The sequence below is a fragment of the Scyliorhinus canicula genome, chromosome 8 (genome assembly GCF_902713615.1).
Source record: "Scyliorhinus canicula chromosome 8, sScyCan1.1, whole genome shotgun sequence".
NCBI lineage: Eukaryota > Metazoa > Chordata > Chondrichthyes > Carcharhiniformes > Scyliorhinidae > Scyliorhinus > Scyliorhinus canicula.
Window position 1 is genome coordinate 150,204,042 of NC_052153.1, and position 203,007 is coordinate 150,407,048.

Consider the following 203,007-nt stretch of genomic DNA (forward strand, 5'->3'; position numbering starts at 1 on the left):
GTAGCTTCACCAGGGTGACACCTCATTTTCATGTATGCCTGCTGTTTCTCCAGGCATGCCCTTCTGCACTCTTCATTGAACCAGGATTGATCCCCTGGCTTGGTGGTAATAGTAGATTGGGGGATAGGCCAGGCCATAAGGTTACAGATTGTGGTTGAGTACAATTCTGCTGCTGATGGCCCACAGCGCATCGTGAATGATTAGTCTTGAGTTGCTAGATCTGTTTGAAGTCTATTCCCTTCAGCACAGTGGTAGTGTCACACAACATGATGGAAGATATCCTCAATGTGAAGACGGAAGGATTGTGTGGTGGTCACTTCTACCGATATGGACAGATGCATCTGCGGCAGGCAGGTTGATGAGGTTGAGTTCTAGTATGTTTTCCCTCTTGTTGCTTCCCTCATCACCTGCCACAGTTACAGTTTAGCATCCGGCCAGCTCGGTCTGTGGTAGTACTTCCAAGCCACTCTTGGTGATGGACAATCTGCACCCTTGCCACACTCAATTCTTACTTCAGTGGTATTCAACACGGAGGAGTACTGATTTATCAGGGGGATGGTGGGGGATGGTGTGTGGAAATCAGCAGGAGGTACCCTTGACCATGTTTGACCTAGTGTCATGAGACTTCGTGGCATCCTTGAAAGTTAATGAATAGCTTCAAATTTAAATATACCTTCCTTAATGGAAACTGTCATGTAATTCACTTATCTGCACTTTCAATTTTCATTCTGAATATGGTAACAGATGTGCTCATTCATTTATTTAAAAATTGCATAAAATCAACTTAAGAGTGCTCATGAACGAACACATTGAGATGTCCCGAGGACATTATAAATCACTTGTTATCGCAAGTTCTTTCTACTGACTTTCAGAATATCCCCTCCTAAATTACTGTGTAAAAAATGTTTTTGAATAAATGAAAAAAATCACTAGATTTTAGAAACTGTGTTTAACTGTGTTAACCTGAGTTTCACAACTCAGAGCCAAAGGGCGCGATTCTCCCAAAACGGGAGAAATCGTAAGGCTGGCGTCAAACCCGGGTGGGTTTGACGCCAGCGTGCCCCTTCCCGACCGGGAACCGATTCTGGTCCCCGGTCGGGGCTAGCAGCCCGACGCCGCAAGCTCCGGCATCACGGGCTTAACGAATTTCATTAAGCCCGCTTGCCGGAGTTAGCGCCGGCTGACGCGTCATATGACGTCAGCCGTGCATGCGCGGATTGGAAGACTCCAACCCGTGCATGCGCGGATGACGTCATCGCGTATTTGCGCGAAACCCGCGCATGCGCGGGCCGGGATGCCCCTCAGCCGCCCCGCGAATGGATACTGAGGGGCGGCGGAAGGACAAATAGTGCGCGGGCATCGGGCCCGCTGCCCGCGATCGGTGCCCACGGCCAGACCAGGTCTGTTTGCCGTTCGTAAAAACAGCGTAAAGGGCTGGGACTTCGGCCCATCGAACAGCTGTGAATCGCTGCCGGCCGTAAAAAAACGGCGGCAGCGATTCGTGTCGGGGGTTGGGCGGGGGGGGGGGGGGGGGGGGGGAGAATAGCGGGAGGGTGGGAAAAATGTCGGGAAGGCCCTCCCGCTATTCTCCGACCCATCGTGGGGGTCGGAGAATTTCGCCCAAAGTTCTCCAAGTCTTGTGAACTACAGTGAAGAAAAGCGGTGGGTACCAAACTGACCTGCTACTGTCAAGTAGCTACAATGTCACCCTTCACTTTCACAAGCATGATGTTGTAAAGATATGTAGACTATCCTTTGTATATATAACATAATAACCAAACTGTATATAAACGTTAGCGCCTGTATGCATAGATTATAATTCTAGCATCCGACCACAGGTGGCGTGGCGACAGGAGAACGTTACTGGAACACAGTCACATGTGGGACAGACCGTGGACAGCAGGCACACAGTGCAGCCGCATGTTGAGCAGCTCCTGAGTCATCAATAGTCAATCATAGTTGTTTGTATGTAGCCATCATATCCAACTGTAATTCAGTGCACATCATAGACTCCCTTTCGTGTTTTAATTAATTAATAAACAGCTTTGTTCATTTACAAAGCCGTATGTTCTCTGATCACTTCAACTACAAAGACCTCACCATCCGTGGTTACAGAGAACATTACAGATGTTTTTATGTAAAAAATAAGAGTCATAGGTCTCCAGAGACAGCACAATGGAAGCACGTCCCTTGCACCATTATGTTTTTTCAGCAGCATCTTTACATTACATTTTCTTTGCTGCCAGCTTCAGCATTAATCATGATTCTAGAAGCAGCCATGAGCTAAGTTAAGCAAAACTTATGAGAAATTATTGGAGGGTGAGGGGCAAGGTTGACAAAGGTCTGTTTCCTGTTGATGTATGGATCTTTCCCCTGTGCTATCCAGAGACAGGTAGATGCTAATTTTCAGATCACTTTGTATTCTATGTGGGGAACCTGGATAGTGAACAATTGAATTGACAAAAGAACCCATCCTGTAGGGAAATACCTGTACTTTAATGTCAGTGATGTCATTAACTGCAGTGGCTGGAATTATTGTTTTACCAATCCTACATAACATAATAAATATGGTAATGTGCATGTAATATTTAGAACCCTCTGTTCCCATTCTATCATTAGCGTTCCTACCTTGCTTCACCCTCAACATTATCACTTACTTATCTGACATACATCTCATTTTAATTTCCACTTCCCTAAGGTGGTCCTCTGAATAATGTTTAAGGACCTAGGACTGCCCTCATGGCCTAGCGAATAAATGCACTGTGTGAGATGACACTGACAAACTAGCTTTGATCCTTGGTCAGTGCTGAATTAGACCATCCGAACTGAAGAGATGGTGGAGCTTAATATTTAACCTCCATCTTTGGGGCTGGTTTAGCATTGTGTGCTAAACAGCTGGCTTGTAATGCAGAACAAGGCCAGCAGCACGGGTTCAATTCCTGTTCTGGCCTCCCTGAACAGGTGGCGGAATGTAACTTCATTGAAGCCTACTTGTGATAATAAGTATTATTATTATTATTACTGAGTTGGGAAGAGAATGGAACAAAATTATCCTCTCTGCTCCATAGCAACCTCTGCTAGTTTGAAAAATAGACATATATTAGGCCAGGACAGACTCAGACATGCTGTTCAGCCATTTGTTTGGGGGAAATGGCTGACATCAAGATGGATGTTAAATACCTCACATAAATACCTGTAAAAAGGAAAAAGAAGCAGCTTAAATATTCAAATAATAACCTAAAACCTAATTTTGAATTAAGTTCCACATTAGAAGGAAAGAAATATAATACTGAAATTATAACTAGTCATGGGGCAACCCACAACTCAGTCAAGACTACACTGTTCAGAGGTATAAGACCAAACTATTATATTATGCAATCTCAAATGATTTCCATAATGTGCAGGCAGCACAGTGGGTTAGCCCTGCTGCCTCATGGTGCGGAGATCCCAGGTTCAATCCCGGTCCCGGGTCACTGTCCGTGTGGAGTTTGCACATTCTCCCCGTGTTTGTGTGGGTTTTCCCCAACAACCCAAAGATGTACAGGGTAGGTGGATTGTAAATGCTAGATTGCCCCTTAGTTGGAAAAAATGAATTGGGTAATTCATGAATCAATGAATTGTTTTAAATTAGTTACTGTAAGGTTCTCCTTTCTGAAAGATCATATCAGCAACAACATCTTGCATTTTTATAGCACCTTTATCGTTGTAAAACATCGAAAGTTGCTCTGCATGTGTGTTATCAGAGTAAATTTGACACCGAGTCACAGAAAGAGATATTTGGTGAGATTCAGCTGACTGTAGTTGGCGTCCGCTGTCGGACATGTGTAACGGGGTGTTTCTCGTTGGCTGCAATGCCAAGAAACAAGGTGCACCATGTCGTTTATTTGGCCTCTGGGAGATTCAACTGCTGATGCCAAACTTGGGGAGACCCCTGGCAACCCTCCTTCATTCCTCACCCCTCCCCCCCCCCCAAGTGGCAAGCTCACCCCCGCCCAGTCCCAATCCTTGACAGTGTCAACCTCACACCTGGGCACCCTGGCACTGATAGCCTTGCATCCTCGCAGTGGCCCTGGAGCCCTGAAAGAACCTCCCAGGCACCCTGCCGTGCCACCCTGCCTGAATGGTAGTGCTAAGATGCGCAGGTGCCAGGAGGAGTGCCACCAAGGCTCCACTCTGCCCTGCCCCCAACCACCCGGAAGTCTCCAATAGCCTGGGAGACCCACCAGGTGCCATTACGCCTGGTCCATGATTATGTGGACCAGTACTAATGGTGCCGTGATGAGGACTCCCAGATGTAGCCTGGTAGAGTACCTGGCGGAGGAGAGAATTAGTACTGTCAAAAATGCAACTTGCTCAGTATGATGTATTGGGTAGGCTGGGTCTATGAGAGACAGACTTCCAACACTTGATGAGATGCAACATGATTTTATTTAACATAGAACATAGAACATAGAACATAGAACAGTACAGCACAGAACAGGCCCTTCGGCCCTCGATGTTGTGCTGAACAATGATCACCCTACTCAAACCCACGTAACCCGTATACCCATAACCCAACAATCCCCCCATTAACCTTACACTACGGGCAATTTAGCATGGCCAATCCACCTAACCCGCACATCTTTGGACTGTGGGAGGAAACCGGAGCACCCGGAGGAAACCCACGCACACACGGGGAGGACGTGCAGACTCCACACAGCATCTAACTATTTTACATGTTTAACTGTGGGTTGACACTATGCTGAGTTGACTGGAGACCTGAGGCTAGCCTGACCAGACTTACTGACTACCACATGGCGTTGGCACTGACTAATGCTCACGAGCTCTGACTGTCTCAGAGGCTGGATCCCGAGAGAGCGGGAAAACTGGTGCCCTCTGGTTTTTAGTGGTCGTGTCCTGTCTGGTGATTGGCTGCTGTGTTCTGTGTGCTTACTGGTCATCCTGTGTGTCAATCACTGCCTGTCTGCACTCCATTATATACATGGATGTATATTATGACACAGTAGAGGCCATCTTATAATCCTTGGAAAAGCATCTACATGGTATGTCAGAATTCATTGACAACCTGGAAAACTGAGGCAGGAGAAAGAATGTCCAGATTGTTGGTTCTAATCATAATAATATTTATTTGTGTCACAAGTATGCTTACATTAACACTGCAATGAAGTTACTATGAAATTCCCCTCGTCGCCACACTCTGGTGTCTGTTCCGATGCACTGAGAGAGAATTCAGAATGTCCAATTCACCTAACAGCACGTCTTTCGGGACTTGTGGGAGGAAACTAGAGCACCCGGAGGAAATCCACACAGACACGGGGAGAATGTGCAGACTCCACACAGAGAGTGACTAAGCTCCCAGTTAAATTCTTTGAGACCTGGCTACTACATCATATTAATTTAGAAAGTAGGCACTTTAAATTAGAAAGGGTACATCGTATTTTGTCTCTAAGGCCTATGGCAATCAATAACCCCGGCCGGTAATTATCCATTTTCATAACTTCAAGGATTGCCAAAGAGTATTGGAGGCAGCTAGGCATAATGTGGCCTTGTTCTATGAGGGAGCGAATATCTCTTTTTTCAAGATAGCTCAGTGGCAATACATCAGAGACGCAAGGGGCTTGATGTAGTTAGAAGAAATCTGAAGGTCATTGTAGTGCCATATGCCATACTGTATCCTACTACACTGAGGGTGACGTCTGACAATTCTGTAAAGACGTTTGCTAATCCAGCTAAAACGTTGGCTTTGGTGAGCTCCATAGAAGGCAATAATTAAGAGTAACAGACCACAGTTCACTGTATAATCCGGACTGTATCCCTTCTCATTATAATTCCTTCCTCACTGCCTGTGTGGAATTTGCACATTCTCCCCTTGCCTGCATGGGTCGCACCCCCACAACCCAAAGATGTGCAGGGTAGGCGGATTGGCCATGCTAAATTGCCCCTTAATTGGAAAAAAAATTAAAAAAAAAAAAAAAATTATTTCCTGATTCTGTCTTGGTACTTTTCATTCTGACAGGGATGATTTAGCAATCCTGAGCTACAGTGAGTTTTTACCCTTAAGAAGGGCAGGGGACTTCCTTCTGTCTTTAATGAAAACTACTCCTCAGTGAAACTAGCTAGCTCCTTCTAGTTAAGGAACCAGCTGTGCTAGTTGTATGACACGAGGGCTATGTGAAGAATATCCTTCACCCTTTCTTTTCATCTATGCGCTTATACTGGAGGTATATGTTTTATGGTCTCCTTTGCGTTGATGATGATGACTATGAGTAGTGCCACTGCTGGGCCCTGGGTGTGTGGATTAAGTCTTAGTAGGAAGGGTTAGAATGCAGAAAGGGCATTCTGTGTTTGTGCTTTTCGTAGCATATTTTGTCTCCCCTCTTTTGAGGGGAAAGATTCCTTGGTGTAATCATGGAAGTTTTGAAAGTGTAGTCCTATTGGACTTCACATTTGGTGAGGATAACCTCCCTAGAGCTATTGGCTTTGATGTTTTAAAAAATTATTTTGGGGTTAAAGAATCATTAATTGGTTCCTGTACAGGTACAGTCAAGTCTCATGTCTTCGGGCGGCACGTGGCGCAGTGGGTTAGCCCTGTGCCTCACGGCACCGAGGTCCCAGGTTCGATCCCGGCTCTGGGTCACTGTCCGTGTGGAGTTTGTACATTCTCCCCGTGTTTGCGTGGGTTTCACCCCCACAACCCAAAGATGTGCAGGGTAGGTGGATTGGCCACGCTAAATTGCCCCTTAATTGGAAAAAAATAATTGGGTACTCTAAATTTATACAAAAAAATAGTCTCATGTCTTAGAAAAATACTTTATAATGTGCCATTGGCGCTTCTGGTATGGTTGGAGATGGGTGAAGTATGTTTTGGTGCATGCCCGAGTGAGGTGGGATAATCCTTGGCTGGTAAACCATTTTCTTTGTGTCAGGCTGAAAGAAGACAGCAAGTGGTAGTGGATGGAAAGTATTCCACCTGGAGGTCGGTGATCACTGGTGTCCCGCAGGGATCTGTTCTGGGACCTCTGCTCTTTGTGGTTTTTATAAATGACTTGGATAAGGAAGTGGAAGGGTGGGTTAATAAGTTTGCCGATGACACAAAGGTTGGTGGAGTTGTAGATTGTGTCGAGGACTGTTGCAGGTTACAACAGGACATTGACAGGATGCAGAGCTGGGCTGAGAAGTGGCTGATGGAGTTCAACCTTGATAAATATGAAGTGATTCATTTTGGAAGGTTGAATTTGAATGCTGAATACAGGGTTAAAGGCAGAATTTATTGAAGTGTGGAGGAACAGAGGGATCTTGGGGTTCATGTACATAGATCCCTCAAAGTTCCCACCCAGGTTGATAGGGTTGTTAAGAAGGCATATGGTGTGTTGGCTTTCATTAACAGGGGGATTGAGTTTAAGAGCCGGGGGGTTTTGCTGCAGCTTCATAAAACTCTGGTTAGACCACACTTGGAATATTGTGTCCAGTTCTGGTCGCCTCATTATAAGAAGGATGTGGATGCTTTGGAGAGGGTACAGAGGAGATTTCCCAGGATGCTGCCTGGACTGGAGGGCATGTCTCATGCAGCGCCGGCCCTAGGGTTGCTGGCGCCCCGGGCAAGCTGAACTTCGGCGCCCTTGGGGGGGCGGGGCCGAGGGGGAGGCAGGGGGAGCGGGGAGGCGGGGCCGAGGGGGGGGCGAGGGGGGGCGGACCCGGGGGGGCGGACCCGAGGGGGGGCGGACCCGAGGGGGGGGCGGGGGGGGGGGGCGGACCCGAGGGGGGGCGGGGGGGGCGGACCCGAGGGGGGGGGGGCGGGGGGGGCGGACCCGAGGGGGGGCGGACCCGAGGGGGGCGGGGGGGGCGGACCCGAGGGCGGGGCGGACCGGGGGCGGGGGGGGGGCGGACTCGAGGGCGGGGCGGGGGGGGGGGCCGGGGGGGGGGGGGGCGGGGGGAGCGGACCGAGCGGGGGAGCGGATCGAGCCGGGGGGGGGGGACCGAGCCGGGGGGGCGGACCGAGCCGGGGGGGCAGAGTGGAAATGGCTGTCACGAGGGGACATCATTTTAAGGTGATTGGAGGAAGGTATAGGGGAGATGTCAGAGGTAGGGTCTTTACACAGAGAGTGGTGGGTGTGTGGAATGCATTGCCAGCAGAGGTGGTGGAGTTAGAGTCATTATGGACATTTAAGCGACTCTTAGACAGGCACATGGACAGCAGTAAATTGAAGGGGTGTAGGTTAGGTTGATCTTAGATTAGGATAAATGGTTGGCACAACATTGTGGGCTGAAGGGCCTGTACTGTTCTATGTTCTATGTTTTAATGTCCTAAACTCTTTTTGGCTGAATAAGCAATGGCAGCAGTTACTTTGAAACTCGGCTCCTGGAATTTACGGGGGATACATCATCCTATTAAAAGAAAAAAGATTCTGTCTTTTCTTAAAAAGGAGAAAGTTGACATACCTTTGTTGCAATAAACTTATTTAGAGGACAAGGAGCTCCAGAAATTAGAATCATAGGATTTCTACAGAAAGGAGACCATTCGGCCCATCGAGTCTGCACCAACCCTGTGAAAGACCGCCTTACCTAGATCCACTCCCCCACCCCATCCCCGTGACCGCATAACCCCCCTAATCTACACATTTGTGGACACCGAGGGGCAATTTAGCATGGCCAATTCACTGATCCAACATCCTTGTACCGTGGGAGGAAACAGGAGCACCTGGAGGAAACCCATGCAGACATGGGGAGAAAGTGCAAGCTCCACACAGACAATCACCCGAAGCCAGAATTGAACCCCGGCCCCTGGTGCTGTGAGGCAGCAGTGCTAAAATTGAAGTGGGACTGGGTGGGGCAGATGATTTTCTGCCTCATTCTCGACTAGTAGTCAGGGGGTTGCGAATTAATAAGAATGTGTCTATTAGATTGGAGAATTGTGTGAATGACAAGGTGGGGGGGGGGGGGGGGTGCCATTGAGGAAGGCATGTAATTGTTAAGGGGATGCTGCCTAGGGAAAGTATTTCTATAATGAATGTCTATGGTCCACCAAATTACTTTCTTGATTTTGTTACTAAAGCCCTTACGAATTTTTGCTGAATTAACTTCAACAAATTCCTTCATGGGCGGGGTCTTCAGCTGCCATCTTAATTCTTTGATGGACAAACTTCCCAAAACTAGGAATGCTCCCACTCATCAGGCAAAGGCATTCACATTGGTATGCGAGGATATGATGGAGAACAGTGCCTCCCAAAGATAAAGAGTTCACATTCTTCTCCACTCTCCATTAATGTAATACAAGAATTGATTATTTTTTCATGCCCAAAACAATATAGCATTCAGTGGCTCTATAGGTAGTTTCGTTTTAAATTTAGAGTACCCAATTAATTTTTTCCAATTAAGAGGCAATTTGGTGTGTCCAATCCACCTACCCTGCACATCTTTATGGGTTGTGGGGGTAAAACCCACGCAAACACAGGGAGAATATGCAAATTCCACACAGTCAGTGATCCAGAGCCGGGATCGAACCTGGGACCTCGGCGCCGTGAGACTGCAGTGCTGACCACTGCGCACCGTGCTGCACCTTTATAGGTAGTATTGCAGTCTCTGATCATGCTTGTTGGAAATTGTAATGAGGGGAATTTCTCATCCGTCCAGATCTTGGGGATTTAATTCATCTCTGCTTAAGGATCATAACTTTATCTCGTACTTTAAGGCCAAATTTGATCTCTGCTCTTCAGTCAATTCTCTCTCTTATTTACGCAGAGGGTGGTGGGAGTCTGGAACTCACTGCCTGAAAGGGTGGTGGAGGCAGAGACCCTCATAACATTTAAGAAGTATTTAGATGTGCACTTGCAATCCCAGGACATAAAAAGCTATGGGTCATGTGCTGGATAATGGGATTAGAATAGCTCGCTGGTTGTTTTTGACCGGCGTTGACACGATAGGCCAAAGGGCCATTACTCTGCTATATGACTCTATGGCACCTGCTCTTTTTCAGGATCAAATTCTGAGTGGACTATTTGATGTGCACAATGTTACTGTTGCTATGTTTATCTGGTTATTAATATGGCGGTCAATATGGTCGCCTTCTTTAATCCTAATTATGTTTACTTTCAGAGTCGGCAGGTATCTCTCGATACCGCCACAAGGTTCAACCCGAATACCGATCAAAGAGCCAATACACCAGTTAGTTCAAAGTCAATACTATTTATTTACACACACAGTAATATCTACTCATACACAAATACCACAAACTAAACTATTTCTTTTTTTTTAAAAATAATTTTTATTAAGATTTTCACTAAATATAAACAACAAAACAATATTAACAAAACAACCATGGTAAAAACCCAAGAACAACAACCACCCAACTACAAAAGCAACTACAAAAACAAAAAAAAAAAGCAAACAACAAAAAGGAGAGATAACACCCGCCACATCCAACAAACCCATGTACACAATTAACTAAACCATTTCTAACACTAACGCCTACACTTAACTTCGAGTGCCCACTCAGTCAGAGGAACAGTGGCCGTTGTTCGGATCTGAGGCTGTTGGGTGTGAAGGTGTAACAGGAGAACAGCTAAGGTCATCCGTCTGATGGCGAGCGTTGTCCTTGGACTTACTTGCTTCTGGTGCAGCTGGTGGACGGGTCTCTCCGCTTCGAGAGCCAAGTCCAAGAGAGCGATTCTCTCGTGGGGGTTCCTTCTTATACCTGAAGGTGGCTTCGCGCGCTTTTGGGCGGGCCTTGAACTTGGTCCCAATTAATTGGACCGTATCTTGATCATCAGTATCGATCTCGACCAATAAAGAGGTGGGTGCCCTGATGGCTGGATGTGTCTTAGGTGGCCGTTGGCCTTGCTTTGTTTGTGTCTTTCTGGCGCCGGGATGTCTGCAATAGTATTGGTTACTTGACAGTCATTCCTTTGTTCCCGGAGATGGACCATCAATATGCTAATCGACCTATCGTTTCAATTCCGTCTAGGAGCTGTTTCCCAAATATACATTCATGCACTGTGCCTGCTTGCTTTCTAGCATTGTCCACAGTTCCCTATATTCTGCCGGGATGGAGGATCCCACTGCCGGCCAGTGTGTGCCGCGCCAGAAAACGTGTCTGGGGGGCAGAAAATTCTGCCCTGCATCTCCAACAGTGGAGTATTTGATTGATATGCAGCCTAGATTATGTGCTCAAATCCTAGTGTAGGGCTTGAACTTCTGACTAGGAGGCAAAAAATAGAAATATATTACAAAATAGAAAGGAAAACTTTAAGTTTGATTTCAACTGGGTGACAGTTGAACACAATTAGCCCCATTATCTCGACAAGGGGGGAAAAATAGCCAGGATTTGAACTTCAGGACAATATTCAGCAAGCAACCACCTATAGAAAGTGTGCATGTCAATGTCAGGTGAGGGCATGGCTGATAAGACTGCCAACATCCACTGACTAAACTCATACAAGCAGAATGCTTATTTGGACAAGATACTAAATGATCGGGATTCTCCGGCCCTGCCCTGGCAGGACCTGCTGAAAGGGATGTGGTGGGCCAGCCAAATGCCCATTGGCTTTTGGCGAGATTGGACAATCCAGGCGGTGGTGGGGCGCAGAAAGGTCTGCATTTAATGTGAATAAATGTGAAATTATATATTTTGGGATATATAACAAGGAACAGAACATATGTTTAATGAAAAGACACTACAGAATGCAAATGAACAAGAAGGGTCAGGAATTTGAATATACAATTTCCTACAAGGGTAAGTGAAATTGAAAGTTCACTTAGTCCCAGATGACCATAGGCTCATCTCCCTTTTGAGAGAGAGCTGACTGGTGGTGATTAACCTGAGAGTCACTACACCACAGGTGAGGGGCAAGATTGAGAATGGATAACCTCAGGCGGTACGGGAATTGAACACGTGATGTTGGCGTTGCTCTGCATCTCAAACCAACCAACTGAGCTACCTGGCCCCACAAGGGTAAGTATGGGGGTTGTTGAAAACACAAATAGAATTTTAGAAATAGGGATAGGGATCAAGTGTAAAGAAGAAATAATGGATTTATACATGACGTTGGTTATGCCACAGTTAAAGAAGTGTAAAGTTACCCCATTATAGAAAGAGCATTAAAGCAATCGTGTACAGTGAAGGTTCACCAGGATGATATATCATAGCTTTGACTCTTGAGATGCTGGTGCTCTTCACAATGGAGCAGAAAAGATGAAGAGGATATTTAATATGGGTTTTTAAAATTGTGAAGGGATTTTGATTGAGTAAATGGGGAAAGATGTTTCTTCTGGTTGGAGATTAAGTAACAAGAGGTCATCAATTTAAAGTTATGACCAACAGAGTGAAAAGAGATTGGAAAAAATATCTTTATTCGGCCATCAGAGAAAGGAATGCCCTGCCGCAGGGAATAACTGAGGCATTAAGGGAAAAGTTGAGAAACATTATACATCCTGCATGATTGTCCATGCCATTGACTTCAACAGAAAGGGAGATGTGGTAAGATTTATAATGGGAAGTTGATCAATAACATCCATTTTACAGCAGCCCCAGCCCCCAACTCCTATGTTGTAATTGATCTATTGCTTCTGCATTACCCAAAATTCTGTACAGAACCTCAGTTTGTCCATTTTGAACTGATACCTAATATTCAGTAGGAAAGTTTTCAAATATGTGTTTCATAACTTTACTGGTCCATTTTTGCTATTTCATTGTAAAGCTTCTTGACCAGAAAATGTTGTTCCTACCTTCTGGGCCTTACATCTTTAGTAAGTCTCTGGTAGCCTCTTGCTAAAGCCAAAACTAACTTACATTTCTGTAGTTCCTTCTCTTAGTCAGTGTAGTTAATGCTGCTATATTGATAAATGTGGGAGCCAATTTGCACATTTCAAGCCCCCACAAACAGCTATGAGGTAAAGACGAAGAGAACCATGTGCTCTTTTTTATCTGCCTAAGAGGCAATCGGAACCGCAAGTACAGAATTTAATTCAATTCTGTACTTGAATTAAACATGGGCTTAGCTAATGTCCCTCAACTGGGGCTTAAACTCAGTTTCTGATCAAGAAGTGATAATGTGAACAAATGAGCTGACCTGTTACAGAGTAATTGTAATCAGTTGTTTGTAACATGTCGAGCAGGGTTTTCCAAACTCAGGGCCGTGACCCACCTTGGTGTCGGGTGGGTCCCGGAATAATCAGTCCCACGGTGGTCCCGATCACATGGGAAGTGCCGAACAGCTGCTACTGGCTTTTACATGGATAATTGTGAGCACTGCCGCCATTTTAATGGAGATACAGATCAGGCTGCATGGAGTCTTCAGGCCAGAAGTGGCAGCAGAAAGGTCACGTGCCCTGCAGGTAGAATTGACGTGAAGCGTCATCCAGCAACATGCTTTTGACACCAAAAGAGGGAGCAGAGTTGCAACGATTTTGCAGCTGCTGGCAGCAAGGCAAGTGAACTGTAAAGATAGAACATAGAACATAGAACAGTACAGCACAGAACAGGCCCTTCGGCCCTCGATGTTGTGCCGAGCAATGATCACCCTACTTAAACCCACGTAACCTGTATACCCGTAACCCAACAATCCCCCTATTAACCTTACACTACGGGCAATTTAGCATGGCCAATCCACCTAACCCGCACATCTTTGGACTGTGGGAGGAAACCGGAGCACCCGGAGGAAACCTACGCACACACAGGGAGGACGTGCAGACTCCACACAGACAGTGACCCAGCCGGGAATCGAACCTGGGACCCTGGAGCTGTGAAGCATTGATGCTAACCACCATGCTACCGTGAGGCCCCTAATCAATGTTTTTTTTTTAAAGTAAGACAGTCAGAGACTCAAATAGGCAGTTTGCCTATTGAAGAGGATCTCACAACATAATCTGCTGGAGAGAGCTGCTCAGTAGGATCCAGGGCAGGACAGAACAGTGGTAGCGTTAGAGCTCCAGGGCCTCTGGTTAACGCCTTTGAGAAAATAAACTTAACTCGGAACAAAGAATTTGATTTCTTGAGGTATGGTTTTGTCAATTGTGACAATGCAAAGAAGGAGGCAAAGCCCATGTGTGTTACATGCAGGGAAGTATTGGCAAACAAGAGAGGTTTCAGATTTGAAAGACAAGTGGTATATGAAGGCAAAGACTCAAAGCAAAGACTTGGTGTGTGAGGTGACCCTGACCAGACCAGAAGGAAGCAAGCAAGCAACAGCCAGCGAGAATCACCTTTGCAAAGAGGAACCAGAGGGATTCAGGGATCAGACCTACAACTTATCAAACCACCTTTGCGGGTAGTATAGTCAAATCCTGGGTGTATCTTGTATATATAGTGGGTAATTTACAGGTTAACTATATTTAATAAAGTGTGTTGCCTTGAGATCCCAGAGTCAGTTAATTTACAGCTGACTCCAAATTAAAAGACTATGCTGCTGCAGCTTGATCAGAAACTGAGTTTAAGCCCCAGTTGAGGGACATTAGCTAAGCCCATGTTTAATCCAAGTACAGAGGGAGTTCCGTATTAACAAATGTGATACCACATTAAAAGCACACCAAAAGCCCACGAGGCTGTCAGCATTCTGGGGTGTAGCATCTCCCAGGAGTATCCTGTGCTGAGTAAGACACACATTTTATTGCTATTGCCCTTCACGAGTACCTACATGTGTGAGGTTGGATCTTTCTTTTGCATAAAGATGAAGAGAGCACAAAGAAATTGGCTGAAGTCTGCACCTGACATGCGCAGTGCCCTCTGTTCCTTTGAACCGAATTCAAGTGAGATCGTGAGAACAAAGTAGGCTCCCTCTTTGCATTAAAAGGTAAGCGAACATAGTGTGTGTCGCAAAGATGTGTGTCATGAAGGTCCGTTTAGCGTGGGTTGCGAAGGTCCGCCTGCGTGGGTCCCAAAGGTTGGCCAGTTTCCAAAAGTGGGTGCTGGGGAAAAAGGTTTGCATAACACTGATGTAGAGTACATCGACAAACACTAGCTTCCCATAGACATACTGATAAAACTATTTGGACATTCAAATAAACTTTTATTAATCTGTTATATTCAGACTTCTTAATTCATTTAAAATGATTAAATTGGTTACATTGCAGAATAATGGCAAGTCAGACCATCAACTGATGCAGTTTATGTTTTGACTGCAAACTACTGGACTATAAAACTACTCTATTCAATCTTCAGCTTTCTGCTCCAGGCTTTCTGGTACTCTCAATTTTGCAGTTCATCATACTGTCCTTTCTGTGTTCCTTGTATCTGTTCAATTTTAAATTCTATCGTGCCTTCTTCTTACTTACATTGTTATCTCTGTATTCAAAGGTGGAAAAATCATTTTCTCTTTGGTAAGAATGAGATGACCCTCAGTACCTCAGGTGTCAGTGTGGGTGAACACAGAGACCACAGATGTCTGAAGGCAATAGTCACTGACTATTTTTAAGACAGAGATAGATCGGTTCTTGATTAACAAGGGGATCGGGGATTAAGAGAAGGTAGGAGAATGATGATGAGAAACATATCAGCCATGATCAAATGGCAGAGCAGACTTGATGGGCCGAATGGACTAATTCTGCTCCTATATCTTATTGTTTTATGGTCTAATAGTACCATGGCCAGTTATCAGAAAAGGTACCGAAAGATCAAGGAAGGCCAAACCAGTAACGCACCAGTTGATTTTCCTTTTCCTCTGCATGGGAAAACAAGTGTATCATAGAACTTACAGTGCAGAAGGTGGCCATTCGGCCCATCAAGTCTGCACCAGCCCCTGGAAAGAGCACCCTACCCGAGCCCACACCTCCACCCTATCCCCATAACCCAGTAACCCTACCTACCCTTTTTGGACACTAAGGGCAATTTAGCATGGCCAATCCACCTAACCTGCACATCTTTGGACTGTGGGAGGAAACCGGAGCACCTGGAGGAAACCCACTCAGACATGGGGAGAATGTGCAGATTCCGCACAGACAGTGACCCAAGCCGGGAATCAAACTTGGGACCCTGGAGCTGTGAAGCAACTGTGCAAACCATTATGCTACCGTGCTGTATTCCCAGTGGGAATCTATTTTGCATGCGTGGAAAGTTAAATATGGAAATATGCATCTTGCTTTAGCACTGCAAATTGCTCTGTGCTTCCTGCTGTTATAACCTAGACTACAGCAAATATGATCTCCCATATTATTTCTAATTAATTATTTTATTCTGGGCATCACTAGCAAGGTCCTTGATTTGCATTTTTCACAAGTATTGTTTAGTACAAACCTTCTTCTCTTTTATATCCTGCACTTGATTTTGCACATTGCAAAATAATCATTAGACAGGCGCCAACAAAACTTGGACACTGAAAACCTTTTGGGTAATTAAAAAAAAAATAAAAATGAAAATCGCTTATTGTCACGAGTAGGCTTCAATGAAGTTACTGTGAAAAGCCCCTAGTTGCCACATTCCGGCGCCTGTCCGGGGAGGCTGATACGGGAATTGAACCGTGCTGCTGGCCTGCCTAAAAAGCCAGCGATTTAGCCTTGTGAGCTACACCAGCATGGTAGCACAGTGAACAAGCGCTGGAGTGTGGCGACTAGGGGATTTTCACACTTACTTCATTGTAGAGTTAATGTAAGCCTACTTGTGACAATAATAAATATTATTATAATTATTGGAACACACTCTCTCCTAGAACTCAAAAACCATCAAATTCCTTACCTCTCCAGATTTGCTTTCCTTATACATGTTAATCTCATTTTCGGTTTCACCCTTTTCAATCTCTGTATCCTGCACATGGGCCTTGGCCCTGCCACTTTAGTTTGCCCGTTGGGGTTGGCGTGGAGCCACCCTCCTAAAAAAACACACATTCCTGCTTTCATTTCCCTGAAGAAAACACTCAATGACCTTTTGAGGAGGACAGGACGGTCTCACATTAATTAGCAGAAATGGCTCAGCTGGTTTGTTTGAAATTGATAGAGGTGATATATCAAGGTTATTGGACACACAGCTCAGTGCAAGAACATAAAATGGAGCAAGATAGAATTTTATATTGTGTGAATCATCCATGACTTCTAAAAATTGTCAAATAAAAGCCAAGATTTATCAGTGTACAGTAATAAACTAAACACTAGCATTTTTACTTTATGACTATTGTTTGTTAGTTTTTTTGTTTGATCTAAACCACGTGTAAATTTATCTAAGGAACAATTTGAATCAGGCTTGAACAGGCACATAGCATGGTTTAACAGGAAATACAATTGAAAGGTGTCTAATTAAAGGGGATTATCCAATTTTTAAGCACGTATTAACCCCGTAAAAGACAATTTATCAATAACTAATACTTTCAAGTGGAATTAGGATAAGGTTACGTTGAGGATTGTTTCCCAATAATAGCTTATTACATTTATTACTAATATCATTCTCATACAATCATTCAAAACAGTGACTGTTCAACTGAGACTTACGTTATACTGCTAGAACGTTACAGCCCTGCATTTAACATGAGAGAATATCCCAACTGCTAACTTTCTATGAAGGTTGTACTCTCCACAAGGCTGGAAGGTGGTTTCAAACCACTTTAGAAAATATTTATCCTCTTTAATGTAACAGCTCATTAAAGGGGCTGGTTTAGCACACTGGGCTAAATCGCTGGCTTTTAAAGCAGACCAAGGCAGGTCAGCAGCACGGTTCAATTCCCATACCCAGCCTCCCCGAAAAGGCGCCAGAATGTGGCGACTAGGGCCTTTTCACAGTAACTTCATTTGAAGCCTACTTGTGACAATAAGTGATTTTCATTCATTTTTCATTTCATTTCATTTTTCAAGAGGCTTTTCTGCAAATGACTGGCTTTTTTATTTTTTAGTTCATATATGTTAGTTTACGTTTTAAAGTGAGATTGAAGTGTTATGGTCTATGTACAGATGTTCAGATTAAGTTAGCTTGCGGAAAATGCATACTTCCCCTTTACAGATATCAATCAGCAAGACTAAACAAATGATTTCTATTGCTTTATAACTTCAGAAAAAATGAGTGGAAAAAATACGCATGTACTGCAATTCATGATACAATTTAATCAACTTAGCAGGTCAACATGGTCACATTCACAAAAGGTGGAGCATAACGAGGTTTAAATTGTGGCTTTCGCTGCTTGTCTGGCTTCTCTCTCTTGGCGAGCCTTCTCTCTCAACTCTTTTTCTCTCTGAATCAGGACCGCACGTTCTTCTTCCCACTTTTCTAACCTCTTCTCATAATTAAGGATTTCACCAGCTTCAGATGATGGGAGATTCTCTTGGACTAGCTTGTCTGTCAGAGTGAATAGACTTTCTGCTTCAATCTTTCCAAAAGACTCCAGCTCGGCATAAAGTTTCTATTGAAGGAACCAAAGATGTGTGTTACTACCTGCAAAATATAAATCTAGAAAGGCATTTCCATTAGTATACAGTAAGGTGCACAGAAACATTATTCGGAACCGACAAAGTGTAAAGAAATTTGCAAACAATTTGCTCTTGGCATCAGCACCAACCTTTCTTTCTCCTTATCCCTGCCAAATTAATCAAAGCAATATTTACTGAACTAAACAGATGAGTTTGTCTGCAAGAGTGAGATAAACAGGAGCAATAATTTTAAAGGAAGTAACGATACTATTAATAAAACAAAAATGCACAGATCATTCAGGACCGATGAAGAGAAAAGACAGATTATGTTGTTCAGGACATTCATTGTCATGAGAACTGAAGACTGGCAGATAAAGACAATTTTAGCAAGGATGGAAACTTGGAGAGACAAAGAGGAGATGGGGAGTGAGAGAAAACTATCATATACACCAACAAGAGGGAGAATGTGTGTTAAAACTGAGCTTCATAAATGGATGTACAGAATACAAAAGCAAGGCACTTAAGGTGCACTTTCATAAAACACTGATTCATTGGTGCAGGAAAGATTCACAAGAGTAATTACAGGGATTACAGGCGTCAGTTATGAGGATAGATTGACAAAGTTAGAGCTGTTCTTTTTAGTAGGAAGAAGATTGAGGGGAGATTTGATAGGTGCTCAAAATCACAAAGGATCTGGACAGATTATATAGGGAGAAGGGCAGCACGGTGGCTCAGTGGGTTAGCCCTGCAGCCTCATGGCGCCGAGGTCCCAGGTTCGATCCCGGCTCTGGGTCACTGTCCGTGTGGAGTTTGCACATTCTCACCGTGTTTGCGTGGCTTTCACCCCCACAACCCAAAGATGTGTAGATTAGGTGGATTGGCCCACGCAAAATTGCCCCTTAATTGGCAAAAAAATAATTGGGTACACTAAATTTAAAAAAATATATATATAGGGAGACACTGCCACAATTTGCAGACGTATTGTGAACCACCTTGCCATTTAAGATGAGTGACAAAATATTCAACAGTGACTTGAAAAAAAAATTTTTTTTGCGCAGCAGGTGATTAGAATCTGGGATGCACTATCTGAGCATCCTGTGGAGTCGGATTCAAGCATGGCTTTCAAATGGGGATTAGATAATTATCTACAGAGTAGGAAAATACAGATTTATGGGAAAAGGGAAGCTGAGTGGCTCTTGCTGAGAGCCAGTATGGACACAATAGCCTTCTTCTAGCCATATGATTTTATGATACATGATAGAGAAGATCATTGGTCTGAAATTTCAAGCCAATGGAAAATACAAAAGAGTGTGCAAATAGTGGCAAGGTGAAAATAAGCAGGAGAAATGTACCAATGGCATTCGAGAGAACATCTCTGGATTGGAGACGCTGACCAGAGTTGATGGAAGTTGGCAAGAACCTACTTCCTCCTGGTCCATTTTTTATTTTCCTGTAATGGTCCTGACTCACTTGGAGGTCGCCTTGGAGCACACTGCCTCTAAGACAGAGTCTCCAGATTCGAGTCCCACCCCAAGATTTGATGGCCAAAGAAGTTGCACTTATAACGTGGCCAACAGGTTGAGTATCATTCCAACACACACCGATGGCAGGCACTAAGAGCAGAAGAGATGCCATGTGGTGGAAAGAAAATTGGAGCCTAGAGTCTATCCATAGCTCCAGGCTACAACATACATGTAAAAACGCATGTTGCCATAGCAACTCAAGACTTCCTGAGTGATCTGTAGCACATCACCACAACCTGACTCACTTCTACCTGATCTACTCCCTGTTCAGCAATGGCCCGACCACTGTTCTTCTCAATGCTGCCACAACTTGGTCAGCTGCCATGCTGTGCATCTGGCAAATGTTGATCAGACGTGCCTGCACTTCTCCAATCCTGCAGTCACTTGAAGGAATAAACAGGAAAGTAATGGGGAAAAAATAGACAGAAGAAGATAGACAGAAGAAGAAAGACAGAAGAGAGAGAGAGAGAGAATAGAAAAGTGAGGAAAGAACATGAGCCAGAAAAAGAAAGAGAAAAACATAAACAAAGAAAATCAATCAGAAAAAACAAACTAGACAAGACACTGAATAATTGTAAAAGGAGTATGTGTGAGAGGGGAAGTGGGAACATGAGAAACACAGAGAGAGAAAAAATGGCATGTGAGCCAGAAAAAGAGAAAGGGATCACAAGATCGAACCAGAAAGGAACATCAGAAGAAAAGGGATTGATTTTTTTCATTTTGAACAGAAAAAAAGAAACAAGAATAAACAGATAGATACACAGACAGAAGAGAGTTACAGCAGAAACAGGCCATCAGCTCAATTGGTCCAAGCCAGCGTTTATACTTCACATGAGTCTATTCTTGCTCCTTTTCCCCGTACCCTTGCACAATGTTTTATATTCAAATAATCATCTAATGTCCTCTTGAATGCCTCGACTGAACCTGCCTCCATCACATTTCCATGCATTAGATTTCAGATCTGAACCACTGACTCTGTGAAGGAGTTTTTTCTCACCTTGCATTTGCTTCTTTTGAAAATCACTTTAAATCTGTGTTCTCTCCTTCACAATCCTTTTAAGATCAGGAATAGTTTTTCCCTATCTACTCCGTCCAGCCCCCTCATGATTCAAAACGTATCTATCAAATCTCCTCTTAGCCAAAAAAACGGCCGTGGAAAAGCGGCTGAAAGTCCGTCGGGGAGTGGAAAGGTCACCGCGGGGACGGCAAGAAAAGTGAAGGTTGGGGTACCAGGGGAGGGCGCATTGCCCACGGCTGAAGAACTGACTTAAGGTGATGGTTGTGGAACTCAAAAGGCAGTTCACCAAACACATGGAGGCGATGAGGAAGGAGATGGGAGCGGTATTGAAATTGCTGGTGGAGGAGGTGATTGCCCCGGTGAGGATGGCGGTATTGAACGCAGTGGCAGAGGTGTGGGAGCAAGGTGAGGCTATGAAGGAAGTGGAAGAGACATTATTGCAGCACAGTGATCAACTTAACTCGATGGGGAAGGAGATGCGGAAGGTGATAGTGATCAACAAGGGTCTGTGAGCCAAAATGGACGATTTGGAAAACAGATACAGGCGACAGAATCTGAGGATTGTGGGTCTGCCTGGAGGAGTGGAAGGTCCGAGTCTGACGGAGTATTTTGCCACGATGTTGGCGAAGCTATTGGGGGAGGGGGATGATCCCTCCCGATATGAACTGGAACGGGCTCATCGGTCGTGGAGGCATGTACCAAAGGAGAGTGAGCCGTCAAGAGTAGTGACTCTGTGTTTTTGGAGGTACAGTGCTCAGGAGAAGGTCCTTTGCTGGGCAAAGCAGAAGCGGGTGGTGCAGTGGGCTGGAGCTGGTATGCGCATATATCAGGACTTTACGGTGGAGCTGGCGAGGAGGCGGGCTTACTTCAGCCGGGTGAAGAAGGCACTGTGCATCAGCAAGGTGCAGTGCGGCATTGTATACCCAGCTAAGTTGAGGGTGACCTACAAATCCAAGGACTTTTATTTTGGGACGGCAAAGCAGCAGAGGAGTTTGCGAAGGCAGAAGGACTGTGGCAGAATTGAGAATTGGTTGTGTACCGATGTAGCCGCATGTAACTTTATTTTTTCACTGCGTGTTGGTATATGTACTAAATGAGTCGCGCTGTATATATTTGGACAAGGGAAGAGATGGGACTTTCATTTGCAGTGATGGTTCTTTGGGGCTTGGGTGGGTATGCGCGGTTGGTGTGCTAAAGGGTATTTCTTGGTATTCTTGGGACTGGGCAAGGGGTAAAGAGACCCGGGCGGGGGCCTCCACGCTGGCCGGTTTAAGCCGGCCAGTGAACGCGAGTGAGGTGTGGGGAGGGGCTGCGGCTATCGGAGCCTGGCAAAACAGGTTCCGATGAGTCTAGCCGGGGCGGAAAGTTGGGGGGAAGGAACAGAGGTTGGGGGGAGGAGTTTTATAAGAAGAAGTGGAGGGGAGGAGTCGGGGAGGGGGTTGAGATTTACAATTCATAGGTGCCATTTACAGTTCTCTTTCAGGGATTGGATGGCATTGAATGTTGGGGGCGGGGGTGGACTCTATAGGTCAATGGTGACCATAGGCGATTCCTGATTCCTTTTTCTTTTGTTCCTTTTTTTTCCACCGTGGGAGGGTTTGTTTTATTTGATGCTTATATTGTCAGGTGGGCCGCTGTTTGGGGTGGTGGGAGGATGGGATCGCTGTTGATAACGGGATTGACTTTGTATTTTTTACCGTTTACTGCTTGTTGGTGGGGTGTAAATTCTGAAGAAAATGTGAAAATGGAGAATAAAAATATTTTACAAAAAAAACTCCTCTTAGCCTCTTCCTGTCCAAGGAGAACAGTCCCAATTTCTCCAAACTACCTTCATAACTAAAGTTCCTTACCCCAGAACCATTCTTGTAAATCTCATCTGCATATGTGTTCACATGTTTCCTATAGTGCAGCACCCATTATTCATTATTCCAATTGAAGTCTTGTACAGTAGCAGCATAATCTCCTTGCTCTTTTACTTGATGCTCCAATTAATAAAGCCCAGGATACTGGATGCTTTATTGACGGATCTCTCCACCTGTCATGCCACCTTTATGACTTATACGCATACAAACCCAGATCCTTCTGCTCCTTCACAAACTTTAGAATTGTCCCCCTATTTTATATCATCTCTCCATGTTCTTCTTACCAAAATGAATCACCTCTGTATTGAACTTCATCACCACCATCTGCCAATTCCAACAATCTATGTCCTTTCGAAGTTGTACGCTGTCCTCCTCACAGTTTACAACACTTCCAAGTTTTGTATCATCAATGCTTAGAGACGGGGAGAAAGTGGTGATGGTCAACGTATATGCCCCGAACTGGGATGACGCGGGTTTTATGAGGCGCCTATTGGGCCTCATTCCGGGACTGGAGGCAGGGGGCTTGATCATGGGGGGGGACTTTAACACAGTGCTGGACCCCGGGCTAGACAGATCGGGCTCAAGGACCAATAGGAGGCCGGCAGCGGCAGAAGTGCTGAGGGGGTACATGGAGCAGATGGGAGGAGTAGACCCATGGAGGTTTGGTAGGCCGAGGGCGAGGGAGTATTCCTTTTTCTCCCACGTCCATAGGGTGTACTCCAGAATCGATTTCTTCGTGTTGAGCAGGGGGCTGATCCCGAGGGTACGGGAAGCTGAGTACTCGGCCATTGCGATCTCTGATCATGCACCACATTGGGTGGATGTGGAAATGGGGGAGGCGCGGGACCAGCGCCCGCTGTGGCGGCTGGATGTGGGGCTGTTAGCGGACGACGAGGTGTGTAAAAGGGTCCGGAAGAGCATTGAGAGCTATCTGGACTTGAATGACACGGGTGAGGTGCAGGTGGGGATGGTCTGGGAGGCCCTGAAGGCAGTGATCAGGGGAGAGCTGATCTCCATAAGGGCGCACAGAGAAAGAAAGGAGAGGCAGGAGAGGGAGAGGCTGGTGGGGGAGCTATTGGAAGTGGATAGGAGATATGCGGAGGCACCAGAGGAGGGGCTGCTGGGAGAACGGCGCAGCCTGCAGGTCAAGTTCGACCTGCTGACCACCAGGAAGGCAGAGACGCAGTGGAGAAGGGCACAGGGCGCGGTCTATGAGTATGGGGAAAAGGCGAGCAGGATGCTGGCACACCAGCTTCGCAAACGAGATGCGGCTAGGGAGATTGGGGGAGTGAAGGAGAGGGGCGGGAAGGTAGTGCAGAAGGGGCAAGAAGTGAATGGGGTCTTCAGGGATTTTTACAAGGAGTTGTATCGGTCTGAGCCGCCGACGAGGAGAGGGGGAATGGAGGACTTCCTAAATAAATTGAGGTTCCCAAGGGTCCAGGAGGGGCTGGTAGAAGGGCTGGGGGCGCCAATAGGGCAGAGGAGCTAGTCAAGGGAATAGGTCAGATGCAAGCGGGGAAGGCGCCGGGGCCAGATGGGTTCCCGGTGGAATTCTACAAGAAAAATGTGGACTTGGTGGGACCGGTACTGGTACGAGCCTTTAATGAGGCGCAAGAGGGGGGGGTTCTGCCCCCGACAATGTCGCAGGCTCTGATCTCCCTGATATTGAAGCGGGATAAAGACCCCGTGCAGTGCGGGTCCTACAGGCCTATCTCGCTTCTGAACGTGGATGCCAAGTTGCTGGCAAAGATCCTGGCAGCTAGAATAGAGGATTGTGTGCCAGGGGTAATCCATGAGGACCAGACAGGGTTCGTGAAGGGGCGGCAGCTCAACACGAACGTGCGGAGATTGCTGAATGTAATTATGATGCCGGCAGTGGAGGGGGAGGCTGAGATAGTGGTAGCGCTGGACGCGGAGAAGGCATTCGATAGGGTGGAGTGGGAATACCTGTGGGAGACGTTGGATCGGTTTGGGTTTGGGGAAGGGTTTATTAAGTGGGTGAAGTTGCTCTACTTGGCCCCGACGGCGAGTGTAGTGACAAACGGGAGGAGGTCGGAGTATTTCGGGCTCCACCGAGGGACCAGGCAGGGATGTCCCCTATCCCCCCTACTTTTCGCACTGGCGATTGAACCGTTGGCGATGGCACTGAGGGGTTCAGGGGGGTGGAGAGGACTGACTAGGGGAGGGGAGGAACATAGAGTATCGCTGTATGCGGATGATCTACTGCTGTACGTGGCAGACCCAGAAGGGGGAATGCCGGAGATAATGGAACTATTAGCAGAGTTTGGGGACTTTTCGGGGTACAAACTAAATTTGGGCAAAAGCGAGGTTTTTGTGATACACCCGGGGGATCAGGGAGAGGGTATTGGGAGACTCCCCTTCAAGCGAGCAGGAAAGAGCTTTAGGTACTTAGGGGTGCAGGTGGCAAGGAACTGGGGGACCCTCCACAAGTTGAACTTTTCCAGGCTGGTGGAACAGATGGAGGAGGAATTTAAGAGGTGGGACATGGTACCGTTGTCGCTGGCGGGGAGGGTGCAGTCAATCAAAATGACGGTCCTCCCAAGGTTCTTGTTTTTATTTCAGTGCTTGCCCATCTTCCTCCCTAGGGCCTTCTTCAAAAAGGTGACGAGTAGCATCATGAGCTACGTGTGGGCGCATGGCACCCCAAGGGTGAGAAGGGTCTTTTTGGAGCGGAGTAGGGACAGTGGAGGGCTGGCACTACCCAATCTCTCGGGGTATTACTGGGCGGCAAATGTGTCAATGGTGCGCAAGTGGATGATGGAAGGGGAGGGGGCAGCTTGGAAACGAATGGAGAGGGCGTCCTGTGGCAACACAAGCCTGGGGGCCCTAGTAACGGCACCATGGCCGCTCCCCCCCACGAGGTACACCACGAGCCCGGTGGTGGCGGCCACCCTCAAGATATGGGGGCAGTGGAGGCGACACAGGGGGGAAATGGGAGGTCTGTTGGCGGCGCCAATAAGAGGGAACCATAGATTCATCCCGGGGAACATCGACGGGGGATTTCAGAGCTGGTACAGGGTGGGCATACGGCAGCTGAAGGACCTGTTTATAGAGGGGAGGTTTGCGAGCCTGGGAGGGCTGGAGGAGAAGTTTGAGCTCCCCCCGGGAAACATGTTCAGATATTTACAAGTGAAGGCATTTGCTAGGCGGCAGGTGGAGGGGTTCCCCCTGCTCCCCAGTAAGGGGGCGAGTGATAGGGTGCTCTCGGGGGTCTGGGTCGGAGGGGGGAAGATATCAGACATCTACAAGATAATGCAGGAGGCGGAAGAAGCATTAGGGGAGGAGCTGAAAGCCAATTGGGAAGGGGAGCTGGGAGAGCAGATAGAAGACGGGACGTGGGCGGATGCACTGGAGAAGGTCAATTCTTCCTCCTCGTGTGCGAGGCTGAGCCTCATTCAATTTAAGGTGCTGCATAGAGCTCACATGACGGGGACAAGGATGAGCCGGTTCTTTGGGGGTGAGGACAGGTGTGTCAGATGTTTGGGAAGCCCAGCGAACCATGTGCATATGTTCTGGGCATGTCCGGTGCTGGAAGGGTTCTGGAAGGGGGTGGCAAGGACGGTGTCGAAGGTGGTGGGGTCCAGGGTCAAACCAGGATGGGGGCTTGCGATCTTTGGGGTCGGGGTAGAACCGGGGGTACAGGAGGCTAGGGAGGCCGGAACACTGGCCTTTGCGTCCCTAGTGGCTCGACGAAGGATATTAATTCAATGGAAGGACGCGAGGCCTCCAAGCGTTGAAACTTGGATTAACGATATGGCTAGCTATATTCAGCTAGAAAGGATCAAATTTGCCCTGAGAGGGTCGGTACAGGGATTCTCTAGGCGGTGGCAACCTTTCCTTGACTTTTTAGATCAGAGATAGACGTTCGGGGTCGTGGCAGCAGCAACCCGGGGGGGGGGGGGGGGGGGGGGGGGGGGGGGGGAGGGAGGGAGGGAGGGAGGGAGGGAGGGGGGGGGGGGAGGGGGGGGGGGGGGGGAGGGGAGGGGAGGGGGGGCAGCAAGGGTCGTAAGGGGACATGCACGACTGTAACGCGGGCAAGTCTGCTCGCTGCTCATGTCTGAAACTGTAGGCTGCCTTGTTTGTTAAGTTGTTGCTTGGGGGGGGGGGGAGGACTGGTGCGCGCGAGAGGGCGGGCGAGGGAGGGATATTTGCCTAGAGGGATTGTGTTGTAAATAATTTAAAAATTAGTAGGGGTAAATGTCTGTATGGAAAAACTCTTTCAATAAAAATTATTAAAAAAAAAAAAAAATCAATGCTTAGAGACAATATTCCAGGGCAAAATTAAACAGCATTTATAAAAATATAGGTGAATAAATGAAAGCTAGCATTGATTTGTTGAGGCAGATTATCTTTAATTAATCTGATTGAGCTTTTTGATGAAGCCATGGAGCAAATTAATATGAATAAAGCAATTGTTATTGGTATTTTGACTTAAAAATATTCTTTATTAGTGTCACAAGTAGGCTTACATTACACTACAATGAATTTACTGTGAAAATCCCCTAGTTGCCACACAACGGCGCCTGTTCAGGTACACAGAGGGAAAATTCAGAATGTCCAAATCAGCTAACAAGCACGTCTTTCGGGACTTGCGGGAGGAAACCCACGCAGCCACGGGGAGAACGTGCAGACTCCTCACAGACAGTGACCCATGCGGGAATTAAACCTGGGACTCTGGCGCTGTGAAGCTACAGTGCTAACCACTGTGCTACTGTGCCGCCCATCAAAACGCACTTGATAAAATGTCAAGTAGAACAGTACAGCACAGAACAGGCCCCTCGGCCCTCGATGTTGTGCCGAGCAATGATCACCCTACTCAAACCCACGTATCCACCCTATACCCGTAACCCAACAACCCCCCCTTTAACCTTACTTTTTAGGACACTACGGGCAATTTAGCATGGCCAATCCACCTAACCCGCACGTCTTTGGACTGTGGGAGGAAACCGGAGCACCCGGAGGAAACCCACGCACACACGGGGAGGACGTGCAGACTCCGCACAGACAGTGACCCAGCCGGGAATCGAACCTGGGACCCTGGAGCTGTGAAGCATTTATGCTAACCACCATGCTACCGTGCTGCCCCTAGTAAAGTTGATGCCCATGAAATTAAAAAAAATGAAAATACAAATCGGCAAAGAGGCACAAAGTAGAAAGTAGTGATGAATAGTTGTTTTATGATTTTTAAAAATTCATTCAAGGGATGTGGATGTCACTAGCTAGGCCAGCATTTATTGTCCGTTCCTAATTCTCTTGAGAAGATGGTGGTGAACTGCCTTCTTGAAGCGCTGCAGTCCATGTAGTGTAGGTTCACCCACAGTGCTGTTCGGGAGGGAATTCCAGGATTTTGACCCAGTGACAGCGAAGGAATGGCAATATATTTCCAAGTCAGGATGTTAAGTGGTTTGGAGGGGAACTTCCAGATGGTGAGTTTCTCTGATATCTGCTGGTGTCATCCTTCTCGGTGGTAGTAGTTATGGGATCGCAAGGTGCCGTCCAAGGAGCTTTGGTGAGTTCCTGCTGTGCTTCTTGTGGATGGTACACACTGCTGCTACTGTGCATCGGTGGTGCAGGGATGTTTGTGGCTGGGTGCCAATCAAGCAGGCTGCTTTGTTCTGGATGGCGCCAAGCTTCTTGAGGGTTGTCGGAGCTGCAGTCATCCAGGCAAGGGGAGGGTATTCCACTCCACTTCTGACGTGTCTTTTAGAATGTGGACAGTCTTTGGGGAGTCAGGAGGTGAGCTACTTGCCACAGTATTTATATATCTGACCCAGTTCAGTTTCTGGTCAATGGTAACCCCCAGGTTGTTGATACTGGGAAATTCAGCGATGGTAGTGCCCTTGAATTTTAAGGGGTGATTGTGAGACTCTTTCTTGTTTTAGATGGTCCCAACTTGGGAAGAGTTTTCACCAGATTCCCATTGACTCCCGTTTTGCTTGGGCGCCTTGATGCCACACTCAAGTCAAATGTTGCCTTGATGTCAAGGTCAGTCACTCTCATTTCTAGAGTTCAGCTCTATCCATACTTTTATCCATGCTCGATCCAAGGCTGTAATGAGGTAAGCAGCTGAGTGGCCTGGCAGAATCTAAGCAGTGAGCAGGTTATCACTAAGCAAGTACAACTTGATAGGGTAATTGATGACCCCTGCCATTACTTTACTGATGGGTCAGTAATTGGCCAGGTTGGATTTGTCCTGTTTTTTATGTATCGGACACACCTGGGCAATTTTCCACATTGCTGGGTAGATGCCAGTGTTGTAGATTTATTAGGATAGCTTGTGTGGGGTTCTGGAGCACGTCTTCAGTACTATTGCCAGAATATTGTCAGGGCCCAGAGCCTTTGCATCCAGTGTCTTCAGTCATTTTTTGGTTCTTGATATGAATTGGGGAAATTGCAGTGACGTCCCAGGGGTGAAGTTTGGGACCACTGCGCTAAATGATATGGATATAGAGTCTAATTATACAGCTCTTTTAAAGAGCTTCCACAGACATGATGGGCCACGCTGTATAATTCTATGATTCTTACCGGCAGGAGTCTGTGCACAGATGTAAAAGCAATACTGCACAATTAGGGGCACTAATTAAAAAACAAAATAAACTCCCCAGAGATTCTCACACTTACCACCTACTTTCCCCCTGCGCCTTTTCACAAGCTGCACCTAGTTTGTACAAGCTGCCTCTCCCTTCCACTGAATGAGATTGTGTTCCTCACTTTTGTCAATGTTATGGTCACAGCTTGAAGTCTTCACATTCCTTAAACTTAATAACAGTGGGTCTGATCAGGAGTAAAACACTCAGCTGACAACAGCTGAAAATGTTAAGTATGTTCCTCTCTTAAAGAATCAATGATCTTCCTTGATTTTTCACTGACCTTCGCCATAACGAAACACAAACATTCCCCATGCTCTCTCGTGCCATTCTGGCTCACACCTACTCGTTAGCAAACAGAGGAAAATATTGTCCCTAGCGTTTAGTAGCAGCTCAGGTATTAACTGAAGTTGGAGATTCCCAGTCACTCCACAGGGAGTTCATCAATTCAACAGGCAGAAAGACGAAACAGTTCTTCTGCCTTGGAAAGATGTACGTTTGTTTACCTCAGATTGTCACAGTCACAGAAAAACAAATGAAACAGAGATATGTTTGAACAGGTATACATACCAGATTTAAAACCAGGAACCATTCCCCTTGTACATTGGCAGCAAATAAAGTGACATAAATTGTAATGAACTAACTCTATTGCATTTCTCTTTGTACAATCATGAATGCCATCATATTTTGAGTATCAAATTAAAGTAAATTGTTAAAATATCACATTCAATCAGACTTAAATATAGGTAAACCTAAGCAATGACAAACTGAACAATGACGAAACATTAAATGCAATCTCCTTTCTAGGTTACCAGCACAAACCAATCGATCTATCGAATACGTTTCTCTGAAATGCAGTACGCTGCATATCTTCTCATTCTTACACACATTGAGATTAAATAATGTCATAAAACACAAAGAATCCTTGCAGTGCAGAAGGATACCATTCGGCCTATCGGGTCTGCACTGACCCACCAAAAGAGCCCTCCACGGGCCCACTTCCTCACCCTATCCCTGGAACCCCACGCATTGATCATGGCCAATCCACCTAACTAGCACATCTTTGGATTTAGATTTGCCACGTGTACTGAGGTACAGTGAAAAGTATTGTTCTGTGTATAGGCCAGGCAGATCGTTCTATGCATGAAAAAAATATAGGATATACGATAAATACACAATGTAAATACATAGGCACAGACATTGGGTGAAGCATAAAGAGTGTAGTGCTACAACAGTAGAGACAATGCTTAGAGAGACCAGTTCAGCCCATAAGAGGGTCATTCAGAAGTCTGGTAACAGTGGGGAAGAAACTGTTTTTGAATGAGTTAGTGCGTGTTCTCGGGCTTTTGTATCTTCTGCCCGATGGAAGGGGTTGGAAGAGAGAATAACCTGGGTGGGAGGAGTCTTTGATTATGCTGCTCGTTTTTCCAAGGCAGCGGGACGTATGGACAGAGTCAATGGATGAGAGGCACGTTTGTATGATGGACTGGCATGTGTTCACAACTTTCTGTAGTTTCTTATGGTCTTGGGCCGAGTACTTGCCATACCTAGCTGTGATGCAGCCAGATAGGATGCTTTCTATGGTGTATCTGTAAAAATTGGCAAGAGTCAATGTGGACATGCCGAATTTCCTTCGTTTCCTGAGGAAGTATAGGCGCTGTTCTGCTTTCGTGGTCGTAACGCCGGTGTGTGTGGACCAGGACAGATTGTTGGTGATGAGCAAACCTAGGAATTTGAAGCTGTAAACCATCTCCACCTCGGCACCAATGATGCAGAGAGGGGTGTGTACGACACTTTGTTTTCTGAAGTCGATGACCAGCTCCTCAGTTATGTTGACATTCAGGGAGAGATTATTGTTGTTGCACCATGCCACTAGGTTCCCTATCTTCCTCTTGTACTCGGACTCATCTTTATTTGAGATCCGACCCACGCAGTTATGGGGAGAACATGCAAACTCCACACAGACACCAAGGCCGAATTGAACCCGGGTCCCTGGCACTGTGAGGCAGCAGTGCTAACCCCACTTGCCACCATACTGCCCCGGGACCTATCCTTCTAACCTAAATGAATGTATTTTTGTTCCCTTTATTAGTACTAAATCCCATTTCTCAGACAGTGTGTAGCTATATCTTGTTTTTCAATAAAGTTTGAACAGAAGATCAAATTAATAATTAACCACAGGATTCCTTTATGCACTAGTCTGGTCAGTTAGAAATAGGTCAATACAGCACAACATAATGGGCCTTTAAGGAGAGTTGTCATTGTTGGTAACACAACTATGATTGACCCGAAAAATCTATAGTGACATTTGGCAGATCCCTGCAGAGTGAAAATGCATGGCCTTGGATTTTGCTTTGCTTTTCAACGTACTATTTTCCATTTGAATCAATGGTTGTCTTGTAATGGATACAGATGTTACTAATTTGAAAAAAAAAACATTTTCTGATCAGAGTAATGTTTCTCCAGAGAATATTTAACTAAAAGATGAGCTAATGCTATGTTTCTCTGATAGATGTAGTAGAAACCCAAGTGCTTTAATTTTCCGAGGGAAGATTTTAAAATTAAGCATTTGTGCACAACAAAACTGAGGAAAACAGCCTTCAATGTCAGAGACTCATTTTACCCTGGCAAATATTAAGGATACTGGAAGTCATTTAAAAAAAAACATTATAAGTAAAACTACATTTTTTCAGTTGTTATTGCATTAAGACCTACCTATAGAACAGTACAGCACAGAACAGGCCCTTCGGCCCTCAATGTTGTGCCGAGCCATGATCACCCTACTCAAACCCACGTATCCACCCTATACCCATAACCCAACAACGCCCCCCCCCTTAACCTTACTTTTATTAGGACACTACGGGCAATTTAGCATGGCCAATCCACCTAACCCGCACATCTTTGGACTGTGGGAGGAAACCGGAGCACCCGGAGGAAACCCACGCACACAGGGGGAGGACGTGCAGACTCCACACAGACAGTGACCCAGCCGGGAATCGAACCTGGGACCCTGGAGCTGTGAAGCATTTATGCTAACCACCATGCTACCCTGCTGCCCCCGAACCTATGAAGGCTTGATTTACCTTCTCAAACAAAATTATACATTAGGGATACTGGAAAGGAGTATTTAGTATAACAGTGAGTTCCAAACCTCCTGGGACAGTTTCCCAATGTCACATGTGTATAAATTTTTCAGGATGGGGAATGATATTTATTATTAGGAATTCACTTAACTATTTCAATGTATGCAAGATGGAAAGAACATTGCCATTTTTCTCACTACCTTAAATTTGTTCAAGTAGTCTGCAAGCTTTGATTTTTCATTATCGTCATCATTGTCATCAAATGCAGCATCTTGTTTTGTTTCCTGTGATTCATCTGTCACCATGGATTCACTGGTCTCAGATGCTGCTGTCTCCAATATGGTTGCCATGGCATCCACCTGTAGAAAATGAGCAAAGATCTCCAGTGAGTTCATCAGCTAATAAATCAGCATTAAGTTGGTGTTTTGGTGACTAAGCTCCAATGCCCTGATTTACTATTACTCCTTAGTTGCCAAGAGTCTTAGATCTCTTTGAACTTCACCTGTAGCTATGTCAACATGTTCATGGAATATATTTTTCTTTCAACATGCAGCATTTATTGCTTATCTGCATTAAATTTAATCTGTTAACATTCTGCCCAATTAGATATCTTGTCCAGCTCACTTCGCAGACCTCCTGGTTTAGTATGATTGTAATTTGATTTGCTGAATCCAGATTATATAAATTAGAAATAGTTGTCCTCTCAATATTGAGAATGAGGCCGTGATTGTGCTGCCTCATCGCGCCCGACTGGGTGACGCAATAAGGACAATAAATTTCATGAGAGGCACTGTCAGGGTGCCCAGGTGGCACTGCCAGGCTGGCAATGCCAAGGTGACCGGTTGCCCATGTCGGGGACCGGGTCCAGGGGTGCTCTGTCATTATGAGGTGGGGTGAGGGATACTTGAGGACAAAATTGGGGAGTTGAGGGGGGGGGGGGTCCGGAGGCCACAGTGGAGATTCAAGAGATCGGGGCAGCATTTTAAAATGGCGCCCGATCTCTTCCTGTATCAGCGAGCTGAACTCCTATGTGCAGGAAATTAATGTAAATCCGGCCTCGCTGAGGTCCCCCTCAAAAAGTCCTGTTTAATAGCAGGCAGCAAGAAAATCACCACTAAACGCGCCCAAAACAGGTTTCAGTTTTCCCCCTTATTAAATCACGCCCTTAGAAACAGAAAAGTTACAGTACAGAAGGGGACCATTTGGCCCTTTATGTCGATCCAGCCCAATCCCCATTTTCCAGCTCATATTCTGCTGCCTTGTAGGTTATGTCGATCCAGCGCATCTCAAATAATTTTTTTAAATGATCATCATATTTGCCTCAAAACCCATTTAGGCAGTGAGTCCCAGACCCCCACCATCCTCTGGGTGAAAAGCTCAACAACCTCCCTAAACTTTCAACCACTAAATTTAAATCTATGCCCATGTTTATTGATTTCGTTGCTCGTGGAAATTGGTCCCTCTTATCCACACTATCTAAGCCGCTCATAATTCTATACGGTTCAATTAAATCTCCCTTCAGTTTCATCTGTTCTGAAGGAAACAATCCCAGCCTATTCAGAATAAAAACAAGAAAATGCTGGAAATACTCAGCTGCTTTGGCCGTGTCTGTGGATTGAGAAACCGAGTTAATGGGCTGCAATTTACATGCTTCCGCCGCACGTGCTTTCAGCAGGAGGATGGAAAATACGGCGGGTGCCAAACTACCATCCCCAAGTTCACCTCCAAAATATAGTTGGGGATGAGGGGAGGTGCTGAAATCAGCAGCCCACTCGCCTTATTTAAATAAATATTCAATGATCAACTAAGCTTGTTACCAAGCTAATTGACCTGATCATACATTCCCCGCGCCATAAAACATTTGCTGTGGGCATCTGGGTGGGAGTGAGCAATTCGATTTTTAAAACAAATTCCTCAAAGGGCGGGAAGGAAGAGGGGATTCCATCTTCAGGAAGTGCCCTTTGCAGATTATAGGCTGGCCTCCCTATGATACAAGATCCCTTTCTTCCTACCCATCTGCTGCCTTAAAGCCAAACCGTCATTGCCCAAGACCCCGGACTGACCCGTTTCCAGGGGACTGATGGGGCACTGCCAGGGTACCTAGGTGGCACTGCCAGGCAGGCAATGCCAAGGTAGTCGGTTGCCCATGCCAGCAATCGGGTACGGGGTGCTCTGCCATTATGAGGTGGGGTGAGGGGGGCTTGAGGACCCTAATCAGTAAGTTGGTGCATTAGGGGGGTCCGGAGGCCACAGTGGAGGTTCAAGAGATGGGGACAGCATTTAAAAATGGTGCCCGATCTCTTCCTCTACTGACGAGCTGAGCTCCTCAGTGCTGAAAATGAATGTAAGTCCGGCCTCACCGAGGCCCCGCCCAAAAATAGTCCTGTTTAATAGCATGCGCCGTGAAACACCCCACTACACACGCCCAAAACAGGCTTCTGTTTTCCCCCCGTTAAATCACGCCCTCAGAAACAGAAAAGTTACAGTATAGAAGGAGACCATTTGGCCATTTGCTTCCTCATTGCAGTTCCGGCAGCACCCACTAATGTGTTCCTGGTGATGCCGGGACTGATGGGGCTGTTTGGCTGGCAGCACCCGAGGCCGGCACCGCCTCCCCAGTGACGGCCACGAGTCCCACAAGCTGCCCAGTTGTCGTAATAATCCATCTGGTTTACTAAAGTCCTTTAGAGGAGGAAGATCTGCCATCATTACTTGGTCTGGTTACATGTGACTCTAGACCCACAGCAATGTGGTTGACTCTTAACTAGCCTCATAAATGGCCACTCAGTTCAAGGGAGATAGAGATGGGCAACAAATGCTGGCTTTATCAGTGAAGCCTACATCCATAGAACGAACAAAGAAAAGTCTGCCAGCTTGAAAATGCCCCATTTATCCCCATTCTTTTCTTCCTGTCTGTTAACCAACCCTCTATCCATGCAAATATATTACCCCCAATGAGCCCTTCTCTTATGTATTAACAATATGTGTTATCTAATGTATTTTGGAAACTTATCTCAGAGAGAGTTTACAGCGTGGAAACAGGCCCTTCAGCCCAGCTTGTCCATGCCGCCCAGTTTCTATCACTAAGCTAGTCCCACTTGCCCACATTTGACCCGTATCCCTCTATACCCACCCTGCCCATGTAACTGTCTAACTGTTTTTTAAAGTAAAAATTGTACCCGCCTCTACCACAGCCTCTGGCAGCTGATTCCAGATTCTCAACACCCTCTGTGTGAGAACATTTCCTCTCTGGTCTCTTTTGTATCCCTCCCCTCTCGCCTTAAAGCTATGCCCTCTAGTTCTAGAATCCTCTACCTTTGGGAAAAGATGCTGACTATCTACCTTATCTATGCTCCTCATTATTTTACAGATCTCTATAAGTTCACTCATAAGCCTCCTACGCTCCAGGGAAAAGTCCCAACCTATCCAGCCTTTCCTTATAACTCAGACCATCAAGTCCTGGTAGCATGGGGCTGTTTAGCACAGGGCTAAATCGCTGGCTTTGAAAGCAGACCAAGGCAGGCCAGCAGCAATTCCCGTAACAGCCTCCCTGAACAGGCGCCGGAATGTGGCAACCACCCTTTTTGTATCCAATTGGCTATGTCACCCTGGTACCTTGTCAAAGGCCTTGCTAAATTAAATGCAGACTACGTCAACCGCACTGCCCTTTTCTACCTTCTTGGTTACTCCTTCAAAAAACTCAATCAAATTTGTGATTCATGACTTTCCCCTTACAAAGCCATGCTGACTTTCCCTAATTAGCCCTTGCCTGTCTAAATGCCTGGAGATCCTGTCCCTCAGAATACATTCTAACAATTTACACACTACAGAAGTAAGACTAACCGGTCTGTAGTTCCCCGGCTTATTCCTGCAGCCCTTCTTAAACAAAGGCACAACATTTGCTACCCTCCAATCTTCAGGCACCTCTCCTGTGGCTGTCGATGATTCAAATATCTCAGCTAGGGGGCGGTAATTTCCTACCTAGCCTCCCACAACATCCTAGGATACATTACATCAGGTCCCAGGGATTTATCTATCTTGATGCTTTTTAATACCTCCAGCACCTCCTTTTCTATAATATGTACACTCGCAAGACACCATTTTTTATTTCCCCAATTTATCTAAATACAGTAAATACTGTATTTACTCTCAACAGTAAATACTGGTGAGAAATATTAATTTGGGGCCTCTCCCATCCCTTGTGGATCTGCACATAGATGACCTTGTTTATTCTTAAGAAGCCCTACCCTCTCCATAGTCGCCCTTTTACCCTTTATGTATCTGTAAATTTGGATTTTCTTTTGCCTTATCTGCCAAGCCAATTTCATGTCCCGTTTTTTTGCCCTCCTGATTTCTCTCTTAACTGTACTCCGACAATCTCTATACTCTTCAAGAGATCCACTTGATCCCAGCTGCCAATACATGTCATGTGCCTCCTTCTTCCCTTTGACCATGGCCTCAATATCCCGAGTCATCCAGGGTTCCCTCCTTCTAACCTTACCCTTCACTCTAGGAGGAATGTGCTCACCCTGAATCCTAGTTAACACCTTTTGAAAGACTCCCACTTACCAGCCCCTTGCCTGCAAATAGGCACCCCAATCAACTTTTGAAAGTTCCCGCCTAATACCCTCAAAATTGGCCGTGCCCCAATTTAGAAATGTAACTTTTGGGCCAGAACTATCATTCTCCATAGCTATCTTAAAACTAATGGAATTATGGTCACTGGTCCCAAAGTGATCCCTCACTAACACTTCTGTCACCTGCCCTTCTTTATTCCCCAAGAGGAAGTCAAGTTTCGCCCCCTCTCTTGTTGGGCCATCCACACAATGAATGGGGAATTCTTCCTGAATACACTCGACAAATTTCTCACCATACAAACCCCTAGTGCTATGGCTGTCCCAGTTAATGTTGGGACAGTTAAAGTCCCCAACTATTACCATCCTATTTTTTCGGCAGCTATCTGTAATCTCTTTACATATTTGCTCCTCAATATCCCGCTGACTATTTGGGGGCCTGTAGTACAGTCCTATAAAAGTGATCTCACCCGTCTTATTTTTCATTTCTACCCATAAAGACTCAGTGAGTGAACCCTCAGATATATCCCATCTCTGTACTGCCGTGATACTGTCCCCAATCAAAAATGCAACTCCCCCTCCTCTCTTACCTCCTGTTCTATCTTTCCTAAAGCATTTGTACCCCGGAACCTTGAGCTGCCAGTCCTGCCCCTCCTTTAGCCATGTTTCAGTAATAACTATAATATCGCAGTCCCATGTACCTATCCATGCCCTGAGTTCATCTGTCTTGCCCATTAGGCCTCTTGCATTGAAATAAATGCAGTTCAATCTGGTTCTCTGCTTTCCACTTTTCCCCTTCCTGACTTTTGTTTCTATCCTCTCTTTATTACTCTCTAACTTCGTGCCTTGGTTCCTATCCCCTGTCACATTAGTTTAAACCCTCCCCAACATGCCGCCCAGCTAGCAAACAACCCCCCCCCCCCCCCCCACCCCCCGAGGACATTGGCTCCAGTCCTGTCCAGATGTAGACTGTCTGATTTGTAATGGTCCCACCTCTCACAGAACTGTTCCAATGTCCCAAAAAGCTGAGTCCCTCCCTCCTGCACCATCTCTTCAGCCACGCGTTCATCCTGTCTATCCTGTCATTCCTACTCTGACTAGCATGTGGCATGGGTAGCAATCCCGAGGTTACTACTTTGAGGTCCTACTTTTTAGTTTAGCTCCTAACTCCATAAATTCAGCATGTAGGACCTCATCTTGTTTTTTTACCTATTTCGTTGGTGCCTATATGCACCACGACAACTGGCTGTTCACCCTCCCCTTTAGAATGCCCTGCAGCCACTCTGAGACATCCAGGACCCTTGCACCCAGGAGGCAACATCCCTTCCTGGAGTCTCGTTTGCATCCGCAGAAACACCTGTCTACTGTGTACTACATCTTTCCTCTTTATCTACATGATGTAGCTTGATCTAGCATGGTGTAACAACAACATTTTCTCCCTCAATGTCAGCAAAACGAAGGAGCTGGCCATTGATTTCAGGAAGCGAAGTGTCTGCATCAATGGTGCCATGGTAGAGGTGGTTGACAGATTCTAATTCCAAGGTGTAAACATTACCAACAATCTGTCCTGGTCCACCCACGTCGACGCTACGACCAAGAAAGTACAACAGCGCCTATACTTCCTCAGGAAACTAAGGAAATTTGGTATGTTCACATTGACTCTTACCAATTTGTACAGATGCACCATAGAAAGTATCCTATCTGGTTGCTTCACAGTTTGGTATGGCAACTGTTCGGCGCAAGGCTGTAAGAAATTACACGGTTGTGAACATAGCCCAGTCCATCACGCGAACCCACCTCCCATCCATTGACTCTTTCGAGACTTCCCGCAGCATAATCAAAGACCCCTCCTACTGGGATTATTCTCTCTTCCATCAGGCCGGAGGTACAAAAGTCTGAGCACACACACTAACAGGTTCAAAAACAGCTTCTTCCCCGCTGTTACCAGACTCTTGAATGATCCTCTTATGGACTGAACTGATCTCTCCATGCATCTTGTGTACTGTGTAACACTACCCAATGTATATGTCCATGTATTTACATTGTGTACATTTATCGTATGTCCTATGTTTTTCATGTATGGAATGATCTGTCTGGACTGTACAGAGAACAATACTTTTCACTGTACACATGACAATAAATCTAAATCTCTACTACTCCAGGAACTACCTAAAACTCACACACTCCAGTTACCTCTCACAGCCAATGACAATGATCTTGGTCGTCAGTCACGTTTTTGTTTTTTTTAGTCAATTCTTCCACAGGTTTTCTAATTCAATGTACCTGTATATGTAGAATCATAGAACAAAACAGCACAGGAGTCCATTCTTCCCTTGTGTCCATGCCAACTCTCTGCGAGTGCAATTCACCTGGTGCCACTCCCCTGATCTCGCCCCCCCCCCCCCCCAATCCCTCCAAATGTTTTGTCAAATATTTATCCAATTCTCTTTTGAAAGCCGTGATGAAATCTGCCTCTACTACATTCTCAGGCAGTGCATTTCTGTTCCTAACCATTTGCTACACAAAAAGTTTTTCCTGTTGCCATTGCTTCTTTGGTCAATCACCTTGACTCAGTGTTCTCAGGTTCAATTCAATCCAATTTCACTTTATTGTCCACACGGAAATTTGTTTCCGGGACGTTGCTCGTTCATTCAAAAATTACAGGTAAATGAATAATAACACTAAAAAGCTTACATGTTCTTGATCCTTTTGCCAGCTGGGAAAGTCTCTCACTATTTACTCTGTCCAGATCTCTCATTATTTTGAACAACAAATGCCAGTTTACATTTAAGTTACCGGCGATCCTTAGGTGTCAAGGAGCTTGTGTTCTGTCCATTGAGTTGAGACTCAACCAAGCTTTGCCGGAAGATGAAGCTTCGGTTGCCGAATAGCTGCTAAGTTTTTTACTTTTTTCTTTCTTATTAGACTATTCTAGGTAGTTTCTGTAGCCAAAACCTGGTACCATGTTATATTACTGGTTTAGTAATATATTTTGTTACTAGTTGCTATTTATCCAGAAGGGTCTGATGGTGCGATCCTGAAGAAACCACGAGTCTTCAACTTAAAGCAATCTAATTTATTAAGTAACGATTAATTATAATTGAGTGCGACACTCTACAGAACTATCACCAGTAATCAAGTAATTAAATATTAATGTATTAACTGATTCAAAATGACACGTGCTAACTATGCTGTGATCTATCTCTCATACACTACTGCTGTCCAGTCACATTTTTCCTGCATGGAAAAAGACCAAGATCCTCTGGGAGCTGATACTTATAGTGGGAAATAGTGGTGCCCTCTAGTGGTAGTGTTGCAGTTAGATGTTATAATTAACCCTTTAGTTATCTACATGTATACATATCATTATACTTAGCACTTACCGTTCTTGCCTGACAAAAATCTTTTAATGTCAGTTTTTAAAATCTAGACAATTCTAGATTTGCCCTATTCTTTCTGCAAAGATGAATCCGTTTAGCGAAAATGTAAGGTTTGCTCCTTGTTGTAGCAGTGGAATATTGGTACTTTCATTGGACTAGTAAACTAGTAATCCAGAGACAAAGCCCACCGCGGCAGATGGTGACATTTGAATTCAATAAAAAATTCGGAATTAAAAGCCTAATATTGTAAAAACTTATCCAATTTATGAATGGAAATCTGCCATCCTTACCTGGTCTAGCCTACATGTGACTTCAGATCCACAGCAATGTGGCTGACTCTTAAATTCCTCTTTTAGGGCAATTAGGAATGGGCAGTAAATGCTGACACAGCCAGCAATGCCCAGATTCCATGAAAGAATAAAAAAAACTATCATTTTCACCTTAAATGGCAAAATTACCCTTAATCTGCTTCTTGAAGTTACTCTCTGTAAAGTGTGCGTGGTACTACTGAGTGATCTACTGAGCTATCTGAAGGTTTACATGATAGGAAATAAATATCTGTAGACACTTCCAAATGTGTTTTATATGGACATAGAGTAACATAGAGAAAGTATAAATGGCTATAAAGTAAAAAAAAACTCCACTTCAAAATGCAGTGACAGCAGATAAAACAAGAGGACATTTTGTTGGCCCAAAATCAGACAGGGAAGCAACGCTTGGCAGGCACTTAAGAATGAGTCCACAAGAGTGTCTTGCCAGTGGCAATCAAGGATGATAAGGGCTTTTCTTCAATAAGAGGCCACAGGCTATACTGCACAGCAAAAATGTCATCATGACATTTTTGTTACGTGCTAAACACTATATTCTCTACAACTAATCTAGCTGGGCTTCACTTCAAGATATGGTGGGGGGGGGGGTAATTTTTTTATCCACCTCACTTATTAATTTAAAAGCTCAAATCATTTCTAAAAAAGGAATAATTTCAATCTTTGAGTTAGCTTGCCACGGGAGCAGGAATTAAGATCTCAAAACGGAACCTTACAAGGCCATGATGCTTGATGAGTTTTAATTTCTGCAGTTGCATGAACAGTTTCTCCAGAGATACATAAAGAACTATCCATTTGTAAAATCCAGCAGCATTTCCTTTTGATACAAAGGGATATGGTAACATAATATTTAACTTCAATGACAATTGGCTGGATTTTGGAGTCAACAGCAAAGGAACGGCACTCACTGTTCACCTCAAAGAAAGCCCATAACAATTTGGTGATCACCTTGGGTTGGCCTTCTTTCCTAACGTCAGTTCAAATCTGACATCAAGTCAGGGGGATCTCTTGCCAACCACATGTTGTCTGCAAGCAGGTAAGCAGCCAATCACACTGAAGTATTTAAAAGCATTTAATTATCCTTCACTTTTAATTTAAATTTTGAGACCCCAAAATTAATGTTGATGCTTGAAATTAGATAGAAACCAAAATATCAATATAAACAAACATTTTTTTAAAAATTCAGAATTTTAAAAAATCATGAAGAAGAAACTTGACAACGCAATGAAAACATTGGGCGGGATTCTCCAAGTACACGCCGGGTCGGAGTATCCCCGGAAGGCCGTGCGGATCCCGCCACGCTGCTCCGGGACACGATTCTCCGGAGAACGGAGAATCCGCACGGCGCGGTCAGCGAGGCACCGGTCAGGGGCCGCTCTACGTGCCCCCCCCCCCCCCCCCCCGGGCCGATTCTCGCCCCGAGATGGGCCAAGCGGCTGTATAAAAAAACCCCGAATCCCGCCGGCGCCGTTCTAACCTGGTCTCACTCGGCGGGATCTCACTCTGAATGGATTAGGGGGCGGCCTGGTTGGGGGGGGGTGTCCGACCCCGTTTGGGGGGGGGCCCTCTGCTGTGGCCTGGCCCGTGATTGGGGCCTACCGATCGGCGGGCCGGCCTCTCGGGCTGGGGGCCATGTTTGTTCTGCGTCGTCCCCTGTAGCCCTACGCCATGTTGCATCGGGGCCGGTGCGGAGAAGGGAGCCGGCGTGCATGCGCGGCAATCCCGCCGGTCTCACTGCGCATGCGCGGACCCGCAGTGCCCATCTGACACCGGGATCGGCTGCTGGAGCAGCGTGGGTCGCTCCAGTGCCATTGTAGCCACCTGGGGTGGCCACTGCCCAACACAAAATGGAAGATTGCAAGGAATGCAGGGAAAATGGACATGTTGGAAAGCAAGCAGCTTGCAAGGCGATTGTGTATTGGGACAACTGCAGAAACCGGTTTTGACTGCTGCAGAGACCAGACAGCACTGTGAAAGAAAACCCGTTAACATACTAATGAGGCAATACCGGGCGAGTCCCAGATACAATGGACACAAGTTAAGCACAAATTGATACATTCTATGGCAGGCCAGACCCAGTGGCGCCAGATAAGCCCAAAACAAAAGGTCCCAAGAACCGCCCCAGCAACCAAGGAACTGCGCTAGGATTGGGGGGTTCAAACATATCGATTGGGAAGAGACCCAATCGATTCCAAGCAGGTAAGGGAGTCCGCCCAAAGGGGCGCGGACCCCCTGGGACCTATAAAAGAAAGGTCCCACACATGGTTCAGTCTCCTGTCTCCGGGCTCCTGTCTTCTACTACAGCCGTCGAGCAGCAGCCACCAACAAGTAAGTGCCTAACGATGATGACCGCTACCAGACATAGGCACTCCTGACACCCTTGGCAATTGATAGCAATCCGAAGTCTGCAGACCAGAGCAGAGCAAGAGGCCTTGTTCCCTGACCTCGCAGTTCCTTCGAGATAAGTATTAGTTGTTTAGCGGTAGGAGTAAGTTTAATCCTTTAGCGTGTGCATGGGTAGTTATTATAATTATATTATAATAAACTCTAGTTGTTTGGACTTACTAATTGGTGTACGGTTTTATTGCTTTGAACTTCACCTTGAAACTTGTGGCGGTGTCTTAACGGCACCTGGCGACTCCAGAGCTTAGAACGAGAAACAGAGCCAAGTGAGTGTTAAGCACACTCACCCAGGATGACCAACACCATGCTGGTCCCCTGTAGGCGTCAGAATTGCTGCTCCTGAGGCCATGTTGACGTCGGGAAACACGACGGCGTTTACAACGGCGTCAACACTGCGCCTCAGGATCAGAGAATCCCGCCCGTTAGTTTTTCAAGGCCAGTGAGGGTGTTTGGCAATAATTATGACATTACTGCACTGGTAAATCTGGTGATAGAGGTGGGGGGGCTTTTGTTGAATGTCTCCAATAGGTCTAGTGAATTCTGCAAGCTTGAGGCATTAAGTATTTAAACATTTTGTCCAGTGTTTTAGTGCTCGATGTAATTTTTTGTGTGGATAAAGAAAAAGAATTATAATAAACTAAGAAGCACATATAAATAATCTGGACTAAAGTACAGTACAGCAGGTCATGCATCTGGACTGCAAGACTGTCCTGAGAAATCTAATCTGCAGTAGATGTTTTAAGACATCTTAGGGAGATGTCCTCTCTGGCACAGTGTCATTGAACTGGAATGCAAGTTGGAGACACACTGACATATAAAGGAGCGGCAGCTGTACCTCTACAGTTTGCCTGAGACATCAGTCACAACTCGTAGCAAGGTGCAGGCTCCGATCAGGGTTGGTGTCACTGATAGCTTGCTGAGCAGGAACATAGAAACATAGGAACAGGAGTAGGCATTTAATCCCTCGAGCCTATCCCACCATTCAATGAGATCATGGCTGATCTGTGACTCAACTCCAAATATCTTTGCTTAACAAAAATTGATCTATCTCAGATTTAAAATTAACAACTGATCTAGCTTCAACTGCTGTTCGTGGGAGAGCTCCGATGCTCTACCACCCTTTGAGTGAAGAGGTGCTGCCTCACATCTCTCCTGAACAGTCCAATCCTAATTTTAAACTATGTCCCCTAGTTTTAGAATCTCGAACCAATGGAAATATCTTTATCTACCCTGTCTTTCCCTGTTAATATCTTTAATACTTTGATCAGATCACCCCATAACCTTCTAAATCTAGTGAAAACGGGTCTAATTTGAGCAATCTCTCCTTGTAACTCAACCCGTTAGACAGGTATCCGTATGTAAACCTACGTTGCACTCCCTCCAAAGCCAAAATATCCTTTCTAAGATGCTGGAACTGCTCACGGTACTCCAAGTGGGGTCTAACCAGGATTTGTATAGGTGCAGTATGACCCCTGTGTCTTTATACTCCTCTCCTCTTAATATAAAGGTTGGCATTCCATTAGCTTTTTTGATTATTTTTTGCATTTGTTTGTGGCATTTTAAGGACCCATGCACCTGATCTTTCGACATCCATTGTACCCAACCTCTCCAACCTCTTTCCATTTGAAAAGAACTCTGCTCTGTCCTTTTTTTGGTCCAAAATGGATAACCTCACACTTGCATTGAATTTCATCTGCCACAATTTATTCACCTAGTCTGTCAATTTCTCCTTGCAATTTTATGCTATCGTCTAGGCTGTCTACAATGCCACCTAACATTGTATCATCAACAAATTTGGATATATGAATTTCAATGCCATCATTCAAGTCATGAATGAATAATGTGAGTAATTGAGGCCCTAACACAGATCCCTGTGGTACACCACTAGTCACCTCCTGCCAATTAGAGTAATTACCCATTATCCCCTTCTCTGTTGCCTGCCATTCAACCAATTTCCTAACCGTATCAATAATTTGCTTAACTCTGGCTTCCATCTTAGTTAACAGTCTCTTAGTTAGGACTTTATCAAATGCCTTCTGGAAGTCCATATAAATAAAAACCATAGACATTCCCCTGTCCACTACATTAGTCACCTTTTCAAAAATTTCAACAAGATTAGTCAGACATGACCGTCCCTTTACGAATCCATGCTGGCTCCCCCTGATCACCTGCAATTTTTCAAGGTGTTCAGTTACCCCATCCCAGATTGTGGACTCCAGCAATTTCCCCATGACAGATGTTAGGCTAACCGGTCTGTAATTCCCTGGTTTCCCCCTTTCACCCTTTTTAAAAAGTGGAGTGACATGTGCAATTTTCAAATCCAGAGGGACTACTCCTGATCCTAGGGAGCTCTGAAAGATTATAGTTAGGGCATCTACAGTGTGCTCCTCTATTTCCTTTAACACCCTCGGATGGAAACCTCCCGGACCTGGGTTTTTGTCACTCTTTAGTTCCATTAATTTACTAGTCAGAGATGCTGTATTTACATTAATTGTACTACGTCCTTGTCCTCTATCGACTATTAATTTTTTCAGGACACCCGTCAAGTTATCTTCCTTTTCAACTGTAAACACTGAGGCAAAATAATTGTTCCACATTTCTGCCATTTCCCCATTATCACTGCTAATATCTCCATTTTCAGCTTTTAGTGGGCCTACATTGCTCTCAATCACCCTTTTTCCCTTTAAATAACTATAAAATTTCTTCTTATTGATTTTGATGTCCCTTGCAAGTTTCCTTCCATAATCCCTTTTAGTAGCTCTTAGAAGTTGTTTTGCGACCCGTTGCTGGTCTTTGTACCTATCCCATTCATCCGGATCTGTGCTCTGTCTTGCATTTTTGTAAGCTCTTTCTTTTAATTTTATGCTGTCCCTAACCTCTTAGTTGTCCATGGCTATTTTGTTTTATGAAGTGGAGCATTTTCCTCTCCGGGGTATGTACTTGTGCTGTATCTCATTAAGCCAAGGGCTGGCTTAGCACAGTGGGCTAAATAGCTGGCCTGTAATGCAGAACAATGCCAGCAGTGCGGGTTCAATTCCTGTACCGGCCTCCACAAACAGGCGCCGGAATGTGAAGACGAGGGGCTTTTCACAGTAACTTCATTGAAGCCTACTTGTGACAATAAGCGATTATTATTATTATATAAATGTTTCTTTAAATATTCTCCACTGATCTTCAGTTGTTTGACCCACTAACAGATCTTCCCAGTTTACGGTGCACAGTCTTAGTCTCATCCTGTTCAAGTCAGCTGTACCCAAGTCTAAAATTCTAGTATTTCAAACGTCACTTTCAAACACTAAACTGAATTCAATCATGTGATCACTATTTGGTAAATGCTCGCACACAGTTCGGCTACTAATGAAAATTGGCTCATTACTCATAACTAAATCTAATATTGCCTGTCCCCCTTTGATACATCTAGAACATATTGCTGCAGGAAACTACCCAGACACATTCCAGAAATTCACTACCTTTCTGAAGGGTCTGTCTCTCCCAATCTATGTGCAAGTTGAAATCCCCCATTAATACTATTCTGCCGTTGCTACATACGTGCCTAATTTCTGCCTTTATACAATTTAACCCCTCAGAACTGCTACCAGGGTGTCGATACACAACACCCATTCCAGTTTTAGATCCTTTTTTTGTTCCTCAGTTCCATCCATATGATGGCCACTGGATGCTGTCCCCTCATTATATCGCCCCTCATCATTGAAGTGATAGTATTTCTGATCAATAAGGCTACTCCACCCCCTCTGCCATCTTCCCTGCCCTTCCTGTTAACTTAATAACCAGGTATATTTAGTTTCCAGTCCCCATTATCCTGCCACCATGTCTCTGTAATAGCAACTACATCATAATCTTTCATTTGCATTTGCGCCTGCAATTCATCTAGTTTTTGTTCCTTACACTCCATACTTTAGCATATGGAACTCTTAACTGGACTATTTTTCTAGACGGGTATATGAACGGGCGGGAACAGAGGGAAGTAGACCTTGGAAAATAGGAGACAGGATTAGATAAAGGATCTGGATCGGCGCAGGCTGGGAGGGCCGAAGGGCCTGTTCCTGTGCTGTAATTTTCTTTGTTCTTGTTCTATTCTCCCTGACATGTCCCTCAGCACTGATGTTTTATTTGCCTGTTTATTATTTTTCACTTTTAGTTTAACTGGTATACTTCTTATTGTTTTGCTACGAGCTGCAGTTCCTGGAGTTAGGTTCCTGACTATTTCTTTACTCTCTGCCCTGCTACTTATTTTTAGAACAGTACTGAGTCCCCCTGAGGCCTCCCCCGAAGGGAAACCCAGGTGAGATAGAGAACAAGGATGTGTCATATTTAATCAGTACAAAATTCACTTACTAACTGAGAGCACAAGGGTTAAGACTTCTGGAAAGAAAACCTGAATGCAGATCAAGGCACCTCAGACGAAGGAGGGAGAAGCAGGAGAAGTATAGTAGTAGTTGTAAGGCATTCAATAATTAGGGGGACAGATAGCATTGTTTGCAAGCATGATCAAGATCTTGCACGATTTGTTATTTACCTAGTGCCAGAATGAGGGACATCTCAAAACAGTTCGAGAGAGAGAATAGTATAGGGAAGTGTGAATTTATTCACTTTGGTCCTAAGAATAGAAAAGCAGAAAGGTGCAGAACTTGTAAATGTTGATGTTGAGACTTGGGTGTGATCAAATAAGGAATGTGGGAAGTGTTTTTTTTTACTTTAAAGTACCCAATTCATTTTTTCCAATTCAGGGGCAATTTAGCATGGCCAATTCGTACTAGTACAAAAGGTGAAGTCAACTGGTGCAAAAGGTGAAGTCACACGGGATCAGAGGTGAGCTGGTAAGATGAATACAGAACTGGCTAGGACATAGAAGGCAGAGAGTAGCAATGGAAGGGTGTTTTCTGATTGGAGGGCTGTGACTAGTGGTGTTCCGCAAGGATCAGTCGCTGGGACCTTTGCTGTTCGTAGTATATATAACTGATTTGGAGGAAAATGTAACTGGTCTGATCAGTAAGTTTGCAGACGACACAAAGGTTGGTGGAATTTCGGATAGTGATGAGGACTGTCAGAGGATACAGCAGGATTTAGATCGTCTGGAGACTTGGGTGGAGAGATGGCAGATGGAGTTTAATCCAGACAAATGTCAGATAATGCATTTTGGAAGGTCTAATGCAGGTAGGGAATATATAGTGAATGGTAGAACCCTCAAGAGTATTGACAGTCAGAGAGATCTTGGTGTACAGATCCACAGGTCACTGAAAGGGGCAACGCAGGTGGAGAACGTAGTCAAGAAGGCATATGGCATGCTTGCCTTCATTGGCTTGGGCATTGAGTATAAAAATTGGCAAGTCATGTTGCAGCTGAATAGAACCTTAGTTAGACCACACTTGGAGTAAAGTGTTCAATTCTGGTCGCCACACTACCAGAAGGATGTGGAGGCTTTAGAGAGGGTGCAGAAGAGATTTACCAGGATGTTACCTGGTTACCTGATGAGGAAAGGTTGAATAAATTTGGTTTGTTTTCACTGGAACGACGGAGGTTGGGGGGCGGCCTGATAGAGCTCTACAAAATTATGAGGAGCATGGACAGAATGGATAGTCAGAGACTTTTTCCCAGGGTAGAGGGGTCAATTACTAGGGGGGCATAGGTTTAAGGTGCGAGGGGCAAGGTTTAGAGGAGATGTACGAGGTACGTTTTTTACACAAAGGGTAGTGAGTGCCTGAAACTCGCTGCCGGAGGAGGTGGTGGAAGCAGGGACGATAGTGACGTTTAAGAGGAATTGTGACAAATACATGAATAGGATGGGAATAGAGGGATATGGACCCCGGAAGTGTAGAAGTGTAGAAGATATTAGTTTAGACAGGCAGCATGGTCGGCGCAGGCTTGGAAGGCCTATGCTGTACTTTTCTTTGTTCTTTATAATCCACCTAACCTGCACATCTTTGGGTTGTGCGGGCAAAACCGACGCAAACGGGGAGAATATGAAAACTCCACATGGACATTGACCCAGAGCCGGGATCGAACCTGGGACCTCGGCGCCGTGAGGCAACAGGGCTAACCCAGTGCGCCACAGTGCTGCCCCGAGAAATGTAGAAAGTTAGCATGCAGGTGCAGCAAGCCATTTGGAAGGCAAATGGCATGCTGACCTTTATTGCAAGGGATTACAAGAATAAAGAAGTCTTGTTACAGTTGTACAGTGTTTTGGTGAGGCCACATCTGAAATACTGTGGGCAGTTTTGGTCTCCAGATTTAAGAAAGGATATATTTGCATTGGAGGCGGTACAGCGAAGGTTCATCAAATCAGTCCTTGGGGTGAAGGTGGTGTCCACCGACCACAGGCTAAGTAAATTGGGCTTATATTTTCTGGAGTTTAGAAAAGTAAGAGACAACCTCACTGAAGCTTACAAACTTCTGAGGGGATTTGATAGGGTGGATGTTGAGAGATTGTTTCCACAGGTCGAGAAATCCAAATCACAGACAGGGGCACAGTCTCAGGATAACGCACCGATCATTTTATTTTACTCAAAGGGTTGCGAATCTTTGAAATTCTCCACCCCAGAGGGTGGTGGATGATACATTGTTGAATACATTTCAGGCTGGGACAGACAGCGTTTTGGTCTCTCGGCAAGGGAAGGGATATGGGAGCGGGCAGGAAAATGGAGTTGGAGCCCAAGCTCAGCTATGATTGTATTGAATGGCGAAGCAGGCCCAATGGCCCATATGGTCTATTACTACAATACGAGTTCTTGCAGCAAGGATCCAGTTTTTGTTCTCCATATTGAGGCCAACAGAATTTCTTTCTTTCTTTATTTTTAAAAATAAATTTAGTGTACCCAATTATTTTTCTTCCAATTAAGCAGCAATTTAGGCTGGCCAATCCACCTACCCTGCACATTTTTGGGTTGTGGGGGTGAGACCCACACAGACACTGGGGGGGAAATATGCAAACTCCACACAGACAGGATCCAGGATCAAATCCAGATCCTCAGCGCCGTGAGGGAGCAGTGCTAACCACTGCGCCACCTTGCCGCCCGTAAGTGAGGAGGGCAACAGAATATTGAGGATAGGCAAGAGGTCTTGCTTAGGGTAAGTACCAGGAACTAGAAAGTAAAGTGAAGAACAGAATCTCAAGCGTTACAGTCAGTCTTTCTTCTAAACTGCATGGGTGGCAGGTTGTGTAGCATATCAGGAATGTGCTGTGCCGGGAAAAAAAGACCACACGCAAGCAACATTTCCTTTAAAAGTGTGTGTTAATTTTAAATGAACTGCTCAGTGCAACAAGCCTGCAGCATAGAGCAAACAGAAATCAGTGGAAATATTGTTCACAATCTCCAGATTACTGTCTGAGCCAAGTGCAAATTGGTATCAAGATAAGTAGAGTAGGGAGGTGAATAGGTGGCTGAATGATTGATTGTGCGAAAGAGGCGTTTCCTTTCATGGCACTAGCATTGGGACAAGAAGGAACTGCATGGTTTGGACCGTCTCCATGTGAACCAGATTGAGGAGAAGGTCCTGAAGAAAATAGTTAATAGAGCGGTCATGTGGACATTAAATAGGGGAGGGCTCATGTGGGAAAAATAATATTAATAATTGTTTAGGAGCAAACAAAAGGGAAAAAAGTAGACTGACATGTGACCTTTAGGCAGCACAGTAGCACAGCGGGTACCACTGTTGCTTCACAGCGCTAGGGCCCCAGGTTCGATTCCTGGCTTGGGTCACTGCCTGTGCGGAGTCTGTACATTCTCCCCGTGTCCGAGTGCTAACCACTGCACCACTGTGCTGTCCCTGGAGAGTCTGGAGTTAGGGATTAGTCATTTAAGACTGAAATTAGCAGCAATGTCCTCATTCAGAGGGCTGTGAATCTTCAGTATTCTCTACCTCAGTATACTATGGATCTTCAGTCATTGATCCTAACATGAACAAAAGAGCGGAACTCAGGAGGTGAGGTGAGTGACTACCCTTGACGTCAAGACAGCATTTGGCTCTGTGTGGCATCAAGAAGCCCTCGCAAAACTAGAATTGAGGGAATACACTCCACAGGGCTGTTTAGCTCACAGGGCTAATCGCTGGCTTTGAAAGCAGACCAAGGCAAGCCAGCAGCACGGTTCGATTCCCGTAACAGCCTCCCCGAACAGGCGCCGGAATGTGGCGACTAGGGGTTTTTCACAGTAACTTCATTTGAAGCCTACTCGTGACAATAAGCGATTTTCGTTTTCAGGTTGGAGTCACACCTGGCACAAAGGAAGATGGCTGTGGACGCTGGAGGTCAGTCATCTCAGTCCCAGGACATCACTGCAGGAGTTCCTCAGGATGGTTGGTCCTAGGCCCAACCATCTTCAGCTGTTTATCAATGACTTTCCCTTTCTCATAAGGTCAGAGTGGGGGTATTTGCTGATAATTGCACAATGATGAACACCATTTGCAATTCTTCACATGCGGAAGCAGTCTGTGCCACATGCAGCAAGACCTGGACACAATTCAGCCGTGAACAAATTCTGACTCTAGAATTTGTTCAAGGTTTCAGCAGTAAATATTTTGGAGCACTGCATCCTATTGCCATAAACAATAAACAGCAACACAATGAACATGTCTTGAACACGTGGGCAGCACGGTAGCATATTGGTTAGCACGGTTGCTTCACAGCTCCAAGGTCCCAGGTTCAATTCCCCGCTGGGTCACTGTCTGTGCGGAGTCTGCACGTTCTCCCCGTGTGTGCGTGGGTTTCCACCGGTTGCTCTGGTTCCTCCCACAGTCCAAAGATGTGCGGGTTAGGTGGATTGGCCATGCTAAATTGCCCTTAGTGTCCAAAAATTGTTAAGTGGGGGTTACTGGGTTACGGGGATATGGTAGATACGTGGGCTTCTGTAGGGTGCTCTTTGTAAGGGCCGGTGCAGATTCGATGGGCCGAATGGTCTCCTTCTGCACAGTAAATTCTATGATTCTATGAAAGCATCTGAGGATGTTAACAGTGACAGACAGTTGCTGGCAATTAAATTAGATGATCAATTGCCAGTATTATGTGGGCTACTGCTCAGTAATTACCCTCCGGAATAATGCAATTTTTGTAGTGCTGCTGTGGTGTCAAGGAGGGAGAAATTCTATTCCTTTGCTGAAAAATGCGTTTCATTGTCAAAATGGCTTTTAAAAATGTTCAGTTAATTCACTGAGCTCCTGTTTGTGGAAGCTGCACATTAATGTTCATTAAAATATTGGCACTGCAAGTGGTCCAGCAATTAAAGTTGTTCCCGATTAGTGGACAGAGTCTCTGGAATGACTGCTGGCCAAATCATTGTACAGAAGCAGGGCAATCCAGGTCAGGCATGAAGAACAGCCGTTCCCACCACTTACAGAGAATGTGTGTGTATGCTTAAAACCAGCATCCCCTTCTCAAGCTGAAGAAAGAAAATGGTTTGTGTAAATGAAATATCTGAAATGTAATTCATTGACATTTTAATGCTCTAGACGGGAAAGGCCACAGATCAAGATTACTAAAAAAAACTTCCATTATGTGCCACATTCTTCCATTTGTACAAGTGGATCAGCTCCAAGAGCCTACTTAAAGCTTTTAAAAGGGAAACTACACCTGAGTACAAAAAAATCATATTTCACCTTTAAGCTAGATGTTTTGGCATTCTCAGCAGCCAATTACATCATTTTCCTTTTGCAGTACTGCAGTGTCTCAAAGCACCATTGATCAGTCGGGCATGGGTTCCATTTCCTATGCCATGCTGAGCACCTATATCAAAGGCCCAGCTAAATACAAAACAAAAGGAGTCAAACTTTTGCGATCCACTCTCACCTGTCCCCATGAAGGCCAATCATGAACGTCATTGACAGTGGATGCAGGACGCCTGTGCAAAGTACAAGCAAAGCTCATAACCAGAGTGAACTCTAACACAAATTAGCATCCACTTGCAGCATAGGAAGAGCTCAAATCAAAAATAAACACTATGTATTTTATTTTTTCTTACCGCTTCTTTACAAAGCTTTTTTCCATTTGTAGCTTCCACTGTGTTCTCCATTACATTTAGAGCTCGACTCAAGTATCCTGGGATCCAGATCAGGGGCATTTTGGTGTAAACAGCACGGATCCCCTTAGCTAATTCAACTTTGCCTGGGAAAGATTGTCCAAATTTTCATAAAATTAAAGCTTGCCTTGAACCAAAAGCAATCCAAACATACTATACTGTTATAAGCTTATGCACGATAGCACATGGGGCATATTAAGTAGCTACAGAAAACATACCAAGCAATGCAAGTCCCAGAAGCTGGGAGCTAAAGCCAACTGTGTTGTTCTGCTTCAGTCCTACCAAGAGTAAAGCCGCACCCAGATTCCGCTCATCTTCCAGCTGAAAAACGGCAGATTATACAGAAAATAAATCAAACTGATGAGAATCTTGACATTTGAGCTGGAAACAGATAGAAATGTAACTGGTAAGCACTGACCAAGATTTAAAAAATAATTCAGATTTTGCTTTTGTGATTCCCTCCTTCGTCCAACATCCTGAATTGTAGCTTAGCAACAAGGTGATTTTCACAAGTTGAGGTTTGGAACTGAGACCTGCACCCTTACAGGTAGAACAGGCGGCTATGGGACCACTCCTCTGTAGACACTGATTGAAATTTTGATGGGCACTATGTCTATTCTTTCAAGGGCCATAGATGCCGTTGGTTGGGCCGACATTTATTGCCCATTCGCTGATTGCTCTTGAGAAAGTGGTGGTGAGCTGCCTTCCTGAGCCACTGCAGTCCATGTGGTGTAGGTACATCCACAGTGTAGTTAGGGAGGGATTTCCAAGATTTTGATCCAACAACGGTGAAGGAACAGCAATATGGTTCAACGTCAGGGTGATATGTGGTTTGGAGAGGAAATTGCAGGTGATGGTGCTCCCATGCATTAGCCGCGCTTGAACGCGGTGGAGGTCATGGGCTGACTGTCAAAGGAGCCTTGGTGAGTTGCTGGAGCACATCTTGTAGATAGTACACACGGCTGCCACTGTGCATCGGTGCATCAATTATACCTACACCATATGGACTGCAAGGGTGGAGAGGGAAACAGTGTTACTATTTCAGCTCTGTAACCTTTCATCAGAACAGATGTTGCCTGACCAGCTGAGTGTTTTTAATGTTTTCCATTCTTCTTGGAGGTTTCCTTAATTTTGATAAATTCTTTGAGATTTTATGTTGAAATAGTTTTTGTATGAATTACGATGACATGCAGAGCCACTGACACTGACCCTCCTATTCTTTGAGTCCCAATTAAAGCTTGCATTGAATCAATTTTGTAAGCCAGCCTTTTATATGGTACTTTGTCAAATGCTTTCTTAAAATCCATACAGACAACATTGACCACATTGCCCTCATCAAACATCTGTCACTTCATCAAAAATGCAATAGTCAAACAGACTAATCCGTGCTATGGAAAAGAGGTGTGCAGATGCTGCAAATTACTTCAGTGTTCTACAACAATTTCTAGTTAGAATTAGCGTTTTAAAATTTAAGTTTATGTCAGCTTATTTTGGAATACACAGTTCATTTTAATGGTAAGTCTCAATCTGATTGATGGCGCCTGACCTCGGTTTTTTAGTGCCATGTTGTAGGTCTGTGAGATCAGCTATTGGGTGTGCCATGAAAAAGTCTTTGATTCACCATGGAGCTTGCTGCGGTACAGTTAAATCAATGCTCTAATATGATATAACACAGGTGTGGAGGAGACTGGGTTTGTGGCAAGCATGCTGGAAAGCCGATGGGGGACCGGCCCCTCGAGGTGGATCGGATGCACAGGGCACTGGAGGTGGAGGAGCCACCAAGGGCAATGGTGGTGAGGCCGCATTGGTTCCTGGATAAAGAAAAGATCCTGAGTTGGGCGAGGCAGCCCAAGAAATGCACCGGGAGGGGAGCGAGCTGCGGATTGGAGCCACCAAGCGGGGAGGAGGGAGGTGGTGACATAGTGGTAATGTCACTGGCCTAGTGATCCAGACACCCAGGCTAATGCTTCTGGGGACATGGGTTCAAATTCCACCAGCATTTGAGCTACCTGGAGAGACTGAATAGTTTGGATTGTTTTGTTTAGAGCAGACAAGACGGAGGGGGGATATGATTGAGATGTTTAAGATTATGAAGGGTTTGGACGGAGTAAATAGGAAGCAGCTGTTCCCTTTGGTTGAGGGGTCAATCTCAAGGGGGCATAGGTTAGGCTAAGGGGTAGGAGATTCTAAAGGGATTTGAGAAAAATAAATTCATTCAGGTTGGTGGGAATGTGGAATGTACGTCCTGGGAAGGTAGTGGAGGCTGAAAACTTCACAACCGTTAAAAAGCATTTGGATGAGCACTTGAAGAACCATCACGTTCAGGATATGGGACAAGTGCTGGTAAATGGGATTAGTGTGAGTTTAGGGTAGTTATTGTCGGTGCAGACTCATGGGCCGAAGGATCTTTTCTGAGATGCACGACTTTCATGACAATAGCTGGTGGAATTTAAATTCAATTCCTCAATCTGCAATTAAAAGCTTGTGACCATAAAATTGTTGTTGATTGTCGCAGAAACACATCTGGATCACTAATGCCCTTTAAGGATGGAAGTCACATGTGAGATGGACCCATAGCAATGAAGTAGACTGTTAAATGCCCTTAGTCACTCAGTTGCATCAAACAGGATGGATCACCTAGCATTAAACTAGGAAATGATAATCATAGAATCATAGAATTTACAGTGCAGAAGGAGGTCATTTGGCCCATCGAGTCTGCACCGGCTCTTTTTTTGAAAGAACACCCTACCCAAGCCCACACCTCCACCCCATCCCTACAACCCAGTAACCCCACCCAACACTAAGGGCAATTTTGGACACTAAGGGCAATTTAGCATGGCCAATCCATCTAACCTGCACATCTTTGGATTGTGGGAGGAAACCGGAGGACCTGGAGGAAACCCACGCACACATGGGGAGAACGTGCAGACTCCGCACAGATAGCGACCCAAGCCGGGAACCGAACCTGGAACCCTGGAGCTGTGACAGGCAAACTGACAGACAGCTCTCCGCTGTGTATCCCAACCCTTACTTCCTCCCTATCCACCCTACAAAGTCCTCGTAGCTAACATGGCCTTATGGCAAAATTGGGGTAGTAGTCTCACAAATTGGTCAAGTAACAACCTGACATAATAATGGACTAATACTTTATAGACAATTTGCCATACATCACCATCCTGTCCACTGGCAGACAGACCTATAGGTGGCTACACAGTGGTATAAAGTCGGAAGGGGGTTGCCCTGGGAGTCCTCAATTTTGACTGCGGATCCCATGAAGTCGCACTGATCAGATCAAAGATGGGCTCTTACTCATGTTCACCTACAGTCCCCACTACTCAGCTGATGAATTAGCACAAATCCATGTCAAACTAATCCATTTGGAAGAAGTACTGAGGATGGCAAGAGCACAGAATGTACCCTGGATGGAGGCCTCAATGTCCATCACCAAGTGTGGCTTAGTAGCACATCACTGACCATGTTGGCCGAGGCCTAAAGGACACAGCTGCTAGACAAGGTCTTTAGCAGGTGGGGAGGGAACCAACAAAATCCACTTGACTTCATCCCCACCAATCCACCAGTTGCTGATGCCTCTGTCCATGACTAACAGTCGGTGTGACCAATGTACATTCCTCGTGGAAACAAAGTTCTGTCTTCACATGGAGGACACCCTCCATCATGTTGTGTAGCACAACCATTGTGCGAAATGGATAGACTTTCATGGTGAGACACGGGGATAAAGTAGAGGTTAAAAGATTCCTAATCTGTGCTGTGCTAAGTGAAACCAGCTGGGGTGGTGGGAGAAGATGCTACAACTGGACTCTGGATCCGTCAGTCAGGTCTCCCAGCTGATTGATATCCAATGAGCCTTGCTGGAAAATGCTGTGCATGCAAATGTCAGTTTTGGTTGCAATGCCTTCCATGTTGAATAACCTGCTAACACACCCTGAGTCTGCTACAATGCTCCAGTGAAGCCCGGCACAAGCTGGAGGAGCAGCATCTCATCTTGTGGTTGGGCACGTTGTCGCCCTCGAGACTCAACGTTGAATTTGGGAACTTTAGATTTTGACCTTTTCCCTTCATCTTAAACCCGTCCCCATTTAAAAAAATATCCTATACATGTATAGCCTCAATGCAAACCTCCTCTCACACCAGGTCATCTGTCTAGGGGCTTTTCACAGTAACTTAATTGAAGCCTACTTGTGACAATAAGCGATTATTATTATTATTGTCCTTACAGTTGCTACTTTTATTTGCAATTTCTACAATTCTTAACACCCTCCCTGCCTTCACTTCTGACAAAGAGTCTAAGGACTTGAAACGTTAACTCTGTTTCTCTCCCAATAGATACTGGCAGGCCTGCTGAGTTTTTTCAGCATTCTCTATACCGGCAAACACCTATTATTTAGGCTTGTGCATGAAAAATGGCTACAGCCACAAGGTTGTGATCAGCAATGCATGGTGAACCACACAAGAGTCAACACCTTCGGTAGAGGGGGCAAAAAGAACAATCTAACTGCAGCTTACAGAACAGAACTAAGACAGTGAACGGAGCTGTAATTCTGCACTCCAATTAAACCACTTGGATTCTTCAGTATTGCTGTGCGTAGTAAAGAGTCTGGCATGGTGCGGTCAGTCTCTTGTGTTGGACCTGCATGAGTGCAGCTTGACTAGCTGGCCACTTGTGATGTAAGACTTATTCTTATGTTTAGTAACCAGATACATATTTTTTCCAATTTAAAAACTTGGGTGCAGAAACAAACAATTTTAAGGCTTGAATATCAAACCATTATACAAAAAACAGCTTTGTTCTTGGGAAATACTGTTAAGGCAGCCTAATAGATTATAATAATAGAGTTGTGGAATCCCCAGTAGAGTACATGAGTTCACAGTATGTTTCCTAATGTGACTTCCATAGATGAGGGCTGGGAGGTGGGAACTGGGCGGGAACCTCCTGGACTGTGGGGTTGCAAAGAACGAAAAATTAACAGATAGAAATTCAAATCAGCTTTTTTCTTTAAATCTGTAGTTTTCATTAAATAAGATCATAAAATGATAATTTACTAATCTGATTTACCTTATGCCACAGCACCATTGATTACTCGGCCTACACATCTTAATCAGCTATGATTTTGCTAGAAATTACAGTCAGTTATTAGACTTGCCTGACAGGACAACTTAAAGAAACTACTGAGTCTATGTTCTAAAATATGATCCAACGGGTTTCAGTTAAATTCTCTGCTGTAGTGATAATGCATTTTACATTTCTACAATCAAATGCAATAACATAATTGATTCATGGGTGAAAGGCATCCATCACATATTCGAGTGTTTCTAATTGCCTTTCAGATCTTAGAATTTCATCAGGATTAATCTGTATATGCACAAGATTAAAAAAAGTAGTTGTGATTTTGTGAAGTGAATAAAAAAGCTTTCAGTTCTGATTGTGGTGCCTGACAATTGCTTTCAGAGCATAATGGGTCACGCAGTGATCCTCCTAGTAATTCTCTGAGGATTGCTCAGTATCAAAGCACCATAAATGCAAAAACTAGAGTCAATAAATGGGATTGTTATCTATGTGTATATGAGAGCATCATGCAAAATGCTTTGAAAATTGTTAATGTTAACCTTCAAAGGTTGAAGTCTGATATTTTTAAACTTGATCAATCATCTATTTTCATACAACCTGTGTTTCAAAATATGCAGCTATTGGTAACAAGCAAAATGTGTAGCTGCAGGGTTTGGATATGTATATGAAGGTCATCTGTGCAATAATTGCTAAGATTGCAGTTTCCATTTATGGTAACCTTTGTATATTCATCCTGATACACATTGGGACTATTACAAAAGAGTCATAGAATCGTACAGCGCGGAAAAGGCCCGCCGGCCCATCGAGTCTGCACCGACACTAACTGCCCCAAATCTCGTGCTAATTCCACGTACCAGCATTTGTCCCATATCCTTAAATGTAATGGTGTTTCATGTGCTCATCCAAGTGCCTTCTAAAGGTTGTGAGGCTTCCAGCATCCACTACCTTCCCAGGCAGTGCATTCCACATTCTCACTACCCCGAGTGATTATTTTTTTCTGAAATCCCCTCGGAATTTCCCGGCCCTCACCCAAAACCTGTGCCCCCTTGAGATTGAGCCCTCAACCTAAGGGAACAGCTGCTTCCTATTTACCCTGCCCAAACATCTCATAATCCTATACACCTCAATCATATCCCCCGCCCTCAGTCTTCGCTGCTCTAAAAAAAACAATCCAAGCCTATCCAGTCTCTCCTCATAGTTCTATCCCAGATAACATCCTAGTGAATCTCCTCTGTACCTCGTCCAGTGCAATCACCTCCTTCCTATAAGGAGGTGATCAGAACTAAACACCAGAACAATACTCCAGTTGTTCTATACAGCTCCAACATAACCCCTTTGCTCTTATATTCTATGCCGTGACTGATAAAGGCAAGTGTCCCATATGCCTTCTTAACTACCCTATTCATCTGCCGCCTTCAGGGACTTGTGAACAAGTACCAAGATCCTTTGAGCTTCCGAGTGTCCTGCCATTCATTACATACTCTCTTGTCCTGTTTCTTCTTCCAAAGTGCATCATCTCGCACTTCTCAGGGTTAAATACCGTCTGCCACTGCTCTGCCCATTTGATCAACCTATTGATATCTTCCTGTAACCTACCACCCTATGGGCACTGTTAACCACCCTACCAATCTTGGTGTCATGTGCAAACTTAATTCCCCCATGTCCTTGTCTATATCATTTATATATATATAAAACAAACAATAAGGGACCCAGCACTATTCCCTGTGGTACAACTCTGGACACCACCCTCTAGTTACTCAAAAACAGCCTTTTACCACCACCCTTTTTCCTATTACTAAGCCAGTTTTGGATCCAACTTGCCACGTTTCCTTGAATTCCATGTGCTTCGACCTTCTCATTAAATCACATGGGGTTGGGGTGAATTGGCTGGATGGATTCAGAACTGGCTTGGCCATAGAAGACAGAGGGCTGCAGTGGAAGGGTATTTTTCTGAATGGAGGTCTGTAACTAATGGTGTTCCGCAGGGATCAGTACTGGGACCGTTTCTCTTTGTAATATATATATATATATATATATATAAATGATTTGGAAGAAAATGGAGCGGGTCTGATTAGGACATCGAGGGTCGAAGGGCCTGTACTGCGCTGTAATGTTCTATTGTTCTATTAATTAGCAAGCTTGCGGATGATACTAAGATTGCAGGAGTTGCGGATAGTGATGAAGATTGTCAGGCAATTATAAAATTATTAGGGGTATTGATAGGGGGAATAGTTGGAGGCTTTTTCTCAGGGCTAAATTTAAAACTACAAGGGGGCACAAGTTCAAGGGGAAGGGGAGAGGTTCAGTGTAGAATTGTGAGGAAAGTTTTTTTACACAACGGGTGGTGGTGGCCTGGAATGCACTGCCAAGTGAGGTGGTTGAGGCAGATACATTAGCTGCCTTTAAGACTTATCTGGATAGGCACATGAACAGATGGGGTATAGAAGGGTACAAACGGTTGGTCTAGATGGACATGTGCTTGGCACAGGCTTGGAGGACCGAAGAGCCTGTGCCTGTGCTGTATTGTTCTTTGTCTCCCATGTGGGACCTTGTCAAAGGCTTTGCTACAATCCATATAAACTACATCAACTGTACTTCCTTCATCTACACACTCGGTCACTTTATCAAAATATTCTTTCACATTTGTTTGGCATGACCTCTCTCTGACAAAGCCATGCTGACTATCGCTAATCAAGCTATGTTTTCCAAATGGAGATTAATTCTCGCCTTCAGAATTTTCGCCAACAGTTTCCCTACCACTGATGTGAGACTCACCGGTCTGTAATTCCCTGGTTTATCTCTACCACCCTTCTTGAAAAGTGGAACAACATTAGCTGTTCTCCAGTCCTCTGGCACTTTCCCCGTGGCCAGAGAAGAATTAAAAACTTGCGTCAGAGCCCTGAAATTTCCTGTCTCGCCTCCCACAGCAGCCTGGGATGCAATGTTATTTTTAAAACCGTCAAAGCCTCCAATACCTCAATTTCCTATATTCCGCTGGGGCCACAGTTGAATTTTTCTCTTTGGACTTGTTAAAAGCCAGGGATTTTAATGAGTCCTGGATCGTCCTAGACATCCAGGGTTCCCCAAACTTATTCCTCCTATATTTCCCCCTACATGGAACATGTTGGGCCTGTACTCTCCCCATTTCTTTTTTGAATGCCCTCTACTGCTCTGCTGTAGATGTTCCAGCAAGAAGCTGTTCCCAGTCAACTTTGGTCGGATCCTGCCTTATTTTAGTAAAGTCTGCCTTGCCCCAATCCAAAACTGTCTTTTACAGGTCATCTTTTTCTTTGTCAACAACGAACTTGAACCATACCGTATTGTGGTCGCTATCACTAATTGCTGCCCCACTGCCACATTGAACACTTGACTGGCTTTGTTCCCCAGAACCAGATCCAGCACTGCTCCATCTCTTGTTGGGCCTTCTACGTATTGATACCGAAAGCTCCCCTGAATACATTTCAAGACATCCACCGCCTCTAAACCCTTTACACTATAACTATCCCAATTTATGTTGGGGAAGTTGAAATTCCTGAGTATAATTATCCAATTATTATTCTTGCACAACTCAGTAAATCACCTACATATCTGATCCTCTATTTCCCACTGACTCTTTGGGGGACCATAATACACTCCCAGTAATGTGGCTGGCCCCTTTGTATTCCTACGGTCTATCCATAAAGCCTCATTTGAAGACCCTTCCAAGATATTACCTCTCCTCATTGCAGTAATTGATAACACTTTTTACACTCTCCTCTGTCTTGGGTAAAGATCCTATACCCTGCAATGTTTAGCTGCCAGTCCCGCTCTTCTCTTAACCGTGTCTGTGATGGCAACAATGTCACAAGTGCATGTGTCAACCCACACCTTTGACTCATTAGTCTTACCTATTACACTCCTAGTATTAAAATAAAGACCATCCAACCTTGTCTTATTCTCTTGACATTCAACATAGCTGAACTCACTCTGACTTGCTTCCTTTATTATAGCATGATGTGTTCTATTTTACAAATACTCTGTGTTCCCTCCCCTGCCAAACCAGTTTAAACTCCTCCCAACCGCTCTAGCAAATCTACTTGCAATGTCGTTCAGGTACAGACCATCCTCCCCCTTGTATATGGCCCATCTTCCCCTGAAATGGCCCCAAGCCCCCTGTGGCTTGGCTCTGACTGCACGCAATTTCCAAAATAGAATATCGTGTGAGCGGGACCCCAGGGGACCCCTGCACTATCTGCCTATTCTTCCTGGACTGCCTGGTGGTCACCCATTTCCTTTTTTCTTCTTGTCCCTTGAGCTGTGGTGTGACCACCTCTCTACACATGCTATCCATGTAACACCCAGCCTCGCAGATGCGCCAGTGTATCCAGCGCTGCTCAAGCCACAAAACCCGGAGCTCCAGTTTCTGCAGCTGGGAGCACTTCCCACACATGTGGTCATCTAGAATACTGGTAGGGTCCAAGGCTCCCCACATGTGACAAGCCACACAATCCACTTGGATGGCCTCACGTGACATGTCTTAAAAGTAAAACTTACACCTTAGTCTCGAACAAATTTAGATAGCAGTAATACTTTTCCCAATAAATAATGTTTTATTTTAGCTTTAGCTATTTAGACACAGTCCCCATGTCAATTTCTTACCGACCAATCAGCTTACTGCTTTCCCCATGCTCTCTTTTATCCTCTGTCTCCAAAGCGTGTCCCTCGCAATCCTATGTTCCCCACTGCCCGAAGGTGGGTGAAGGCCTCGAGCCCAGCGCTCTATTTTATCCTCCATCCCGAAAGCAGGTCTGATGCTCCCCGCTGTCCGAAGGTAGGCTTTAAGTTTGCTTTTGGTGCATTAGGGACCGGCAAACAGTCACACCATAAACAATTTTCTGCCGACTGGAGTTCCCTATAATTGGAAGATTTCTATCACCATCACCATTTTTTGTCCTGTCGCCACTGCAATGATCTACCATTTGCTTGAACAGAAGAAATAAATACATAGAATATACGGCACAGAAATAGGCCATTTGGCCCAACGCACCACATACGAAACCACTTACCCCTCTTCATCAAATCCTAGCAGCATAACCTTCGAATCATTTTTTCCATGTGCTTATCTAGTTTCTCTTTGAATACATCATCTTCCCCTTAAATGCATTAATACTGAAGATGCTCTGCAAGTTTAATGCTCCTTCGCATCAGCCAAAATGTGATTAACTGATGAAAGTGTAGACGCATGCAGAATACAAATTGTCTTTCCACTGTGAAAGTAAATTCCTCACTGACTTGTCACTATAATTTAACTGCCTAATCAGAACTGGATGTGAAAATTCATAACAAGAGCACCATTGAGAAAATCTATGTACTTTTTTTTTACCTTCATCTCCGGCTTACTATGTAGATATTTCAGTAGAACATAGAGAGAAAGAAGCTGTGTACATTGCTCATCAAATGCTTCTTGCAACATCACTTCAATGACAACCGCTAGCGCATCTGGAAAGAAAGTAACATTCCATGCATCATCGTCATAGTCAATTTAGAAATATTTTTAATTGGGGCAAGAACCATTTCTCTTCAATTATATTTATTGAGCAAGCATCTTGCCCTTCTAAGTGTGTACAAGTTATAAATCTATTGCATAACGATCAAAAATTAAAGTAATTACACAGTTAGAGTAGAAAATTTTAACGTTGGCTACACACCCTGCCTCAAGCAGGGCTTCACATTATATTTAATACAATTAGCTTTACAGACTTTTGTATAATTGAAGCTGATTGTAGCGCACGGTGGAGGTGAAGACATTGCCCATCCTATAAACATCAGCATACACTGAACCATTGGGGGGCACCTTCCATCTTTCTTGTGAATGAAATGCTGAAACTGTCAGACAGCTCTCTACTGTGTTCTCAATCTATGTGTCAGCACGGTAGCACAGTGGTTAGCACTCTGGCTTCACAGCGCCAGGGTCCCAGGTTCGATTCCGGGCTTGGGTCACTGTCTGTGCGGAGTCTGTTCTCCCCGTGTGGGTTTCCTCCAGGTGCTCCGGTTTCCTCCCACAAGTCCTGAAAGACGTGCTGTCAGGTGAATTGGATATTCTGAAGTCTCCCTCAGTGTACCCGAACAGGCGGCGGGATGTGGCAACTAGGGACTTTTCACAGTAACTTCATTGCAGTGTTAATTTAAACCTACTTGTGACAATAAAGATTATTATTATTATTAATAAAGGAAGTGTCCCATATGCCTTTGTCACCACTCTATTAACCTGCCCTCCTGCCTTCAGAGATCTATGGACAAACACACCAAGGCCCCTTTGTTCCTTAGAACTTCCTAGTATCATGCCGTTCATTGAATACTTCCTTGATAAATTACTCCTTCCAAAGTGTATCAGCTCACACTTTTCAGGGTTAAATTCCATCTGCCACTTATCTGCCCATTTGAACATCAGTGACTCCTGTCATATGGCGAGAAGATCCGCAGTACTGGATCAGTAAGTTTGCGGATGACACTAAGATTGGCAGAATGGTTAACAGTGAGGTTAAGTGTCTTGGGTTACAGGAAGATATAGACGGGATGGTCAATAATAATAATTGCTTATTGTCACAAGTAGGCTTCAATGAAGTTTCTGTGAAAAGCCCCTAGTCACCACATTCCGGCGCCTGACCGGCCTCCCCGTGTGACAATAAGCAATTCTTCTTATTATTATTGACCATCTCGCCTATATCTTCCTGTAACCCAAGACACTCAACCTCACTGTTAACCACTCGGCCAATCTTTGTGTCATCCGCAAACTTACTGATCCAGTACTAAGAACAAAGAAAAGTACAGCACAGGAACAGGTCCTTCGGCCCTCCATGCCTGGGCCAACCATGCTGCCCATCAAAACTAAAATCTTCTGCACTCCGGGGTCTGTATCCCTCTATTCCCATCCTATTCATGTATTTGTCAAGATGCCGCTTAAACATCACTATCGTCCCTGCTTCCACCACCTCCTCCGGCAGCGAGTTCCAGGCACCCATTACCCTCTGTGTAAAAAACATGCATCGTACATCTCCTCTAAACCGTGCCCCTCATTGTGGATCTTCTCACCTGCTGTTCAGGTGCACTGCATTACCACTATCAATCAATTTGGAGATTTTAATGGCAGGGTGATTATATAAATTAAATGCACATATAGTGTTTAATTCCTACTTCATACTTTTAGCACACTTTGGACCTTCATACAATGAACAATTTGGAGATAAATGACTGGCAGCATTTTCTTTCCCCTCAAACCAGACAATTTAAATCACACAAACTATAATCAGTAACTAACTTTTCTCACTTACTCGTAAGGTTGTCTTCCTTAATGTAAGTGTCCATTAGTAGATTAAATGTGAAATTATCTGGAAAAATTCCATATTGTACCTGTAAAAGAATGAGAAATTTACAGATCCAAGAGAGGAAAATAAAATCTAAAACATTCAAATTAACGGAAAAATACTGCAGATGCTGAAAATCTGAATAAAAACAGAAAATGCTGAATAAACATAGCAGATCTGGCAGCATCTGAGGAGAGAAACTGAGATAGAAGGGCAGCAGCATGGCGCGGTGGTTAGCACTGCTGCCTCTTGGTGTCGAGAACCCGGTTTCGATCCTGGCCCGGGTCACTGTCCGTGTGGAGTTTGCACATTCTCTGTCTCTGAGTGGGTCTCACACCCAGAACCCAAAGATGTGCAGGGTAGGTGCATTGGCCACGCAAAATTGCCCCTTAATTGGAAAAAAAAGAATTGAGTACTTTAAATTTATTTTAAATAAATAAATTGAGACAGAGAGGTAGCTGTGGGTTCTGTGGAATATTCCTTGTTCTAGTCTTACTCAGGCCCTCTCCCACAACTCTTCCTCCATTACATCAATGACTATATTGGTACCACTCCATACTCTTGTCTGGATCTGGAAAAATGTATAAATTTTGCATCAAATTTCCATCCCTCTCTCACCTTCACATAGTCTATCTCTGACACTTCCCTTCCTTAATCTCTCTGTCTACATTTCTGACGATCAGCTGACCATCCACTTATTTGTAGTTTGTTGTTAGCTGTTTTTCAGCTCCCTGGCCTGCCCCAACACAACTCAACCCAACCCCACTTGGCCACCAATCCCGGCTATTCAGTTGCTTCCATTAACAGATTCGGCTATCTCACCTTATGCCGCCATTAGCACCCTTCATCCCTTAATGGCACCATCAACACTCCCCTTTGTCTTATGTCCATGACAGATTTGTCAATATCACTGTTCTTCTATTTTGCCCCATCTCCTCCACTCCATTTCCAATTATATTCTTTCCATTTCTACCTTTCTTCAGTTCTGTCAACTCAAATCTTGATTTTCTGACCCACAGACCACAATCAGTAAGAATAAACAACAACACCTCCTCCACACTAGTCCTCAATACCGGGGCCCCGCAAGGCTGCGTACTTAGCCCCCTATTATACTCCCTGTACACACACGACTGCATGGCAAAATGTGGTTCCAACTCCATCTATAAGTTTGCTGACGATACGACCATAGTGGGCCGGATCTCGAATAACGACGAGTCAAAATATAGGAGGGAGATCGAGAACCTAGTGGAGTGGTGCAACGACAATAATCTACCCCTCAATGCCAGCAAAACTAAAGAGCTGGTCATTGACGTCAGGAAGCAAAGTACTGTGCACACCCCTGTCAGCATAAACGGGGCCAAGGTGAAGATGGTTAGCAGTTTCAAATTCCTAGGGGCGCACATCACCAAAAATCTGCCCTGGTCCACCCACGTCGACGCTACCACCAAGAAAGCATAACAGCACCTATACTTCCTCAGGAAACTAAGGAAATTCGGCATGTCCACATTAACTCTTACCAACGTTTACAGATGCACCACAGAAAGCATCCTATCTGGCTGCATCACAGCCTGGTATGGCAACTGCTCGGCCCAGGACCGCAACATTATATGCTTACTTTTATATTCTATACCTCTGCCAATGAAGGAGAGGATTCCATACGTCTTCTTTACAACCTTGATACCTGAACTGCTGCCTTTAGGTACCTGTGTATTTGTGCGCCAAGATCTCTCACTTCATCTACCCCTCTTAGTATATTGCTGTAGTGAATTTATTTTTTTCTCTTAAATTTACATAGTGGAAAATACTTTGTTGGGCTGGCCCATTCAGCCCATGTTTCTCAAACAACATTGAGGGCCATATTTTCATGAAGGAGGTGTGAAGATTGAGTTGGGAAAGTTACAGACTCAGCAGCCTCTCTGATTAGGAGGTCCGCCCACCATATTTGTATTCCAGGGAGGCTGGGACAGGATGGAGTTGAGCCCAATATGGCAATAGAAGCAGATGACTAGCAAGGTTGGCAGGTTAGAAGGACCATTTCCATTTACTCGAATATAAGCCCAATTATAGTGATGAATGTCAGGCCCTCAAACCTTTACCCCTTACTCTTCATGACTCCTGAATTCCTCCTCATACTCTCTCCATGTTTCCCACGTATCTTATACAGCCACTCACCAAGTAAACACTATGTGCAGGAGCAATGTAATAGCCATGGGAATCTTTTGAAATGGATACTGAAACGTGCATCTCTAACAATCTAACTGAGTGAAAAACTATCCAATAGAGTCAGTAAAAAACGCAAGCATTCATATATTTTTTTAAATCCCTGATGCAAAGAAACATAAATAATTTCCCGCAGTTAGTTATTCAATAATGAAAATCATATCAAAGACAGATAATCCTTTAATATTCTATTAAAACGGCCAATCAAACTGTGAACACAACCTCCTGCTGGGATATGTTGTAATGTAGTCGTTGAAACTCAGCCAAGCACTCATAATGACATCAGTTGGCAAATCCATGGAAATGTAAGCAATGGAACCTAATGAAATTGCAAAAAGAAATTATCCTGTTTGTTCTCAGCTCAGTCGAGCCGTGGGTGTTTTTTTCTCTCTATAAGAGAGCTGTAGATCGATTTTGTTTCAAACTTAAAGGGCTGTGGACATTTGATTCATTTCAGATCACGACAGTAGAGTTCCCAAGAATTGTTTTCTTCAGTCTTCCAATGCATAATATCGCATTTTTCTATGGGAAAGTATTCAACTGCATCTCAACACTTATACAATGCTGATCAATGTAATGATGAGCTTACCTTTGGATGAGCGAGCCCAATAAACAATCATTGAGTAAAAACCCAACTCACTTGCAATACAGCATCTAACAATCGAAACTGAAAGAACAGATATGTTTTTTTTATTTCAAAAGCAGGACATTCCTTTTTGATTCCCAACTTGAGACCGGGGTTCCCGCTTGTTTCATGACTCCTCTGAGGTGCCATGAACCACTTACTTACAGAAGGGACCCGATTCCACAAAAGCTGTGGAATGGTTTGCATTGTCCGCCGTGCAATGGAGCTAGCGAGGACGTGAGCGCTGCATGTGGGCAGGCTACCTGCACTCAAATTGCACTCCAACAAAGATTGTTCGGAAGTGGAATGGGGTGGGAATCCCGGAATAGTGTTTATTCCCCATTTTTAAAAGGTTGCCGAGTTGGCCATACTTTTTGAAAATCCGGGCCTGGGTCTCGGTCTCCAGTGTCAGCTGGTTCTTAGAATTGTAGTGACAACTGCACAGGTTCATGGCTTTGCCATACTGCTTCCAAATTCACACTATTGCTAGAAATGGCGACAAAACATAAATGAGACGCCAATTTCTCCAACATGCATCAAGTTTCCAACAATCATGCAGGGCAACCCTTTTTATTTCCAACCTCCCAATTAAAAGAGATGTAGCAAGAATTCAAATCTCTATCTCTCAGTTGTGTGCTAGATCAGCTCTCGAGTTCACTGGTCAGTCCTGTAAGCTTGCATTCTCTTCAAACAGCAGTGCACTTGTTAATGCAAAACCTTCAGCTAAATTATTACTCCAGAAAAAGCAGGGCTAAAAGTTTGACGATAGCTAGCTTGAAAGTAAACACTGTTGAGAAATCGCCTTTTTCACTTTACATGAATTGAGGAGCACAAGAAATAACTATGAAAATGATTCTATTTGGTTGTCTAAATGATACAAACTTGTTGGATTGCAATCATGTCTCCTCTCACTCCAGTGTTTTTCACTTGACTTTCTGGAAAGACAGAAGAGCATATTTGATGGTGTTGCTCTTAAACCCTGTTTGGAATCATAGAATGGTGATAGCCGAGCCATCCAGCCCATCATGTCCACATCAGCTCCCAGGCAGAGCACCTCAGTGAGTCTCACATCCCATCTTCTTCCCGAAGCCCTACCATTATTTTTCTTCAGATAATTATCCAATACTCTTTGGAAGGCCAAGGTTGACTCTTCCTTCACCATACTCAATGTCAGTGCTTTGAAGCCACTTGCTGCAGAAAATAGTTTCTCATGCCATCTTTGGGGTCTCTTTTGCCAATCACCTTAAATTGGTGTCCTCTGGTTCTTGACCCTTCCACCCATGGGATCAAATTTTCCTGAACTAATTTGTCTAGACACCCAGTAATTTTGGACACTTTTAACAAATCTCTTTTCAATCGTCAGGCACAGCTTCATCTTAAAACATCACAGAATCATACTGTGGAGAAGGAGGCCATTTGGATCATCGGGTCTGCACCGACCCTCCGAAAGAGCACTCTAACGAGGTCCACTCTCCCACCCACCTTGTCCTAGCCCCGTAAACCCATAACATAACCTGCTAATCCCTGGGCACTAAGGGACAATTTAGCACTGCCAATCCACCTGACCAAAGCTTCTCCAATCTTAACTTTTTAAAATAATATTTATTGTCACAAGTAGGCTCACATTGCAATGAAGTTACTGTGAAAAGCCCCTAGTTGCCACAATTCCGGCGTCTGTTCGGGTACACAGGGAGAATTCAGAATGTCCAAATTACCGAACAGCACGGGCAAAATTCTCCCATCGGGAGACTAAGGGCGGAATTCTCTGCAACGGCCGACGTGAAACCTGGAGTGTTTCACAACGGCGTTGGAGGCCGCTCCTCGCCCCCTATTCTCACCCCCCCTACCCCCCCCGGGGGCTAGGAGCGGCGTTTCGTGAAAGTCGGCCTCCAGGCCTTGACGCTGGCTTCAAGGTGGCGCGCCGATAATAACGCGGCCGGCGGCGCCTTCATGACGTCAGCCACGCATGCGCAGGTTGGCCGGCGCCAATCCGCGCATGCGCGGTTGCCATCTTTCCCCTCCACTGCCCCGCAAGACGTGGCGGCTTGATCTTGCGGGATGGCGGCGGGGAAAGAGTGCGTCTCTTGGAGACGCCGGCCCGACGACCGGTGGGCACCGATCGCGGGCCAGTCCCCTCCCGAGCACGGCCGTGCTGCTCGATCCCCTCTCCGCCCCCCACAGGCCCCAAACTCACCTTTCGCGCTATGTTCATGTCGGCAGCGACCAGGTGTGGTTGCTGCCGGCGTGAACCGGTCGGGAACGGCAGGCCGCTCGGCCCATCCGGGCCGGAGAATCGCAGGTCACCGTGCGATTCTCCGAGCGGCGTGTCGCAAAACACGACACGCCATTTTGGGGGGAGGGGGTGGGAGAATCGCGGGGGGTGCCAGAGCAGCCCTCCCGTGATTCTCCCACCCGGGCTGGGGAATGCATGTGTGGTTGCCGTCCTCCCCGCGGGCGCCCCGCAAGGCTTGATCTTGCGGGCGGCAGAGGAAAAGAGTGCGTCCTTTAGAGACACCGGCCCGCTAATCAGTGGGCACTGATCGCGGGCCAGAGCCCTACTGAGCGCCCCCCTGGTGCTCGATCCTCCCTCCCCCCCCCCCCCCCCCCACAGGCCGCACACGCAGCGTTCGCGTGCTGATCAGGCTGGCAGCGACTAGGTGTGGTTGCCGCCGGCGTGAACCCGTTGGATTGGGCAGGCCGCTCAGCCCATCCGGGCCGGAGAATCACCACTCGACCGTTAGAAACGGCGAGCGGCGATTCTCCAAGCGGCCTGTTGTGAAACGTGGCACGCCGTTTTGGGGGGGGGTGGGAGAATCGCGTGCGGGTACCAGGGCGGCGTGGCGGGATTCACCCGGCACTCCCGCAATACTCCCACTCGGCGCGGGGGTCGGAAAATTGTGCCCCACGTCTTTCGGGACTTGTGGGAGGAAACCGGAGCACCCGGAGGAAACCCACGCAGACACAGGGAGAACGTGCGGAGAACGTGCAGACACCGTACAGGCAGTGACGCAGCTGGGAATCGAACCTGGGATCCTGGCACTGTCAAGCCACAGTACTAACCACTGTGCTGCCATTCGTAACTGGAGTCCTTCATGTTGGCAATCATTTTTTTGAAATCGTTTTTTCACCCTCTCTAATGCCATCATATCATTCATAAAGTGTGGTGGTCAGAATTGGACAATATACTCCCACTGAGGCTGAACCAGTATTTTTATAAAAGGTTCACCATAATGGCCTTGCATTTGTACACTATGCCTCTATTTATAAAGCCCGGTATCACATATGCCTTATTAACTACTTCCTCGACCTGTGCTGGCGCCTTCAGTGATTTGGGCACATGTTCCCCGAGGACCCTCTGCTCCCGCACCCTCTTTAAAATTGTATCCTTTAATTTAGATTGTCCCTCCTCATTCTTCCTCCCAAAATGCATCATCTTTTTCCTCTGCATTAAATTTCATCTGCCGAGTGTCTGCCCATTCCGCCAGCCTGGCTTTGTACTCTTCAAATCTATCTCCCCTTAGTTCAAAATACTTGCAGTTTTGTGTCATCTGCAAATTTTGAAATTGTGCCCTGCATCTCCAAGTCATATATATCAAGAAACGCAGTGGTCCTTTCCTGGTGAACCACAAAACATGCCTTGTTCCAGTCAGAAATACTGTTCACCACTACACTGTTTCTTGTCACTCAGCCAACTTTGTATTCGCGGCAAAAACCAAGGGGTCAGTCATCTTTGGTCAGAGTGCCACCTTCAATATCAATGTCAAGTTTCATATTAAAAACCTGTTGTTAATATAATAATCTGACTGCAGGCTTGTGGCGTTCTTATCTGTTGACTGGCTGCTTCAGGTCTCGCTTTCCCATTCTGCGACTGGCAGCTGCAGTCTTTCCTCAGCCCTGGTTTCATTGCTGTTCTGCGTCTCCTCATTATTCAAACCACATTCTCCACACTTGTGTTTTTTATTACAAAATTTGCTAAAGTTGCATTTTTCATAAGACTATAAATGTGTGCTGGAGAATCTGGTTCGGTTTGGCTCAGAAATACAGTTCGAGTAGGAGGAATGAGGAAAGAAATTTGAACTGAATGGTACAATTTTAAAGAGGGTGTAGAAACAGAGAGAACAGGGAGGTATGTACAAGGACAAGTTGAAGAGGCTGCTAAAAAAAAAAGGCAGATGGAATTCTTGGCTTTATTAGTACAGGCAAATACTACAAAAGCAAGCAAGTGATGCCAAACCTCTATAAAACATGGTTTATGCTCAGGTCGGAGGATTGTGTTCAATTCTAGGCACCACAATTTAGGAAAAATGGCAAAAGGGTGAAGCGATTTACTGGAATGGTACCAGGGATGAGGGCCCTCAGTTATTAGGGTTAGGGTTAGAATCATAGAATCTCTACAGTGCAGAAGGAGGCTACTCAGCCCATTGAGTCAGCATCAACCCTATGAAAAAGCACCATACCTAGGCCTACTCCCATGCCCTATCCACGTAACCCCGCCTAATCGGTACATCCCTGCACACTAAGGGCCAATTTTATCATAGCCAATCCACCTAACCTGCACATTTGTGGACTGTGGGAAGAAAACCCAGGCAGACACGGGGAGAACGCGCAAACTCCAAACAGTCAACCCGGGTCTCTAGCGCTGTGAGGCAGCAGTGCTATTCACTGTGCCACCATGTTCACCCCTTCTCCTTAGGGGAGAGAAGGTCAGGAGGACAATTTGACTGAAGCATCAAAATCATGACGGTTTTGACAAAGTAAGGAGAAACCATTCTCATAAGTAAGGTCTGTAACCAGAGGGCACAGAATTAAGGTGAAACTTAAAGGCAAAAGAACCAAAAGTGACATGAGGTAATTTTTTTCCCCAAACACGAGTTGTTGCGATCTGGAATTAACTGAAAGGGGGTGGTGGAAGCAATTTCAATAGAAATATTCAAAAGGGAGTTGGATAAATATTGGAAGGGAATAGTTTTAGGCGATGATAGGGAAAGAAAAGGTGAGCAAGATTAATTGGGTAACTCTTTCAAAGAGCTGGCACAGGTACAAAGGGCCAAATGGCCTTCTTATGTGCTGAATCATTCTATAATCCTGCGGTTGCTGTAGAATTCAATTACAATCACTGATTGTTAACATATACTTTCAGTCCTAGAGCCACCAAGCTGATATAGGAACCCAGATTGCTTAAGTATTCAAAAGATGCTGACAGTCGGAGTTAGATCGCCACCCTTTGTAGTAATGATGAAAACTACATTTACATTTTCTTAATTAATGGATGCCTAATTGTATTGGAAAAAAATTATATATTCCAGGTTCTTGCTGAGAATTCTCCTCTATTTTGAATTATGGTGATTGGGGTGAATTTTTGTCAGGATGCAGAGGCACATTGGGGTGCATGAATGGTCTCACTGCTTTCCTTTGGAGGAGTTTCAATTTTCCTCAGCATTTCCGACCCAGCACCATTTTCCTCTGCCCTTTTTGCGGAATGGAAATTTCTAGTCTGAAAAATGCACACCCGCTGCCGCGGAGGTAGGTTCCCCATTTCAAATGAGGCAGAAAATCGTTCTTCCTCCCGCGCAACATTTTTGTCTGATTATGCAGGATTTTGGGAGCCCATTTAAAGCACACCCAGGTTCAAAGGTTTGTGGGGAAAATGCAAAGTTTGTTGATGAGTCGGGCACATTCTGAAAGGTAAAGTGCAAAATGTTCTGACACCTTCGAATGGGCTGGGAATGTGAGGAGGCATGGGGGTGGGTGGGGTAGTGAGGTGGGCCTTGAAACAATGTTGAGAACTGGGTTGGAAAACCAAGTTGGGCATTCTAAACAGCCTGCCTCTGCACCCACACTCCACCATGGCTCGCAAAGTGCTCTATGAACCCAATGAATATGCAAAGAGAAAAATCCCTCGTAAAGTCACACATGGTTCATTTTGCAAGCTGGAAAAGTACGCAAGTCGGGTTTACCTGATTCCAGGCGAAAATCCAGTGCCAAAAATTATTTTAGCTTGGTAAACATTTGAAAGACTGCATGCCAATTTTTCAGTGCAAAAACAGTTGGCTGCAGGAATCTACCACAGCGACCGCACTACAGCACGCAGGGTAATTCACTGACGTTATTGCATAGCACAGTGCATGGTAATTTGGAAAAAAGGATTAAAACTGACACTGCAAAACATCTGTTTCAGATATCAGCATAATAGTTCGTCACCATGACAAAGTTAGATCATATTTTAATTCCCTAAATGAAAATATTGGTGACAAGAAAGCATGCAAACTGTATATCCTGGTCTAAAATAAAATCTATTGGAAGATAAATTGCTTGTTTTGGTATAAATGCAAATATTGGCTCAGCACTGAAAAGAAGTAAATTAGAACACATTTTCTGTTATTGAAGACACAGGGGTGGATCTTGGAGAAAAATAATGGTGTGTTAATGTGCAATTTGGCCAGCAGGTTCAGGGGATTGAGAGATATGTTGTAAATTGCAGATCCCTAAATCTTGCTGGGTGATTTACACTGTATTTGTTTCTACCCTTGAGTGCAGTATTCACTCCATTCTGATATTCCACATGCTGGCTGTGGGAACACAGCTCATTATTCCCTCATCAGACAAAGTGGCAATCTCATCGCAAAAATGAATATCCCGACTATGATTCCCTTCAGAATGATAGGGGGAAACCTGTCGGAAAACATTAGGATCTATTTATTTCTGAAAGGATAGCTTTTTGGTGCTCTGCTGCTGCCAAACAGTGAATACCCTTAACATGTTTAGAATTCCTATCCCCTACCTGCATAAGCATGGAAAATCTTTCTAGTCATATGCCTGCGACTGTAACATTTACAGCTGTTACAAAAAAGCAGCAAGTATTTAGATGTAGTCAAGTGTGAAAAGAAAACTCCTGCAATTGAAAGGGATCAATTTTTCTCTGTGCAGTTACAAAAGTGTGCTAATAGCAGTCTTTATTATTGGTCGGACTAAGTCCTGATTCCGTAATTATTTGCATGACTCAAAATGAGGTGGTGCTGCCTATGTGAATGATAATGCAGATCAGGAGTGCATGCTACATGATCAGGGGCGCGATTCTCCGACCCAACGCCGGGTGGGAGAATCACGGGAGGGCCGGGCGAATCACGCCACGCTGCCCTGGCACCCCCACGTGATTCCCCCACCCCCAAAATGGCGTGTTGCGTTTTGCGACAGGCCGCTCAGAGAATCGCCGCTCGCCGTTTCCAACGGCGACTGGCGATTCTCCGGCCCGGATGGGCTGAGTGGCCTGCCGAACCCTACCGGTTCACGCCGGCGCCAACCACACCTGGTCGCTGCCGGCGTGAACATTGCGCGACTGCTGCGCGTGGGGCCTGTGGGGGGCGGAGGGAGGATCGAGCACCAGGGGCATGCTCAGGAGGAGTCTGGCCCGCGATCGGTGCCCACCGATCGTCGGGCCGGCGTCTCTGAAAGACCCACTCTTTTCCCTCCGCCGCCCCGCAAGATCAAGCCGCCATGTCTTGCGGGGCAGTGGAGGGGAAGTCGGCAACCGCGCATGCACGGGTTGGCGCTGGCCAACCTGCGCATGCGCGGGTGACGTCATTTAGGCGGCGCCGGCCGCGTCATTCAGGCCGCGCCGCTTTGACGCAAGCGTCAAGGCCCGCCGCCCGAGATTGACGCGCCACCGCTTCTAGCCTCCTGGGGGGGGGGAGAATAGGGGGCGAGGAGCGGCCTCCGACGCCGGAGTGAAACACTCCGGGTTTCACTCCGGCATCGGCACTTTGTCTCCCTTTGGGAGAATCGCGCCCGAGATTTTAGCTTTCAGTGGGAATTTTTGGTGTTTTACCTGTCCTATCAGGATTTTTCTAATGTATGACATCTTGGGAATATATCAGAGAATACATCACAGAAAGGACGATGTATAAAATTAAGTTCAAATGAATTACTTCGGGGAAATATGATATATTTCTCTTTCGAGGCTATATCTTAAAATGAATCAGGTCAAATATGTACAAATAAATAATTTTGACAAATCTTTAATTCTAATGCCAGAAATACTGAAACAGATTTAATGGCCTCTTCGTGCCCAACTTGGTGACGAGATGAGGATTCTAAATCTCGCGAGAGGTGCCTCGCGAGATTTGCAACGGTTGAAACGCCTCGTGAGATCTAATGAGATCTTGCAAGATATTGCGATCTGGATCTCACTCTCCCTGGGAAAGATCCAGATTAGCATATTTAAATGAGCATATATGTCTGCGCTGGATTCTCCTGAGGCCTGGGAACTAACAGCATTGCATCGGAGACCTCGCGATGGTTCCGTTTAGTGAGTCCACACAAATGTGGATGGGGGGGGTCTCCCAGGCCATTGGAGGTCCCCGGGTGGTCAGGCTCTTGGCTGGATGATTACCCTGGTATTGCTGCTGGCAACCAGGCACCTTGGCAGTGCCAGGGTGCCAGGTTGTCCGTGCCCGGGATCAGGCCCGGGAGTGCCCTGCTCTTTTTTTAAAATTTAGAGTACCCAATCATTTTTTTTCCAATTAAAGGGCAATTTAGCGTGGCCACTCCACCTAGCCTGCACATCTTTGGGTTGTGGGAGTGAAACCCACGCAAACACGGGGAGAATGTGCAAACTCCACACGGACAGTGACTCAGAATTGAACCTGGGACCTCGGTGCCGTGAGGCAACAGGGCTAACCCACTGCGCCACCGTACAGCCCTGAGTGCCCTGCTCTGAAGAGGTGGGTGAGGGGGGACTTGAGGACACCCTGAGAGATAGGTTGGGGCAGTGGGGGCGTCCGGAGGCCGCACTAGGGATGCTGAGGGGGGTGGAATAATCGCGGCGACATTTAAAAATGACGCCCTGATCTCTTCCTGCTGAGCTCACCAGTGCGGGAAACGAGGTTAAATATGGCCTCGGCAGGGCATTCCCCCCCCAGAGGGCAAGAAAAACAGTAGAGTCCCGTTAGATAGCAGAATTGTTCTCGACACTGCAGGTGCCGAGTAACGCCTCACTATACTCGCCCAAAACGGGATTCTGGTTTTATTTCTCGTTATCTCACGCAAATAATCTTTACCCATTTTAATTAATTTTCATACTGTGATGTATTGTTCATTTATACTTTCTTAAAAAGCTGTCTGTTGCAATTACATAGTTGATTTATTTTTTTTATTTAAAAAAAATATAAATCTAGAGTACCCAATTCATTTTGTCCAATTAAGGGGCAATTTAGAGTGGCCAATCCAACGACCCTACACACCTTTGGGTTGTGGGGACGCAACCCACGCAAACACGGGGAGAATGTGCAACCTTCACATGGATAGTGATCCAGAGCCGGGATTGAACCTGGGACCTCGGCGCCGTGAGGCAAATTACATAGTTTATTAATTGTACCTGGTTTTTCACAGTATGCAAGGCCTTATCCCGTGCATCATACTTCAAACACTGTCGAATCCAGCTGTGGATAGTCCAATCTCTTAAATACCAGCAATTTGGACTATGTCGAAACCTAAAATTTAAAAATACATGAAGAGAAAATAAGTTTCAACGCCAAGGCCCTTTAATATTTTCATAAAATCAATTAAATTAATGCTTCTGACAGATGTTCAATAGAATCATTGAATCTCTGCGAAGGAGGCCATTTGGTCCATCGATTCTGTACCGACCCTCTGAAAGAGCACCCTACACAGACCACTCCCCTGCCCTTTCTCCGCATTCCCACTTTTGGACAATTTAGCATGGCCAATCTACCTAAGCTGCACATCTTTGGACTGTGGGAGAAAACCAGAGCACCCGGAGGAAACCCACACAGACAAGGGAAGGATGTGCAAACACCACACGGACAGTCACCCGAAGTCAGAATTGAACCCAGGACCCTGGTGCTGTGAGGTAGCAGTGCTAACTACTGTGCCACCTTGCCGCCCCAAGTAAGGGATAAAAGCGTCTGACACACTTGTGAATTAGATGTGGCTGATTGACTTCAAAACAGCAAAGCATTGAAAACAGATGGACAGATGTCAGGAATGTTTCGATGATGGGGTTTCCTGCCTTGTCACCAAAAGCGTCAGGAGCTTTGGCTGTCTTGCAACTATTAATGCTCCATGGAGCAATAAATGGTTGGAGGTGGGACTTCCCCGTCCCTCAGTCGCTAGTATTATGATCCCGAACCAGACCCCAACAGTAGTTAGGATACTGGACAGAAACCTCAATATTTAATTTTAATTTTGTGAGACTGTGAGGAAAGGATACCTCGCTGCAGGAGTGATTTCATGCAAAAATAGGAATATGGTATATTAAAATAAATGTTATTACTAATATGGTATTAAAATATCTTTAACATCACACCATAGCTTACAATTACCCCTTAAATAATGCTGATCACCATAGTGACACAACAGCCCTTATATGCTATCTTTATTCCCACTCAAGCAACAAACCTATCTCAGCTGTTTTTAATCCACTTGTAAATACAGTTAGCAGACCCAGGTATACTTGCTTAACAGATATTCTTTGAGACTGAACCATGTCTTCAGAAACTGTCTTCATGGTTTGACTTTCAGGAAAAACTGAACAAGCTCTGCTTGAATCTCTAGCTCCTCCCATTAGTTACATTATCTTACCAAGCTGAAACACAATCTATTAGCCTTATTGCGCTAGACTCGGGATGTGACAAGGCTGGTAAATCTCGTGAGAAGAGATCTTTAAAAACACTTCTACAGCGCAGTAAGAAGTCTTACAACACCAGGTTAAATCCAACAGGTTTGTTTCGAATCACTAGCGTTTGGAGCACAGCTCCTTCATCAGGTGATTCGAAACAAACCTGTTGGACTTTAACCTGGTGTTGTAAGACTTCTTACTATGCTCACCCCAGTCCAACACCGGCATCTCCACATCACTTCTACAGCAGTCAGACACACATTAACCCAGGCTTTTAAGCCATATAAAATACATCAAAAATTCCTACATTCATCACACGAGTTCAAGTGCCAGGACAAAGTTAAATATGGCGGTGGGGGCTTGTGGCAAGAGGGGAGGCCCCTGGAGAGTGATGGGGGTGGGCGTAATGTTGGAAAGGCAAGGGTAAGGGAGTGTCTGATTGGGGGGGGGGGGGGGGGTGCTTGGTAGTGCGGTGCAATGCTTGGGAGGGGTGCCCTGATTTTAGGGATGGAGGCCAGTGTTGGAGGGGCCAATGAGGAAGGTGCCCCTCCCCCTGCTTTCCTTTCCTGCCTGAGACCCGAGCAGGCTAACCTGCCCGCTGTTCTCTCTGCTGAGCTCCTTCTGCTGGTTTAAAAATTGTGACGGGGTGGGAGGTGCCCCTCAATTAGGGGCGTGGGTGGGGGTGCCACCTAGGCCTTGACCAGTCCCAGTAAAATTTCTTACAGGTTGGGGGCAGGGGTCTGGGGTGGGAAGGCCACCAGAGGAATCTTACTTCCCCACAAACCTACAGCTGGGGTCGCCTAAAATTCTGCCCATTGTCTTTTTCAGATGCTGACTGATTCTCATCTTCCAGCAATTTCTTAAATCAGAGGATAATTTACAACAGAGAGCAGCTGAGTCGGAGCCTAGTGCATCATTTGAAGAAAAAATGGATAAGTATTTGATAAGAGGAAATAATGAGGCAATGGAGAGTAGATAGAGTTCATTTTGAATTGCTTAGCAAGAACTAGCAAAGCCATTGAATCTGTAACACCTGTGACTCCACAAGGAAAGGACAAGTAAGTAAGCAATGTACATCATAACGTGTGAATGTTAAATAACTGCATATGCAAATCTGCTTGCTGATACCCGGGCTGTACAAATCACTCAATGTAAAACAACCACATTTTACAACAACCATGTGAGTGCAAACATGAGAACAGTACAGCAAATCTGCAGCTGAGGGAATTTCTGAGAGGGTGCAATCGATCTCCCACCATAACATCTCCCCCTCCCCCTTGAAGAAATTATATTTAAGAAAGGCTTTTTACTTTGGGGGATGGGTGGAGGAATGTGGGGGTGGAATGCGGGGGTGGTTCTGCCAACCTTCTACCCATGTTAGGGCACGAGTGCGGGAGGGCCTTGCGGAAAGTTTGCCACTCGCATTTAAATGTCAGATACAAAATATTCCCCAAAATTGAAGCAACTAACGCTTCATGCATCGGAGTCTGAAACAAGTTACTCACGGTGCCGTTGAGACAAGACAGATCAAGTTAATTTTATAACACATATTTATTTAAAAATAAACAAATACAAAAGGCATGACTTCAAATCGAAGTGCTTGTGGAGCATAAATGCAGCACAAAGTATTGCCTTAGTTTAATTTGCACACATTAGCTTCTAATTTAGACTGTATAATTAGTAAAATATTTTCGACAGTAATTGTTTAGGGGCAAACATAAAGATTATGCCCGTTGAGTTGATTGAAGGAAGAACATGAGACACACAAATAAATTATCCCTAAAATGTTGATATAACTGTACCCTGCCACTGGTATTGCAAAATACATTTTCAAAAATTGACAAATTTCGATCTCATATACAAAATGGGCCTTAATTTGTGCAGCAGTTTATACAGGCCCGGAATATAATAACATATACAAGAGCAAAATGTAAATATTAGGATGGTTGAAAAAAAGCAAAGCATTTCCAAATGGCTTAACTCCTAGGACAGGTGTTAATTATCTTATTAACCTTTCCATACAGTTGTGAAAGCAGATCACTGAACATAAGATAATTGTTTAAGCTCTTGCTCAAATAATGCCAAGTTTTGGATGTGAAAATTAGAATTTGTCACCTCTTAAAGACATACTTTATAATAGTAGTGACAGTGTAATGGTAGATTAATGTAGACAATACTCACGATTCATCACATTACATAGGGGCTGTTTAGCACAGGGCTAAATCACTGGCTTTGAAAGCAGACCAAAGCAGGCCAGCAGCACGGTTCAATTCCTGTAACAGCCTCCCCGAACAGGCGCCGGAATGTGGCAACTAGGGGCTTTTCACAGTAACTTCATTTGAAGCCTACTTGTGACAATAAGTGATTTTCATTTAATTTCATTTAATCAACTCAGCAGACAAGGAGCGGGATTCTCCCCTACCCGGCGGGGCGGGGGGGTCCCGGCATAGCGGAGTGGCGCCAACCACTCCGGCATCGGGTCTCCCCAAAGGTACGGAATTCTCTGCACCTTTGGGGGCCAAGCCCATTGAGGGGCTAGGCCCGCGGCGGAGCGGTTGGCACCACGCCGACTGGCGCCAAATCCGGCACCAGCGGCCTTTGACGCCCGCCGCCGGGGCAGGCCGAAAGGCCTTCGCCAGTTCGTGCATGCTGCCGCTGACGTCACCACCGGCGCATGCGCGCTGGGGGATTCTCTTCCGCTTCTGCCATGGTGTAGGCCGTGGCGGTGGCGGAAGAGAAAGAGTGCCCCCATGGCACTCGGTGGGCCCTGATCGCAGGCCTGGCCACCATGGGGGCACCCGGGGTCCGGTCGCCCAGCTCCCCCCCAGGACCCCGGGGGCCCGCTCGCGCCGCCGATCCCGCCGCCACCAGAGGTGGTTCAAACCACGGCGGCGGGAGAGGCCTCCCAGCGGCGGGACTTCGGCCCATCGCGGGCCGGAGAATCATCGCAGGGGGCTTGCCGCTCGGCGTGGCGCGATTCCCGCCCCCGCCAATTCCCGGGTGGCGGAGAATTTCTGCCCCGGCGGGGGCGGGATTTTCGGCGGCCCCGGGCGATTCTCCAACCCTGCGTGGGGTCGGAGAATTTCGCCCATGATCTTTATTCTGAGCATTCAATCTTCCAGTGGCTTTTAAAGGCAACAGACTTCCCCTCACTGATCATCATTGATATTTATTATTATCACAAGTAGGCTTACGTTAACTATGCAATGAAGTTACCTTGAAAAGCTGAGGGAGAATTCAGAATCTCCAATTCACTAAACAGCACATCTTTCAGGACTTGTGGGAGGAAACCGGAGCACCTGGAGGAAACCCACGCAGACACAGGGAAAACATGCAGACTCCATATAGACAGTAACCCAAGCCGGGAATCAAACCGCGGACCCTGGCACTGTGAAACAACGGTGCTAACCACTGTGCTGCCCTTCTCATGTACAGGAATTACATTGACTTCCGGTTGCGGCTATGCGGAGCTAAGCCGCACGTTCGGCAGCTCCCGCAAGGAACGGACTTTTGGGCTCTTTTAGACCCAGTGGTCTATGGTCTTGACCAGGAGTGGGGCCAGCAAAATAATGGTGGCAGCGCCTAAGAAAAAGCGGGGGAAGAGAATCAAGATGGCGGCCGGCGGAGGCCTTGAGGAATGGAGGCAGTGGGCGCAGGTGCAGCAGGAGACTCTCCAGCGATGTTTTCGGGAGCTAAAAGTGGAGCTGCTGGACTCGCTGAAGGCGAATGCGGACAAGCTGCTGGCGACGCAGACAGCCCAGGGGGTGGAGATCCGGGAGTTCCGACAACAAGCCTCCGAAAGAGAGGATGAGGCCGCGGCCCTCGCGGGGAAGGTGGAGATGCACAAAGCGCTCCATAAGAAGTGGCAGGAGCAGTTCAAGGAGATGGAGAACCGGTCGAGGTGGAAAAATTTGCGGATCCTGGGCCTCACGGAAGGGCTGGAGGAGTCAGAGCTGGGGGCCTATTTGTTCGTTTTGTTGAACTCGCTGATGGGAGCTGGGTCCTTCCAGGGGCCCCTGAAGCTGGAGCGGGCCCACAGAATACTGGCCAGGAGGCCCAAGCCGAATGAACCGCCACGGGCGGTGCTGGTGCGATTCCACCGGTTCGCTGACCGAGAGTGCGTGCTTAGGTGGGCCAAGAAGGAGCGGAGCAGCAAGTGGGAGAACACGATAGTGCGGATCTACCAGGACTGGAGTGCGGAGGTGGCTAAGCGGAGGGCCGGGTACAACCGGACGAAAGCGGTGCTCCACAGAAAGAGTGTGAAGTTTGGCATGTTACAGCCGGCGCGTCTGTGGGTCACTTTCAAGGACCGGCACTTTTATTTGAGTCCCCGGAGGAGGCATGGGCCTTTGTGCAGGCCGGGAAGTTGGACTCTGACTGAGGGTCGGGGGTTTGTAAATAACTGTGTTAACTTTTGGTGGGAAAGGTCTCTGTTTTATGCAGTTTTAAGCTGGTTGTGTGTTGGTTCTTGGGCGGGTGGGGTGCTGTCTTTTTTGCGTGGGCGGGTCGGGCAGAGGGAAAGCGCGGGCTTTTCTTCTGTTTCCCGCGCTGAGGGTGGATGGGGGCAGGGTCGGAGCTGAGAAGCGCGGGCTATTTTCCTGCATGAGAGCGGGAGGGGGAGGAGGAGGGTCTGCTGATGGGTCTGGGGGAGGAGAAGTAGTCCCATGTTGGGGGGGGGGTCAGAGGTGTGGCGGGAGCTGCCGGGATCAGCAGAAGTTAGCTGGCTCACGGGAGTGCTACGGAGGGAGTAGCGTGGCTGGGAGGGGTCCTAGCCTTGGGCGGGGGGGGGGGGGGGGGGGGGGGGGGGGGGGGGGTACCGGGTTGCTGCTGAAATGGCCAGGAAGGAGCTGGGGTTTGCAAGGGGGGCCGGGGTGGGAGTTTGCCACCGTGGGGAACGGGCCGAGCGGGGGGAGGTGGCCTGTGGTGGGCAGGGGACGGGTTATGGCTAGTCGGCAGGGGAGGGGGGCAGGGAGCCCTCTGATCCGTCTGATAACTTGGAATGTGAGGGGGGCTGAATGGGCCGGTCAAACGGGCCCGGTTGTTTACGCACCTGAAGGGGCTGAAGGCGGACGTGGCCATGCTCCAGGAGACGCACCTGAAGGTGGCGGACCAGGTTAGACCGAGGAAGGGCTGGGTAGGCCAGGTGTTTCATTCGGGGCTGGATGCAAAGAATCGGGGGGTGGCGATTCTGGTGGGAAAAAGGGTGTCGTTTGAGGCGTCAAGGGTGGTGGCTGACAGTGGAGGGAGGTATGTGATGGTGAGCGGCAAGTTGCAAGGGGAGCGGGTGGTGCTGGTGAATGTCTATGCCCGAAATTGGGACAATGCGGGTTTTATGCGGCGCATGTTGGGCCGCATTCCGGATCTAGAGACGGGGGGCCTGATACTGAGGGGGGGGGGACTTTAACACGGTGCTGGATCCCCCATTGGATCGATGCATGCCCAGGACGGGCAGGAGGCCCGCGGCGGCTAAGGTGTTGAGGGGGTTTATGGACCAGATGGGAGGGGTGGATCCTTGGAGGTTCGCGAGGCCGAGGGCCATGAAGTATTCATTTTTCTCCCACGTGCAGAAAGCCTTTTCCCGGATCAATTTTTTTGTTCTGAGCAGGGGGCTGATTTCGAGGGTGGAGGATGCCGAGTATTCGGCCATAGTCATTTTGGACCATGCCCCGCACTGGGTAGACCTTGAGCTGGGGAGGGGAGGGGCCACCGCCCGCTCTGGCGCCTGGAGGTGGGACTGCTGGCGGATGAGAAGGTGGGCGGGCGGGTTCGGGGGTGTATCAAGAGATACTTAGAGGCCAATGATAATGGGGAGGTCCGGATGGGGACAGTTTGGGAGGCATTGAAGGCGGTGATTAGAGGGGAGTTGATTTCCATCCGAGCCCATCGGGAGAGGGAAGAGCAAAGAGAGAGGGAGAGGTTGGTGGGGGAGATGGTGAGGGGGGACAGGAGATACGCGGAGGCTCTGCAGGAGGGACTGTTGAGGGAACGACGTAACCTTCAGGCCAGGTTCGACTTGCTGACCACCGGAAAGGCGGAAGCTCAGTGGAGGAAGGCACAGGGAGCGGTGTACGAATATGGGGAGAAGGCAAGTAGGATGCTGGCGCATCAGCTACGTAAGCGAGACGCGGCCAGGGAGATTCGTGGAGTGACGGATAGGGGAGGCAATGTGGTGCGAAGGGGGGTGGACATTGATGGGGTCTTCAGGGACTTTTATGGGGAATTGTACTGGTCCGAGCCCTCGGTGGGCGGGGGGGGGTTTGGATAGGCTGAGATTTCCGACGGTGGAGGAGGGACAGGTGGGGGGGCTGGCTGGGGGCGCCGATTGAGCTGGAGGAGCTGGTCAAAGGGATAGGCAGCATGCAGTCGGGGAAGACGCCGGAGCCGGATGGGTTTCCGGTCGAATTTTACAAAATGTATGCAGACCTGTTGGTTAGGACCTTTAACGAGGTAAGGGGGGGGGGGGGGGGGGGGGGCTTTGCCCCCGACTATGTCACGGGCGCTGATTTTGTTGATCCTTAAACGGGAAAAGGACCCCCTGCAGTGTGGATCATATGGGCCGATCTCGTTGTTCAATGTGGATGCCAAGCTGTTGGCGAAGATCTTGGCTACAAGGATAGAGGACTGTGTGCCGGAGGTCATTCATGAGGACCAGACAGGGTTCGTGAAGGGAAGGCAGCTGAACACCAATATACGTAGGCTTCTGAATGTTATACTGATGCCGGCGGTAGAAGGGGAGGCGGAAATACTGGTAGCAATAGACGCAGAGAAGGCCTTTGATAGGGTTGAGTGGGGGTACTTGTGGGAGGTGCTGGAAAGGTTTGGGTTCGGGGAGGGGTTTGTCAGTTGGGTGAGGCTGTTGTATGAGGCCCCGATGGCGAGTGTAGCCACGAATAGGAGGAGATCGGAGTACTTTTGGTTGTACCGGGGGACGAGGCAGGGGTGTCCCCTGCCCCTTTGCTCTTTGCGTTGGCAATTGAGCCCCTGGCCATGGCGTTGAGGGAGTCGAGGAATTGAAGGGGTCTGGTGCGGGGTGGGGAGGAGCACCGAGTGTCATTATAAGCAGATGACTTGTTGCTTTATGTGGCGGACCCAGTGGGGGGAATGTCGGAGGTGATGCAGATCCTTAGGGAATTTGGGGGCTTTTCTGGGTACAAGCTCAACCTGGGTAAGAGTGAGCTGTTCGTCGTGCACCCGGGGGATCAAGAGGAGGGGATTGGTAGGCTCCCGCTGAAAAGGGCGGGGAGGAGCTTTCGGTACCTGGGAGTCCAGGTGGCTAGGAGCTGGGGGGCCCTTCACAAGCTTAACCTCACTAGGCTGGTGGAGCAAATGGAGGAGGAGTTTAAAAGATGGGACATGTTGCCGCTGTCGCTGGCGGGCAGGGTGCAGTCCGTCAAGATGACGGTGCTCCCAAGGTTTTTGTTCCTGTTCCAGTGCCTCCCCATCCTTATCCCGAAGGCCTTTTTTCGGAGGGTTAACAGGAGTATTACGGGATTTGTATGGGCGCATGGGACTCCGAGGGTGAGAAGGGTGTTTTTGGAGCGGGGCAGGAATGGGGGGGGGGGTCGCTGGCGCTGCCCAACCTCTGTGGGTACTATTGGGCTGCCAACGCAGCGATGGTGCGTAAGTGGGTAATGGACGGGGCAGGGGCAGCATGGAAGATGGAGATGGCGTCCTGCGTGGACACGAGCCTGGAGGCGCTGGTAACGGCGCCGTTGCCGCTTCCTCCAACGAGGTATACCACGAGCCCGGTGGTGGCGGCTACCCTCAAAATCTGGGGGCAATGAAGACGGCATAGGGGGGAGGTGGGGGGCTCAATGGAGTCCCCGATACGGGGGAACCACCGGTTTGTTCCAGGGAGCATCGATGGCGGGTTTCTGGGCTGTCACAGGGTAGGTATTAGGAGGTTGAGGGACCTGTTTGTAGATGGGAGGTTTGCGAGCCTGGGTGAGTTAGAGGGGAAGTTTGGGCTTCCCCCGGGGAACATGTTTAGGTACATGCAGTTTAGGGCGTTTGCCAGACGGCAGGTGGAGGGGTTCCCTCTGCTGCCCCCACGTGGGGTACGGGACAGGGTGCTTTCGGGGGTGTGGGTTGGAGGGGAGAGGATTTCGGACATGTACCACGTCATGCAGGAGGTGGATGAGGCCTCGGTGGAGGAGCTGAAGGGTAAAGGGAGGAGGAGCTGGGTGTGGAGATTGAAGAGGGGACGTGGGCGGATGCCCTGGAAAGAGTGAATTCCTCCTCTTCCTGTGCGAGGCTTAGCCTCATACAGTTCAAGGTGCTGCACAGGGCCCACATGACCGGGACGAGGATAAGTAGGTTTTTCGGGGGCGAGGACAGGTGTGCTAGGTGCTCGGGGAGCCCAGCGAACCACGCCCATATGTTCTGGGCATGCCCAGCACTGGGGGAGTTTTGGAAGGGGGTAGCAAGGACGGTGTCGAGGGTGGTAGGATCCAGGGTCAAGCCAGGCTGGGGGCTCGCAATTTTTGGGGTTGCAGTGGAGCCGGGAGTGCAGGAGGCGAAAGAGGCCGGTGTTCTGGCCTTTGCGTCCCTAGTAGCCCGGCGGAGGATCATGCTTCAGTGGAAGGATGCGAGGCCCACAAGCGTGGAGGCCTGGATCAATTATATGGCGGGGTTCATCAAATTGGAGAAGGTGAAATTTGCCCTGAGGGTATCAGTACAGGGGTTCTTTAGGCGGTGGCAGCCTTTCCTGGACTTCCTGGCAGAACGGTAGGGAAATAGGCCGGCAGCAGCAGCAACCGGGGGGGGGTTTGTTCCGGGGGAAGGGAGAAATGTGTATATGTGATTATTGATAGGGACAGCACGGTAGCACAAGTGGATAGCACTGTGGATTCACAGCACCAGGGCCCCAGGTTCGATTCCCGGCTTGGGTCACTGTCTGTGCGGAGTCTGCAAGTTCTCCCCGTGTCTGCGTGGGTTTCCTCCGGGTGCTCCGGTTTCCTCCCACAGTCCAAAGATGTGCAGGTTAGGTGGATTGGCCATGATAAATTGCCCTTAGTGTCCAAAATTGCCCTTAGTGTTGGGTGGGGTTACTGGGTTATGAGGATAGGGTGGAGGTGTTGACCTTGGGTAGGGTGCTCTTTCCAAGAGCCGGTGCAGACTCAATGGGCCGAATGGCCTCCTTCTGCACTGTAAATTCTATGAATGTGGACTATTGAATGCTTTGCCACAGGGTGTTGTTGAAACAGAAATCATTGGGATTTTTTAAACCGAGAAAACTGGAAGACCATTTGAAGCAGAGGAAGATTTGGCTACATAATTAGTATAGAGCAGGGAACTTGGCTTTGGATTGCTCTAGAATTGCTCTGGGATATTTGCCTTTATTATCTGAAGCACAGAATATAAGAGCAGGGAGATTATGATAGAGCTGTGCAAAATGCACGTCAGGCCATTGCTGGAGTACTCTGCAGTTCTGGTCGCCCCACTATAGGAAGGATGTGATTGCACAGACATGCCAGTACTGCTGCGGTTGGGAACCTCACCATGCACTAGGGACAGCACGGTAGCACAAGTGGATAGCACTGTGGATTCACAGCACCCAGGGTCCCAGGTTCGATTCCCGGCTTGGGTGACTGTGTGGAGTCTGCACGTTCTCCCCGTGTCTGCGTGGGTTTCCTCCGAGTGCTCCGGTTTCCTCCCACAGTCCAAAGACGTGCAGGTTAGGTGGATTGGCCATGCTAAATTGCCCTTAGTGTCCAAAAAGGTTAGGAGGGGTTTTTGGGTAAGGGGGATAAGGTGGAAGTGAGGGCTTAAGTGGGTCGGGGCAGACTCAATGGGCCGAATGGCCCCCTTCTGCACTGTATGTTCTATGTTCTATTACTGCTGAGGTTGGAAACCTCACCATGCACTACTGCTGAGATTGGAAACCTCACCATGCACTACTGCTGAGATTGGAAACCTCACCCTGGGGACTTAGTGACTACTGTGGACCTCTGTGTCTGCCTGAAGTGCTGGTGCCCTGGTCAGTTGTCAGACAGCCCCCTCCAGCTAGTTAAACTGGCCCCCAACATCTACGGGTATCTAGAAGAACTCCATCAAGCTCCGTCTGTTAACAGACCTTAATTGGTTCTGTACGCTCAACCTCCATACCCAGAATAAGATTCCAAAATTCATCAATGATATCAAACTTGGAACAAAAACAGAAATTGCTGGACAATCTTAGCAGGTCTGACAATAATAATAATAATTGTTATTATTGTCACAAGTAGATTAACATTAATCTATTGCAATGAAGTTACTGTGAAAATCCTCTAGCCACCACATTCCGGCGCCTGTTCGGGTACACAGAGGGAACAGAGCTAACATTTTGAGTCTGGATGGCTCTTTGGAGTCGAAACATTAGCTCCATGCTCCCTGGGAATTTTCCGAACCATTTTCTGTTTTCTTTTCAGATTCCAGCATTCCCAGTAATTTGCTTTTATAGGTGTTGTGGCAGAGAGTGAGCATGAATACAACTGACTGCAGCAGGATATGGATAGGCAAGCAGAATGTGCAGACAACGAGTAAATGGAATTTAATGCGTGTAAGTTGATGCATTTGCCATAGTGTGCCATGAGGAAACTAGGGTTCATGTGCATGGATATTTCAGGATGTGGAGATGCCACCGTTGGACTGGGGTGAGCACAGTAAGAAGTCTTACAACACCAGGTTAAAGTCCAACAGGTTTGTTTCAAACACTAGCTTTCGGAGCACTGCGCCTTCCTCAGTCCTCAGGAAGGGGCAGTGCTCCGAAAGCTAGTGTTTGAAACAAACATGCTGGACTTTAACCTGGTGTTGTAAGACTTCTTACTATGGATATTTCAAGGCAGCGGGGCATATTGAGAGTGTAGTTGGCAAAGTAAATGGGATCTTGGGTTTCATAAATAGAGGCATTGGGCACGGAAGAAAGAACCATTGCTGAAAAGAAAGACATGTTGCTGAAGGTTTTTGTTAATGCCTGGTCTATCTCAAATTATCCTAGAAAGGCAAAGTATCTCAAAAACCTGAACAGGTTGAACTTTTCATTTCACTCTACTACTATGCAGTTGGTACGTGAGTGGTATTTTCCACTAATATGATGTTGCCATCAATCCAAAAGGGCATTGATTCTGCCTGCCATACAATGAAGCAATGATGTGTATGAATTTCAGTGCCGCTGCAACCAGGTATGTAGTTTGTATAGCCAAACAATTGGCTGTTCGAATCAAACAGTATATTCCTTCAGTTGTTCACAGTTAGCAGAGTACAGGCTGTACTCAACCTGCCCCCACTTGCAAAACCCAAAACAAAACATCTGCCATTAGATATGATTCCAGAATTAGACAACGTTTATTGAAGAATTCTGAGTGTGCTAATAGCTACACTCACAACCAATTTAAGATGATTAGTAAAACTCATAATGTGGCTGTTATGCTTGCTAGAGGTGACATACATTCATACACAGGGACCCCTTCACTGCAAAGCAAAATATTTATCTTCAAGTCTTTCTTTGAATTAGCCGGGACCTTGGGGAGCCAATAGTTCACTGTTTCTTTCTCCATAACAATGCCTTGATCAATGCTAACTTGCCAACCAATCAACATCTCTTTCGCCTGCAGTATAAATTGTTGTGATCGGTTGTTTTTTCTCATGAGTGCAAACTGAAAAGCTTCAGCAACAAGTCTTCCTTTTCAGTAATATTCATGTTCTGTTCGATCAAGTAACTGTTTGTATACAAGAGCAAGGAAGTTATGTTGAGCCTTTATAAAATGCTGGTTTTGCCAAAACTAGAGCACACTTTCGGAAGGATGGGAAAGTCCTTGAAGGGATGCAGAGGAGATGGTTCCAGAGATTAAAGAAATTAGCTGGATGGTGAGGTTGGAGAATCTGGATTGTACTCAGAGGTTTGAACTGTCAAGAGTTAAAAAAAAAACCTACACAGCTGGAGTACATTGGTTGACAGGCCATCTGGTGTAGCTTGGAAAATGCTATTATCATTTGTTGTGGCAGTTTCAATAGAGTTCATTGTTGTCATTTCCCAAGGGCTGCTGTTAGAGCTGAGACTATTATGAATGCTTGAGTGAGTTTCAAATGCAAATCTCATCAGGAGAGACTGTGTTTGCGCTTTTGATTGACAGTTTTAAAAAATAAATTTAGAGTACTCAATTATTTTTTTCCAATTCAGTTGTTCAGCGGTAGCAGCGGGAGCAGTAACCAGGGGTCTGTCGGGAAGGTAAGTTTCCCGCTTTAAACACTTACCTTTCAGGAGAAGCGGTCTTTTTTTTTTAACTAACTTTTTTTTCCGGAGTTGTTTTTTTTGTTTCAGAGCAGCAGGAAACTGGAAGTCGGCCGTGGGGATTTCTGGGAAGGTGTGTAGTGCCTGTATATAAGTTGGGCGGTTGCTAAACCCGAGACACTACACTTGTAGTGTCCTCCACCCTTCCACCTCCTCTAACCGAAGGGACTGAGTGAATATCAGGTAAGCTCTTCCTTTCTTTTTCTTGTTTTATCTAGAGGGGATGGCAGGGAAGGCAGTGCAATGTTCCTCTTGCAGAATGTTTGAGGTGAGGGACGCCGTCAGTGTCCCTGCTGATTTCACCTGTGGGAAGTGCGCCTATCTCCAGCTCCTCAGAAACCTGGAGCTGGAGTTGGATGAACTTCGGATCATTTGGAAGGCAGAGGTGGTCATAGATAGAAGCTTCAGGCGTGTAGTTACTCCGAAGAATGAAGATGGATGGGTGATGGTGAGAGGGTCGGGGGGGAAGCAGTCAGTACAGGGATCCCCTGTGGTCGTTCCCCTTAGTAACAAGTATACCGCTTTGGATACTGGTGGTGGTGGTGTGTGTGTGTGGGGGGGGGGGGGACGGGGACGGGGGGGGGGACGGGGGGGGGACTTACCAGGGGTAAGCCCTGGGGTACAGGTCTCTGGCACAGAGTCTGTCCCTGTTGCTCAGAAGGGAAGGGGGGAAAGGAGTATGGCATTAGTCATTGGAGACTCCATAGTTGGGGGATAGATAGGAGATTCTGTGGGAACGAGAGAGACTCACGGTTGGTGTGTTGCCTCCCAGGTGCCAGGGTCTGTGATGTCTCGGATCGTGTTTTCGGGATCATTAAGGGGGAGGGGGAGAAGCCCCAAGTTGTGGTCCACATAGGCACCAACGACATAGGTAGGAAAAGGGATAGGGATGTAAGGCAGGAATTCAGGGAGCTAGGGTGGAAACTTAGAGCTAGAACAAAGACCCACGTGCTAGCGAGACGAGGAATAGGGAGAGAGAGCAGTTGAACACGTGGCCACAGGGATGGTGCAGGAGGGAGGGTTTCAGATACCTGGATAATTGGGGATCATTATGGGGTAGGTGGGACCTCTACAAACGGGAAGGTCTACAACTGGACCAGAGGGGTACCAATATCCTGGTTGGGGGGGATTTGCTAATGCTCTTCGGGAGGGTTTAAACTAATTCAGCAGGGGGTTGGGAACCTGAATTGTAGCTCCAGTATACAGGAGGATAAAAATAGTGAAGTCATGAGTAAGGTTTCAAGGTTGCAGGAGTGTACCGGCAGGTAGGAAGGTGGTTTAAAGTATGTCTACTTCAACGCCAGGAGCATCCGGAATAAGGTGGGTGAACTTGCAGCATGGATTGGTACCTGGGACTTCGATGTTCTGGCCATTTCGGAGACATGGCTAGAGCAGGGACAGGAATGGTTGTTGCAGGTTCTGGGGTTTATATATTTCAGTAAGCTCAGGGAAGGTGGTAAAAGAGGGGGAGGGGTAGCATTGTTAGTCAAGGACAGTATTACGGTGGCAGAAAGGACCTTTGATGAGGACACATCTACTGAGGTAGTATGTGCTGAGGTTAGAAACAGTAAAGGAGAGGTCACCCTTTTGGGAGTTTTCTATAGGCCTCCGAAAAGTTCCAGATCTCCAGCTCCTCAGAAACCGTGTTAGGGAACTGGGGCTGGAGTTGGATGAACTTCGGATCATTTGGGAGGCAGAGGTGGTCATAGATAGAAGCTTCAGGGATGTAGTTACTCTGAAGAATGAAGATAGATGGGTGATGGTGAGAGGGACTGGGAAGAAGCAGTCAGTACACGGATCCGCTGTGGGCCATGGGGTACAGGTCTCTGGCACAGAGGAAAGGATTGCAAAGATGATTCTGGATAGGAGTGAAAGTAACAGGGTAGTTGGAATGGGGGACTTTAACTTTCCAAATATTGACTGGAAACGCTATAGATGGAGTACTTTAGATGGGTCCGTTTGGAAGGAGGTGGTTTCTGTAAAGATGAGACGTGAAGGTTCAGTTAGGGCGCTCAAGAGTTACAAGTTAGCTCGGAAGGACCTAAAGAGAGAGCTAAGAAGAGCCAGGAGGGGACATGAGAAGTCTTTGGCAGGTAGGATCAAGGATAACCCTAAAGCTCTCTATAGGTATGTCAGGAATAAAAGAATGAAGAGGGTAAGAGTAGGGCCTCAAGGACAGTAGTGGGAAGTTGTGATAGGAGAGGCGCTAAATGAATATTTTTCGTCAGATCAGGAGGGGGGGATTGGCAGGCTTACACTGAAAAGGGCGGAGAGGAGCTTCAGGTACTTGGGGGTTCAGGTGGCCAGGAGTTGGGGGGCCTTGCATAAGCTTAACCTCACAAGGTTGGTGGAGCAAATGGAGGAGGAGTTTAAGAGGTGGGACATGCTGCCGCTATCTCTGGCGGGTAGGGTACAGTCAGTCAAAATGACAATGCTCCCGAGGTTTCTGTTCCTGTTCCAGTGCCTCTCCATCCTTACCCCGAAGGCCTTTTTCAGGCGGGTTAACAGGAGCATTACGGGGTTTGTGTGGGCGCACGGGACCCCAAGGGTGAGAAGGGTGTTTTGGAGCGGGGCAGGGATAGGGGGGGGCTGGTGCTGCCCAACCTCTGTGGGTACTACTGGGCTGCCAATGCAGCAATGGTGCGTAAATGGGTGATGGAGGGGGAAGGGGCAGCATGGAAGAGGATGGAGATGGCGTCCTGTGTGGGCACGAGCCTAGAGGCGCTGGTAACGGCGCCGCTGCCGCTCCCTCCAACGAGGTATACCACGAGCCCGGTGGTGGCGGCTACCCTCAAAATTTGGGGGCAATGGAGACGGCACAGGGGGGAGGTGGGGACCTCGATACGGGGCAACCACCGGTTTGTCCCGGGGAGAATTGATGGCGGGTTCCTGAGTTGGCACAGGGCAGTTATCAGGAGGTTGAGGGACCTGTTTGTAGACGGGATGTTTGCGAGCCTGGGTGCGCAGGAGGGGAAGTTCGGGCTCCCCCTGGGGAGCGCCTTTAGGTACATGCAGTTAACGGCATTTGACAGGCGGCAGGTGGCGGAATTTCTTCTGCTGCCGCCCCGTGGGATCCAGGACAGGGTGCTCTCGGGGGTGTGGGTTGGTGAGGGGAATCCCTCGTCAAAAACTTGTATTCAGGTGACAGATGCACGAAGGTCATTCGGCACCTGTGTTTGGATAGATATGTCTTTGGGCAGCATATCTGACTGAGCAGTCTTCTTCATGATACCCTCTGCTCACCTCAAATGGGAAGGGAGATAGAAAATGTACTCTACAAATAGGCTGACCCATTTTATCCTGTTTGGTAAACCATACCTGGAGGGATCACCATCATATTGGGCAAAGAATGAAAACTTTAAATTTTGCAGCTAGGAATGTGAGAACACTTAGGAATAATCTCAGTAGTGACCGCCCAGAAAGAAAAACTGCAATTGTCTCTCGTGAGCTATCAAGACTCAAAAGTGTCATCGCCGCCCTCGGTGAGACCAACTTCTGGCAGGATGGCAGCTAAAGACCCGAGAGGAGGATTTACTTTCTACTAGAAAGAAAACTTGCATGTAGACGTTCTTCGGTTCTGGGAAGAGATATATTAGACGTGAAACATTAACTCTGTTTATCTTTCCCCAGATACTGCCAGACCTGCTGAGTCTTTTCAATAATTTCTAGTTTTTTATGACTTTTATATCAGGGTTGGTCATGACGCGGATAATTAGAGTGGAACCATTAGGAACAACGGAATGGGGAAAACCAATGCAAATGGTGTCCTCCTGCTGACAAAGTGAGCTTAATATGGCCTCATTATAGCAAACACCCTAGAAGGACAATGCAAAACCACATGGAGACAGATCAAAGCATTGGCCCCTCCTGTGTTGGGTCAAAGATCTAATTGACATGCAAGGGACTAAGACCTGCTAGACACATGATAACCTGGTTCGATAGGTGATGAACATTCACCTGGTCCCAAGACATCACAAGGCCCATAAGTCCAAAAGGAAGAAAGCCAATGCCTCAGCCATAAAGCTGCTTGACTGAAGAGAGGGATTCCAAGTGCAACTCATAACTGATTTGGAAAATCGTCACAAATCCAACTCAATTCTACAAATGTGCGATCAAAATAAAGTCAGTTGTACTGGACTCCTGTGTCTAAACCATTGGGTTCGAATGTCGTCGCCACCAGGACTGATTCCATTAAATTGATTTTGAAATATATAACCTTCTGGAACAAAAATGACCAGCCTTCATTGCCTGGCAGAACAGCCCGACCCAAGATTACAGGTCAGGAAAGCAGCATTCCAATAGCCCAAGGCCAGTCCCCAAGTGCAAAGTTATTTTGAAGCACACTAGGGCCACCTACAGACCAAAGGTTAAACGTGTATAAACTCTTCTTCACTCACATGATGGTATTTCTCATTGTGAGGATGACACTGTCATCTGTTAACCCCAGAAAAAACATTTTCAACAACACCTCGACCATGGTCGACTGAGGCAGCTGTTGCCCTCCAGTCTATGCCCCAGTACTTTGTGGTAGGATCCATGGGTGAGTCACAATCGATGGGAGAGCTGTAACAAGCAATCAAACAGATAAAAAAAAAACAAAGCTTGCAGTCCCGAATGTATTCCAGCTGAGGTTCTCAAATACTCAGCGCACTCATCCCACGGGTTTGGGAGGAAGAAGAAATCCCCCCTGACTTCAGGAATAAAACAAATGCAACTGACTTCAAGAAGGAAGATACATCATGCTATGGAAACTATTGAGGTATTTTCTTCGAGCATAGCATGAAAATCCTGGCATTGTTCCAGATCCGAACAATTATTGCATTAAAAAAAATCCTTGTGTCACCAATGGTTCTTTTGTCTCCAATCTTTCCATTTAACTGAAGTCCTTCATGCCTGGAACCATACCTGTAAGTCTATTTGGCATCTTCACTTAAGCCTTCACATCCTTCCTGAGATACGGTCCCTGAACTGTACACCATACTGCAATTGAGGCTGAACCAGAATTTTATAAAGCTTCATCTGAAACACCCTTGCTGTTGAACTCTGTGCCTCAATTTATAAAACCCAGCATGCCGGATGAATTTATCAACCACTTTCTCAACCTGTCTTGGTACCTTCAATAAATTGTGCACATAAACCCCAGGGGGTCTCTCAGTTTCCGCACCCCTTTTAGAATTGTACCCTTTATTTTTACATCGCCTTTCCTCATTCTTTCTGCTAAAATGCATCCTTCACAATTCTCTGCATTATATTTCATCCGTCACCCGTCCAACCATTCCACCAAACTTGTCTATGTCTTCACGCAGTCGACCACTAATTTTGTCACAATTCATAATACTTTCAAATTTTGAATCACCTGCAAATTTTGAGATTAAAGTGGATCTTTTTTGAATTATTGTAATTTCTACCCAAGCTTCATTCATTTTAAAGTAAATAATTCTGTTACCGTTTTGTTGTTTACTTTGACAATAGTTCTTCTTTCAGGATCAAGTATTAGTTGTCTGATAACATGCACAGGTTTTCTAATCATTCAAAAAAAAAATCAAAGTCAGGCTGAAAAGATAACCTTAACTATCATAGAGCATTAACAGTGCAGCAGAAAGATATCAGTTTGGAGTTTGGTGGGGAGAATGCTCTGAAGCAAATGATGGAAAACACTAACCTTTGTCATTTGTATATTTATTGCCACTAAAAGAGCTAGCTTGTGACAAATGCAGACAGACTCTCAATTGAAACACTCATTGACAGCAGGCTGGGTGATATTCGAGCAGTTGTGATGTCAAAAGCCTCAAGCGACTGTAGCAGCATTCAGGTTCATGACTGGTTCCTCTGTATGGATGAACACACTTTCCACCACATTTACTGGGTTATTTAAAAGGTCATGAACTTTTTTTCGCTGCTAGCATTTCAGTAAACTATGACTCTAGGCAGCTGGAAAGCTTTAGATATGATATAAACAAGTGTAGAGTCACTTATATTTAGCATCCTTGGCTTTTTGATCATACGAATGTCATATGACAAATCTTTTGGTTTAAAAATAACAATGTTAGCAACAACACAATCTTTGCAATATTAGGCATCCTTCTTTGTTTAAGCAGTCTGACTACGATCCACTACATTATGATTCAATTCTTGAAATATATTGAGGTGTGTTAAATTCTATTACCCAAAAGAAGCTACAATAGACCATACATCTACTCCTCTTAAGAAGAACAATGTAATTGGGTTTTGCACTCAAGGTGCATTTACTTGTGTTCCTCTGGTTTTATATAACAATAATCTTTATTATTCTCATGAGTAGGTTTACATTAACACTGCAATGAAGTTAGTGAAAATCCCCTAGTCACCACACTCTGGCGCCTGTTCGGGTACACGGAGGGAGGGAAAATTCAGAATGTCCAATTCACCTAACAAGCATGTCTTTCGGGACTTGTGGGAGGAAACAGAAGCACCCGGAAGAAACCCACGCTGACACGGGGAGAACGTGCAGAATCCGCACAGTGACCCAAGTCGGGAATCAAACCCAGGTCCCTGGCGCTGTGAAACAACCTTGCTAACCACTGTGCTACCATGCAGCCCACGCCCACTGCAGTTTTCTGCAGTCTTTGACGTATCTTTCTCCTTCAAGTGTTTAGCTCCATGCTTGCTGGTTTCTACTCTTTCATATTTGATCATTCCACAGGACCTTCAGCAATGACTTCTTTACTAGCTCTTGCATTATTCCCTCTAGAGTTCCTCAAGGATTTATCATGTTCCCCTCCTTTTCCCTTGATGGCACAATCCAAAGGCATGGGGGTCAACATATGTTGATAACTAAATTAACCTCTCTGCCACAATCGTACCTCCTCCACTGCCTTTGTGCATCTGACATGGTCTTTAATGAACTGTTATTTTCTCAGCAAAATAGTGAGAAAACCAAAGGCTTTGTTCTCCGTTCCTTCCGAAAAGTCGATCCCTCTCCCATCTACAAGATCAGGCTGAAACAAAATGTTCTCAGTATCCTGGTCAACATTGAACTGGGTTTCTAATCTATATCCTCTCTCTCACAAAGACTGTGTCTGTTTATGTCTATAATGTCTCTCCTCCCTGCCTCAGTTCATTTGCTACTGAAATACTCCCCGGCTTCGTTACTTGCAAATGTGAGCATTCCAATTCTCTCCTCGCTAATATTCTGTACTCCATCCTCCATAAGCTTCAACTTATCCCTCCTCGTAGCTCCTTTTTGGTCTCAGCCTTCCATTTTTCCAATGGCTCTACTAACTAACTTGAGATGTTGTTCGTTAATAACATTAATGAAATGCAAATTATTGCTGTTCAATTAAATTGTCTTGACAAGTTATAGGAAATCAATAATTTTACATCCACTGGTCATCCTGGAGTTGAAAACTTTGGCCTCACCACTCAATATATCACAACCTCCTCCAGTCCTACAACCACCCAAGGAATAGGTTTTCCTAACAGCCTCTTGTTCATTACCGATTCCCGTTGCCCCACCTCAGCTTTGGAATCCTTTCCATAAAGTGCTGCTCCCACTTCTCCCCGCCTGCAAAAATCTTTCTTAAAACCAGGATATTAGTTGTTTCTTAAACATTTTATAATACAATCTTTATTAGTGTCACAAGTAGGCTTACATTAACACTGCAATGAAGTTACTGTGAAAAACCCCTGGGCGCCACACTCTGGCGCCTGTTCGGGTACACTGAGGGGAAAATTCAGAATGTGCAATTTCCTAACAAGCATGTTTTTCGAGATTTGTGGGAGGAAACCTGATGTGTTATCTGTGCTGGTCTAACATCGACTGCAACTGGATGCAGTAAAACGAAAAACAGACTTCCGACCCAGGAGATGGTCCAACACTGTTTTATTGAACCTGTAGATTGCTGTACATAATCTGCTGTGGGCTGACACTCTATTAACCTAACTGATAAACTCCTACTGGCTTGACCAGACTAGCTCTCTATCACATGGTGATGATGTTCATTGGCCTGGGCACTGCGAATATCTCCCTAGCCGTGTCCTGTGAGAGAGAGCGAGAGCCTTAATGCCCTGTGGGCTTTATAGCGGTGGTGTCCTGTCTGGTAATTGGTTGTTCTGTGTCGTGTGTGTTCATTGGTTATCCTGTGCGTCAATCATTGTCTGCATCTCATGATGTACATGAGTGGATATTATGACATTCATCGATGTTTCACAGAATGTACAGTGCAGAAGGAGGCCACTTGGCCCATCGAGTCTGCACCGGCTCTTGGAAAGAGCACCCTACCCAAGGTCAACACCTCCACCCTATCCCAATAACCCAGTAACCCCACCCAACAATAAGGGCAATTTTGGACACTAAGGGTAATTTATCATGGCCAATCCACCTAACCTGCACATCTTTGGACTGTGGGAGGAAACCAGAGCACCCGGAGGAAACCCACGCACACACGGGGAGGATGTGCAGACTCCGCACAGACAGTGACCCAAGCCGGAATCGAACCTGGGACCCTGGAGCTGTGATGCCATTGAGCTATCCACAATGCTACCGTGCATTGTGTTACCGTGCAAAGGGGGACATCTCCCCCTTTTAAAATAAATTTTGGAACGTGGCTGTATATGCATGCATAACTATGTACAAGTGGGGAATGAATGAACATATAAACATGGGAAGGTGTCTATCGTGCAGATACAGAGCAAACTGAACAAAATTGACAAGATCTAAGTCTATAGATTCAGTCTTTGTGGCGCCGAATTCTTGTATATCACCGCAGAGGTGGAGGGGGGATGCCGGCACCTGGACAGGCGGGATGGCTACCATCTCGATGGCCTTGTGGACAGGTGGGATCGCTGCCAGATCGGTGGTCTCGTGGTGCGAGACGTCCGGAGGAGGCATGATGACATGCAGAGAGGTGCAGTCGGGTTATGGGCAGGGAACTTTACGCAGCGCCCTCCTGTTGCGCCGTAAAATGGAGCCGTCAGCCATTTGGACAACAAAAGACCTGGGAGCAGCCTGTCTGACGACAACAGTTGGGGCTGACCAACCTCCCTCAGGCAGCTGAACACGAACAACATCGTCTGGAGCCAGCGCAGGCAGATCCGTGGCACGAGCATCATACGTAATCTGGTCCCTGGATCGCTGCACCTTCTGCAGCACCGTGAGGTGGTCAAGGGCGGGAACATGGATGGCTGGAACAGTCGTCCTCAGGTTGCGGTTCATGAGCAACTGCGCCGGAGACAAACCAGTGGACAGAGGGGTTGCCCTGTATGCCAATGGCGCCAGGTTGAAATCCGAGGCTGAGTCTGCAGCCTTGCACAGCAACCGCTTGACAATATGGAGCCCTTTCACGGCCTTCCCGTTTGATTGCGGGTAATGGGGACTGGATGTGATGTGACTAAAGTGGTAGGATCGTGCAAAGTCGGACCACTCTTGGCTGTGGAAACATGGACCATTGTCACTCATCACCGTGAGTGGTATCCCATGCCTAGCAAACATCTCATTGCAGGCTTTGATGACGGACATGGACGTGAGGTCCGACAGTTTCACCACTTCTGGGTAGCTGGAGAAGTAGTCGACCAGGAGCACGTAATCACGCCCATTATCCCCACCTTAGACCACGGAGAGGTCACAGTCTCGTGCTGTTTCCCTGTTTCCTTGGGCTGAGCTGGATGAAATTTATGGCATGTTGTGCAATTGAAGACTGTGTTGGCAATGTCCTGGCTGATGCCAGGCCAGTAAACTGCCTGCCAAGCTCTGCATCGACATTTCTCGACCCCCAAGTGACTCTCATGGATCTGTCTGAGAACCATGTTTTGCATGCTTTGGGGAATGACGATTCTATCTAGTTTAAGAAGGATCCCCTCAACAACCGTCAGCTCGTCCTTAACGTTGAAGAACTGGGGGCACTGCCCCTTTTGCCAGCCATGGGCGGTGCTTCATCACGCGCTGCAGTAGGGGATCTTTGGCAGTTTCTTCGCGTATTTGTATAACTCGTTCATCAGTGGCTGGGAGGTTGCTGGCACACAGCTGCACCTGTGCTTCAATATGGCGAATGAAGTCGCCCTGTTCACACGGCGTGGTGACGGATCGGGGTAGGGCATCCGCGACGATCAGCTCCTTACCCGGTGTGTAGACGAGTTCGAAGTCATATCGGCGAAGGTGAAGAAGAATTTGCTGCAGCCGAGGTGTCATGTCATTTAAATCCTTTTGGATTATGTGGACTAAAGACCTGTGGTCAGTTTCCACCGTGAACTTTGGCAGGCCGTATACATAGCCATGAAACTTGACTATTCCTGTCAGGAGACCCAAGCACTCCTTTTCGATCTGGGCATACCGTTGTTTGGTCGGAGTCATGGCCCTGGAGGCGTTTGCCACTGGAGCCCAGGACGAGGAGTCGTCTCGCTGGAGGAGCACCGCCCCAATGCCATCCTGGCTTGCATCTGTGGATATCTTAGTATCCTTGGTTGAGTCAAAGAATGCCAGTACTGGGGCTCTGGTGAGCTTCAGCTTCAGCTCAAGCCACTCCGCTTGATGTGCAGGAAGCCACTGGAACACTGTCAACTTTTTTACGAGATGCCGGAGGGCTGTGGTGTGGGATGCCATGTTGGGAATGAATTTCCTGAGAAAATTCATCATCCCGAGGAAATGGAGGAGCGCCTTTTTGTCCTCTGGGGTCTTCATGGCATTGATTTCCAGCACCTTGTCAGCATCCGGTTGCACACCCTGCTGTGACATGTGGTCACCCAGAAACTTGATAGCGGACCTACCAAATGAGCATTTGGCCCTGTTGAGCTGGAGGCTGTTTTCATGAATCCGCTGGAAAACTTGTTTGAGGCAACCGATGTGATCCTCGGGCGTCGTGGACCAGATGATCACGTCGTCTACAAAGACTCGCACCCCCTCGTAGCCCTCCATCATTTGCTCCATAATACGATGAAATACTTCGGAAGCTGATATGATACCAAAAGGCATGCGGTTGTAGCAATACCTGCCGAACGGAGTGTTAAACGTGCACAACTTCCGACTGGACTCGTCCAGCTGCATCTGCCAGAACCCACGGGAAGCGTCCAGTTTGGTAAAGAATTTGGCATGAGCTATCTCACAGGTTAACTCTTCACGCTTTGGGATCGGGTAGTGCTTGCGCATGATGTTGCGATTCAGGTCTTTGGGATCAATGCAAATGCGGAGTTCACCAGAGGGCTTCTTGACGCAGACCATGGAGCTGACCCAGTCTGTTGGTTCCGTGACCTTTGAGCTGATACCTTGGTCTTGGAGCTCTCGTAGCTGCGTTTTCAGACGATCCTTGAGAGGAGCCGGGATCTGGCGCGGTGCATGGATGACTGGGATGGCATTCGGTTTGAGCAATATCTTGTAACGATATGGTAGCATGCCAAATCCATTAAACACGTTGTGGTATTGCGTGAGAATGTCGTCTATCTCAGCCTGGAGATTTACATTGGGCGAGGCAGTCGCCGGTGTTGAGGACATGGCATGGATGTGCCGGACCAGATTTAGGAGTTTGCATGTGCGAGCACCGAGCAGGGATGCCTTGTCAGGCCGGACGATCTCGAATTGTAACGTCACTTTGATTGCCTTGTGAGATACACCTAGCTGACATGATCCACTGGCAGCTATGGCATTGACATTGTAGTTAAGGAGCTGGCAGGCTGGTGGAAGAATGCTAGGTTGGTCTCGGATGCTGTCGACGTACGACTGTGATATGAGGTTTGCACATGCGCCAGCGTCCAATTTAAATCGGATGTGAGACTGATTAACCGTGATGACAGCACACCACTCGTCATCAGGATCCACAGTGAGGATTGAAAGGCGGTTTGCAGGCACGGAGGAGGTCAGCTCGCGCATGGTGATTATGCCCACCCGGTATGGAGACATGAGGTAGTCAGCATCGGGGTCCGTCGGGATCCGAATCCTGTATGCCTTATTGTACGCAGCGGACACATCTGCGCTGCAGCTGGGATCGCTGGCTGTTGGTCGGCATAAGGCAGCGTAATGCCCAGGCTTTCCACACTGTAGACATCGCCTTCTTTTGGCTGGACATTGCCACTTTAAATGGGCGGAACCACAATTTGGACACGGCATGACGCTGATGTCAACGCGTTCTGTGCGCCATCGCGCATGCGCAGTGCGGTCGGCTGACGTTCGCACATGCGCATCGGGGTCTTCGGCCTCGTTATCCACCCGGTTGTGGCGCGCATGCGTAGGAACCCTGGTAAAGCACGCAAAACGGCCACTCTCCTTGATGCTCAGCTCTTGCATTTCTGCGTTGGCCAGCACCCTTTCTGCCTTGTGGGAGGCTAGTTTGGCATTTTCTGCCGCCCTAATGCAGGAGTAACGATTCCTGGCATGCTCATGGACAACGCATGTTTCGATGGCGACGGAGTGTTTGATTTTGAGGAGCTGCTCCCGCAGAGAGTTGGATTGGATCCCAAAAACGATCTGATCCCGGATCATGGAATCAGCCGTCGAGTCATAATTACATGACTGCGCTAGGATGCGGAGATGGGTCAAGAAGGACTGAAAAGTTTCACCCTTACCCTGAAGCCTCTGTTGGAAGATGTACCGTTCAAAGCTCTCATTCACCTCTATGTCGCAGTGGTTATCGAATTTCAGCAGAACTGTCTTGAACTTCGTCTTGTCTTCGCCATCGGCAAACGTGAGCGAGTTATAGATGTGGATGGCGTGATCCCTCAGTCGACAGGAACAGGGCGAACTTTCGGGCATCCGATGCTGCCTCGAGGTCGGAGGCCTCGATATACAGGAGGAACTTCTGTTTGAAGACTTTCCAGTTGGCGCCGAGGTTGCCGGAAATCCGGAGTTGCGGAGGAGGTTGGAACTTTTCCAGGCCGCTGGATGGCTACGTGCTGGTCGTTGCAGATTCACTCGAGGTAGGTTCATTACAGTTAATAGCTCTCTGGTACCATGATGTGTTATCTGTGCTGGTCTAACATCGACTGCAACTGGATGCAGTAAAACAAAAAACAGGCTTCCGACCCAGGAGTTGGTTCAATACTGTTTTATTGAACCTGTTGATTGCTGTACATAATCTTCTGTGGGTTGACACTCTATTAACCTAACTGATAACCTCTTACTGGCTTGACCAGACTAGCTCTCTATCACATGGTGATGATGTTCATTGGCCTGTGCACTGTGACTATCTCCTTAGCCGTGTCCTGTGAGAGAGAGCGAGAGCCTTAATGCCCTGTGGGCTTTATAGTGGTGGTGTCCTGTCTGGTGATTGGTTGTTCTGTGTCGTGTGTGTTCATTGGTTATCCTGTGTGTCAATCACTGCCTGTCTGCATCTCATGATATACATGAGTGGATATTATGACAAAAGCGGAACACTCGGAGGAAACCCATGCAGACACATGGAGAGCGTGCAGACTCCGCACAGGCAGTGACCCAAGTTGGGAATCAAACCAAGGTCCCTGTACTACCATGCAATTTCTTCTTTGGTTTTGTCTCAGTTTTTGTCTAATGCTTGTGCATTTTGAAAACGTTGGGACATTGCTGTCCCATAAGAAATAGGAGCAGAAGTTGAGCATTTTGGCCCTCAAGCCTGCTCCATCATTCAATATGATCATGGTTGATCTGATTGTGGTCTTAACTATATTCACGCAACCTTGAAATACCAAATGATCAGCCTTCACTGCGCTCTGGGGAAGAGAATTTCTAAGATTAATGACCTTCTCAGTGAAGAAATTCCTCCTCACTCCCATCTTAAATGGATCACTCTTTTTAAACTGTGCCCCCTCATTCTAGATTCGCCTAGGAGAGGAAACATTCTCTCAGCGTCTACCCTGTCAAACCCCCTCAGGATCTTACATGTTTCAATAGATCGACTCTCAATCTTCTGAACTCCAATGAGTTTAAGCCAAACCTGCTTAACCTGCCTTTATAAGACAAACCCCTCATAGCAGGCAAGTGAACCTTCTCTAAACTGCTTTCAATGCATGTATGTCCTTCCTTAAGTAGGAAAAGCGAATATGTACACTGTACTCGTAGTGTGGTCTCACCTAGTTGTAGCAGACTTCCCTACTTTTATACTCTAACTCCCTTGCATTAAAGGCCAACACTCCATTTGCCTTCCTAATTACTTGCTGTAACTGCATACTAATTTTTTGTGATTCATTCCTGACCTTTAACCTGTGATTCAAGAGACTCTCAGAGCTAAGAGAAGCTATAACATTTTCCACCAGCTGCTCAAGAACTAAAAAAGCCTTGTTAACACAGCCAGTGGAATGATCCATAAAATACGTGTGCCAGCTTCAAGTTAGCTTATAACAATAGAAAGGAACCTCTGGCTCTAAACAGGTGGGGGGTACAGATCTGCGGGGGGGGGGGGGGGGGGGGGGGGGGGATACAGATCTGCAGGGATGGGGTCTCATTCCAAATACAGAGCAGAATTCTGAAGGGCAAATAACTGAGTGACTGAAGGAAGACGATGTACTCGACCAATGTGCAAAGCAGCTCCAAGGAAAATGCACACTCAATTTAATTGGTGAGAAAAATCCTCCTGCATTCTTTGTCGTACAGCTCCTTCTCTAAAACAAAACCTTAATTTATACTTATTGAACAATATTAGAATGGTGGCACGTCATGACGTTACAATACTAGAAAGCCAGAGGGCTGGACTATTGATTCAGAGACAAGAATTTAAATCCCACAAAGGGAGATATGAAATTTAAAGTCAGATTATCTAAATAAATCTGGAACAAAATAGTAATGCGGTACCAGGATCAGGAAAGGCGACCATGAAACTACTGAATGTCATAAAACCCATCTGATTCACTAATGTTCTTGAAGGACTCTGCCATCCTTAATGATCTACATGTTACTCCAGTACCAAAGCAATGTGGTTGATTCGTAGCTGCCCTCTGCAATTAGGGATGGGCAATGAATGCTGGCCTTGCTAGTGACTGAGTTTTTAAAATTGTAACAGGAAGTAACTTGTTTTTTTTCTGGAGTGCTGCACTGCAGCAAATGATGAGTCACTGGAAAGGGGATAGGATGAGCCTGAGGAAAAACAGCAATGCAATTTTTACACAGCAAGGAGGAGGTTTGCAGGAAAAGGGACATGTTTGAATAAATGGCTGCAATATGTTTTTATGCCAAATACTGATTTTTAATAACAGTATTTCATTCTGTGTGTAATCATCAGTTTTAACTTTCCTTCACTAATGAATGGCACAGCTGAAATGGAGTTTTAATTGTTTTTTTTAATGACGCATTCATAATTTACTGTCATCTTACTGTTTTCAAGAAGCAGTTAGATATAGCACTTGGGGCGAAGGGGATCAAAGGATATGGGGGGAAGGCAGGATCAGGCTACTGAGTTGGATGATCAGCCATGATCATAATAAATGAATGGCGGAGCAGGCTCGAAGAGCCCAAGGGCCTCCTCCTGTTCCTATGTTTCATGTTTCTATCAGTAAGCTATTCACGAATATATTAAGGATAGTTAAAGTCAAAATTCATTTTGTGGCGAGGAGGGCAAGGGAAGAACTCAAAAATATTTTTACCTCGATACCGGGGTCCCGCAAGGCTGCATACTTAGCCCCTACTATACTCCCTGCACATACACGACTGCGTGGCAAAATTTGGTTCCAACTCTATCTACACGTTTGCTGACGATACGACCATAGTGGGCCAGATCTCGAATAACGACGAGTCAGAATACAGGAGGGAGATGGAGAGCCTAGTGGTGTGGTGCAGCGACAACAATCTCTCCCTCAATGCCAGCAAAACTAAAGAGCTGGTCATTGACTTCAAGAAGCAAAGTACTGTACACACCCCTGTCAGCATCACCAGAGGAGATGGTTAGCAGTTTCAAATTTCATGGGGTACACATCTCCAAAGATCTGTCCTCATCCACCCACATCGGCGCTACCACCAAAAAAGCAAAACAGAGCCTATACTTCCTCAGGAAACTAAGGAAATTCAGCATGTCCACATTAACTCTTACTAGCTTTTACAAAAGCACCATAGAAAGCATCCTATCTGGCTGCATCACAGTCTGGTATGGCAACTGCTCGGCCCAAGACCACAAGAAACTTCAGAGAGTCGTGAACACAGCCTAGTCCATCACATGAACCTGCCTTCCATCCATTGATTCCATCTACACCTCCCGCTGCCTGGGGAAAGCGGGCAGCATAATCAAAGACCCCTCCCTGGCTTACTCACTTTTCCAACTTCTTCCATCGGGCAGGAGATACAAAACTCTGAGAACACGCACAAACAGACTCAAAAACAGCTTCTTCCCCGCTGTTACCAAACTTCTGAAAGACCCTCTTATGGGCTGACCTCATTAGCACTACGTATGCTTCACCCAATGCCGGTGTTTATGTAGTTACATTGTGTACCCTCTGTTGCCCAATTATGTATTTTCTTTTATTTCCTTTTCTTTTCATGTACTTAATGATCTGTTGAGCTGCTCGCAGAAAAATACTTTTCACTGTACCTTGGTACACGTGACAATAAACAAAATACAATCCAAAATCCAATCTAATCACTCTCTCCAGGATCAAGCTTGAATCTGGTGCTGTATTACAACATCAGTGCTGTGCGTATAGTAGAAATCACATGGCAGCAATGTTCATGCTGAGATACATCTTTCACGTCAAGGCGAATACTATAAAGTTTGAACCTTCTCTTAACTCCTTTATGTCATTTGCAAGCATTGATGGCAATAACTTCAGATCGGGTGGAGCAGAGGGAGTACACCAGAATAGTTCTCTCCAATATTTAAATTGTTAATGAGCTGAAGAACTGCCAATCGTGTACAGTGCTCCCTGTAAATTTGGGACAGACTTCATATCTGGAAGGTATGTCTGCATGATTTGACCCTCTTATTGCATTTTCAAACTTCTTTCTCCCACCCTAGTAAAAACGAGTGGAATTATATCTGCGTATGGGCAATTTGTACTGAATGGTGCAATGCTACAGGTTTGTAGAAACTTAAAGTCCTGCAACATAAATAATGTGTGGAGGTCACTGAGGATGCTGCTCCCATACTGCTATTTTGTAAAGATTTTGAGTATTGAGGACTATTGTGGAGGTGTTGTTGTTTATTCTTACTGATTGTGGTCTGTGGGTCAGAAAGTCGAGGATCCAGTTGCAGAGTGAGGAGCCAAGTCCTAGGTTTTGGAGCTTTGATATGAGCTTGGCTGGGATTATGGTATTGAAGGCGGAGCTGTAGTCAATAAATAGGAGTCTGATGTAGGAGTCCTTGTTGAGGCTAGGTCTCTTGGAGGAGGTAGTGATACAGAGAGGATTTGACATCAGCTCCTGTGCAACATGAACCCATGTTTAAAAGTGGTCATGGTGCCCATCAGACCATGTTGCTACCTTTTTGTTGATTTGAATATTGAGAGGCCTACATGTATCCTGTAAATATACAAATTCAATCCATATGGAAGAGTTTATGTGTCATTTGCATATAACTACAGTACTTTCTTCTAGATAGACCATTTGTAGTCAGAGTTAGGTAGTATAAACAGGCTGCAGTCAGTTGGAACAGATACATCCATCAGCTGCAGTTTTCAACAGCATTAACTCCAGAATAAATACTGCTGTACATTTTCCTCCAGAAGGAATATGTCTTAGCCCTTTCCCCTCATGTGTGGACAACAGTTGGTCCTGAGCTTATTCAGGAAGAGAAATGCTGTTTCAGCTCCCCTGGTGGTTTAGTCAAAGTAAGAAATTGTGTTGTACTCACATGCACACAATGATTGTCTCAGCTCTGCTGAATTAGCAGATTTCAACCATGATTTCAACCAGGAACAGATGCAAGGCACTACAATTGGTCTCACAATTCCTTAACTAAAGGTGGGGGGGGGGGGGGGGGGGGGGGACCAGGGATTTCAGTCCTCATCACTATCCAGTGAACTGTTTTGGAAAGTCAGTGAATTAGCCATTAATATATATAGAACATAGAACAGTAGAGCACAGAACAGGCCCTTCGGTCCTCAATGTTGTGCTGAGTCTTGTCCGAAACCAAGATCAAGCTATCCCACTCCCTGTCATTCTGGTGTGCTCCATGTGCCTATCCAATAACCGCTTCAAAGTTCCTAAAGTGTCCGACTCCACTATCACAGCAGGCAGTCCATTCCACACCCTAACCACTCTCTGAGTAAAGAACCTACCTCGGACATCCCTCCTATATCTCCCACTCTGAACTTTATAGTAATGCCCCCATGTAACAGCTACATCCACACGAGGAAATAGTCCCTGAACATCCACTCTATCTATCCCTCTCATCATCTTATAAACCTCTATTAAGTCGCCTCTCATCCTCCTCCGCTCCAAAGAAAAAAGCCCTAGCTCCCTCAACCTTTCCTCAAAAGACCTATCCTCCAAACCAGGCAGCATCCTGGTAAATCTCCTTGGCACCCTTTCCAATGCTTCCACACCCTTCCTATAGTGAGGTGACCAGAACAGCACACAATACTCCAAATGTGGTCTCATCAGGGTCATGTACAGTTGCAGCATAACCCCACGGCTCTTAAACTCAAGCCTCCTGTTAATAAACGCTAACACACTATAGGCCTTCTTCACACTCTGTCCATTTGAGTGGCAACCTTCAAAGACCTGTAGGCTCTGTCCACTTGAGTGGCAACATTCAGAGATTACAAACATGTATCAAAACAGGTTACAGCAAATAATCACCCACTACATTTGTGAGTTGACCCCATGGTGTGAAAGTTATTCACTCCCATATCCTGGTTGTCTCCAAACCGTGATACTATGTGAATGTCCCTCATGTCATGTTCTGTAAACTGGCCGGCAGGAATGATGCACTACAGAACATCTAGTTCCTGACAAGTTCAAATAATTTATTATAAATTAAATGCGTGGCAAAGATAACTGGAATAAATATAATACAAACTACTAACTATTCTAGAGCTGCAGCAAAATATGTCTATCCCCCAACATGACTTACTCCCAACTCCCCTAGGCACAAAGTCACGTGATTGGTTCACACTGCCACCTGCTGGTCGGAGGTAGTGTACATTATTATATACAAGATTGCTTATGCATATCATCACACCTAGCCCTTCATCCCATGCGGGTTCTGGCATCACTAGAGGTCCTTCCTCCTCCTCCGTGTGTTGACCTACGCCACCCTCCATGATCTCCTCCTTATCTGAGGAGGTGTGGTGCTCCGCTATCTCCTCTTCGTCCAGCTGCTCTCCTCACTGCAGTGTCAGGTTGTGCAGAGCGCAGCAGATCATTATAATGTGGGGCACCCTCTGGGGGCTGTATTGGAGGGTTTCCCCCAACCGGTCCAGGCACTGGAACCGTATCTCGAGCAGCCCAATCGCCTGCTCAGCCAGCGTGCGCGTTGATGCATGAGCCTTGTTTCAGCGAGTCTCAGAAGTTGTTTGTGGCTTCCTCACTGGCATCATTAGTCACCCATTGGCCCCAAGAAGCAACCCCTCCAGTATCTGCTCACACTCAAATATTGCTGGGATTTGCAATATGTAACTATCATGAATATTCCCCGGTGCATTGCATGGTGACAGACAAGCTGGGCATTCATAGAATCATAGAATCAACAGTGCAGAATGAGGCCATTCGGCCCATCAAGTCTGCACTGGCTCTTAGAAAGAGCACCCGACTCAAGACCACACTTCCAGCCTATCCCCAGCAACCCCATCTAACCCAAGGGCAATTTAGCATGGCCAATCCATCCAACCTACACATCCCTGGACTGTGGGAGGAAACATTAAGTAGACAAGATTATTTTGTATTGCATGCCTCAATACATACAATATCTCAGTGCAACGGCTGAACGACTATATTAGCACTGTGGGTATAGCAGCACCACAGTGGTTCCATGAATTCAGCGCACCACCACCTTCTCATGGGGAATTAGGAATAGGAAATAAACGCTGGCATTGCCAGCGACGCTCACATCTCATAAACACATTTTTAAAAATCTGAATCCGTCAATAGAGCCATTTGAGAACATGGTTTCTTTCAATTTTATTAACAGTCATGTTTTTCGAATCTCACAAAAGTGATGGCTCATAAGCCTCCTATATTGATAATAAAAACCTTACATTCCTGCAAGATCTTAAAGTGCTTCACACGATGAATTATGTTTGGAACACAGCCACCGTTCTGTGGGGAGGTGTAGCAGTTACATCCCATAAACAATAAATGTGATGAACGAACAGCTAAGCTGCTTTTGCCAGTCATATTCTTCTTATAGTTAATAGGGCTGGTTTAGCACACTGGGCTAAATCGCTGGCTTTTAAAGCAGACCAAGGCAGGCCAGCAGCACGGCTCAATTCCCGTACAAGCCTCCCCGAACAGGCGCCGGAATGTGGCGACTAGGGGCTTTTCACAGTAACTTCGTTAAAGCCTACTCGTGACAATAAGTGATTTTCATTTCATTTCATTTTCATTTCATTTCATTTTTCATAATTCAACAAGTGAAATAAAACAGCAACAATAAACAAAGTCAAATTTCCAGCATGACTTCTGGAATTCCAGCTCTGATTCAGTCAACAAAGATTTGGACCCTCCTTTTGGTAAGAATTTAAAAAATATATGTGACTATCGATGTCAGAAATGGAACATTTCACCAGCTCAGCAGTGAGCCATTGATAACTCTCAGGTTAGGTAGAGGATAGTTGAGGTTAAAAGGTCCTGCTTCAAACTTTCCTTTGTTAAGTGCAGTAACATCAAGATGAGCAAGGGCTTGTGGGATGGGTGGGTGATTGGGACAAACCATCGCATAGACACACTTGTTGATCTCTGAACTTTAATTTCATTTCAGAAAAAACTTGGTGTTGGTTGACCAGCTCAAAACAAGGCATCGTGCAGAAGAATGTGTTATAAGCTAGGAATAGCACTGTACAGGCTTGAAGCTGCCTGTTTGCTATTTGTGGTGTTAAAGTACTCAATTCATATCTTTTCCAAATAAGGGGCGATTTATCATGGCCAATCTACCTACCCTGCACACATTTGGGTTGTGGGGTTGAGACCCAGAGAGAATATGCAAACTTCACACGGACAGTGACCCGGGGCTGGAATCAAACCCGTGTCCTCGGCACCGTGAGGCAGCAGTCCTAACCACTGCGCCACCATGTCCCCATAGTTTGCATGAATTCTAATCTAGGAAAATACTATGGAGGCAGAAAGCTGCCAGACGTCAAGAACGAAGGAGGAGAAACAAGGTCTGGATGTCCAGATGTGCCACAAAACTCCAATATAAAATACAGATAAATTATTTTGCTCAGTATTTCCACAGCTGAACTCAGAAAATACTGAAAAACTGCCTTGTAACTCATCGCCAGCCATACAACATACATTGGAGGCCTGTAACAGCGATATTACTACCAGTTGCAACACGGATGCTCAATTTACAGGCAGCCTATATTCTTGAAATATAACAATCATAACAAGAATTTTTTTTTTAAAGTATAAATACATTTTTTTTTAAGTGTTCTGTATTTATTTTCAAATTGCACCCTGATAGACATAAAAAAGGTCTATCTATAACATATTTGTATTGGTTCACAAGCAAAGTATCTTCTGGAATCTGAAATTATGATAGGCTAACTACGCTGAGCAGACTGATGGGGTGAGTGGTTGCTATGGTGATTCAATGATGAAATTTCCTCCAGCACTCTGTTAAGTGCTAATGCAGCTTCAATGGAGTCTGACTTATATCGGCTGCAAGCATCAAAACTGCTTTAAAACCAAAATCTCAGAAATTTCACTGTGTTCTGAAAGAAGGATTACAGGTTATCAGCAAACACAGCTTTCTGCTTCGTAATATGGCTGACTGCAGATTAAAGTACAGTACTTTAAAGATACCCTACTAATCATTTCTCCTTGCCAGTTGGGAAACAGCCATGTAAATACTAGTAAATGTTCCAACACCTCCCCTCGCCCTCGCATCACACCAGTCAAACCCTTTGTCATACTAATGCTTTATTTCAAATATTTTACATAAAATCACGATTGGAAGATTACCAGTGTCATTTTGCTGATTTGGTGAGGTAAACCATACAACGATCAAATGCTGGAACATTTTTAGTCCTGGAGTTTTCAGTTTCTGAGTCTCTTAAGTCTGTCTGTACTGCTCATAATCTATTGAACAGCTACCATCTGAAATGCTAAGCATTTAATTTAGAAAACAGCACTGGGGCAATCAAAACTCCCTTGTCTAAAAAGCCAAGCATGCATCGCGAATAATGGAATAGGGGTAGCATTCTTAGAAAACAATAAGACCATAAGACATAGGAGCAGATCAGGCTACTGGGCCCTTCGAATCTGCTCCACCATTCAATCATGGCTGATATTTTCTCATCCCCATTCTCCTGCCTTCTCCCCATAACCCCTGATCCCCTTATTAATCAAGAACCTATCTGTCTCTGTCTTAAAGACACTTCAATGTACTAATCAAGACACCTATAGTCAATCCCATGCAAGTCAATGAATCCCTTAACCTTTTCTACAATCCTTTCGCCTATTAATCGCAAAAGAACATAGAAATAAACACCACTCAACTTATCTGCTTTTACCACCTAATGTGCGTTGAGACTGCACTTCCACATGAAAATATATGACCATTATATAGACTGCTCTCATGACACTCACTGGTCGGTCAATCAGACTGTGTTTCTCTGTGTTGAGAAGAGTATTAACTAGCTTCGGGGCAACATACAAGCTTGATTAACTTCAATGTGCTTACAACCAATTTCATTGTTTGCTGGTATATTTTCATAATTTTAAAAGGGTCATATATCTTAATTATTGACTGGTTTTCAGAATTAGTCTTTCACACTGGGTGAGAGCACTGAAAATCAAGCTGTGAAACTGAAATGAAAGCTAGGGGCGCTTTTCCAAAACTAATATTAATCGTGAACTTAAAGCAATGGATCTCCATGTGCTCTGAGATGCCTCAAAGTACATAGTAAGGTCTAACAAATAAGCAGTTGCTGCACGTTTCCTTCCTTGCTGGAAATCACTAACATTTTTTCCCAAATTCGTTGATAGATACAGTGTGCACATTCTTTAGTTTGATATATTACAAAATTACAATTTTTAAAGCTTGCGTGGTTTTAAATCTTACATCGTTTTGAAGGAATTCATCGGAGTATAGAATGCTGCAGCACAGGAGGTAGCTCCGATTGCCTATGCTTCAGGCTACATCACCAAGGTAGCCATCGCAGAGTAAATGTTTTCTGGTCTCTGCCTGCATGACTGACAATTTTATTGCGCTTAGTGAAATTACACATTTCCAAAGTAGTGGAAAGTAATAAATGAATGACTTTTTGTAAAGCTTACATAATCCTATTGTCACTATAGGATTCATTGGATCTATAGTATATACTGTGAGAATGGGTATGGAAGTGTCTTATGCTTGGCATAGGGGGCAATAGGGGTTGTTTGGGTGGCATAACATGACATGGGAAAGCATGAGGAGAACCCTTTGAACACTCCTCATGCAAATTACGACTCTGAAGGGGTCGTGAACTATGCCTCTTTAAAAACCTGGCACGACTCCATGACAAATGCAGTGGAGCAGGGCATGCTTAGCCCTGCAATGGAGCCAGTCAGATCAGGACTGCCGGGTACGTGCGTTTGATCCACACCTTTCAAAGGCACTCCCAGCATTGGGAGTGTATTGGTAGATTGCATGTCTGGCTTTTGAGGAAATCTTCCACTTTGAGGTGTTATTGGTTTGTTAATGGTGCGCTAAATTCATAATTGCTAGCGAACAACCTCTCTAGCCTAAAAAAATCAAATGTTTTTAAAATGATTAGCTTCACCTCCTTTCTTTTGTACGCTATGCCTCTTTTTATTAGTCAAGGATCCCCATGTGCCGCTTTAAAATCTTTCACAACTTATCCTGAAACTTCAAACAATGTTATAGTTTTGTTAGATTAACTAACTTCCTCACAACGAAAAGAGCTAATGGTGTATTGCTAATCAATCTTTAGCCCATGTATTTCAATTTTTCATTACTAATATTTGCACTGCATCTTCAGAGGGGTTTTTCTAGTTTTTGTGCAATGGTTGAAAATTCAGAGAAGACAGGCAGAAGTGTCCAGCAAATCCAAAATGTTTCTGACAGTATTTACATGCTCATTAGCAAAGGATCTTGCAAGAGGCTTTTCAATGTGTCGCTGGGTTTCCTGTTTAAAACTACTTTTGTAAAATGTCCTTTGGTTTCGTTCATGTCCAACAGCAACATATCAAAAGTGGGTTTCTCATTATAAAGTTTAGTTGGTGACTTTTCGTGCTCAACAACATAAGAATGTCACCTCCTGCCACTTTGTCGGTCGCGTATCAGCCTGAAATATTCCTAACTCTGGTACTGCATTGGTCAAAGGCAGAGATGCCAACTTGCAGTAACAATCAAAAGGGACTTCATGTTTTTCAATAATATATAGCTGGCTCTGTTTTTTGGGACTTTCTATGGGCAGAATTTCCAGGGCGGTGAACGCTCAATTGAGCTATGATTGGCAGTGGGCGAGACTTCCATCTGCTCTTGGGAGGAAGACCTGCCTTGGAGAGCTGTTGGCCAACCCGTCCAGGCACTGTGCTGCAGTGGCCAGAAGAGGTACTGCAGCACTCTGCCGAAAATTAAATCCCAGGACTGCTCTTAAAGTAAGGAGGGCACGAGATGATTACGTAAAATTTACAGCACAGAAAGACCCCATTCAGCCTAAATGGTCCATGCCATTACTAACCCTAACAACATAAACAGCCCTGATTTCTCTTCTCACTACCTATCCGTAAACAGAAAGCTGTTTTTAATTTCTGCTTTTCCCTTTCTATAAGTGGTAGCGTATTTTCCCAAACATCAGTTTGGCACGATCCAAACCTCTTATTAATAATCCTACAGCAAACCCGAGGTGAGGAAACTAGGACGGTTGGTTTATTTTACGTACATGGGAAAAGGGTTTCACAACATCCGCCCCTTTTGCACTCAGGCAATAAAAGAGGGATAAGGGATGGAAAGGGGTATGGGGCAAGACCACAATTAAAATAAGAGCCAGGAGTCCAAAGTCCAGAGTCAAAAGTCCAATGGTGTATTCCTTCAGAGGTTAGCAGGCTGGAGGTGAGGAGAGGAGAGGTTGAGTAGACTGGGACTGTACTCGTTGGAATTTAGAAGGATGAGGGGGGATCTTATAGAAACATATAAAATTATGAAGGGAATAGATAGGATAGATGCGGGCAGGTTGTTTCCACTGGCGGGTGAAAGCACTACTTGGGGGCATAGTCTCAAAATAAGTAGATTTAGGACTGAGTTTAGGAGGAACTTCTTCACCCAAAGAGTTGTGAATCTATGGAATTCCTTGCCCAGTGAAGCAGTTGAGGCTCCTTCATTAAATGTTTTTAAGATAAATATAGGTAGCTTTTTGAAGAATAAAGGGATTAAGGGTCATGGTCTTCGGGCCGGAAATTGGAGTTGAGTCCACAAAAAGATCAGCCATGATCTCATTGAATGGCAGAGCAGGCCCAAGGGGCCAGATGGCCTATTCCTGCTCCTAGTTCTTATGTAGCAGAATGGTCCACCTTTCCAGAAGTGAGGGCTTCTACAATGGGACAGGGCACGTAGAGATGAATTAGTTGTGAAGGCACAAACACAGAAGTTCTAATATTCCAGGAGTACGCAATGTAGGTTAGGGCCAGACAATTTGCCTAGACAGAGCTCTTGCTGCTGCCACCTGCTCAATGGTAAAATGGGAGACTGCCTGGGTTTAGTCCCATATGGCAATATTACAGGTTCTAGCAGCTTGGGGGGAGGGGGTAATGTGGCATGCTTCCCACCATTGCTCCTTGCTGTTGGACAAAGGATTTTAGGTCTAGATTCTTGAGGTTTTTCAATTGAGGAGCCAGGGTCCCTTTCGTCTTTTGCAAAATTACCAGTTGGGACTTTATGCTCCTATTCGCGTCAGGTGGGTTTGGCGACAGGAGCGGAAAATATTGTGTGGTCCAAAGTCGACTCTTACATTGGCGTGAAATCTTGCCATGATCATCCCCTACCCAGTCAACATTGGGGATCTCATTATAAAACATTTGCATCTCGTTATCGGGCCCATGCACCGTAATCATAATCCCCATCACCAAAAAATCCAGCAACGTCAGCATGCTGTCTTAAAGGCACAAATCATGACTGGCTTCAAAAGGCCTGCATTTGATGATCAGACTTCCGAGGGGAGGTAGGAGGCGAGCACAGCATTGTGGGAGTGGTTTCACACATTCAGAGGGTGGATTCAGGGATGCCAGGGTCTGACATGGGGCTGATCAGGCTTAATCCAGGGGTACCGGGGTAACACTTCAGGAAGGCTGGAAGGGAACTGGGGGATTAGACTGCAGGTGCCAGGGGTTAGGCTCCAGTGTACCGAGGGGGAAGACTGTCAAGTATGGAAAGCAATGTTCCTTAGGATGTCTTCTGCTGCTGGGCCACGACTTCCTAAAGGGCTTCACAGAGGAAAGAGAAGTCTAGGGCAGTGCAGTGTGGTGGATGAAGAGTCATCACAGACTGGCAGCTCCACTCAACTCTGGGGTGGGTGGGGGGTGGTGGAGGATGGGGGGTGGGTGCACATCTGGGGTGGGATGTTGACTCAGGTCAGGCTAATGGAAAAACATGTCGGTGATTGGTATCCCATTGCAGGTGAGACTGTTCAGCTGTAACTCAACTGATATGTAGTCTAACTAGTCACGCGATTATGTCCACTCGAGCATCACTTGTGTGCCACTAATTGTTGGTCAGCATTTAATCCTTGGCACACTAACTTTCAACATTTCTGACTGCCATGGTGTGCCTGTTGGGCAAGCTACTATATCCCCTTGGAGAATTGGCAATGGCACACTGCCCGAGGAGAGTGTCCTAATCCTTGGCTGTGTGCTGAGGTATCGATTGAAAAATGTCCCCCATAGACCAGGTTGAGTGCAAGGCCTTGGAGTGAAACTTTGGACAATGCCTACACCAAGATGAGTGCTCAGGATGCAGTGGATCGACCAAAGCTGTGGTCACTTGGTCATGTGGTGTGGGGCAAGAGTGGTGTGGGGTCTTGCCAAAGCAGAATACGAACTAAGGATTGGGCATCAATGCGGTGGCCAGGACATGAGTCAGTGGGCCGAGAGCAGCTTCAGATAATGAATGGGCAAAGGATGGTCCTTAGCAGACAAATGTTAATTGTCAGGTTTCTGTCTTTGATACTGCAGTGAGGAGAACATATGAAACATGAAGCCTGATGATCTCACTGTCATTAGTCTTGCTCATTGGCAGGAGAGACGAGGAAGATGCCAGCGGAAGCATCCTGGCACGCCAAAGGCAGGAGCAGAACGATGAAGGGGAAGGGGGGGACAGGACCTGCTCGCCATGCAGAGGCTGAATCCCGGACAGCCATCGCTTAGAGGCGCCTCGTCAGACCCAGGGTGTACAGACAGAGCCGAACATATCTGCAGATGTCCGAGAACCAGTGTCGTTGAAGACTACGCCTGTCTAGGAAATTGGTGGTAACATCTGCCGCCTTCTGTAGGATTTGGCGCCACAGTATTTGGAAAACATCCACTGCCAGTGGTGCTGAAAGTTAAAGTGGTGCTCAATCATATAATTCTTGACTGGCCAAGATACTGCTTGTGCTTCTTTGAGAAATATGCAATCAACAGTAAGTACCAAGGAACAAAGTTAGCAAGCAATTCCTCCCCTATGAGTACAACACACATGTAACACTGAGACGGACAGTAAAACTAACATGGGCCAATAACACAATTATTGCTGCACCTTTCACGGCTAATCCAAGTCAAGAAACTGGATGTGGTAGAGAATTGCTGAGTTCCGACAACCTCAATATTTGGACAATATTCAGGGAATACTCTTTTTTCTTTATTGTAAATTATATTTAACAGCCAACCGAGAAATTAGAAATTTTCCCCACTGTGTGGTAGAAAGTTAGTGGTAAGAGTTGGTGGTGAAGAGAAATGCGAAAAGCATTAAAATTATGGAAAGGATATGAAGATTTTCATACATCCGTTCATGACAGCCGAGGCGATTATTCCTTGACATAGAATGTGCAGCCCAGAAACAGGTCAGTGGGCATGGAACAAAACAAATTACTGTTTGTTCACAGTATTGGTCTCTGCAAATCACTTGGAAGATAAGGAGAAACGTACTTACTTGTAAATATAGTATTCAGCCTGCTCAACCTCTTCTCTTGAAGAAATGTTGTCGATAAACTACAGAAATAAAACAATGTGCAGAAGTATTTATATCTGGCTATAAAATCCGCAATTGTAACTGTATCACCTCAGCATGTAATGCAATACAAAGGACACATGGAGATAGCCATTTAGATCAAACTTACTAATAATTCCACCAACTAAAGCTGTCATTTTTTTATTGCTGTTAATGCTGCTGTCCAAGAGATAAAGAAAATTTGAGGTAAATCAAAACTCTTGCACAAAGCAATCGTATCCTTGTTGTAGATGTTTGAAGCTATGTGACGATAAGAATAACAGAAAAAATAAATGGCGAAGCAATAAAATCACTTGACATGCTCCTTTACAATCAAACCAAGCGAAATAAACCCAAGGGGGAAGAAAAATTATTCTTCAAAGAAAATCTTCCGCAGAATTGAAAATGTAGACCGTGTTTACGTGCATCAGTTGCTGCTTTATTAAGCTTTTTCTTTATTTCATTTATGCCTGAAGCAAGAAGCCAAACTGTCTCTCTTGAGCGATGCCAATTTATCTGCAATGGGCAATATCAAGAGGAAATAAAAGGATTGCATTCAATATTGTTGTGTCATATGTATGGTAATCGGTATAGTTTTGAGAAAAGCCAATATAATATTATACCACATAGCCAATAATATAGTCTTAATTCATATTATCTATTGCTTTGAAAAGTGTGTAAAACACGTAGATATTTAAAATACTTAATTCAAACTACTAATTCTTAAAGTAACAATTCTGAATTAATAGGGGTAGACAGCGAGGCCTGACTTTCTGTGTGCCTACTCACCGACAGGAGTCAGGTGAGAGGGCACTTTTCTCGCCCTGAGGTAGCTCTCCAACCCAGGTCTCATTATCATACCAGAGGCAGCTCTTTAGTTTCCGTGTGGGAGTCGGGGGCAGAAAATATACAGCTGTAGGCCTCTGGATGTGCTGTGAAAGAGGTGGCCTCTCATATCATGTTTTATTTTTAAAAAGACAGTCAATCTCCCGTTTACTTGATGGGATCCATGCCTAGTTCTATTAAATCACTGACCCTGGCAACAAGTAAGAAATTGCTATTGAGATAAAGAGCCAAAGAAAGGAAGATGAAAGGAGATTGACCTACTTTATTTCTTCCCTTCTCTCATTAATGACTGCTGAAGGGTTTTCCAATATTGTGGACAATTTTTGGAAAGAAGTTTAGATGAGAACCAGAGTATTAATTTGTTGTGATCTATTGGATCCTGGCTGAGTAAGGGAATATTTCAAAGTATGGGGTTGGAATTCTTCTATCCTCCAACTAATACAGTGTCAGGCTTTATAATATTTTAGCAAATGAACACAATTTAAATTGGTTCTCGCCTCACTGTCCTCAGTAATTTAGTGTGCACCTTTGGAGTTTCCCCTATTTCTCCTTCAAAGTCACAAACAATGTTTATTTTCAGTACAAATCTGTCATCGTGTCGATACATTCAGAACTCAGAAACCTGAGGAAAATATTGCACTGGAGACATAAGAGTAAGGCTATTTTAAACCAGCTTACATTTTTGGACCCAAAAACAAAATCTTTCAAATGCATACATCCAGTGGAATTATAGAACATACAGTGCAGAAGGAGGCCATTCAGCCCATCGAGTCTGCACCGTCCCACTTACGCCCTCACTTCAACCCTATCCCCGTAACCCAATAACCCCTCCTAACCTTTTTGGACACTAGGGGCAATTTAGCATGGCCAATCCACCTAACCTGCACGTCTTTGGATTGTGGGAGGAAACCGGAGCACCAGGAGGAAACCCACGCAGATACGGGGAGGACGTGCAGACTGCACAGACAGTGACCCAGCGGGGAATCGAACCTGGGACCCTGGTGCTGTGAAGCCACAGTGTTAGCCACTTGTGCTACCGTGCTGTCCAAATTACAGGGGTAAGTAATTTTGTGGGATAGTTGTAAATCTATACATCATAGATATTATATATGATTATTAATAATACATGGAGCATGCCTGTAATAGCCTTACCCGTGCTATGGTTAATGAGCTGACAGGAAGTTTCTTCTCATATGTCATGTCCATTAGTGCAGCTAATTCCGCTGATTGAAAGAAGCAGAATCATGTTTATTTTTTAAAAAATTATAGATACACATACACACATCAAAATAGAAGTGAACCATTCTTGTGGATGATAACTGATGTGTGTTAGCCTTTTGTTCCATCGCGCAACCATTTTACAGTGCGATCTCAGCTACTATATTTGAATGAGATTACTCGAATTAAATTTAATGAATGCCCTGCAAGCCATTGAAAAATCTCACAATACGCCTAAACACTTCAAATCATCATTGCCCTTTTGGAAAGATCTTTGAAACATAAATGGGAGAAGGAATCCTCGACTTGCTCGACCTTGTTTAATAAAGGCCTTTGCTTCTAGTGTGCTGCTCCTGGAATGAGCCCATCAGTTCACATTAACCAAGGCATACTGCTGATCAATATTCCAGCAAGGTTACAACATTTGGCTCACTGCATAATTTGTTCTGGGAAATCACGTTTGAATTTCCTGCAAATCATCATGAATGATTTTCACTACAAACTGGAGGACAATATTTCCACCCACCCTTTCAGAGCTAAAACCCACACGGTCATCTTTTACAATTAAAATGCATGCGGATTCAAGCAAATTGTCCCCCAGGAAAATGTCTTCCTTTAAACAATGCTGAGCGTACGGCTGGAAATTCTTGGGCGGGGTGGGGGGTAGCCGTGGTTTATTTGCGATTACTGGTAGAAGAAATCAAATAGCAATATCAACAAGCATTCCACTTTATATTGGAACCTGGCAAAGACCTGTGGCATGGACATTTTTTGAATCAACGAAAATGGGATGCTATTAGAAACATTCTCTGGGAAGAACCCCACACTGCCACCTGCTGTGCTTCTCTAGTGCTCTAGCATCACAACCGAACCATCCCCCACAACATCCAGTCTGTTACAATTAAGGAATCCTTTATACACACCAATCCGTTAAAAGCCGTTAAATTATTAAAGATGTCTCCCAAATTCCAGGAATTGCTTCAAAATTTATATTTTTGTATGTTCATTTGTATTACTTTGAAAGACCATGTATGTATATGGAGCATTATGACAAACGCGACTACATTCTTTTATTATAGGCCTACAAGCAACTGATCAAATATTCAACCTTTCTCCTCTTAGTATGGCAATTTATTTTAAGTCTGATAATAATGCTGGCTGTAATGCTGGTTGTGATGCAGCAAATTTTCTTATTTAGGATTACATTACAAATCTTGATTTCCAGATCAAATCTTAATGGCATTGAATCATTAATCATTTACGAAGAATTTGTACTTAAAGTTGGAACATTAAAAATAAGCCTCAGGTCATACTTCAACATAGTGAAATAATTGGAAAGCTTCACTCCAGCAATTCTGTCACAATTTCCTCCTCCAGCTCTGCATCAGTTCCAATATGACATTGCTGACCAATAATGCACTGGGCAGGAATTTGCCCTTTGGGTCAGGGCTCTGGCATCAGAATCAAATGGAGGTCACTGCCATGCGCTATCACCCAGAATGATTTTCCCCAAATTGGCCAATTATCGGCCAGGCTCACCATCCCAAGTAAGGGTAGTAGATGGACTTGAGGCAGAAGGAGCAATAGGAGCCCTTCCATCACAGAAGAAGCAACAAGCCATCTTTCCAGGTCAGAGTGAGAAAGAGCCCTTCAAACTGGAGGCACCCTCTCTACAACTTCTTAAACTTTTAATCACAAAATAGACGGCTAACTGAACAGCTGGTGGCCCGTGGCTGTAGCTAGGAAGGTATGGGAGGCCTCAAAGCCTGCCTGGAGCACTAGCTCCCATACACACAGTCTGTCACTAGGAGGTTACCTTCAGGTCAGCTGGCTTAGTCCCCAAAGCCTCAGGGGGCTTGCAGGACAACTGAAATGTCCCGTCAGCCTCTGACAATAGGCCTTAATTGGCCTCTTTCTGGTGGTGCTGGCTGGGGGTGATAACTCTCGGAAAATGGCCCAGGGCTGGGATGATATGACAAATCTGCACACGTGGGGTCTACAAGGGAACACCACAACCTGTATGTCCCCTCTAATCCACGCTTCACCCTAATTTGAAACTATATCGCTTTCCTTCACTGTTTCTGGGTACAAAAACTCCCTTCCTAACAGTGCTGTATGTGTAGCTACACCACATGGACTGTTGCAGTTCAAGGAGGCGTCTCACCGTCACCTCCTCAGGGATAAACAAATGCTGGCCCAGCCAGAGTTGCCTACATCCCGTGAATGAATACAAACAGGCGCCGGAATGTGGCGACTAGGGGCTTTTCACAGTAACTTCATTTGAAGCCTACTTGTGACAATAAGCGATTTTCATTTCATTTCATTTGGAAAGGCGCAGACTAAACAAGGACAGTCAGCTTGGATTTGTAAAGAAAGGTAGTGTATGATTAATTTGAGTGAATGTTTTGGAAAGGTGACAAGGAAGGCCATTGAGGGTAGTGTGCTTGATGTAGCGTACATGGATTTGAGCAAGGCTCCTGACAAAGTTACACTTGATAAGGTCATAAAAGTAAGAGTCTGTGGGATTCAAGGACAAGTGACAAGTTGAAGTATGGGTAATGGTCAATTAATGTTTTGTGACTAAAAGGCTGTTTCCAGTGGTGATCAGCAGAGCTCAGTACCAGATCCCCTACTTCTCGTGGGACATATCTGTGAATTAGATGTAGGGTGTATGACTAAAAAGTTTGCAGATGATACAAAAATTGGCCATGTGGTTGTTATGGAGGAAGAAAGCCGTGGTATGTTGGCAAATGTCAATGGATTGGCCAGCTTGGCGGAAAAGTGGCAAATAGAATTCAATCTGGAGAATTGCGAAGTAATGATCTGGGGAGGGCATACGGGGTAAAGAACAAAGAAAAGTGCAGCCCAGGAACAGGCCCTTTTGGCCTTCCAAGCCTGTGCCAATCATGATGTCTTATCTAAAAAAAACCTTCTGCCCTTAATCAGTCCATAACCCTCTATTTCCTCCCTATTCATGCATCGGTTCAGATGCCTCTTAAATGTTGCTTATGTGCCTGCTTCCACCACATCCTCTGGCAGCGCATTCCAAGAACCTGCCACTCTCTGCATGAAAAACATACCCCGCACATCTTCCTTAAACTTTCCCCTTCTCACCTTGAACCTGTGCCCCCTTGTAATTGACACTTCCACCCTTTGAAAAAGCCTCTGACTATCCACCCAGTCTATGCCTCTTATAATTTTGTAGACCTCTATCAGATCCCCCCCTTGGCCTCCGTCTTTCCAGTGAAAACAATCCTAGTTGATTCAAACTCTCCCCATAACCAACACCCTCAAGATCAGGCGACATCCTGGTGAACCTTCTTTGCTTCCACATCCTTCTGATAATGTGTCGACCAGAACTGCACTGCGATATTCCAAATGCGGTCTAACCAAGGTTTTATATAGCTGCAACATGATTTCCCAACTCCTGTACACAATGATCCGGCTGACGAAGGCAAGCATACCATATGCCTTCTTAATCACCTTGGCCACCTGTGTTGCCACTTTTAGGGAACTGTGGCCCTGCACTCCTAGATCACTCTGCATGTTAATATTCCTATGGGTACTGCCCTTTACATTATAATTCATATCTAGATTTAATCCTCCAAAATGCATCACCTCACATTTGTCCAGATTAAACTGCATCTGCCGTTTCTGTGCACCGTCTCCAATCTATCTATATCCTGTTGTATCCTCTGACAATCCTTGGCACGATCAGCAACGCCTCCAATCTTTGTGTCATCTGCAAACTTACTAATCAGACCACTTATATTTTCCTCCAGGTTCCAGGGGAGAGCCAGGGAGCCACCCTGACCACCCACAGACTTTGATGGCCCGGGACAACCCCCCCCCCCCCCCGGGTGCCATTCCACCTGGTCCACGTTTGCGTGGACCAGCACCAATCGGCGCCTAGCTGCAGCCTTTCTGGGGAGTCTGGAGAATCGAAGGAGGCCGGTGAATCCAGGGCAAGTAGGTTTGTGATCTACTTCAACAAGCATCATTCGGTCTCGCTCATTTTGGACGAAGTTCCGACTCTGACACCTTGCAGGACTTTGAAAAATCGCGTGAGGTGCAGAGCTTGTTGGGAGGATCGGTTCAGGACTCTCGCTTGAGCGCAACGGGGCCAGAGAATCGCGCTCATTATCTCTGCAGGCAGAAAAAGCACATTAACTCCCCAGGGACTTCCCCATTCAAATCACATTCCTCTGGTCAATTTCACCTGCTGTTTCCTAGAATAAAAACAACATGGCCACTGCAGTCAAGCACACAATAAGTGATTATTATTATAACCCCAGGTTTTTAACCCTTAAATTGTCCCAGTATTTAGAAGCCAATATAGTTCAAATCCCCACTCGTCACAGTACACTAAATTTTGTAAGATTTGTGGCAGCAGTTGGAGACAACAGATGAGGTAAAAGATTGGTGCTTTTTTGAGCAGAGGGCTCATGAGGGACTTGGAAGGTTAGAGTGGAGAATGGGGAAGGCTGGAACAAATTACATTTATGTAACATCATTAACTTGGCTAAATGTGCTCAGCTGCTTCACAGAAACGTTAATAGTCAAAATTTGACACAAGCTCCATTAAGAGCACAGGTGATGAAAAGCTTGGTCAAGAGGTAGGTTTTAGGGGGCATTTTAAAAGGATGAAAGAGTGCTCAGGAGGCAGAGAGCTTCTGCCGGAACAATTAAATTCAGGCACGTTCAAGACACTAAAACTGGAGAAATCCCAGGTTCACACAGAGTGTTGTAGGGTTGGAGGTTAAAGAAATAGTGAAACCGAAACCAAGAAAAGATTGAAACATCAGCATGAGAATTTGAAATTTGAGCTGTGCTGAACTCAGGGCAAATTTAGGACAATGAGTGCAGAGTGATCTGGGAACAGGACTCAGCTAAAGTCAGGATATAGGCAGCAGAGTATTGGATGACCTCAGATTTTCAGAGGAGGAAGGATTGGAGGCCAGCCAGAAGAGTGTTGGAATATTCAAGTCTGCATGTAACAAAAGCATAAATAAAGGTTTTAGAAGAAACTGGGGAGTCAGGGGTGAAAACAAGCAATGTTGTGTAAGTGGAACTTGGCAGTCTTGATAATGGAGAGGTTCTGTGATTAGAAACTCAGTTCAGAGGAAAATAGGAAAATCGAGTTTAGCTGTAGACCGAGAACGGGATGGAATCGGTGGCAAGCACTAAGTCAATGAGCTGTATTTTCGCCATTGAGGTGGGAAGCTCGAGTTGACTGAGCATATTGTCTCCATTAAAAGGGTCGCCTGCCAGATTTTCATACCAGACAAGCGTGAGTGGGATGGAATTTGGTCCGCGGGCTCCAGAGGAATTCTGAAGGCAGCCAAGTGCCGAGGCTGGCTGATCGGAGAGGCTGGACTTTGTCCCAGTTGTATTAACAGCTGTTTGATCCTCTAGCTCTCACCCCTCATACTCCCTCATCATACCTCTTCCATGGCCCCCATGTCACCTCCATACCTTCCCTGCATCCTGCATCCTGACTTTGCGCTACAGAACCGCCAAGTCATATAATGACGAGGCAAATCCTGAATTTTTTAAAAATCCATTCAAATACCTGCTTTGAAATAAACTGCTGATCTTCCAACCCCGTAAAAGTGTCAATCAGACAAGCCATTATTGTATCAATGACATAATTCTTACTTCACTTCACATCTCTTAATCTTGTTCAAGTAAACATAAAAATATTGAAAGGACCAACAATGGACGGTCAGGGAACTCCAGAAGTAACAGTGCCAAAGTGGAAAGAGAAGATATTGTAGGTGACTCTCGTGGTTCCAACTGGGATAAGTAAGTATAGAAATGGGGACAGTCCCACTCAGCTGGAGAATAGAGGAGGAGCGTTAGTGGAAGATGGCATGGTGAACCATGTCAAAGGTTGCAAACAGGTCAGGAAGATTAGAAGGAATATTTCACCATGGTCACAGAAGGTGACATTTGTGACTTCCATAGGGGCCATTTCTGTTCTCTACTAGGAGTGAAAGCCGGAATGGGATTGCGGAAGAGATATGCACAATTTTGGAAAGTTACAACATATTCAAAGAGTTTGGAGAAGAAAGAAAGGTTTGAGATGCTGCGGTATTCTGTAAGGACAGAGTGGTAAAGGGGAGGGTCAAGAAATGGTGCAGAACGGAAGTTGAGCAATGCCCTAGGCAGGTGAAGGAGGAGCAAAGGTGTAGCAGTCACGGTGAGTAAGGAAGGGAGAGAAGTATAAATGGAGAATTAGAAGCAGCAATGGGAGAGGAGATGGTCGTGGATTCTTTAAGATGAGCTCCCCTATCAGACTGGTGGAAACACAGCTGAACGCAGCGCAGATAATCTCTCTGTTATTTCCTTCCGCAGAGCACAAGATAATCCATTCATAACAGGAATCCCAATGTTTAAATTAAAATTATCAAAAGCTTTCCTCTCTGTCTTGAGCTTGAGTAGGAAATGTATATTGGAGAAAATTTGATATCCAATCAGAAATGAAAAAGACTGAGAACAAAGAAAGTTGACAGATGCCAATGATGCTCGTTCATGGTATCCAGCACATACATAAAAACACTTTAGACCGATATGTTAAATAAACATTCTTCAGAGTCTATCAAACCTCTCTTAACTTTGGAACCCGGGAATTACTGCTTCTGCTAACTTGACACCCAAGCACAATTTGCTTCTCAATTGGGTCGAGAAAATACTTTCTCTAGCGTAAGAGCAGTAATTTGAACAGAAAGTACTCCAAAGGCTTGAAATGAAATGAAAATCGCTTATTGTCACAAGGAGGCTTCAAATGAAGTTACTGTGAAATGCCCCTAGTCGCCACATTCCGGCGCCTGTTCGGGGAGGCTGGTATGGGAATTGAACCGTGCTGCTGGCCTGCCTTGGTCTGCTTTAAAAGCTAGCGATTTAGCCCTGTGCTAAACCAGCCCCAGTATGTTCATTAAAACCAGCGTTGGTTCCTTGCTCCTCCCGACAGATTTCCTGATTTCTTCAGAAGGTACTGCCTCTTACCAGGATGTCTCACAGCTGCTGTCAGCTCTCCTGTATCTCAACCAAAAGATGTACATCAACTGGCCATCCACCCATGGAGGTTAGCCGTGTTCAGCCTGGCCTTGACCCATCTGACATCAACACAGTGCACCGCATGGATTATTGACCCATCCACCCTCTCCTTAGCTATCATTCATTACAAATAGATCACAGCACTAATAATAATATTACTATTATTAGTGCTGTGACCTATTTGTAATGAATGATAAACTGTGAGAAAAAGAGGCAGGGTGCAAAACCAGTTCAAGTAGCGAGTTCAGTGAATAGTTAGTGACAAAATCACTTCACCCTGTAACTTCATCATTAATAATTCTTAGTACTAATACTTGCCCAAGGTGCACTGCTCTTTTAAAAATTGAATAATAAGTCAGTAACTCAGCAGACGTCCCTGTTGTTTTATAAATTTAGAGTACCCAATTTATTTTTTCCAATTAAGGGGCAATTTAGCGTGGCCAATCCACCTAGCTTGCACATCTTTGGGTTGTGGGGGCGTGCAGTGTCCCACAGCTTTCCATCTTCTCTGTCAAAGGCAGTAAATTAAAAGGAAACAGGCAATGAGCATCTTCCCAATCCAAACAGTCCAGCGACAAGGTTGAAAACCAAAACAAATGTATTAATCTCTAGAATGAGTTCAATGGCCCAAAAAGGAAAAAAAGTCACATTACAAAAACGGGTCAGACTACACATACGCAGGAATGATTGGCAGAAGAGCCAAACTCATGAAATGAAAATGAAATGAAAATTGCTTATTGTCACGAGTAGGCTTCAAATGAAGTTACTGTGAAAGGCCCCTAGTCGCCACATTCCGGCGCCTGTTCGGGGAGGCTGTTACGGGATTGTTAATTGGCTTGCCTTGCCAATTAAATTGTGGGCTGAATCCAGGACTTAAACAAATGTTTATCCAAGGTCAATTTGGGTATTGGGTACCAGGATACATTTGCCAACTTTCTGCAACCTAACATGCCCATATTCAAAACATTCTTTGCATCACTTGAGCCGGAATGAGCAAGGCTCAAGTAAATTACTTTGAATGTACAGTGATAGAACACAATGGAAAATATTGTGTTAAAAAGGAGTTTGAAAGGAGTCCTCTGATGGACTTGCAGACAGATAGAACAGCATCTAATATATTGATGATGGGTAATGTAACTGCCAGAAGCAATCTTTTCATATTTTATTTCCCATGTGACAGTACCGTAATGAGCATCAACCTTCCAAACCGTCAAATTCACAGAGAGCAATTGATGCATCAGATTTACATAATTTACTCCGAGACATTTCTACAATATATACATAATTATCCCCACGGAGGTCTTTATGCAAGTTTTCATTGCTATTAGTATTTTTTAAAAGTACAAGAATCACCTGATATCAAATAATCTTTTTTAAATTGAAGAAATATACATTAGCTTCTCATTTTTCAGTGATGTGGAATGGCAGATACTTCTGGCTTCAGGCGAAATGTGACAGCACAAATCTTAACAGTCCTTAAACAACTGGAACAAGTATATGGAGATACTGACAATTGAAAAAGCAAAATATCATTATTCTTACTTGTTACAGGATTAAAAAGTATATATTTTATGATCCTTTTTCAAAAGGCTTCATTTAAGCAGCTTTGTGGAAAGATTGCTTTACATCAATAACAAGCCAAAATTCAGTGTGTGGACAGAATCGGAAAAACTAATTCCACTTCAGAAGATAGAGGATTTCAGGTGCTATATTGTGGTCAGACTGAGCACCACATGGGGACTTCCAGTGGCGACCATGGAGGAGTACGTCGCACATTTGACAGCTCCCACGTATAACGAACTTTTGGACCTTTTTTCCCCCGTTTTTTTTCGGATTTTATGGGATAAATCGATGAAGAGTGAGACAGTAAGGAGAAATCCCCCTCCGGTGTATGGAGAATTGGACCAGAAGTGGCCGTGTGAGACGACAAAGTCCTATAAGGGAGACGCAAGCAGAGCTGGTAACATGGACAGCATGGTGGGGCAGCAGAGCCGTGTGGAGACGACACAGCGGTCGATGGAGCAGCTGGTGGAGTTTTTCGAGGATTGCTTCGCCAAGCTGAAGAAGGACACGCTAAAAACCGATTGAGGCTTGATTGATCAAGTGGTTCAGAATCAGGAAACCCACAGAAGAGCGATCCAGGAGGTGGAACAAAAGTTGTCCGAGCACGAGGAGTATATAACCGTGCTGGAAAACAAGGTGGGGATGATCAACGACCGCCAGAAAAGAATGCAGGAGAAGCTAGAGGACCTGGAGAATAGGTCCAGGAGGCAGAATCTCAGAACTGTTGGCCTCCCTGAAGGCAGTGAGGGATCAGATGCGAGGGCCTTTTTGATGGACATGATAGAGAAGTTGATGGGACTGGTTCCCTCGGCCTCTGGAATTGGACAGAGTGCACAGAGGCCTCGCGAGGAAGCCCAGAGCTAACGATCCGCTGAGGGCCATGATGGTACGTTTTCACCGTCAAGGAACACCGACAAGGAACACGTTTTGAGGTGGGCCATGAAAAAATGGAGCAGCAAGTGGGAGAACTGTGAGTTCCGCATCTATCAGGACCTGGGAGCGGGTTTGGCCAAGAGGCGAGCTGGGTTCAATCCGGCAAAAACTACCCTCTTTAAAAAGGAGGTGAATTCGGGATGCTGTACCAAGCCCGTGGGTCACACATGAGGAACGGGACATATACGTTGAAACGCCAGACGAAGTATGGTCCTTTATTAAAGAAATGAAGCTGGAAGTGAATTAAAAGACACTTAAGCCTTGGAGAAGTACTATGGCGGCGATTTGTGGTGCTGGATTGTATAAATTTAAGTAGCTCTATGTGAAATAATGGGCTGTGTGGATGGTTAAAGGTTGCTTTGTCTTGCAGGGACCTTGTTAGAGGGGGGGATGGGCTTTGAATTTGGTTCTGCTTTTTGGGTGACTATTTTTCTAAACTGACTGTCCCTTCATTGTTTCTTCTGATGTTTGCTTACTGCGGAATGTGATGCTTTTAAAATGTTTATTCACGTGGGGAGGAGAAAGGAGAAAACAATAGGGAGACAGGCTACTTGATGCCAGGGGCGGGAGCTACCGAGTCAGCATGGGTCAGCTGACTTTCAGAAGCGCAGTGGGGGGTGAGCAGGTGTTAAGCTGGAGCTTGATTTGGGGGATTGGGTTTCTAATTTTGTTGCTACGGGGGGAGGGGGGAGCTGCTTTGCTGACAGGGGAGGAACTGTTACTAGGGGACAAATGGGATCGGGAACGGCGGCAGCCCGAGTGGGGACTTGAGGAAGTGGAGGGTGCGAGCTCGAGGCTGGCCTAAAAAGGGTGATGGCTAGTCGGCTGGGGGGGGAAGCCCCCCCCCCCCCCCCCCGTCCAGGCTGATCACATGGAACGTGAGAGGACTGAATGGGCAGGTCAAGAGGGTTCGCGTGTTCGTGCATTTGAGGGAACTGAAGGCGGACTTGGCAATGCTACAAGAGACACACCTAAAGGTTACAGACCAGACTTGATTGAGGAAGGGGTGGGTTAACCAAGTGTTCCACTCAGGACTGGACTCAAAGACCAGGGGGGTAGAGAAGAGTGGGAAGCTGGAGGGGATGCAAGTGGTATTTGTGAACATATATGCTCCGAATTGGGACGACGTGGAATTTATGAGGTGGGTGTTAGGTAAGATCCCAGATTTAGAGTCACATAACCGGACGACGTGGGGGGGGGGGGGGGGGGGGGGGGGGGGGGGGGGAGCACCGGGTCTCTCTCTACGCAGACGACCTGCTCTTATACATTTCTCTTTATACAGTTACTGTTTGCTCTGGCCATAGAGCCGTTGGCCATGGCGTTAAGAGCCTCTAGGAACTGGAAAGGGCTGGTTCGGGGGGGCGGGGGGGGGGGGGGGGGGGGGAGGGGGTGGAGCACCGGGTCTCTCTCTACGCAGACGACCTGCTCTTATACATTTCAGAGCCGTTGGAGGGGCTGGGGGAAGTAATGTGAATCTTGGGGGAATTTGGCAATTTTTCGGGCTATAAATTGAACATGGAGAAAAGTGAGATGTTTGCGAGCCAGGCAAGAGGGTAGGAGAAGAGACTGGGAGAGCTGCCGCTTAGATTGGTAGAGAAAAGCTTTCGATATCTGGGAATCCAGGTGGCCCGGGAATGGGAGGCACTGCACAAGCTAAACCTATCCCGGTTGGTAGAACATATGGAGGGGGACTTTAAGGGATGGGACATGCTCCCGCTATCACTGGCGGGGAGGGTACAGACCGTGAAAATGACGGTCCTCCCCAGATTTCTGTTTGTCTTTCAGTGCCTCCCCATCTTCATCCCTAAGGCCTTTTTCAAGCGGGTGAATAAGATTATTTTGGGCTTTGTGTGGGCGAGTAAAACCCCGCGAGTGAAGAAAGTGTTGCAGAGCGCAGTCGGGGGGAGAGTGGATTGGCGCTGCCGAACTTCTGCAATTACTACTGGGCAGCTAATATAGCCATGATTAGGAAGTGGGTAGTGAGGGAGGGGTCAGCATGGGAGCGGATGGAGGCGGCGTCATGTAAAGACACCAGTCTGGGAGCATTGGTAACAGCACCTCTGCCGTTCTCGTCGGCCCGATACTTCACAGGTACAGTGGTAGTGGTGGTTCTGAGGATTTGGGGGCAGTGGGGGAGATATAAGAGAGTGGAGGGAGCATCGATTTGGACCCCGATTTATAACGACCACAGGTTTGTACCGGGTAGGCTAGATGGCGGGTTCCGGAGTTGGCAGAGGGTAGGAATTAGAAGGATGGAGGATCTATTTATAGATGGGCAGCAGGGTAGCATGGTGGTTAGCATAAATGCTTCACAGCTCCAGGGTCCCAGGTTCGATTCCCGGCTGGGTCACTGCCTGTGTGGAGTCTGCACGTCCTCCCCCTGTGTGCGTGGGTTTCCTCCGGGTGCTCCGGTTTCCTCCCACAGTCCAAAGATGTGCAGGTTAGGTGGATTGGCCATGCTAAATTGCCCGTAGTGTCCTAATAAAAGTAAGGTTAAGGAGGGGGGGTTGTTGGGTTATGGGTATAGGGTGGATCATGGCTCGGACAACATTGAGGGCCGAAGGGCCTGTTCTGTCCTGTACTGTTCTATGTTCTATGGAGCTTTCCCAGCTTGAAAGCTTTGGAGGATAAATTTAAATTGCCAGCAGGGAATGGTTTTAGGTATTTGCAGGTGCGCGGCTTCCTGAGAAAACAGGTGCCGGCCTTTCCACCGCTGTCGCCACAGAGGATACAGGATAGAGTAGTTTCCAGTACCTGGGTGGGAGAGGGGAAGGTATCGGATATTTACCAGGAGCTTTCGGAGGTGGAGGAAACTCCGGTGGAGGAGCTTAAGGGCAAGTGGGAGGATGGGCTAGGAGGAGAGATGGAGGCGGGTTTATGGGCAGATGCCCTAAGCAGGGTTAATACCTCATCATCATGCACCAGGCTTAGCCTGAACGATTTCAGGTAGTCCACCGGGCACACATACAGTGGCTAGGATAAGTAAGTTCTTCGGGGTTGAGGATAGGTGTGCGAGGTGTGCGGGAAGCCCAGCAAATCATGTCCACATGTTTTGGGCATACCTGAAGCTTAGAGGGTTTTGACAGGATTTTGCTGAGGCAATGGCCACGGTACTAAAAACATGGGTGATGCCGAATCCGGAGGTAGCGATCTTTGGAGTGTCGGAAGATCCGGGAGTTCAGGGGGCGAAAGAGGCCGATGTCTTGGCCTTTGCCTCCCTGGTAGCCCGGAGTCGGATCTTGTTAATGTGGAGGGACCCGAGTGTAGAGACCTGGGTTAGTGACATGGCTGAGTTTCTCAGTCTCGAGAAAATAAAGTTCGCCTTAAGAGGGTCAATGTTAGGGTTCACGCGGAGGTGGCAGCCGTTCATCGACTTTCTCGGGGAAAATTAAAATGTCAGCAGATGCAGAATTCCAAGGAGGGGGGGGGCGGTTCGTTGTTGTATGGTTGAGGTGTGTGAAGATTGGGCTGGGGGGAGAAATGTTTATTTTACCATGTTGATGTCATTGTTTTTGTTAGTGTTATAAAAATTTTCAAATACCTCAATAAAATGTTATTAAAAAAAGAGATTGAGCACCACATAACAAAGCAGTGCACAAATGAAAAATGATCACACTGCTTTAAGGTGATGAAGGTAACATTTCGTAGGATAATGAATTATTATTTCACATGCTGAAAGAAAGCACAGAATGTCAAAAGGTACCTTCCTCACTCGGCATCAGCAAAGTAGCCAAAATACATGCGTGGTTTGGATGTTGTTTTCAAAAAAATTTGGAACAAAGCAAAATGTTTTAACAATACCAGATGTTTGGGAGTGTATCTGCGCTTACTTATAAAATCAGTTCCGTTCTTCATTAGGTCTGTTTTTGGAACATAGGAACAGGAGTAGGCCATTCAGCCCCTCAAGCCTGTCCCACCATTCAATGAGGTCATGGCTGATCTGTGATCTAACTCCATATACCAGCATTTGGCCTATATCCCTTAATACCTTTTCTTAACAAAAATCCATCTATGTCAGATTTAAAATGAACAATTGATCTAGCTTCAACTGCTATTTGTGGGTGAGAGTTCCACACCTCTATTGCCTTATGAACATTCGAACATCTCTCCTGAACGGTTTAGCCCTAATTTTTAGACTAGGCCCCTAGTTTTATAATTTCCAACCAGTGAAAATAGGGTCTACCCTGTTTTTCCCTGTCAATGGCTTGGATATTTCAATCAGATCACCCCTTAACCTTCTAAATTTTAACAAAACCAGCTTTAATTTGAGTAATCTCTCCTTGTAACTCAACCCCTGTAATCCAGGTATAATTTTTGTGAACCTACGTTGCACTCCTTCCAAGGCCAAAATATCCTTCCTGGATGTGGTGTTCGGAACTGCTCACGGGACTCGAATTGGGGCCTATCCAGGGTTTTGTATAGCTGCAGCCTAACCCCTGTCTCTTTATGTTCCAGTCCTCTAGATATAAAAGTTAACATTTCATTATCCTTTTTGATTATTTTCTGCACTTGTTCCTGGCATTTTAAGGATCTCTGCACCTGAACACCCAAATATCTTTGGACTTCCACTGTACCTAACCTCTTTCCATTTATAAAGTACTCTGCTCTATCCTTTTTTAGTCCAAACCCTCACACGTTCTAATATTAAATTCCATCTGCCATAATTTTGCCCATTCACCTAGTCTGTAAATATCTCCTTGCAATTTTCTCCTATCATCTAGCCTGCCTATAATGCCACCTAACTCTGTATCATCCGTAAATGTGGATATTTAAAACATTTTCCTCCTCCCATCACGTGTTTTCTGTTCTTTCATTTTAGTTCCTAGTCCAGACTAGTGTCTTCTGCTTTGTAAATCCTCCACTATTATTGCTGTTCATTATGAAATGAAATGAAAATCGCTTATTGTCACAAGTAGGCTTCAATGAAGTTACTGTGAAAAGCCCCTAGTCGCCACATTCCGGCGCCTGTCCGGGGAGGCTGGTACGGGAATCGAACTGTGCTGCTGGCCTGCTTGGTCTGCTTTAAAAGCCAGCGATTTAGCTGAGTGAGCTAAACCAGCCATTAATTTTGAGGCCTGCAACACAGAAAATCAGTCCAGGCCACACTAGTGCCATTCATTGTTTTCCCAATAATTGGATGACATCCTTAACATTTAAGGATTAACTGCAAAAGTCGGGTTTGAGTAGAGGATGAGTGGGTTAGTGAGCGATAGGATCTAAAAAACCGTGATGGAATGTGATTATAAGGGGGAGTTATCAGGGATTTGTAAACCAATATAAACATTTATTTCCAGAGTCCCACTTCCAGAAGCAATACCTTACAAAATGCTGAAATTTAAGCTCCCAATAATCTTTCACTTACCCAGATTTTGAGGATCCTTCTTCCTCTGGTCCCATTTCTGACTATCTAAATAGGCTGCAGAGAGCAGACACCTTTTGGTTGCTAGAAGAAAAAGAAAAATATGTGTTAGTACATGGGCAGAAGAAGTGTGGTGTAAATCGTGCAACCGACAGACAACCGTTTTAAGGTACTTATGCCATTCTGAGGCAACCCTCTGCCCCTCCACCACCAGTCATGGAGTCTATTGTAAAATAAAATAACCTTAGGCAATTAAGGAAAATAATTCTGGTCAATTCCTCTGCAGCTCCCACTGGCAACAAACAACTCAAGGTGACCAACTAACTGATATTACTACCACCTAAGTTCTGTAACTTGAGATGCTTTCCAGGTACAGAAATATGTCTGGCTCACTTTTGAACATTGTAGCAAATAAAACACACTGCATTTGCTGACAATCTATTCCAGAGGTCAGTGACCGTGAATAACATGTCATTGCATTTGGCCCAACTCTATGCTTTCCTAATCAGCACTCATCTCCCCTGTCCCTCTATCTTCTGTAACCCATTCAAGTGGCCAGAACTTTTTCTCTTCATTATATTTCACACATTTCCAAAATAAGATGCCCATGCTCTCCAAAGCTGCCCTGAAAGCTAAGGCCTCTTATCAATTGAGAGGCCTCAGCTCTTCTTCAGCTGAACTCAGAATCTGACTGAAGGAATACAAATTCAATCTTGTGAATATACTAAGGGCATATTACAAAGGATTATATTTTGTATCAATCATCCTTAGGAGATGCCTCACTGTTTTAATATTTACAACACCAGATTAAAGTCCAACAGGTTTGTTTTGAATCCTGAAGGAGCAGTGCTCCGAAAGCTAGTGATTTGAAACAAACCAGTTGGACTTTAACCTGGTGTTGTAAGACTTCTTACTGTGCTCACCCCAGTCCAACGCCAGCATCTCCACATCATGTTTAATATTTGTCTGATCACTATTTCAAATTAAGCTGCACTGTTGGAAATTTCTAAAATGACTCAATCTCAATGTTTCAGATCATAGAGTTATAGAATCCCAACAGTGCAGAAGGAGGCCATTCAGCCCATCGAGTTTGCACCGAGCTTTGAATGAGCGCACTGTCCATTTACGAGTGTCCAACTTGGCCTTATCCCCGTAATCCCAGAACCCAATTTGCACATCCCTGGACATTAAGTGGCAATTTAGCATGGCCAATCCACCTAACCGGCACATCTTTGGACTGTGGGAGGAAACCGGAGCACCCGGAGGAAACCCACACAGACATAGGGAAGAAGTAGAAACTCCACACAGACCGCCACCTGAGGCCGGAATTGAACTCCTGTCTCTGGCGTTGTGAGTCAGCAGTGCTAATCACTGTGCCACCGTGCCGCCCCAGGATCTCCAGCATGTTCCCATGTACACACTGCAGCTACCACACACAAACAAAATAACATTTGTCACATACTATTTTTAAGCTTATATTTTAGGCCATCACCCATTTGAGACAATAAATGTAAAAATGTTTCAACATTACTGCCTTGCCATGCATCAAAGTGAGTGAGCTACTCCTCGGCAGTCAGAAATAATCCTTCACAAGTTCAGCTCACAGCCTCAGCTCTGCTGCCAGATGTTTTTATAAGGGGTGAAGGTATATTTTAAAAGAAAGTTACTCCAGGGCAGTTTTACAGATCTTCTAAACCAGGGTTTTTGGCCCAACGACTGCTACTAGCGTTTTTATTGAGAATGGGAGCCACGTCCACCTTTTAAATGAAAAGAAATAAGGCTATGTGCATTATTCCAGCCAGCAGCAGTGAGCAGGCCAAACACCCTGCACGTACATTAGTTGTCAAGTGCCCTCATTTTGCTGCCAAATCATGGAGGAAAGCTTCTTCCATTTTCTAGCTGCTGGCAAGCAAGGCAAGAGGACTGTGAAGGTGAATCATTTTCTTACAAGTAAGAGGCAGCCAGAGACACAAATAGGCAGTGTACCTACTGGACAGGATCTCACAACAGAATCTGCTGGAGAGAGCTGCCCAGGAGAGTCCAGGGCAGTGTTAGTGTTGGCCCTGCACAGAGCTCCAGGGCCTCTGGTGAACAGCCAACAAAGAAGAAACTTACGTCAGGAACAAAGCATAAAGATGATTTCTTGTGTTCTGGTTCTGTCAATTGTGCCAATGCAAATAAGGATGCAAAACCCATGTGTGTTACATACAGGCAAATATTGGCAAATGAGGGGAGAAGTTTCAGATTTTGAAAGAGAGGTGGTAGGTGAAAAATTCCTTTTTAAGTTGGGACCCCAGAGTCAGTTATTAACGTACAACTGACTCCAAATGAAAAGATGACACTGCTGTATCAGAACTATGATACCACATTAAAAACACGCCAAAAGCCCACGAGGCTGTCAGCATTCTGGAGTAGCAACTTCTAGGAGTATCTAGTGCTGAGTAAAACAAGCATTTTGTTGTTTTTGCCCTTCACGATGACCTACATGTGCGAGGTTGGATTTTCCGTTCTCACAATGATGAAGACAGCACAAAAGAACTGGCTGAAGTCTGCACCTGATATGAGTATTGCCCTCTCCTCCTGTGAACCTGACTGGTGGGATCATTAGGACCAAACAGGCTCCCCTTTCGAAATAAAGGGAAGCGAATGTGGCATGTGTTGTGAAGCTCGGTCGGTGTGGGTCTCAAATTTGGATGTTTGGCAAAACTGGGTCCCAGGAAAAAAAGTTTGAAAAACACTGTTCTAAACATTTTCAGACCATCATTAGCAAAGCCCAACTTAACTTTCCTCTTTATGTACAGCAATATCTCAAGGAGCTGAGCGAAAGTGTTATCAGACAAAAACTGACACTGAGCCAAACATGGGAGGTATTAAGAAAGATTATTAAAAACTTGGTAAAAGAGGTGAGTTTTACGGAGTGATGAGTGACATTTGGTGCGGGATAGGATAAGGTCAGGAGGTTTCTGGGTGAGTTGAAGTTTGAGGGGGAAAGACGAGAGACAGTGCAGCAGAGTTCTGATATATTTAAGTCATTGGCATGAATGAGAATTTCAGTGCAAATAGACCAAACCAGGGGCAAGGTGGATGGCATTACAGAAGCAGAAGTCAGTACTTTTTGTAATGGTAGGGATAAGGGATAAGAAGTTCACCCACGGCCAATAAGATACCAAAGTTGAAAATGCTCAACTTTCAGCTGATACAGTGGCTGGAAAGGGAAGGAATCATTGGCAAAGTTGTGGAGTATGTGACAGGACACAAAGGCAATAGCTCCAGTCTTCCCAATGTTTAACTGGAGGAAATTGTGCTTCATCCACGACTGGATATTGGACAAGCAGTCTGACAACACAGGCAGTTAATGGGTTGTAACAAGAGGTGGGTGTCTTCAGCGTACATGTGTTTGGATGAAGTCCCCAAAAGGCAGCACATAGAGGAGAGGACAAAGGGGCTAATGTTAGATCTCCAGGAGTAATTTAGTGGGGTAAGAAGAGAGGCTATTTTTGGAGATGCTTTCGCTGTGTATGGATAGGTAAACAAGGGCAGTTCCAATCAGCTGGACATGGGAGGAGAGGCCTTGGAGCTGGATGACAGGGGTTACAGTTGCAGAGTCGTCAAGAAGTACCAGGACATTTATGACTTTGGTTAGTGCCATCCCGGTGCATTTACAGGAAGAAAAGCTGATTGAGAGATTGAAGCATGGAGACAAGAGAAAGATTAACACAAATTTGGGAGGCAATATCAAAACTTTGGAGTGGAAGGAGAGATTAGCAATGGGTAGTATTTTTCAAGGACAGAGGAAATGAGGACAGATTTTTGAGGAGAGATGTGATGACAGAGGTCTTGAAAAACAGGCGGAACAATAATACTTAATAAGGAGAAACAATTTACAAGTTAGCTAGATTTGGGGTCAGGACAGGGCAAGGATAGACTATGGTTTAGTGGGAATGGAGATGATAGCCAGATATGAGACCCATGGACAAGATGGACACTGGGGGAGCTGGAGAGAATTAGAAGATGCTGGGGCTGAGGAACCCGAGGGCAAGTTTGACTTGGTTGGCAAGGCAAGGGGAATGCATCAGAAGCAACTGAACAGATTATCTTAATTTTCTTGATGAAATATTCCACGAACTCACTGCACTTGCTATTACAAGGGAATACAAAGGGGGCAAGGAATCAGTTTCAGGGGACAGATGGTGGCAAAGAAAAGGAGTATGATTATCATTGATTAATTGTGAGCGGACAACAAGGCTCAATAAGTGCTTAATGTAGTCCAACCATATATGGCAATGGACAGCCATCAAGTGCCAAATAGATACCTGCCTAGGTTTGAAAGGAAAACAAATTCGGACATACTGGGAGAATAACCAGACCAGGATAAAAATGAGTTTTTTGGCATCAAAGGTTGCTTTGAGGGGGTTGATTGAACACACAGGTATTGGCCTAGATCTTGTGGTCAGCGGCGAGATCAAAGCACTTGCTGCTGACCTCAAGCAGCTTGCAAAAATCTAGTTAAACAGCTGATCACATTGAAGAATCCCCACAGACTGCGAACAGACCATGAAGCAACAAGTAGGTTTTGCCATTTGGACAGTACGGTGGCGCAGTGATCAGCACTGCTGTCTCACGGAGTCGAGGGCCCCGAGGGGGGGGCAATGCCGGCCCCAGCTCACTGTCCATGTAGAGTTTGCACATTCTTCACGTGTCTGCGTGGGTCTTATCCCCACAACACAAAGATGTGCAGTGTAGGTGAATTGGCCACACTAAATTGCCCCTTAATTGGAAAAATAAATGTAAAAAAAGTTTTAAAAGTTTTGTCATAAACTTTTTATAATTTTACAGAAAGCAAAATAAATCCTGGGACATATATGATTGATAAATGTGGAAAGGTAAATAGCAAACAATCAGAAAAACATTTTTTAATAACCAATGGAATTGCATTATGTAATGGAGACATTTGAACTTCCACAAATGTAAAATTAATTTTCCACGGCCCGAGAGGTTGTTCAGGACTTATTGTGAGTTAAAGATCCTGTTAACAAGGCATTCAATATTTTCAAGGAATCATCCAGACATAGGAACAGCTTTTTTCCCCGCAGCTACTAGACTCCTCAATGACTTCCCCTCGGACTGATCCATTCCCTATAAGAACACTATTCACAACGCCCTATGCTGCTCTTGCTCATGTATTTGCTCTGTTTGGCCCTTGTTCCGCACTGCAACCGATCACTATTTGTCAATATACTTTGTTGATTACTATTTTTGTCTACCATGTACGTACTGTATTGTTCCCTTGGCTGCAACAAATGCTTTTCACTGTACTTCGGTAGATGTGACAATAAATTAATCGTGATATGGAGATGCCGGCGTTGGACAGGGGTGGGCACTAAGAAGTCTTACAACACCAGGTTAAAGTCCAACAGGTTTGTTTGGAATCACAAACTTTTGGAGCATAGCTCCTTCACCTGATGATGGAGCTACGCTCCAAAAGCTAGTGATTCCAAACTTAACCTGGTGTTGTAAGACTAATAAATCAATCAATCAATTCAGGAGTCTGGTAACAACGGGAAGAAGCTGTTTTTTAATCTGTTAATGCATTTTTCTCAGATTTTTGTGACTTCTGCCTGATGGAAGAGGTTGGAAGAGGAATAACCCGGGTGGGAGGAGTCTTTGATTATGCTGCCCACTTTCCCAAGGTAGCAAGAAGTGTAGACAGAGTGAATGGATGGGATGCAGGTTTGCGTGATCAACTGGGCTGTGTACATGACTCTCTGCAGGTTCTTATGGTCTTGGGTCAAGCAGTTGCCATACCAGGCTGTGATGCAGTCAGATAGGATGCTTTCTATGGTGCATCTGTAAAAATTGGCAAGAGTCAATATGGACATGCCAAATTTCCTAATTTTCCTGAGGAAGTATGAGCGCTGTTGTGCTTTCTTGGTGGTAGCGTCGACGTGGGTGGACCAGGACAGATTGTTGGTGATGTGCACACCTAGGAATTTGAAGCTGTCAACGCTCTCCACCTCAGCTCTGTTGATGCAGACAGGGATGCATACAGTACTTTGCTTCCTGAAGTCAATGACCAACTCCTTAGTTTTGCTGACACTGAGGGATAGATTGTTGTCATTGCACCATGCCACTAGGTTCTCCATCTCACTCCGGCACTCTGACTCATCGTTTGCCATAAAGCTTGATTGATAAGTATGGGATGGTACTTGTTAAGTCCCAATCTGTTCCGAGGTGACTGACCATAAGGCCACATTTAGGAGATGCGTCACACATCTTGCTGATGTCGGCCTTAAAATCTATTGTCTTCTTGTTAGGACCATCTGTCTCTTCCATTGTTCGAGATTCATGCACTTAAGAGGGATGACAGCCTGCAATACTATCGCGGGCGGCATGGTAGCATAAGTGGATAGCACTGTGGCTTCACAGCACCAGGGTCCCAGGTTCAATTCCCCGCTGGGTCACTGTCTGTGCAGAGACTGCATGTTCTCCCAGTGTCTGCGTGGGTTTCCTCCAGGTGCTCCGATTTCCTCCCACAGTCCAAAGACGTGCAGGTTAGGTGGATTGGCCATGATACATTGCCCTTAGTGACCAAAAAGGTTAGGAGGGGTTACTGGGTTACATTGATAGGGTGGAAGTGAGGGCTTAAGTGGGTCGGTGCAGACTCGATGGTCCGAATGGCCTCCTTCTGCACTGTATGTTCTATGCTGATTTACACCAGATGGAGCTGATCATACTCTCACTTAGCATATCACTTATGCATCAGCCAAGGCGAGGATTCGGCATGTGTGCATCGACACTCAAACTTCTACAGATGTGCGATAGGGAGCATCCTATCCGGCTGCATCACAGCTTGGTATGGCAACTGCTCGGTCCAAGATCGCAAGAAACTGCAGAGTGTCGTGAACTCAGCCCAACGCATCACACAAGCTTACCACCCCCACATTGATTCTGCCTACACCTCCCGCTGCCTCAGGAAGGCAGACAGCATTATCAGAGGCCCCTCTCACCCAGGCATTGCCTTCTTCCTGAACCTTCCATCAGGCAGAAGGTACAGAAGTCTGAAGACCCGCCACCAGACATAGGAACAGCTTCTTCCTCACAGCTACAAGTATCCTCTTTTTTTTAAAGAATTTTAATTGAAATTTTTACAAAACATAAACATCTTAACTCTATTAACAAACAACCGCGGTAACACCCCAAGAACAATACCCCCCCAACTTCAAGAGCAACTTCAAACAAAAGGAAAAAGAAAAAAAACAAAAGAGCACCCAAACAACAAAAGGGAAAGAGATAGCACCCAAACAACAAAAGGGAAAGAGATAGCACCCGCCACATCCCACAGACCCATGTACACAGTTCTCCCTCCCCCCAATCCAAACCTCCCCCCCCCTCCCCCTCCCCCCTCCCTTCCCCTCCCCCTCCACCCCCTCGCCCTCCACCCCCTCCCCCCGCCCCTCCTCCCTCCCTCCCCCCTCTCCTCCATTACTCCCCTGTGCCGTCTCCATTGCCCCCAAATTTTGAGGGTAGCCGCCACCACCGGGCTCGTGGTATACCTTGTTGGAGGGAGTGGCAACGGCGCCGTTACTAGCGCCTCCAAGCTCGTGCCCACACAAGACGCCGCCTCCATCCTCTTCCATGCTGCCCCCTCCTCGTCCATTACCCACTTACGCACCATCGCTGCGTTGGCAGCCCAATAGTACCCACAGAGGTTGGGCAACGCCAGCCCCCCCCCCTATCCCTGCCTCGTTCCAGGAACACTCTTCTAACCCTCGGAGTCCCATGCGCCCACACAAATCCCGTGATACTCCTGTTGATCCTCCTAAAAAAGGCCTTCGGGATAAGGATGGGAAGGCACTGGAACAGGAACAAAAACCTCGGGAGCACCGTCATCTTAACGGACTGCACCCTCCCCGCCAGTGACAGCGGTAACATATCCCACCTCTTAAACTCCTCCTCCATCTGCTCCACCAACCTTGTGAGGTTGAGCTTGTGCAGGGCCCCCCAGCTCCCCGCCACCTGGACCCCTAGGTACCTGAAGCTCTTCCCTGCCTGCTTCAATGGGAGCCTACCAATCCCCTCCTCTTGATCCCCCGTATGTACCACAAACACCTCACTCTTGCCCAAGTTCAACTTATACCCCGAGAAACCCCCGAATTCACTAAGAATCCTCATCACCTCCGGCATCCCCCCACCGGGTCCGCCACATACAGCAACAGGTCGTCCGCGTACAGCGACACTCGATGCTCCTCCCCACCCCGCACCAGGCCCCTCCAGTTCCCTGACTCCCTCAATGCCATGGCCAGGGGCTCAATTGCCAACGCGAAGAGCAAGGGGGACAGGGGGCACCTCTGTCTCGTCAACTACAAGTATCCTCAACGACTCTCCCTCGGATTGATCTGTTCCCTGTAAGAACACTATTCACAAAGCCCTATACAGTACTGCTCTTGCTCATGTATTTGCTTTGTTTGGCCCCTTGTTCCGCACTGTAACCAATCACTGTTTGTCAATGTACTCTGTTGGTTATTCTTTTTGTCTACTGTGTACGTTCCCTCAGCCACAGAAAAATATTTTTCACTGTATTTCGGTACATAATAATAATAATCGCTTACTGTCACAAATCAGCTTCAATGAAGTTACTGTGAAAAGCCCCTAGTTGCCACATTCCGCCGCCTGTTCGGTGAGGCCGGTACGGGAATTGAACCTGCGCTGCTGGCATTGTTCTGCATTACAAGTCAGCTGTTTAACCCACTGTGCTAAACCAGCCCGAATGTGACAATAAATCAAATCAAATCAAACCAGATTTAGATTTGTTTTGTCACATGTACCAAGGTTCAGTGAAAAGTATTGTTCTGCCTACAGTCCAGACATTTCATTCCATACATGAAAAAAAACAAAGGGCATTCTTAAATACACAATATTAATACATATACACAGGCAACGGGTGAAGCGTACGGAGGGTGGTACTACTCAGTAGTGAAGATGTACAAAGAGATCAGTTCAGTCCATAAAAGGATAACTCAGGAATCCGGTAACAGTGGGGAAGAAGCTGTTTTTGAATCTGTTAGTGCATGTTCTCAGGCTTTTGTATCTCCTGCCCAATGGAAGAAGATGGAAGAGTGAATAAGGAGGTGGGTTTGTGTGATGGACTGGGCTGTGTTCACGACTCTCTGTAGTTTCCTATGGTCTTGGGCCGAGCAGTTGCCATACCAGGCTGTGATGCAACCAGATAGGATGATTTCTATGGTGCATCTGTAAAAATTGGTAGGAATCAATGTGGACATGCTGGATTTCCTTAGTTTCTTGAGAAAGTATAGGAACTGTTGTGCCTTCTTGGCCGTAGCGTTGACACGGGTGAACTGTGACAGATTGTTGGTGATGTGTACCCCAAGGAATCTGAAGCTGTTAACCATCTCCACCTCGGCTCCGTTGATGCAGACAGGGGTGTGTACACTACTTCACGTCCTGAAATCAATGACTGGCTCTTGAGTTTTGCTGACATTGAGGGAACGATTGTTGTCATTTCACCACTTCACTAGGTTATCTCCCTCCTGTACTCTGACTCATCGATGTTCGAGATCAGACCCACTGCGGTCATGTCATCAGCAAACTTGGAGGTGGATTTGTAGCCGAAGTGTGCCACACAGTGTGTGTATATAGGGAATAATTTAGGGGGCTAAGTACGCAGCCTTGCGGGGCCCCGGTATTGAAGACTATAGTGGAGGAGGTAGACCAGGGTTTGTCTATTGTTGTCCATTACCAGCTCCTTGGAGGCATAGTGAGAACTCGGGACACTCTGAGATGCCAATGAGCCTTACGCACATTTCAAATTGAATTGTGTGGTTGGCAATGATTGGGAACTGCTGGTCTTGTCACATAAATCCTCCTAATTATAACTGGTGTCTTAAGAAGTCTACTGACTATCACCAAATTTAATACAGCAATTCTCTTGCCTGTAGATAGAGTCAGGCCACACAATGATGTTGCTGGGTCATTTGACATACAGTAGCCATCTTTTTGTTTTAAATTCATTAACAGGATGTGGGAGTTTCTGGTTAGGCCAGAATTTATTACCCATCCCTAGTTGCCCTTCAGAGGGTGGTGGTGTGTTGCCATCTTGAACTGCTGCAGTCCCTGAGGTACAGGTACACCCATAGTGCTGTTAGAGAGTGAGTTCCAGGATATATTTCCAAGTTGGGTGGAGAGTGACTTGGAGGGGAACCTCAGGGGTTCCCAAGTATCTGCTGCTCTCGGCTTTCTAGATGGTAGTGGTCATGAATTTGGAAGACCCCAAGGAACCTTGAGGAGTCCCTGCAGTGCGTCTCGTAGATGGGACACACTGCTGCCACTGTTTGTCAGTGATGGAAGGATTGAATGATTATGGAAGGGGCAGCAATCAATCGGGCTGCTTTGTCCTGGATGGTGTTGAGCATCTTGAGTGTTATTGGAGCTGCTCTCAACCAGGCATGTGGAGAGTATTCCATTACATTCCTGACTTGTGCCTTGGATAGGTGTTGGATAGGCTTTTGGATGGGGGTGTGGGTGAGGGGGGTCAGGAGGTGAGTTACTTGCCATAGCATTCCTAGCCTTTGACCTGCTGTGGTAGTCAGAGTATTCATAGGGCAAGTCCAGTTTGCTTTCTGGTCAAGGTTAACCCCTCAGGATGGTGATTGTGGGGGATTCAGCGATGGTAATGTCATTAAATGTCAAGGGGTGATGGTTAGATCCTTTCTTGAAGGAGATAGTCATTGCCTGGCACTTGTGTGGCACAAATGTAAATTGCCACATGTCAGACGAAGCCTGGATATTGCCCAGGTCTTGTTGCATTTGGACATGACTGCTTCATTATCTGAGGAGTCACGATTGGTGCTGAACAGTTATCTGTGAACATCCCTACTTCAGACCTTATGATGAAAGGGAGGTCATTGATGAAGCAGCTGTCGACGGATGGGGGGTGGTATTGTTGTCTTTGGTTACACTGTTTACGGATTGATTGTTAATTTGTTTTTTTTAACCTGAAATGTACAGGTGGATGTTTTGGTCTGTATATTGAGCGGCAGACAGTTTACGTGTGGGGGATTGTTATTGTATTTTTCTTTGTTTGTTTATTTCTGAAAATGAGGAGAATAAAAAGGTTTTTTTATAAAGTAGGACTGGGATGTCCTATATACTTAATGGCAATGTACAAGGAAGTAATTCAGCCCACTGAGTCTACATACACTCTGAAAAAGCAAAAAGATAAAAGCAAATTATTGCGGATGATGGAATCTGAAACAAAAACAGAAAATACTGGACAATCTCAGCAGGTCTGACAGCATCTGGAGAGAAAAGGGGGCTAACGTTTCTAGTCATTGCAATGTTAATGTAAGCCTACTTGTGACACTAATAAAGATTATTATTAAGAGTCCGGATGACTCTCCGGACTCGAAACTTCAGCTCCCTTTTCTCCCCATAGATGCTGACAGACTGGCTCAGATTGTTCAGTATTTTCTGTTTTTAACTCTGAAAGAGCACCGCACCGAGGCTCACTCACCTGCTCTATCCCCATAACCCCACCTAACCTGTACATCTTTGGACTGTGAGAGGAAAGCGGAGCACCCAGAGGAAACTCACGCACACACGGGGAGAAAATGCAAACTCCACACAGGTTAGAATTGAACCAAGGTCCCCGGAAGCCAAGGCAGCAGTGCTAACCCCGCTGTGCCACCCAAATGGAGCTGATAAAACCTTGCACTTGTGGATTACGCGGTGAGTGGACAGGCTGCAGCCGGCTGTCCCGCTCTGCCCAGGCGTACAGTGAGCTGTGCGACCCCGCATACCTGCCAGGCCACTCGCAGCTCGAGCCAACAGCGCGCTCCGCCGCAGCATGGAGGCTGCCATCTTGGACCGAACCAAACCCAAACCTGGGCAGGTGAGGGGGTGGGCTGCAGTAACTAAAATAAATAAACCAGTAATTATTTATTTTAAAAAAACACATAAAATGCTGAATTATATCTCGGTTATACTGGGGCTGCCGTTGATTTCCCACACCCCCTCACGAGGGTATGTTGTGACTCCCCTCCACCCCCCCCCCCCCCCCAATCTCCCGGCGAGTAGTGGTAATGTCCGAGGGCAATGGCGGTGATTGTGACGCGGGGACTGAGCGTTCTATTTCAGAATGTTAAAAGCTGTACGTTCCTTCATCAGCATAAAGCCCGCGACTGCTGGCGCTGCGGTGAGTGAGAGTGCGGGGGGCGAGCTAGCGGGAGGGAGGTCACTGGGATCCTTCCCAGGGTGACATTGGTGCCCACCGAGTACCAGCCAGCCAGCTGGTTAGACCCCTTCAAAACGAAGCAGCCGAGAGTTGTGGAAATAGGTCATGTTTTAAAATCAATATCAGCGATTGACTGTTGCTCTGCGTGTGGGCATTGTAATCGCAGCTGCCTCCGTCCATCACAGCGCTGATTTCAAAAGTTCAGATCCAAGTTCAGGAATTTCGAGTGAAAATTAGTGATCCTGTACAATGCTTGTGAACTCTGTGCAGCCGTGCGGAATGGGCTGCTAGTTTTAAGCTGGCAAAAAGGGACAAGGTTCAAAATGCCTCATCCTGTTTAAACAAAATGTGGAGATGCCAGCGTTGGGCTGGGGTGAGCACAGTATGCAGTCTTACAACACCAGGTTAATGTCCAACATGTTTGTTTCAAATCACTAGCTTTTGGAGCACTGCTCCTTCCTCAGGTGAATTCAGACGTCTTACTGCGTTTATACAAAAAGATGGGTTGCTCAAGAATCGGTTCTAGTTATGACAAACCAATGAGCAACTCCCTTCAGTGCCACTATTAAAATATGCAAACCCACATCTAGTTTGGGGTGCATTGCTTAATAATATTCTCTGTTGGATCCTGCTTAGATCTTTATCTATTTTATTCTTTCATTAACTTGTATCCGAACTGTTCTTTTCAAGATTTGGGACAAAAAAAACATTAATTGACCAATATACAAAGTCCAAGGTACATTAATGTTTGCTGAGAAATGGAGCATGTATGTCCCTTTGGTGTCACTGGCTCAAAATCCTGGAAGTTACTTCCAAACAGGGCTCTCCTGCAACTCATGGACTCAGGAAGGGTAGTTAGGGCCAAGCAATAAACTGCTGGCAAGCCAGCAATACCCATATCCCATGAATGATTTTAAAATAGGCACGATAGGCCAGCGTGTCATCACCTCTTTTCCCCCTCCCCCCAAAAGCTGAAGCTAGGCAGATATGATGTGGAGATGCTGGCGTTGGACTGGGGTTAGCACATTAAGAAGTCTTACAACACCAGGTTAAAGTCCAACATGTTTGTTTCAAATCACTAGCTTTCGGAGCACTGCTCCTTCCTCAGGTGAATGGAGAGGTATATTCCAGAAACAACAAAGATGCAAGACTATACTTTGAATGCGAGCATTTGCAGGTAATTAAGTCTTTACAGATCCAGAGAGAGGGGTAACCCCAGGTTGAAGAGGTGTGAATTGTCTCAAGCCAGGACAGTTGGTAGGATTTTGCAAACTCAGGCCAGGGGGTGGGGTGGGGGGCAGGGGGTGAATGTAATGCAACATGAATCCAAGGTCCCGGTTGAGGCCGTACTCGTGTGCGGAACCTAGAACAAACATAGAACATACGGTGCAGGAGGAAGCCATTTGGTCCATCGAGTCTGCACCGACCCACTTAAGCCCTCGCTTCCACCCTATCCCCGTAACCCAATAATCCCTCACTAACCTTTTTTTTGGTCACTAAGGGCAATTTATTATGGCCAATCCACCTAACCTGCACGTCTTTGGACTGTGGGAGGAAATCGGAGCACCTGGAGGAAACCCACGCAGACACAGGGAGAACGTGCAGGGAGTGACCCAGAGGGGAATTGAACCTGGGACCCTGGTGTTGTGAAGCCACAGTGCTAGCCACTTGTGGTACCATGCTGCCCTAGGCTATAAATTTCTGCTTGGCGATTCTGCCTTGTCGTGCGTCCTGAAGGCTGCCTTGGAGAACGCATACCCGAAGATCAGAGGCTGAATGCCCTTGACTGCTGAAGTGTTCCCCAACTGGAAGGGAACATTCCTGCCTGGCGATTGTCGCGCGATGTCCGTTCATCCGTTGTCGCAGCGTCCGCATGGTCGCGCCAATGTACCAAATTTCGGGACACCCTTTCCTGCAGCATATGAGGTAGACAATGTTGGCTGAGTCGCACAAGTATATACCGCGTACCTGGTGGGTGGTGTTCTCACGTGTAATGGTGGTACCCATGTCGATGATCTGGCACGTCTTGCAGAGATTGCCCTGGCAGGGTTGTGTGGTGCCGTGGTCGCTGTTCTGAAGGCTAGGTAGTTTGCTGCAAAAAATGGTTTTTTGAGGTCGCGCGGATGTTTGAAGGCAAGTAGTGGGGGTGTGGGGATGACCGTGGCAAGATTATTCGTCGTCATCGATGACGTGTTGAAGGCTGTGAAGAAGATGTAGTTTCTCTGCCGGGGAAATACTGGATGACAAAGGGTACACTGTCGGTTGTGTCCCGTGTTTGTCTTCTGAGGAGGCCGGTGCGTTTTTTGCTTTGGCGCGTTGGAACTGTCAATCGATGAGTTGAGCGCCATATCCCGTTCATACAAGGGCACCTTTCAGCGTCTGTAGATCTCTGTTACGACCCTCCTCCTCTGAGCAGATCCTGTGTATACCGAGTGCTTGTCCATAGGGGATGGCTTCTTTAATGTGTTTATATTGGAAGCTGGAGAGGTGGAGCATCGTGAGGTTATCCGTGGGCTTGCGGTAAGGCGAAGTGCTGAGGTGACCATCCTTGATGGAGATGAATGTGTCCAAGAATGCAACCGATTTTGAAGAGTAGTCCATGCTGAGTCTGATGGATGGAATGGAACTTAATGATGTCATTGTGTAGTTGTTTCAGTGATTCTTTGCCGTGGGTCCAAAGGAAAAAAAATCTCATCGATGTATCTGGTGTATAACGTCAGTTGAAGGTCCTGTGTGGTGAGGAGATCTTGTTCAAACTTTATCATAGAATTTACAGTGCAGAAGGAGGACATTCGGCCCATCGAGTCTGCACCGGCTCTTGGAAAGAGCACCCTACCCAAGGTCAACACCTCCACCCTATCCCCATAACCCAGTAACCCCACCTGACACTAAGGGCAATTTTGGACACTAAGGGCAATTTATCATGGCCAATCCACCTAACTTGCACATCTTTGGACTGTGGGAGGAAACCGGAGCACCCGGAGAAAACCCACGCACACACGGGGAGGATGTGCCGACTCTGCACAGACAGTGACCCAAGCCGGAATCGAACCTGGGACCCTGGAGCTGTGAAGCGATTGTGCTATCCACAATGCCACTGTGCATGAAGATGTTGGCATATTGAGGTGCAAATTTGGTCCCCATGGCTGTTCCGTGTGTCTGGATGAAGAACTTGTTGTTAAAGGTGAAGACGCTGTAATCCAGAATGAAGCGGATGGGTTGCAGAATTGCGTCTGGAGATTGGCCATTGTCGATATTGAGTACTGAGGCTGTTCAGCAAGGCTGTCATCATGGGGGATGATGGTGTAGAGTGCCAAGACATCCATTGTGACGAGGAATGTTCCTGGTTCAACTGGACCACCCATGGCCTTCAAGCAATCGCACAACCTCAAACAAACCATTTTGCAGCAAACTACACAACCTTCAGAACAGCGACCACAACACCACACAACCCTGCCATGGCAATCTCTGCAAGACGTGCCAGATCATCGACATGGGTACCACCATTACCCATGGTGGTGAGACCACCACCCACCAGGTACGCGGTACATACTCGTGTGACTCTTACGCTGCAGGAAAGGATGTCCCAAAGCGTGGTACATTGGTGAGACCATGCAGATGTGGCGACAACGGATGAACGGACATCACGCGACAATCGCCAGGGAGGAATGTTCCCTTCCAGTGGGGGAACACTTGAGCAGTAAAGGCATTCAGCCTCTGATCTTCGGGTAAGCGTTCTCCAAGGTGGACTTCAGGACGCACGACAATGCAGAATCGCCAAGCAGAAACGTATAGCCAAGTTCCGCACACATGAGTACAGCCTCAACCGGGAACTTGGATTCATGTCTCATTACAGTCACCCCCCACCATCTGGCCTGGGCTTGCGAAATCCTACCAACAGTCCTGGCTTGAGACAATTCACACCTCTTTAACCTGGGGTTACCCCTGTCTCTGGATCTGTAAAGACTTAATTACCTGCAAATGTTCGCATGCAAAGTATCGTCTTGCATCTTTGACTTTGTCTACATATATGTTTCTGGAACCCACCTCTTCATTCACCTGAGGAAGGAGCAGTGCTTCGAAAACTAGTGATTTGAAATAAACCTCTTGGACTTTAACCTGGTGTAAGACTTCTTGCTGGACAGATAGCCATCGGATTAGGAAAATCTGAGATTTGGTTTGGCAGCTACTAAAAGGTGCTACTGGTGTAATGACTGATGTAAGGAGAGGCACAGTGGTTCACAGCTCCAGGGTCCCAGGTTCAATTCCCGGCTTGGGTCACTGTCTGTGTGGAGTCTGTACGTTCTCCCTGAGTCTGCGTGGGTTTCCTCCGGGTGCTCTGGTTTCCTCCCACAGTCCAAAGATGTGCAGGTTCGCTGGATTGGCCATGATAAATTGCCCTTCGTGTCCAAAAAGTTTAGGTGGGGTTACTGGGATGGGGTGGAGGCGGGTCTTAAGTAGGGTGCTCTTCCCAAGAGTTGGTGCAGACACTATGGGCTAAATGGCCTCCTTCTGCACTGTAAAGTCTATGATTCTGTGACCCATATGCAGGTTCAGTTGGCAGTTAGAAAGGCAAATGCAATGTTCGCATTCATGTCGAGAGGGCTAGAATACAAGAGCAGGGATGTACTGTTGAGGCTTTATAAGCCTCTGGACAGACCCCATTTGGAGTATCGAAGGATGTGCTGCTCCAGAGGAAGTTCACAAGAATGATCCCCGGAATGATGAGCTTGTCGTATGAGGAACGGTTGAGGACTCTGGGTCTGTACTCGATGGAGTTTAGAAGGATAGGGGGGTGTTGGGGGTCTCATTGAAACTTACAGAATACCGAGAGGCCTCGATTAAAGTAGACATGAAGGGGGTGTTTCCACTAGTAGGGGAAACTAGAGCCCAAGGGCACAGCCTCAGACTGAAGGGACGGAAACTAGAGCCCAAGGGCACAGCCTCAGACTGAAGGGACGATTCTTTAAAACTGAGATGAGGAGGAATCTTTTCAGTCAAAGGGTGGTGAATCTGTGGAAACGATTGCCGCAAAATACTGTTGATGCCAAATCACTGAGTGTCATTTAGACAGATAAATAGATTCTTGATTTAATAAGGGGATCAGGGGTTAAGGGGAGAAAGTATCGGCCGTGATTGAATGGCAGAGCAGAAGCGATGGGCCGAATGGTCTAATTCTGCTCCTATATCTTATCATCTAAAAAGTTAATGTTTCGTGTTGCTGACGATTCAGATGACAGGGCAGAATATAAAGCAAACAAAGAAAAAAAAAGATCTTCAATTATATAAGGTCTTCCATGGCCTAAGATGTCTCAAAGAGTCAATTAAGTACTTTTTATTTGTGGTATAATCACTGTTTTAACATAGAAAACACAGTAGTCAATTTGTGCACAGCAAGCTCCTACAAAGCAATTGTGATGTTGTTTGAGGAATAATTATTGGCCAGGACACTAGAGATAATTTGCCTGCTGTTTTTTTTAATAAATGGCTATTTTGCATACACCTCGAAGAGAAAACTCCACCTCTATTTTACATCTTATCCGAGAGACAATGCCTCCGACATTGCAGCACTCTTTTGATTCTGCACTGGAGTGTCAGCCTAGATTGTTGCGCTCAAGATCTGGAATGCGGCTTGAACCCACAATCGGGTCAGTATGATGCCAACTGAGCCATGGTTGGCACGCTAACCCTGCAGAGGCAGCCTCACGGACAGTGGAGAAGAGGCTGGCATGGATATCTGTGACTCTGCAAATATCCCAAGGACAAGGAGGGATAATGCACCCTGACCGTAATGACCGAGGATGTCATTTGGAGTCATTGTGGTGCTGTAAGAAGGGTGGAAGTGGAAGAATTCCAGCAAGGTGCTTAGAGAGCTGGGCAGAGGCCTGGGAGATGGCAGTAAATGTGTTGAGCTTGCAGTGAAATGGGAGGTTTTATGCTGTGCATTAGTTGGCGAGGATGGAATGTTTTGGGATGGGATTCATTTGAGAGGACTGAAGACAGTGATTTTCAATGGAATGGCTGTTGTGCCTCAATTGTCAGTGTCAGCTAGCATGGGGGGGGGTGGTCAGGCAATGTAGTTGGATGATCAGGATCTAAGTGCGAACAGGGTTGAGAGGAGGTGGATCTGATGGACTAGAAGCTTGGCATCAATTGCAGAATAAGATGGAAAGAAAGAAAATTCACACCAGGTATAATAGATTAAAAGTGCTCGTGTTTAAGGGACAGGAACACAGCAGGAGATTCTTTTAATTAGGTTCCTGTGATTCTAGTAATGCTCAATGGTTTATTAGCTGAAGGGTATTACACAGCAAGAATCCATCCATTCACCTTGTTAGGGTCACCAAACTATTTAAATATTTTTCTGAGCTACTGGAGTTGAGCTTTTCACAAATTTGACTTAACATCAGAACATAGTACAGTTGGAAAAGTAAACAGAAGATTTATTTTTAACATATATGTGCCATTGATATTATCCTGTGTCGGGGTAATAAACATATTGAGAATGTTGGGAACTGCGGCTCTGGCATCACCTGCAGAAACTGAGTGAGATACGTTCTGTATTGTAACATGGTTTTCCAAAGTTAAAGGGGCAGTTTAATGATGCAATATGACTTGTAATGGCCAGCAATGTATCCTTTTAGAACATAGAACATACAGTGCAGAAGGAGGCCATTCGGCCCATCGAGTCTGCACCGACCCACTTAAGCCCTTACTTCCACCCTATTCCCGTAACCCAATAACCGCTCCTAACCTTTTTGGCCACTAAGGGCAAGTTATCATGGCCAATCCACCTAACCTGCACATCTTTGGACTGTGGGAGGAAACCCATGCAGACACGGGGAGAACGTGTAGACTCCGCACAGACAGTGACCCAGCGGGGAATTAAACCTAGGACCCTGGGGCTGTGATGCCACAGTGCTATCCATTTGTGCTACCGTGCTACCCTCAAACCTAAATCTGTGTCCATGTTCTACCTACAGTGAAGCGATATTTACTGTCAGACAATGTGATTCGTTTGCTGGAGTTTCAACAGAAGAAGGTTGCAATAGCGAACCAAATGTATATTAGTAGAGGTAAGTTGAACCAGCTTTGTTTATGCCTTTTCCCAATTAAAAGTATTTTTGGAAGCATAGTTGGGTGTGAAGCCTATCTGTTATTTAATGGAATGATTGTTAAAAAGGGACGTCGGGGCAGCACGGTGGCGCATTGGTTAGCACTGCAGTCTCACGGCGCCGAGGTCCCAGGTTCGATCCCAGCTCTGGGTCACTGTCCGTGTGGAGTTTGCACATTCTCCCCGTGTTTGCGTGGGTTTCGCCCCCACAACCCAAAGATGTGCAGGGTAGGTGGATTGGCCACACTAAATTGCCCCTTAATTGGAAAAAATTAATTGGGTACTCTAAATTTATGAAAAAACAGGGACGTCTGCTGAGTTACTGACTTATTATTCAATTTTTAAAAGAGCAGTGCACCTTGGGCAAGTATTAGTACTAAGAATTATTAATGATGAAGTTACGGGTGAAGTGATTTTGTCACTAATTATTCACTGAACTCACTACTTGAACCGGATTTGCACCCTGCCTCTTTTTCTCACAGTTTATCATTCATTACAAACAGGTGATCTATTTGTAATGAATGATAGCTAAGGAGAGGGTGGATGGGTCAATAATCCATGCGGTGCACTGTGTTGATGTCAGATGGGTCAAGGCCAGGCTGAACACGGCTAACCGCCATGGGTGGATGGCCAGTTGATGTACATCTTTTGGTTGAGATACAGGAGAGCTGACAGCAGCTGTGAGACATCCTGGTAAGAGGCAGTACCTTCTGAAGAAATCAGAAAATCTGTTGGGAGGAGCAAGGAACCAACGCTGGTTTTAATGAACATACTGGGGCTGGTTTAGCACAGGGCTAAATTGCTAGCTTTTAAAGCAGACCAAGGCAGGCCAGCAGCACGGTTCAATTCCCGTACCAGTCGGAGTGTGGCGACTAGGGGCCATTCACAGTAACTTCATTTGAAGCCTACTTGTGACAATAAGCAATTTTCATTTCATGAGTTTGGCTCTTCTGCCAGTCATTCCTGCCTGTGTGTAGTCTGACCCGTTTTTGTAATGTGACTTTTTTTCTTTTTGGGCCATTGACCTCCCTCGAGAGATTAATACATTTGTTTTGGTTTTCAACCTTGTCGCTTATCTGTTGGGTGGATTGGGAAGATGCTCATTGCCTGTTTCCTTTTAATTTACTGCCTTTGACAGAGAAGATGGAAAGCAGTGGGACCAACGTTAGATGTTTGTGATCTGCTTAAATATTTGATGTGAGAACCTCAGGAGGGGCAGTTAAATATTAAAGTGGATGATCCATCGCGTTCTCCTCTGGAGACATTGGGAGTGGGATTCTCCGTTTTGCCGGCGCCCGGGGGTTTCCTGACGGTGTGGGGCGCCCCACAATGGGAAACCCCATTGACCGGCCGGCGTAACGGAGAATCCCGTTGGCGAGTCGGGGCAGAAATGTGGCATGGCGGGGCGGAGAATCCAGCCAACGTGATTCACTCTACGCGATATCAAGAAACGGCTGAAGGCATTGGATACTGCAAAGGCTATGGGCCCTGACAATATTCCAGCAACAGCACTGAAACCTGTGCTCCAGAACTTACTGCACCCCTAGCCAAGCTGTTCTAGTACAGCTACAACACTGGCATCTACCCGGCAATGTGGAACATTGCCCAGGTATGTCCTGTACACAAGGAACAGGACAAATCCAACCGAACCAATTACCGCCACATTAGTTGGCTCTCCATCATCAGCAAAGTGATGAAAAGAGTCATTAACAATGCTATCAAGAGGCATTTACTCAGTAATAACCCGCTCACGGATGCTCAGTTTGGTTCCGCAATGGTCACTCAGCTCCTGACCTCATTATAGCCTTGCTTCAAACATGGACAAAAGAGCTGAATGCCAGAGATGAGGTAAGAGTGACTGTCCTTGTCAATTTGACCGAGTAAAGCATCAAGGAGCAAAACAGGAGTCAATGGGAATCGGGGAAAAATTCTCTGCTGGTTAGAGTCATACTTGGCACAGAAGAAAATGATTATGGTGGTTGGAGGTCAATCATTTCAGTTCCAGGACATCAATGCTCGACCCAACCATCTTCAGCTGCTTCATCAATGGCCTCCCTTCCATCATAAAGACGGAAGTGGGGATGTTCTCAGAAGCACAATGTTCAGCATCATTCACGAGTCCTCAGATAATGAAGCAGTTGGTGTCCAAATGCAACAAGATCTGAACAATATTCAGACTTAGGCTGACAAGTGGCAAGTTACTATCATGCCACACAAGTGCCAGGCAATGACCATCATTGACAAGAGAGGATCTAACCATCATCCCTTGACATTCAATGGCATTACTATCGCTGAGTCCCCCACAATCAACATCCTGGGGGTTACCATTGATCAGAAACTGAACTGGACTAGCCATATTAATACTGTGGCTACCAGGGCAGGTCAAAGATTAGGAACCCTATGGCAGATAACTCACCTCCTGACACCCCCAAAGCCTACACCATCTACAGGGCACAAGTCAGGAATTTAATGGAAAACTTTCAACATGTCTGGATGAGTGAAGTTCCAACAACATTCAGCCAAAGCAGCCTGCTTGATTATCTCCCTTCCACAAACATTCAACCCCTCCACCAACAAAGAACAGTAGCAGCCATGTACAAGGTGCACTGCAGTAACTCGCCAAAGTTCCTTAGACTGCACCTTCCATACCCACCACCATCTAGAAGGACAAAAGCAGCAGATACCTGGGAACTTTACCACCTGGAGGTCCCCTCCAAGTCACTCCCACCCTGACTTGGAAATATATCGCCGTTCCTGCACTGTCACAGGGTCAAAACTCTGGAACTCCATCCATAACAGCACGTGGTGTACCTACACAGCAGGGACTGCAGTGGTTTAAGATGGCAACTCACCACCATCTTCTGAAGGGCAACTAGAGATGTGCAGTAAATGCTGGCCTAACCAATGATGTCCACATCCATTAAAAGAAGAGTTTTTTAAAATTTATACTTGGATGTGGGCATGGCTGGCCAGACTCATGCTCATCTTTTTTTCAACGATGAATCATTGCTCATCCCTAATTGCCCTTGAACGTGGTGAAGCACTTTCTCTAACTGCTGAAATTCATCTGGTGTACGTAAACTTACCATGCTGTTAGGAAGGGAGTTCCAGGATTTTGATCCAATGACAAGTGAAGGAACAGCGATATTTTGCACGCCCTCTTTAGCAATGGGGATTGACGCAATGTGATTTCTCGCTGGCTTAGCACAAGATTGGAAGGCCTGGCGGAACACTGGTGGGCAGCTTTTTTTCAAATTTTTGCAATCAAGGGGCAATTGTAGTGTGGTCAATCCACCTACCATGCGCACCTTTGGGTTGTGGGGGTGAGACCCACGCAAACATGGGAAGAATGTGCATATTCCACACAGAGAGTGATCGAACCCGGGTCCTCCTAGTGAGGCAACAGTGATAACCACTGTGCCACTTTGCCACCCGTGGACAGCTGTTATAATAAATATTCATGAGATGCAAATGAATTAAAATGACGTTCGCATCACCTGCCAACGGGATGACTGACCCGCGAGTTGGAGAATTGAAACATGATTTTACGCCGATGGGCCTTTTGACGCTACACGGGGCATCGGGTATGTGAGAATTTCGCCCATTAAATATTTTATTTTGCTGCCCATGCAAAAGTTTAAATATTTTTGATCATCGTTTATTCTACAGATCAATATTTCAACAACATTGAAGAAAAGTTAAAAAACAATGAGTTACTCCTCAAGAATGATTTAAAAACGTTGTTACATTTGTGCCAAACACCAGCAAATGTCGAAGTAGCAAAGAATATAATTTACAGGTATGTTACTTAAAAATTAACAATATTATATCCAACGAATATGAATTTCTATTCCTAATTAAGGTGAATAGTTTATATTCAATTCCATTTATAATTCCAAGCTTGTGAATGCCATTTTCCTGCTTCAATTCCCTAATACACTCATGTCTTTTAGCCAGTGTTCTGATAGCTTAAAACTACAATCTTCCTGCTGAAAACACTCAGCAGGTCTGGCAGCATCTGGGAAGAGCGTAACAGAGTGAAGTTTCAGATTGTTGACTGCTTCGAAGGCATTGACTTGACCTGTAATTAAAAACAGGAAGTGCTGGAAAAACTCAGCAGGTCTGTCAGCATCTGGAGAGAGAAACTCTCGACTCTCTGAAGAAGAAACGTTTATGCCAGCGTGCCACACTTTCGAACATTCCATTCCCTACTGGCTTGCAGGCTTAAATCCACCCCCTCTGCTCCCCCACCCACGTTTGCTAAATCTGCCAAGTACAAGATGTTCTTACCTGTACGGGTAGCACAAGTGGATAGCACTGTGGCTTCACAGCGCCAGGGTCCCAGGTTCGATTCCCTGCTAGGTCACTGTCTGTGCGGAGTCTGTACGTTCTCCCCCTGTGCATGGGTTTCCTCCGGGTGCTCTGGTTTCCTCCCACAGTCCAAAGACGGGCAGGTTAGGTGGATTGGCCATGATAAATTGCCCTTCGCGACCAAAAAGGTTAGGAGGGGTGATTGGGTTACGGGGATAGGGTTGAAGTGAGGGCTTGAGTGGGTTGGTGCAGACTCGATGGGCTGAATGGCCTCCTGCACTGTATGTTCTTTGTTCTACCTGATCCATGGGCCTATTTCTTCTTCTCCTGCAGTACCGGTAGCAGCCACAGGTGCACCTTTGGCACTGCCAGGACTGATGGATTGGCCAGGAGCTCTGGGGGGCAGGACTTCCTACCCACCGAGGGGCACAATTCCCACTTGGCCCTCGTTTAGCCACTCTGCATTGTGTGATGGCTACATGCAGGCAGTATGGAGCATGTCAGCTTCATGCCAACTTTGCTTCTCGCTCCCCCACCCTTGCCATTTTATTCAGACTGATGTTAATGCTAGCAATTATATGGAAGTAGTTACTATTGTCTGAGATTCTCTGTCTATTGTTTAGTGAGCACATGTGAAGTGGAATGATAGGATATTTCTTATGTTTAAATTTTCATACAGTCAACCACAACCGAGCAGTAACTTGGGTTCCAGTAACAACAATATTTTTTTCAAACGTTTTTATTTTTCAAATCAAGGGGCAATTTAGCGTGGCCACTCCACCTACCCTGCACATCTTTTGGATTGTTTGGGTGAGATCCACGCAGACTGGGGAGAATGGGCAAACTCCCCACGGACAGTGACATGGGGCCGGGTACGAACCCGGGTCCTCTGCGCCGTGATGCAGCAGTGCTAACCATTGTGCTGCCTTCAATAACGACAATTTAAGTAGATTTGAAATTCAGCTGGATGGCACAGTGGTGCGCGCTGCTGCCTCATAGCGCCAGGGACCCGGTTCGATTTCAGCCTTGGGTGACTGTGGAGTTTATACGTTCTCCCCCTGTCTGCGTGGGTTTCCTCCAGGTGCTCCGGTTTCCTCCCACAGTCCAAAGATGTGCAGGTTATGTGGATTGGCCATGCTAAATTTCCCTTAGTGTCCAAAGATTAAGTGGATAGAGCAGGAGAGTGGGCCTGAGTGGGGTGCTCTTTTGGAGGGTCAGTGCAGACTTGATGGGCTGAATGACCTCCTGCAATGCAAGGAAAACATTTATCATGTATTCCCTTGCATTGTTTGTCCTACCCAAGTGCATCACCTCACACTTATCCAGATTGAATTGGAAAAAATAATTTGGAATTAAAAGTTACAACCATGAAACCGTCGTCAATTGTTGTAAAAACCGATCGGGTTCACAAACGTTCTTTTTGGGAAGGAAATCTGTTGTCTTTACCCGGTCTGCCTACATGTGACTCCAGACCCACAGTAATGTGGTTGATTCTTAAATACCCTCAGGGAATGGCAATAAATGTTGGCCCAGCCAGCGACCCCACATCCCATGAACGAATAAAAGAAAATTGCCTACATGAGTGCAGCTACAACTCGAGAAGCTCGGCACCATCCAAGACAAAGTCTCCTGCTTGATTGGCACCCATCCACCAACTTCAACATTCACTCCTTCCATCACTGACGCATTGTGGCAGCAGTGTGTACCATCTACACAATGCACAGCAGCAACTCACCAAGGCACCTCTGACAGCATTTTCCTAACAACACGGTTGATGTTCCTATAACACATGATCTGCAGCTGTTCATGAAGGCAGCTCACCACCATCCTTTCAAGGGCAATTAGGGATGAGCTGTAAATTTTGGCCGAGCCAGCGATGCCCACATCTCGTGGACAAATATATAAAAAAAGACCTTCATGAACAACAAGGCAAGAAATAAGTCTTTTAACCAATAAAAATTAAGATCGACAAATAAACAAAGAATGGACTGAGTGAAACTGTGAATTAAACTGAAAGAATACATTGTCAAATCAGATACAAAAATAAGTGATCATAGAATCCCTACACTGCAGATGGAGCATATTTGGCTCTTCAGGTCTGCACTGACCCTCCGAAAGAGCACTCTACCCAGGCCCACTCCTCCGCCCTATCCCCGTTATCCTGCGCAATCCAACTACCTTTGGGCGGTGGGCAGAAACCAGAGCACCCGGAAGAAACCCACGCAGATACAGGGAGAACATGCAAACTCCACACAGTTAGTCACCGAAACCCGGAATCAAACCTGGGTTCCTGATGTTGTGAAGCAGTAGTGCTAACCACTGTGACACAGAGAGTAAGAGAAAGAAGATGTTTTTAAAAGTTAACTTGAAATGTTACATTTTAAACAATGCTTCTGAAAGCAATTCACAATTGGAAAGGTTGCAAGTCCACACTTATAACTGTTCACTTTGTGGGCACGAGTGAATGATTGGCATTCAATAACAATTGTAAAGTCGTGAAAGGCTACTGAAGCTGAAGATGAAGTAGCATAATTCGGCCAGAACCTATGGCAATTTTCATATCATGGGGAATCTTTTCTTTGCCACACAATGTTGCTACCTGGTTTGTACATTTAATGCATTGAGTGTTTCTGGTTGTTTGTGCACATGGCAATTTATTGTGCTTCGGGATCTTGTTTTTTCAATGTTTCTGAGATCTCAATTTTGATGTCTTTAAGCATGGGGCCTCACATTTCCACATAAATCCTATGTGACTCTCAGTGAATTAAGCATCACCAGCATGCACCCCTTCTTATTCCAAACATTTGGACACTTTGCCATTTATTAAATGCAAAAGATTACATTTTGTATCATGGAGTATGGGTTGAATTGAAGGGAGTTCAATTTATAACAAAATAAAGCTATAAATAAAAACTTGTTTCGTCACAAAATGGCCATAAAACTTGTCATAAATACCCACCTGATCATTAGTTGCCTTTTGTGATGAGGAAGAGTTAAATATTATTTAGAACAAACAAGTTCCTGAGCTATCTATTTATTCACTTCCTTCATTTTCTTGGGAGAGAGCAAACTAAAATATCTTCCCACATTATCCAAGGTTGTCAGTTAATGGTTTAAACCAGAGGTCATTGCCTTTGGTATCCAGACAGCCTTGTCATTGTGCTGATAGAAGAGCGGAGAGTATAAAATCGAACAATTGAATTTAACTTTGCATTTGGCACAGCAGTTGTCGTCAAGTAATTAGTAATTTAATTCCGACCATGGACACTGCTATCGTTTTGTATAATTTAGTGACACTGGGGAGGGGCTCGGTGGCGCAGTGGTTAACACTGCTGCCTACGGTGCTGAGGACCCGGGTTCGATCACGGCCTCGGGTCACTGTCCATGTGGAGCTTGCACATTCTCCCCATAACTGCGCGGGTGTCACCCCCCACAACCCAAAGATGTGCAGGTTAGGTGAATTGGCCACGCTAAATTGTCCCTTAATTGGAAAAAGAAAATTTGGGTACTCTAAATTTATGAAGAAACAAAATAATAATTTAGTGACGCTCGTGTGCAGTACTCTTCTTGTTTGTCCCACAGATACCATGCTGAGAACAGAAATATGGCATTTGGAGAATTCAAGTTCGGCCCTCTGTTTATGAGACTGTGTTATGAGCTGGGTTTAGAAGAAACTGCAGAAGAGGTGGTGAAAGACCAGGTAAATCGTTCTTGACTGAGATCAATAGATTTTTGTTTGAACTGGACATCATGGGAAATGGAGAGAAGGGAGGTAAATGGAGTTTGAGATACAGCTTCCATACAGACAAGAGACTTTCAGGCGTCTTCAGTGTGATTGTGAGAGCACAAGAGTAGATTTGCTGACACAATGCATTAATGCATATCGAAAGAAAAACTCTTTCTAAAAGATAATTAGAATGTATATATAATTTAATATAGTGTGTATGTAATATATATTATGTGAATATATAATATTTATTTGTTTGTACGTCTACTGTTACATTTATTTAGCAATCAAAGTCTAAAACTGACGTATTGCTCCACCGCATCTGAAAGATGCTAGAGGATTTGTAGAGGCATAGATTAGAGCTAAAATAATCTTAATCCATCTTCGCATTTGATATGTTCCAATTGTCATGATAATAGATTGAAAATGCCATCCTTGTTATCCTCAGTGCATTATCGAAATGGCCTGTAGAGTGGGATATGGTAACATAGTAATAATGTAACTGGACCCGTGCTGATCTAATCCAGGAACATGAGTTCAAATCCTAGCATGGCGGTTTGAGAATTTGCAGGTTTGAGAATTTGAATTCAATTTATAACAAAAAAAGGTCTAGAATTGAAAAACTGGTATCAGGAAAGTGACCATAAAACTTATTGAATTTACGAAGATACGAATTGGGAGCAGGAGTAGACCACTCGGCCCCTCCGCTGCTCAATAAATTCTGTTTGCAATCTCAACTCCACATTCCCGCCTACCTTGATCACCTTTCACCCCTTGTTGATCAATAATCTATCTAGCTCTGCCATCAAAATATTCAAAGACTCAGTTTCCACCGCCTTTTGAGGAAGGGGGTTCCAAAGACCCATGACCCTCTTGAGAAAATAATTTCCCCTAATCTCTGTCTTAACTGAGTGTTCCCATATTTTTAATCAATGAAGCAAATGGTTACTAGTGTCCTTCAGTGAAAGAAACCTGTTGTCCTCACTCAGTCTGGCCACTCAGTTATAGCAAACTGCTCAATGAATTTCACTTCAGAATGAAGGCACCACCTTCACAGGGCAACTAGAGGTGGAGAATAAATGATGGAGACTTGCCTGCGAAATCAACAGCCCCAATACACTAATGTTGTGAAACAGGCTTCTTGTGTGATACGCTTAACTCATCACAACAAACTATTGCCGAATGTTACCACTCATAGCAGACCTAGAATCTATTGTTTTATATCCTTTCCAGGCACAATGCACAACTGTACCGTTAGGTGCATTTTATACATCAACATTAATAATTTTATTTATGCAACACAGCAGTACCTCAAAGTAATTATTTCTGAATGAAACACTTTCAGACTTTTGAGAGAGCTGATATGCGACCGTCCAGATTTTTATTTTAAATTTTAGAGTACCCAATTCTTTTTTTTCCAATTAAGGGGCAATTTAGCGTGGCCAATTCACCTAGCCTGCACATCTTTGGGTTATGGGGGTGAAACCCACACAGACACGGGGAGAATGTGCAAACCCCACACGGACAGTGACCTGGGTCCTCAATGGTGTGAGGCAATAGTGCTAACCACTGTGTCGCCTTTCGTGACCGTACAGATGCAAGATGCTTTCTTTCTTACACAGTTAGCTTCTTTCCCGTTGCTTTTGACCAACTTACCCCAATTGAAGCAACATGTTCCTAAAACGATAATTCATTCTTTGCAAGTCTGGAGAGAATGAAGCTGTGGCGGGGAAAGGCTGCTTTTAAATACAGCAAGTGCTAGAATTTATAAAGTGTCTTGAATGTAGTATAACATCCCAAGGTGTTTTATATGGGTGTCTATACTGCCTGTTCCCAAAGTGTCGGTCTTGCATCGCTGATGGCAACCCTAATATAAATCTGCCAGATTCACTAGGGCTGACATCCAGGAAGTCCTGCTAAAAATCATTGCCTTCCTGTGTGCTAATCTTGCTGAATGTGGCAGGTTTGCCCTAGGCTTGCTGCCTGCTGCACAACACCCATCCTTCAGTAATCTGCAGTGAAAGTGTCCCACTGGTATTAATATGAACAAAGAACAAGGAAAAGTACAGCACAGGAACAGGCCCTTCGGCCTTCCAAGCCTGTGCCGACCATGCTGCTCATTTAAACTAAAATCTTCAACACTTCCTGGGTCTGTATCCCTCTATTCCCATCTTATTCATGTATTTGTCAAGATGCCCCGTAAATGTCACTATCGTCCCTGCTTCCACCACCTCCTCCGGCAGTGAGTTCCAGGCACCCACTACCCTCTGTGTAAAAAAACTTGCCTCGTACATCGCCTCTAAATTTTGCCCCTCGCACCGTAAACCTATGCCCCCCTAGTAATTGACCCCTCTACCCTGGGAAAAAGCCTCTGACTATCCACTCTGTCTATGCCCCTCATAATTTTGTGGACCTCCATCAGGCCGCCCCTCAACCTCCATCGTTCCAGTGAGAACAAACCGAGTTTATTCAACCGCTCCTCATAGCTAATGCCCTCCATACCAGGCAACATCCTGGTAAATCTCTTCTGCACCCTCTCTAAAGCCTTCTGGTAGTGTGGCGACCAGAATTGAACACTATACTGCAAGTGTGGCCTAACTAAGGTCCTATACAGCTGCAACATGACTTGCCAATTTTTATACTCAATGCCCCGGCCAATGAAGGCAAGCATGCCGTATGCCTTCTTGACTACCTTCTCCACCTGTGTTGCCCCTTTCAGTGACCTGTGAACCTGTACACCTAGATCTCTCTGACTTTCAATATTCTTGAGGGTTCTACCATTCACTGTATATTCCCTACCTGCATTAGACCTTCCAAAATGCATTACCTCACATTTGTCCGGATTAAACTCCATCTGCCATCTCTCTGCCCAAGTCTCCAAACTATCTAAATCCTGCTGTATTCTCTGACAGTCCTCATCGCTATCCGCAATTCTACCAACCTTTGTGTCGTCTGTAAACTTACTAATCAGACCAGTTACATTTTCCTCCAAATCATTTATATATACTATGAACAGCAAAGGTCCCAGCATTGATCCCTGCGGAACACCACTAGTCACAGCCCTCCAATTAGAAAAGCACCCTTCCATTGCTACTCTCTGCCTTCTATGACCTAGCCAGTTCTGTATCCATCTTGCCAGCTCACCCCTGATCCCGTATGACTTCACCTTTTCTACCAGTCTACCATGAGGGACCTTGTCAAAGGCCTTACTGAAGTCCATATAGACAACATCCACTGCTCTACCTGCATCAATCATCTTTGTGACCTCTTTGAAAAACTCTATCAAGTTAGTGAGACACGACCTTCCCTTCACAAAACCATGCTGCCTCTCGCTAATACGTCCATTTGCTTCCAAATGGGTGTAGATCCTGTCTCGAAGAATTCTCTCCAGTAATTTCCCTACCACTGATGTAAGGCTCACTGGCCTGTAGTTCCCTGGATTATCCTTGCCACCCTTCTTAAACAAAGGAACAGCATTGGCTATTCTCCCGTCCTCCGGGACAGCACCTGAAGGCAGTGAGGATCCAAAGATTACCGTCAAGGCCTCAGCAATTTCCTCTCTAGCCTCCTTCAGTATTCTGGGGTAGATCCCATCAGGCCCTGTGGACTTATAGAACATAGAACAGTACAGCACAGAACAGGCCCTTCGGCCCTCGCTGTTGTGCCGAGCCATGATCACCCTACTCAAACCCACGCTATACCCGTAACCCAACAACCCCCCCCTTAACCTTACTTTTAGGACACTACAGGCAATTTAGCATGGCCAATCCACCTAACCCGCACATCTTTGGACTGTGGGAGGAATATTTTTCAAGACGCTCAACACCTTGTCTTTTTGGATCTCAATGTGACCCAGGCTATCTACAGGCTATTCTCCAGACTCAACATCCACCAATTCCTTCTCTTTGGTGAATACTGATGCAAAGTATTCATTTAGTACCTCGCCCATTTCCTCTGGCTCCACACATAGATTCCCTTCCCTATCCTTCAGTGGGCCAACCCTCTTTCCCTGGCTACCCTCTTGCTTTTTATGTACGTGTAGAAAGCCTTGGGATTTTCCTTAACCCTATTTGCCAATGACTTTTCGTGGCCTCTTCTAGCCCTCCTGACCCCTTGCTTGAGTTACTTCCTACGTTCCTTATATTGCACACAGGCTTCGTCTGTTCCCAGCCTTCTAGCCCTGACAAATGCCTCCTTTTTCTTTTCGACGAGGCCAACAATATCTCTCGTTATCCAAGGTTCCCGAAATTTGCCGTATTTATCCTTCTTCCGCACAGGAACATGCCGGTCCTGAATTCCTTTCAACTGACATTTGAAAGCCCCCCACATGTCAGATGTTGATTTACCCTCAAACATCCGCCCCCAATCTAGGTTCTTCAGTTCCCGCCTAATATTGTCATAATTAACCTTCCCCCAATTTAGCACATTCACCCTCGGACCACTCTTATCCTTGTCCACCAGCACTTTAAAACTTACTGAATTGTGGTCACTGTTCCCGAAATGCTTCCCTACTGAAACTTCTACCACCTGGCCGGGCTCATTCCCCAATACCAGGTCCAGTACAGCCCCTTCCCTAGTTGGACTATCTACATATTGTTTTAAGAAGCCCTCCTGGATGCTCCTTACAAACTTTCCCCTGTCTAAACCCCTAGCACTAATTGAGTCCCAGTCAATATTGGGGAAGTTGAAGTCTCCCATCACAACAACCCTGTTGTTTTTAATCTTTTCCAAAATCTGTCTACCTATCTGCTCCTCTATCTCCTGCTGGCTGTTGGGTGGCCTGTAGTAAACCCCCAACATTATGACTGCACACTTCTTATTCCTAATCTCTACCCATATAGCCTTGCTGCCCTCTGAGGTGTCCTCCCGCAGTACAGCTGTGATATTCTCCCTAACCAGTAGCGCAACTCCGCCACCCCTTTTACATCCCCCTCTATCCCACCTGAAACATCTAAATCCTGGAACGTTTAGCTGCCAATCCTGTCCTTCCCTCAACCAGGTCTCTGTAATGGAAACAACATCATAGTTCCAAGTACTAATCCAAGCTCTAGGTTCATCTGCCTTCCATGTTATACTTCCTGCATTACACATCTGCACTTCAGGCCACCAGAACCGCTGTTTTCAGCAACATCTCCCTGTCTGCTCTTCCTCAGAGCCATACTGGCCCTATTCCCTAGTTCTCCCTCAATGCTTTCACCTTCTGACCTATTGCTCCGTGCCCCCCCCCCCCCCCCCCCCCCCCATACTAGTTTAAATCCTCCCATGTGACACTAGCAAATCTCGCGGCCAGGATATTTATGCCTCTCCAGTTTAGATGCAACCAGTCCTACTTATACAGGTCACACCTGCACCAAAAGAGTTCCCAGTGGTCCAGATAACAGAAACCCTCCCTCCTACACCAGCTGTTTAGCCACATGTTTAGCTGCTCTATCTCTGGCATGTCGCACAGGGAGTAATCCCGAGATTACAACCCTAGAGGTCCTGTCTTTTAACTTTCTGCCTAGCTCCTTGAACTCCTGCTGCAGGACCTCATGCCCCTTCCTGCCTATGTTGTTAGTACCAATATGTACAACAACCTCTGCCTGTTTGCCCTCCCCCTTCAGGATGCCCACTACCCGTTTGGAGACATCCTGGACCCTGGCACCAGGGAGGCAACATACCATCCTGGAGTCTCTTTCACGTCCACAGAAGCACCTATCTGTGCTCCTGACTATAGGGTCCCCTGTGACTATTGCTCTTCTGCGCTTTGACCCTCCCTGCTGAACATCAGAGCCAGCCGTGGTGCCACTGCTCTGGCTGCTGCTGTTTTCCCCTGATAGGCTATCCTCCCCAACAGTATCCAAAGGGGTATACCTGTTCGAGAGGTGGAAACCACAGGGGATTCCTGCACTGACTGCCTGCCCTTTCTGGTGGTCACCCATTTCTCTGCCTGCACCTTGGGTGTGACCACATTTATATAACTGCTATCTATGATGTTTTCCGCCACCTGCATGCTCCTAAGTGCATCCAACTGCTGCTCCAACCGAACCATGCGGTCTGTGAGGAGCTCCAGTTGGGTGCATTTTCTGCAGATGAAGCCATCCGGGACGCTGGAAGCCTCCCGGACCTGCCACATCTCACAGTCAGAGCACTGCACCCCTCTAATTGACATTGCGTCAATTAATTAGTAAATTAAACTTTAAAATGTATTTTTTTTAAAGTTACTGTTAACTATATGTTTCCTAGCACTAGATTTCTACTATAAAAGCAAAATGAAAGCAAGTTCAATATAGTCTACTTTACCATCAATTGACCTGTTCAAAACTATCAGCAATTTTGAAGTAACAGCTATTTTAATTGTAGCTCAAGCCTTTAACCCCAATTATTGTATTCAGTTCAAAATAACTCACACTTCTAAATTAATGTTAATTCACCTTTCGGCACACATTTACATGGGATATAAAGTTGTCCAGCCATCCCTTTAAATATTGTCCTTGAGATTGAACTGCTAACTGTTCATCGTGTATTAATGATCAGTATTGTAGGTTTTAATGTTTGTAATTTCTATGATTTCCTTGTGAATCAGCTTCCCCCTGCGCCTTTTTAAAATTTTCTTATTGTACTGATGTATACAGACCTTAGTAAAAAGAAACTGCTAACATTTGAAATAAAGGAATAAGCAGCAGGTAGATCAGTTTGTGAAATAATAATAATAATCTTTATTATTGTCACAAGTAGGCTTACATTAACAGTACAATGAAGTTACTGTGAAAATCCCCTAGTCGCCACACTCCAGCACCTGTTCGGGTACACAGAGGGAGAATAGAGAGTGTCCAATTCACCTAACAAGCACGTCTTTTGGGACTTGTGGGAGGAAACTGGAGCACCCGGAGTCATCCCACACAGACACGGAGAGAATGAGCAGACTCCGCACAGATAATTACTGAAGGAACTTATGATTGTGAAGTAGAGCTTCAATTTAAGGTTACCGGTTGTTCTTGAGCATTGCTGAAACTCAGTAGAAAATCAAGTTTAAAAACTTGTTAGGTGCAAATAAGAATTGTTTTATTTAGAGTTCATTGGTTACAACTTGAAAATCATTTAAAAGGTAGTTTGTAGACAATTTGATTTTCTTCAAAGAATCACCGGAATTATCTTCTGAGACAGTAGCCTGAACACAACTTTAAAAGTCAAAGTCTGAAGTCAAAGTATGAAAATGAAATATGAATACAGAACTCTTTTCTAATTCTCTTCCTTTACTTTATGGCTCTCTCTGTCTCTCGCTCTGGCTTTCTGTCTTTCTCTCCTTTCTTCTTCCTTTCTGCCTCTCCTTTCTTTCCTTTCTCTCCTGTCTTTCTTTCTTTCTGTCTAAAATGGTGGCCAAATCATCCATGGATATACTATTTCATATCTGTCTTAAGCGATCCGATCACACCCCAATATAATCCTAATTGGTTTGATTTAGACTCAAACACATTTGATTTGATAACAAGCCGTCCATCTTCACGACGTAACATTACTTCCAATTGTTGCATGTCTGCAACAATGGAGACCTTATGTTATCTCATCATACTATGCGAGGCATAATTCCGAAAATATAATTCAAACTGTCTTTTAATGTTGGAATCAAATATATATATTATATTTGATTTGATGTTTTAACTGTCCATTTATTAAAAACAAGGCAACACAGTCTAAAATGTTTCAGCTATTATAATCGTGGGATGTGATTTACTCTAATCTGAAATGGCGTGAGGATCTTATTCTTATTCCTCGTTGCCATGGATTCAACCCTTGTCCTTGGAAAAAATGTAATGTTTTTATCAGACTTCTGTGTTTTGCAAACTCATGACTGAGTTTGGAAATTGTATGTTTCTTTCATTTTAAAACTGGGAATTAATATTTATGCTTTAGCCAGCTTTTTACCTATATTAAGTGTATTTGAAATACCTGGCTTCTACAGTCGCCCCTTTGATAAATTGAAAGATCAAGTGAGATATATCAGAATAAGATAAAAGATATCATTAAAGCGATAGGATAGGTAAAGGACCCTGGAGCTGTGAAGCAACAGACATGTTGCATGTGACCTATGATCTGAGCATTCTCTTTGTAGATGCTGCTTGACAGGGCAGCATGGTGGTGCAGTGGTTAGCACTGCTGCCTCACGGGGCTGACGAACCGGGTTCAATCTTGACCTCGAGTCACTGTCCGTGTGGGGCTTGCAAATTCTCTTTGTGTTTGTATGGGTCTCACCCCACAACCCAAAGATGTGCAGGGTAGGTGAATTGGTCGCACTAAACTGCCCCTTATTTGGAAAAACAAATTGGGTACTCTAAATTTATATTAAAGAAAAGATGCTGTTTGACCTGCTGAGAGTCCCCAAATATTTTGTTTGAGTTGTATTACGTTAAGGGTTGGTTGTCGACAGTATCATTGCAAGTTAATTGATTACTGGGAGAAAATAGAGGTGCAGTAAGTGTATATTCTGATAACTTCCCAGTGGAAAATCAGTGAAACTGTAATCATTCCGGATTCCAAGCTGAAGGTACATACAGAACAATAAATGGTCATTTGATTCTCTATGGTTACTGCATCCATTGGATTGCAATTGAACTCCATGTTATCTGATTCCTAGCCTTCAAGCCTAAATCCATTTACATTCCTGTTTCTATCCCTTGCACCCTCCAACAACAGAATTATCTTGACTTTCTTACAGACTTCTCACTAGGTGGCAGTTTAATTCATAATTGAAGCACAGCCTCTCATCTTATTATTCCAGTTTAATTCCACTTCATTTTATTCGCACTATATACTCACACGCATTTTTAAAAACAATTCTAACATGATACTGTGTGTGTGGTCTTGCTAGGGTACTGCATTAGGAATAATAAAAGGCAGACTGAATTACCAGACAGTACATCAAATGAACGATTCTGATAATATTATTAAATGTGAAAGTAGTCCATTGGTATCAATTTCATTTTGTTTCTTTTAAATGTTCTTGCAACATACCGGCTCAGCAAGACAGGCAAATTGCACAGGTGAAGGTTTCTGAGAAAATAATACAAGGAATTTGAGTCAAGACAAAGGCTGATTGATACTGCAGCCTTGATAAATCTTCACAGACAGCAACTGGTCTGGTCCAGTGCGAGGGGAAGGCACTAAATGGTTCTGCACCTCCACAGAGATGAAATGATCCAATCCTTATCTCCGAAGTGACAGTAAAACATCTGTCTGCTCAGTTGGTCAGAAATGGGCCACAAACAAAGAATGTCATCTTTAGCTGAGCAATCTATTAGAAACAAGTTACATTTTGATGTGTAGTTCTGATGTTTTAAAAAGAAAGAAAATACATCAATTCTTTTGAAATAAAATTCAAAGGACACTATTATAGATCGGCAAGAAATAAATGCCTTTGTGACTCAGTGGATAAATTTAATTTATGGCAGTTTGGCACAAAGTCATACCGAGCTGAAAGGAAGTGATTGTGGTTGTGGTAGTCAATCATTTCAGTCGCAGGACATTGCTACAGGAGTTCCTCAGGGTGATGTCCTGAGCCCAGCCATCCACCCTTCCTTCACCAATGACCTTCCTTCCATTATCAGGTCAGAAGTGGGGATGTGCGTTTGCAGATAGGAACGAACATTCGGGCCCGTGTAACCGAGTCAGGAGCACAGAGTTGGAAAGTTTTTCCCGACTCTCCAAACCCATCTTGGGAGAAACTTCCAAAGTGGCCCAACTTTGTTCAAGGGGAGGGCGAATGCGTGCTGAAGTTGGAATCACTGCCTCCGGAAACATTGCAGGGTCATTGGACTTGTGGAAGCCGCCGAGTGCCAAGTCGGGCTGTTGAAAAGACCCACCTCAGTGTTATGGGATTTCATCCCTTTTATAATAAAAACAAAAAAACAGCCCTCCAGCCCTCACCCATCTCACCTCCATACCCCATCCATGCCAACTCGACCTAACCTCCAAGGCCCTTTTATTAATAATAATAATAATTTTATGGCTGCCATACCAATGTAATGCCAACTCATGCCAACAGATGATGCACCAACACATTGCCATGGCTCTTTATTGCTCCATTGCCAACTCATGTTAACCCATGACTCCCTAGTCATCCGCATGATCCTTTATAGAGTTTATGCTTCGTGCCAACCTAAGATTCCCCCAACATCTCCATGTCCCTTTGTAGCCCATATGCCAACCTAGTACCAATCCTTGCTAACCCATGCCCCCACCCACAGACTTTGGACCTATACCCTCCGTGCCAACACACCCAGTATCCATCGTGGCCAGATCTCAGGAGCCATGCTGAGATAAAATAAAATAAAGTTCTAAGTGTCTATTACAGACTTCATTATGTTAAAGAAACTTAGAAAAACAAACATGTCTATTTGTAGTCCAAAGATAGCTGATCCATTTAGAACCATGTACGTATATGTATGGGAGGAGGACAGTGGTGTGTTGGTTCGAGCTGGACTAGTAATCCAGAGACCGAGGGTAATGCTCTGGGACCTGGGTTTGAATCCGACCATGACGGATGGAGAAAGTTTAATTCACCTAAAGAAATCTGGAATTAAAAGTCTGATGATGACCATGAAACCTAGGGCAGCAGAGTGGCGCAGTGGATAGCCTCAGGGCGCCGAGGTCCCAAGTTCGATCCCGGCTCTGGGTCACTGTCCGTGTGGAGTTTGCACATTTTCCCCATGTTTGTGTGGGTTTCGCCACCACAACCCAAAGATGTGCAGGATAGGTGGATTGGCCACGCTAAATTGCCCCTTAATTGGATAAAATGAATTGGGCACTCTAAATTTAAAACAAAACCCATGAAACCATTGTTGATTGTCATAAAAATCCGTCTAGTTCATTCATGTCCTTTAGGGAATGAATTCTGTTGTCCTTACATGGTCTACATTCGATTCCAGATCCACAGCAATGTGGTTGACTCTTAATCGCAAGCACCAACTTGTTTTCAACTTTTTATTCATAATTTAAAGTGCAGGAAATTGAAATAACCTGACAGCTTGACAGTTCCAAAAGTTTATCCATTTATTTTTTGCACATATCTTAACAATCCAAATGGGTACCTGACCTCTCCAAAAGAGTATCTGATCTTTCCTCAAATTTATAAATCCCAGACATTGTGATTCAGAAACCTTGTTGATGACTTATTTGTGAAGGCAGCTGGCTACATGTTTAAATATGCTGCTTCTTCCATTAAATGCAGATATGTCCTGCCCCACCGTACCCTGGCAAAAATGGTGGTTGCCAGATATGGGAGCAGGACATCTAAATTCGGGGGTCCAGCGCTATTTTGGCTGAGGTGCAGAACCCTTCTATCTCTGTGAAAACACAGACCATTATGTTCAGCACCATTTATGGCAGCACAGTAGCATTGTGGATAGCACAATTGCTTCACAGCTCCAGGGTCCCAGGTTCGATTCCGGCTTTAGTCACTGTCTGTGCGGAGTCTACACATCCTCCCCGTGTGTGCGTGGGTTTACTCCGGGTGCTCCGGTTTCCTCCCACAGTCCAAAGATGTGCAGGGTTAGGTGGATTGGCCACGATAAATTGCCCTTAGTGTCCAAAATTGCCCTTAGCGTCGGGTGTGGTTACTGGGTTATGGGGATAGGGTGGAGGCGTTGACCTTGGGTAGGGTGCTCTTTCCAAGAGCCGGTGCAGACTCGATGGGTGGAATGGCCTCCTGCACTGTAAATTCTATGATTCACAACTCCGCAGATACTGAAATAGTCCGTGCCTACATGCAGCAAGACCTGGACTGAAAAATGAGAAGTAACATGTGTGCCACATAAGTGCCAGGCAATGGGACCTCCGGTGGCACTTGAGAGCAGGACGGCCTTATCGGAAAGAGCTCCTGCCGGTGGCCATGATTTGCGGTGCTTTTGGGGGTTTCCCTGACTTTTCGATCCCCCCCCCCCCCCCCCCCCCCCCCCAAAAACTATTGACGGCCTTTGGGACCGTCACGGGCAGCTAGCGGGACTGGTTGGAAAACCGGCGAAGAACCCCGCACGGGTGTCGGGCGGCGGGTGCCGAGGCGTCGGGCTCAGCATGCGCACGAAGGGCAGAGCAGCGGGGGCGGAGCCAAACGGGGGCTGAGGTGGCAGGCCCGAAGCCAGGGCGGGATGTAGAAGAGATGTCCCACGTCAGATGGCTCCCACCTAGAGTGTGCTAAGAAGGTTGAAGTCCAGTCCCAGGGAAAGTCTGGAGGGATGCAAAAAAGAAGAGAAAGAAGAGGTTTTAAAGAAGTTTGGTGAAAGTTTTGTTTTTCTCCCCCCACCCCCTTTGAAGAATTGACTGTTTTTCAAAGAAAAAAACGGATTGAAGAAGGACAGGACGGTGAAGGGGGGGAAAGTGGAAAGAAAAAAAAAGAAAGGAAGAACAAAACGCCTGTAAAGGATGCGAAAAGCAGTGTCTAAGAAGGGAGGAAACGCGGGCTCGCTGTTGAATGAGAAGACGAGCAAAAGTGCTGACAAGATGGCGGATACCAAACCGCAAGGTGGGGCTGCACTTACGGTGGAGAAGATGACCGAGGTGATGGCGGGAGAGGTGGAAAAACAGTTTGCGAGGCACTTGGAGGCCTTGAGGAAGGAGACGGCGGCCGCATTGAAACCAATGGTGGAGGAGGCAATCACCCCGGTGAGGGTAGCTGTGGCAAAGACATTGGCCGAGGTGAGAGAGCAGGGCGAGTAGATAAAGGAAGTGGAGGAGGTCGTGACACAACACAGCGACCAGCTCACCTCGATGAAGGACGAGCTGCGGAGGGTGGTGGAGGTCAACAGAGGACTCTGAGCAAAACTTGAGGACTTGGAGAACCGCTCGAGACGGCACACTTAGAGAATTGTGGTCTTGCCTGAAGGGACAGAGGGCCCAAGGCCAACAGAATACTTTGCTAAGAAGTTAGCGGAGCTGATGGGGGAGGGGGAGAACCCCTCCCAGTACGAGCTAGACCGAGCTCATTGGTCATTAAGGCTGAAGCCCAAAGTGAAGGAGCCGCCAAGAGCAGTAATTATCTGCTTCCATAAGTACTGCATGAAGGAGAAGGTATTAAGCTGGGCGAAGCAGAAGCGCGAGGTGCAGTGGGATGGTGCGGTAGTTAGGATCTACCAGGACTTGACAGTGGAGTTGGCAAAAAGACGAGCGGCGTTTGGACGAGTGAAGACGGCACTGTTCAAAAAGGGAGTGCGATTTGGTATGGTATACCCGGCGAAGCTGAGGGTAACGTATGAGGCCAAAGACTTTTATTTTGAGTCAGCGGAGGTGGCTGAGGCGTTCATGAGGGCACAAGGCTTGGGACAGATGTGAGGAGCAGAGCTGGAAGAGAGACTGTGGACTGTGATTGGGGAGCTGGAGAATGTATAAATGCAACAGCTTTCTTTTTACTGATGTGTATTGTAATTTACTTCGCTCTGCATTGTTACAGAGTTCAAATTATTGGTTGAGTTGATTGGCATTCTGTGTTGCGACGGTTATATCTTATTTTAGTGAATTGTATGGGTTGGATTGTTGTTTTTGTTTTTTCTTTCTCTGGGACTGGGTGAAGGGGACGATATATCTTGGCGGGGGGAGCCACCCGCGCTAGCTAACTAAAGTTGGCTAGTGAACGGAGGTGAGATGAGAGGAGGACTGCGGACATTGGAGCCTGGTTAGCAGGTTTCAATGGGCCTACGAGGCGAGCGAGGGGAGGGGGAAGGGATTGATGCCGGGAGATGTTTTTTTCAAGAGGAAATGGGGGGTTCTTGGGAGAGGGGGAAAGGGTTCGATGTTAATAATGGATAGGGGCGGGTCAGGCTTATGGGACAGGGCCTGGTGGTATGATGATGGTGGATAAGAAGGGTGGGGGGGGAAGGTGAGAGACCCCCAGTTAGGATAGTCACGAGGAACGTGAGAGGGTTAGGAGGTCCGGTCAAGGGTGCTTGCGCATCTTTAAAATTTGAAAGCCGATGTGGCAATGCTGCAGGAGACTCACTTGAGGGTGAAGGACCAGGTGAGACTTAAAAAGGGCTGGGTTAGTCAGGTATTTCACTCTGGATTTGACGGAAGGGCTCGAGGGGTAGTGGTAATGGTCGGCAAAAGGGTACGCTTCCAGATGGAGAAGGTGGTGGCAGATCAGGGGGACCTGTTGGAATTCTTGACTCTTGAGAAGATTAAGTTTGAACTGAGGGGAGGGATAGAGGGGTTCTACAATTCATGGGCATTATTCATCATGCACTTTCAAGAACTGGATAACATTGAACATTAGTTGGGGGGGGGGGGGCTGGGAGGTTGTGGGGAGGGGGGCCTGTGTGTATTAAGGGTGAAGATGGGTGATTCATGATTCCTCTTTGTCATTTGTTTGTGTGAACATGCGGGATAATGTTTGGGGGTTGGTGGGAGGATGGGATCGTTGTTATGGATATGGGGATTGTCATACTTGTTAATGATTATTATTTACCGTTGGTGGGTGTAAATTTGGGAGAAAATGTGAAAAAGGAAGAGAATAAAGTATATATTTTTTTTAAAGTGCCAAGCAATAACCGTCTCTAACAAGTAAGAATTTAATCATCTCCCCCATGGCATTCAACCATTGCTGAAATCTCACCATAGAGGATACCAATGTAAAGGTAAAGTCGCCATAGTCCCAGATGGCCATAAACTGCTTTCCCCTTTGAGGTGGAGAGCTGGCGGAGGTAGTTTAACCTAATGATCGCCACACCTCGAGCGAGGGGAAAGGTCTTCATGAATAACCTCAGCTGGTACGGGAATTGAACCTACAATGCGTTGTACTGCATCCCAAACCAGCTGCCTAGTCAACTGAGCTAAACCGGCCCCCAATAGAATCATAGAATTTATAGAGCAGAATGAGGCCATTTGGCCCATCGAGTCTGCACCTGCCCTTAGAAAGAGCACCCTACTTAAGCCCACGCCTCTACCCCATCCCAGTAACCCCACCTAACCTTTTGGACACTAATTGGCAATTCAGCATAGCCAATCCACGTAATCTGGACATCTTTGGACTGCACATCAATGACCAGCTACATAAATGCCATGGCTAGAAGACCACAGAGGCTGGGAATTCTGTGGGCAGTAACTCCTGACTCCCCAAAGCCTGTCCACTATTTACAAGGCACAAGTCAGGAGTATGATGAAATTGTTTATACTTGCCTGAATCAGTGCAGCTCCAACAACACTTGAGAAGCTTGGCACCATCCAGGACAAAGCAGCCTGCTTGATTGACACAGCATTTCATCGCCTGAAACATTCATTCCGTCCACCACCAACACGCAATGACAGCATTGTGTACCATCTACAATATGCATTGCAACAACTCACCAAGGCTCCTTCGCCAACACCTTCCAAACCTAGAAAAACATGGCAACAGATGTATGACGGCATGGTAGCACAGTGGTTAGCACTGTTACTTCACAGCACTAGGGACCCAGGTTCGAATCCCGGCTTGAGTCACTGTGCAGAGTCTGCACGTTCTCCCCGTGTCTGCATGGGTTTCCTCCGGGTGCTCCAGTTTCCTCCCACATGTCCCGAAAGACATGCTTGTTGGATGAATTGGACATTCTGAATTCTCCCTCAGTGAACCCGAACAGGCATCGTAATGTGGCAACTAGGGGATTTTCACAGATTATTATCACGGGACCACCACTTTTGCAAGTTCCCTAGTCACACAACATCCTGACTTGGAACTATATCGCTGTTCCTTCACTGCGATTCAGTCAAAATCTGGGAACTTCCTAACAGCATTGTGGGTGTACCTGCATAGATGGACTGCGGCGGATCAAGAAGGTGGTTGACCACAACCTTTTCCTGGGAAATTAGAGATGGGTAATAATGCTAGCCTAGCTACGATGCCCACATCACATAAATTAATTGAAGAAAAGTCAAACAGATCAGGGAGATCACTTTTCTGGCCATAAACAGATGAGTTTTGGAACATTACATTTAAAGTGGAATGTTTGCTTGAGTGGTAAGGAGTATGTTTGAATTTTTGACCAGAGGAATTTGCAGAAGTACTTAACTTTGTTTCCCCCTTTACAACACAGAACATTACCCATGATAGAGTTTGAATTGATTAATTTCTGCTTTATGTAATCCTATTTTTTTTTAAGAAATGTATTTACTAATTACTATTGGTACTAATTTCTGAATTCTAAATGAGTTACTAATTTCTGAAATAAATGGATAGACTCCTTGTGCGTTGGAATAATATGTTGCACCAAATGATATGTTGCACCAAATGCGAAGTGTGTAGACTCCGTATATTTTTATTGCAAGTTGAGCCTAATGTTACCATAGAGGATAGTTAACTGCCTTCATGACCACATGATGTTGTATTGCATTGGATACTGTACCCCTAGTTTCTTACTCATACTAGCCTGTTAAATCCATTGTGTGTATTTGCGTTCATGAACATATTCTGAATTTGAATATGATTCTAAATACAACTTGAAATGGAATTAGATTTTTTTTTAAATGCAATATTATCTTTAAAATACATTGGGTGGAATTTTTCCACGCCTCTCTGGTCGCCACATTACCAGAAGGATGTGGATGCTTTGGAGAGGGTGCAGAGGAGGTTCACCAGGATGTTGCCTGGTATGGAAGGTGCTAGCTATGAAGAAAGGTTGAGTAGATTAGGATTGTTTTCGTTGGAAAAAAGGAGGTTGAGGGGGGGCCTGATTGAGGTCTACAAAATTATGAGAGGTATGGACAGGGTGGATAGCAACAAGCTTTTCCCAAGAGTGGGGGTGTCAGTTACAAGGGGTCACAATTTCAAAGTGAGAGGGGGAAAGTTTAAGGGAGATGTGCGTGGAAAGTTTTTCACGCAGAGGGTGGTGGGTGCCTGGAACGCTTTACCAGCGGAGGTGGTAGAGACGGGCACGATAGCATCATTTAAGAAGCATCTAGACAGGTATATGAATGGGCGGGAACAGAGGGAAGTAGACCTTGGAAAATAGGAGACAGTTTTAGATAAAGGATCTGGATCGGCGCAGGCTGGGAGGGTCGAAGGGCCTCAGAGAATCGCACGCAATGTCTTCTGAGAAGTTTCCAAACTTTTTGGAAGAATATATTTATATCCTGCACCGTGCTGCTTCACCTAATTAGCTGCTTACTGATTACTGCACGATTCCTTGTACCCAGAATTCTGCCCATAATTCTATTCCTCTCGTGACCTATAAACTTCATTTCTTGTTGCCTACAGAATCTGAAAGGCTTCTTCTCTGACTCAACATCTTTCAACATCGTCATGGATATGCTATTTATGAAGGGAAGCTACGAGCGTAAGTGGACTTTAGCAAACCAGAATTCTTTACTATGTATGCTGTTCAAAAATTTTTGTAATCGAACGCAAATGATTATTTCTTCACTGGCCTCATTCCATCATAGTAGGGGAACTAGGAAAGTACAGGTCTGTTTTCAAATTATTGGGTGCTTGTGCTCGCAAGGGCTGCATGGTGGCACAGTGGTTAGCACTGCCTCACAGCTCCAGGGACGCAGGTTAAGCTCAGGCCTCGGGTGACTGTCTTTGTGGAGTTTGTACGTTCTCCTCTTGTCTGCGTGGGTTTCCTCTGGGTGCTGCAGTTTCCTCCCACAAAGCTGTGCAGCTTAGGTGGATTGGCCATGCATAATTGCCCCTTAGTGTCCAAAGGGTTAGGTGGGGTTATGGGGATAGGATGGAGACATGGTCTGAAGTAGGGTGCTCTTTCCAAGGGCCCGTGCAAATTCGATGGGCCGAATGGCCTCCTTCTGCAATATAAATTCTAAGATGCTATAAATTCCGAACTAGTGCCAGATCGTGGAATCAGCCTTGCATATCTACAATAATAATGATACAGCCACAAATCATTAAACTTATCAAGGGCATAGTGAAGCAATTTATTACTTCCAAAGCATCCAAATAATGAATCAATTATGAAATGTAAATTAAATTGGGAATTTCAGTGGATTATAAGAAACAGGAGGGGCATGTTAATGTTATTTGAATGATTGATTACTGGAGCATGAATTGCATAACTTTATCAAGTATGGTTTTGTGAACCTTCCTGTGGTATCAGCATCAACCCGAAACAGATCTAGACTTGAGTATCACTGGAAAAAGACTTGTGTTGAAGTTTTTCATCTTGCACTCATGAAGTCATTGCCTAGCATACCAGAAATACTGATACCAAATGTCCTGATTAGTGTAAGATGAAAAGCTTCGACATGTATCTTTTTTAGCGATACCCAGGTTCTTTATTCTTTTAGGAAGTTCTGAGGGTTTTGGCCAAGGGTGGTATCATGATCAGTACAGGCTTGGAGGGCCGAAGGGCCTGTTCCTGTGCTGTATTCTTCCTTGTTCTGTACCACCAAATAGTCTAAAGCTATACGTGTTTCTGTTCTGTCAGGTTGAATCTTGTCCCAATACCTGGCGAAAACCTCCCAAATTCCTCTGGATTACAAACATTTATAATCTAAGATGTATACTATTATTTGTTTGAGGGGAACAAACAATAGTCGTTGCAAATCAAGTAATAAATAAGAAAGAATTTGCATTTATAAGGTGCCTTATCGTGTTCTTGGGATACCCATAAGTGCTTTGTGACCAATTAAGGTTTTTGATGTGTAGTCACTGGTATGTAAGCACACATGGCCATCATTTTGCCCATAACAATAGTAAATCAGTTGAATTAACTTAATTGGCAGTAGTTATTGCGGGCAGAATGTTGGCCAGGGCATTGGGAGAACTCTCTGCACTTCCTTGAAGAATCTTAGGATATTTAACATTTAACTGAACGAATGCAACAGATAGATGGAACTTGATTTTGTGCTTCATCTGAAATAATTAGTGCAGCACTCCAACACTCAGTCCATATTACACTGAAGTGTCAGCCTAGATTACACCTGCAAAAAAGTAGATTACACACATAGCCAGACACAGAGAATAACCAGAATATTGTCAGTAGTATCAGGGAACGAGGCGTGTTTAATGCTACCGGGTAATTACTATTAGTACAATGCATAATGACAATGTGATGACTTCACATTGAAGTGCCAGTTAATTTTTATGCCATGCCAATGTTAATTCAATAATTTCTGTCATTGCGCTTTGATATGGTGCTGCAATTATTCTGTGTTGATTTGATGTTATTTGATTAGGTGCTTTGGGAGTCCTTCTAGAAATGAAAAATCAAGGAATAAAATTTAGCAAAGACACTTACACACTGGCATTTGCTGTCTGCTACAAAATGGTAAGTAATTTGTAAACATGTCAAGCTCTTCTAACTTTAAATTTGTTTGAAAGTTCTCCATTGATGCCAACATATCTATCTGCATCAACTGGAGCTATAGATAGGGGCACTGAAGGAAGCCACCACTCTTAAAGATCTGAATGCAGAGAGCTTGGTTAATAAACAGAAAGCAGCCTCGTGCACAGCCTGCATAAAAGCAAGTCCTGACCATATGTGGGAAAGTTACTACTGAACAACGCCCACTCATTTATTCATCTTGGTTTCCTCTGAATAGCCTGTGAATTGTGTGGAGCCACATGAATTATGAACTTGTACCCGAATGACACGCACTTTGCAGCTGGTGTATGAGGAAGAAAATTGGGATGTGGAGGGAAGGGAGAGGGGTGGGGTGGACACACCTGTGAAGCACTTCATACCAAGCAGATTGGTCACTTATATAGCAACCAATCTTACTACTGCTCTGGTGGAAACATTTAGATCTACTACAAAGGCTCTAATTTATAAATCAATAACCCTGCTCTGAGCTCTAAGGGAAGTCATTTTCCATTTGGAGCATCGGTGGCAAAGTGCTGCTTCACAGCACCAGGGACCCGGGTTCAATTCTAGCCTTGGGTGGCTGTCTTAGTGAAGGTTGCACATTCTCCCCGTGTCTGCATGGGTTTCCTCCGGGTGCTCCGGTTTCCTCCCACAGTCCAAAGATGTGCCGGTTAGGTGGGTTGACCGTGATAGATGCGCGGGGTCTCGGAGGATAGTGTGGGGGATTGGGCCTAGGTAGGGTCCTCTTTCAGAGGGTCGGTGCAGACTCGTTGGACAGCAGCTGGAAGTGGACTAGTGTTTTTATTTTTCATTCTTTGGCCTATGCAGATGCGATGGGCTGAATGGCCTCTTTCTGAGCTGAATCTTAGACAAACGGAATGCATTTTAATAGGCTTGAACATACCGTATTCAATACATCATCAAACAAATTTATAATTTGTTGCCAGGAAATTTAATCTAATGTAGCAAAGAGTGATTTTGTAAAATTATAAACTTAAGAGTCCACCAAGACTGTACCATTGTTTTCTCCTCAAGAATTAACCTAGTCCAGTTCTACTCTTCTACGAAATTCCCATACTGTTTAATTATATTCTTCAGGCAGCCATTGAATACCCTTTGTAAAAATAATTTATGGATTATTTTTCCAGAAAAATTTATGCAGTTCATTCCCTGTTGTGACCATTATCTGTGTACGTTCATTTTTCTTCTCGCCTCCTTTTAATTATTTTTGTGATAAAGTTTGTGATGACTCATTACCATCCCACTGACCAGTGAAAACTATTTACCTCTACTTGAAGACCTCTAATGATCAACTCGTCGTTTTCTCTGTTATTGTGAGTCACTGCAGACAGATAAAAACAGAATTGATAAGTGGGCAGAAAAATGGTGTGTTATTTCATGGCGAGGTGATCCCATCACTAATTCTGTCCAAAATGTTTTGTTCACGTACCTCTTGTTTTCCAGAGGCTTGAAAATGGAAGATTTATTTTTTGATTAAAAGAAAACGAAGGAATTTGTAGCTCACCTTTAACACTGTGGGCACACTCAGTGCTGTGCAAAGTCAATGTCCGCGGTGATAGAAATACTGTAGCACTTGTTTGACAGGATGCAAGAAAGAAAAAAAGCCTATTTTGGAAGCAGTATCAAACCCGCAGAAACCAGACTTTGTGTTGACGGGCTCATTGAGTTGGAGGCCAGCTTCTTAGAAACCAAGGAACTAAGACATGTTGCTAATCATCCACAAAAATGTGACATACAACATTTACAGAGTTAATGATGTTTATATCTGGAACACAGGCCCATTCAATTATATGATATTTTTCTGAATCTATAGTAACTTATTTTGCCACTTCTTCTTGCAGTCCAGTCACATGAATGTCCTCTCTTCTATATATCATTTGGATCAGAGGGTTTAGCTATGACCTCGAAATATATGATGGTCTGAACTGACCTGTCCTATTCTCCTAGTAAGAGAGGATGGTCTGTGGCTTTGTTCACCAGGGTAGGTTTGCATTATCTGAACTCCAGGTTTGTTTCCTGGTAAAAACATCTTGATGACCTTCACACAGGACACAGATGAATCATACAAGATCTGCAACATGCTGCTGGAAGAATCAGCAACAAGAGGAGATTTTGTTCCCCGTCATGCATTCTGCTTTGCAGTAGCATTTGCAATCAAGCAGGTATGGTTTTACACGCAGTCTACCAGCACAAAATATACAAGTTGCTGCTGAGGGTGATAGTGTCATAATTAGGTATAATTAGTAGTAAGTGGGTAATAGTAATAATTAGGCATACCAAAAGTCTTTATTTCTTTGTGATTCTGTTTCCCCACAGCTTTACTTGGAGGATGCATGTAAAAAGAACTGTAGTTTATTTGGTTCGATTATTTTCCAGATTAAAAATCTTCTCTGCTTTCATTTTGATTTGAGGTAATTTTTGTAACCAAAGCACAGGGCTCCTGCAGCTTTTTCATTCGGATTCTTGTTTCGTTTTTAGTGTTGTTGAATAAAGCTCAACGCTACTTTGAATAATCCAAAATGCTTATGGCATTACAGCAAGGAAGAGATGTGCCACATCCACTTGGCATTCAACAAACCGCATTACTATTCCCAAATTCCCCATCGCCTACATCCTGGAGGTTATCATCACAAACTCAATTGAACATAGGATCCTGATGTCCCAGTGAAAAATAGCCTCTTTAACCTTTCAGTACTTAACTAGTGCAAGACTATGCCAGAGATGTAACTAAATTATGAATTTAAATATTCATTCATTAATATTGTAACTTGCTGTTTGAGTAATTTAAATTTCTTTGCTGCGGGATCATACCTATTTTTAATTTTAAAGGTCCGTTCAATGCAGTTGCCTTTCTTTTGTGGAAATTACAAAAGCAGCATCTTTAATGTTTCTCAGTAACGCGGGACAAATCTGTATTTGTTATTCCATCACTGGAAACGTCGCATAATGCCACTTCTTAATTCTCTGTTACAGAAAAAAACTAATTCCTTTTTAATCCCTCTTATTTCAGAATGATGTTGTAAAAGCTCGGTCAATTTATTCACACATAATGTGCACAGACAGCAAAATTTGTCTTAATCTCCATGTAAGTATCTCCATCGCTTTTAACTAAACAATTTGGATTCATTTAGCACCTTTCACAATCCAACCAAGAAATTCTAGAAGATCATGAAGTAGGAGGCATGACATTTGTGGAACAGACCAGAAAAATAGTCTCACTTTGTGTTACCGATGCTTCAACTGTGTTGCATTTTCTACCTTTTTTTTAATGTTAAAACTTGCGGTGATATATTTGCAAACCATGAAAAATGTGTTAAACCCTCAGCTGACTAATTTGAAATGTGGAACAAAAAGGAGCTCGGACAAACAAAAAACTGCCTTCCAACTCCAGTTAATCACACTTCAGTCCCACGTGCCATTAAGGAGCAGGTGTTTCATCAAAGCACAGCCATCTGGAACATGGATTTTGGTGGGCTCAATATGCATTAAGTAAGATTAAAAAGTGGGGATAAAAGGGCGGCAGAATATAGAGGAAGGCAGGCCTGGCTATCTAAATAAAAAGCTCTGTATACAAATGCACGTAGCGTATGAAATAAGCTAAGAAGCACAAAGTCACTAATGGGTATCAATTAAAGCCATTACAGAAACCTGGTTACAGGAAGAGCATGATTATTCCTCAACCGAAGGGCTCGTGGGGTTGGGGACAATATGTTAGAATGGGTAGGGGATTGGTTAATGGTCAGAAAGCTGAGAGGAGGGATAAACGGAACATTTTTCCAATGCCACAAGGCTCATTGCTGGAGCCGCGACTGTTTACAATCTATATTAATTGACTTGGATGAAGGTAAAGAAAGTGATGTTTCAAGTTTGCTGATGATATTAACGTCGGTGGGAATGTAAGCTGTGAGGCCAACACGAAGAGGATTTAGTTAGATCCGGATGGTCAATGGAGCGTTATGTGGGAAAATGTGAATTATCCACTTTGGTGGGAAGAATCAAAAGTCAGAATATTTTTTTTAAATACTGAGAAACTTTTAAGCATTGATGTTCAGAGGGCCTTGGGTGCCCTCATACAAGAAGCACAGAAAGCTAGCAATCAGGCACACCAGCAATTAGGAAGGCACATGGCATGTCGGCCTTTATTGTAAGCATTTTGGAGTAAGAGACTGAGGACGTCTTGCTACAATTGTATGGGGCTTTTGAGAAACCAAACCTGGAATACTGTGTATAATGTTGTTCTTCTTATCTAACAAATGATGTACTTTCTTGGAGATGGTGCAGTGAACGTTCACAGGATTGATTACAGTAATGAGAGGGTGTTCTGTGATTAGAGGTTGAGAAGATTTGGCCCTTTGCTCTCTGTAGTTTAGAAGAATGAGAGGGAATATCATTGAAACATGTAAGATCATAAGCATGTTTGACAGGATAGATGCTGAGAGGTGGTTTCCCTGGCTGACAGTCTAGAACATGGGGCGCAGTCTCGAAATATGGGATTGATAATTTAAGACTGAAATAAGGAATTTTTTCACTTGTACGTTTGTGAACATTTGGAATTCTCTATCTCGAAAGGCTGTGGATTTTCAGTATTAAGTATGTTCAAGACCGACATACATTTTTGGGCATAAAGGGAATCAAGGCAGTGTTTTTCAAACTTTTTTTCCGGGGGCCGATTTTTACCAACCAGCCAGCCTTCGGGACCCACGCGGACCGACCTTTGTGACCCCTGCTGGTGACCTTCCTGATTCACGCCGGCTGACCTTTGGGACCCATCATTTTCTCTTACCTTGTTTGCTGCTGACAAAATGGAGGAATCACAATCGCGCTCAAAGCACTTTGGGGGGGGGGGGGGCGCGACCTGCTCTCTGCCTCCCTTCAGGCAGGAACATTACATTAAATTTTTTTTTAAATAGTCTGCTGCATCTCCAATTACGCAAATTTGTGCGCAACAGCCGGCTTTTAACAATGCCGGCTGCGAGCGGCCTTCAAAATGACGGTCACGACTATGAAAAAATTGCGGGTACACTGCGCATGCGTACGCGCTCATTGGTGTTACTGCGCATAAACACGGTGGTTCTGCGCGTGCACACCTATGAGTGGGCACGCATGCGCAGTGTGCCCGCATTTTTTACATGGTCGCGGTCATCATTTTGAAGGCCGCTTGCAGCCGGCATTGTTAAACGCCGGCTCCACTACCCTGCGGACACCCACCCGCGGGTCGCGACCCCGACTTTGAAAATTCCTGAATAAAGGGATATGGGGATTAGACGGGGTCAAAAATCAGCCATGATCTTACTGAATGACATAGAGTGGACTTGGGGAGCCATGTGACCTACTCCAGTTCCTATTTGTTATGATTGGGAGCTATAGGATCTTTAAAAAGGTGAGGGAAATTTGACAAGGGGAAGAAGTGAAACTATTAATAAAAGACAGTGTGGCAATGAAGAATTTCAGTCTCCCTGCCCTATGTTCTGAAATAAGAAACTGAGAAAGATGAAACACTCTGATAAGGGTCTTTGGGACTTCCTGATCATAATGATGTTTTGGGGAATGTTTAAATATAGAGATTTGAAAAGCATGTGTCAGATTACAATGTGCTTATGATAAGTGATTTTTAATTTTCATGCTGGCAGGGAGAAACCGAACAATTCGGGTAGTAAAGGCACTGTATTTCCAGAAGGTATCGAGAACAGTTTTTTGGAACAATATGTTTTAGAACCCACTAAAGAACAAGATTCTACTAGATTTTAATCGGTAACAAAATCAAGGATTATGAGGATAAAGTAGGAACGTGGAGTTGAGGATTATCATTCCGATCTCATTGAATGGCGGAGAAGATTTGATGGATCGAATGGTCTACTTCTGCTCCTACCTCTTATGGTGTTTCAAATTGGTTACTAATCACGGTAAGGGGACATTGGAAATCAGTGTCAGTGGAGGGAAAAAGTATCTCAATCAGGGTATTAAAATTTAGCAAGGTAAACTTCAAAGCCATGACTGTCACCAATATTAGCTAAGTTATTGGCACAATACAAATCTGGTACATACCCCTAAAAGACAAAAACTCTATATGTGTAATTAAGCAACCATGGTCATCAAATGAGACAAAAGACAGTATTAAACTAAAATAATCTCAAAAAAAGGAAAAGTGGTACTCTAGCAGATTGGGAAAACATTAACGGGGTAACATTCGGATACAAATAAAGTAAAAGGTGCAAAATGGGTATTTGGAAGTAAATCTTGCAGCAGATATCAAAGCAAACAGTAAAAATTTTTACAAATATATTGAGAGAAAATGATCAAAATGAAATATGAGCATATTAAGGATAGATGCACACATCGACACGGAGGAAATGGCAGTCACCCTTGAGCGTGGTTTTAACTCTCCCAGAAATGGGTGGGTGCTTAAAAAGTGAAAGATCTGAAACAAGAATCCAACCTACCTCAAACCCACCCAATTCCAATATTAACAGAGGTGAGATGAGGGATGGGGAGACAATCCACTTGCAGGAGGCAGGTCGGCCACTGAAACCTTTTATGGAGACATTTTTACAGTCTTTCTATTTGAACCATCCTTATTCTAATCCATGTGCACGAATATATAACAGGAGGTTGTCCTTTATTGCAAGGAGTTGGGGATACAAAAATGAGGATGTGATACTTCAGCTTAGGTAGAGGACAAGATTGCTCTACCCCAGCGAGCAGTAGTCTTCCAGTATATTCAAGATGGAAGTCAGTAGATTTTTGGTATTAAGGAATATGGGGACAGTGCAGGAAGGTAATGTTGAGCGAGAAGATCAGTCATGATCTTGTTGAATGGTGAGGCAGGCTTGAAGACCGACTCCACCCAGCTCCTGTTTTTTATGTTCTGTAGTTGCACAGAAACGTGGTGAAACTCCATACAAAGTGCTCCATTCAGCTTGAGCATCCCACTTTGGGAAGGTTATGTTGGCCTTGGAGGGAGAACCCTGCAGATTCACCAGAATGACACAAAGTTAAAAAGCCTGCTTGTATAAAGTGTTTTTTTATTCCCACATGTTTTCGAAGTTGATACGTTTTGAAAGTGATAGATATTTAAATATATTTTCACTTGCAACTCAGAATATATTTTATTTGAAAAGGCTATATCAAATGTACCTGTGCAATTTTTGTCCAGGTCCTTTTACTCGCTCTGTCAGGAGCACAGCAACATCTGCTCTCAGTTTTGGAAAAAACAGTTGTAAACAATGTCCCAAAGTTTGTGAAGAAGATGGATTTTTCACAAGAAGTGGTAAGTATGCAAAGACACACTTGACGTCCTTTTTGTTTCAGATTCCAGCGTCCGCAGTAATTTGCTTTTATTTATTTAATTCTCAAGTAGTTTGCCCAAAACCTGGGAACCCCTACCTAACAGGATTGGTTGAGTACCCTCACAAGGACTGCAGCAGTTCAAGAAGGCCCACCCAAGGAATGTGCAATGCAGGAGGCCAATAATCTTCTATGTGCTTCAGTGGTTAGTGTTAATGTGGGATTGTGGGGAGGCTAACATCATCAGCTCATCTTGACTTACATGGGATTCAATACAGTCTTGAGAATAGCAACCAGCAACCCTGGCTCATTTTATTTTTCATAGATCTTGCCCACAAGCACTGAAGCCAATTGTAGTTTACTGTGGCTAGGCTTTGATCATGTGTCATGAAGACAACAGATGTTAATTGCTGAACAAACCCGATCCCTGAGGGGAACTTGGCTCACCCTTTTCTTTTTGTATTCTGAAAATGAGAAGAGAAATACTGATCTCAAGAACGAGAAGTCCAGTAACACTTCTGGGATTTAAAAAATCAAACGGGCAGCACGGTAGCATTGTGGATAGCACAATCGCTTCACAGCTCCAAGGTCCCAGGTTCGATTCCCGGCTTGGGTCAATACCTGTGCGGAGTCTGCACATCCTCCCCGTGTGTGCGTGGGTTTCCTCCGGGTGCTCCGGTTTCCTCCCATAGTCCAAAGATGTGCAGATTAGGTGGATTGGCCGTGATAAATTGCCCTTCGTGTCCAAAATTGCCCTTAATGTTGGGCGGGGTTACTGGGTTATGGGGATAGGGTGGAGGTGTTGACTTTGGGTAGGGTGCTCTTTCCAAGAGCCGGTGCAGACTCGATGGGTTGAATGGCCTCCTTCTGCACTGTAAATTCTATGAAAACTCTATGAAAAGTAAAAGGCGTATTAACAAGAAAATAAAGTTGCACAGTTAAAATGAGTCTTACAAACATGCCCCCAAAGACTCCCTACTTGGTCAGACCCACAGGCAATACTCCCTTACAGATGTTTAACTATACAAAACCAGTATTATAACCCACGGCAAAGTTGCTGTTGCTTTAATAAGGCATACCACATGGTTTCTCAAACATACTTCTACTCTGCTGTGGAAGTTCAAGAAACCTTCAGGAGCAAGACTGCTTTTTAGACCAAGAATTTTCTGGCTTGACTGGATAGCTGATTTAAACTGTACTTCCTCCCATCTCAAGAGCTGTTTCTGGGAGATCTTCCCCACACAGCCAACCCCAAAGCTCTCCACAGTAACTCGAAATACCTTTTTCCGCCTTTTATCTCGGGTTCCATTGTTCTCACACCTCTTTGAAACTTAAATCCTTCCGAATATCGAATTGTTCATGTTTCAATGTTGTCTACTTTCAGGTCAATAAAATGTAATATACCCTCTTCTGTATACACATGTAACACTCGATCAGGGGTTATGGGGATGAGAAAGTATCAGCCATGATTGAATGGCGGAGCAGACTCGATGGGCCAAGTGGCCTAATTCTGCTCCTATGTCTTATGGTCTTATGGATGGACTGAATAGCCGCTTCCTGCACTGCAGGGATTCTATTGAACTCCTGTATCATGTCATTTCTGACTTCCCTTCATAATATTCAAACAAACTCTCAACTTATCTAAAAATGCAAATGTTAGATCCAGCCTGCTTACTTGTGCCTGGACAGGTGTGAGGTTTCAGTAGGGGAACGGTTTGGGAGTAGTGACCACAATTCCGTAGGTTTTAGGGGTACTTTTGGATAAGGATGAGGGTAGGGTTACGGGTGCAAGGGCAGCACAGTAGCACAGTGGGTAGCACTGTTGCTTCACAGCGCCAGGGTCCCAGGTTCGATTCCCGGCTTGGGTCACTGTCTGTGTGGATTTTGCAGGTTCTCCCTGTGTCTGCGTGGGTTTCCTCCGGGTGTTCCGGTTTCCTCCCACAAGTCCCAAAAGACGTACTGTCAGGTAATTTGGACATTCTAAATTCTCCCTCCGTGTACCCGAACAGGCGCCGGAATGTGGCGACTAGGGGCTTTTCACGGTAACTTCACTGCTGTGTTAATGTACTTGTGACAATAAAGATTATTTTTTAAAATTAAATTAAACTGGAGAAAGGCAAATTACGATTATATTCGACAGGAATTGAAGAATTTGGATTGGGCGCGGCATTTGGAGGGTAAATTAACATCAGGCATGTGGGAGTCTTTCAGATGAGTTGATTAGGATTCAGGAAAGTCACGTTCCTGAGAGAACAAAGGATAAGTATGGGAAGTTTAGGGAGGCTTGGATAACAATGGATATTGTGAACCTCGTCAAAAAGAAATATGAGACTATTGTACGATCTAGAAGGGTGGGGACAGTCGAAAGTCTTGAGGAGTATAAAGAAAGTAGGAAGGTACTTAAACGGGGAATTAGGAGGGCTCGGAGGGGTAATGAAAAGTCCTTGGAAAGTAGCATTAAGGTGAATCCCAAAGCTTTTTATTCATATGTAAAAAGCAAGAGGGTGGCCACGGAAAGGATTGAACCACTAAAGACAAAGGGGAATCTATGTGTGGAACCAGAGGAAATGGGCGAGGTACTAAATGAGTACTTTGCATCAGTGTTCACCAAAGAAAAGGACTTTGTGGAAGATGATTCTTGGGGAGGGTGTGTGGATAATCTGGGTCATATTGACAAAAAAGGAGGCGCTATTGGATGTTTTAAAACATTAAGGTACATACGTCTGTTGGGCCGGATGGGATTTACCCCGGAATACTGAGGGAAGCAAGAAAGGAAATTGCTGGGGCCTTGACTGACATCTTTATATCCTCATTGGCTAATGTGGTACTGCTGTTTAAGAAAGGTAGCAGGGATAATCCTGGAAACTATAGGCCAGTGAACCTCACATCGGTAGTAGGTAAATTATTGGAGAGAATTCACAGGGACCGGATTTGTACCCATTTGGAAACAAATGTTCTCATAAGCGATAGACAGCATGGTTTTGTGAAGGAAAGGTCGTGCCTCACTAACTTGATCAAGTTTTTTGAGGAGGTGACAAAGATGTTTGATATGGGGAGGATGGTGAATGTTGTTTATATGGACTTCAGTAAAGCCTTTGACAAAGTGCGTCATGGCAGACTGGTACAAAAGGTGAAGTCACACTGATAAGAGGTGAGGTGGCAAGATGGATATAGAACTGGCTCGGTCACAGAAGGCAGAGGGTAGCAGTAAAGGTGTTTTTTGAATGGAAGGTAGTGACTAGTGGTGTTCCACAGGGATTGGTGCTGGGGCCTCTGTTTATATAAACGATTTGGAGGAAAATGTAACTGGTCTGATTAGTAAGTTCATAGATGACACCAACCAAGGTTTGTGGAGTGGCAGATAGTGTTGAGGATTGTCAGAGGAAACAGCAGGACATGGATAGATTGGAGACTTGGACAGAGAAATGGCAAATGGAATTTAATTGCGACAAGTGTGAGGTAATGCATTTTGGTAGGTCTAATGTAGAGGGAAAATATACAGTAAAACTTTTAGGAATATAGAAAGTCAGAGAGATCTGGGCGTACAGGTACACAAATCTTTGAAAGTAGCAACACAAGTGGGCAAGGTAGTCAAAGCATACGAAATGCTTGCCTTCATTGGACGGGGCATCGGGTTTAAGAACTAGCAAGTCATGCTACAGTTGTATAAAACTTGGTACGGCCACACTTGGAATTTTGCGCACAATTCTGGTCGCCATACTACCAGAAGAATGAAATGAAAATCGCTTATTGTTATGAGTAGGCTTCCATGATGTTACTGTGAAAAGCCCCTAGTCGCCATATTCCGGCGCCTGTCCGGGGAGGCTGGTACGGGAATCGAACCGTGCTGCTGGCCTGCTTGGTCTGCTTTAAAAGCCAGCGATTTAGCCGAGTGAGCTAAACCAGCCCCTGGAATGTGGAGGCTTTGGAGAGGGTGCAGAGGAGGTATATTCTGTGGTATATTCAGCCTCTCCACATAGCTAACACTCTCCAGACCAGGCAACATCCTCAAACGGCGCTCAAAAGGCATCTTGACAAATACATGGATAGGATGGGTATAGAGAGATATGGCACTAGGAAGTGCTGAGGGTTTTGGTATCATGACCGGTACAGGCTTGGAGGGCCGAAAGGCCTGTTCCTGTGCTGTATTGTTCTTGTTTATCTCAAACCCACCAGAATATTTAGGGCAGCAGGGTAGCATGGTGGTTAGCATAAATGCTTCACAGCTCCAGGGTCCCAGGTTCGATTCCCAGCTGGGTCACTGTCTGTGTGGAGTCTGCACGTCCTCCCCCTGTGTGCGTGGGTTTCCTCCGGGTGCTCCGGTTTCCTCCCACAGTCCAAAGATGTGCGGGTTAGGTGGATTGGCCATGCTAAATTGCCCGTAGTGTCCTAATCCTAATAAAAGTAAGGTTAAGGGGGGGGGGTTGTTGGGTTACGGGTATAGGGTGGCTACGTGGGTTTGAGTAGGGTGATCATGGCTCGGCACAACATTGAGGGCTGAAGGGCCTGTTCTGTGCTGTACTGTTCTATGTTCTATGTTCTAATATCTCATTACAAATGCACAAACCTAACACCTGTAAATTTCTATGTCTTAATCATCCCAGACAAGGTCTCTGGTAACCTTTCCCCAGAGTAATTAAATCATTTACACACAGACATGCAGCCTTCTATACAGAATAACATAATATTCCTCAGAAATATTAAAAACCTAACATCCATTCTGACACATGTAATGATCAAACCTGGGATCTTTCTACTCTGTCTGGTCCAGTACAGCATTTGACGGTTACTTAACTAGTTGTGGTATTCCCTGTATCTGTAGAAAAGGCTACACCATGGGTAAGATTCTCTCAGCCCGGGGCCGGGACAGAGAATCCCCGCGACTGGCGCGAATCGTGCCCTGACGCCGGGACGCGATTCTCCGCATAGCGGGGATTGCCCCCGCTGATTCTCGGCCCGGGATGGGCAAGCGGCCGTCACAAAAAACCCGAGTCCCGCCGATGCCATTCTAACCTGCTCTCAGCCGGCGGGTCCACGGCGTGGTTGGGTTGGGGGGGGGGGGGGGGGGGGGGGAGGCTCCGTTGTGGCCTGGCCCAATTAGCGGGCTGGCCTCTCGGGCTGGGGGCCTCAATTCTTCCGCGCCGGCCCCTTTAGCCTACGCCATGTTGCGTCGGGGCGGTGCGGAGAAGGGAGCCACTGCGCATGCGTGCGTTGGCATCGGTGCCACTGCGCCCCCGCGGCGCTCAGTTGACGCCAGGATCAGCAGCTGGAGCGGTGTGGGCTGCTCCAGTCCCGTGCTGGCCCCCTGTGGGAGCCAGAATTGCTGATCCTGAAGCCACGTTGACGCTGTCGAGAAATGCGACGCCGTTTCCGACCGCATCAACACTTAGCCTCAGGATCAGAGAATCCCACGCCATGTGTTCTGGCATTTCATATATTTTCTGACATATATATATATATGATGCACCTATCATTGTGCATGATAAATACACCTCCTGTGGTGCAAAGCTTGGGAGATTGTGCTGGGTAAATGACATGATCTACCAGGACTTTGTTGTAAGTTTTTCTCCTCTTTTGTGCCCTTGAAGTAAAAACATTGCGACAGAACATTGTTTAGTCCATTGAGTTGTTAAGTTTTTGCCGCTGATAGAATCTGCCTATGTCTGTCACTGATTTTTTGTTGTGAATCGCCATATTATTTACACATTCAACATAGATATATTAAGAATGCATGTGATTTGTTAGGTAATTTATCACAAGCCAATATTAACTTTGATCCATTTGTCACCAAGGTGGCTGCAGTACGTAAAACCCTGGAGAACAACTCAGAGCTTCAAAGCCGGTTTGAGGATGTGTATGAAATGCTGAAACTATCTGGACAAATCACAGCACTGAGTCTCGACGACATGCTTTGCCACACACCAAATGGAAAAAGACCCCTTAATCCTTTGCTAGATGCAAGGAAAATTAGCAGACGGACCTTCAAACCTCTACATTCTGCCTTACTTTCTGAGTAACTCAACTGGACTGGCATTATTGGATGGTGTAGGACAGCTGCAACTGGGCATCTTTCACAAACTGGAAATATCACCCAGGCATTTGAAAGAACAGTTTTTTAAGAACTTGGTTTTGGTGTTACTAACAGATGTAAAGATAGAAAGCAATTCTTGAAGAAAGGAATTGAAAGGGGATAAGCGTGTTGTGACGATTGTAGTTGTCAGTAGTTTGAAAGGCCCAAGACCAAATCCATGCATTTGCCATGTATAAGAAAAACCATGTTGCAATTTGGATATGATTTTTTTCTTGCATGTCTTTGGATCATAGGGATGGAAAAAGTGTCCCCACTCATTTTTCCATTGTCTATGCAGAGACCCCTCAAATAATTTAGAATAATTCCATCAGACTTGTGTGTAAAATGAATGACTATTTATTCATCATACCTTTTGGTTCAATTTGAATCAGAATCCATACATTTGTACGCTAGTCTAAAAGCGCAAAGACATTTTTGCAGGAGCAGTATAGCAACAACAATTTGAGCAAAAATGTCATTGGTCACTGCCCGGACCAGTATGTTGTTATTAAAGTTATAAAACCTGTTTGATTTGGTTAACAAAACTATCGTTAACAAAACTCCTGTTTTAACTGCGTATTTAATATTGCAAAAGAGAAAGCAATCCATCTGCTAAAGGTGATGGGAATACAGCTTCCAAATTTTGCTGAGGTCAGGTTGATCATCTGTTGCACTTTTGACTGCTGAACAAGCTGGATCTGGGAAGGCAAAGTCTGCCACAAGTGCCCCACACAAAAGCTGACCCTTTCCCGGAAGTGTGGCATGATCTCTGCTGGAACCTGTCTGCAGGGCTGGCGTCGGTTTAGGAGCTTCAGAAACCACATGTCGATGTGGCGATGAATTCCTACACACAGCTAATGTCGCCATTTGCTTCGATTGTCAGCCAGCATGCCACTCGTCGTGATTGATGTTGAGGGCCTTCATACCTCTGGACAGCATCCTTGAATCCAAATTTCAGGCACCCTGCACGGACAACCTCGCTGTACAGCATCTCCTCGGGGATGCGGCCACCATTCATCCTGTGTACCTGCCCAAGCCAGCAAATGTTTTTTTCCATACCTACCTTCAGTTTGTTTGAATAATTTTCCAAACTACTTTTGCCAGCTTAATGCAGAGTATTTTTATCCACCCTTAAACCAGAGAAACACACTTTGGGTTCAGGCCAACGTTTTCCTAAGATTAAGCAAACAGAGAAAAATATTCCCCATTTTACCTTGAATAGAGACTTGTTGACTTTGTAACTTGCGGTATTTTGTCAAACTTCATCTTACCACATGTTCAGTTGCTTCTTGGCAGGGGTTTCATTGGATACTTTAAAAGGCCCTTTGTCAAACTGTGGTTAACACAAGTCATAAAGTAACATTTTTTGCAGTATTTGTAAGTAGTTTGCAATTCAATATTACAGTATTCTATGCTCATGCAATCATGATTTGTTTTTTGAAGGACTTTATTATTGTTAATCACAACATGAAGTGGCTCTGTGTCAAATGTACTATATATTCTTAAAGGAATTTGGACTTGAAAATCTGTAAACGCACATTGACTAACTTATTATTTTAGATTTTCAAATTTGAATGTTTTCTTGCCTTTCATTTTCCTTTCATTGATGCTAACAGTCCACACAGAATATGATGAATTATGCAACTGTTAATGTTCTACATTTGAACACTAAATTGCTCCCTTTACCATAGCTATTTTTTAAAAGCTTAATAGGGGGTCCTCCAATCAGTATTTCTGTGTTCATTATCACTGACTGATCTCTGGACTTAATAAACTTAAGATTTATGTTAACAAGTGACTGCCTCTCATTAATCACTCATTGATTTGTCATATCAAGTAAGTAGTGGTTTTGGCATCCACTGCCAGATCTAACTGGACCACAAAGTCCTGTAGGGTCTTCCACTAATCTGTCAAAACAACTCACAATTCCAGGATATTCCCAGCTGCTTCTCTCTACTGCAAAACATCTTCTTAGATCGCTCTTAAATCACTGTCTCCTCTGTTCTCACCTCACACAACAACAAGGTGCTCATGGACTTGTTTCTTACTAAGATTGAGACTATCTGATCATCCACTTTCAAGTCCTTCTCCCAAACCCATCAGGCCAAACTTCCTCTCTGGTTCCCCCTGTCCTAACCCCAGACTCTCTCATTCCTACTGTTTCTCTCCTGTCTCCCCTCATGCCCTCTCAGAGCTGATGTTATCCATGAGACCCACATCCTGCTCCCTCAACCCTTTTTCCACTAAAGTGCTGACCACCCAACATCCCTTCATGGCTCCCATGTTAGCAGATATTGTGAGCAAATCTCTCTTCTTCGGTACTGTCCCTCTTCAAATTTGTCATCATTGTTGCTCTGTTTACTTGCTATAAATATAGCAGTCAATATGGTCGCCTTTCTTAATCCTAATTATGTGTATACTTTCAGAGTTGCCAGGTATCTCTCGACACTGCCACAAGGTTCAACCCGAATACCAATCAAAGAGCCAATACACCAGTTAGTTCAAAGTCAATACTATTTATTTACACTCAGTAAGATCTACTCATGCATGATAATACTACAAACTAAACTATCTCTATCACTAACACCAATACTTAACTTCGGGTGCCCCCTTAGGTCAGAGGAACAGTGGCCGTTGTTCGGATCTGAGGCTGTTGGGTTCGAAGAGGTAACAGGAGTACAGCTAAGGTCGTCTGTCTGGTAGCGAGCGTTGACCTTGAACTTACTTGCTCCTGGTGATGCTGGTGGATGGGTCTCTCCGCTTGAGAGCCGAATCCAAGAGGCTGAATCTTTGGTGGGGGTTCCTTCTTACACTTGGAGGGGCTTTGCGCGCTTTTAGGCGGGCCTTAAACTTGGTCCCAATTAATTAGGCAGCTTTTTGATCATTGTCATCGATCTAAACCAATAAAGGGGCGGGTGCCCTGATGGCTAGGCGTGTCCTACATGGCCGTTGGCCTTGCTTTGTTTGTGTCTTTTGGTTGGGGTAGTGGCGCCGGGATGTCTGAGACAGTCTCAGCTACCTGAGTATTAGTCCTTTGTTCCTTGGAGATGGGTCATCAATATGTTAATCGACCCAGAGTTTCAATTCCGTCTGCAAACTGCTTTCCAAATATACATTCAGGCTCTGTGCCTGCTTGTTACTTAGTATTATCCATAGTTCCCTAGAGTCTCTGTGAGCGTCCATTTTGTATACCGAAAGTAGCCATCCCAGATGGCTACATCATCATTTCTCTCAAAAAAAATCCAAAAAACCTTGACCCGCCTCCATCCTTACAAACCACTGCTCCATCTCCAACCTTCCTTTCCACACTACAGTCGGCGGAATGTGGCAACGAGGGGCTTTTCACAATAACTTCATTGAAGCCTACTTGTGACAATAAGTGTAAGTGTACAGTCCTTGTGCTGTCATCTTCCAAATCCATACCATCTTTCCTGAAACTCCATGTTTCAAGTCCTCCAATCAGATTCCTCCACTCTCACAGTAGCAAAACGGCTGTCACCAAAGTGACAATTATATCATATGTGACTGTGACAAAAGTAAACTCTCTCACCTTGTCTTTCTCTACTTGTCTGTGGCCTTTGACACAGTTGACCACACCATCCTCCAAAGCCTCTCCACCATCATCCTGCTGGACGACACTCGGCTAATTACATTCCTATCGTAGCCAGATGGTTTGTTTCCCTGCTCTCACACCATTACCTCTGGCGTCCCCCAAGGATCTGCCTTGGCCATCTCCTATTTCTCATCTACAAGCTAGCCCTTGGAGCATAGCAAGTAAATAGAAGCAGGAGGAAGCCATTCAGCCCCTCAAGGCTGCTCTGCCATTCAAATAGATCATGGCTGCTCATCGACCTCAATGTCATTTGACCTGCACTATTCTCATATTTCTTGATTTCTTTCATATCTCGAAATGTATCAACCTCTGACTTAAACAGACTCGATGACTGAGCTTCCACAACCTTCTCATGGGAGAGAATTCCAAAGATTCACCACCTTCGTGAGTGAAAAAATCCCTCCTCAACTCAATCCTAAGTGGCCTACCTTTTTTTTAAATATTTTTTATTCTCCTTTTTCACATTTTCTCCCAAATTTATACCCACCAACAATAATCAGTAACAAATATGTCAATCCCCAAATCAATAACAACGATCCCATCCGCCCCCGGCAACGCTCACACACATCTTCTACTCCTTCAAAGAATCGGCTCATCCTTGCCCTTGTGAGGTGTGCTCTGTATACCACCTTCAGCTGTATCAGCCGCAACCTCGCGCACGAAGTGGAGGCATTCAGTCTCCGGAGCACCTCACACCAGAACCCCTCCTCCATACCCTCTCCCAACTCATCCCCCCACTTTGCTTTGATCCCTTCCAGTGGTGCCTTCTCCTCTTCCAAAATAGCTCCGTAAACTGCTGACACTACCCCCTTATCCAGTCCCCCTGTCATCAGCACCTCCTCCAGCAATGTGGAGGCTGGCTTCTCCGGGAAGCTCTGTATCTCCTTTCTGGCAAAATCTCGAACCTGCATGTATCTAAACATTTCCCCCTGCTCCAGCCCATACTTCGTTTCCAGCTCCTCCAGTTCTGCAAACCGACCCCTAAGAAACAAATCTTTTAGCGTCTTAATCCCCTGCTCCCATTTCCGAAAATTTCCATCCCACCTCCCTGGCTCAAATCTGTGATTCCCGCGACGAATCAACATTTCCCTTGACCCTGCCCCCAATCCAAAGTGTTGGCGAAACTGCCTCCAAATTCTCAATGAAGCTATTATTACCGGACTCCCTGAGTATTTCCCCGGGGCTATCGGGAGCGGCGCTGTTGCGAGTGCTTTCAGTCCCGACCCCCTGCACAAACTCTCCTCCATTCTGACCCACTGGGCTCTCTTCCACCTTCTTCCGTCAGGAAAAAGATACCAAAGTTTGAGGTCACGTACCAACCGACTCAAGAACAGCTTCTTCCCTACTGCCATCAGGCTTTTGAATGGACCTACCTCGTATGAAGTTGATCTTTTCTCTATACCTTGCTATAACTGTAATATATTCTGCAGCCTCGTCTTCCTTCCCTATGTACGGTATGCATTGTTTGTACAGCATGCAAGAAACAATACCTTTCACTGTATACTAATACATGTGACAATAATAAATCAAATCAAAGGGAGTCAACCCCTTTGACCCAGATCCGTACCTTCTCCACAGTCGCCGCCCAGTAGTAGTACATCAGGTTCGGAAGACCCAAACCCCCTGCCTGCCTTCGCCTCTGTAGCAGCACCTTTTAGTGGCCTACCCTTTATTCTGAAACTATGTCCCCTGGTTCCCAACCAAGGGAAACATTCATCCTGGTCACCTCTGTCCTCACCTCACACAACAAGGTGCTCATGGACTTGTTTGTTACTAAGATTGAGCCCTGTAAGAATTTTGTATGTTTCAATGAGATCACCTCTCGTCCTTCTAAACTTTTAGAGATCACAGGTCCAGTGTCTTCAATCTCTCCTCGTAAGACAATCCCACCATCCAAGGGATCAGTCTGGTGAACCTTTATTGCACTCCCTCTATCCTCTCTTGGGTAAGGAGGCTAAAACTATACACAATACTCCATGTGCACTCTCACCAAGGCGCTATACAATTGCAGCAAGGTATCTTTACTCCTGTACTCATCGGACAATAAAGACCAATACACCATTTGCCTTCCTAATTGTTGCACCTGCATGTCCAGGTTTCAGTGACTCTTGTCCCTTTGGACATCAACACTTTCCAATCGCTCACCATTTAAGAAATACTTTGCACTTCTGTTTTTCCCACCAAAGTGGATAATTTCACATTTTTCTCTCTGCCATGTTCTTGTCTGCTCATTTAGCTTGTCTAAATCCTCCTGATGACACTCACATCCTTTAGGATAGGGTCATCTGATTTGTTCAGTGGTCAGGAACAGGAGAGTGTGACTGCAAATGAGGCAGATAATGGGACCAAGAAGGTGGAAGTGAAGGAGTCTCGGCCCTTGCAATTGTCTCAACAGATTTGAAGTCCTGGCAGCCAGTATTGATGAGAGCAGGGCTTCTGGGTGGATGAGTGAACTGACACAAGTGGGGGTAGTGAATAGGAATAATTTGGTATTATGCAACAGTACAGTCAGGATAGACACAGTTCTCTACAGCCAAGAGCATGAGTCCAGAGGCTGTGTTGCCTACCTGGTACCAGAGTTCAGGACTTGGGGGTGGATGCCTTTTTTTTCAGACTCGCTATCATTGCTGTTTCTTGAAATGCGAGTCAAACATCATCTGAAAACACGTCCGATTTCACAAGTATATTGACAATACCTAGCTCTACCTCACCACCACCTCGCTTGATGCCTCTACTGTCTCTCAATTGTCAAATTGGTTGTCCAACGTCCAGTACTGGACAAGCAGAAGTTTCCTCCAACTGAACATTGGGATGACCCAAGTCATTGTCTTCAGTTGCTGTTACAACCTCTGTTCCCTTTCCATTGAGTTTATCCATTTCCTT

The 203,007-nt window shown here is 45.5% G+C and overlaps 2 protein-coding genes across 3 annotated transcripts; one reads left to right on the plus strand and one right to left on the minus strand.

Annotated features, from left to right (window-relative positions):
* Positions 1 to 17,989: 17,989 nt before the first annotated feature.
* On the minus strand, positions 17,990 to 148,415 carry mrps27 (mitochondrial ribosomal protein S27). Its single transcript, XM_038805421.1, has 11 exons — positions 148,298 to 148,415; positions 136,485 to 136,565; positions 121,502 to 121,572; positions 119,447 to 119,505; positions 77,768 to 77,882; positions 65,517 to 65,595; positions 63,569 to 63,684; positions 53,339 to 53,441; positions 53,064 to 53,206; positions 32,610 to 32,768; positions 17,990 to 18,308 (listed from the first exon to the last, which is right to left on the minus strand). Exons 1-11 carry the CDS (start codon positions 148,356 to 148,358, stop codon positions 18,069 to 18,071), a joined length of 1,227 nt encoding a protein of 408 aa, XP_038661349.1. The 5' UTR covers positions 148,359 to 148,415; the 3' UTR covers positions 17,990 to 18,068.
* A 142-nt stretch (positions 148,416 to 148,557) lies between these two features.
* ptcd2 (pentatricopeptide repeat domain 2) lies at positions 148,558 to 198,306 on the plus strand. Of its 2 annotated transcripts, XM_038805422.1 has the most exons (10): positions 148,558 to 148,692; positions 155,715 to 155,807; positions 159,515 to 159,644; positions 163,739 to 163,856; positions 181,075 to 181,153; positions 183,009 to 183,100; positions 185,206 to 185,319; positions 186,168 to 186,242; positions 190,311 to 190,424; positions 196,234 to 198,306. In XM_038805422.1, the coding sequence occupies exons 1-10, from the start codon at positions 148,593 to 148,595 to the stop codon at positions 196,456 to 196,458; spliced, it is 1,140 nt and encodes a 379-aa protein (XP_038661350.1). In that variant the 5' UTR covers positions 148,558 to 148,592; the 3' UTR covers positions 196,459 to 198,306. The 2 variants fall into 2 exon arrangements, with proteins under 2 accessions (XP_038661350.1, XP_038661351.1); XM_038805423.1 differs by lacking the exon at positions 155,715 to 155,807 and having other exon boundaries at positions 148,589 to 148,692.
* Positions 198,307 to 203,007: the final 4,701 nt, after the last annotated feature.

What these genes read in the sequence shown, in the direction of transcription:
- mrps27 (XM_038805421.1), bottom strand. Translation starts at nt 148,358, where the DNA reads ATGGCAGCCTCCATGCTGCGGCGGAGCGCGCTGTTGGCTCGAGCTGCG. An exon ending in GAAGGATCCTCAAAATCTGG is followed by an intron (nt 121,573 to 136,484) that starts GTAAGTGAAAGA and finishes TCTTTCAATCAG; the next exon opens with CGGAATTAGCTGCACTAATG. An exon ending in ACTACTTGAACAAATTTAAG is followed by an intron (nt 18,309 to 32,609) that starts GTAGTGAGAAAA and finishes TTCCTTCAATAG; the next exon opens with AAACTTTATGCCGAGCTGGA.
- ptcd2 (XM_038805422.1), top strand. Translation starts at nt 148,593, where the DNA reads ATGGCGGTGATTGTGACGCGGGGACTGAGCGTTCTATTTCAGAATGTT. An exon ending in GCAAAGAATATAATTTACAG is followed by an intron (nt 159,645 to 163,738) that starts GTATGTTACTTA and finishes TTTGTCCCACAG; the next exon opens with ATACCATGCTGAGAACAGAA. An exon ending in TATGAAGGGAAGCTACGAGC is followed by an intron (nt 181,154 to 183,008) that starts GTAAGTGGACTT and finishes TTATTTGATTAG; the next exon opens with GTGCTTTGGGAGTCCTTCTA.